Consider the following 288,358-nt stretch of genomic DNA (forward strand, 5'->3'; position numbering starts at 1 on the left):
TCTGCCCCAGAGCGCGGCTGTTCGGTTACCACCGCCGCCGGGCAGCAGAACGGAACGAGCTGACCCCCGCGGCGCGGGGGCGGCGGCGGCCGCTCGGGTGGGGGCGGGGGCGGCGCCGCGCCCGCCCTGGCGCCACCAACGGCCGCGGCTCGCGCTGCCGCGCCCCCGCCGGCGCGAGGGCGGGCGTGGGCGTGCGGCGGCGCACGCGCATCCTCCGCTGACGCGTCGGCGCGCGGAGGGAGGCGGGGCCCCTGGCGGAGCACGCGCGCTGCGGCTCTGGCCGGGCCCGGCGGCTGCAGTGCGCACGCGCGCGGCTCGCGCAGGCCCGGCGTCGCAGCCGTCGCTCCGGCCCCTTCTCTCCGCTGCCACGTACGGGCGGCGGCGGTGGCGGCCGTGCCCGCGCTCGGACCGGGCGGGGGCCTCCGCCGGCGGGACTGCGGAGAAGCCAGAGTAAGAGAGCGGGCCCGCTCGCCTCCCCCCCTGCCGCGCTGTTCCCGGGGGAGCCGCGCGTGAAGGCGGCGGGAGGGGCGGGTGCGGGCCGGGGGCGAGCGCTCCCCCCCTGGTGCCGGGGGCGGCGCGGCCCCTGGCGGAGAGCCTGGGAGACCCCTCGCGTGCCCCCGGCCGCGCCTCAGGGAGGCTGGCACTGGCCGCCGCGGTGAGGGCTGGCACAGGCCTCCCCTGCCTCGCTCCGCCTCGGGTGCTGTCCCCGAGCTCACTGAGCCGCTTTTCCCTTGGGAGCCGGAGGAACTGCGGGCTCCGCATTTCCCAGCAGGGAATGGCTGCGATTTGTGCTTCCCGTTGGCTCGGGCCTGCCCGTAACGGAACTGAGAAAAATGAAAAGGGGTCTTCTCCTTTCTGCGCCCCCCTTCGCCTCCCAGCTGCCTTGGGAAAGCGCTCGTGGCTCCGTTGAGTGGGGTTTGGGAAGAAGTGCTGCCCGCCCTGTAGTTTCTTGTCCCTGTTTTGGCGAGTAAAAAGTGAAACAGGAATGCCTGTGCTTCTCTCGCTTAGGCAAGGCTGTTGGCAGCGCAGAAAGGGTAGTGAAGTCCAGAATGGTTATGACATCGTGGCTTTAGAAAGGATCCTGAAGTGACTGACTTAAACTGGGCAGTCGCTGTCCACGTGTACTGCTTAGACTGGTACTTGGTGTGAATAGAAGAGCCGAGAGAGGAGGAAAAAATCTGTACCTACAAAATACATTTTGTACACCAGGAAGGATAGAAAGATGTCAGTGTGATTCTTATGAAAAATAGTCTTTCTTAGACAGGAAGGCATTAATACTTTTTGTTTATTTGATTTTTTTTTTTCCCCTCAAGAAAGTAAACACTGTGATTGGTTCTGTTAAAAAGCCCATCAGTGTGCATTCTGGATGTCTTGTGTGCAAAACTCTCTCAAGGGAATCATCCATTGAGCTGTGTCACAGTGAGGAAAGAAAAGCTCGAATGCTCTGTAATTCAACAATTAGAGCGTTTCTGTAACAGTTGCAAGCCGTTGCAGTGTTTAGAATCTGTCTCTTAAAACCTGGACACCTTCAAGCAGAATTGAGAACAGCTGGACAAAAAAAAAAAATGCGTTTAAATGATTTCCTGGTACCTTTTTGTAATTGTCGATAGGCAAACAGTGGGTTTCTGTGATGTTGGTAAAGACGACATAATAGTCCTGTAAGTATGTTACGATAGCCTGTTTCCTTGCACAGAGATGCAAATGATGCATTCAGTCTGTTGCAAGACCACAGGAGCTCAGGTGTGTCCTCCAAAATGCTGTCTTTAGTAATTACAGGTGAAGCTTCATTCTTACTGTTGTTCTGAGTAGCTTATATTGTCATGCTAAAGAAGCAAAAGCAGTGCCTGGCTCTAATGTTTAAACGACAGGAGATGGTAGCTAAATGAACTCTCCAAGTTAAACTGCTCTTAGATGCATTATCTGTATCCTTTATTTGTCCATTGCAGTAAATTTTACCTGGAGCTGTAGCAAGGTTGGGGTGGAAGTGGCACCGTCTTCATGCATTACTCATTTCATAAAATGTGAGTGAGGAATCAGAAAAGTAGTCTCATCCTGTTCACATGCATAGTATGTCACAACAGTCTTAGCCTCTCGCTGTCAGGAGCGAGTACAGCCCTTTCTCAAGGTGGACCTTTCATACCCAGGATGAGGGGAGCAGCTGCCAGCCTAGGAGAACCAAGGGGGACCTTTGTTCTCTGAGGTTTGCTTGCTCTCCACTTCCATCTTGTATGTCTCATGCCTACCCATTCCAGTTCGCTTCCAGTTGTGTTGAGAGAGGAGAGCTGGGAAGCCCCATTTCATGTGGATGAGAGGAACCTATTTTTTCTCTCTGGTTAGCAGCGAATCATCTTAAAATCAGATTGTGGATGTTTGGGATTCACCATGCGTGTGAGAGAGAGACACGAGGAGAAGCGTGCCGAGTAGTGTACGCCTGTCAGGGGGAGGGAGGAGCACAGTTTTGTTCTGCATTGGAGTGGTCTGTGTGCTAAATCTTGTTCTGTAGCTCTGGGCATTAAGTGCTTGTGTAATAAACGGGGGCTGCTCATCACACAGGCTTTCCAGCAGAAAAAGCACAATCTTGAGCTGAATTGACAGCAGATCATGTTTTTAAGTTGTTGTGTATTTCTGACTGCATTTCCTTCTTCTCTCCCAGTATGGTGGCTCTTTCTGTGGGAAACTGGCGTTACTACTCCTTTGCTCTTGATAGTCTGTCTTAATGCTGTGCTGTCTGTCCTTGAAGACATGCTACTTAGTGCTGCAGACTTCAGCCTTAAGCTAAGAAATGGACTTGTAGGTTTTCGTACTGCTAAATCAATCAGAGTTTATTTTCTTTAACATAACCTGGGATTGTAAGATGGAGGCCATACAAATAAGTATTTTTGAGACTGTTGGGGAAGATCGCTGTCCTGGAAAGGAACACATTACTGTTAGGAATTCCTACATGCAATTGCGAAATTTAGAAAAAATAAACTTACTCTATTATAAAGTTAAAGCTCTTGTTCAAGGTCTGTTTTAGTTGAACTTCAAACTCTGCAGTATTCAAAAGTGTGTATTTGATTGTTATGTTATGGATAAAACAGTGAGTTTTTTTAGTTGGGTGTATTCCTTAAGATGTTCTAAAGTGAAAAATTGCGAAGTGTATAATTCTAAGGAAGTGTGATGGTAAATAAATATTTCTTGTGTGTTTTTTTTTTTTTTCTGATGCAGCTTCCTGTTTTCTACCACTGATAGTGCATGGCGGCTTATCCTAACTCTGTCCTGAAGTGAGGTGGCAAATCTGTCCAATAATCCAGCATCAGTAAGACGGACAAGGTAATGGTAAATGTATATTTTTGGAAGGAACGTGAAAGAAAACCTGTGGATGGATGCTACTTTATTTTTTTGATGCTTTAAATTAAAACAAACAAGTTTTGCAAAAAACTTGTGCTTTTACAACAAACTTAGTGTTAATTAGACTGAGTTGATGTGCCTGCAGTCGGGACTTCTGTGTTGCAAAACATGAATAACGTGTTAGGGAGCATTAACAATATTATAAACTTCACTGTTTCATCACGGTGTCTCAGCAGCAGCCTGGCTATGTCAATTGCAGGTCCCTTTTCTCTGCAGCTAGACTGTATCCACCTACCTCCTGTTATGTCTCATTAGGAGAATGAGTTTTGTTGGGTAGTTCCTTGGCTATTTTTGGGGATGTCATTGGGCTAAACAAAGGGATTTGCATGAAATGCTTGCTTTCTATTAAGGTAATTACCCTCAAAACCAGAAATTGCACTGCAATGTAGAGATGGCATCATACTATATCTTTTCAATGCAGAAACGTTGCCATTGAGACAGTAGTTAAATATATATAGGTGCATCAAGGTAGGATGTTTAAAGACTTTAGCTGAGTGTCTTGTTTCTCTCAATGTCATTTGCAATGTAGTACTTAAAAAATAGACCCACCAAAGCAAAATTCAGTTTTCTCATAAAGTGCTGTGTTACAAAATCCTTAAAGGTAGAGGAGAAACATCTGCATATCTTTCCCAAGAATTCTTTTTGCACAAGGGCACGAAGAGCATGCTTGCCTGCATGTGGCTTTGGAAATGTCAGTTTTGATGTGTAGGGCTTCCTACTTTTAACATCTCCAGTATTTGTCCTTCAGATGTTAAGATAACTGCTCCTTTAGTTTCTCCTCATTCCAGATCTATCTTTTTGGCCCTGTCCAAAACAGTGGGAAAAAAAAAAAAGGGGGACGTTTGACTAGATAGCTAGATTTTTTTTTTTTTCTGTTTTATTCCTCTGCTCAGTAACTTCTCTAGTTTCTGTTTTTATTTTAAACATAAGGCCTTTGGGTTTTTTTAACAAGAGAGATGCCTATTACAAAGTGGTAATTTTAAACTTGTCTTATATAAAAAGTTTTAAACAACTCTGAAGCATATGCTGTGTGCTGCTTGGACACAGGATGGCTTTGTTGCACTTCTGTGAAGTTGGAGCAGTTGTCTTCCTCTCTTAAAGAGCTGCAAGTAATTGACTGTTCTGACCATGTATACTGCATAACAAATTTGTGGCTCTGAGCCTAATGAGTAGCTAATGTGTGGTCTATTGAGCAGCTTTTAAAAATCTAAAATCTGGTTAAAACTTCTCAGTCAAAATTTCAAAAAAGGAAAAATTGTATAATGTGCCTTCTGGAGAGGAACCCTCAATGTGTTCTCATCATTCATACAATAAAATCAATGTTCAGCTCTTCATTTATTTGTTCGTTTGTTTGTGAAATAATGCATGATTCAACCTGGTCCCCTTAATAAAACCACCTTACCACCTGTAATCTTTGAAGCAAGATATTTTGTTCTGGCAATCTTTTCTTGAATAGGGGAAAAAAAGCCCTTTGCTGGTTATCATAATTATGGGGTATGTAAAAATAATCTAGTAAGATGATAACGTAACCAATATAATGATATGATTGAGAGCATTTGCTGCTATTTCACTTTCCCTGAGAGCTGTGTACATGTATCTCAAAAGCCAATCCTAGGGAATATTAGTTCCTCTGTAGCTGTTTTCCATGACAGTTTACAGCTAAGGTCTTTTAAAAAAAAAGAAGTTTGAAATTTCTAAGTGTCGCACATACTTAAAAGCTGTCTGACTTGAAAAAAAATCTTTACTTTTAAATTTTGAGCCCTGGAAACCATGGTGACTGTTCATTGGAAGTGTCTGGTCTTACAGAGTTCTCCTTTGCCTGAGTTCAGTTAGTGTATTGTGCACTTTATATTTTGAGAAGTTAGTGCATCATGGAATGTGTCCAAGAGAGGTTCTCTGGAGAGCTTCCTAACAGCAGTGCTTTCCAGAGACGGAAAGCTTCAGAACTGTTATCAGGTATACCTAAATAATACTTTAGTTTTGTAAAATGTTTTTAATGTTTGTTGTTGACAGGTCTACAGACGATAAGGAATCCACCATGAACGGGCAGCTGGACTTAAGTGGGAAACTGATCATCAAAGCTCAGCTTGGGGAAGATATTAGGAGAATTCCTATTCATAACGAAGATATCACCTACGATGAATTGGTGCTAATGATGCAAAGAGTTTTTAGAGGGAAGCTTCTGAGCAATGATGAAGTCACAATAAAATATAAAGACGAAGGTAAGGTTTAATTACTGCTGGTGCTCTGATATCATTTATCTATGGACAGAAACTGTGAAATTCACCTCTTCAAAATTGTCCAAATTCATTGACAAATGCAAGCGATTGCTTGTGAAATCCTTTCAATCAGACAGTAGAAGCTGCATCTTGTGGGTATCCTCTCTTAATGTAGTATTTCCTCTAGTTTTCCTGAAACTAGAGCCTTTTCTAGTTTTCCAGCTATCTGAAAGTTCATTTTTTGCTGTTGCAGGGAGCTGATGCTCTTAGATTTCTCTGCTGTCCGCTCATATAACTTTTTTTGTGCTTTCAGTGATAGAGCAGGTTTGAAGGTGAGGAGTCAATAAACATGTATGACAATGCAAGCTCTTATAAGACTTGATTTATGTGTTTAAGATTTAATTCTTGATTACGTTTTCTTCGATCAGTAAAGATGAGAAGAAACTTGTAACCTAACTTAAAATATTTATTAAAAGCGATCTTCCCTCTGTGTGACAGTTTGAATCTGTTGGGCAATGGTTGTACATAGTTTGTTTCAAAGAAAATCTCCATCACTAGTGCTAAACAAACGCAACCTTAAGAAAGAAGGGCTTCCACAGAATGAATAAGGCCTTGTTTGAGATGCGTAGAAAGAGGTTCTGAGGGTTTTTCCTCTTTGCGTGTCACTGTGGGGCATGGATAAGTTACTTAATTTGGGAGAGGGATGGTATTCATAAAATGAAACTCAGAACGAAGTGATAAAATACGAAGTCCCTTAGTCAGGTCAAAGACTGTGTAATAATTACGGTGGTGTACAGTAAAAGAGCTACAATACTGAGGCATTCAGGTTCATTTTTCCTAATAGCACTCAGAAACTTCAGCACTGTCTGTGGTACCTAAAATGTCAAACAACTTTTTTTCCCACATCTAAGCAATGCAACTTCATTTTGAATTAGCTGGGGGCAGTTTTTTCAGGTTCATGAAGCTTTTGAGAGTCACTGCTCATCAAAATTGATGTGCAGCCATGGGCTTATATTTTGGGTCTTGATCTCTAGTGGGAGAGAGCTCAGTGAATTTGTGGTGCTTTTGTTTTTCCTCTTATCATGTAATCAATTTCCTTTTTTTTCTGGAATGGGAGAGGTGAAAGGAGATTGATGGATGCTTTTTTTTTTTTCATTAGGTTAAAACTTCTAGTCCTTTTTTTGCATTCTTACCTGTTCTTTAAGCATAGTTCTCTGTTTTTGTGTGCCTCTGTCTTTTTTTGAAGAAGATGATATATGATGCGGACTGTAATTATGGTTTCATTCTTAGGTTGTATTTCACAGTCTGGAGACCTCCTACTTTTATGTTTCTGTTTCAGAATGTACTTCTCCATTGTGACATGAAATTTCCCTGTATGTTATCCTAGATTGTGATCAGTATTAAGAATCATAGAATCATAGAATGGTTTGAGTTGGAAGGGACCTTAAGGATCATCTAGTTCCAACCCCCCTGCCATGGGCAGGGAAATCCTCCACTACACCAGGTTGCCCAAAGCCTCATCCAGCCTGGCCTTGAACACTTCCTGGGATGGGGCATCCACGACTTCTCTGGGCAACCTGTTCCAGTGCCTCGCCACCCTCAATGTAAAAAATTTCTTCCTTATATCTAATCGAAATCTCCCCTCTTTCAGTTTAAATCCATTGCCCCTTGTCCTATCACTACACGTCCTTGTAAAAAGTCCCTCTCCAGCTTTCCTGTAGGCCCCCTTTAGGTACTGGAAGGCTGCAATAAGATCACCCTTGGAGCCTTCTCTTCTCCAGGCTGAACAGCCCCAACTCTCTCAGCCTGTCTTCATAGCAGAGGTGCTCCAGCCCTCTGATGACCTTCGTGGCCCTCCTCTGGATTCGCTTCAGTAGTTCCATGTCCGTCTTGTGTTGGGTACTCCAGAGCTGAACACAGTGTTCTAGGTGGGGTCTCACGAGAGCTGAGTAAACGTTTACAGTGTTAATATCAGAGGAGGCTGCAAATGGTTAAGGAAAGAGCTAGTAGAACCAGGCTTCAGTTTGATGTCATATGAGGACTCTGATATTCTTGACTTTGTTTCAACTAAGACAAGGTTCTTGTTTAAATCTGTTTCAGTCATTAGAAACTTTGGAATATACATATATATATATATATATATATGTTTGTTCTAGCTATTTCCGTTTTGATACTTATCTCTCCAAACGTGGAGGAATGTTTGTTTTCGTCTGTTATGAAGAGATTTCTTAAGTTCAATTAAGAATTTCCCATACTTCTACAACCTCCATCGGGGTACTGTTAGAATTCCTGTGCAGAGCCTGAGCAATCAAAAGGATGCTTCATCTACCCCTCCTGGCTTTGTCTCTTATTGTTGTGACATGTGAAGCTGGTGATCTTCAGGCCTGGATATGGGATTTTCTTCTTAAAATTTCTGCACTGTATTGTGGCTTCATCGAACTGTGATGATCCTTGAATCAAGTACGTTTTGTTTTTCAAACTTGTATGCTTAATTGGAGAGGTGAGGAAACTTCAAATCCCAAGCCTTCTGTCTCTGGATTTGTGGACTAAGATAGTCAGAAGCATGTTATATTTAGGTTATGTGATGCTTTTATTAATTACCAGGGAAAAGAGATTACGGTTTGATTACTGCCTTGTGGAGTTAAGTTTTATATTCAAGATGGACTTCTTTCAAACTTTTGAGCTGAGGAGATTGTTCTACTAGATGTGAAATTATTTTCATGTCCTGCCTGAGGTTCTTGAATATGTAGTAAAACCTGGTGTCTGAAAAACAAATCCAATCCAAAACCTATGAGGAGTGCCAGCAGTGAATTTGTATGAATCAAAGAGTAGAATTGTGTTGTGGTTTAACCCAGCCAGCAACGAAATGCAAGACAGCCGCTTGTTCAGCCTCCCCCACCCCAGGAGAATGGGAAAGAGAATTAAAGGGGAAAAGGGGAGGAGACTCATGGGTTGAGATAAGAACAATTTAATAATTGAAATAAAATAAAATTAAAAGTAATAATAATAATATATGAAATGATAACAGTATATACAAACAAGTGATGCGCAGTGTAATTGCTCACCGCCCAGTGACCAACACCCATCCTGTCCCAGCAAGCGATCCAGAAACAGGTTAAGTCCTGACACTGCAATCCCGGAAGAGAAATCTGAAAAGAGAGCAAGAGAGAGAGCACTTGAGAGTCTGGGAAGATTCAAAGTTCCCAGTCAACCCTCATCTATATACTGGGCATGACACGGTATGATGTGGAATATTCCATTGGCCGATTTGGGCCTCAGTCCTGTCTAAGTTTAAATCCTAAGTTAGGAGTTGTGGCCCCTCTGTCCCAGCCATGCTCCCCCCCAGCCTGTTGTGCTCCTGCACACTGGCAAAACATGGGAAGCTGGAAAGTCCTTGAGGTCTCAGCACCAACTATAAACATCAGTGTGCTATCAATATTCTTCTCATAACAAATCCCAGACTAAATCCAAAACCCAGAGCTCTTCCAGCTCCAGATGAAAAGAAAAACTAACTCTGTCCCAGCCAAAACCAGGACAAATTGGCTGGATGGTCGCACTCAAAGAGTTGTGGTCAACGGTTCAATGTCCACGTGGAGGCCTGTGACGAGTGGTGTTCCTCAGGGGTCAGTACTGGGACCAGTGCTATTTAACATCTTTGTTGGAGACATGGACAGTGGGATCGAGTGCACCCTCAGCAAGTTTGCGGATGACATCAAGTTGTGTGGTGTTGTGGACACGCTGGAGGGAAGGGATGCCATCCAGAGAGACCTTGACAGGCTGGAGAGGTGGGCATGTGAGAACCTCATGAAGCTCAACAAGGCCAAGTGCAAGGTCCTGCACGTGGGTCGAGGCAATCTCAAGCACAAGTACAGGCTGGGCGGAGAATGGATTGAGAGCAGCCCTAAGGAAAAGGGCTTGGGAGTGCTGGTGTATGAGAAGCTCCACATGAGCCGGCAATGTGCGCTGGCAGCCCAGAAAGCAAATCGTATCCTGGGCTGTATCAAAAGGAGCGTGGCCAGCAGGTCGAGGGAGGTGATTCTGCCCCTCTACTCTGCTCTCATGAGACCCCATCTGGAATACTGTGTTCAGCTCTGGAGTCCCTAACACGAGAAGGACATGGAGCTACTGGAACGAGTCCAGAGGAGGGCCACGAAGGTGATTCGAGGGCTGGAGCACCTCTGCTATGAAGACAGGCTGAGTTGGGGCTGTTCAACGTGGAGAAGAGAAGGCTCTGGGGTGATCTTATAGCAGCTTTCCAGTACCTAAAGGGGGCCTACAGGAAAGCTGGAGAGGGACTTTTTACAAGGACGTGTAGTGATAGGACAAGGGGCAATGGATTTAAACTGAAAGAGGGGAGATTTCGATTAGATATAAGGAAGAAATTTTTTACATTGAGGGTGGCGAGGCACTGGAACAGGTTGCCCAGAGAAGTCGTGGATGCCCCATCCCTGGAAGTGTTCAAGGCCAGGTTGGATGAGGCTTTGGGCAACCTGGTGTAGTGGAGGGTTTCCCTGCCCATGGCAGGGGGGTTGGAACTAGATGATCTTTAAGGTCCCTTCCAACCTTAACCATTCTATGATTCTATGAAATTGCATCTCAAGCACACCATGTTACCGGGTTATGTCATGCTGTAGCCCCTAAGGAACCAATAATGGAGAAGTGACTTTTCCCCTCCTCCCCAAAAGTTAGGCTTGAATTTAAAACTAGAGTGCCTAATGTGAGATTGGCCTTTTTGTTCTTCTTATTATTCTTGCAGTAGAAGTTGGTATCTTTGTGTCTGAGCGAGTAATGAGTGAAGAGTATGCAGTCAGGGTGGTGTGCTAGTCAGTAATGTCTCTACCTTTGGGTTTAAAAGGGATAAATTTATTGAAGTGAAGGAAAACTACATTTTTGTTTCTGGTTGTTTTTTTTTTTTTTCCTAAATGGCATGGGGAGGAAAAAAGATAAATATAAGGCTGCTCAGTTTTGCCATCTGCACCCCAGGCTACAAAGACTCGGAGGAACTGGGAGAGGGTCCAGCACGGTGCGGTGAGGATGGTGAGGGGGCTACTGGAGGTGGCCTCCAGGGAGCATTTGAGGGAGCTGGGCTTGTTCAGTGTGGTGCAGAGGAGGCTGAGGGCAGAGCTAACAGCAGCCTCCAAGCTGAGTGGGAGCTGCACAGACCATTCAATTCCAGCTCTTCTCAGTAGCACCAGAAGGTAAAGTAAGGGCCAGCGGTCACACTGCAGTTTGAGAGGCTGAGATTGAGTTTTGGCCAGGAGGGCAGGGTGTTGCTGGAGCTGGTTACCAAGGGGGGTTTTGGAGCCTCCATTGTTGGAAACTGTCCAGTCACTACTCAGCGAATCGATGAGCGATATTGCCATTAACCAATGTTTTTTGAGATTGTGAAAGTGCAAGCAGGACATAGGATACAAAAAAAAAAATCTTTGGAGACGACAATATTTCTTTCAGGAATACCTCAAAATTGTGTGTCATCAGTTTGTTAGCATTCGTAAGATTCCTTGTTTGTTTTGTTAGAAAGCAACTTCTTGGAAGACCGATGGGTGTTGTTGGGTGGTATTAATGGTACTATATTAAGAAAAGCTTCCATTGCAGAGGTGTTACTTGTAGTCAGGGTATGACAAAATTAGAATATGTAATTGTTCACATTTTGAGCTTTTTTTCAACTTGCCATCATGTGTTTTATGACTGTTAATACTGAAGCATTTATTTATTTGAAATTCTTAACTGTAACTTTTATACAGTTGGATCTTCGTCGCCAGCGTATAAGTAATACCTCAGGATTTTTAGGCAGTAATCAGTTAATTAAAAAAATATTTCTGTGTCTGTATACAGAGCCTCCTCTTAAGTGTTTTGGGGAGGAACATTGGTAGCTTGGAGCTTTGTTCCAAGCCGTTTGTCATTTGTCTAATGCTGTTGCTTCTGAAAGTGAAGCTTCACTAGATAGTCTCATCTCAGTTCCCAGTCTTCAAGGTGTTCTGGAAGGAAGTGGTCCTGCTATCCCTTCTCTTTCCTTTTGCTAGTACATGTTTCCCTGATAATGTGTTCCCACTCTTACCTTTATACTGCCTAATTTGTGTTCATTTAATCCATTAATATACTAATACTCTGTTGAAGATGTTAAAACAGTAAAAAATTTGTCTTGTTTTATCTGTGATCTTGTTGAATAAGCAAGATATTAATGTGGTTGTCTATTGTTTTGACTAAGGTTAAAAAATTGTAAGAGACTGCACTTAACGGGAACTTGGTATCTCTTTTGGGCATTAGTAGGATTAAAAGTGTTCAGTGCTGTATGCGTAGCCCTTTGTGTCTTAAGAGTAAATGATGCCATACTGTTCTTGTGTAGTTTCTGTGTCTGATGGCAACGTGCAGGTCCATAAGGATGCGTCGGGATTCAGAGTTCCTCTGAAATCTGCCACAGAAAAATAAGTGGTTAAGAGTTGAGACTTCATGTCAAATTCCTATTTTGAGAGAAAAGCTTTGTTCTGACAACTTTGACGTCTTCGCGTCTTCATTCCTATTTGTGGGTTAAGGCTGATAGATATTTCACTGTTCACTTTTACACAGGAACTTTAGTATCATTCCTTTGTTGAAAATCAGCCTTGCACCTCAGTGTTCTGAGTATAACCCGAAAAAGAGTTCTAGTCACTTAAAATGTTCTCTTGGTAGTATGTGTGTTTTGGTTTTTTGAGAATTAAATTGGGATTGGCTAGTGCTACCTATCTTGGCTCTCCTGTCTATGAACAGTACAGTTTTGGAGCCACTGGGAACGGGCAAATAACTTTTAACTGGCAGCGTCATTCCTTCTGGTGCTGGCCGTTGTGAGCTCTTAGCTCTGATGTTTCATCCTGGATGCGAACGTAAAAGAGTGACGAGCTGTGTGGAACTTCCAAAGGGCCACTGTCAGAAGGCTCCCTTTTGGAACCAGTCGCTCTTCCGTCTTACCTTCTGTGCATTTCCCTGCACGCTGACTCTCGTGCTGAAATAATAAACGTTTTTGTGTTGTGATACGATTTTTTTTAAAAAAAAACTGGGTTTGGGGACTTCATTTTTCTTGATAAGTGTTACTAATTCTAGTAATAGTTCTTCCTACCCAAGTCATTGCAGATGCTTTTTAAATGGTCAGTATATGTCTCTGTAGCTTAGGGAAAGAAGAATATAAGCCCACTTAGTAATGACAGAAAACCCCCTCTGTTCACTATTTCTGCATCTTCAGTTTTCTCATCCTTCAGGTCATGAGATATGGTACCCTTTTTGTGATAGTGTTACTTGGTAACTTTTGCTAGTAGCTTCAGAATCAAATAGAGAATGTTATTTTTAGTAATGAAGTGACGCTTCTGCCGTAGTGTGAAGCTGGGTAGCTAACAGGCTTTGCTTTTAATGTAACTTTTTCGTGTTCTTTCAGATGGAGATCTTATAACAATTTTTGATAGCTCAGATCTTTCCTTTGCGATTCAGTGCAGTAGGATACTTAAGCTGACATTGTTTGGTAAGTATAGAAGATTGTCTCTTTTTTTAAATAATAATGTTTATTAAAATTTAGGCAGGGGGTTTCACTGAAAGGTACAAAAAAACTTTCAGTTTGTCACCTCAGAAGAATGAAATCAAAAAGTAAAAAATACTAGTTTAATACATGATAGCTATTTTCTCTCTTGATGTTTCATGTGACATCTGAATTTACGGAAACCAAAGCTATTTCTTTTTATAAACTTGCTTAAAGTATTTGGCATACATATACATATGGTCAATTGTTTTTTCTTAATGTTATTTTCCCTGTTATCTTCCACTCTTTAGCATTTGTGGGGTGTTCTTCACAGGTGCATGAGAAATTTAAGATGATAAACTTGCAGTGTTACTAGCATGCTGCTAAAAACTAACATTAATTGCTTAAAGTTGAATAGGTTTTAACATTTATGCTTTGACCTTTGTATAAAAGAGTTCTTTATTTTCAAGCTACTACTGGTAAATCAGCATATAGTTCCGAGGAGTAACAAGCAGCCTTTAACCTGAACACTGACCTTATTCATGAATTGCAGCAGTGTTGTACATGCTGCCTTAGTTCTAAAGGGAGAGTTTTCCACAACCAAGTGTGCTGTTTGTATTGTTCAGGGTATATTTGTGGAAATGAGCAAACAGTGCAGAAACTTACTGCAGAATTTACTCTGCAGTTCTGGTACTGTGGATTATGCTGAATTGAGATTATATTAAAGGAACAGTAAACTCTAGGAGTTCAGTCTGTGTTGGGAATTTTTTTTTTTTTTCAATTTTAAACTGAATGTCAAAATGTTACTACAGTCTTAAATTTATCGAATTGCTGTTTTGCAGTGAATGGACAACCAAGACCCCTAGAATCTAATCAGGTGAAATACCTGCGTCGGGAGCTGATAGAACTTCGCAATAAAGTCAATCGTTTACTGGACTGTTTAGAGCCGCCTGCTGAACCAGGGATTTCCACTAGTCTGCCTGAAAGTGGTAGGCAGCCTGGCACCGGGCTGTTGGGTTCATTTGCAGAGTCGTGCGCAGTGTAACAGAGTGGAAGATGGAGGCTCGAATACTGGTTGTGATCATTCTTAGTTGTTGCTTGATGGTTCAAAACTTAATTTTTAATGGTTCACGTATTTCAGAGGCAGAATTTTTACTCAAATTATGTGCAATAAAGCTCTAAGTTAATTGAGGAATAAAACTCCCAAGTCAGAGCTTTTGTTGTGATGTATGAAAACGCTGTAACTAACACTTGTGAGTCACGACACTGTTTTGAGAGGGCTTTGAGCTGGATTAATAGTTTGTTGTTGCTGAAGAGTTCTTGCTTCCAGCTGAGCACTCCCACTGCTTACTCTGGGCTAGCTCTGATGCTTATCTTGTCATGTTGCTAAGCAAGTTTGATTCACTAAAACAGTAAAAAGCAAATTCAGCAAAAATTATGTCCACTTTTTTTGCCAGGTTAGGAAATTGAATCCACACATTTTGAGCTCAGACCAGCATCAGAGCTGTCTCAGGGTAAGCAGCACAAGGGTGCAGATAGGGGTGGGAAAGGATCATTGGGGGAGGGCAAAATGGGCGAAAGTCTTGTTCTCCCAGTTTTGAGGCATTGCTCTCCTGGCTTAAAGCTGTTGTTCTGTAAAAACTATACCTCTGTGTGCTTAACTACAGATTTTGGGTAAGCTGGGCACAGAGAATAATGACAAAGTCATGGAGTACAGTGTTCTGAGTAAAGAGATGAACCGAGAACCCCTGCCTTTTAGGAAACGCTGCTTTTGTATTTTACACTTTGGAGTTTTATTTGTTTTGTTGTTTAAAAAATCCCAGCCCCTGTTCCTGTAATATAAGCAATTACTAATTTCAGTGGAATACCATGGATTCTGGTTATAAACCAGTTGGAAGGAGCTTAGGGCGATGATCTTAAGCAAAACTAGCCAGTCTAAACGTTTCTAAGAGAAAATGTAGCACTCTACTAGGTAAGGGGTTTCTGAGTGATTGTGTTACGTTTGTAATTGCAAAGAGATGAACTTCACCTGTCAGTGTATGAAGAATTTGGGAAGAAGGGGATAGAACAAAACCAAACCTGCAGTTGATAAAACACTGTAACAAACTGGAACCTCTCCTGTAAGTTTTCTTGATTTTTGAATTCTCTGTAGGCAAGTCATACCAGAACAATTTGTTGAAGCAGGAGCCTTGTACCTTTGGATTTAAGACAAAAGTGCTGTGTGGTACTGATACTCCACAGTGTCAGCGTATCTTTAAGTGACTGTGCAATGAAATCTAAGCTTTGTGATTCATCACAGTTTCAGATACATCACTTGATTCATCACTGTTACCTTAACGTGAGCATTTCAGCAGTTAAAATGTTTAAAAAAGCCCCACAACTATGCAAGTTTGAAGTCGCTGTAGTACAATATATATGTATGAAGATGTTTCAGTTCTCAAGAATTAGTAACTGGGCATTTTGTTTTGTAGATGCTGTAGATGGTAGGGAAGAAAAGCCTGCTGCTGCTGACTCTAATGTTAAGCCATCTACTCAAGTTATAGCAGCAAGCATGTCTGCATTTGATCCACTAAAGAACCAGGATGAAATCAGCAAGAATGTCATGTCAGCGTTTGGCTTGACAGATGATCAGGTGTCAGGTAAGAATACGTTTTTCGAAAAGGAAAGTAAAACCTGTTCGTAATCGATGACTCAAATCTTGATTTGCAGCAAAGCATTTGTATTTTGGATGTATTAAGCTGTGTTCTGTATTCTTATTTCTTTGCAGAATTCTAAAACTTGGTATGTTAAGGTGTTGTAACTGTGTTTGATAACTTTTGTATACAAGATGTTGAAATGTTGCTGTTAGTTTTAACATCGTGTTTTAGCTTGGAGTAGAAAATAGCTTAAAATTTTATTTTAATTATTTAAAGCTATTGTGTAGAGTAACTTCATTGGTGTCTGCCAGTGATAGAAACACAATGTCCCTTGCTCTGCCCTAGGGTTTGATCTTGCAGTTCACATTCTTGGCTTGTGCTCCTGCTGTTTGGGTCAGTCAGAGTGTTTTGTATGACCCCGGCTTTTCTCTGTTTAATTTGAAAAGTAAATAGTGTCAACTTTTGTACTGTTAACAGAAAGGAATAACATACTTGTTGGAAATATATTGATTCTTGAAGAGCTGCATGACTGTTGGCCTACCTAGTAGTAGAATGCTAAACATAAACACCGATTATGCTAAATGGAATGCAGTCGACTTAAGGCAGGATAAATTAAGTCAGAAAAATAGAACGTAATAGGGAGTGTGATGCAGAATACAGAGAAGTGATTTTGCACAGAATCTGCATGGGCCTGGCAAGGTTTAATGTGGCACTGAAACCTGAAAATAAAACTGGCTTTAGCTAGCAGGATTTGCTGTGTACTCTCAGCTTTAGAGCAAGTAAGTTTTATACGATGTGTGAAGTAATGCTACAGATGGGCGCACTAATAGCGACTGCAGCTTGTTTCTACAGCACAGCTGCTTTGGCAAAAGCGTGGAGCCATAGCAATAGATCTGCATTTCGGGATAGCGACTGTGCAGGACCAAGGTTGTACCAGCAGATGGAGTGGTGGTGGTCAGGTCCGGGTGCTGCTCTGTGGGTCAGGCCTGCTGAGCGATCTCTTCCTCCGTGGCACATCTTGGGTGTTGTCACTGCATCGTTATTTAACAAACCAGATAAAGGTTTGAGGGTACTCCAAAACTTACAATGGGCTGCCTCTGAGCGATGAAGTGAAAGAATAGGATGTAGAGGACAACTAGTGGAAAATTGGCGCTAATTCTGAAGCAGTGGTTTTGTCTTCTGGTACAAAGCCTCAGTGTCAGTTAATGCTGTGATCATAGCATCAGTGATACTTCAGTGTTTATGCATCTCTGATTTTTCTGATAGAGTGAACTGTCTTGACTGTGCTTTGAATGTACAAAGAACTTCACAGAGGGCCATTTAAGCAGGATATAAGAAATCCCATTTCTAAAGCCATAATCCTGCAGTTATGTATATAAGGGCAAAGCCAGAAGTAAGCAGATTTGGATCATTTTTTCCCCCTTAGCAAGGGTAACGTGACAACACAATTAAGGGCTCATTGCGTGCATATTTATATTGGGTAAATATAACGTTCTTAAAATTGAAAGTGAATTTGCAGCAATTCTGATACTTGTGCTTACCTTTAAGCATGTATTTGAAGCAGTGTCTCATAGGTAGCATTCACATAACTAAGAGCTGGAAAGACCCAGGTTTAAGCTCCCTTCATTCTAACAAAATATGTTGGATTTAATCGTAGTTCACATTCATATTTCAGAACTTCTCACTAACCTGAAGAAAATCTGAATTCTCTGTTTTCATGTGTTCTTTGGGTGCTAGCTGAAATGTTTGTAGAATTATCAAAGCAGACAGTTACTTTTAGACTGAAGCCTGCCATGTCCTGCCCAGAAGTGTGAATTTAACACGTTCTTTGGAGGTTTTCTGTTCACATGCTGTATGACTGTTTGTAATACACGTTGTTGCCTAGGCCCTTGTGGGCTGCAGTAGAACACTAGTGCATTTGAACAGTTCCGTGCAGCCCTTCGTCTTTGCTCCAGATGAGGAAGAATAGGTACGTAGGTGCGTATTCGGTGCAAACGTAGCAAGTCTTCGGTACACGTGTGCAAGGCTAATGCTTGAAGCAGTGGAAAAAACATGTTGTCATGCAGAGTTTTATCCCACAGAGAAATGGGTTCCTTGGAAGGATGAAATTTGAGTGACCTAGAGACAGATGGAAAATTCCCCCCCCAGATATTTTCAAAGAAGAGTTTAGATATGCAAAGATGATTAGTTTTAGCTTGACCATGACACTGTCAGATGTAGATGTATGGAAAGCTGGAAAAAATGTTAAAATCTTGTATTAGATTTTTAAAATTCAAACTCTGTTCGTTTCATGTACTGTGTTTTTGTTTTGCTCTTCTAGGACCACCCAGTGCCCCTGCAGAAGAGCGATCAGGAACACCGGACAGCATTGCTTCCTCCTCTTCTGCAGCCCATCCCCCTGGTGTTCAGGCTCAGCAGCCGCCGTACCCTGGAGCGCAGCCACCAGCTGGTCAGGTCGAAGGTACGCTGCATGTTTTTCTGCTGTTGAAGACATGAATGATGGCGTCTGCATCTGAGTGGTCAGTAGCTAGGACTGCCAGGTAGCAGACCCCAAATCGATGCTGAAGTGCACATCATCTGTGCCGAGGCAGAACTTTTTTCCCCACGTGCCGTTCAGTATAGAAACGGCAGGTGGAGCATCAGCTTTACTGAAAAGGGCAGGGGATGTAACAGGAGGAGGACTTTCATGGGCCTGTTTTCTATGTGCAGCCATGCTCTCTTTACTGTAGGGCAGATTTATATATGCTGCGCTTCAAAGCTGTCTGAAAACCTTTGTTCATATCGTACCTGTGTGTCGTGTCAAGCTTTCGCTCAGCTCACGGTTTGTTGGCTTGTCTGCTAGGAATTGAAAATGTTGTGTGCTCATGATTTCTGTCTAGTAAACCAGAACCGTTCCTGCATTGCTGCTTTACTGCCTGTGGCTCTGTGCTGCTCAGGTCAAACCTGGTGTTCCTGCGTAGCCCTTGAGGGCCTCAGCTGGCTCTCCCTTAAAGCTCAGGCTCTTAACTCTGATGTTCAGATTCCTTTGTTTTACGCTCTTCTACACGTTGACTTCTAGAAACGAACCTATTCAGAGCTTTTCTACATCTGGGCATCATTTTTCTATTGATACGATCTAAGAGCACTGAGCCCTTCAGACCTGCCTGGTTCTGGATGAAACTGTCTGTGGAATGACTTGCTTTGGTGTCTGTACCTCCGTATGAAGGACAATGTAAAGTTGTTTCTCTGTTAGTGTAGAAACAAGTTCCAACCCTCTGCTGCTTTTTGTATGGGCATAATGCTGAGGCAGATGTGAGAGGCGTTACTGGGGGCGATGGCAGTATCCACAGTCACTTGGAACATCTTGCCTGAAAGGCACTGGCAACGTTTTGATTGAGCCGAGTGCTTGATGCCACTTCTAGTTAGGCACAATATTTAAGCAGGCACGAATGCTGCTGTTTGCAGTGGAGCTTATAAAACACTTGTTTTGCTGCTTTTGGCTTTTTTTTTTTTGCTTACTTCTGTAAGAGTCAGTCAAGTGATATAAATGAGACAGCAAGAGACCTCTTTGTAGCTTAAAGAGACAATAATTGTTTGATGTGTGTGGAAGGCACTTCGGGGAAAAAAGTGCTTTGGGTTCTTCTGTCAGCAGCTAGAAAACAATATTAAAAAAAATATACTCTCAGCTACTGAACTTGTATTTTATGAATTTAGCCTTTTTACTTTAATACAGTAAAGTATGAGGTTTTAAGTGTTGATGTTAAACTAGAACTGAAAGAAAAAAGTGAAACAGTTAAAAGCATTAGGAGCAGTAGGTTGGAATCCTGAAAGGCTGCTAAACACCAGGGAAGGGAAAAAGTACTTGTTTCAGCAAAACTCATCTTACCTAAGAAAGAAGTTGTCTAGGCTTGTGTATCAGAGTAGGTGTAATGATTTTTCTAAACTTGGGTCAAGGAAAGTATAGTGGTGTGTGTTTGTTTTGTTTTTTAAAACACTGAACTGTGCCATGCCTTTGCCTGAGTCCCTTTTTCCGTGTAAAAGTACAACAGCACTAATCATGAAGGTTTTGGTCTGCAGTTTTTATTATTGCCATTGAAATTGTTAAGTCCTGATTGTGTTTCCTTCACTCTGTGGATAAAATAGGATGGTTCAGTTCTTGGGATGAGGTCAGAAGTCATGATTGCACTTAGTTCATCAGAACTACGAGTGGCACTGCTTATGCTGTCCATTGTGTGCATATGGCAAATAGCAGTCTCTTAACTGAAGCTGGGTAATAGATGAATTTTTGTCATAAACCAAGTTGTGTTTATCCAAAGTGATCAAAGACTTTCCTGTGAAATGTGGAGTAGCTTTCCATACTTCACTGTTTGACAGCACCTCAGTCCAGTGGTAATCTGAGACCTGTGTTGTCCTGTCCTGCTCTCCCTTCCTGCACTTGTGCAGCCCAGTTGAGAACCAGCGCAGGGCCATGGCCCAGCCAGAACTGTGGATGTGTTTTGATGGTCATGTTTTCAACAGGATTGGCTCACGCAAATGATGCTGCTGGTGCCACTAGAAACTAGTTTTAAAACCAGTTTCTAAAATATCAGTTCACCTCTTAAAATACCAAAACACCCCAAGCTGTGCTTTCCCCCCACCTTCCCGGTAGTTTGAGGATATAAGTCAAATGGTGATGCCAGTCACATGTCATTCTGGTATATCAGGGATTATTTTTAATTGCATTCTTAGACAATAAATGATGTTACAATGATTATAATTGGTTATTATAACTAGTGGTGAACACTGGCACAGGTTGTCCAGAGAAGTTGTGGATGCCCCATCCCTGGAAGTGTTCAGGGCCAGGTTGGATGGGGTTTTGAGCAACTTGGTCTAGTGGAAGGTGTCCCTGCCCATGGCAGAGGGTTGGAACTAGATCATCTTTGAGGTCCCTTCCAACCCAAACCATTCTATGATGAGTTATCATTATTTGTGGACACCAGATCACCTCACCTCCATGTGCAGATACTAATGAATGACTTGCCTCCCTCGATAAAGTTTTAGGCCTCCACTGGTTTGAATTAAATCAACTGGGCTGTATCAAAAGGAGTGTGGCCAGCAGGTCGAGGGAAGTGATTCTGCCCCTCTACTCAACTCTCGTGAGACCCCATGTGGAATGCTGTGTTCAGCTCTGGAGTCCCCAACACAAGAAGGACATGGAGCTACTGGCATGAGTCCAGAGGAGGGCCACGAAGATGATCAGAGGGCTGGAGCACCTCTGCTATGAAGACAGGCTGAGAGAGTTGGGGCTGTTCAGCCTGGAGAAGAGAAGGCTCTGGGGTGATCTTATTGCAGCTTTCCGGTACCTAAAGGGGGCCTACAGGAAAGCTGGAGAGGGACTTTTTACAAGGGCGTGTAGTGATAGGACAAGGGGCAATGGATTTAAACGGAAACAGGGCAGATTTAGGTTAGATATAAGAAAGAAATTCTTTACATCGAGGGTGGTGAGGTACTGGAACAGGTTGCCCAGGGAAGTTGTGGATGCCCCATCCTTGGAGTTGTTCAAGGCCAGGTTGGATGAGGCTTTGGGCAACCTGGTGTAGTGGAGGATTTCCCTGCCCATGGCAGGCGGGGTTGGAACTAGATGATCTTTGAGGTCCCTTCCAACCCAAACCATTCTATGATTCTAACTCAAGAAGGAAGTTTTAGTATAGTGCTGTCTCTTGTGGCACGCCCGTGCTTTTGTACCCCTAAATCCAGTCACTGAACACACGCACGGAGGAACCAGTTGTGTACAGATGTGGACACTTCCGTAGTCTTTGCTAAAATAGATGTACAAGTTCATGCACGTAAGTGCTTCATGATCTTCCAGGGAAAGGAATGTTGTGTGACTATATACCTATTTGGTCTTTTTTCTGAGTCAAGCTAAAATGGCTGTTTCAGTGCACAGGAACAATGGTAAATGCTGGCAGATCCTTGACTGCAAGAAGCACTAAGTACAAAACCAGACACTGATGCTGTAGCTCACTTGTTTTCAGAGTAGAATCTAGTGAGAGGGAAAGCCGTGTGGTTAAGGACCCATAGGATCCCTGGATGTAGTCGTGGCTGTAAATTACAAATGTTTTCTTGAACGGCACTGGAACACCTCTCTGCTCCTCAATAATCCTTCAGCCCTGGTGAAAACAGCAGGCCTTCTCAGAGGCTTTGGGACAACTCCATGCTGTCTCTTTCATATCCCTTTACCTGGCGTCTCCAGCAGGTGCCAGTGTGGTCTCTCTGTTGGCCTGTAGGTAACAATGCCAAGACGAGCAGCCTCTTGATTGTTCTCCCAGAACTTCTCTGCAACAACCGAGTTTAAGAAACGAAAAGCATGCATTCTGAGTTGCTATTTTTAAATAAAATTTTGAAGGGATTGTAGCAGTATAAGCCATTTTGAACACCTTAGTGCAAATGTAAAATACTGTTGCTCTCAGCTGCAAGTACTGTGGAGAAAAAAGGAAAGAAGGAGTTCTGTTCAAGCAGCCTGTACAGGGGGCTGGGAGGGCTTGGAGCAGAGCTGAGTGGCTTCTGTCTTGTACGATTCAGAAGACAGAGCTTACAGGATATTTACAGAGTCTGCTGATCTTTGCAGAATGAATAATAATAATGCAGGAACACTTTATAACAGTAAAGTTTCCGTGTCTGCTCCAGTTCAGCTAAGCTTTAATTTTGGCAGATAATGGTCATCTTGGTTTTTTGACTATGCCTGTTGCTAAATTAGAAAACAGCACAAGCGTAAAGCCTAAACAGGACCCGTGCGTTAAATCTAAACAAGTATTCTGCCTCTTCTTGCTAAGAAATTAGAAACAGTGAATTTAGGAAAAATTAGCATTGAATTGGAATACTCAAGCTTAAGAATGTATGGTTCTGGTTTTGCGTTAGGGTGTGTGCCCCTGGGTCTGTCAAGAAAACTTGGCTTACGGCAAGTCAGATGCTGAGAGATGGATGACTTATCTGGAAAATGTAGTCAGAATAAATAACGAACCGCTCTGTGTACAGTACTTTGATGCAGAAATATGGTCTTAAAAAACTAATATAAATAGAAAATTTGAAGATGTGTGTAACTTTTGAAGTAATGTAATTTACAGTGTAAGTTCTGGAGCAGTTATTGAGACGTTTAGAGATTCCTGCTCTGTTACCCACCAGAGTAGCACTAATTAAGGTGCGTGGCTTCTGGCATCCTCTGGAAGTGTGAAATAGTAGGCCTCACATAACCAAATTAGAACTATTTATCCTGTTGGAGTTAAACATCATTTGGTCTTCAGAACAGCATAGTTCAGAAACTAAAATCTGTAGATTGATCTCAGTTGGTAATTAGGTAGAACACACTCTGATCTCAGTTGGTAATTAGGTAGAACACACTCGCACTTCACCGTGTTTGGATTTTTTGAAAAAAGTTTTTACCAGTCACGAGAGGGTTTGTTTCTGTGGTTTTAAACTGGCTAGGATGTTGTTCACTGTGTTTACAATACAGCTAGGGTACTGGGCTTCAACTAAACGAGTTTTTAATCCGTAGGTCAGATGTATCAGCAGTACCAGCAGCCTGGTTATCCTGCTCAGCAGCCGCAGGCTCAGCCTCAGCAGCAGTACGGTATGCAGTACCCAGGTAAGCAGCGCTCTCCAACGGCGGTTTAGCTGTAGGACCTCTCCTTCGGAGCCTGACCCTGTGGGCTTTGGTTCCTGAACCTGTGGAGCAGGCCGGGGTGCTGAGCAGCCCAAGTGCCTGTGGTTCTGCTGGGAACTGGCACAATTCAGAAATAAGCAGTAAGAGAACGCTGCAGTTGTCTGTACTCTTAATGCATGGTTGGACATGTGGTTTCTCAGTCCTACTTGATTGTGACCAAAAGCAGACTCTGTTATTAATCAGCGGAACACATTGTTAGAAGGGGAGGCAAAATGAATCGCCTGAAGTATGAGCAGTCTTCAGGATTAACTTCTGCAGTCAAGGGATTCTAGCAAGTGAGTGACTAAAACATCTCCATTTAGCTTCCTTAAATACCGGAGCTGTTTTAAGGTGGCCCCTCCTTCCTGCAACTAGAATGATCTCCCCGTACAAAATTTAGTGGTGTGAACACTGGTTATAGTTGTCATTTAGTATACCCCTAGCTATTATAAATACTGTTGTTTCAGAGAAACTTTCAAGTGATAGGTCTTTGGAGTTGGAGATTTTGCTGATACTTCAAGTAAAGCCGCCAGAAGACTTCTAGCAGGAGAACATTTTAGTGCACCAGTGGTTTATGTGCAGTCAAATATTTTGTGTATACTCAATTGACTTCAGGGCTTTCAGTTATTTACTTTAGAAGCAGCTGGCATCTAATAAGGCAGAGTATATGCTAGGAATCCTAATCCTGCTAAAGTACAGGGATGAACCTATAACAGCAGATTCTGTAACAAGTTGCAAGTTGCTTAATACTTTTAGAAAGTGATAAAAGCATTTATCATTCCTTGTTTTAAACAGTCTTCCTCAAACTAAACAGATGACTCCCATACCATTAAGTGGCTCAGAGTAGAGCCTGTATGGCCTTTTTTTGGTGAGTAATGCATACAGGGGGAGTGCATCAGCTTTGCTGTAGATGAGAGCACTTGCAGAGCTTATGAAGAAATTCTATGTTTATTTTGGATAAGAACCCTAGAAAACTTGGAGCTGAAGGTTGGTGCCTCAGCCCTTGTTCCTGTGCACTGTGCGAGAGCCGGTTGATTGGGGTCTCTAAAAGGTATCTTGATCTCTGCAGATTTCTCACCCCCACATTTGTAATTAGTCTAAAGTTAATTTCAGAAGAATTAACAAGCCTGTTGGAAGTAGAAGGGTCTATCTGACTTTTTTTAGGCTTAGAAACAAAGTAGGGGCAAAAAAAAAGGAGTTTCTACCTGCTTTCTAGTCATACCCTACCATCTAATCCATTATTTTACGGGAGAAGTTCCTGTGAAAGCTGTAGGGCAGTGTGAGGTCTGCATTCTAATCAACATCTTCGAGTAAGAACGAAACACCACCAAAACTGATCTTGGGCTCCTCTGTTTCTTCTAACATATTTCACAATTATCCTCATCTTTCAGAAACAGTCTTTGTGAGGACTTAGTGACAGCAGCCTTTGAAGATCTTGACTCGTAGGATTTTGTTTGTTTGTTTTGCTGTTGTTCCCATGAGTATGATCTCCTTCCAAACCCATGTTCCCCAAGAGCAGGATCCATGCCCACTCTAGTAGACCTCCTAGGCAACAGTATGGTTACTTACTCATGGTAGTAAAAATGGACCCTGCAAAGGTTTATCTCATGAGTAAATTTTGACCCTAGTTTCAAGGTGAGTTTCAGAATTTATTCTGGTGCATTCTGCAATCCTTACTCTTTCTGTTTAGGGCTGTGCACTTTCATTAATTCGTGTGTCTGGTGTTTAATGCTGACAGGATTCCAGTCACTGGAGAGGTTGCATTGCAAGTAGCTGCAGGTGTGTTTCACGATGGATAAAAGTAGCTATTTCTTCGTAAAAGGAAATTTTTTTGTATTTTAAAGTCTTCAATGAGAGAAATTCCTTTTGGAAGCTGGTTTTATACAGAAAAATCAAGTTTGGGACATGTTTAAGTGGAAGTTTTGTACCAAAGTATTCTGTTCTGCACAACTTCTTTATATTTAACCCTAAAGAACTGAAAAACATCTCTGATTTAACCAAAGGTATGCCTGACTTGTGTTAAACCCTAACACTGTTTTCCTGACAGTCGAGTTTTTATTTGGGGGAAGAAGGTTATGTTTTGCCTGGTTTGCCAGTGAAGACTTTTTCATGAGAGGCGATGGTTTAATACTGTGTGTCATTGTTTAGTTTCTTGTCAGCCACGGGAGGCTGTTTTACCCTGGCTGTGTTCCGTGCAGCTCAGGCCTGGTTTGCCTTGGTTTGCCTTTGCCACTGCGAAGGGGAAAAAAAAAAAAGGTATTTATTTCTGCGGTGCCTTCGGTTCTTTGCTCGCTCTCACCCCTTGCTCTTCGCCTTTCCAGCAGGCTACAGCCAGCCGCAGCCCGCCTCGCAGCAAGCCCAGCCGTTCCCGGCCTACAGCCAGCCGGCCGCCCCGGCACCGGCCGCCGCCGCCACCTTCCCCGGGCAGCCGCCGCAGCTGCCGGCTCAGCAGCCGCCGCAGTACCCGGGGGGCAGCTTCCCGCCGCAGCCCTACACCACGCAGCCCTCCCAGCCCGCTGCCTACAGCGGCTCCCCGGCGGCGCCCGGCACCTACCAGCCGCGGCCCGGCTTCACCCCGCCTCCCGGCAGCACCATGACCCCCCCGCCCAGTGGCGCCAACCCCTACGCCCGCAGCCGGCCGCCCTTCGGGCCCCAGGGCTACACCCAGCCGGGACCTGGCTACCGGTAAGGAGGTGCTGCCGGGCAGGGGCCGCTGGCGCCCACGGCTCCGTCCAGGCAGACTCCAGGATTTTCAGTTGAGGTTCTGAAACTGTTCTGAGGCGAAACTATAGCTGTTACTTAAATTCCGCGGGGGGGAGGGCAACGACCAAACAGATCTGTCCTGCTTTAAATCGTATCTGCTTCCTAGTTTAATTTGGGGCTGAGTGGTTTTTGGGAAACACTACCTAAATGTCTGTAAAGTGATTGACAGTCGAGCTTGCCTTGGTGGAAGGATGCGAAGGTGGTAGCTGGAAGCTTAGCCCACTGACCAGGCTTGTTTTTACTAATACCATGATGTACTAAATTAGGGTCATTCTGGAGCTAAAACTAGATATGGTGTATCATAAATTGTAATGCTCACATGGAAAACTAATAAAAAAATCCCTGACTCTAGTACATGCCTGATCTTGATTTTAGAATTTAGGTGATACTGAACAAGAAGACTGTGCTACGACAGGTATGTGTGCTGGGAGCACGGATACCGAGGTGAAGCTCAGCGGTGCTCGGGGCTGTGGGCGAGGAGATGGATGTTTTAGGTGTGTCAAGGGAGACCTGTTGTGAGGACAGATGGCTTCTGCAGAGGTGACACAGCAGTGGGTGGTTTTGCACTGGCTGCTGTTACTAATTTCCACGTAACCCTTTTACCAAGTGAATGAGAACCGACACATAAAATCTTAGAGCCTCGTACCAATTTTACTTTAACAAGGGCAGGGGGAGAATTGCTTTATTACTTGGCAATTTAAGCCAAATACCTGTTGGTTTTTTTTTAAAAAAGAGTTCTTTAAAAGGAGCAACTTTCCATGGGTTCTTTGCCACCCAGAAAAACTTGGGAGTGCAATTCTAGTGACTCGATTTCGAGCCAAGAAAAAGCAGATCAAGAGCTGTAACAAATTCAACAGACTATATAACAGCAGAGGGCAAAACATTCTCCCTGTTAATATTTTCCATCTTACGGATTCTAGGAATACATAAAACTAAGTAGGGAATTAAAAATAATAAAAGAGAACTGGAGCAGGCTGCTTGAACTCCCATAAAGACAAATTAGGAAATAAAGCGAGTGGAAATATTCCAGCCTTCAGCATCCGTAAATATTGCTGCTCCGGCACCAGCCGCGTGCCCCAGTCCAGCGCTGGAGTAACTCCGCTCTTTGACCAGTGCTCATCTCACCATTTGACGTGTGCCTGTTTCAGAACAAACTGCTTCCTGCAGTAATGGCGTTTGCCACAGAAGCTAAGATGTGTTTTCAGGTAAAACACTAAGAAAAACACTTGATTAAAAAATATTTTATTAGGAGTACAGTGTACCTGCAATGTACTTTATAAGGCATTTTCTATAAATGACTATTTCTACTATATATATATATGGGTGTTCCTGTTCATATTTTTTCAATACATTAGTAACGTAACGAATAACACCTTTTAAAAAAACTACATCTCTTTATTTAGGTCATAAATGTTCAAGCAGTACAACAAGTAGCTTTGGGAGAGGTTTTAATCAAAGTTACTGTAAAGCAGTTTTGAAGTTCAGTTATTGCTGTTTCTCCTTGTCCCCAATGAACAATGTTTTAAACCACTTTTTTCTTATTTTTTTTTTTTAAATAAAATAAACCTGGATTCTGCTGTTATAAGTAGCTTATTTTTCCCTGTTTCATTTATCTTTCCAAGTCCTCCTGCAGTGTACGTACATTTTGTGAGCCTCAGTCTCTGAGACCTGACACTGCCATGAAAAGCGGCAGCAGCGGAGGCCAGTTTCATTCTTTTGTTCCACTCACACCGGTACCTGTCGGCTGTAACTGGAGGGAACCAAACCCACCCACCCACTGCCCACCGCTGGGGCAGCGGCTCTGACTCCGTAGCGATGGGCTGAACATACTGTTTTGCTGGAGCTGAAGCCTTTGGAAACAAACATAGAAAAAACCCACGAACCTGATGGTTTAAAGCTGCACGCGCAGCGGCCCACCTCAGCGTTTTGGCAGGAGCACAGACTGCTTGTACATGTAAGGAGAAAACGCTTCAAGTGTACTGGTTGCAGGATATTAAAAATTACGGGGTCTTTTCCATAATTTAGGACGGGGGAGACGTTAAGCTCTCTCGGGACAGGTAGCTTATGGCACTTGTGTTATAAGATGACCAGTGAATATTTAAAAACTAATGCGCGTTGCGTTCCACGACCAGCTCTGCCGTAACTGTGCCTTAAACATTTCTTACAACACTGTGATAAATAACATACACACCGTATCTTTTAAAATACCATATAAACCATACCTCAGGAATAGGGAGCCAGCTTCCCTATGCATTATCCTACAACATGTCCCTTGCCTGTTTGGCTTTTTTTTTTAAAAAAAAAATCTAAAAACAAATTTGTAAAACTGGATAACTACAGTAAGCAGCCTACGCTATTACACAATTAATGCAGTATTGGCATTAGACTTGCATAAACCCTTGCACATCAGCAAACTTATTTACGTGCCAGGCATCCCATAAACATTTCCACCTTGGAGCCTGCGTCGGGCAGGCGGAGGGGGCAGTTAGTGCGGGACCTTTTCACCACGTTTGTGTCGCATCTACCACTTCCCAGGTATTGATGTTCCACACTCGTACCAGCGAACGTAGTTAATGTGAGTCTCCCCGCCTATTTTTCCAAATTTGACAGGCTCCTGCCGAACTGCCCTGAAAAATCCTGGAACAAAGAGAGTTTTGTTTGCATGAAGCCCTCAGATGAGACCTTCCTTTGATTCCCCATGACACCTGCGTACAGTTCAGTTAACAGCTGACCCGTAGTCACGGTGCTGTTAACCCATCTGCCACGAACAGGGTGGTTTGCTGCCCCAACATCGATTAGTGGCCCGAAACAACTGCCCCTCGAGGCAAGACTGGTGTTCCCACCACCCACCCATGGATGGCACTGGCAGGGAGAGGCCCGTGCCTCCTCTGGCTTCTCTTCTAAGCAGGAGGCTGTTCCTGCTTGCAAAGTTACCGTGACTGAACTGTCCCCACTGCCACAGCCGGGATGCTCCGGTGAACCCAAACAACACCTGCCAGCTGGGGCTGTGTCACACCAGCTGCCCATCCCCAGGCGAAAGATCACACCTCCTGCCTTAAATCTGTGCTGTACGACACCACAGATGCTTCCCTTTCAAACAGCTAACGTTAAGTTAAAAATCAGAGTGAGCAATTAGTGCTGAATCCAACCTGATCACCAGGAACACGTGTGGCTAAAGCGTGTGCGTCACACAGATGTACACACACATGCACACACACACACTCACACACTCTATTGTTCTGCAACTACTCCACAGCAGCAGTCACGATGCCCTCCCTGCACTTCAGGTCAAATATATGTAGTTAATTCAGGTTTGAACAGAATTCAACTTGCTGCAGGCAGGGAGGAACTGAGCAGCCATGGACAATCTGTTCTTTCCTCTGCTCAGTTCATTTACTAGAAATGTAAGCTACAGAAGAGGTGGGGCTTTTTTTTGTTTTGTTTTGATTGTTGGTTTTGTTGTGTTTTTTTTTTGTTTTGTGTTTTTTCTAAAAATGAATACAGCTCATGAATCCACTGAATTAAATCCAGTTGCTGAAAACAGATCTGTTTTAAATGTATTTTAAGCTGGAGTAGCAAGCTTTTTATGTAAAAGTTTTCTTTTTTTTAATTTATAAAATGTTTTTTTAAAAAGTGAATCTGGTACAACTGAGAGGTCTGCTGTCCTGGCAATGCCAAATTGGATTTAGACAACTTCTTACACAAACAAAATACCTTTACAAATGGGCAACACTGATTGGGAAAGAAAAAGCAAAGTCCTCTTTAAAAAAAAATAAAAGCCACATAAGCAAACATCTGTCAGATCATTCACCTACTTTGTTTTTGGAAAAACTCGTGCAAGATTTAGGCACTTCACTGTAATCTCGCATGCCTACCTTGATGCATTTCAGTACTTCTGTGAGGTGTTTTGTTAATGGAGCACTACAGACAGGAAGGTTTGGTCAATACACTGATACTGTACTGAAAACTGTTTTGATATTTTTCTCAGTAAAATATTCCACGGCACACGTGGCGTGCACGTATCACTACAGCCCGTGCTCTGACGCCTCACGGGAACGGAACACCTCATGCTGGCACTGCTGCAAACAAGCAAGGCAGGAGTTCAGCTGACAGAGATACCGTTTTCTTATGCTTGAGCCTCAGCAACATGTGAAAAATATCCAGGCAGGTCACAGCTGCGTTTGGGACATCCAGCCCCATGCCCACTTAGACCAGACTGGAATTCCAGGCACCCGGTTCAAATTAGTGCACGCAGAATTACTGCAGCATGAATTGTATTTTCCAGTAATAACTTTTTAGTTTCTCATTAGCACTAAACAAAGCTGTTTAATGCCCAACTGGTGATTTACTGCACCGTAAATCAACCTTGCTAGTTTGAACATAACACTTCATGCCTCTCTGCAAACTCAAATTTGTGGTGGGGTTCAAATACGTAATACCAACTGTGAATAATCTGTTGGAATGTTCTAAAGAGGAGAGAGGCTGTTTACTACCTAACAGAACCTGAGTCATAACCTTCTTTTAATAAGTTACTGCTCATCTTCAAAAACTTTTTGACCCTCTTCTGCCTGCACAGCTGGTAGCCCCTTTCCATTGCCCACCCCAGCAGTGGGCGCTGAATCCACTGGCAGGAAAAGAAACAAATCACCAAGGTTTGCTACGGAGACAGGCGTAACGAATTACCATCTTTGACTGGTAGATCTTCGTGCTGTCCTGTCCTTCCATCTAAGAACGAGTCTACAAATTGGCAGTGATCTTCTCCATGGCCCCTCTGGTCTCCTATGTTATAAAATTTTCCTGAAAGTAAAGAAACAGCAAAGTTGAAAAATCCATATCCAGTTTAGTGAGGGTTATTTCCAAAAAAGCACCAGAGGCAATGGGCTGTGCTCTTCGCTCCGTGGGGAAGCCAAGGTGAATGCTACGATTCTTTTCCTCTCAGGATCTGTAGCTGTAATTTGAACATGATGTGCCTTCTCCAAGGACAGAGCCCGTGGCTCCAGAAAAAAGTGCCCCATTTCTGGCCAAAATCCATGCCTGAATGTATTTTTTTCTCCTCTCTACCTTTCACGCAGTGAGTGAAATCCTGTTATTACCTAGAACCTCATCCTGACTGTATCAAAATGAGGTAAGCTTTGCTGGTGGTTTGACTGGAGGGCAGGTTTGGTTCCCTGTCTGGAAGCCCCTGGTACCTTCAAAGCTGTTTTTACAGCCCACCTCATAACGCAGCCAAGGCCTGTTTTATAAATCATCTTATTTTTACAACACGTATGTGCAAGTGATATCCTTTAACAAACAGATGACCTCGGTGCAGTAAGTGCTTATCCAGAGCACGGAGCGAGCCCGTGTACCGGTGTGCAGGATTGCTGGACAGGAGCTTGGCTGCAACTGAGTAGAAAAGCAGGTCTCCAGTGCCCCGGTGCAGCGAGTGCCGACATTCGGGGCTGTGCTTACCCTGTTAACGAGAGGACTCACAGTGAAGGAGTTTTGACAGAGAGATGTTTTTCCTTACTGATGTGATTTGCAAGACATTAGTAAAATTCAGTTCAGAAGACGGAGGAAAGTATGCTACCTTCTCTTGCCAGGCCCTGGCAGGAAAGGTTTTCAGATAAACCTACTGTATTTTTCTAAACTCCTTCCACAGCATTTGTTCTTAATACCTTCATCCTTAGGTTGTGAGGTTCAAAGGGAAGGTGAGAGCATTTAGAAATAGGTTCAGTACTCGGGCATAAGCTAAGCAGAAACTCCAGTTACTCATTAGATGTTGGGTGTCCTGTAGCCTTGAATCTGTGCCAGTCTGGCTGTTTGAGAGGTGGCGAGGTGGCTTGTAATACTGCTCCCTAACGTGCAATTAGTAAAAGAGCAGCCTACCAATAAACTCTCTCATTTTGTGACGTGATCAATACTTTGCCAAAAATGCTCACCTCTGGTTCGTGGTCTCTGTGCATGTAGTTCTTCTCTAGCTTCAGAAAATTTATTTATTACTATCTAGTTTTGGCTGCAGGCATGTTTTTCCCATAGGAGAACTGGTCAGAGGGAGTTCCTCTCAGCAATTTTTTGGTCTGAAATTAAGAACATTCAGGCTGCCCAAAACAGCATTTTTTTTTTTTTCCATGGCTGTTGAAGGTCACACTTAGAATGTATTTCTTTCCTCCCCTCAATAAATACTTTTTTTTTTTTTTTAGGTGGTCTGCTTTTCTGGAATGCCTACAGTGACTGCTCTGGAGAACTGTAAATGAGGTCAGCAGTAGATGCTGGTTTATAGAACAGTCCTGGCATGTGTAACGCAGATCAGTTTTTCTTCATGAGAAACAGAATTAACCAGATATTTTTATGGCTAACACAAGAACAGTAACTTGCAGATATGCACACACTCTTCTGGCCCACAGTGTAACCTATGCATAATTCAAACAATTGCTACGCATAAATTAGCAGCGTTCTCAGTGACTATTAAATTCTTACTGCCCAATTCTTTCCATAATAAAGGAACACACTTAAAAACATTTAGTTAACAAATGACTGGATTCATTTTTCTCTTTTGGGACAACAATTCTGGCATAAAGTAAGTCAATTTTTTTTTCCAGTGCTCCCTTATGGGTGGTCTTATGAAAATCAGACGCCATCTTTGTTTTATACATTGTGAATTCTGCAACACGAGAAGTATAAATTCTTGCTAAAAGCACGCAAAGATATGGCTGGTGGCTGCCTTATATGACAGCATTTGTACAGCACACCCAAATTTCAAGATCATTATGTGACTTAAACAGTGAAGCTTCGGGAGATATTTTCAGGGCAAGGTGGAACTCAGACCTCGGCACACATTGCCCAGCTGGCTGGTGCTGGCAGACACACTTCTGCTGGCTTTGGGGGACGGTGAGACAAGGTGTGACAGTGAAACACATCAGAACAGTTTGGCTTCACTTGAACACTCTCTCACTCACATATCGGGGCCTGTGCCATGACGGGCTCACTCAGGAAGCAGGGGAAGAGCAGCTCTCCTTCTACATAAATATTTCAGTTCTTTCAAATATTGTGACAACTAGTCAGCGCTGGTTGCAACAACTCAAGTGCAAGAACCAGGCTTAGCAAGTATAATGAATACAACGTGGCTACCACCATCTTTCTCCAGCCAAGTTAAATCACCACCCTTCCAGCAAGAACAAAAACAATCTAATGAAAATAGGAAAATGGGCTCCCGATATATTAAACTTGTCTTCTGAGATTGAAGTAGCTTTCACTGCAGTGTCAATTCACTTGATTTAGGGGTGAAGTCTAGTGCTGCTAGATTAGCACTGCTATTTCCTCGACTGGCTGGTTTTGCGATACACTGTGCCTCATTGCCAGTGTTTGTCATTTGATCCCAGCTGGTTAGTTCAGCAACAGCTGAATGAATGATACCTCTGTTCAAAACACTATTTTTTATTCACCTAATCGCCAAGCCATTGTTTACATAGGAGGTATTGTACTTACTACTAATGACAGGGCTTTCCTTTCATGTCTGCTCACAGGAGAACGGTGCCGGGCGCGAGGCCGGGCAGCTTCAAACTATATGGGCATGGGCTGCCCTACACTCCCCTGCTCTTTTCTCTCCGTGTTCCTACACAGAGAGAGCCCAGCCCTGCTCCTGCGAGGTGCTGAGCTCCGAGATGGGGCAGCTTTGCGTTATGACAGCTGATTCTTTCAGCCACCATTTCTCCTAGTTAATTCAATCCAATGTGATGAACATACTGCTCAACCTGCACTCAAAGGTGTGTATTTCCCATACACAGCTCTGTTTGCACTCTGGATGCCACACTAACATCATTGTGATAAGAGATGTCTATGCAGCTCTGATAAAAGACCTCATACAGAAGAAAGCCAGGAGCTCAGGATGGATTACAAGAAGTCAAAATATTTCTAGATATAGCTTGTGCAATCTCCATGAGACACGAGGTTCTGCTTAAGTATCAATTAACTGACAACCACTTTCCAAAGGCTGCTTCTCCCCAGCTTACGCACAGCATGTGTCACTTGATTCAGGTCTTAAATACATCACGCTCTAGTGACCTTAACATACTGAACAAAACTTGAGAAGATAAGGCCAGGAGGCTGCTGTTAGTGACAAAACATAGTATAAGAAAAAAAAAAGGGGGGAGGAGGGTGAAGACATTATAAACAGCCTATGTGAAAATAATTCACAGGAGAATGTGAAAAAAAAAAACAAACAAAAACAAAAATGTCAAAGCAGGTGAGTAAAACCTGTTGACTAGAGTTGAAACCATGTATTTATAAGCGTCACAGTAACAAAGTAACCAGATGTTTACCCAATGGGATGGGAATGAATGAGTCTAATCCTGGTTTAAAATTAGGACCTAATCCTCTAATGAAGAACTATCCCAGAGTGCCCTTTAAGTACAAATTTGGCACCTTTACAATATATGCTATTCGCTGGCAGAGACCTGATCTTTATCAATTTTCTGTATGACCCCTGGGATACTAACAGGTACTGCAAGTCAGATGATCACCGCAGAGAAGTAACTCTTGAGTCTGAAAATTCAGTATCAAGCACATCGATGATTACTGAGCACAAGAAGATTAATGTTTATGATTACTCTATGAACTAGATTAAACATACCTGATCACAATTCAGCAGAGCCCATCTTGTTAAACCTCAGGTTCTGGAACCACGATATCTTTAAGGAGTGCATAATGTGGACAACATGGACTTGAACGTCTCTCACCTGTAAGTGAATCACTGAGGTATATCTTGTATCTCAAAGAATTACACAGCTGCACACCCACGAACTTCTTATACCAAGTCCTCTTTACGTATTGTTTCCCTTTGCATTCTGAATAGGTGTCCGAATTGAATGGGATTTCAGTCCAGATAGCATCCTTTCCCACTGCAGGAGAGGAAGAAGGAGGCTGAAGTATGATGCTGCATACAAAATTATGCACAACAAATACATTCAGGTAAATAGAATTAGAAACCTTGAAGGAGCAGAACGTACCACAGCACCAGTCACCTGCATTTTGAGCATGAAAGAGATTTCTGAGAAGCACCAAAGGGTGCACATATGATTGATGCAGTAAATTGCCTCTGCTTGCTCCTGTGCTGAGAACTAGGCTTGCTACGTGGGGAGCGGCAATGTTCAGCCAGAAATAAATGGAAAATAAATGAACCTGTGTGTGGTGTCAGTCTGAAACAAATTCATTCTAGGACCTTGCTAGGGGGACAATCAACGTCTGTGTGTCGGCAAAACTCTCATTTACAAAGTGTGTGATACAGCCACTGTTCTTCAGCAGGTTCGAGCCAGGACAGTCAACTTGCAGCAAACTGTATGTGATTTAAAGAAAACAGACCTAAAAATTAAGTGTCATGAGTTATGTGGAAAGAAACAGTGTCTCAAAGTGTTTGTCAAAGTGACGTCCATTACAAATGCAAAAAGCAACCCAACTCGCTTGAGTGATCTCAGCTGTTCTTCAAAAGCTCAGTCCACCTCCCACCGAATCATAGGCTCATGGAATGATTAGGGGTTGGAAGGGACCTCAAAGACCATCTAGTTCCAACTCCCCTGCCATCTCAAAGACAGCAAGAGCCTTATAAGTGGCCTAAAGCAGACCTGGATCAAGCCTTCAGAAGCAGAAAATTTTTTCTAAAACACAATGGCAGGTAAACAGTATCCTCTGAGTTGTGCTGTTAACTCACATAAAAGTGTGAAGTAGCTTATTCATCTTACAGAGCTTTCTTTTGCTTTAATGACAAGGCTGAGAAAATATGAGGCTGTCCTTGGCTCATTTGTGTACATTGGTTTGAAACCATCCCAGCTGTCAGGGGAGCACCACATCACGTTGATTGCGTTCCGCTCAGGTGAACAAGCAGCCTGGCATGAATTCCTTACCAGGGGTGTGGGTGGAAGGAGTGAAATCATGTGTGAACGTTGTCTGAGTCTAGAACTCGTTTAACTGGTGCAGTACAGCCACCCTCCTCATAAAATTATGCTATCTCATTTCTGAAAAACCTCCTGATCAGAAGACACTATACTACAAATAAAAGGCTTACTTGAAATTGGCTCACTCACTCTTGGGTCCGCTGGGGAAAGAAAACAAACATTCAATCAGTCACTGTAAAATGAACTTACCCAATATTTCAACGGAAAAGCATTCGTAACTGATTTTCTACAGTTGACATAAGCTGTAATTTGTGAAACAGAAAGAGTTTTGGAAGCAAAGTTCACTTTTGTGTTAAATTAAATGAAAAAAATGAATTTCTTATGTGAAATTACAGTATCAATGAGCCTTTAAAGAAGTTTTCTTATGGGACAACACCAGTCAAACACAATGGCAGGTAAACAGTATCCTCTGAGTTGTGCTGTTAACTCACTTAAAAAGTGTGAAGTAGCTTATTCATCTTACAGAGCTTAAACCTGTAACCATTGAAACCCAATTCTACAGCATCTTTTTTAAAATTTCAGTCTCGAAACTTAAATAATAAAAAGGACCCCTCTGTAATACCTGCCACACAAAACTTAGTTATGAAAGCCCAAAAGCAAGAAATGGATGTTTGCAATTGAGAAAAAATAAAACTGACTGTTTAATCTGTCCAAGCTAAATAGGAGACAGAACATAAGCCTTGTCATTCATGAAAACTGCACTTGGCATAATTTTTTTTTTCAGTTTTAACAATCTAGGATTACAAAGAGTGTATTCACAGTTTTTAAACGCGTGTCACAGTCTGAACTCCTCCCTGACTAATCCCTTGCTCAGCCAAAACTCTCATCCATCAGTGACAGCACTAGATGAGGACTATTATATTATTACACCTGGCTCAGGTTAAGAAAGTTCTTTTAAAAAGGCTAAATCAATTTTGTGTTTTATATGGTCCTGAAGTACTATTAAGCAATAAACGCTTCTACACAAAAGATGGTATCTTGCTTGTATAAAGTCAACAAGTCAACCGTAGTTAGCCTCATGGGGAACTGGAATAGGGAAAGCAAAGGCACTCCCTGAGCCTCACCTCTTAGTCAGATAGGACTTAACTTGGGAATCAACCAATGGTCAAAACAGGCTTGTATACACCTCTTTCACAGGAGAGTAAACAGGATGGAAGAGGACATAATGGGACATTGACTTTTCCCAGCTGCTATTTCTCAATCCTTATGTCAGACAAAAGACATCACTGTTACACAGCAGCCTTACTGAACAGGTAGCAAAAGCGCCCTTAAACACAGCAGCCCAAAGGAAAACCTTACGTTCCCCATCCTGAAGTTGTTAATGAGTTTGATGGACAAAAAAAGGTCAGGAATATTAATCTTAAATGACTGAGCCTTCTCCTTCCCTAAGGAGAAAGCTAGTTTCTTCATAATGAACACCAGACAAATTCTCTATGCTCCTGTTTTTTCCTCCTGCAGTCCGAGTCTCTGCTGTCCTCACACAGTATAGCCCTGATCTCAGGCTGACCTTCCTGGCACTACTGTAACATGCTTAGTAGGAAAAAGCCAATCTGGAGATAGTAAAGAGCAAGACCAAATGCACAAAACGCAGCAAGAAAGCCTTTCCTATATCCCACAATCATGCGTACTACAGCCACTGTAAATGATGGTCAGACCTTTGGAATTTCTTACCTGATTCAGTACTGAACGCCACAACATTGCTACTTGGACCTTCACCAAGAGGATTTCTAGGTTTCACATGGAATTCATAACTGGGGAATTAAATAGGAGAGATGAAAATTTTGCAAACCAAGCATCCTTTCAGAATCTGGAGCAAGCGAACAGCCAACACACCCCTTGTAGTGCTACTTGCCGCCTGGAGAAGAACAAAAAGGTCTCGTTTCTTGCTTCGAAAACACTGAGATATTCTTTGTCTTAACTGTGTAAGGCCTCTCTGAACACATAATTTACCAATCCTTTCGATAATTCTTTGCACACGTACTATTAGTGTTTGGTTTGACGCACCACTGGTGCAAGTCTGTCTCCTCCCACATATGCAGTTTGAGTTCTGGCCAAGGGAGCAGTTCGGGTGAGGTCAGAATCAATCTGATAAGCAGAGATTGGGTAAAGCACGTTGCTATTTATTTGCCCATTTTTCATTCATAAGAACACAAACCTCCAACTCAGTTCCTCTCAGGCCCACTAACAGCGACAGGAAGGGCCAGTGGTGAAGCATTGAGCATGTCTTCCAGGACAGCAGCTCAGCCAAGGCAAAGATCCAATTGCTTCAATGTATGTTAATAGCAAATATATGAAGTAATGAAAAGATGTTGTGCAGCGTCTCTTTCTCATCTTTTTATAGTGATGTTGCACAACACCAGTCTGTACTGCAGTTACCTCACAATCTCTTTTCGTCACAGCTGTGTGGGGAGCCACAGTGAAATGTGAAAATGTGTGGGGAGCCACAGTGAAAAATGTGTGGGGAGCCACAGTGAAAAAAAAACAAGATTGAAGAAGAAAATCCAAGCCAGACTCCTCTGCTTCAGGCTCCCATCCCTCAATACTTGATTAACAGTGATGGACAGGCAAGACAAGGTGGTTTCTAACTCTGCAGCTCAGCTGAAACTTACACTTTCAATCGGCAGCTCTAGGTAAACGGCTATTGAAAGCTAGTTGCAAACCTAAAAATGGTACACAGAAGACACCAGACAGATGAGGCAGGAAAGAGAGTTACAAACGGGAACGCTGGACACAGCTAAGATCTTACATCGAGGGCAGAGCTAAGAATAGGCTCTGTATTTCCTTTCTCCCAGCACACACTATCCCAGCAAGCTGCTCCTCAGCTCCCCTGGCTCCAGGCTGGAAGCACCTGGGAATTTCTCATTGCTCAGCACTGGCTCAGTGCTCTCCTGTAGGACCTGCATGCCCTCCGTGCCAGAGCACCCAGGTGAGTAGCATGTACACACCCAGCCAACAGCACCTTCTTCATGCCTTCCTCATGAGCTATAAGCAATAATCTGTCCCATGTGTGCCACTTACAGAGAGATTTTTCATATGCTTTGAGTGCATACGTGGTGAACATCCCTTAACACAACGCGTTTTTTCATCAGCAAGAGAGATCCACAGGACAGGAGTCAAAAGGCCTGGAAAGTGGGCCCGAACTTAGAGACTAAACACAGCGCAAAATGAGAATCCCAGAAGTGCCAATTAAACATCCAGCTCTTGACTTGTGAAGGATCACTTACCAGCGATAACTCGGTGGCTCACGGCTATAACATAGCATTGTAATGTACTGCTGAAATTGCTTCCAAACAGCAATTTACTGAAGAAAAAACCCCTACCACTCTGCAATGCTTGGAGGTTTGTAAACTCCATTTGCAAGTCCCTACAAGAGACAGAATAATTCAATCCAAACTTTGGATTACCTCTCATTGCTTCTTGGCTCCTGCAAAACCTGAACAGCTTGCTAATTAACCTCACTGGACTAATCATCCAGTACCAAGCAACTGTTTTCCATCCACAGTACTTCTAAGACAATATTTAACTTTGAAATTGCTTACATAAGCAATTGCCTTTATTTCTTGGGTTTTCTTTTCTTTTTTAAGGGAAATACTTACACAGATTGGTATGCTGAACAGATGCATTGTGGGTAATTCATGGACATTTTTAAGTGAAACATGGGCTTTTTTGAGCTTTAAAAAGTCTATTTGGGGTAATCCTAACATTTATTCAAACATGCTGCAAGACCATTTTGAGCAACTCGTATTACCCTACTGTAGGAGGGAGACATTAAATAAATAATAAATCAAACAATAAGTTCTAGACACAAAAATCTTCTTCATGGTCTACTTCAAGTTATTTAAACAAATGCATGCTTTTAAAAATTGTATCTATCTGAGCAGTTAATATTCTCACTGGGCATGTGGTACAGTAACTTATTTGGTCAAGAAGTATTCTCACCTAGCAGGAAAGGTCGTTAGCCGAAGAACTAACTGTAGCAGAGCAGTTAGAGGTTCCTTCCGAAGAATCACTGAAGCATAAATGAAGATTTGCTAATACATTGGGTGTTTTAAAGTAATAGCTAGAAGATTCGTTTTGGACAAATTAATGCACACCTAGAGAGAAAAGACTCCAAAGAAGTTTTCCTGCTTACTTCTCAGCAGGAACATCTTATCTAGAGCTATTATTGTAACTTTGATCATTGATAGCTCAATATGGCATGTTCTGTCGCTTTATTAGGAGTTTATGGTTTGACCTTATGCATGATAATAATCTGTTTATGTCTCATTGTATGAAATCAAAAGTGAAATATGAAGAGCACTGCCTGGGATTTCTGACCTAGAGTTCACTGATTCCGTAGGATTGGCTACAAGGAAAAGACAAAAACTGAGCAGGTGAAATGCTCTTACAGAACTGGACCGGGCAGTCGCAGGGACTCGGAACGTAACGACACAGGCAAGTGTGAACTAAAGATAAAGATCTACACTCGGCATATCTGGACCTCACCTGAACATGTAAGGGTTTCACAGATTTTGCAAGCTGGATTTACATGCCTCTGTCAGGCAGAAAATCACAGAAAATCTGGAGAAGACGGCGGAGGATTTTGAAACAAATGTATGTATTTTTCTGATTTTTATACAAATATATTGTCCTCAAGAGCTGATACGCCCTACTTAAAGTTGCACCAGGCAACATTCTTCACAGGAAACAGTCCCGTTTCCAAAAAAAATTAAGTCGATGAACTTGGATCCGTCAATTCTCTAACTCTATAAAAAGACCAAAACAAGAACTTAAGAGTAAATATTTTCCAAGCAGTGTTTTTCAAATTGTGGTCTAGGGACCACTAGGATCTCTGCAAAAGATCAAACCACAGTTGGGAAAATTATGGCAAGATTGAAATAAAGAACTAAAATCTACACATAGAGATTTCAGTTCATGTAACCATATAAAAAAAAACTGGAGAAAAGGAAAGTAATAAAGAAATGTCCAAAGTTTCCCTTAGTCAATTAGGGGAGCCTTCTATTAATAATGTTAAAGAATAATTTTTTTTTGAACTAAAATATATACAATTCTACAGTTTTGTGGTAGGTGTTTTCACAGGTGCCCAAGCATCACAGACTCCTTCCCTCTGCCAAATTCAATCCTGAAACAGGAGCAATAGCTGCGATAGTACAAGAAAAACAAACATCCAGTTTTGGAGATGAAGAGAACTAGTTGACTGAAAACTGAAAGGGAGAGAAAGGAGAAGTTAGACTGAGATCACAATTTGATAGAGTTTATAGATCTAACTGTAATTTTAAAGCCATGGCTCTCTTCATAGAAAACCATTTAAAGTCTCCCTTTTTGCATGGCAGGTGAAAGATCTAAAAAATAAAAATAAAATGGTGAAAAAAGGGTACCTGCTGCTATCTTACACATTTCTATACAAACCACAAGTAAGGGGAAAAAAATGCTTAGAGGTTCAAGAAAGTATGTAGGGCGAAGTTAATAAAGGGAAATAGGAAAGCTGTATAATGATTATCCCATGTCTACTTCTTTGCTAGACTTATTCATGAGAAGCTGGAGTCTATATTCCATGTTTATATCTGTGTGCCTATGATGCCAAAAACTCTGCTACTCAATATATGCACCAATCTAACATGTGTCACACCTCTAACACCTACAAGATTGCTATCCCACAGACTTCGGAGACTAGGCCTCCCAAATCCTCCCAAACTGCATAAGACAATAAAAGTCCTTGTGCAGATTAAATGGACTGGACTTGCAGCAATTACTGCGCAGAGCGTATTTTTCCACCATAGGAAATTGCTATTCCACATGGAACTTTGGCAGGCACAGATGCTCCTGCATTTTTCAAATCATGCAAAAGGAGAAGACTGAAGATTGCAGAACTGAAAATAGGTGAAGAGAGATTTTCACCATAATAGGAAGTCTGGAGCAGCTGAGTACAGTCCTGGGACTTCAGGTCAATTGCTGGGGAGATGCTGGTGGTTAGATGACAATCACGTGGGACTGTCACAATGTATAGGGTTTCCCTGTCTCTGCAGAGTGTGCTTGGATAGCAGTAAGATCAGACACAGCAAATAAAACTAGGTTAAAGAGAAGGGAACAAGAAAAAGAAGAAAGAAAAGAATGTGCTGGGCTTGCTTGAGGAGTCTTTCTCCTAATCAAGTTGGAAGAAGGGCCAAGAGAAATAGGAGATGCTTACCCATGAACCCTGACGTCACCAGCAATTTAGTACAAAAATCTGTTACTTTTGTAATAAAGAGTACAAAAAACTCCAGCATTTTTCTGCCACTTCCTGCGTTTTAACTTTCACTGTAGTTCTCATCTCTTGACCATTGCTGGTAATAAAAGCTCAGCGCTCTGCAGTGGCAGATTTTTTTTTTCTTGTGTGTGGTTAGCACATTTTGGGTGCTAACTGCAGTAGAAAACAATACCAGATAATGGTAATAACAGCATAAGCAGGTAGGTATGAATTGCTGCACGTAGGCACACAAAAAACTTATTCAGAAGAGGTGTGAAGACTGACTTGGTATGGCCTTTAATTAAACTATGGTAACATCGTATTTTTTGTTTCATGCCTTTTGTAAGACATAAGAAAAAACTTTGAAGGAAACCGTCTACACACATCATAAAACCAGTTTGTTACATGCATATATCCTAGACGTTTCACATTTACTTTACAATGTTGGTTGGTTTGGTTTTTTGTTTTTTTTTTTTTTTTTGGGGGGGGGGGCCTTGGATTTAGTTTTTGTTTGTTCGTTTTTAACATTTCCTGTTATTTATCTTCCTCGAGACCTCATAGCTGGAAATATGCTTTGCCTTGGGATACAATCTAACCCAAAAGTCCAAAAGAGACCACTCAAAATGTATTTAAAAAGGAGAAAAGTGCATTTGAAATCACCAAACTACTTAACCAGGCAAAAGATCGGTACCTAAAGAGAAGTTTTACCAAGATGTGGAATGCAAGCATCACAGGCTTTTTGTTTCTTATTAATACTTTTTTGCTATTAATAATCTACACCAGCAGGCCACTGGTGTACGTTAACGGCTACCTGAATTTTCCCAGAGCTATTTGGCACATCTCTGACTGCAGTCTTAATATTTTCCTTTATTACCTTCCAATTACTGCCAATACAAACATGCATGAGAACTGTTTTCAACAATATTCAGACTGTTTTTTGAAAGCTTGCATAGAAATTAGTGCTGCAAAGTTTCCTGGACACTATAGGTATGAGCTATGAACTTAACTGCCCTTAAACAAACCACCAGAATGAAAGAGGAAATGTACACCTAATAAAAAAAATATCTCAAGATAGGGCAGGGATACAGAAATGAGAACGAAATATTTTGGCAGAGAAATCAGCAGAAATAGCAGAAAAAGTCAAAATTATTCTGTATCGGATGACTGGAAGACTTAAAAAAATAAATCAATTTTAAGGAGTTAGAAAACTCCAAAACTAGTTAAAAAAAAACCAAACAACAATCCTAAAATTCCTTTGGAAATGGGAAAGTAGAATTGGAAGCAAAAAAATAACAACATCTGCATTTAATATTCCAGGCTAGGAAAGGTCCATGAGAAAACTACAGGTTAGCGAAATTGATCTTTAACAAAGGAGAAGATGCAGATGAGGACCATCACTACAGGATCATAGACAGGAGACAGAACGAAGAAAACAAAAACCACAATAAGCCCATTTCTATCTCAGGCCTCTCAAGGTTTATTACCAAAACACACCTCAAGGAGGGAAATAGTGAGAACTGTGGACAATGACCTTACCTCGACTCACACATGAGACATCTTGCTTGAGTACTACAATACTTTCTTTCTAAGGGTAGTTTTTAACGTAAAACTAGGAATAGATAAGGAGCACAGACTTCTCGGAATGCCAATGAAGCCAGGAGTTCCAGTGTGAGCAGCCTTTTAAGGAAACTCAAAACCAAGAGACTTACACAACAAGTTAGATGGAATATTCCAGGTCTCACTCCTCAAATGACTGCTTAGAAGGTAGACTGTAACTGCTTTGACAAAATGATCAGTCTTCTAGTTTGGCTTTGGCTGTCTTCCAAGTGGAATAAAAGGTGCATTTCTCAAAAAAAAAAAGTGACAGTTTTCTCAATACAAAAATTGCAAAATTTCCATGTGGAGGGTGAAAAATTAAATTGCCGGATGAGTTCATGTTAGCGCATTCCTTTCTCTCATGTTTCTTTGCTAAGAATTGAACGACATTAACACACAAAACCACCTCAGGCTGCATTAAAGAAAATGGGTGAAATTGAGATTTAGAAGACCAGAAACTACCCCTAAGATACAACCATACAATAATGTAGGTCGGAAGGGACCTATGAAGGTCATCTGGCCCAGGTCCCTTATCATGACAGGGCTGACTTAAAAGCTCAGGGTCGATCGAGTACAGTAGTTATAGAGACACTCACTGCTTGAACCACAGAGTGAAAACTGAGTAGCTCAGCACATGGTTCAGACAAACTAGAAGAAAGAAAGATGAATGGAATACGGCTGTTTCATTCATTCAACAAGTGAAGGACTAGTTGAAGGAAACAGATGGCAAAAACTGCAGAAAATCTGATGTGTGTTTAAGTGTGGTACTGAAAAGAGAGCTGAGTGAAATGTGACCTGGATCTACTCTTAAATTCTTGGAAATAATTTAAAGGGTGCTAACTACAGTACAAAGTCGTAATCAACACCTGTGTATATGTGATTATTAGATCGCAGAAACACATCTACAATAGAAATGTTTAAGCAGAAGACATTCATAAAACGAGAGAAAGTTTTCCTCTTCAGGCACCAGTTATATCCAACTATCTGTATAAGAAGGATATATATAGTTATCTAGCTCACATAGCATAACCACGCTACATGCTTTGAGAGATTTCAGGTAGAAGTTACAATCAAAAGCAAAATATCTGATGAAATTAAACAGAATTCTCGACTGGACCCAGATAACAGCTCAGTGGCAGGAACAGTAGCAGTTTCAAGAACTCTGACCAACTAAATAATGGATATCAAGATTTGAACTTTCCAGGTTACTTAAACTATTAGAATTTTCCTAAGATGTGACAGTGAAATACTGCAAGCACCACATTTGGCAATTCTCCAGGTGAAAAACAGGCCAATGTACTCGTCCTGTAAGGAAAAATCCTTTAAATGAATGTGATGTTGTCAACTGCCAGGCATGCTTTACTGTGAGAGAACGGCATGGATACAATGTGCCTTTCGTTGGGCAAAAAACATAGGGATTTCAGTGCTCCAACAACATCACATTGTACAGGTGTCTTTAGAACCCTTTTTTTTTTTAAAAAAAAATCAAGCAGTTGTGTTGGAAAGCAGCTGACTGTGCACCCCACATTTCTTTAAAGGGTGTATGTCCTCACAGACAGATTTTCAAATCACTGTATTACTTTCGTCTCAGAGTCTCGACATCTTAGAATCATAGAATGGTTAAAGATCATCTAGTTCCAAACCCCCTGCCATGGGCAGGGAAATCCTCCACTACATCAGGTTGCCCAAAGCCTCATCCAACCTGGCCTTGAACACTTCCAGGGATGGGGCATCTACAACTTCTCTGGGCAACCTGTTCCAGTGCCTCACCACCCTCAATGTAAAAAATTTCTTCCTTATATCTAATCGAAATCTCCCCTCTTTCAGTTTAAATCCATCGCCCCTTGTCCTATCACTACATGCCCTTGTAAAAAGTCCCTCTCCAGCTTTCCTGTAGGCCCCCTTTGATCTTGCAATCAAGTCACCAAGAACACACAAAGCTGGCATATATATTATAGACAAACAAGAGACACAACAAGCTGCCATAACGTAATTGTGTAAAAGTAACCCTCACTAGTTGTTTTATGCCTATGAAAGCAAATTTTCATTTCCATATTAGCATGGTATGAGTCTGTTAAAACAAAATACTTGATAACTGTACTGAAAGTCAGAACAACTTTTCTTTTTCAGCCAGTGCATTTTTTTTCTGGATTTAGCCACTTTTCAGACAGCTAACTGGGCCCACAGAATACTTACATGATAATCCCCTGATTCAGAGAAATTTGTATCCCATTTAACTTCTATGTTTATACTTCCTGACAGTTGTAGTCACACATGCAATTTTTCATGAAAAGTGTGTAAGTCTCTCATTGCTGCCTTCCTAACACCATTCAAATTTCTTAAACATTCAAAGTCTAGCCATTAGATCCTAATCTTTAAAAGCTGCCTTGTCAAAAGGCCAGCTCAAAAGGAAGACGAGTGTCTGGCTTACTGCAGAGCTTCCCAGAGGTGCAGCAGCATGACCTATTTGAAAGGAGAATGTAAAAGAGAAAAGCAAACAGAATGATCTGGCAGGCTTGGATGCATCCAGTTTTTTCCTGCTGCTTATTCTGCCTCCTTCACACTGAAGAGCTGTCTTGCTTCCCTCCTGCTGGATGTGGGCAATTAACCCTACCTCTGGGCCAAGCACTAACATATCCTACCTGATTTACCTTAATGGGATGGATGATAGACCTTGGGCAATGTGACCACAGACCATCTTTGTCGTGCATTGCTCCTAAAGAGCATACATCTGGAGAATTACGAGCTTGAGCTGTCTTGCTGCTATAGGATCTTTCTGGTTTGAATTTACCCACAGAGACTGAGATACTACATTCATAAACATTTTTATTCTCTTTGGAAAGTCTTTGTTTAGGTCTGTCTTCAGCTCTGGAAGCACCAAACCTTCAGAGCAGCACAGGGAATTCACACAGCCTCACTGATGGCCTCAGGAAAGCTGGAAAAAATAGACTCTCAAATTCAGCTTGTCAGCTTCTCCAAAGCATTTCAAGGCCAAGAGGTTCTTCCCCAGTTAATCCACATTCTGCTACTGAGCATGTCTCTTTCCATATACTTGCTGGCAGTTTTGTAAACGTTGATCATTTGCAAAAGAGATTTCTTTTTCTCTTCCAAGTTTCTTTTCCAGCTCCACCTCTTCTACAGCTCTTTCCTTAAGGCTAATTATGGAAAAGTCTGCTTCCCAGTCTTAATGTATTACTTGACGAATTTGCAGGCATTTCAGGTATGCTATTAATTAATTTACTGAGCTGTATTTCATTGTCTCTCTTCCTCCTATTGTCAGTGAGTTTGGTCTGCAGGTCCCTTTTCTTTATCTAGTGAGCAATCAGCTCCTGACAGGCAGGAGACTTTTATTATGGACATATGCTATTCCTTGCAACACTGATACTGTCTACATGATGCCAGCTGTCTTAATCACTTTCTTATTTTCCCTGAATTTAGTGTGTCAACAAGCCTGAATTCAAATGGTAATAGTAACAATTTCTTGTGGTTCTGCCAAAGCTCTCAAGGTGTCCTCAAAATTAGGGAACACACATTTTGAAATGGGAGTTTAATCAAACAGAGCCACTCTGAGAAGGACTTTACATCCTTTAAATCCTGTGAGACTCGATGGACATGCACCACCACAATTTATATCAAAGGCTTTCCATTTCGGGCAATGGCCTCCTGAATCCAGAATCACTGTCTTTCCCTTTAGAGGCTGGGGGGTGGATAATAGCCACCATCTCCTCAGGGAAAAGTTATCCCTTTATGTCTTAAGTCAGCCTCCATCAGTCAGTACTGATCTCATATCTAGCTTCTGGTAGCAAAATCCATGCTCCAAAAGACAGCTTTTCTCTGTGGTCTTTGGTCTGCTCTGACTCACCCAAAACCCAAAAGTCCTCTCATAGGATTGACAGAATTATTACTAATTAAACTAAAAACCATCTCATCTTTTTCTGCATAGCTCCTGCCTTCGTATGACCTTTCCAATGGTTCTAGCTGGGTCTGCCTGCCTCCATCTTTCTTCCTTTCTGAAAAAAGCGCAGTCTAAAAATGTTTTTCTCTTTTGGCCATCTGGACACTGCTCTCAGCATAAAGGACTTTTCTTTGCTTCCATGGCTTTTCTGCACTTAATCAAATCCATCCCATTTCTGTCACTATATGTGACATGAAGAGTTTGAGAATCTCGTTAATGACATACAGTTCTTTTCAAGGATGCAACCGTATTATTTCAAACTGTATTATTGTGTTAAATGAAAACACAAGCCAGCATAGCTTTGCTGCCTTTCATAGTTGCTACTCCAGAAATATATTGTTTTCCTGTATCTTCTAAGCCTTCTCAACTGATCGAGGAAGAGATTGAGGCAACTGATGCATGGTCTCCAGTTGTATTGCTAACATATCCTAATTGCTTCCTAACAAGACAGAACATAGCTGCTGTTCACCCTTTCACAAGCCACATGCCTTTAAGAAATAAAAGAGATATTCTTGATGCAATACACCTCAATTCTAGCCCATCTTGTAAGTTTTGGAGTCTCTCAAAGACGGTTTTTTTTGAGTATCACAATTTTCCCTAGCCTTTCTTTCATAATTCTCTTTCCATCCCCTCCACTTTCTGCAACAGTTCCTCATTCCTCCTTCTGGGAGTTGCCGGTCACAAGTACATGAGCTAAGAATAGCACCCCAGATTAAGCCACACGCTGTCTAAAAACAAAGGTTCAAGATAGGGTCTATGCAGAATTTTGTGCTGTTTTACCAATTTAAAGATAATAACAGAAAAGGGCAGCTTATCTGAAACAGAAAAATCCAGTTACCAAAGCCAAATGGCTGGTCTTACAGGAAAAAAAGTGTCATTCTTTAACCTCCTGATGCAATCAATAAGCAACACAAAGAAAGGAGAAGTGGTTTTCTTGCCAGCTCCGAATTTTACCACGAAAAAGAATAATTTTTGATGAGATATTTTTTTTTTAAAGAATGATAATGCTTATTTGGACTAGTTGCATGAGATGTATGCCATCAACTGGAACTGACTGATCCATTTTTAACTTGTCAGTTGTTTTGAGACACTGAAAGAAAACTTCATATACAGGACAAATGTATCTTTCCTCTCCACAGTGCAATGCAATAGTCAAGCTCCGTACAGTGGCCCAACTTGTGTTCCAGTATTTGAATGAACATCCATCTAAATAAGCAAGCAGCCTACATCATTTGTGCCAAGCATCCTTAAATTCCAGGAAGAGACAACTCTACATGTAAATCTTGATCTCACATACCAGGTTAATGCTTCATATGTTCACCTTATTTCTTTATCTGCTAAATTAAAGAGATTTTTTGATAAAACGCAGTACATTTTCTTGCATTTGATTGTTAACCTTTCTGATAGAACAAGTCACTTCTGCAGTTTGTCCAGACCATAAATATTCTTGGAAATTTCCTAAAGATTCCTCAGATGTGTTAATTTAAAAGAAAGCAACACCAAAGCATACCCTTTTTGTATCAGAAGAGGAGTAAAACCAATTTGGTCTTCTATACATCTGTATTTTTATTTGAAGTGGCAGACAGCTGACAGTCTAAATTAGTTGGATTAACTTAGAAAATTACTTTATTTAATTACCTTGTGTCAGGTTTTAGGTTTTCCACAGTAGAATGGGTTTGATTTGTAGTGATAATCGATTTCTCCTTTTCACCATCACTGGCTCCATTTTCAGTTGACACAACCTCATACTCTGAAAAATTACAGTAAAGAGTAATTCGCTTAAATAACAGCTCTTACTCGAGATTCTTCATCGCTCCCTCTCTTCTCATCTGATTTCCACTTCTACTGTCTAATAGGCTGTAAGGACATCTTGTGTGAACCAGTCTGGGCATTAGTATGCTGAAACAGTTAGGAAAGAGAGATTCAATTCCAGATCGCTGAGTGCCCAGCCCCTCATTCTTCCTTCCTCATAATTCCATTATAGGACACTCAACATCTCACCTCTGCCCAAAGGTACACTAGTGACAAAATTCCAAACACAAGTAAATATAAGCATTCTGCAGTTTGAATGAAAAAGTATCAAAGATGAAAGCACAGTTTCTAAATGCTTAAACCTTGGTTAACTTAAAATATGACCTATATTTTTGAGATTTCCAGAGGAAACTGCCAGCAAACTTGGATAGGGCACTTCGGAATCTGCAAGTTTAGAAGGAAATAATTTTGCATAAATTTATTTCTGTATTTATATGATTTATAGAGTCTCACTACTTTCCTTTCATCTTACTGGGATGTATCATCAAGCACAAGCAATGCTCTGAACAGGGAATTAACAACAGATGTTTGGGAAGATGATACTCCTTTGGTCATAGCCCTGTCCAAGATATAGTCTCTCTCTCTAGCAGGCAACTTCTGTCCTGATTCACAACAACCTTTTCTAATAAACAGACTCAGTATATTGCTAATTTTCCTCTCTTTGCAAAGAAATTCACAGTCTCCCTAGATCCTTCCTTTTCCCGTCGTAAAACCTGTTTATAACACCAAGTGCAGCTTTGCTAATTGTAAGCTAGCAAAGGAAAATGTTTTCAAAGAACATTTGCAATGAGCATTTAGATCTACAGTGCATGAATAAAGCAGGTATTATACTGTGAGGACAAAGACAGAAACCACCTAGTCGACAGCTATAAAAACTCTAGAAAATTATGTTCTTTCCTGTTGTTTTCTAATGATACTATTAATTTTTGAGTTCTTAACTAAATGCTAGCAAGCTGTAGGGCTTTTTTTTGTTTTGCTATATTTTTTAGTTCACAATACAAGGAGACCTATTTGTTGTGAACACAGAAAGATAAAACACCTGCAGTGGGATTTAGCGCTAAAAAGGAAAAAAACTCTCTAAATTGTCGCTGGACTCTCAGATCCTCACTTCTAGTAAATGTAGGAGATGACACACCTGATATGATCACACTTGATCAATTGACCTGATTTTGACCTCGACAGTGTAACTATGGATTCCTTTGCACTATTTTATGTAAAAAGTATCCATTGAAACTGCTGGGTAAATTATGTAAGACAATGCAATTAAGTGGAACTGCAGAGCAGCCCTAAAAATTACGTTCTAGAATTCCACGCTTCTAAACCATAGCAATTCAATCTGAGCAATTATATACATATATGCACACGTGAGTTTCAGATTTACTGCAATAGTTTCAAAAAGAACTTCTACATAGAATCTTTTTATCTTTACCTTGTAATACACTCAGTTATTTAGGGCATATACAGAGGAAGGTAAAACTTTAAAATAGGTTTAAAAGTACATCAGAAAGACAGCATGAAGGAAGGAATTACTGTCAATACTGAAGATTTTGAAATTTCCATGTTCAGAAGTCCTCCCCTACAACAGTCACCCATGAATAGCGAAAGACCAACCACTGCCTTTTAGAATCAAACTCATGGACCTGTAGGAATGATGAGAGGGTGGGAAGGAGCAGGGGGAAAAAAAAAAGTAAGTAGAGGGCTTTTATCTGAGACCATTTGTTCAAGTGGAACCCCAATGCAATGATCAAAGATATAAATATTGATAGTTAGCAGATATTTGAGTAAAACATATCTGTGTTTTCTCTCTATGCATTTCCTTTTTGGAAACAAAGACCTTTTCCTATACAGCCACCATGGACTGAGTGAGCCACAGACAAAAAAAACCCCAACACACAAAAGCCCTTATTTGCCCTAATTTAGCCTCATCAGAGAAATTATGTTTATTAGGAAGCATGTGAGAGAAGGTGGATATCCACTGCCTTAGGTACATCTAAAGAGACAATGAGTCTTTAAATAAACTTTACAGGAATTCAATCTTTCTGCCTTCTGCCAGCTCCAAGTCAATATGTGATTTGAATTTTTTAATTCATTCAAGCTGGAAAAGAAAACACAGCTCATGTGAACAGGCATGCAAACATGTGCACACACACACACACACACATATATATGCACGGAGCATTACTGAGTGCATCCCGTACCTGGTTGTTACTCAGTGCACGAGTCTCAGTGCACAAGGCAGCAAACTGCCCTACGTTTCTGAGGTAACACAGTAAGAGTAGCAGAGCACCAGCAAAGGGGTCTTCGTTCCTGACATTTGCAGTCTTTATGAAAACAAGGAGGTGAGCTTGATCACTGTTTTGGTTATTATTTGTCAGATCTTTCCATTGCTGAAGCACAATTTTGTTTTTAGGAATACCCAGTACGATTAAACCCCTTGTGCATAGCTAAAAGTCAAACAAAATAACTGTTTCAAAAAAATGGCTCAACAAATTACATTTTCTGTTTCCACAGTTCTATCTGAGACAGTGCATTTAAAAAAAAAAATGTGATGCCTAAATCAGATGGTTGAAAAAACATGTACAAACTATAAAAATAAAAAGAGATGACAGAAAACTTGATTTAAGTCTGCCTAAACAAGTAATGTCATACTGATGCCAATATGAAATAATCACTGTTTCCAGAAAATGAGATTCAATGCCTTCTCTTGAATTCAGAAAGTGTCCTTGGATGATTCATTAACTGAATAATTTTTTGAAGTTAAGGCAAAGGAGACAAGCTCAATGAGAGTATTTGTCAGCCACAGAGTTCAAACATTTTGCATTACACATTGAAGTTAAAAAGAATGAAGATGGTCTTTATGGAAAAGCTGTTACATCTAGATAGGAAGATAGCTAGGTTGAAAACTAGAGTTTCTCTGTGAGGTAAAAGGAGTACTAGTCACATATTTTGCAGAAGGTCTTAATCTTCTCTGGAGTGGGGAAGGGTATGCCAGGTGTCTCAGTTGTCACAGAATAGTCTTCTCTATAGAAGAGAAGAAACTTCACAGAAAGTTAACTTTTACAAATGCTGATTACAACTGAACAGAGAAGGAATTTCCGCTTTAAGAAGAAGCAGGGAGTATTGCTTGCTCTATATTTCACAACACACATTGAAAAAGAAAGGAAACAGTCTCAGAAGGCAATTAGGCCTTGTTCTCATCATTAGATGACGTACATGGACAGTTTTACCAGCTATAGTGGAAACGTTTTTCTGTTTTTGCAAGAAAAATGGTTGTGCTGCAGTGGGTTCATTAGCATACTCAAAACCAGCAATTCTACTTCCAAGAAAACATGCGGACTAAATGATGTTATCTGATCTAATCAAGCTAAGGACTGGTCTGTGGAGGAGGCCTCCAAATGACAAGAGTGACAAAAAGGCTTTTCCCTGAACAAAAGGAAGCATTACAGAACTGCCTGGGGTGGGGAGTATTTGCAGAGAGCCTATCCTCAGCCTAATTCTAAGGTTAGCAATAAGCTCACACTTCCCTTTCTTCCAGCATGAAGCACATCGTGGAAAGCAAGCCAGGTAATCATTCTTCTCTCTTGTTGGTACTTTTCATTAGCCTACAGTCTCTTTTTATTCCCCTTTTAATCCAGCAGAAGGGCTAACTTTATTCCTTTTTCCCAGAAGAAAAAAGTGTGGGCTAATTTTTAGTTTGAGTGTCCCTTTGGTTTTGCATTTATTGTTTTTCAAAACGGAGAGAGCAAGAAAGAACAGAGGCTAAACCTAGTAATTATTTGTAGAAAATCAAGGAAGGACTAATTTGGGGAAGAGAGTGGCCTTGCTTGTGACAGTCACCTAATTATACCCCTGCACTGAAATCTCTCATGACATGCATATACAATAACATCTGAAACATCCCACTTACATGCTAAAGCGACTGGCTACTGCTCGAGTCTTAGTCCTTATTAGCCTTATCTGTTCTACTCGTAATGCAACACAGCCGCATCTGTTTGGTCATGGCTGTGATAAGCCAGTGATTTTGCAAATCAAAGTTTTATGTCCATCACAAAAACAAAAGCCATATTCCTGACAGTACAGAAGAACCGTAATTTTCAGTTGTTAATTAATGTAAACGTCCAATTTTGGTAAGCTTGTGTTGATATACAGAAGACAACAGAAAAATTATGAATGGTCATCTGCATGCTCACCTGTCTATGTATTAATTCCTTCATGACTCACAAGGATTTATTCTCAATACAAAAAACTTCCTTTGGAAATAAAAAAAAACAGATTCTTTTGACATAGAGAACTTGGTGAGCCTATGGTGGGTACAGCAGGTGTTATGCTGGCAGAGTTCTACTGACTTACTAGATGGACGTAAGGTTTCATTGTGTCCAGCCCACTGATCAACAACATCCTCAAGTCAAGAAAGATGTCTACATGATCTGTATGCATCTATATAATAAAGACTACTATCACATTGCTGGAACTTACTGACTAGATCTTACCAATCCTGTACAAAGAGAAGCCAGAAATTAAGAGAATATACAGAGTCATACCTCTCTTAAGTATCTTTTTGTGTCATCACTGACACCAATGATATAGTTGCAAAAATCTTGTTCTAATCTAGTAGCATCATCTTATCCACACTGGAGTTGACAATAGCACAAAATAAATGCACTAGAGTGTAAGACTCCCTTGGGATTAAAGTATTTTTTAAATGGCATAAAACTATTGTGAAAGTAAAAATAAACTGGAAATACTCTACTGATATAATGGAGGAAAGAAATCAAACCAACCAGTAACAGTGTCATTGTCTGGCTTTTCCCAGTCCAATATGACGAAAGTTGGACAGCCCTCAACAGTCACCACTGTGAGGTTGGTTGGAGGATTTTGTGGAGGACGAGTTGGTTCTTCCTTGCTGCTAGCTTCTTCTTGAGGAAAATGCTCAAGGGAGCTTGTGATAGAGCAAGGTACATCATCATCTTTCTTCATGTACTTGACATGGGGGGCTAAGACCAATAGGAAAGAGTCGTTATTCAAGACAGCGTTTTTACAAAATGTCAATGCCATTTCACCTAGCACACAACTTCTATCTCAGGGCACTAAGTGAAAATCTGCACAAGTCAAACATAAATGTTTAAGAAAAAACCCCATATATTCAATATTAAGCTGCTTGTTGGGTTTTTTATTGTTGTTAAACCTGGAATCTGCACTGCCTTCACCCCCTTCCCATTGGCACCACTGACAAAATATCAGTCTGAAGGTATTAGTGGGTGATACGGACTATTTGAAATCATTAACTTGTGTCATAAAATAGGACAATTACCTTTAGTCCTTTTACACTCAAATGATGCTACAATTCCATTTGTATCTTTGAGTGCTATGCTAATACAAAGATGTATTGCCTATCGCCACTTTGTTTCATGAGAAAGAGTAACAAGTTTGGTCCAGAGTCATTCCAGCATTAAACTTGCAGTTCCTCAAACAAACGTAAAAATCTTACACATTTTCAGTGGTACAGGACCAAACCTTCTCTTTTGAGCTTTGCCTCAAAGCTTCTGAGGCAAATGTCTGGTACTCTGCATCAAAATTAGGAAGGTTACTGAAGACAAACATATTAGTTCTAAAATTAAAACTTCTATTGGATGTAAACAATAAGCTCTTGCAAGAAAGGCAGAATCTTCAGAAACATAACGTCTCTTACCAGACCATGAAAAAAACCTGAAAAATCTTCTGGTACAAAAGCACTTCTTCCTGTCATCTCACCTTTCTAAACTGTCCAGATTACTGCAACAGCAATAACTTGACTACTTTATCATCTAGTCTAGTATATGTTACCATATTACTAGACCATCTGAACGTGCACAGCCTGGAATGAGAGGTGAGGCATGTATGATGGGTGGATATCCCTTATGGTAAGGTGCACTGGTACTGAGGCGATACCTCTCCATGTGTGCTTGCAAGCCCACAGGAAGATTTTAATTTGGTTTGGTGGAATGTGAACAGCATGCACTTGTGGCTCTTCCTGTATGCCAGCAGTAGTACAACATGTTTTTGGGAAAGACTGTAAACTAGGAGGTGGTAGCACAGAAGAAAGTAGAAGTGAAACTTAGTCAAGAGTATGCTGATGGTCTGCACTGAAGCCCTTTCATCTGACACTAAAGTGACGCAGAATCAAATGAAGTTTTGGCCTTCAAATAACCAAACAAGATAATTTTGATGCAAGATAGGTCAGTCTTCATATATTACCCCATAGCTATTAAGATCCTACCTTGGTACCTTGGTTTGCCTGAAGAATCTGTTTCTGATGTAGGACTTGAGCTGAAGACAGTTGCATCAACTGTGGGAAACACAGTTATAATTTAATTTGCAACAAATATGAAGTTTCAGTGTTAGAACCACAGCATTTCACAGTTCATTTGGCATTTTAATACATGGTAAAGCTCTTCCATGATAGACCTTTGCTGCCAAATTTGTCTTTTCCTTTTAAGGACTCCATTTTGGCTGTGATGCTAAGTAAACCCCATACTTACCTGCTAGTATAAAGACAGCCATAACCAAAATGACAGACTTCATGACCGCTGCTGGATTCAGTTCACGCAATATATGCAAAAAGCTCTTTAGACCTTTTAAAAAGATCTTTTTGCAATGTACCGGCTGTTTAGCTTGGAGCTTGTTTCATGTTCATAGAATATAGACCACTATTACACTGGCACATGAACTTCTTTAAAAATAGCAACAAGGAAATCACAAATTCTGTCTCCAGCGTGTACAACTTCCACAAAATTTGAAGGAAATTGAAGGCAAATACACTGGTAAACAGAAACATGCTAAAGCAGTCAGGGTTCATGACACCAGTGTTGTGTTAAATAGCCACGATACTGAGCAGAATCTTCTCTCAAATGGAATGACTACAATTGACCTCAACAGATGAAAAGCAACATATTCACAACAAGCGTTTTGTAATAAATCTAGCATCCAGTTTGCATTACTGAGCACTAAGGGTCACAGTGAGTTAATGATCATTATAAGGAGACAGTATTTCAGTATTTCTATAAATCCAGGAAAATTAGAAACAGCACCATTTATGACAATATACCTAGAGCTGCATATTTTGGCTCGAAAAGTTCTAAGCTTCTCCTTCCCAAACCCATTCCTGCAGCGCACTTTGAGGAGATTTAGGTCCGAACTTTTAGTTAATTCCCAATTTTATAAAGGGAAAATTACCAACTAGCTGCTATGTTTACCCTATACTTTTTTTTTCTATTTAAATGGTGGCGGTTTGGTCAGATAGCTAGGAGGATATCAGAACCATGTTGAGAACTATTAGTCACTGTCAAATAATAGTGTGAATTTATGTCCTGTGCAAAAAGAAATGTTAAGGGAAAAGAGTGCCTTATCTAGTCCCTTCACAGATTTAAAGTAGCCACTGAATGGTACTGAAAGCTCACTAAGTATGTATTGATTTCTGGGAAGATGGAAGGCCGTCATGTTTTCATTTACCATGGTATGTATCAGAAGGCAGCCAGATGAACTCAGTCAAGTTAGAAAAGTTGCAAAGCAGCATAAAGGAAATCAGAATCACCCCACACAGAATACTACTTACATTAAATATACAATGCATCAATATAGTTTAGGGAAAGGAAACAAAAGAAAAAAGGAAATCATTATGTTCATAAAAAAAACCCCAACCAAACAAAAACCCAGAACTGTCTATAACATGCTTACCATAATACTCTGGAGTTGCAAAAGCTGTTGGCGTCTTATATGACATTCCCGTCCTCACAGGTGGTGTTGGTCCAGCAGGTTTAGCTATAGTGACAGAAGGAGGGACTTGTGGCAACAAGGCATTCACTATTTAAAAGAGTGAAACAGCTCTCTGATTTTCTAACAAAACTGATATTTGTGACAAGTACTGTCATTTAAGCTACGATATTCCCTCATAACTTGTACAACAGCTTCCAGTTGGATGTAGGAAAGTTCTGAGTTGTCCTTATTGCCAACATAACCTACTCCTGAAACCTTGTAAGAAAATTCTTTGCTACTTGGAGACTGTCTTGGAGAACTTCAGTCAGCTTAGAATGCGACCTGGTTTACTGCACAGAACCATCCTGCACAGATTGGTAAAAGGATGTGAAATGACCGGCATTGGCATTTCTCTTCCTCAAATAAAAAAGCACATTTCTTCACGAGTTGAATAGCCAAAGTCAGTAACCAAAATCTGGATTCTTTCCTCAAACATAGGTAAGGTCCTTTCATTTCTACTCCTAATGCAGCATATGTATTAGCAAGGCTGGAGCTGGCACATGCAGAATGATAAACACTGAGTCCTTAACTATGGTCTGCATTAAGAGTTTAACCACAGGACAGCACTGGAGATTCCACTAAATGAAATTAAGATGCACTTCAAATGAAGGTAAGAAAAATGCCATGAAGTCCAACACTATATGACCAAAGGGAAAAAGCTTTCTTTCTGAAGTGATCTATTCTGTAGTAGTCAACATAAGTTTGGAGAGAAAATGTTTGATAGAGGCAATGCTGTCTCCCATAATTAAATAGCTATTTTAAAAAATATTTTAGATTATGTGACATTGCTTTTACTCCTCAGCCGTCATCACCTAATAAAGAAAACAAGCTTCTAAGAGGCAAACAATTCATGGCAAAGGATGTCTTGATTCTTTTCATAATAGCTGTAAAAGACAAGACCTATATTCACAAAACATGCAGATACTCCCAGATAACCACTGCATGACTGAAATCTCAAACCCCAAAAGTCAAGAACTACATAACGTAGTTATGACACACAAGAACATGGTAACTGAAGGCAGAACTTAGGGAACCCAGTTTAAAATGACAAAAATCCCTACCTTCCATTAATTTCCTTGATGAAATGAAAATTTATTAAGATACTTGTAATGAAGATTCTCTCCCTGCTTTCCACTAACTTCCTTAATAAAATGGAAATTTTTTAAGATTCTTACTAGACAGGAACTGGAAATCTCTTATTTATTTTTCTTCCATTCAGGAGACTTTCAATGTCTACATAGAAACCTTCCCATAATACTAATCCACTGGATGACTAAGAAAGATGCAAGTAAGGAATTAATCACAGAGTTAATGTGAAAGAGAAACAGGACAGAATTATGAAAGGGAAAATCTAGGAAGAAAATTGAAGCAAATTTTTCCTGTTAGTACTGTGTAATAGTCTCTCCAGGGAACCAGAAGAAATTCAATTATGATGTTTAAAACTGAGCTGGATAAAACACTAGGAAACACATAAGAAGGAAAATCTGCTACTCGCCCCACAAGGAAGAACCAGATCATCTAACCAATTTATTCCATCTTGAATGCCTAGGAAGGTATGGTAACTGCTGACTACTACATAATCTGGCCTCTAGTGTACGGAAAAAGGGTGAAATTTTAAAACTGGTAAATTAATTAGACACTTAATGGAGAAAATCAGCATAGACTCCATTAAAAGCAAAATAAAATTTATCAGGTCAACATTTTTTTATGCTACAGCTTAAGGCTGACAATGTTTTATGTTCTGTTGTAGTTATTACTAAGGAAACATCAGGGATCAACAGCAAGTACAGACACAACATTTTGATCTTGGCTCTCCTGTTGAGCAAACATACAGTTTGTTTCATTCAGCTTGGAGATTCTTGCTTCTAATCTTCCGCACAAAATACTAAAGAATTACTTAGGTCTTTAGTGCCTTAATAGCACACAAAGCCCCAAACGAAACGAACCAAAAAAAGCCAACAGAAAATACAGCAGAGCCAACACCTTTATATTTCCAGTGAACTACAGGGAGTAATATGAAGAGGGAAGCATTTCTCATGATGCCATGCATGACGAGATGATAGTTTCTGAATACCTGGAATAACATTAGCCTAAGGATTCTTACGTAGGATCCACTGACAAAAAATACGTAAGGATAGTGAATATCACCTTCAGAATAAAATTAAAATACGAAATGTGAAAGTTTCTATGTGCTCTTATACTGATACTGTGGAGTAGGAATACTATAGCACAGGAACGAAGCTAAACTCTTTGCACATGAAATAGCTCAGCTCACTCTACCACCCAGTGCAGTTAGTTTTCTGGGTGCCTATCAGCTCGTTATTTGCAGTGTTGACAGATGTGCCGTCTATACGTGACAGAATTTCTGTACGAATAACCAGCTGGGAGTATGCATCGAAGCACATTATTCAGTATCTCCCATCTGACATGCACGTTAAGCAACTGCAAACGTTACTAGTAGACATGAAATGTTCTTCAGGCTGATCTTAAAGGATATGTTGAATTATGGTATTTTGCTCTCAGCTCCCTTACTGGGGATGATTTCGACATAATTAGGTCAGGAAAACAAAAGAAAACCAGAGTTTATGTATGAGGACAAAAGACACAATGCCTGTATGTTCCAGAAGACTAGTTTCTATAGATAACACAGATTAAAGAATCTATACTGTAAAATTCTCCTATACCCTACTAGTCAGTTCAGTATTATCTCACACATCACAAAGTATTGATGCTGAAAAGGTCGAGATACCTGGACTACCCGGTTTGCCAGTCACGGTGTTTGGAGGCAGGGGTTTTCTTCGCATTTGTGTAGGCTTGACAGGAGGTATAGGAGGATGACGAGGGCCAGGTGATGTAGTTACTGAAGGACATTACAAGAAAGCGTTATTAATTATTTAACCTCAAACTCCGTAAAATCAGAAACCCATTGCAAGTTATATTCTGACTTCTCAAACAATGTTTCATGTCTGATTCAGTATCAAAAGTGGGGAGATGAGGTTAGGAACTGAAACAAGTTGTATTTTCAGCCTTACATTCTTTGGGAAGTGAGTTTTAAACCAAGCTTATATCGAAAAAATGTAGCTCCTTTGGGATTTTGTACAAGTGTTTCAGTGATTCACTTTCTGTGTAGTTACTCATTTCTGTCAATGGCAATTTTTTGGCAGCCAACAGGATACTTCTTCCACAATAAACACCACCTCAGTGTACTTGGAAACATCTTCAGTACCCTGCTCACAAAACTTCTGATCTTTTGTACTTTCTAACTGATAAAACTGGTCGCTCTCAGCTTGAAGCAGAAGATGTAGCAAAAGGGAAATTATCATTAGCAACACTTTATCACATGCTGTTCAGAAGTGAAAAATGAAAAAAGTCACAGTGACATGGCTGGAGACAGTTCTTGCCTTAGTAACTCCTGAAGCACCCAGCTAGTTTGTTTCAAAATGCATTTCCAGTCAGTATCTATTAAATTTATCTGGTAAGGTCCTTTGACAGTGAGGTCTGAAAGGAGAGCCTAAGTCTCTTAATTCATACTTCAAAAATGTTTTACTGTAGTTTCCAGGCAATTATAAAGGATTTTATTTATGCAAAGGAAAGGTAAAGATTTTTCTTCCACTATTCACCTTTGCACTTCTTAGCAAACTTTTTCTCAAGAAAAAAATCAAGAGATATGTGCAACACATTTCTGTAACAAAAGACTTTTTGTACCTAACAGGGGAAAATCCTCAAGAGTACTATAATTCTTATAACGCTGCCAATGTCAACAAGTATGCAAGTTGCCTGATACTGAGTTATTGGCTGCACAGTGTACCTTGGACCCTACATATCAGACCTTAGTTCACCCTATAAAAAGAACAACTGTGGGTGAGAAGGGAGCAGGTCCAAAGACTCGTTTGGGAGAGCCTTTTCAGAAATACAATATAGAAACAGGGACATCTCCATCTTTCTCTGTTCCCTTTTCCTTTTGGACTTTTGTAGTCACTTATAAAACACATGTTTTTAAAATTCCTCAGATCAAGACAAGAAATAATGCTCTATCTAATTCAGGAAGATGCAATGGTTCTGAAAATAGCATTTGTAGGTCTCATATTCATTCTTAATTCCCAGATGGAGATGAAAAATATATGCCTAAAGACCTGAAAAAGGATAATAAATTTTGTATATATAAGTCATCATAACCTAGATACTACTACCTGGCAGTATCCACGATCTATTTTCCCTCTGCCTATATTTAGGGAATGGGATTGTTGGAGATATTTACAGAGTAAAAATGTGCAAGTACTGACTTGTCAGTGGTTTCTATTGTATCCTGAAAAACACAACTGTAAGTTACATGCAAGCCAAAACATCACATTCAGTGGACTGTGTCACAGCTGAATCTGCTCTACCGCACTCTGGAAACAAGAATCCCTACCCTTCCCTTCTGCTATTTCCACAGTGATTTGGGCAATGGTCTATGATGCTACCAGATCTAATTAACAACGTGTGGAGACCAAGCTTGTAAAATAGGACACACAACAGAATTCAGGGGTTTTGTGACAGCGTAGATTCTTACAAGGACAGTGGCACAGTGAACTATTAGAATTTATTTAATCTCAGCGGTCCTTTGAGGACAGGGAATGTATTTCCTTGACTGTCACTCTTCATGAAAAAGGGGTGTGTGCAGCCTCTTAGGGTAGTCTCTTAACACATCTAGCTTAATTCTCATGTGCTGTAACCTATTTTTTTCATTCCTTGTAAATAGTCTAAATGTGAACTTTTTCAGTTAAAACATACTAAATTTTCAGAAAAATTAAATATATTCAAAAGGGAAAGCGAAATACTGGCTAACTTATAGAAACATTTGATTCATCTGCCTCACCTATTTGCATGGTAAGATGACAGAACTGATCCTCCTATGGAAGTTATGTCAAGGCATACGGATGACAGAAAGGTGATTAGAGACAGCCAGCATGGCTTCACAAGGGTAAATCATGCTTGACTAATCCGTTGGCCTTCTAGGATGGAGTGACTGTGTTGGTGGACAAGGGAAGAGCAACTGATGCCATCTATGTTGGTGTCTGCAAGGCCTTTGACATGATCCCACACAACATCTTTGTCGCTAAATTGGAGAGATAGGGGTTTGATGGATGGACTATTTGATGGATAAGAAACTGGCTAGACAGTTCCACCCAAAGAGTTGCAGTCAACAGCTCTATGTCCAAATGTAGATCAGTAAAACGGTGTCCCTCAGCAGTCCATATTGAGACCAGTACTGTTCAATATCTTCATTAATGACATAGACAGTGGGATTAAGTGCACCCTCAGCAAATTTGCAGATGACACCAAGCTGAGTGGTGCAGTTGATATGCTTGAAGTAAGGGAGGCCATCAAGACAGACCCTGACAGGCTGGAGAAGTGGGCCAATGCAAACCCCATAAAGATTAAGAAGGCCAAATGCGAGGTCTTGTATCTGGGCTGGGGCAATCATCAGTCTCAGTACAGGCTGGGTGATAAATGGATTCAGAACAACCCTGCAAAGAAGGACTTGGGTATATTGCTAGATTAAAAATTAGATATGAGCCAGCAATGTGTCCCAGAAAGCCAATTGTATCGTGGGCTGCATCAAAAAAAGTGTGGCCAGCAGGTCGAGGGAGACAATTCTCCTCCTCTACTCTCATGAGACTGCATGCTCTTCTGGGGTCCTCAGTACAAGAAAGACATGGACCTCTTAGAGTGGGCCCAGAGAAAGGTCACAAAAATGATCAGAGGTCTGCAACATCTCTCCTATGAAGGCTGAGAGAGTTGGCGTTGTTTAGCCTGGAGAAGCAAAGGCTCCGGGAAGACCTTATTGTGGCCTTTCAATACTTGAACTGGCCTTATAAGAAAAATGGAGAGAGACTTTTTACTAGGGCCTGTAGTGACAGGACAAGGGGTAACAGTTTTAAACTAAAAAGGGGTAGATTTAGAGTAGATATAAGGATTAAGTTCTTTATTGTTAGGGTGGTGAGACACTGGAACAGGTTGCCCAGAGAAGTTGTGGGTGCCCCATCCCTGGAAGTGTTCAAGGTCAAGTTGGATGGGGCTTTGAGCAATCTGATCTAGTGCAAGGTGCCCCTGTCCACGGCAGGGGGTAGAGGTGGATGGTGGAACTAGACGATCCCTTCCAACTCAAAACTATTTTAGGATCCTATAAATCTGTATTTTGACATACATGGTAAGGCCTCGTGAAGAGAGCTGAGATCACAGAAGGATGCAAAAAAATTACAAAACAGTAGCAGCTAATTTCAAAACCATATCCAATGGTCTCTTACGAATAGAGTTCAATGTATGGTATTGGCTTACTTCAAAGCTCTAAAAGCTTAACTTAAACATCTAATGTCGTAACATGAGTAAAAGCAGGTGTAGATGTTTCTTCAAATCTATGTGCATAAAAAACCTTCCAGTCTCTGTAAATCACAGGATGGATTTACTTAAATACACACCACTGCCTGACATTCAGTAACAAAAGAAAGCAGAGCACCACCATACAGTCTGCATCTAGCTACTGCTAATGGTATATCACACGCTGGACTTAACCTTTGCAAAGTACAATCTTCAAATCAAATAAAATTCAAAAAGATGAAACATCAGAACTCAGCTGTCACGATAGACTCTTGTCTTTGTGCAGGTAGATTAGGTGCAAAGGAAATTCAGCAGGGATTAGGAGTAAACAGCAGTTCATAAATTAGTAGGAGGCCTGTCTGTGTTTTTATGTCTAATAACACATTTTCAAAGGAAAATCTAACTAACAAGAGCAGCTGCAGCTGAAAAGTAAATCAAAGGCCAAAACTAATAAATATTTTATTTTTGATCAGTTTTGCCAGCAAAAAAGCATAGTTAAAACAAGCTCTATTCTTGGTCATGCTAATAAAACAAAAAACCATGTACACATGTGGCATACAAACATCAGTTTTCAGTTGAAAAAGAAAATTTCTAAGAAGTTGACTAGAAAAAAGTGAAACACAAAAAGCCTATTTTTGAAGGCCTATTTGAGTAAGCCATTTTCCCTAAAAATATTTTGATTGTCTTGAAAATGTGATTGCAAGACTTGCAAGAAAAGCAAAATGGACAAGCCTGGTACAGCGCATGTGAAAAAACTGTAACCTTATTTACTCCACCTTATTATTTCGCATCAAGCTGAACGTTCTAATTTTCCTAACAACCCTAACATTCAACAAAACTTTTTTGTAAGTGGGAGGACAATCTGGTTATGCATTCTCCCTGTTGTCCTTTGCCATGTACAAACTATTAGTATGAAAGAATCAGTGCTTACAGTATTGTGGCTGTTTGATCGTAAGGATACAACAATGATGGTGGTAATTCTTAATATATGGCATATGTTAGTGACTAAGTAGTGACCATGAAATATTATTATTTCTACCTCTTTTAGTAGCATCCTAAAACCAAGACAATGTGCATTGATGAGAATGACTATGAATTATTTTGTCTTCTTCAGTACAGGTGTTTTTTTTAGTGTAGGAAAGGCAGTGGTTTTATTTTTCACAAGTGTTAAAAATTGCTATATTGTCTTCTTTTATTAACCTTACCAGAAAACGATTTTTCCCAGGTATGACTATATTCCAAAGGTTTTTCCACATCCATGTCAATTTGTCTGGCAATATCCTCAGGTGTATATACTTCATCTATGAAACAAAAGAAAATGAAACAAGTGTCTACAGTGCAGTACCAAGTCATGGAATATTTCTATATTGTATATGTTTAAATTGCACCTAACATTAAGTGCAAAACTGGCATATATGGCCCATTTTTACTGATAACTGAGTAATATGTGTTATCTTCCTTTTCAAGTAAGTAGAAAGTGGTCTTGGTCTAGAAGATTCTGTAATTTAATTTTAAACATTCCTTGAAAAAAGTATATTAGGAAAGAGAGAATGAGTAAGATTAAGAGATAACAGATGAGTTAAATCAAGATTATACGTGGAAAGATGAGTATAGAGAACATTTCAGTATTTCAGTATACAGAATAAAATGCCCATTGATTCTTGCAAAGTTCTCCTTCTTCCCAAAAATAAGATCTTTGGTTATTCTCCACATCGAATGGCTAGATCAACTCTGAACTGTATTTGGAGTACTGGAGGCAAACTGTACATAAAATTCAGTTTGTACATAGAAAAAAGTCCTACTTAAAAGTTATATAAACTTTTATTTTAATAAATCTGAGGTAAATGACTTTAAAAAGATCAACACAACCACTCCTGGTAGAGAGCAACTGTTTCACATGTTTACAGGAGAGCAGACTGTTAGATTAATATTTCCCTACACAAAATCAGTATATTTACTATATAAAAACTCTATATACGGTAGAGTGAGAAAATGCATTGTAATTTCATTGTGTTTGGGAAGAAAGAAATAAATCACTCTTTTTCATAAGAAAAAAACCTAAAAGCTAAAGTATTAAAAAAATCCCATAACCTGCCTCCCCTTCAAAATTTAATTAATTATCAAATTCCAAGCCTATTCCAATATGATTTAAACATTTCAACCAAAGACTTCACAGATTTATAAACTGGTGCTCAGCTTGTTTTGAGATTAAACTAGTGTCTCAACAGCACAAAGCCAATAATTTCTCAATTATTTTACTATTTGGCCATTCTTAATAGGCATACCTTGTGAATCCATAGTTGTGGCACTACACTCAAAGTGAGATTAAATAGAAACTCTACACTCTCCAAAAGTGTGACGGAGTCTCAGTACTCCTTACAGGGGAAAACAATAATATGGAAGCATTTAATGACTTACTTAAATTAAAATAATCAGTCTTGTAGTAAGCTGGGAAACAGGATGCAGGTCATGTGGTCCCTGCAATCAAAATTTCTAAACACATCATGTGGTTTCATATAACTGCAATTTGTCTTCAGGTAACTAAAGTGGTTAATTAGATTTTAATTAATTAGTAGATTAGATACAAAGCACCAGAGAGCTAATCAATGTTTCACGTGAATGGTGTTCAAGGAAGAAGATGCATGAGAACACCAGCACCAGCTTTAAAAAGAAAAATAATCTTGTACACCACAGTTCACAGTCAGAGTATGTTTAGTTTCTGAGCTTCATCTCACAATAAACACATCAACAAAATAGAGTAGTACATTGACTAAATCACACTGAATCACTCAAGTATCCATAACAAGTCTAATTTTGTCTTGCTTCTTACAGCACCTACAGAAAAGCCTACTTCTGTCCTACTCCTTACAATCTAATTCAGAATCACAATCTTTTCTGAGCTGTATCAGCTAGGAATGAACAAAATACTATATACATTCTAGATGGAAGAAGTAATTTTTCTTCCAGAAACTCACACTGCTGCTCTGACATCAGTAATGTAGTAAAGGAAAATAAGTCGAAGTTTCAGGGAAAAAGTTGATCAAATCACAACACTTCCCTGTTGACAAAGTCTCCTTTTTGAATGTTTCAATGCATTTTAAAGTTACATAAGAGTTTGTGTTTTCACACAAGATACCTGCACTATCAGACAGCTTGCTGTATTTATCATAGCATTTGCCTTATGCTAGCTGGGGTAACTTGCTTATTATAAACATTTCAACTTACCACATGCATCCAAACTTTAACAGAGCTGAGAATAGATGTATTGCTTGCATGTGTGTTTGTGTCTCTTTTTACTTCTATCTTTTTTCCTGGAAACATTCATGGGGTCTGGAACACCTTAAAACTAACCACTGCATCTTTAATAGCCGGAATATCGTGAGAAGGGTAGATCATTTTAAGTGAAGACCTGGAAAGCGCCCTTGATAAAACAAACTGAAATACCTTAATACTTGAGTTTCTCTAGAACAAAAAGAGTTTCAAAACCAAAAAGAGAATAGAACACAAAGTTAATGGTTGTTATGATGAAAACAAACTATCTCTCTTTTACAAGGGAAATGGAAATGTTGCTCATAATTTGTTTGCTGATGGTTGTCTTGAAGCTTAATAAATTAGGAGCAGGTTTTAAATGGTTAGGATTAAATAAAAAACACCACCTGAGTAAGATAAGTTACACGCACTAAGACAAATACAAAAATCCATCTCAATAAAATGAAACTCTAGAGAAAATGGCTAAAACGTGGTAGAAAACTAAAAGGAATGTTAGTCATGAGGAGACAATCCCTGTCTCTTTCCCACAGCCAAGTTTACCACCTGGCACTACAGCTAGCCAGGAAACTGAAAAGCCTGCCAGGAAACCAGTCACAATCCCATGTGCTGCTGCTGGATAAAACAAATTCTACTGCTTATCATCAGGGCCCTGCAGCTGCTGAGCATGGTCTGCATGGGGTAAAGCATCTTTGCACTGATGCTAATGAGCACTATCAGGAGGAACAACTGGAATACATTCAACAGCCCAGCAAAGAATTAAAAGATCCAAACTGGTCTTCAAACAAGAGTATCCATGGCTCTTCAGTAAATGTGCTATTCTTCAGAGAAAGAAAAAAATGATATAATGGCTAAAGGCAAGCCCGAAAACATACTGCTCCTTACAGCCAATTAAGGATTCTAGTCAGCTTAGATCAGAAGTTAAATATTCTGATAAGCTACCCACAGAAAATAACATATCATTTTCTTAATGGAAGAATTAAACCTCCTCATCCCCTCCAAATCATCCAGATATTTTAAAATGTTCTCATTTCTCTAAGATATCACCTACTGAAGAAGAAACTTTTTTTGTCTTTGCTCAGCTGGTAAGATTGAGGGTTCCAGGTTAGTAGAGTTCTCTTTTCTAAGCCTCTTCCACCAACTTAGGAATTCTGTTTGCAATATGTAATTGCAGGTTACTTGGGAGAGATACAGAAGATTTCTTTAATTGATTACTTGAACGATCTTGTTGTGCAAAATGATTTTTTGAGCACAGCCTTGTAGGCTCAGACAATGTATTTGCCACAATACTGTGATATATCAGCTCTCTAGGAAGACCTGGGATTTCACTTTAAAAAGTGAAATTTAAATTTAAAGTGAATTTTTCACTTCAAAAAGTGAAAAAGGTCAAGGGAGGTGATTCTGCCCCTCTACTCTGTTCTCGTGTACCCACTTGGAATACTGCATTCAGCTCTCGGGCACCCAACACAAGAAGGACATGGAGCTGTTAGAGCAGGTCCAGACAAGGGCCACGAAAATCATCTGAGGGCTGGAGCACCTCTCCAACTGAGAGAGTTGGAGTTGTTCAGCCTGGAGAAGAGAAGGCTCCAGGATGATCTTATAGCAGCCTTCCAGTACTTAAAGAGGGCCTACAGGAAAGCTGGAGAGGGACTTTTTACAAGGGCGTGTAGTGATAAGACAAGGGGCAGTGGCTTTGAACTGAAAGAGGGGAGATTTAGATCGGATATAAGAAAGAAATTTTTTACAATGAGGGTGGTGAAACACTAGAACAGGTTACCTAGAGGAGTTGTGGATGCCCCATCCCTGGAAGTATTCAAGGCCAGGTTGAATGAGGCTTTGAGCAACCTGGTGTAGTGGAAGGTGTCCCTGCCTGTGGCAGGTGTGGTTGGAACTATATGATCTTCGAGATCCCTTCCAACCCAAATCAATCTATGATTCTATGATTCACTTATTGATCATCAAGGAACGTACAGACTGAAAAGGTGCTAAAAGATGTAGTCCTCTCTCAACATGTGATGAACGTACAGAAATCATTGGTGATTCCTCTACACTTTTCAGAAGAAAGGTGCAGACTTGCAGAAAGATACCAATGAGTTGCTGTGTAAGCAAGGTTGGATGCACAAAGAAATGGACAATAGATAATAACTGCCAGCTCTTCCATAGTGCATTGCACACCAGGTTTAGCTTAAAGGGTTCACTTGGCAGGACACAAAATCTAGGTAACAGACATCTTCAGGACATTTCTTTAACTTAGAGAAGAATACTTACATAACTGAGCAAAGGAAAATATTACTAGAAGAAGTTATTTTCCAGAAGAATGCTAGAAGAAGGTACTTGCTTGCCTGTGAGTACACATAGCATCCACAGGAAGGTAGTAGTCTTGTGACAGTTTTTTACATTATCTGTCACAACAAAGCTCTAGTTCCTCCTGGCAACTGGCACTACTATAAAGACATGGAAATAATGACAACTAGTGGGCACTCCAACAGGAGCGTTTGAAATAAGGTTGCTTAAAACAATATTTTAGCAGTCACCTAAAACAGCATTAAGGACAATAAATTACATTTAACAATTTATATGTCTACTATTATGCTTATACTGCTGTTTTTCATAGCATGTCGTCTTTCTTTTTTCTTATTTTTAATTTAAAAATACCTCTGCCAAGGTTACTACTATATGGGAGAATGGAAAAGCTTAACATACTGTCTAACATAATCGTGTGTTCATGCATAATTTCATAAGGTGTTTTCAAATTCACCTACTCCTGGAGACCTGTGTACATTCTGCCTATTTTGGTAATCAGACATTAGAAAGCTCACTTATAAGCAGACTGTCAACGCAAATGAAGAACAAAACTTTCTGATCCATAACTACTGTCATTCAATACTGTAACTGTCTCTGATGTCCTGGAACCCAATGGACTCATTTCATTTACCAGAAGGACTGTAAGAGGTCAAAAAGCACATACTTCCAAAGAGGGCATCCAGTCTGTACGTAGTACTGAATAGTATGTCATGTTCTAAACAGGCTATTTTTAGTTCAATTTCTATACACAGCCATCTCTTCTGAGTTTTTTTCATTTCTAAAAACATGGTGGGCTTCTCAAAATTATGTACAGGAATGGGTAGCTCAAATCATACTAAGGTCAACGACAGGTATTAAATTGCCAAAGATACTTTGGGAACCCTAGTACAGAGAAACATCACACAGACAAAAAAAAAAGAATGTGTAGCGTAGACGGTATATTACTTAGGTTATCCTAACCTAGCTAGCACAGAGGAATAGTATGGGACAGTAGCACTGTTAGTAGTGGGGGAACAGCCAAAAGTTTGCTTTGAATACGTGTATTATTTATAATACTTATTCATCATTGATGAAGGATCCCAAAATTCTGTATTTAATTAACCAATTACTGTATTAAAAAACCTAAGTGTTTGCATTGACATAACAAATTAATGCTTTAGTAAATAAACAAAAAAAGATTCATTATGAATTAGGACTGATAGCACTGTTCAAGAACAATTGAAAAAGGATAAATTGGTTTTCCCCCAACCAAACTGGTATTTTGAATAAATCTTTGTGGTTAGGGATGTATGTTATCTCTGTGACTGTGTAAGGATGTGTAAACTGAAGTGACAGTTCTCACCCTCCTCTATCATGCATCAATCTGAAACTTTTTTGGTGCTGAAGTATTCAACCCTGAATACTGCATAGTCCCAATACGGCACAGTCTGAATACGAGTAGGTCCGACGCGAACAGACCACGTGCACAGCTAGTAGCTAGCAAGCTACCTGCTTGCTTTAAGGCTTGCTTACCAACCCTTCTGACTTGGACTTAAACAACTGGGTAACTCTTTTCAACAAAGTGTTTTCCAGTAATTATTCTGGACTCACAATCGAGAAGACATCAGTAAACAGTAGCCAGATAATAATTTATCTGCAAGTTTATACTGACCATCAGTATCATTTCATAATGACACTCGGGAATTATACAGCATGACCAGTAGCAGCAATTACACACAGTACTCTGAGGAATTAACTTCTATAATCAAACACAACGCAGCGTTTTGCAGGGCTTAAGATGATTTGAGGAAGTGATATTCCTGTCTTTTACTGATAAGTTAAAAAATAAAAACAAACAAAAAATGCAGCTCTACCTGTTGTTGGCACAATCCACTGTGGCAGTTCAGGTGGTTTTGTTCTAGCTGGCGCTAGCGTGGTTTTAATAAGAGCTGTGAGACAGTTTAAAAAGGAAGATGAAAAAGAAGAAGAAAAAAAGTTCCATGAGAAGATAATCCAACAGTGTTTTATGTATGTCAAAAATTCCATATTAGAGAAGAAAAAGTAACACTTGCTGTGATGATACACACAGTTTGGGTTTTCTTTTTTTCTGATTTTGAAAGACTTTACTCTAGGCTGATTAAAAAGAAAGAAAAATACCCTTTTTTCTCCCAGCAACACTTATAATTCCACTGAGAATAGCTGAAATTAATTAATGAATTAATCTCCTCTCCATCTCAAACTGAATAAACAATTATTACCAGGTCTGGTCTGTGATTTATCAGATGGCTTTGGTCTTGCAGAAGTGAGACGTGTTTTATGAGGCGCTAAAAGAAAGAGAGTTCAGTTAAAATGCTATGTGTAAAAGGAACACCAACAGTGCAGCGTAATTTGCCAGAAAATGCACCAATGCAATACAGCAAAATGGACATGAGAATTCTGAAAGTTCCAATCCAAAACAAATGCTGAAAATGCTAGTTTCTTAAGTGGTCAGATGACTCCATCATGCAGTCTGACCAGTGACATTCATGTTTAGGTTTAGGAAAAGATATAAAATATTTATAGCCCGTTACCCATCTGTATATGGATACAGAGTTAGCTCTGCAAGGTATCCATGGCCTTAAGACATTTAATTAGGTTCTGTAAAAAACAAACAAACAAAACCCCTCAAAATAAAACACCAAACTGAACCCCTCCAAATGAAATATTCAGATAAAAACATGAAACGTTAAAATATTGCTGAGAAAACAACTGGAAGCATTCAGTGCAGACACTGTGTAGGGATGTTGAAGCATAGTGTCATCATCAAGGTTAAAATCGGAAGACTTCAATCTTTTCTTACTGTCACCCTTCACTTGCCAAATAATTTTGATATTTCAGTTGTTACAGAATCTGTGTGAATCACACTGAAAGCATAAGCAGTAGTCATTGTGATCTCGTGCCAAGTTATGCCCCTCTATATCTCAAATTTTTAAAGAAATAGATCCAGCTATTTGATATTCGAATCAAATAACCATTCTATTCACTACAGTTCATCCAGCCTCTCTGAAGCGTCAGAGAAAATACTTATGTAAGAAAGAACATATTACTTATTTTCGACATTTATATCTGGGAAAAGTTTTACAGATTTAGAGTGATTATTTTGTAAGGAAAAAGGTGGAAGTCAGTTACATTTATGTTTGCTACACTATACATCTGAGAATCCAATACAAAGCACTAGTACTGTTTAAAAAGCTTCATATCATCTTTGAGGCAATACTGACCAAACCTCAATTTTCAGAGCAATGAACAAAAGCTATTTGATATGGGGAAAAATAATTTTTTGTGTTATATATTTGAAATAGTTTTAAAAGTAATAATGAACAGACCATTAAATCTTAAACCGTACCAATCTTACTTAAGAACTACAGAGTATCAATACAAAAACTGAAGAAAATCCTAAAAATTACCTGTGTTAAACCGTGGAATTTCAGTTGCTAAAGCAGTTTTGGGCTTGGGTGAAATCTGGTAGGTTTCATTGGGAACTGAAAGTGGAGATATTATTGCTTATCAAATGCAAATTATTTCCTTTTAAATACAAGACACCACAGGTGGAGGGTAAATTTAAACTGTCTTTGTGCAGATCATAAACAAAAAGAGTCAGTGCTAGAAACCTGGCTTAAAAATCATGCCTTTATACAGATAAAAGACTTTTCAAGACTGGGAAGAGATATATCATTAGGAAGTCAGACAAAAGAAGAAAAGATGATCAGGTAATGCCTTTTTATATGACTCTTCAAGTCTTGTACATGAAGTACATATTTCTAGAAAGAATTGCAGGAAAGAAAAAATGGCTGGAAAATTAAAACCAGCAACATTTTGTATGTGCATTGGAATGTGGTTAACAAACGAACATGACATAAAGATATATTAAGGTATTTCTGTTGATTAAAGTGTAAGTTTAGACATATAGCAAAAGCAGAGAAAGTAAAGTTCTATGAAAAATAAACTGACATAATAGTTTCATTACCCAAAGTCATTTTGGACCCATCAACGACATGAACTGTTATAAGGTTAATCGATCCCAGGTGTGTTGCCCTTGGAGCTACGAGAAATAAAACATATTTCTGTGAGAAGTGAAATTAAAGAAGTTGGATTTCATTAAGGATTTGCGTCCTTTGTTTCCTAAAAATCTATTTACACATCTGCTAAGACAATTTTAACAGACATGAGACAAACGTGTTCGGATTAGTCTGGATGTATCTTCAGGCTGACAGCCAGACAGTGCAACTATTCTCCTGGGCCCCCACAAATTTCAGAACAAATGGCCTAAAGGTGGAGTTCTGACAGTCTTTGGTCTTTCTCACACCGGGTATTTTAATGTGCACTTCCCTCAAATATTTCTAAAAGCTTCTAGTACCGTATTTATGTTTCAGACATTCTTTCTTCCCTTACTCAAATTTGATTGACTTTAGTGAAAGACATCTAAGTTATTGGGTGAAAAGGAGAGACTGGCAGGCAGAGGCACACACTGCATATCTCTTTGTCTTCCAAAAATGTTAAAATATGGAAGCTGGAAAGTAACCTACTCACTAGCATAAAGGGCAGTGGCTAAATAGTGCCATTTGTTTTTAATATTTTGCAGATACATAATTACAATGACTTAAAATTTAAAAGGAGAAGAATAAACCCATAAATTCTGTTTTCTAAAATTGTTCGCCTAAAACTGACTTTGTAGTGGTACCAAAACATGGCACTTTTTAACTATGACATGATTGGAAATAGCTCTTATTCAACTGAGACTTAGAATCTAACTTGGTTACTTACAAGAGAGCCTTTCAAAATAAGGCATGTAGAAAATGATTGTTTTTTCATGAATTTTTCAGTTTGATTTTCATATATATGTACAGCTTCATATATATACATGTTTCTTACATATATGTACAGTTCTTGAACAAATAGGATCTCTGTTCAATTTTTTTTGCTATATAAAAAGGAAGGACTAAGGTCTAAGAGGAAAAAAAAGGGCGGATGATAAAACTATTTATTAACCCATTTGCCTAAAACCAAAATATTTTCAGTTTGGAGGTTAGATCAGAGAGTAAGAAAGATTAGGAGCAGCTCTTTCTTATAATCACATCGTCACTCCTCCCCAACAAATCTTTTTTTTTCCCTGGAACCTTCCTGCACAGCAGTTTTTATGGAAATAAAAAGGATAAAGTCGAGTTCTCATCATCCTTCATTTTAGCTATGCATCTCAATCTATTGTAGTTACTGCAAAAATCGCTGATAGGAAGAAGGTACCTATACTCTTAGCATCTAACTATCTTGGACTGAGACTCTGTAACCCAAATTTCAAAAGTACTTGTGAAGTTGCAGCAAATGTATTTAGGGTAATAAAATCTCCCAAAAGAGAAGAACTTAGTGAAGCTGGCTACAGCAGGATATTTTTATTAAAATTAATCTAATTGCTCACATTTTAATGGCTACTAACCACCAGTTCAACAAATAAACGTTAAACAACTCAACCATTTCAACTTCTGCTCTCTGTGGAAACTGATGCAATTCTTGGGCATTCTCTTTGATATAGTTTATTAACATACTCTGAGCTGAACAATGAAACTAATTTTTGTCCACATATCATGCATGTGACATGACTACAGTACTGAATGACAGTAGAAAGCGTAACTAAGGCAGTGCCACAATAACACTTTTAAAGTTACAAACTTCAAATTACCAGGTTTAGTCTGTGGTACTTCTGGCCCGACAGATGTTTTGGGTTTGGAAGGAATGAGCAGTGTTTCTTTTGGAGCTGAAAGAAAAGGAAAAAGATTATTATTGTATTCTTCAGGAGTCATGATCCAATGCCATATTTAGCCCACAGAAAATGCATGCCTCAAATGCCTGAAAAAAAGACAATAACAATTCCATGGCTTTCTGGAACCTGAAACAAAACAACTATCCAAAACACAGGAAAGTCCTAGCACTGTGCTGTAGGATAAATTGAGTTAGTGGCTAAAATTCTTGTTCTATAAGAAAAAACGGACCACTGAATTTGGTTGGAGCTCTGACAAATACAGGCTTCTCACCAGACATGAGCTGTAGGCTGCTTCAGCTTTACTTCTAGAACTGAGACTCTTCTGCATTAAGAAACATGCATGTGTGTAAGCAGAATGAAGGATAGTGGAATGATGTGACATAAAATACCACATCAGAGCATGTTCTCTAGAAATTTCTCCATTGAAAAATTAAAAATACCTGCATCTTAACTTTAAGGAAACTTATTTACCCATTGTTGCCCTTGAATGCTCAGTGGTAGTAGAAGATTTTGTAATAATTGGTTGTGGAGTTGTCTGATGTATTGCTGTCAAGGAGAAAATGTGAAGAATCTTAGAATATTAAACTGTAAGAGAAACAAAATAGCATTTGCACTGTTTCTAAAACTTTCAAAATGCCCCAAAATATAGAGTAGCAGAATATCTTAATATCTTAGGTAGCAGAACTTAAAAAAATCAAGTGTTGACAGATATCATTATCTTTCTATTAACTTATCCTATACTTTCCTTCTGTAACAAGAACGGGAAGAGACATAGCCCACTAACTATTTTTAAGACTACTTTCATTTTAGAATAGCACACAATGTGAGTTGCTAACAGTACAAGCACATTGCAAAGAAGCTCTGCTGTGTTTTATGGATTAAAAAAAACCAAGAAGTGCTCACAAAGAAGCATCTCTGATTACCAGGAAGTAATCAGAGAGAACACAGTCTTTCTGGCCACTGAAATTTGTCAACATCCACACTACTACGTTTTATTCATTATTTCCTATATGTAATAGATAGGAGGAAGAACATTTTTTATGCTGTACTACAATTCCTACTATTTTTTTCAGTGTGGTTCTAGCATATTTTGGATTGACCGACTTAAGTGCAATGAAGTTCTTCCAGCATAAAACCAGCTATGAATAATTCTGTTAAAAAGCACAAAACGCAAGGCTAAGGGAAAGAATGATAAAACACAAACACACAAAACTAAAAGAATGAGTCTGTTACCAGGTTTGGTGTGTGGCACTCTTGGTTTTTCGGATGTTTTTGGTTTGATATGAATGAACTGTTTTTCATTTGGAGCTGAAATAAAAACAAACAGTACCGGGAACAATAATTGAAAAAACACACTGCTTTCATAGTACACAAGGAACGTAAGTACAATCTGATCTGTAATAAGGCAAATTATGTATGGGTAAAGCTGAAAATCAATCAGTTGGAATTCCTGCAAAGAAAGGAAAAGAAATTGAACAGCCACTGACACAAACAGACTTCCCCAAAATTATATACAAATTTGTAGCTCTGGATGAAGCAGTGAAGAACACAGTCACAAACAGCATACAGTAAAGTAATGGAACAAAAATAGACAGTAGTAGCCTACATCTTCCACATCTGCCATATATGAGTATTTGAGGACAGGATCTATTTGTTTTTCAGTGGACCCTTCGTATCAGACATGACTTATAAATTGGCTTCTTTGTTCTTGTTTGGGAACTATTCAATCTTGTTATTTTCATATTGCTCAGTTAAAAATTCTTGCCATGTAGGAATCATTTACTGGAAAAGGTTACCTTAGCACTTGCTAGTCTGTAATCCACAGCAATGTGAGAGCTTCTTACAAAATATCTGCTTTAGCCTGTGCATTCTTCAACCCCCTTGCTCTGAAGAACCATTTTCTGCATATGAATACTGCATCAGGTAGCCCCATATGTGTATGACAGGGCATATAAACTCGTAAAGCTATATAAAGAGCTATCAAATGAATACTAACTTCAGTTTCAATGCATACAAGGAATACGTATGAAATCAGAAACATGATGAAAAGCATTTTTCATTTCCTATTCCTCAAAAAGAAAAAACATAGTTTGAAGATTATTAAATGTCTATTAATACTTCATTGACAATACCATTTCCTTCTCAGAAAATCATGGTCAAGGTCTGTCTCTGAAACTGCAGACAGAGAACCAATTAATTAACAAAGATTGCTCAAGCAATACTCCTGCTGCCCAATACTGCTTGGACTCATTGACCCTTATTTGGTCCACATCTGACATTTAAGTTAAGAAGAAAGAATTCTGAGCTAATGTTTCATATATTTAAGCAAGTTTTGCCAACATGGATCACTAGAATTTAGCAGAGAAAACGGCTTTTAGAACTAGTATTTGATGTGGAGAGTCACATAGCTGGTCTGTTTTGGTATACATTGTGCTACTGTTGATATCATTTTCTTACGATTTTATTCTGCAAAATTATACCATAAGGAGTGGAGCAGAAGAGTATTTTAGGATGACAGCATCCATACCTCAGATGCAGCAATTACAGGAATCACGACCTGCTTTTTAAATAAATTTCTCTTTTACCAGAAAATAGATAACATCTGAAGGAATTACATCATCCTGACTGGAAAGGCTAGAAGACAAGGAAAAGAACCTTCAAAAGTAAATTAGCTCATGCATTATTACCCTCACCAAGACCAAAGGACAAGCAAATATCTAGAAGCAGAGCAAAACTTCGTCATTAGTTTTTAATATCATTTAATGAGCTCTAAGAAGACCTTCTCTAGCAAGAATGGAAAATAGAACAATTATTAATAAAATACACATGATTACCCAATGTTGCCTTTGTTCTTTCAGGAGTATGAGGAATCATAGTAGTATCTGGTTCATGGAAGGTTGGAATGATTTCTGTTGGAAAAAATGCCAATAAATGCTCAGAATAATGAAGAGACTCTCCCTTTCCCTCCCGCCTCCTTAAAAAAAACCCAAACATTCAGCACTATACTATATACACCAGGAAAGGGATATTTTAAAACAGCCATAGGCATTTACCCTCGGAGATTTATGGTTACAAAGAGCTCAATTTTTCGTTTGTTTTTAACATCTAGATACTTAAAAAACAATGATAACAACCCTTCAGTGACATCACTGATTATCTTATACAGGTCAGTCAGATTTATGATGGGGAGTCTGCTATTCAAAACACAACTGAAGGGAACCCTCAGTCTAATCTGGATGAGAAAGTGTAAATAAAGGAAAAGCACTGCAACAGCTTCAAGCATTTCTCTCATAACAGCTTCAAAAGCATGGCACAGACAACTGAAGCGTGTTGCTCAGATACAAGCTGTGAATAACTTTTTATCATTGATTTAAACACATAGGTCACTACTATTTCTTCTTGTTATATATAAAAAAAAAAGTCTTGAACTGTTTTCACCAGTGGTATGACTTAATTGGAACATTGCGGAGGTTTCTTAAGCTAGAATGATACCCAGGTTAACAGCAAATGTACCGCTGACAACAACCCCCACTGCCCACCCTGAAAGCAGTTGCTCAATTATCAACTGCAGCTCAACAAAGGACTGGATAATTTACCAGGCTTACTGTGTGGAGCATCTGGGATGGGAGCTGCTTTAGGCTTAAAAGGAGTATGTTGTGGTTCTTTAGGTGCTGAAAGAAAAGACCTGTTTTAAGGGTTATACTCTTCAGAAATTAGACAGGTTTATTGCACAGGCACTGCACGCCTCGTGCTTGCAAAGGAAAACAAGATCCTTCCATGAGAGACTGAAAATTTAAGTGTTGGATACAGACAGAGATTTAAAGAGAAAAGAAAATCATGAATGAAAACATGGGTGGAAAATTGATCTAGTAAGTAAAAATCTGAGTCAAGCAACAAAACCTGAAAGAACAGAGACAACTATAGTGGATACATTTCCATCTGTATTTCAGAGTCATGATCGCAATACTCATGGCATGCTTGTCTCCTATGACTGTCAAAGGAATTACAATGTGAGTGAGAGTGAAAGAAATTTTCTGTGAAGACAACAAAACAGTTAGGAATCTTTCAATACCTGGAACAGAGTAGAATTAAGTTCAATAAGTAGAAAAGGAAACAAATCAAAACCACAAAAACGGATGACATGAAAACCAGACTAATGATACACAATCTTACAATCTTTGGTCCAAGGAGCAGTAGGGAAAAAATAATAATGACCAGTCCAAGGTAACGTCTTTACCTGTTCCTGTCTTCGGTTGTTCGACTGTAAATGTAGTAGGTGCCAAAACTTCATGAAAACAAGAATGTACAGAGAATTAGCAGTAAGTACAAGCAAAAGGGTAAAAATACTCCCTTTCACCTGAATGATTTCTTATCAAATTGGAACACATATTTAAATTTGTTCTTTTTTTAAAAAACAAAATTATTTATTGGTGGAATTAGTGAATATACACCTACTGAAAAGGAAGGTTCAGCTGACACTTTCAGAACCATCAGGAACTACAGAGGTTTGGCAGTTCACTAATATGTAAATCTCCATTAAGTGTATTTTTAAGTGTCAAATTCCATTACCAGGGCACACAAACATATGAGTGGTTTGAGTTACATATTATTTAGAGTCATACACGAAGGTCCTCAAATATATTTTTCTCTAAGCATCTTTTGATAGGCACAGAAAAGATGGGGGGGGGTGTGCAGTGCAGACAGCCACCTGTGCTTTTTCCCTTTCTCCGCTGCAGGTCCCTCATGGCACAAGTTTCTTTGCCCCTTCTTAAATACATTATTCACAGGGGTGCTGAATGGCTGGGCCCTGGCCAGAGGTGAGTCCTACTTGGAGCCAGGGAAGCTTCTCACAGTTTCTCACAGGAGCCAGCCCTGTAGCCCCTACCCCACTACCAAAACCCCATCACACAAACCCAACACAGATGTTAATCAACACTTGATTATTTGAGAAAATACAACCCAAAAGAAATCCTAAACATTTAAGCACAACGAAACAACAATGTATTTACCGGGTTTTGTGGGTGGTATCTCTGGACTTGGTGAAGCTCTGGGCTTGGAAGAGACTCGCCGACTTTCTTTTGGACCTGTGAAGATGAGTAAAATTTTGAACATGTTGTTGAGGATGATGATTCAAAACAAGCCTTTTGATTTTCCTGACAGGAGATACTTCCTAAAAAAGTTCTTTGCAGAAAATGTATTTCTTTGATTTGAAAATAATCAAGAGATCTCCTGTCAACATAATCAACATTATTTGAGTGCAGAGACTAAAGACAAAGTGGATGTTACTGTGCAGTGTTGGATTAACTCTCCACTTCTCTCAGCTCTATCAAACAGAGCTTTCTACAGAGTAAACTGCTGTAGTTCTAACACTTCACCTAGTTGCACTTCTCAAGTGTTTCATATTCCAAAAATCTGCTGCTCATTTGAATCAATCTTGCATTAAAAAAAAATCTCCAGCAGAGCAGCCAAAGCAGAAGAAAAGTGGAAATTTACCACTAATTTTCAAATGGACAGAATTAAGTTCAAAGTTTTGGGAACAGGAAAATAATGTGATTTTACCCTTTTAATGAGTAACCAGAAAATACAAATATCTCTGTCACATTCTACAGAAATTAAGATGCAAATTTTCCTATGTGGAAGGGCTCAAGATGAGTGTTAACCCCACATCCCTACCATTATACAAGCTTTTGACACGTATAAATATCTAGCTGATTATCTTGCTCTATGACAGCTATATGGTAAAATTTGATTATGACAGTAAAACAGAACCTATTCAATAAGCATATGTGTACTCATCAATTTGAGTCTGTATCAATTGCCCCTGCCCATGGCAGCAGAGTTGGAACTAGATGATCTTTAAGGCCCCTTCCAACCCAAACCATTCTATGATTTTATAATTTTGACAATTTTCAAACTGATAAAACTTTCATGTCCTAAAGGGCAAAACACTGATTAACTTACTTGCTCTAGTTGGAGGAACATGTGGACTGGGTGACGTTTTAGGTTTGGAAGGCCAGTAACGTGTATCTTTAGGAGCTGAAAGAAAGAAACTGCGTTACACCATACTAAAATTTTCTGAGGTATCAGTGTCCACTACTACCCACAACAGTCAACAAAAACAGAGCAAAGATTTGAACCAAAGATATTCTATGGAAATGATGCAAAAGGCAAGTTTTTTTTTTAACAAAATCAGTCAACAGAGAAAAGCAATAATCTTCTGTGAGATATCTTCAACTAAGCATGCGACAGAATTACTAGTTCTATTTAAGAAGAGGACTTAAAAAAAAAAAAAAAAAGGAAAAAAAAAGTAGCTTCAAATACAAACACACCACTGCTCTGCAATGAACGTTGTACTGGAATGATTCGCAGTACCAGATTCAAATAAAAAAATGCCTTAGTCAAATGGGTCTGCCTCAAGGAATCATATGATCACTGAAGTGACACTGTTCTCATAGTAGAATTGAGGTTTGAGTGAAACACAATTATTTTTCAGACCTCTATGAAGGACATAATTTCATTTAGTAAAACTGGAGGGGAAGGGAAGCAGAGAAAGAAAACTTGCAGCATGCAGCTCTGCTCACCCAAACTGTATGACTAACTAGAACAGTGCCACCTCTACAGTATGACTGAGAACATCTAAGTTAGGATCCTGTTCTGATCTGTCCTCTGTCTTGTATCAGGAAATACGGAAGGAAATTGCCCTATGTTATGTGCACAATAACTTGAAAGGCACAAGGATCCACCTCAATTGTTTCATAGAAAATATGAAAAGAGAGAGAGAATCTCGACCATTAAATTATTAAGGCGCACACAAATAAAAGTGACAATTTTTTTCCAGGCCTACTCTTAATGATTTGTGTTGAAGAGGAAAGACGACATGATTATTCAAGTAAGAAAGTGTCATTACCTACAGTTGACTTGGGTTTCTCAGTTCTAAATGTCATTGGTTCCAGAACTGCATTAGCGTGATAAGAAAACAAGTATTACCAAGAACAATCAAAACATTACAATCGCTTCTTCCACACTGATCATACCATCACTGCTACAGCCAACGACAGACAGTCACTCCTCCCTGAAACTCAACACGTCAGAGTATTATGCCTCCAATTCAAGGCAATAGCTCTAATACAGCAGAGAGCCCAAACATAAATCTAAAGTTTTTATAATAAACTACAAAGAAATTCTGGGTGGTTTTTCACCTTCAACTTTGTACACTTTCCTGAACTATTTCAAGATTTTTATTCAAACAATAGGCACAGACTTACTAGGGGAAAAAGAAATCTTAGTTGTCATCTTTCTGCCCTTTTCTCCAGCAGCACCAATTAATACTGCATATACCTTGGATACCTGTACTGGGTCTGGCTGGGATGGAGTTTATTTTCTTCATAGCAGCCCCCGTGGTACTCTGCCAGATTTGTGACCAAGGCAGTGTTGATAACACACCAATGTTTTAGCTATTGCTGAATAGTGCTTGTTACAACATTAAGAACTTACTTGTTTTTCACTCTGCCCCCAAGTAAATAGGTTGGGTTGGGCAAGATGCTAGAAGGGGACACAGCTTGGACAGCTGAACCAAACTGACCGAAGGGATACTCCACCTCATATACAATGTCACACTTAGCAACAAAACTTTCCAAAGGACCCATTGCTCCTAGACTGACATTGGTCTGCTAGTGGGATGCGGTGTGTGGTTGCCTTTGTACTGCTTGTTTTATTCCCCTCTTTTGATCTTTCACTTACTAAACTGTCTTTATCTGGAACTATGATTTTCTTTCTCTCTGTTGCTCTTCTGATTCTCTCCCCCAACTCACTGTGGGGTGGAATGAGCAAGTGGCTGGTGGGTGCTTAGTTCCTGGCCGGGATCGACTCAGCACAGTACCTCATGCAACTGCTAGAGTGAATTGTAGAACTTTCTTTCTCCATCCTTAATTAGGCCAGGGTTGTATATTGCTCTATACTAAGCTGTGTAAACAGCATTGTAGAAAGTACTACACATTCTTAAATCTCCGAACAACATAAAGGTGTGCAAAAGTGAACTAAAAAGTATAAATGAATGATTGTGCCTGGGAAAGAAAAAACAAGTACACAATTTGAGAAATACAGAATAAACCTCTTCCTCTTTACAATGATACCCCTCCTTTTCACCTTCACTTCCCCAAAACCCAAGCAAATTCACACAGAAAAGACCTATTTTCACTGACAACTGCATAGAAAAATGCCCACTGTTGCAGTCACCTAAAATGTAAGGGAGAACTGAAGAGATTTTAAACCTATCAGGTCGCTTATAAATTCTACGTGTCACAACATGTGATACTGGGTTTTATCCCTCAAGGAATGCTCCAACATATATACCCAAGGGATACATATAAATCTGAAGCTTCACTGATCACAGTAGAATTCATAAGACACACATATTAGTATGATAAGACAAAGAAACAGTGTACTTACCAGGTTTCGTTTGTGGCACCTCTGAGCTTGGTGATGTTCTAGGTTTAGAAGGAACATGCTGTGTTTCTTTTGGAACTGAAATTAAAAAAGGAAATTCAACTATTAAGGTAAATGAAGGTAAAAGGTAAGTCAACTATTCAAGAACTGAGACCAACAGAAGGCAAAATATTAAAATAGAACACGTTTGTATGAGTAATGGAGAAGTATGAATGTCCAGTACATAAAGAAATAGTGCTGATGGAGAATCTCTGTAGTTGGATAACTTAATGCAAGGCCAGTATGCATGGATCGGTATAAAAGATGAAGCAGCACACGACAGAAACCGAGTATAGAGACATGTAGTCAAAAGGTAGATTGTGGTGCTTTCATCCACTTTACAGAACACGTTTGTGTGAGAAAAATCAAACAAGATGATTATGAATTGTTAGTACAAAACTACAAAAAAAAGTTTATAGAAGGACTAAATTTAATATTAAAAATTTGTGACAGTGGAGTACAATGAAGATGTACTTGTGATGCTTGGTGCATACTGAGAAAAAAGTTAAATGTGATGGTCATTGTAGGTAAAACTGTTACCTATTGTTGGTTTTAGTTGATCAGTTCTAAGTGTTATAGATTCCAGAACTGTATCAGAAACAAAACATGAAAACTGAATAACTCCACTTACAATTAGTATTACTTGTCTAGTGATTGTATTTCGAATTACATACTATGTATGCAGCCTCATATGAAAACTGTTATATTAAATGAATTCTCTGAGAAAGCAGTGTAAGCTGAAACATAATGTGAGCGTAGTTCTCCCATGGGATTCAATGAGACATCAAACATACATCACTCTCAAGATGTACCACTCCCTTAATCAGAAAATGGCTTTTTAGGGACACAAATATCTTCCCTTTGTGGTATATTTCAAATGAAGTTTATATATACAATTGGAATTAGAGACCACTTGCTTGTTTTCTGGATGCTATGTTATTAAAGAGCATTGCATGAACATATACTTCAGCTCTAAACTGGTATGGATCTAAAATAAAACTGGATGTGTAATTGATACTATTTTCTTGCATTTCCCACATTAGAAACAAAGGCATACAAGAAACGGTATTCCTCTCTGTCAATTCTTCTGTACATGTGAAAAAAAAAATTCTTTGGATCTTTTAAGACAATCACAAGATAAGTGGATGACACTGTAAAAAAGTTCTGTATATTTTAGATTCTTGAAGAAACAGTAATTTTTTTTTTTAAACACAGAACAGTACAAACCTGTAACATTTGTGTGACAAAAGCATATTTTGAGAAGGCTGGACTATCACAATAATGAAAAATGGCCACAGAGGTAAAAACTGAGTTTATGAGAAGTTGCATTTTAAGTTGTAGTTTGGAAATAATTATTAACAATCAGCTGCTATAGTTAATAAATCAGAGAATAAGGATTTTGACTGTTTCCTACATGAGGAAATGATACCTAACAGATAACATCAGCTTTCAAAATTATTGCTCCATGTCTACAATTTAAAGATCTACAATAAAGTGATTATCATGAAATTTTTCACGTTTACCAAAATATAACACATGTTGATATTTGATACCCTTGTAATTTCCTGTTGATATTACCAACTGGATAGTAGAAGACAGAGAGATCTTTTTCTGCCTACCACTGAATTCAGTTCAGTGACATATCATAAAAATCCAGTATTTTGGAATAGAGCATAAATGATCATTAATGTTAATAAATATCAATATTTAGAAACAAATAGTAACTACGGAAGGAGTAATTTACTCATTCATGCAGAAAATAATAATGTTATGAAATTAAGAAGTTATAGCTTCAAATTGAAATGTATTTACTCTAAAAATGCAAAGTAATGTGGGAAAGAATTGTACCACCTGAGTAGCCATAATACATACTTTAATTGCTAGGTATTTGCTTGAGTTACCACTGTAATATGAGTTCAACAACAATATTCTCATCCTGCTGCCATGAAGTAGCAGAGATTTATTCTTTTGCATGATGAAAAACAGCAAATGTTACTACTTCTGAAAACTGCAAATAAATCACTGAACACACAGCAGAACAGAACCCCATTATGTTTTAACTGGCTCAGATAACTAAACAGCTGCTCAGAAATACGTTTCAATTCAATATAAACTATATTCAAAACAATCACACAAAGCAGTTTACCATCTTTAGCTTGTGGGATATGAGGTTTGGGTGAAGTTTTAGGTTTAGAAGGGATACGCTGAGTCTCCTTTGGAGCTGGAAGACAAAACATGGGTAATAAGTTGGTTAAATTGCACAGCAATTACTATCTCGTACCAACTTGAACACTCAAACAGAAGCCTTTCACCTGTAACAGAGAAAAAAAGTCTCTTTAGGAAATAGGAAAGAAAGCCAGGTAATACTCTTCATATGTTTACAAAAATCTAAGCAAGAAAGTGGAATTTTAGTAATTTTTGAAGCTCAGGTGTTTTCTTTTTTTTTCAAATAAAAAGCTGAGACAAGCACAGACAAGCATAATTACGTGAAAGGTGATTCAGAGCTGCCAGCACCATTTTTTCTGAAAAAAGAGACATTCCAACTGTGAAGAGAGCAACACATTCAACTGTCATGAACACCAAGCAAGAGAATTACCTAGAATAAAAATAAAATTTAATGAAACAATCCTAAGGCATGAAGTGATTAACTTCAGTGATGCTTTCTCTGGTGAAAAAAGCAAACATGACAGCTTGCCAAGGAAATATCATTACCTATCGTTGACCTTGGTGGTTCAATTCTAAGTGTAATAGGTTCCAAGACTGCAACAGAAACAGTGTGAAAAGGTAATTATGGAATGTACTCCAAAAAAACATAATTACTTTACTGGTAAGTATAAAAGCAGGTGCTAATACCACACCACAGTAATGCGGATCTTCAAATTAACTTTTACTTAAAATCATGGACAACTAAACTTCCAAATAATACAAGTTCAGTAAGAAAAATTTAATTGTACAAACCTGATGGCAAGAGAAGCAAAAATACATTACTAGAAATCAGTAAATCCTAGAATAAGCAAGGGAAGTCTGGGAGGCTCCCAACAGAAGGACACAGACCTGTTGGAATAGGCTCAGAGAAGGGCCACAAAGATAATCAGAGGGCTGGAGCACCTCTCCTATGAAGACAGGCTAAGGAGTTGGGGTATTTCAGCCTAGAGAAGAGAAGGCTCTGGGGAGACTGTCTAGCAGCCTTCCAGTACATAAAGGGGGCCTACAGGAAAGCTGGAGAGGGACTTTTTACAAGTGCATGTAGTGATAGGACAAGGGGCAATGGATTTAAACTGAAAGAGGGTAGATTCAGATTAGATACTATGAAGAAAGTTTTTATAATGAGGGTGGTGAGGCACTGGAACAGGTTGCCCAGAGAAGCTGTGGTGTCCCATCCCTGGAAGTGTTCAAGGCCAGGTTGGATGCGGCTTTGAGCAACCTGATGTAGGGGGAAGATGTCCCTGTCCATGGCAGGGGGGTTGGAACCAGATGATCTTTGAGGTCCCTTCCAACCCAAACCATTCTATGATTCTAGTAAAGTGATTGCCTAGAGAGGCTGTGGAGTCTCAATCCCTGGAGATATTAAAAAACTGTCTGGAGGTGGTCCTGGGCAACTGGCTCTACGTGGCCCTCCTTCAGCAGCTGCATTGGATTAGATGAACTCCAAAGGTCCCTTCCAATCTCAACCATACTGTCATTCTGTGAAAGGACACAGCAATTACCCAGCATTGTCACAGGCTATTCTGCATGCAAAAAAGACTCCAGGTTTGGAAGGAGAAGCTTTACTGGGAACTGAAAAGTTGAAAAAAAAAATCTGTCAGAGAGAAATTATGAAGTTTTCCTATGTTCTCCGGGAATTGGATCTCTAAAGTAACTTTCACTGAGTAAGTCAGTCTCTCCTCAAGACAATTCCCTTTGAAGCCACGTCATTGAAAATGATAATGCATGAAGTGGCTCACATGAAGTGACAGCACCACTCTTTTTAAAAATAAAAATAAAAATAATCCATCCCAGCCTGTGCAATCTGTTCTTGCTCCCAACCACAGGGCTCTGGTACTAGTTAGGGTCAAAAGGTGAAGAATGAGAATACACAAAAACAACTATGGAAAAATCATTCACTAGTAAGAATAGTGAATCCTAGTAGGAATAGGAATACTAATACTCCTCTGTCATGACAAAGACCAGCAGAAAATTCTTACCTATTTAACAACTGGAGACTACTTTTCTACACCTGGCAGCACTGAGTACTGCGTAACATATCTGTGCCTTAGCACTACACTTTGCTCTAAACCCAAGCAGGGAAATCCAATAAGAGGCATACTGACGTACAAGTTAGGTACTTTGCACATTTTTCCAGAACGAACCTAGGGCCATATATCATCGCACTCTGTTTTTCTGATGAATCTTAAATCACTCAGATCTGTTTTTTCTTTTTAATTTCTTTGTTTTTTCAAACATAAAATTCAACAATGCCATCCTCTTCCCAATACTAAAGAGATTCTGAAAGTCTCTGGTAATGATTTCTTCTCAGATCATTTAAAAAAAAAGTTCATTAATAGATATATAGTTTGTTTCATGTAGACTTCTCTAGATAAAAGGTTGAGCTGGATTTCTCAGAATGATGAGAGGAGAATAAGATTGGGAAGATATAAAATGCCTTCGTTTTCCTCTGACCTTTCTGAAAGCAGAGCATCTAAATAAAACTCCCAGAGGACTTTGACATAAAAGTTACTCTTGATATTATTGAACAATTTATCATATTACTGGGTTGTAAGCACTGAGCAACCTGAGACTTTGAAGGACAGCAAACAGTAAGACAGACATGCACCACGTTATCAAGCAGAGTTTTCATAGGCTGAGAAGGCATGGTTCTCTCATGTGACTGTACTTTAGAAGATGCAAGTTTAGAAGTCCTTTCCAGGACTCTCATAGTCCTGGTAAGGGAGAGAAGACTATAAAAGAACAACTACACATATGCACCGATCTATCTAACATTACGCTATCTTAACTTCACTACTGTATTGAGATACGGAAATTTGCAAATAGTAGGCAGTTGAGATCCTCTTCTACAACAGAGCAAAGTTCTGCCTATTTGTTGTTAAAAGAGTTCTGCAGTTCTCTTCCAAAAGTCTTGTATGACACAAGGGAAAATGCACAGATGCATATGAAGAACTAGCATTTCATACTAGAGGCACAAGAGAGCATAAATTTATAATGCATCTACAGAGACTCAACAGGGGTTCATTATAAAGAGCTATTCTTGCGCTTTTCTGGAAATGAAATGTTGCAGTGCAGCTGGATGCATGGTAGAAAAATTCATTATAGTTTCCTTTCCTGAAAAATGGAGAACCTAGTATGTTTAGATAGAGAGATTAATGCTAACAATAATACAAGTGCGCACAATGATTGGGCATGATAACATTGGCAAAAGACCTTTTTTTTCATGCAGGCAACAGATTCAATTACCCACATATCAAGAAAAAGAATGAAGCTGTAGACTTTCACTAGAATGTACAGTTGGCTGGTTGGAAAAAATTGAGAATTGTTTCTGTTTTGTTGTCTTGTTTTTTTTGTTGTTGTTGCTTTGTGGTTTTTTTTTCAAATAAAGTTTTTTTGCTCCTCTGAAAAAAGATAAGTACGTTATTAGAAACAGTACAAAAGTCTTATTAAGAATGAGAGCCAAAATTAATTTTCAGGAATTCTGTACAACTCAAAGTGGGCCATTAGTAAGTCAGTGATCAAGTATGAATTAGGTACATATTCCTCATTATTTTGGTTCATTGCTAAGGAAAGGTGACTGTCATGGCACAAATTTCTAATTTAAGATGAACTCCCAAGTGATGCTGGAATACAGAAGAGACCCTGCTCTTTGAGCATTTTGCCACCTACCTAAAAGCCAGGTTATCCCCATGCACTGCATATTTTATGCCTCAAATGATAATTTCTGAATAAGAATATCACCGTTTGTCCAATCAGAACAAATGCCAAATTCACAAATACCTACTTGCGAGGAGATCATTACAAGCTTAATTATGATTAAAAAGTGTTTCTTAGGATTTCATCTGACTGATCAGTGAAGCCACTAACAAAGAAAGGACAAACAAGAGGCATGCATACAAATACAGAATGATGCCGCCTTCTTTCTAGTTACATGGGAACTTGTTATATAGCCATTCATTGTGGAAATTTCAATATACAGTGTTCACCTTGGTAGTCCAAGGGTGTAAAACAATTTTACACAGGTTTCCAAATGAGTTGTTTTTTTCCTATGTCGTTTCAAAAAAAAATATCATGCAAGATTCGGATCTATATTCAGACATAGGCATCTATAGGAGACAAATGTAACTGTCCTAGTAATAGAATACTGGATTTCCCACACTAAAAATGTTGTAGGAGCTGTAATGACCATGGAAAACGAATTATGCACACTATTTTGAGACAGTTCCAGGTCATAAATACCATTTAGTTAACAAGCTTCACAAGGAATTATTTGGTCTGAAAAGAGTAATATTTTTATGAACAAAAACATCATTCACAGATAATCTGGAAAGAATTTAATAATATTGCCCGATCTCTTCCAAGATTAAGTAATATATTCTTACAATATGCAATTAAGCAATTTTAAGCTTTCTAACTTCATTACAAACCATGTAACAGTAGTAGTATTTTTGTAACTGTATTCATTATTCTGCAGTTCCAGAAATGCCAGGTATCTTTTATTCTCTGACATATGTCATAGAACAAATTTAACCCCAGTGTGACAGTGCAATTTCATTTCCCATCACAAAATATACCTTTACTAAATTCCAGAGCAGAATTTCACTCTTATTTCCACAGTTTCAGGTTATGTCTACATATGCATTAATGATCACTGTATCAATACAAATCCTATCCACCCGAGAGTCCTGAGAGAGCTGGCGGATGTCATTGCCAAACCCCTGTCCATTATCTTTGGGCAGTCGTGGCTCATTGGGGAAGTTCCGCTGGACTGGAGGCTGGCGGATGTTACCCCCATTTACAAAAAAGGGCGGAAGGAGGATCCGGGGAACTACAGGCCTGTCAGTCTGACCTCGGTGACGGGCAAAGTCATGGAACAGGTTATCTTGAGTGCTATTAATGAGCACATACAGGTTAACCGGGTGATCAGGCCCAGTCAGCATGGGTTTATGAAAGGCAGGTCTTGCCAATCAAACCTGATCACCTTCTATGACAGGGTGACCCGCCTGGTTGACGAGGGAAGGGCTGTGGATGTAGTTTTCCTGGACCTCAGTAAAGCCTTTGATACAGTTTCTCATAGTGTTCTGGTTGCGAAACTGGTAACTGCTGGCCTGGATAGGCACACCCTCCTTTGGGTTAAAAACTGGCTGGATGGCCGGGCCCAAAGAGTGGTGGTAAATGGGGCTAAATCCGGCTGGAGGCCGGTCACCAGTGGGGTTCCCCAGGGCTCAGTGCTGGGTCCAGTTCTGTTTAACATCTTTATCAATGACCTGGATGAGGGGATTGAATGTACCCTCAGTAAATTTGCGGACGACACCAAGCTGGGAGGCTGTGTCGATCTGCTCGAGGGAAGGGAGGCCCTTCAGAGGGATTTGAACAGACTGGATCGTTGGGCTGAGGCCAATGGCATGAGCTTTAATAAGGCCAAGTGCAGAGTCCTTCACTTGGGGTGTAAAAACCCCAAGCATCGCTATAGGCTCGGGGAAGAGTGGCTGGAGAGCTGCCTGGCGGAGAAGGACCTGGGGGTGTTGGTTGACTACCAGCTTGATATGAGCCAGCAGTGTGCCCAGGTGGCCAAAAAGGCCAATGGGATACTGGCGTGTATCAAGAATAGTGTGACCAGCAGGAATAGGGAAGTGATCCTGCCCCTGTACTCGGCACTGGTGAGGCCGCACCTGGAATATTGTGTCCAGTTTTGGGCCCCTCACTTTAAGAGAGATATTGAGCTCCTGGAGCGAGTCCAAAGAAGGGCGACTAAACTGGTCAAGGGGCTGGAAAATAAAACTTATGAGGAGCGGCTGAGGGAGTTGGGGCTGTTTAGCCTGGAGAAGAGGAGGCTGAGGGGAGACCTGATTACGGCCTATAAATACTTGAGAAAAGATGGTGGGGAGTTAGGGGAAGGGCTCTTTACATTAGTGATGGGTGATAGAACAAGAGGAAATGGGTATAAGCTTAGTCAGGGCAGATTCAGGTTGGATGTTAGGAAGTATTTCTTCTCTGAAAGGGTTGTCAGCCACTGGAATAAGCTGCCCAGGGAGGTGGTTGAGTCCCCATCTCTGGATGTGTTTAAGAATAGGGTGGATGAGCTACTTGAGGATATGGTTTAATGGGGATTAGGGATGGTTGGACTCGATGATCTCTAAGGTCTTTTCCAACCTAGAAATCTATGAATCTATGAATCTATGGTTCTAGGTAAGATGCTATAACCATCAGCAAATCAGGAGAATTTGCATTCTCTGTACCTTGTGCTGAACTAAGTTGGAAAACTCATTATTTTGAAATTAAAAGCAGGAAAACTATTTGTTTCAATGCCAGGCCATGTAACTTGGTGATTTGGGATATAAAAGTTATCAAAGTTTTCTTGCTTTGCTTCAAAGATTTTTGGTTCCATATAAAAATAATACTCCTCAAAGTATTAATACTCTCATCTTTCTGAGGATTAAGTGCTGAGCTTTACATAGAATTAATTTTTACTAAAGTATATTACTTCAGTGATATGTTGTAACAAATGTTTGCTATGGAAGTTAGTTACCAGGTTTAGTTCGTGGCTTTTTGGTTCTGGCCGATGGTCTAGGTTTAGATGCAGAAGGTGTGAGTTTTGCTTCTTTAGGAGCTGAAAGAAATATACTAGATTATAAGATTATCCTTTCCACTGTATCACATAAAAATCACATTATTCAAACCTGAAATGATGCAGCAAATTGCTACTGGGAACAAAAGGAAATGGCAAAATCAGATTTTCTAAGACGCCTTCTCAAAAATCTTCCTAAGACTTCAGTGAAGTCCAGCAAAATCCCTGCTTGCTCTTCACTGTAGAAGTCAGTAAGCAAATTTACAATATGTTACTGTAGCTTACAATCACATCAAAATCTTTGTCTCATTAAGTTAGCAAACATTTTTGCAAGAGACTTAAGAGGTAAAAAAAACAATGCTCTTTATCCTTTTTAACTCTAGGTCAATATTAAGTCATCAAAAGAAACATGTACATAAAATATGTAAAAAAGTCCTCAATTTTCAACATTGTAAAGAAATTATTGGTAGGGAGCTGGAGAAACATGGAAAAAAAGGGGATTTGCTTCATAAGCGTAGTCATTGAATTCTGTTACTAAAAAGTAGTGTCATCTAGATGGTAAAAATTAAGAGCAACCACTCCTAGAAACCTTTTTTCCACCTGAACATGCATGGGCTGAAACTGTAATTAGCTAAATATGACTGTTAATCTGACATCAGATAAAGATTAAGGTGAGTTTCAGGTAGTATAGTCAGTAATTTTGTTCATTTCTATAAAGCAGTGCTAGGAGACTGCTTTCCAAGAAAAAGTTTCATAGCAGTAGACACAGTGGAAAAAGCATATGGCATTTATAGAAAGAGTAGAATAAGACATACGAAGTGACTGAGAAGTGTTTTTAAGCCAAAATGACATTTAGAAGGATTCATAAAAGAACAGCTGAATTAACTTGTCCATCTAGCGCCACAGGAATCCTTCACTGAGACATCCACAATGCTAACCTTGCACTTGGCCTTTCAATAGTATTTCAAATGTGTTTCTGATGATTTTCTGAGAGTAAAATGTGTTGGTGTAGAAAAACTCCCAACAAAATGGAAGACAATCTGATCCCCAAAATTTTCCTGTACTATAGAACTTATAAAACCATATGAAAAAAACTTCTTTCTTTTTCTCTTAAGTTTAGAAAAATGTATTTCTCAGTGCTTATTTCCGAACTTTTTTCCTCTCTCAGAGAAATGGATTAAATATAGTAAAAGCTATGAGATAAAGTAACAGAGTAAAAACTGTGTAGCACGGACTGCAAAGAGTGACCAACAGCTACAGAAACATGTATTACCTAGTGTTGCTTTTGGTTGTTCAACAGTCTGAGAAATTTTAGGCTCCAAAAGTGGTGGTTTAGGGGCTAGAAAAGAAAAATTCAAGTGTAATCGAACATATCAGTAGATGTATCAGCAGCAAGCCAAAAGCGTTATCATTCCAATAGTTCAGGGGGTTTGTTTGTTTGTTTTAAAATAGACTGACAAGATAAGCATGCAACTAAGTCCTACTCTTATGCATAACACCCTACACTCCTTGTAGCTTTTTTCCCTATGAATTTACACACTGGATGCTCATGGCTATGTGCGAGAGTCTGCTTCTGAGGCTCATTCCCCATATTTATTTGATTATTTGACATTTTTTGATTCAATCAACAAATTCATTTCTTTTATATTATGGAAGAATAGTGAGAAAGGACCAATGAGAGCTTTGACTGAAGAGAAGACTGCAGTCCGTAATAAATACCAGAGAATCTATAACAAAGAGGAAACTTGTAAGTGCCAAAATCTTGCTGAAAATCTTAAATCAGACCCTGCAGTCGACTGTAAGACACATATAAGACATTAAAGGCAACTCCTGCTTTTTACTGACCTGTCTGTTTATAAGATAGAACAGAAACATTTTAGGACTCTAGCAATGCACACTGAAATATTTATTGGTCCAGTACCTGAATCACTAAGGGAAGCAAATTCATCTCCCTTAGTCCCAAATCAGAAAAAAATGAGTAGAGAGACCTATTTTTTGATCAAAAAGCAGAAAAGGAAAAAGACATGACACAATGACAATGTTCTCATGGTCAAAGAAAGCATCTCGTGTATATGAAAGCTTCCCCTTCTAATTTGAGAAAGCATTCATATTCCCATTAAAATGGCAATCCTTTCCATTGAGTTCCCTGCAGGAGGGCTTATGGATCACATGAGTAGTACTTTCCTTTCAATCAACAAACTGTTGTGACTAGCAAAGATTCCATCTTTGCCACATTATCTCTGCGTGAATGTGGGAGATGGGGACTGGCAAAAGAGATTATAGAAATAATAATCATATCTATTGTTTATATAAGTGATACAAAAAAAACCCCAAAACTGTGCCACCCAGAATAAGTTTTTTTCCCTTCCAGTCCTTTAAAAAGGTTATAAAACTAGAGAACTTTATATCACTGGACCCAAACGTGTAAATCCAATGAGCTTAACTCTCATTCCTTATGTTAGGCAACATTAAATGATCGATTTTACAACGATGAATTAGTGAAGATGCTCATGCGTTGCATAGCTCCTGTCCTTTTTAGGAAATTTTGCTTAGATATTTTTAATGAACATATCTCTCTGCATACCAACTTATAAAAATGGCGTGCACAATTACCAGGTTTCACATGCTGTACTTCTGAGGTAGCAGACGGTTTCAGTTTAGAAGGAATAAGTGGTCTTTCTTTTGGAGCTGAAAGAAAGAGCTCAATTTGCAATCATGAATTGTTTAACAAGGGTTTCCCACAACAAACAGCACGTTACAAGTTTATGTTCAAGAAAAGACAACTTAGTATGTATATCAATGCCATCTGATGAAGTCAGAATTTAAAGTGTGGAATGGAGATGATATTGAAATACTGTACATTGATCAGAAATTGATTCTATGTCTCTCAGATAATTAAAATTTCCACTATGAAAGCTCTACATATCAAAGAGAGCACACGTGTGTGCATGAGAGTGAAAGAGACAGAACAGTCTAATAAAAGGATGATGGTGTTTTACATGCAAGAGGCAAGTTTTACTTCTCTGAGGACAGTAAAACCATCCTGAATGATGTTCTCATACAGAGATACATGAAGAAAAATCAGTCTAATGACAATGGAAGAACAAGATTCTATAACCAGGAAAAAGAATGATTATGCATGTGAAATGATATGCTAGAAGAAATTCATTCGTATGGGATGAAGTGCTCAAAACAAACACAGAGTTTTTCACCGGGTGAAAACAACAGCGTTACCTAATGTTACTCTTGGCCACTGAAAAGGACGAGAAGTTTTAGATGTGAAAGATTCCAGAATGGATTCCCTTGTTGCTGTTGGAAGAAATGGTGACAGTCATAAGAGAGCAAAGAGCTAATGGAAGAAACTCTTCCTTCATAAACTAAAACAAATTTGTTTTCACAAGAACAACAAATACTTGACTAATGCTTGGACACTTAGTTTAGTATACGTTAGAGAGAAATTGAGTCTTTTGAACTGCACAGAGCTTTTGTGATGTGCAGAAATTCTGGATGTTCATTTCCTCCTGCCTTCATTGCAACTGGTCTGGATCTCAACCACCTCCAAATAAGATTTTAAGTCGAGCATTTGAACATTTTGAGTTTTGATCCATTATTTAAGGGACATAGTACAGTGTAAAATTTTGGAATTTAATGAAGAGGACATGTTGAACAATCAGTCAGTCAGACATTAAAACCATATAAAATATGGAGTAGAAAGATAACAACTGATCCAACTATGGCTTCAGTTCAAAAGCATCGAGTGTCTGTAACTTTTAATTAATTTCATGCTGTAAGGATACACTCTCTTTAATATTTTTAACAAGGCTACAGCAGTATAATGCAGCCTACAGCATGCATGACAGTATTTTCATTAGCACTACTGGACAATAAATACTGTTCTCTCAATTATCCATGTCGCATAGTTTTCAAAATACTGAAGGAGAATCATGTGACTATGAGCTGCATTGTAAGTGTGAGAAAGCACCAATTTCAACCATTGACATAAATCTAAATGCAAAATTTAGGTGTTGGGGTCTAACTCAAATGTGCACTGAAAGTGAAGATTACCAGTGTACTCATTCCAGTGAGTTTTAGACCATAGTTTGAGCTACTGAACTAAGAACTAGGTAGGAATTATTGTACCTGGTTCAGCATCTGTTATTTCAGGCTTACTAGGTGTCACAGGGCTTGAAAGAATAGGCTGAATACCACTGAAAGCTATAAAAAAAACAGGTCGAAGTATCTATGATTATTAATTCTACACATAGCTTTTTTGGTTTTATAAGAACAAACAAAAAATGTTATATGTTATAACATACCTAATTTGCATTGCAGAGGTCCACCCACAATAAGCATGCCTTACCTTGATAATTGACCAGTGCTGGTTTAGAGTGGGAGCTGAAGCAAGCGGTTAAAATGACAACTAGAACTAAATTTTCAGCAAGCCAAAGCTAATATTACATTAGATGGCATGGTCCATGTAGTTTCAAGCAACCCAGAAAATATACAGATAAAAGACCTTTTAATACCATGATAAAAAGCATAAAGCACTCCAAAAAGGCAGAAAAAAAATATAACCTACAAACTAAAAAGCACTGCAAATACATTTCTGTGAAAAAGACTGTCTTAATTCTCCTCAGTGCTTTTTCTTCTGTCAAGATTATTTTAGTGAATGTTGAAGTCATATATTCTGTGTACATATATACACATAAAACCCAAGGGTAAAATAAAGTAAAAAACCAATCACTGAACAGTAATACATAGTAAGAAAGGAGCTTACTATGCTGACATAAACAATATAGAGTATAGAAATGTGAAAGAAAAAACCAAGTAATTTTAAGATTCTTAGTAAGCTTTAGGCATTATTATTATTATAATTATTATCTGAAGATTACTTCCCTTAAGTACATCTCAAAATAGCCCTAGCAGCTTTTTGAGAGACAAATGTAAAATCAGAAACACTTATCAGGTGACTTTCTCAGCAGTAAGCACAAGCTGTCATGTAAAAAAGGATTCTTTGTCTGTCTACACTGATGATCATGACTCAAGTGGAAGACAAGTATGGCAGATGACTAAAATATCTGGAATGAACTGGATTTCCAAAATTGCTATCAAAACACCCAAAGTGGTTTAACTGAAAAGCTAATGCATTGCTATTACCCATAGTTGTTGTTAGCACACGAGGTGTTCTGGAAAGCGGAGGCATAGATTTTTCCAGGTCAGCTGAACTTGTAACTGCAGAAAAACGTAAATAACCCTGAGAGAGAGATTCGTACTGGGGCAGAAAAAGTAAGATTGCTTTACATTGCTTTGCAAGATGCCAATGCCACTATAAAACAGTTTCACAAGATTTCTAACTCAAAAATAAATGACTAAAACCTCAAAGTTTCGAAAAAGTCACATGTGCCTCCCAGACACACCCTGACAGAAACTGCAGTCCCCCTAAAAGCAGCCTTATCAACAGGAGTCAATTCATACATGCACACGTAACAGCAAAAAACTTGTGCTGTTGACTTCACCTGCACCTGTAGAAAGAGATCTACAAACGTAAAATATATGCTAATATGAATTTCTGCAACCAGGCATTTCTATTGTCAAAGCTTTGCTTGTTTCGGTTGAACAGATGACAAAACTTTGAGTTATAGGTTTAAACATACTACACATAATGTCATTTGTCATTTAAATTAAATTGTGATATTTTATATAATTGACATAACATAAACTAGCACAACTTTTGTGACATATTGAAGAGCCAGAAGATGAGGCAGAAAAAATTCATAACAATACTGTTGAAATATTGACTGTCAGGTTTAGGATAATTTTCCTTCTCATCTCTCATGCATTAATATCTTTGCTATGAATGCAAATTTAATCTTGGATAGCTATGAACCCATTAAAAAAAGTTCCATGGTGAAATAATAACATAACTTGAAAAAAATGCTTAGTAATGGAGAAATTGCAAAATACTGTGCATGGTATGACTAAAAAAATATCCCCCAGAGTAAAATGTCCCAATCAAGAATATATCTTCATAAGTGATAATGACTCCATCTAGCCAGTGGTCCTTTTACCCAACAGATTAAAACCACCCAAACCAATATTGACTCCTACGTTTTTTATTTGATCCTATGACACAGAATATCATCATGTAGTCATAGAGTCTAACTACCAAATACTGCAGACAAAATTCCACTTCAGACAACACCAAGCAATTAGAGCAAACAGCCTGTAACTAAGATCCTTGATGAAAAAACAAATCCTAAGCTACGGAAGTATCACAAACACAATTTACCAGTCTCTATTTTTGATATTTCTGCAGATGCAGATGTTTGGGATGGGAAAGTAGTACGATGAGAGTCCAGTGAAGCTGGAAAACAAAACAAAACAAAACGATTCTTTTTGGCATCATCTGAACCTTCAGACTGAACAGGTTTCAACTCATTGCTAAGGCACTTGAGACTTCAGACAGGAAAACAATCTCAAGTGCACATGTAATGGATTTTCTAATTTGCGAAGATGCACTGGTGATGCAAATGATGAAGAAATTGTTGCAAGAAATATAAAGAAATATTCAAAGACATCAGAAAATATGATGGAAAATAAGAAAATATAACATAAATATTAACTAAAAAAAGGAGGGGAAAGGCAAAGAAAGACTTGCCTATGCCTTGAAAGACATGATGTGACATGCAAAAACTCAGTTTAAAAACACTGTTTAAAAATAGAGATAACAAAGGAGAAATGTGCAATTTCAGATACACAGAAAGCATTTTCTTGCAAAACAGAAGGCAGAAGGGTCCTGAAAGGATCAATATAGGCAAGAATTGTAGCATAATTGAAATGAAGTACATAACGCTCTGATGAGAAAAACCCAAGATTTCTACAGTGTCACAAAAACACACTTCAGGAACAGTTTTCACCACTTAGACTGATATATCAAGAAAAACGGCCAGCACATCTGGGAGCCTACAATTCAACTGCATCTCAAAGGGAAGGATACTTTAATAATGTTCATTACACTTTTAACTTGCACTTGACTTCAGGTCTGCAGCCTGACCAGCCTGCTCACGTAAAGTTTTTATTATCTCATGGACAAAAAAATACTGCCAGGCCACAGGACTGGTGCTGTACACTTGCCAGTGTGAAAGAAACTATTGCCACAAGCATCTCCACTCATTGTTGCCAAGGGCCACATCCAATGCCTTGAGTAAATACGGCTTTTCACATATGGTCCTTTCATCTCTACACTTATGCTTCACCCCAACACAGGCCCAGTGGAAACAACAGGTTGCCTAAAAGCACAACAGCATCTCTTGGGATAATTCCCATCTTGCGTTGTTACTGGATTTGCAAGAAATACTGTTACCAAATTAGGTCGGCACCAAAGCCTGACGTGTTTTGAACCTTGAAGAAACATGTCGTGATTCACTGAAAGCTGAAAAGAGGCATCGTTCTTAAAACCCTAATGTGACCTCAAAAGCAGCAGCAAGCAGAGCATTCCCAATTCCAGGTGATGGCAATGTCAAGGTGTGGGCGGATGACAACTGGCTGCCTTGAAACTCAGTGGTGAAGCAACCAACAGCTGCATGCTTGGACCAGGAAACCCTGGTGGGCAGCAGAACTGCAGTGCCATCCTCTTGTGCCAGCCCAGGCAGAACGTGCCTCTTAAGAACACTGTCGCATTTGAACGCGTCAGGGAAAGAAGACTCGCTACCAAAACACAAAGAAGCAGGGGAACGGCGGCTGAAGGCAAGGTGCCACAATACGTTCTATGCAACTGTCACTCAGTCCCCACAGAAAAGTCTCGTCAGCAATGGAAAAAGCACAGGGAAAAACAACAGAGTTGCAGAACAAGTGTGCTGAGTGCTTTGGGAAGCCAAGCTGCACTGATATGGCTTCATACTCTTCATGGAAGATGACAAGGATGCCAGGTGGTTTGGAGTGAAATGCGTGATGGGGAGAGAGAGAGAAAGGGGAAGACGGAAAAAGAAGGGTTTTTGCTAGTTACCCATCACGGTTTGCTGGGTTGTCAGGGAGAAAGGAGTGGTGGACTTCCGCCTTGGTCTTCGAGTAGCTAAGATCAAACACAAAAACCACCTTCAGGTCCTCAGACAGGCTGCTGTCACATGGGTGGTATCAAGACAGAGTTATAAACAAGGAGACGTGGCTCTGCTTGGGGCAGGCTACCATGTCACAGCATCATGCCCTGTAGTAGCATGATGCTGTCTTTCAACTGGCACAGGTAGCCCAAGGTAACGGACTAAATCTAGAAGTGGAACCCCATAAAAGGCAGCAGAAAGCTGACAAATGGAATAATTCCTAATAAGGAGCCATAAGGGACCAACCGCATCACGGATCTACTTTTCAGGACCATCAAAACATCTGAACAGGCTCATCGCTTCAGATGAAAGCATTGCCAAAGTAATCAATGTAGGAAGGGAATTGCTGGCTATTTACCCATCACAATCTTTGTGGTCTCCAGTGAAGCAGATGAGGTGGATTTCAGGTCCGGTCTTTGGGTTGCTATGGTCAGATATGGAAATGATCTTGAGATATCTACACAGTCTTGCCATGGGAGTACAAGCAGCATCAGTTCACGACACCCTGAAGGTCTATATTTAGGGCAACACACGCCTTTTCCTGGCAGTATCTTGTGACTCAGTGACCAAATCAGCAGGCAACCATCTTGCCGTGGTTGCAACTAACACAATACTCTTGGAAACTCAGTAGTTAAACGGTTCTCCATCAGCAGGAAAAATAGCTAAATGTCTTCTTCACCAAAGTGCTCCCACATTTCCTTGAAAGATGCCCAAAACCCAGTAATTGCAGAGGGAACAAGGGAACATGGGAGCCAAGAGACTCATCTTTGTGTTCAGAGTTCAAGATGACAGGTGGTGGGTACCTCTCAAACGCAAGCAACTACAAACACTAAATAATTCCTTATTCCAGCATGAAGGAATAAATTGCACATTATCCTACCAATGTTCAGTCATAACCCTACTCCCCTTAAAAGTTCAGTAATCGTTGCAAAGATGTATTTTCTTACTGTAACTGTCACTGTTCTTATTATTTTTACAAAGAAGTGACTATATAAGGTCTCACCATTCCCCATGATTTCTGAAAATTAGCATTATTCCTTTAGGTTAGTCTCTAAGCCAATGAGTAACATGCCTATTCATCAAGCTTGAAGTTTGGTGCTTAAGGTAGTGAAACGTAAGAGGAAAAAGCAATCTGTGACACAGCTATGGGACATCAATAGTAAGACTGAGAGGAAGTAAAAAAGTTTCTGTCATATTGGTATATTTCATTCTAGAAAGAATTTTCAAAATAAAAACTGCATTTAGAGACACACCGGCATCGCATGACGTTCTTTTTGCCAGCTGTCCCTGCAAAAAGTGATTTTTCAAGTGATCGAAAAAAGCATAGGTTCAAACATCAGAATCACATCATTAGTATGGCGAATGTTTTTGCCAGCCAAAGTTTAACAAACCCAGGTAGTGCTTAAAGCTGATGAAAATCATGTGAAGTGATGGCAGGGGAAAGAAAAAAACAAAAATATCGTATTTACCCTCCACTGTTCCTTGGCTTGCAAGGTAAGGAGAAGTAGATTTCAGCTTTGGTCTCTGGGTAACTAAGATTAAACCAGAAAACTGCGTTCAGATATTAAAGATGAACAATATTTTTCAAAGCAGTGTCAGTGCAGAGTTTGAAATGAATGAAGCTCATGTAACATTCAGCTTTTTTACATAAATATTTGCATTCATTACAGTAGTATTCCATTTTTAAATGACAGTGGTCTAGCTGAGTTAGTGTAGAATACAAAGAGTTAACCTTTTAGTGAACTAAGCCTAGAGAGCAGAAAATTATGAAGAGAGGTTAAGAAGCTTCACTATTAAGTATCCTCTTGTTATCATTTATATAAATGACTGACCACCTCACTGACACACTTGGCATTGCCACAACAGGAAAAGAAAAATCAAAAGGTTTTGACTGAATTTAAAATAACACTTTTCATATTTAAGTATTGCCAAAAATTATGATGGAATCACTGTTACCCATCACAGTCTTCGTGGTTTCCAGAGAAGGAAAAGATGTGGGCTCCAGGATGGGTCTTGGGAGAGCTAAGATCAGAGATGGAAACCATCTTGAGATGTTACGTAGAACTGTTGAACTTGTTGAAGAGCTATTAAACACAGCAATTAAGACGGCAAATATAAAACAGAGTATCTACGTGTTAGTGTACAGGGGAATACTACAGAACATTTGGAAATATCTATACGGGTCTGCAGTAGAAGACAAGGTTCAGAGTATACCAAAAGAAGAAAAGGGGAGTTCCTGTGTTCAGTGTCAAATTTGTCCTATAGAGAGAGGAAAATATTAAAGAAACTAGCTTGGTTCTTTAGGATACATGCAGAACGCCAAACCTTTTATTTCCCCAAATAAACTTATATTTCTTTCTTTTTTTTTTTTTCTAGACAAAGCCTTGGGCTATTAAAAAAACCCCTGAACTTGGGTTTGCAATGCCCACTATCTTTCGTCTCGCTAATAAGAATTTTGTCGCTAGAACATAGCTTAAGAACCCTCCTTCATAAGAAACATACTTGAATATTCTACAGTATTTACAACATAAACAACTTTTAAACTGTTTTAAAACCACAAGTGAACATGAACAGTCAACAGAAAATAAATCTACAAAGAGAATTCCCTAAACACACCACAAACACACCAACATTGTAACTGACCAGGAAGATGTCTTAAATACCAATAACCACAAAAATTCACTATATTAATAGTAAAGTAAATAGAAAATCAAAAGAAGTATAACTTCAAGTGATACAGTAGTTATCTGTATCAGGATACTCTGCATATAACGGAGAAGTTAAAGTTTGATTACTAGCCTCACAGTATTTCACAGGCACAGAAGTGCCCAGGACAGTGTACTGTAAAATTCTATTACATTAAGTAATATATAGTCTGTTAATGGCAATTATGGGTAATAGTACTGATTAATATTGCAAAAGTGAGCTAAGAATTAAAAAAAAAAACCTCATCATCCAGCATTTTAAATATCATATACATTGCCTTAAATGAAAGTAGCACTCAATGCAGAATTTTTATCTTGCAGTTATTCTTACCCTCAAAGTAAATAAAATTAAACCAACATTTCACCAAAACCACAGCAGGAACCCTTGTGATAATTTCTCACTGTCAAGAGCACTCAGTTTGTGAGAAATGTCATTATCACATTGGATTAATGGTATTACTGGGACTCTAGATGCTTTAGACATTAATTGTGAAACTATCTTTGTCTCATTAAGAGCTGAAAAGAAAATCTGGATTTAAAATGCTGAGGAATCTCACTGTTGCTGGGATAGCACACACAAGTTGTGTTATTCCAGACGATGTAGTCGCAAACAAAAGCAAGACACTGAATGCTTAAAATCCTCTCTGTATGATGTGAATAAAGACAAAGATATGCAGCCTAATGTGGTGGCAAAAGAATCCAACATCTGATGCTAGACAGAACTCCCAAGAACCTTTTTCTTTTACAGTTTCTGGAGTTCAAATTACACCAACAGAAAAATGAAATCGTTACAACCGATATAAAAGACCGGTCCTTTAGCACTTTGTACTAAAACTGCTTTCTAGCTGCTTATCAAGAAGTAATTGACACAAAACAGGCTTGCCATTTAGACTCAGAAGCAAACATATCTTCAGGTGTTCACAGCAGAAAAAAGGAAGCAAGTGGCAATGCGATGAAAAATAAAATAGAATCCCACATTGCTTACCCATCACTGTTTGTCTAGTTTCCAAAAAGGATTAGATGTAGACTTGAGGACTAGTCCCTATGTAACTAAATCAAATATGAAAGTCATCTTGGAGGCTTTGAGCAACCTGGTGTAGTGGAGGGTGTCCCTGCCCATGGCAGGGGGGTTGGAACTAGATGATCTTTGAGGTCCCTTCCAGCTCTAACCATTCTATGATTCTATAAATAGGTAGTCTCTGCACAAATGATAACAGTGTGGTTTTAAAGGAAAAAAGTATGTCTGGATTGAAAGTATTGTTCATTATCTGAATAACCACATTAATTTCCTTCAGGAAATGAGGAAGAGTTCAAACAGGCTTGAAGAATCTTGGCAAGTAAACGTTTGCTAAAAACTACTAATAAACAAGTGACCAACTAAGCAATAGGTTTTTAAAATTGATCATTAAGACTACAAAGAGACCCACTCCAGGGGAAATTACATGTAAGCAAGTATTTCACTGCAGTCCTCATTGTGCGGCTGGACTTCCCCGCCTTCCTGAAAGATCTCTCTATTCACTCTCTTCTCTCTCCCTTCCTTCTCTCCCTAACACATACATGCAAAACTAAAAACCAGAATTCCTAAGGTTATTCCAAGGCAGTCCTTTAAATACAAACAACTGTACATGCTAATGGTTCTTATCTCATACCAAGTTTACGCCTAGAATATGTTAATTAAACTTTATTATCATATTTAATTACATTATAAACTCTTGTTGAAATCTGGGACTTATCTTTGCATGGAAATGTTTACACTGAATTCCAGACTAGATCAGACATGATTTTCTCCATTTCCCAAACATTCTAAGTGTTGGGAAATTCAGTCTTCTGATTTGAAAAGAGTGCAGTATAACTTACCTTATAGGTAAAGGGTGGAGAATAAAGAGTTAACTTGGATGTGCTATTATATCAATATGTAGAAAATAATTACTGAAACTTTCTGTTAAGGCATTTGATCTTAAACTACTGCTCAGTATGTAAGATACTTTAATGATAAACACTGATTAATGCCTCTGAAGAATAAATGCAAAAAACTTATATTGATTTCTTGATTTTAAGAGTGTTTAGCTGGAATCTGCAAGCTTTGCCATTAACCAGCAATTACAGGCAGCTGGACAGCTACTAAAAGTTTCCTGTCAAATACTCATTTAGTCCACTTTTTTACTGCAAGGGAGTTCTGGCAACAACTTGAAACAGACTTCGGATGGAAATGTCATTATTGAAAGCAAATGAAATATTTCTTCATGCAGGAACAGTAAAACAAGTGGAACCTTGAGCATTGATAAAACTGCATTTGTTCAGTGTCATTTTGTAAGGCACTGGTAAGTTTTAGTTTATTTTCTGAACACAGGAGGTAGAAGAAGTCTTAAGAATAAATGTTGGCAAGGAACAGGAAAATTCTATACTATCATCCACTATTTTGAAGCTTACATATTCCTTGCTATTGATCCTGTTATTTCTACGGGACTTAACACTTTCAACCATTAGAAGCCAATTTGTTAAATTCAGGATTTAAACAAAAGTTGTATTAACTTTCACTCCTACTCATCTACAGCATTGTAACTTAAAAAGAGAACAGTACTGTATGTAGTAAGACATGACAAAGACTATTATCATCAAGCACAGCAATACATACTTGTAGACTAAAATTAGAAGACAGTATTTACTGTTTTAGAGCATCATACAAAATTTCCTAAGTTAGTCTGGTATTTGAGAGAGCAAATTAATTACCACAGTTCTGTAGTTATTCTGATTTATGTTAAACTTAACTAAAAATATACCAAAAGCATGATGAAATCTCTGAGAATTTCTATTCAAAACTATGTTTTCAAGTATTACCAGGTACAGCTGATGGTATTTCTTGGACACCAGATGTTTCAGATCTTGAAGAAATATGCTGCTTTTCATCAAAAGCTGAAAGAAAATCTGAGGTTAAAATGAGAAGTATTTAAACAGCAGCAGTTGGGCAGCTCAAGACAAAACTGATGTGAGATCAAGCAAGATGGCAGTGGCTTTAAAGATCAGCTGTGAAATGAGGTGCTAAATAAATACTGAAGCTGGTATGAAATAAAGTAGGGTCCATTCTGGTATCCCATGTTAGGCATGAGTCTTCTGATCAGTCTTTTTTTGTTTTGTTTTGGTTTTTTTTTTAATATCTGTTCTTTGAAAGAAAATTGCAATTACCAGGAAAAAAAAAAAAAATAGCATACGCTAGCACATCTCTTTTTGTGACTGTTATTTAGTCAGTGTGGTAAATTATTTTTCAGCTTTGATTACACAGAAATGGCCAAGTTAAGATGAAAAAAATGAAAAGAAAAGAAAAAAAATCAACACTGCAGCATCAAGTAGTCTTTAAAGCAATGTGTTTGAATGAATCTTAGTGCTGTCCACAGCCAATGGAAGTGATGGCAAGGGATGGAAAAGCTAATGGAATTACATGCTATTTACCCATCATGCTCCCTCTGGTTTCCATGGAAGGATGAGATGTGAGTTTCACGCCTGGTCTCTGGGTGGCTAAGATCAAATATGAAAATGATCTTGAAACAATGAGTGAGATCAGTGTTCTGATAAGGTGATCTTTGGCCCTTGTTAGCAGGTCTGAAAGGTCTACATTTATTTTACATTTCTTGTATACGCACTTCTAACTGATATTCACGGCAGCCTACTCTGTTCTTTGTCTTCTAGGTTTTTTTTTTTTTTTTGGATACACAGCACCTAATTTTGAGGTGCTTTCTACAAGGCCAGTTATCTGCATCTGATTTTAAAACTCATCCAATAATAACAGCTGACAGCAAAGCCCTTCTCCCTTACACTTCAGTTTGGATGTTCCAGATACGTCTTTTAAATAAGAAGCTGCAAATGCCTAACAGTATTTTGATACAATACGCCTTCATATTAGAAATTAGGCATGAAGTGATGAATCAAGGCTTAATTCGACCTAAAAACATCACTTCATGCACACAAGTTGGAAAAAGTTTACAAGTGGCATGAAAAAAGCTTGTAGATGACCTCTTTAGGCAAAGACACAGAATAAATTAACAGTTCAGGTTACAAGAAGCATTGTTTTTTCTGCACACAAAAGCTCTCTACTAAACCTCATAGTTAGAAACATTATAATTTAGTTTATAAACACCTGATGCAATGTGGGATACACATTAAATACAGCTAGCCTTCATTTTTAAAGTCATGTGGAAATGGTTCACTGCATAATAAAAGTATGTGGTATTGATCTAAAGCAGTATCACAGAATCAGTGAAATATATCATAATTGAGGTTGTAAGGGGCTGCCAGTATGCTAGATGCTGACAAAAAATTCCATCAAACGAACATTCACAATGCAAACAACTTCAAACAACATGAAGCTGTATAAAATTCTCAGCTTTAGAAAGAAACCATTCCATTCACAGAGAGACAGGGAACTTGTCAGAATCGTGAATATTAACCTAACCATACTACACACGTTCTGTAAAACATGAACTGTTGAGAGGCTTTAGAATTTATCCAAAACCTGAAATAAGAGGCTGAAGAGTAAGTCTGCAAAACCAGAAATCAGCAAAAGAAAATACATTGGTGCTTGTCTGAGAAATAATCGTATTAGACATTAAGAAAACATCATAATAATTTACCCAGTTACATGTTACTTGCATCAAAAATAACAGGTTGCAAAGGTATTTGAAGAGTTATTGTAAAAAACCAAAAATGAACAAATACCATGTTCTGCTTGAACCTGTCAAATCACCCTTTATCACAATAAATATTTCTGTAGTCATATTTTGAAGGAAAATATTTTAGGGAAGCTACACTGCACAAATAGAGTATTATGACTGACAAAAGTACTGTTATTTATTTATTTATTTACAATAACTATCTACTGGTGGCTGCTAGTAGTTATACGATTTCAGGGAATCTGTTGATACAGCAATTCTGCAAAATCAGGACAGCTGAATTGACGAAGAGCTAAATATTGATGTAAATCAGTAGTTATAGTATGAGTTCATATATACATATATTCATATATATATACATATATATATTCTATAACTACTTCATGTTCAACCAAACTAAAACCAAACATTTAAAATCACAGTCATCTCTGTCCTTAAAGCTTCCAGAAAAATTATAATCTGTGTGCATTATGAAATTACAAAAAAAAAAAGATATAACTATATTATTCCGCTATTGTGTGTCATGATAATCCTAAATGCCTCCTATTTCAATGTTGTTATCCCAAATGCAGCAATACATTGCTTCCTGTAATATTAACCCCAAGGTAAAGAAATGTAAATTAACAACACAACCAAAAGTTTAAGGACATTTCTTGCGAGAATTCCTAGCATCAATACAATTATATTTTCAAGAAATGTCATTACCAGATTTTGCTGATGGCATTTCTGGAATAGCAAACGTTGTGGATCTTGAAGAAATAGGCTCTGTTTCATCAGAAGCTGAAAAGAGAATCTGAGTTTTAAAAGTTGCACTGGCATCGAGGCCACTAAAATGCCACAGTACCTAGCTGGTAGAAGTTGTTCTGTAAAAGGAAACAATGATACAAATAAAAATCAAGACAGTAAATAGCCTGAGAATCAGCTGTAGGAGGACTGACAAAAGAACAAACAAGCTGATGTCTCCTGTGGTGAGAGACAACATGAGTCTGACCAGAGTGGTATTCGCATCTCTACTACATTTCCAAGACACAGAATTTATATCCTTTTGAAGAGCTTAGGTAGAGAAAATTTCAAATAAGAACTAAGCCTACATAAAACTGCTTACAGTAATATATGAGTATGTTTCTCGGTTATTCAGAATGCTTTCTATTTACAAATAAAAAGAAAGAGTTGACATCAAAGTATTGCACAAACCTGAGACACCCTTTTTTTTTTTAAAGATAATGACTTTTGGTCTTAACGATGGTCCAAGGCAATGATGAGAAAGTGGAAACTATAATGAAAGTACGTACTATTTACCTATTGCTACACATCTGGTTACCAGGTAAGAAAGAGATATTGATCAAAGCCAATCTCTGGGAAGCTAACAAAACAACTAACAAAACAGAAGAAGTCTTGAGATACTGAGGCAGACAGTCTTAACACAGGTGGTATCAAACCACTTTTCTGAACATAGTAAACAAATTCATATTTTGCCCAGGGATTGGATTTTCCCCGCAACTGCCACAAAATTACTTTGATATAAACAGGATTATTGAGAAAGACCATCCTTCGGTGAAAAATGGCTTAAAAACATCTTTATGTTTTTATGACAATATTTTAATGAAAACACAAATGCAAAAAACCCCACATTCTATCAGATAACTAAGACCACAATGTCCATCAGAAAAACTATGCAGCTGGCATGAAAGAAACATGGTCTATTTCCACGGGCAGTGGTATATAAAAATTGAGGAGTAGGTGCTCTTGATGTTAAGAACACTCATGACTGATTCAAGTCGAAGGACAAGTAATAAGAAATCCAAGTAGCTGATTCATTACATCAAGAGAGAATACTGTGGTAGCTCTGAGAGAACACGCCGCAGAGAGCAGTCAAGTCACACTTGACTAGCTGCTAAAAGTTTTCCATCTAATGAAGATAGTTTGATTTGACTGAAATGACCTTGGATAAAATAGAGTTCTCAACTTTAAAAGGAAACAAAAATACTGCATTCATGCAGAGGCAGGATAACTATCAGTACCACCCATGGAGTATTAACACAGCTGCATCATGTTTGTGTTCAGTGTGAATTCTGCAACAGACAAAAGCTAAGATTTTTCTAAATTCATCTGTGATGAGAAACTAAAAGAATGCTGACCAGTGTTCTTTTAACAAAGTTTAACAAATACCACTAGGGAAAACATGAATAGTTTATGTGTGTTGCAATAAACTAATCTCCAAAAAAACATTAATGATCGTTTACCCAATTCCACTTCACCGTTGTCAGACGTAACAGGTTTGAAAGGTGCTTGAATAGTTACTGAAATAGAGAAACACGTCAGTTTCGTGTGTTAGGATTTTAGATCACGTCGCCTCTCACAAATACATTGCTAACTAATTCGCTTTTTCTGTAGCTCTTTTTACTGAGTTGCACTTAACCAATACAGCAACAAATGTAAGAAGTTGTCCGTTTAGTAAGTTTTAGAATTATTAAAATGAAAAATCATCAGCACTGAGCTGGAATGTGTAACTGACCAAAAAATACACAGCTGTTTTGCACTCAAGACTTCAGGGTCAGATACACCACTGCTTTGTACCTTGGGCAGCTACTCATCCCTGCACAACAGTGGACAACCAACCAAACTGATTTCAGGGCAATTCGGCCACCTGTTCTACTAATTCTACACCAACAGAATAAGAGTACAAAAGTGGAAATGAGTGGAAAATCCAGGCCTGAATGAATTTTACGTTATTTGAGATTCATATTCTACTTTCTGACCAGAGAACCATAACCTTACTATTCTTGAAATATTTTACAGTTTATTCCACCCAGCACTTTTGAACCTGTGCACCTAAAATTAAGGACCAAATTCTTCCTGAGACTCCTAATATTTTGTCTGTACATTTAGTAAATGTGGAACATCCACAATGCTATGTTGCCATGCAATTTGTGTGTATTCAACAATTCTATAAATAAAGATATTTCAATCAGGGCATAACACATGTATCTTTGACACACAAGCATTGTACAGCACTTACGTAAGCGCATTCAAAAAGACTAATGCTCATTCCTTTACAATACTGAACACCACTTGTAAACATATCAAGAGGAGATGAAGAAGGTGCTTCAACTAATTTCTCACTCAGAAGCCAGCTTTGTATATGCTTGCTTTGTTGTCTTAGCACAGCATACTGCAGAATTAAGACGATCGATTTTGAAGCTGGGCCCCAGAAAGAGAATGATGTTTGATATAATGATATAATAAAATATCACTTGCTTCAATCATACTAATACGAACAGAAACACAGATGAGAACCTCAAAGCAACCCTCTACTTTTATTTATGACCAAATTTGGGGAAAAATCTCATACTTAAATACAAATGCATACATTCTGCCTAAAAATCTATGTTCTCCATAAACACACAGGGAGAAATAATAAATAAATTTAGTTAAAAATAACTAAAAATATTTTTTAATACCAAAACACTGTACTGCAGCAGTCTTCTGAATATCAAGAGACTACTTCAAAAACTTTTAACAGGAAACAAATGTTCAACCAACAAATCTCTTTCAAAAGTGCCTACTAGCTAAAGACAAAACATTCCCTCTCCAAAGGACAATTGTTATACTGACAACACAAAATTCACCAAAGCTCGACAACTTCCTCTCATGCAAAATTCTTCCCCACTCTCCCCCAACAACCCTTCAGTAATATGATACTATCCTGGCATAGGCAAATCATAACAGGATCACTTATTTGAGGCAAGAACTGCTGGACACTGGCAATTATTACAAATAACATGACGCCTTAATGAACAAATGAAAGACATTTGTCAGATAACATTAAAAAGCCAGGACAAATAACAAACACTGGAATAGCACTACTTTAATATCAAGAAAGATCAAGGATTGGAAATAAAACAAATGCCATTTACCAGTCTCTCGCTCTGACATTTTTGCAGATGTAGATGTTTGGGGAGTAGAAGTAACATGAAGAAAGTCATGTGAGGCTGGAAAAAAAAATTGTGGCTTATTATTTAAAAAAATATATCAACCATCACATCACGGCAGCATCTGCAGCCATGGACTTGACGGTTTAGTGTCCAAATAATAAGGAATCAAAGAAACATAAAAATATATTCTGCAAAACAAGCAGAATTTAAAAAGAAAGAGGTTAATATGCAAAGATGTGTAAAATCACACAAACAGGATGAAAAAAATTAAAATGCAATGTCACGAGAAGAATGGAACAAAATTCCCATGAGATTAGAAGGAATGTAAGACTGAAGAAGTGCAAAAACACTGGGCAAAGAGAGGCAAAGAGCAAGTAAATTTATGAGATGATGATATTGAAACAAATCCAATTTTAAAAATTGGCAAAAATAAAAGAACATAAAAAGTGCTCCCAACCACATCACCAGAGAGGGAAAAAGAAAGAAATACCCTTAGTTCAGCCAAATTTATATGTTTTCTTATAATTACAAGTATCTGATTTCTCCACTGTAAAAACAAAACAGCTCAGAAAAGTCCTTTAAGTAATGCAAGGCAAGAAATGTAAGTTTCATGCAAAAGCCCCTGAAATGTGGGATATATCTTGGATGATATGAAAGCAAGACTGCTAAAGACAAAAGTGCAACAATAACATTGCAAAACACTTAATATTGTTCATTACACTTTTAACTTGCACTTGACTTCAGGTCTGCAGCCTCACCAGCCTGCTCACGTAAAGTTTTTGTTACCTCATGGGCAAAAAATACTGCCAGGCCACAGGACTGGTGCTGTAAACCTGCCAGTGTAAAAGAAGCTATTGCCACAAGCATCTCCACTCATTGTTGCCAAGGGCCACATCCAATGCCTTGAGTAAATACGGCTTTTCACATATGGTCCTTTCATCTCTACACTTATGCTTCACCCCAACACAGGCCCAGTGGAAACAACAGGTCGCCTAAAAGCACAACAACATCTCTTGGGATAATTCCCATCTTGCGTTGTTACTGGATCTGCAAGAAATACTGTTACCAAATTAGGTCGGCACCAAAGCCTGACGTGTTTTGAACCTTGAAGAAACATGTCGTGATTCACTGAAAGCTGAAAAGAGGCATCGTTCTTAAAACCCTAATGTGACCTCAAAAGCAGCAGCAGAGCAGAGCGTTCCCAATTCCAGGTGATGGCAATGTCAAGGTGTGGATGGAAGACAACTGGCTGCCTTGAAACTCGGTGGTGAAGCAACCAACAGCTGCACGCTTGGACCAGGAAACCCTGGTGGGCAGCAGAACTGCAGTGCCATCCTCTTGTGCCAGCCCAGGCAGAACGTGCCTCTTAAGAACACTGTCGCATTTGAACGCGTCAGAGAAAGAAGACTCACTACCAAAACACAAAGAAGCAGGGGAACGGCGGCTGAAGGCAAGGTGCCACAATACGTTCTCTATGCAACTGTCACTCAGTCCCCACAGAAAAGTCTTGTCAGCAATGGAAAAAGCACAGGGAAAAACAACAGAGTCGCAGAACAAGTGTGCTGAGTGCTCTGGCAAGCCAAGCTGCACTGACATGGCTTCATACTCTCCATGGAAGATGACAAGGATGCCAGGTGGTTTGCAGTGAAATGCGTGATGGGGAGAGAGAGAGAAAGGGGAAGACGGAAAAAGAAGGGTTTTTGCTAGTTACCCATCACGGTTTGCTGGGTTGTCAGGGAGAAAGGAGTGGTGGACTTCCGCCTTGGTCTTCGAGTAGCTAAGATCAAACACAAAAACCACCTTCAGGTCCTCAGACAGGCTGCTGTCGCATGGGTGGTATCAAGACAGAGTTATAAACAAGGAGACGTGGCTCTGCTTGGGGCAGGCTACCATGTCACAGCATCATGCCCTGTAGTAGCATGATGCTGTCTTTCAACTGGCACAGGTAGCCCAAGGTAACGGACTAAATCTAGAAGTGGAACCCCATAAAAGGCAGCAGAAAGCTGACAAATGGAATAATTCCTAATAAGGAGCCATAAGGGACCAACCGCATCACGGATCTACTTTTCAGGACCATCAAAACATCTGAACAGGCTCATCACTTCAGATGAAAGCATTGCCAAAGTAATCAATGCAGGAAGGGAATTGCTGGCTATTTACCCTTCACAATCTTTGTGGTCTCCAGTGAAGCAGACGAGGTGGATTCCAGGTCCAGTCCTTGGGTTGCTATGGTCAGATATGGAAATGATCTTGAGATATCTACACAGTCTTGCCATGAGAGTACAAGCAGCATCAGTTCACGACACCCTGAAGGTCTATATTTAGGGCAACACACGCCTTTTCCTGGCAGTATCTTGTGACTCAGTGATCAAGTCAGCAGGCAACCATCTTGCTGTGGTCGCAACTAAAATAATACTCTTGGAATCTCAGTAGCTAAATGGTTCTCTATCAGCAGGGAAACAGCTAAATGTCTTCTTCACCAAACCACTCCTTATGCCTTGTTGAAAGATGTCAACAGTCATTGCAGAGGTAACATGGGAGTCAAGAGAACCACCTTTGGATTCAAAATTTCCTCTCATTTTTCCCTGCAACCTCCCAAAGCCTTCACTCTATGGGTCAGAAATCTTAGCCCCTGGCAGTAACAAAGCGTGGTGTCTCTGTAGAGAATTGCCTGTAAACAAGTGACCAAAGGCAATTTTTCTGCAGAGTTCTAGCACATCTTTCAACCACTTACGTTTGTACAATCCATCATCCCATCGTATGCTGAAGAACAAGTAACTTCACTAAGTGACTTCCTCACACTCTCTTATCCTGATTTTGCACAGAGAAAATGCACAACCTAACACATAAACTGATGTAAAATCTAGACTATGTGTACTCATTTGCACTGCACATCTCTGCTACACCATGGGCTTTACTCCAGATGTAAAGGAGACAAGACTGTTGGTGACAGTTTTCAAATATGAACAAAGATGAAGCAGCTGCTGGTAATAAGGAAATGGTTCCTAGTGATTTCTCTGGGATTTTTTGATATTCCCAACCTTTGGAAATCGAAATCCTTCGTATAGGTCCCTTCTATGTGAATCTTTTCCAGTAATATGCAATGACTCAGTAACCAAATCAGTAACTGGCATTTTCCCATGGTTAAAAACTCATGGGATATTCTTAAGAACAGCAGTTAAAGCTTTTTCCACCTATGGAGAAGTTTTTGTATCCAATGTACAAAAAGACCAAATTTGACATTGTTAGCACTTATTCAACCATTCCAAATAACTGGCCTCCATATATATACCATCTTTCACAAAAAAAAAAATGGACAACTACCCCACAAGACAATCTAGCTAATCATTTACAAACATAAGAAAAAATAATCTTATCGTTCCAACAGTTCATCCCAAATTTCTCAAGCGTTGCAGCAGATGCAGCTGGTCTTTCTCTCTCCAGACACTTTTATACTGAGCAGGTCAGAATAAACCCTCCATTTCGCAAAGCACAGCTGTGTCTTTTGAGAGACTGCCTAGACGTCAGGAGAACTACAATGAAGACAGATTTCATTACCAGCTGAGATTGGTGGCATTTCTGGCATGCCAGATGTTGTGGATCTTGAAGGAAGATGCTTCCTTTCACCTAAATCTGAAAATATAATCTTGTGTTAGAAAGCTTAATTGCCCCAGAGCTACTATGGATAGCACAGGACTCAGCAGACAGACGGTGCATTGTTAAAGTGGAAGCACAGGGAAATTTGCTTGCAAATCAGTTAGGCGTTACCGTGTCTCATGAACTGTTAGATTGGTGTGAAAGTCACTGTGGAAACCATATGATCTAATTCCTCATACTAATGAGAATTCTTATTACTACTTAAGAATCTCAGCACATTAAGAATCACAGGTAGTAAGAAAACACCTTCTGATCCAGAAAAGTCAGCGTGCCAGACAACGTAAAGCTGGTCAAAAAGTCTTTTCACAGAAACATTACACAGAAATACATGTTAAGTGCTTAATTCTCTCTCACAGTTAAGTTCTCTCAGCATAGGGAAAAAAAACCAAACCAAACAACTGGGAAAGGTAGGTCCACAGCTGGGAACCTCAATAATGAGAAAAATCAAACCCAATCAACTAAAGGGAACTCACTTCTATGCCCCCCGATCCTCTGCAAAGATGACTGACAACTGCAGACAAGAATGTAGTTGATGGCAGCAGTAAGTGGTATGAATTACTGGGACAGTGACAACGAAAGCAATGCAAAGCTTCCAAAAATAGCAGCAAGAATAAAAATGAAAATAAATTCTTTACAACTAAATAAAGTCATCAATTTTACCCAGTGCCGTTTCTAACAACTGAGGTTCTGTAGTAATTATGCGCATGGATATTTCCAACTCAGTAGTATCTGTAGCTGCAGACAAAAAGACGTAAATATACCTGAGAAATAGCTTCATGTAGATAAAGGAAGGAGGAAGATTTGAGGAAGAGAAATTTTACCTTCTACTGCTCTGCAGTCGTTGTGTTTTTTTTTTTTATTTACAAAACTAACCTTCTCTAAGTATTTTTTTCTCTGTCTTAAATGCCCTCACTCACTAGTCAGCTGAAGATGTGAAGATGTTATTCCAATTTTCCCATGTGTGCAAATGTTCACAAAGAGTTTGAAAACAATCTATATATAGTTTTACGTGCACTTGCCTTAAATAGCACCTGAAAGAGCAGCTCTACAACTTATGCCACATCTTTCCACAAAGTTAAGAATTCTTCAGAAAATTTAGGAAAAACTGTGATTTCAGGAGATTTAGGTCTCTTCATTAGGTCACTTAGCTTTATGCAGTTTCTCAATTTTGATCAACTTTTTTCAGTCAGATTTAGGCCCAAGTTTCCTATATAACAGAGTTAAAAATCATTGCCTGGGAGTAGGATGCTTTAAAGAACAGTGCAGCAAAACTGAGCTCTTGAAAACTGTACTGGGATGCCAAGAACCAGTAGATTACACAGCAGAGAACTTAATAAACTACATCTGCATTGTTCAAAGTAAAGTTTCTGGCAATTAACTGCTTTCCTTTCCCTTCACCTCTTAACGCACATACTTGTTAATGTTCAAGAAACACTTAAAAACACTTAAGCGTTCTCACATATCAAAGGCTACTGTAAAAACACCAACCTATCTCCAAAGCTGTAACTCAAAGTACAGCTTAGTTAGAAAGGTCTGGCCTGAGATGTGTTTAATTTCTTATTTTAAGAAAACACATAGGAAAAATCACAGGACATTGAAAAACAGACAGAAAGAAAGAGACAAAATAATCTTATCACTAGAGAGTATCGTATATTACTTGACTGTTACTGCCTTAATCCTTGCAAAATTTAAATGTTTTCTTGACACACCCATGTGATTGATACTGCACTACTCAGCTCTGTAAGGCAGCTGCGGTCTTGCTTTAAACCTATGCTGTGCCTGAATCTAGGAATTAGGATGCTGTTATAGGATTTGAAAAACTAACACATAGGGTAACACCCAATGCAAGTAGTATGGAATAACTGTCTGCAATCAGCAACAAGGAAGCAGCAGTAAACTTTTCAGCACCAAACAAGCAAACAAACAAAAGGGTATGCTTGTGAAATAATATTACTACAATTTACCAGTGTGTGGTACTTTTGAAGCTGTAAAAGTTTGGGGAGTAGAAGTTACATGAAGGAAGTCAGGTGAAGAAGCTGGAAAATAAAAACAAAAATCATCCTATATTGTTTTGAACTGACAAGAACTGCCATGCAACAGCATCATGTTCTTTTATGAGCTGAAGAAAGTTCTAGGTAATATTTAATATGTTATGTTCCGCAGAGAGGTAGGCTCTGAAATGTACAATAACCAATTATGTATGACTTAAAAACAATTTCCCAAAACATGCATTAATGCACAGACACATAATGCAACTAATAACCAAATCGTTAGTAGAATTGCACAAAAAGAAGTCAAACTATAGATTTAAAAAGGAGAAATACATGGCTGCTCAAAAAAAGGAGAACAAGCTATGAACAAAAATTAGCAAACTAGGACTGCATGAAATTTTTGTCTAGAATTCCACAGATCAAGAAGGAGGATATCCTGGTGCTGAAACTGGAGAAAGAAAAAGGACGACAAAGTGGGAACTGTACCAGATGAAACATAAACTGTCTTTTGTCAGACATGTGAACAGCTGACAGTTACAATCAATCTCCCCTTTAGTAAGAGATTTCCTTCAACAATGTACCCATCAGGCATTACACTGTTGGCATGCTAATGAAATGAAATCTTTCCAACTGGCCCTCATCTTACTATTTTTTTTTCTTCTTTTGGATAACTGTCAGTGGCCCCAGGTAAATAACTAGCTCTTACAAACGCATCTATAAAATAAGAGAAACACGTAAGAGAATTTTTCTAAGGACCAACTAGCCAGTGTCTTAATCTTCAATGACATGTTTTTATAGTGCCAGTTCTGAAATCTGGGCACTTAAAAGTATGTCAATGTTTATTCAGAAAGGCTAAAAGAGCAGTTACATTTTCAAAAGGTGTTAGAATTTCTGCAGTTCCCATTCATTTCTCAGGACTCTGAGAACTTCAGCAAATCAGGACATTCCACTTACGAAACTCAGGCATGGACGGGCCTATTGAAATTTAGTATTTACTGTAAATCCAATTTAATTTTAAAGCTAAGAATTACATGCTGTAGCTAAATATGGAAAAACCTCCAAACTGCTCGTTCAGTATTTCATCTAAAATGTCATAAAGAAACTTGCTATTTGATACAGCACTTTCCTACCTGTAGTTATTCTTCATTTATGTCAAATTCAACAAACTATTTAATAAGAGGCACTATGTCTCCTTTGAAAATTCCTAACTGTCAAGAGGATTAAACTTATGAGAAATCATTACCAGATCTGGTTGGTTGCACTTCTGTGGTACCAGATGTTTTGGATCCTGAAGAAACAGGCCGTGTTTCCTCAAAAGCTGAAAAAAGAACCTGAGCTTAAAATGCTGAGAGACCTGTGACTTAATGGATTAGCAACAAACAGCTTAGTGAAGGCTGTGCAATTCCAGATGATGCCAATGCAAAGCTAAACAAGATGGCAGATGGCCTGAAAGTGAGTTATGAGACAACTGTGTCATGACAACAGGAGATGGTGGCGTGCAATACAGTTTTCTGGCCTTGAAATTTCACTTCCACATGCCCGAAAGAATTCTTATCAGCAAGGAATGTTATGTTATTAAATTTTCTGGGATAAGAGCTGAGGCTATATAGAAAGAAATAAGCTGAGATATAACAACACTGTCTTTAAACAGTTTTTAAGTCAGTAACAAATGCATTTTTTCAGATGCTTACACAGACACAAGAATAGTGAATAAGCAGCTCTCTGTGAGTGTTGGTAGCCAAGATTCTAAAGCAGATCTTAAAATTACCATTTGCAGATCTATGTGATGCTAAGATAATGGAAAAAAATCATGGAAATAATCTGCTGATTACCCATCTCCATCTCTGCAGTTTCTGCAGAAGGTAAAGATATGGATTTCAAGGCCGGACTCTGGGTAGCTAAGAGCAAACATGAAAAAATGTTTATGATACTGAGACAGACACTATCCTTGCAAGTGGTACAAAAATCTAATTTTAACTAGCAAGTTTTTATTTGGTTTGAAGGACTCTTTTTTTCTATTAATTTTTAGCCCATTCAAACTTTGGCATTCATTATCTAATCAGGCTGAATCTATATTACTTAAGAGGTTTCTTCACAGCAAAGCAGCTACAACCCAAACACAATGCATTTGATCTTCACTGCACCTGCAGGTTTGTATGAAGTGGTTAATATCATATTGTGTACAACTGTTTTAAAAGGAGGTGTAATGAGAAAAGATCAAAAAAGAGCAGTATGATGAAGTCAGTGAAATAAACATGGAAGTTAGTCAACAGCACCTCTTATCTGTCATGCTGTAACAAAGATTATTACAGAGACCTTATGGTTACTTCACTTTGAAGTACGGATAACCTGAAATGTGTTTTGATGGAAACAGAGAATCAGGACAGAATTGAGCATCGTTACCTAAAGGCCATCAAGAACCATTTCCATAATGTGTAGGTTTTGCACTGCTGTCCTGTTCCAAAAAAACAGATCCTATTCCACTTTCTGTACAGGCCAGTAAGTACCATTCTCTCCACTAAACTTATTTGCACCAGTCACTTATGCCCGTTTAAGTTATAATATATTTGAAAGAGAAAATTTCCAACTGTATTTTTAATTGGTCCTTATCAAGATGAGGTTTCTCGAAAAGCAGTTATACCAGAATTTTAAAATTAAACTTCTCTGAATGCTTAAGATTGAGAAACACATTCAAAGAACTAGGTGTAGGATTCATTTTTAATGTAGGCAATATGAATATAAGCCAAAAAGTGAACAGATTTTTTTTTTTTATATATTGGATCTGCTTTCCCATTTACTTTCAATCCAGATTATGACACTAAAAATATGATTCCAAGTTACTATCCTGATGTAGCTGGACTCAGCAGTTGGGCCAGACGATCATTGTAGGTCCCTTTCAACTGGAACTATGCTAGTTTATAGAGAAGAAAATAAAACCAACAAAAGCCATATGATTCACAACTTTTGGCAAAAGCTTCCATTGATCCATTTACATACAGTAAGAACTGTGAGAGATCTCCCAAAGGCATCAGAACATTGAAGGCATGTTAACAAAGCTGTCTTTCAGAAAGGTTTGAATCCAAAATATACCGACCACACAGAAAGTTTATAAAACAAAGGAGATATCTCCCTCTGGTACAATGGAGATAGAAAAATAAAGAAAAAAATGTCTTCAGGGGAACTGGGGCAGAACACAGGTCACATACACTTAAACTTCAGAAATTAAATTTTGCTTTCTTTGCTGGTTTTATGACAGCAGGTGATCGAGGCATGCAGAGGCAAAGTGCAGAGAAATCTCTTCTGTGCAACCCTCCCCTGCCCTGCTCTCACACAGTATCTTTGACTTCAGCATTGACTTCATGGGGAGCACAGATGCTCCAGCTGACCTGGTGGCTGGGCCCAGCCTCACATAATTCAATCCACTTTTGTTAAGTGTAACTATTTGGCAGGAATGGAGGACATGAGAACAAAATCAGAATAAATACTTGAATGAAACATGTATTTTGTTTCAATTGTCATTATTTTCCTTTACCACTGAGGTAAACATAGGTTTAGTTTATTATTCCTCAGCAGAAAGCAAAAATAGTTCGCATACCTAATAATTTTCAGATTTCTAGCTACACTTACAGCAAATAGGTTCTTAAATCACCAGTTGTCTGTCTCTCTCCCCAGTGCTGCCTCTGAGTGGATTTAATCACTTCTTTCGCTACAGTGAAAACAAATATGTACCCCATTCCCTCAAACATATCTAGAAAAGAGCTGTCAAAAATTGTAGCAAATTAAGAACAAATTATGAAGATAATTTTCATGGTCTTGAGAATTTGGTTCAAATACGCATTTCAAGAGTAAGGGCTGTTCCTGAAAATTATTTTAAAATTTGGCAGACTGCAATGAGAAAAAGTATGGTATATAAATAAACCAGCACTATTATATGATAACTTCTTGACTAACGTTTAGAGAAATATAAATCCGTACTGATTCAAGGTAACTCCAGCTAGCTAGTATAATAGCTGCTTATAAAGACAGCAGCAACAAGCAGCTGTTTCGGTCGAATGAGGTATTTATGGCTAACAGAATGACACAGTGTAGAGAAATACAGGCCTGTTATGAAATCAGAGTTCTTGAGAAGGGAGACACAGGATATGGTGTAGAGGAGTACAGGCATGGGATGAAAAGAGATGGGGACCAGGCTTGGCACTGGAGACCCCCATGCCATAAACAGCTCAGTGACGGGTCAGTTATAAAGTTGCACATCTGGAGTCGGACAAAGGGGCAACGGCAAGAACACAGAAATAGTATCTAACATATACAAATGGCACCGCATGTGGTAAATTCAGATGTAAGGTGTCTCTCAGCAGAAGAAGGAAAGAAAGAAGAGAGGAGGAAAAAATGATCAACACGAACATCATATTGCTCCCAGCATCTAACTTGCTGAAACATCCCAAATTATCACAAACACAAGCACGAAATCACCAAGCTTAGGACCTGGAGGTGTAGCGGAAGGGCGAGCAAAACACCAGGAAAACGGGTAGAAACTAATAAGTTTGTATGTTACTATTTTAATTATGTTACTGCTATTATTGAGGGTTTTTCAGTATGTAAGTACTCTACCTGCATTAATATTGTTTTACTTTTAAGAGTTAAATCTAGACTAATGATGATTCTTGAACTAGATAGACTGTTAAGATTTCCATTATACTAACAATAAATTCTTGGCTTTATACACATATATGTAAATACATATGTCTATACATATATACATACATATACTTATTTTGAGAATGTGAGCAGTGCCATACTTTCTCAAATATCAGGCCTTTTCAAAGTGTCCTGAAGTTCATCACCAAACAACTAATAAATACAGAAATAATCAAACACAAATATTTAACTACAACAACATCTACAAATTATGGCACTATTTTAACCAAATAGACAAGAATTTGGCAAACTACATGAAAATCCACAGAACTGGTGTTGGCTGGAACAGTACTCCAATTGTCAAATATAGTCATTCTCAGAAGCTTATGGGGCACTTGCAAGAAAATTACAAAACTAAGAGTACAGATGTTAGCTAAGTATAAATTCCCATTATCATTCTATAGATAAAAGTTAGTCCATATATCCTCATGAGTTTGTTTGTTTGTCAAAATGAAGCACTAATCTGGAGTATCCTGTCATGACAATAAAGGAGAACCAGACTTAGAAAGAATAAATCTGCAAATTTTGTGAAGAAAAAGCTAATGGCTACCATGTTTTACATACCGAAAGATATTATTGCAGCTGAAGTATTAAAACCTACCAGCCATAGAAACAACAAAAGAATTAAAAAATTTTCCACTGAAGTTTACTCAAATTTACAAAGAAAGTAATTACCAAGTTTTGTCAATGGACTTTTTGGAGCATCAGAGATTCTGGATCCAGAAGGAAGCGGTTGTATTTCATTAGAAGCTAAGATAAAAGAAATAATTGAGGCTTTATTTGATTAATAATATTACAAGGTACAGTATGGATCTATATTTTGGCTTATAAACCATTCCTGAAACAAATGAAATTTAATAAAAAAGTAGTTCCAACCTAGGAAAAAAAAAACCCAACACATAACTTTGTAATTTACAAGGTGTGTGGAATATGAATGAAATCACCTTTTCCCTAATTGTAATACAAAGATCACAGGAATTTGATAATGAACATCCATCAGTGACTATGACCACTTGGTTTGAAACTAAGAAGTGACTCATCTTGATTAAATTTCATATTTTAATCTTTAAAAGTATGGCAAAAAACAAGCAAGGTTGATCAGGCTTAAAAAAAAAAGATTAAAAATTAGAGTGAGAATTAGATTGAATGATGGTTTAGCTTCAGTAGATTCTGGAGATCCGGTTGCAACTGTAAATGAAAAAAGACAAAAGGGAGTATGACATTAACATGAATCAAAAGGATTATGTAAAAATAGGTTTAGTAAGAAGCACTATCAGTTCTCTTCATGGGAAGATCTGTATTTCAGTCTTGCAAACGCTGATGATCTTTTCCTTTATTGTACATCATCCTGTATGTATGCCACTTGTGCTTTAGAAAAATCTAATCAGAGTTCAAAAAAAAAAACAAACAACACAAAACCCACAACTTCAAGTTTAGATTTGTGTTCATAATTTTGCATGGTTTGAGGATTAAAATACAGGCCACAAAATCAACATTGGAGAATTCAGAATTCTGAAGAAGTAAGTAGATGCTGCTCCAGATCACAAAACTAACAATACTACTACTTAGATCAGAAATCTCATTCTGAGACATCTCTGTGAGAAAAATCAGTAGAGCTCCTTTTCCTCCAGGACAAATACGACTATATCAGGTCACATGCAACATAAAATTTTCCTTTTGTATCCCTGTTGATGCTACCTAAATGAACCTGTCATCAGAAGAATATCGAGTTAATTGTTACAACTCTATCACTGAGGTTATTTTACTGATGGAAATTTTACGCGATGTCAATCATACAGTTCAGATAGACAGAAAGCATTATTTCAGAAACATAAAATTGAATCATCCGGTCAAATCTGCTAGCAGTAATCATATGTGTAACAGCTACAGTTCAGCCAGAGCTAGATGCATCCTGTTTTATATTTCATGTGTCAGTCACTGGAAACACAAAGGGAACCAGAATTTTTTAATTAGGACTTCCTTTGGAGTCAATACAAAGGGGATGCAGCAAGTAGTAGAAAAGTTCTGCTGGAGGTGAAAAAAGCATTTAAAGTACAAAGAAGGTAAAAAGCAGCAAAATCAGTTACCCAGTATGTTCTGAGTTTGCACCAGTTCGGGTTTAGGTGTCGATTTAAATCCCTCAGGTCCATGTTTTTTCTCAGCCTGAACTAGAAGAAAGAAGCTTTATTTAATTTAGAATCCCTCTGAGTTTTTCTTTATCTACTGCCCAAAGCTCACTGCTTTTCTTGTCACCATTTTATGCCACTTGATTAAATATTTTCTGCAGCAGCACAACTCCATCACAATTAGTATTTATTTTTGTTTTCAGATGTGAAGTCTATATGATGTTTTGCATTTATTTTGTTGTAGTTTTACAAAAGCAAAGGAAAATATAAATCACAAAGAACAAAGCCAAGATCAGAAGCTCACACTGTTCATTATGATATACAATATAAACAAGATCCACTACATCACAAAATTTATTTACAAATATTTTCCCTGATACTCTGATATTTTTTGAACTTCTAGTAGAAAAATTATCATGAAAAGAACAAAGATTCACTTATAGTACCTTAGCTCTTTCATTTTTCTAGTAATAATATAAAGGCATTTGACTTTCATTTGTTCTTCTAATTCTACATCTTCAAAGTAAAGTATAGGCAGTTTATTAAACAGCCACTAAACTGAACTGCTGACCATATTTTTATAAACTAGTACATAATGATGCTCTTCCAGCTGTTTCACATACCATTTAATTCCTATGGTACGTAAGTCAAGATCACTTCTTTCCATCTTGCTGGAGGTCCCATAGCATTTAATCAGTCATACAGTACACACAACTGCTAATCCCAGATTATAAAATGACAAAGCTTATTGATATGGAATACAGGATGGTGAAGTCTCAGGCTTGAACATGGTAAGAACATTAGTTCCTTCCACCAAGAAAACTGCATGGTATTTAGCACATGTTGGTGTTTAGAGGAGATCTTTAATATTGGTGACCAGCATCAATATAGCACTAAGTTTTAGTATTTGTTCAGTTTAATAAAAGATCACTTTCTTTTTAAGATACAATAGAAGAGAGTTACTTCTGTTTTTTCAGCACACTCTCCATGCTTTTTCCACAATCTGCTGAGCACACTTCAAGCAAGAACTGATTGTGTAGGTTTATAAGCTGCTGCTTACTTTACTGTCACAGCACGGAACAGCAAGAATGTATTTACTCAACATTTCTTAATTTTCCTTTAACTTCTCTCAACCTTCTCATTCATGTTCCTCTCTTCCTCCACAACTGGAATGAAGATATCCTGATGGAAGCAATAATCTCATTCCTTCTTGTGTCTCACAGAAGCACAATGCGAATCCTTCAGTGGCCAGAAGGTGGACAGGAGGAACAGAATTTGGGAAACATGGCAATAAAGGAGTCACTCCTACTAAACTAGTTCAGATTTACAGGTAGTACCTTGCATTTCAAGCCTATTCTCTATTTCACAAATCTACTTTGATAAATCTCTGGTACAATCCCCTTACATAAATAACTTGCTCCTTTTTTTTTTTTTTTTTAAACTAGTTCTTCCATGTCCTAGATATGTTGATATGATATAGATGTGCTGATATTTCTTTTGGTTAGCTCCAATTTCCCTGTGAACTTAATAAAAAGGCTCACATTTACTTCAGCTAAGCAAAAAAATGTAGTGGCAGTTTGAAGTATTTGAGGTATATTAGACAGAATTTTAAAAACTGAAGGGAAAAAAAAAGCATTATGAATTTGTGGTGTTGTGTTAAGAATAAATTAGTCCTAACTGGAAAATATTGTAACAAGCCTGGCAAAAACAAATCATGAAAGAGCTTACTAACCAGTCTTTCCATGGAGGTGCATGCCAAGGGAGGGGAGGCCTGAAATTAAGAAAATGATGGGATGCCTGGCTGACAAATACACCAAAAAAAGTTACTGAACCATGTTATATGACAAAACACACCCTTTGACAAGGACCCAGTGGAATACAAGAGCAGCTCAGCTCATGAAGCCTTTCACACAGTCCACTTGCTGAAATACTGCAAGCTTCTTTCTTCCCTTCTTGCATGACTGATGACACAACAGCAGCCACAGCACCCAGCTCCTTTTAAATCAGCAGTCTGTTGCCGCTTCTGGCACCAGTTCTTAAACCTTTCACAGCAAATAATTACTACGCCTTACTCAAAGAACCCAGTAGGATTTTCAAACAGGAAAGCCTGAATGAGATATAATGAAGTAGATCCTACTGCTAAACTCAATTAATTGTGCCTATATATTACCCTGTCTCTCAAAGGCAACCCTTGCAAAAGGCCGGTGCTCAGATCTCTTGCTTAAGTTACCTGTGAAAGTCTGGCTCAATGCTGAAGTATTCAAGCTATTTTTGCATATGCAGTGGCTTAGACAGAAATTACACTAAAGAACTTCTAAAGGATTCACTTTCATTTCCCTGTTTCCTGCCACTCTATTTTTTTTTCTGTTTAACTGAAATACTGTGACCACAATTAATACATTCTTTAACGTAAATAGTGTGACATACTCACACTTTAACGTAAGACACTGGTGCTGTGATGAACGAAGAATGACTGAAAGGAACAGTCACAACAGAAAGAGACACGGAAGCAAAACCACAGAGGAAGCATGAAGTGGAAGATGAAAATAATTCTAAATATTTCAGTAAATAACTAATGATGTGACAGCATTAAGAATATGTTCGGTTGTAACAAATGGTTATATATCATTGGTCATTAAAAAGACCGTACGTGCCAATTATTATCCTGTATAATGAAACAGACCATCCCACTTCATAAACATGTAATTCTGTGCTACGGCTAGAGATGACAACGTTTGTGGTTAGAATCACTGCATGCTAGGTACATAAATATAATTACAAAACATAAAGGAAAGGAAATGGAATGGACTAATTTTCTCTTCCCCAGGTGATATACCGATCCTGGTGTCAGATTTCCCACTGTTTACTTGATTAACCAGTAAATTCCACCACAAGGAATGACATATTTTGATTAGACGAATGTAAGCCTCAGGACTATGATTCTGCGGGACAGCCAATAACATAAACTTACACATTCAGTTCTCACTTTTGCAAAATAGCAAAGTTCTATAAAATATATTTGTAGGTTGCTTTTTCTGCAGTTACTTAGACAAGGTAAAATAATTTACTAAAATAACTGTAGAATTTAGGTCCATCAGAGACCTCAAACTGTAAAACAAACAAAAAAAAATGGGAAAAAAAGTATTCTTTGCAGTTTTTTAAAACATACTCACACATTTCCAATTAAAAGCAAGCTGTTTATTACACATATGCTAAATGTAAAGTTCAGAGCCCACTTTGATAATAAACTTCTGCAGAGAAGCGTCTTTATTTTCCCCTTAGTATTCAGGATAAACAGAAAAGTGTTATCCATATGAAGGTTTTGTAGAAAGGAATTGATGGTTAAAGCTAGAATTTGGCAAATACACTTACTATCGAGTGGAAAACAAAATTCTGCAAACATTTTCAGAGAAAAAAAAGATGGATTGTTTAATCTAAAAGATGGTTGCAAATCATTACACAATTTTGCTGCATTACTTCATCGTACATCTTCTCTTTTATTACCTACATATTCTTTGAGAGTTTTTTTTTTTGTTTGCTTGTTTGTTTGAATTAAAGACTGAGTTGATCTGATGATATAAGGTATGACATCTGTGATATTCCTAAGGAATAAAATAAACGCAGTCATATTTAAGGGCAGTATCCATGTGAATCATGTGATGTCAAAGGAATAATGTGCTACACCATTTCAGCCAGCCAGGAAATACTTTATAGATGGAATAGAGTAATGCCAGCAAGATCCCTTAAAATGACTAAACTAAACCAAAGCAAACCGTCGCTGCATTGTTTCCTCAGATTCTTTTTTCATTTTAACGTCTTGCCACCATTCAAGCCTCCTTTCTCCCTTTCAGCAAAGAAGTTGGTGGAAGCCAAGTATTGTCTCTAATGACAGCAGAATCAAGACTTCCGTTCTCAGTTACAGGATAAAAGTCAGACTATAGAATTGAAGATATGAGTATGCCTACTTAAATAATTTCGAAATGTGAGTCAACAAAGTGGGTGCAAAGTCCCTCTTCATCATTGGACTCTGAACAATTTAGTTCTCTCCAATCTTTGTGCCCTCAGATTGCAAATGTTAAAATATAGGGCTGTACTTGTACACAACTTGATAAAGTAGTCTATGTTAGACTAACCTGTTTCCTAAGAAAATGGAGGCAGTAAACCTTGCAAGTTTTAAACTTTCTCCATGTTTTTGAACACATTATGAAATTAGCATCTGAGTATGCCCTTTTAAATACGGGCTGTTTTTTCAGCCATAAGTAGATGCTAAAAAATTTCAGTCTTCCAAAGATACAAGCAAACATATATTTCACAGATGTATAACCTTGAAAATGAATCTTGGATCAAATTTTATATTCCTTTCCCATGTATGTGAATGGCTCCCATTTACTTTAATAGGACCGGTAAGACCACAGAGAGAGTGTGGTCAAGATTAATCTGTTGAAAACTGAACTTAAATGGAACATCATGCTGTCATTCTCTGCACCACTGAAAAAAAGCTTGTTCCTGTGACTGTTCCATCTTAATCTTATGCATGCATTTTGCACAATCATGCTCTTATCCCTAATTTTCTTCTTCATATACTTCATGGCAGTCAGAAGGTCAAGGTGCATGAAAACTCTTGTTCTGCCGTTTTTCACTATTTCAATGTATCCCCACAAAGATATGGTTCTAATTCTAAGTGTTCTCATAAACCTAACAATTGTAGCATCTGAAACTTTCCTCCAAAATTAGATTCAGATTTTTATCCATGTCTACCACTCATGGCTACTAACTCAGCTACATTATCCTCCTGTTGATTCCAACTACTGCCTTTAAATGCAGATTAAGCAACACAAAGATGGATTTAATTTTAGTTTATATATTTGCAAAAGATATTCCACACTATTTCTAAAAATAGAATTTTAATTACCTGGGAGAGACTGCGGGGAGATTTCTTGAACTTCCGGTGTTTTGGATTCAGCAGGCCATACTCGAGTTTCATTCTTAGCTAAAGGGACAAAGACGTCATGATTGTGAAGCTGTATCTGCTTTGTTCTACTACAGATTTATTCCTGTCCCACTTCAGTTTGCCAAAGTAGATCAACATGGGTAAATGTGGAAAGCTGAATACCTTTAAGAATCAATGAACTTTCACTGCACAATCAGTACAAGCACCTGTTGAGCTATTTTAAATGCATGAATTGTTGGTATTATTTTGTTCATTAAAAGATTCCTTAAAAATAAAATTACAGCAAGGAATTTAATGTCTTACGAATCATTACTTTCACAGCGCAAAATAGTTTTCAGTGGTTTTCATTCATCTAGCATTTGAGCATTAACATCAAAAATGCTTTTCAAAATTCAAAGATGTAATATATTTCGAACTGTTATACAAGAATAGTCTAATGTATTTTCAAATAAAATGGAATTGTCACACTAGTCATGTCCTTATTTTCCTTTACATGACTTCTAACAATTGCAGTGGTATGACAATAGTCTTCTATCCCTAAACTTCACAGCATTGACAGATATAAAGATATTCCAGTGGTGGATATAGAGAAAATTAATTAATTTTGAATTGAATAATACATCTGTGTTTTTCTTTCCACTGAATACTAAGGCGATAAATTTTGTGTGTTTTTTTTCTGGACTATGACTCTTTTTAAAAAAACTAGTTAGATTTTAACTATGTAAAGAGACAAAATACTTTGAGAATTCAATAAATATGATATTTTGTGATGCATTATTTTGACTTTTCTAAATAATACAGAATTAGAATAGTCGCACTATGCCAGCAAATCATAATTAGTCACAACTTCACACTCAGCATAAGCCTTATTGTATTTTATTGTAGACATACACAACATCAGCTCAGGATATCTGTATAAATTTGGACAATACGTCTTTTTGTCAATTATTTTATACATTTAAATTCTTTCTCAGAGTATTTTTGCTTTCCAAGCAATGAGTTTTCCCTGGTTTACACTCCTTCGAAATCCAGTAGTCCCTTGTGTGTACACCTGTGTACTTCATGTTCTCTGGTAAGGAACACATAGTAAACAGAATAGAACAAAACATCACTTGTCTGGTCTGTTTATTTTCACAAAGGTGTTTGTGTAATCTACCATAAAGAGTGGTTCCAAACTGGCATCACACCAGCTATCTATTTTAGACATATCGAAGCACTTAAATTTAGAAGTCCAAGTTCTATGCTCAGCCAGCTAACGATGTTGGACATCTCTAGGACAACTGAAACTACCTTTGTCTTTTTCTCCACTTTTTGCTCATAGTCACATTCTGCAATTTTTACTGCTTGCATTACTGACGCTTATGACTATCTGTAAACAAAACATGTTTTTTTGCAGAAAGGCACGATTTTACTGGTAGAAAATCATAGAATCACAGAATCATAGAATGGCATAGACTGGAAGGGACCTCAGAGATCATCTAATCCAACCTTCCTGTCATGGGCAGCGACGCCTCTCAACTAGACCAGGCTACTCAAGGCTCTGTCCAACCTGGCCTTGAACACCTCCAGGGAGGAGGCATCCACAACTTCTCTGGGCAATCTATTCCAAAGTCTTACCACCCTCGTACTGAAGAATTTCTTCCTAAGATTTAATCTAAATCTGTTCTCCTTCAATTTAAACCCATTTCCCCTTGTACTGTCAGCGGGCACTCTTGTGAAAAGTCCCTCCCCAGCCTTCCTGTAGGTTCCCTTCAGGTATTGGAAGGCAGCTATTAGGTCCCCCAGAAGTCTTCTCTTTACAAGGCTGAACAATCCCAGCTCCTGCAACCTGTCCTTGTAGCAGAGGTGCTCCAGCCCCTGGATCATCTTTGTGGCCCTCCTCTGAACACGCTCCAACAAATCTGCCTCTCTCTTATGGTGGGGACACCAGAACTGGACGCAGTATTCGAGGTGGGGTCTCACAAGAGCAGAGTAAAGGGGAAGAATCACTTCTCTTGACCTGCTGACCACGCTTCTCTTGATACATCCCAGGATGAGGTTGGCCTTCTGGGCCGCATGAGCGCACTGCCGGCTCATGTTGAGCTTCTCATCTATAAACACCCCCAAATCCTTCTCTTCAGGGCTAGTCTCAACCCTCTCTGTGCCCAGTTTGTATTTGTGCCTAAGATTGGCTCAACCCAGGTGAAGGACCTTTCATTTTGACTTGTTGAAGCTCATGCAGTTTGCACTGGCCCATTTCTCAAGCCTATCAAGGTCCCTCTGGATGGCCTCTCTTCCCTCAAGTGAGTCCACAGCACCACACAACTTGGTGTCATTGGCAAACTTACTGAGGGTGCACTCAATGCCGTCATCCATGTCGCTGACAAAGATGTTGAACAGCACTGGACCCAGAACAGACCCCTGAGGGACACCGCTTGACACTGGTCTCCATGTAGACATTGAGCCATTGACCACAACTCTTTGAGTGCGACCATCCTGCCAGTTCTTTATCCACCGAGTGGTCCATCTGTCAAATCCGTGTCTCTCCATTTTAGAGACAAGGATGTCATGTGGGACAGAGTCAAACGCCTTGCACAAGTCCAGGAAAATGACATCCATTGCTTTACCCATGTCAACCAGCGCTGTAGCTTCGTCATCGAAGGCCACTAAATTAGTCAGGCACGACTTGCCCCTAGTGAAGCCATGTTGGCTGTCACCAACCACTTGGTTATTTTTTATGTGCCTTAGTACAGCTACCAGGAGAACCTGTTCCATGATTTTACCTGGCACAGAGGTAAGGCTGACTGGTCTGTAGTTTCCTGGGTTGTCCGTGGTCCCTTTTTTAAAGATGGGGGTTATGTTGGCCCTTTTCCAATCTGTAGGAACCTCACCAGACTGCCAGGACCTCTCAAATATGATGGCTAGTGGCCTAGCAACTTCAGCTGCCAGTTCCTTCAGGACCCGTGGATGTATCTCATCAGGTCCCATGGACTTGTGCACCTTCAGGTTCTCTAGGTGTTCCCGGACCCGATCTACTCCTACCCTGAGTGGTTCTTCACTCTCCCAGCCCCAGACAACATCCTCTGTGATTTGGGTGGTGTGGTTCGAGTGGTTGCCAGTGAAGACTGAGGCAAAAAAGTTGTTGAATATTTCAGCCTTCTCCATGTCCTCAGTAACCAGGTCACCCGTATCCTTCTGGAGAGGTCCCACATTCTCTCTCATTTTCCTTTTTTCTCTCACATACCTATGAAATCCTTTTCTGTTATTTCTAATATCGCTGGCCAGATTTGTCTCTGTTAGGGCCTTAGCTTTTCTAACCTGGTCTCTGAGTACACAAGCAACTTCTCTGTAATCATCCTCCTGCAGGTGATAGAGGAGCCAACAAGGAGGGGTGCCATGCTCGACCTTGTGCTCACCAACAGGGAGGGACTGGTGGGCAATGTGAAACTTAAGGATAGCCTTGGCTGCAGTGACCACGACACGGTGGAGTTCAAGATCCACGGGGCAGCAAGGAAACTATACAGCAAGCTCTATGCCCTAGACTTCAAGAAGGCGGACTTCGGCCTCTTCAAGGACCTGATGGGCAAAGTGCTGTGGGAGGTGGCCCTGGAGGGACAGGGGGCCCAGGAAAGTTGGTCCACATTCAAGGAGCACCTCCTTCAAGCTCAGCAGAGGTGCATCCCGATGAAGAACAAGTCGGGCAAAAAGACCAGGAAGCCCGCGTGGATGAGCAAGGAGCTCCTGGACCAACTGAAAATGAAGAGGTTAGCCTATAGAGGGTGGAAGCGGAGACAGATAGCCTGGGAGGAATATAGAGAAGTTGTACGAGTGACCAGGGATCAGGTGAGGAAGGCTAAAGCCCTGAAGGAATTAAATTTGGCAAGGGATATAAAAAGCAATAAGAAAAGCTTCTATAGGTATGTAGGGGACAAAAGGAAGTCCAAGGAGAACATAGGCCCCCTCCGAAAGGATACTGGTGCTCTGGTTACCCGGGACATAGAGAAGGCTGAGTTACTCAATGACTTTTTTGCCTCAGTTTTCACTGATAAAGCCTCTTGTCTTACCACCCAAGCTGTGGAAAGAACTAGCAGGGACTGTGAGGATGAACCACCGCCCGCTGTACTTGAAGAGCAGGTTCGAGAACATCTGAGGAACTTGAAGGTGCACAAGTCCATGGGACCTGATGAGATCCATCCGCAGGTCCTGAAGGAACTGGCGGATGAAGTTGCCAAGCCACTGGCTATTGTATTCGAGAAGTCGTGGCGGTCTGGCGAGGTCCCCGATGACTGGAAGAGAGGGAACATAACCCCCATATTTAAAAAGGGGAACAAGGAGGACCCGGGCAATTACAGGTCGGTCAGCCTCACCTCTGTGCCTGGCAAGGTCATGGAGCAGATTCTCCTGGGAACCATGCTAAGGCACATGGAGAGCAAGGAGGTGGTGGGTGACAGCCAACATGGCTTCACCAAAGGCAGATCGTGCCTGACCAACTTGGTGGCCTTTTATGATGGGGTGACAGCATCGGTGGACAAGGGTCGACCAATGGATGTCATCTACCTGGACTTGTGCAAAGCTTTTGACACTGTCCCGCATGACATTCTTCTCTCTAAACTAGAGAGGCATGGGTTTGATGGATGGACCACTCGGTGGATAAGGAATTGGCTCAATGGCCGCACTCAGAGAGTAGTGGTCAACGGCTCAATGTCCAAGTGGAGACCAGTCACGAGTGGTGTCCCTCAGGGGTCCGTGTTGGGCCCGGCCCTCTTCAACATCTTTGTCAGTGACGTGGACAGTGGCATGGAGTGCACCCTCAGCAAGTTCGCCGATGACACCAAGCTGTGTGGTGCTGTCGACACGCTGGAAGGGAGGGATGCCACCCAGAGGGATCTCGACAGGCTGGAGAGGTGGGCCCGTGTCAACCTCATGAAGTTCAACCAGGCCAAATGCAAGGTCCTACATCTGGGTCGTGGCAATCCCAGGCACAAATACAGACTGGGTGGTGAATGGATCGAGAGCAGCCCTGAGGAGAAGGACTTGGGAGTACTGGTGGATGAGAAGCTCAATATGAGCCGGCAATGTGCTCTTGCGGCCCAGAAGGCCAACCGCATCCTGGGCTGCATCAAGAGGAGCGTGGCCAGCAGGTCGAGAGAGGTGATTCTCCCCCTCTACTCTGCCCTCGTGAGACCTCACCTGGAGTACTGTGTCCAGTTCTGGAGCCCCCAACATAAGAAGGACATGGACCAGTTGGAGAGGGTCCAGAGGAGGGCCACGAAGATGATAAGAGGGCTGGAGCACCTTTCCTATGAGGACAGGCTGAAAGAGTTGGGGCTGTTCAGCCTGGAGAAGAGGAGGCTCCGGGGTGACCTTATAGCGGTCTTCCAGTACCTCAAGGGGGCCTACAGGAAAGATGGGGAGAGGCTGTTCAGGAGGGCCTGTTGTGATAGGACAAGGGGTAATGGTTTTAAAATAGAGGGAGGTAGATTCAGGTTGGATATTAGGAAAAAATTTTTTACCATGCGAGTTGTAGAACACTGGAACAGGTTGCCCAGAGGGATGGTGGATGCTCCGTCCCTGGAGACGTTCAAGGCCAGGTTGGATGAGGCCCTGAGCAACCTGATCTAGTTGGAGATATCCCTGTTCCTTGCAGGGTGGTTGGACTAGATGACCTTTGAAGGTCCCTTCCAGCCCTAACCATTCTATGATTCTATGATCCCAGGTTACCAGTCCCTGCTTCCATGCCTTGTGTATTCCCCTTTTGTATTTGATTTTAGCCAGGAGTTCTTTGTTTATCCATATAGGTCTCCTGGTGGTTTTGCCTGATTTCTTCCTTTTAGGGATGCAATGCCTTTGAACTTGGAGGAAATGAAAACAAATGAAACAAATGAAAACAAATATAAAAGTTCTAGATACTATAGTCCAAAACTAATATTGGAGACCTTAAGCTAGTAATGATGAACAAGATTACAAGCTAGTAGTGATGAACATCTTGTTTTGCATGCTTGTTGTTCAAAGAAAATATTAATAATACTAATCAAGTTAACAGTGTGATTAACTTTATCACATTGACTGAAAACCAGTAATGCTCTGTAATGTAAATATTGCAATTAAGTTTTTCCACTTAGCTTAATTTTTCAGTAGCCACAGATGATGCTAACAATATTTGTCTGTCAAATGCTGTTAAATACTTCCAGATACTAATTTTTAAGGAACTCAGCCTCAGTCCAAACATATTCTTACTCCAACTCTGTAGCTCTACCCTTAAACGTACATAATATCTTAACAGAAACAAGCACTGCTGTTTTCTCTCTGCAAAGCAAGCCAGTCTGAGAATGTGCCATGGCCATCAGAGTAAATTAAACAAAGCAGAAATAAGAAAGGAAAAAAAAAAAAAGCAGAAATAAGAAAGGAAAAATATTTGACCCACTTGTTTAGAGTTCAAATTAAGTATTAAGACTAGATAAGCCAAAAGTCATCACCTCCAGAACTCTACTCAAGGGATCTGTGAAAGATGCACTGGGGGCACTATTAAGCTTTTTAAATATAGCTGAATCTCCCATGATTATGCTATTCACAGATGATATACTGGTTTACAGATCCTAAACAGAAGCGTCAATTAACCTTTTCCTGCAGCTTTCAGGCATATTCACAAAGATATACGTGAAACCTGTACTGAAATGTTCTAATTTCTGGCTATCATTTTTTCATGGATTTAATTACAGACAATAAATAAGAATCTCTTCATGAAACAATTTCTCACATACACTCAAACTAGAACCCATATAATCAAAATTCACTTAAAATCTGGTCTTTCAAATGGACATACAAACTTCCATTTTTAAAGCCATGTATTGAAAGATATAACCTTTGAAAAAAATAAGTTACATTCATACCTTGTAAAACAAAGTAAAACCCCTATACATGACTGGTTTACTTTCTTTCCTCTATGGATCAAAGCTACTGTATATTCTTTTAAATGGCTGTGAAATACGTTAAAAAACTGTTCAGATGTTTTAAAATAAGTGAATTTCTATGAATCCTTATAAGTCCAAGCTAATCAGTAAACAGACAGAGACAACTAGACAAAAAGAAGGTAAGAGGAAAAAAAGGGACTTTTCTGCTTCCGTACATGATCTCACACTGCCACGCTTCTGGCACTGCCCATGAACAATACAAGCTTAGTTTATTTCTGCTTACCCAGTTTCTTCCTGGATGCTTGAGGTGTGTCATCTATTGTCAGGAGAGGAGGAAGTTTCTGCTGCGTTTCATTGAGACCTGGAACAATAAGGTGCACTACACAGAAAGATGTGTATCATTAATTCCAAAAGAGAAAAAAAAGACAGTCTGCCCTCTGAAATATGTGAGCAACTACTACTGAACCATTGGGAGTTTAGTCTGAGTATCTGGGAAATTAGTTACTCCGGTTTGGTGCTATTTCCCCTTTACAGCACTCACTGTGTTACCACCATTTCACAACTAATCTGAATTGAAAACAATTCAACACTGGAGCATACAACCCTGGACTGCTCCATGGTATCACTTATGCTGGGACATTCTGTCTGGTGGGTCAAGAAGACAACACCAAACGTGATTAGTAAGCACCTGTTTGATTCACATCAAAACATTTAAACTCATACAAAGAAAACTTAAGCCAAAGTCATAGTACAAAGTATCTCCATACATATAAAGGACTAAACACCTTCCTGAATTCAGGAACAAATTGGTCACAAGGTGCATGATGCAGTAAGCCTTTCCTTTCTGTTTCAGGCAGATCAGTATTTCACCATACTAAGCACTATGTGATAGACTTTTCTTATTTTTATGTTCTAAGTCAGTATTGTATATTCTTATAGGCCAAATGACAGAAAGCATGAAACTGAAGGGCTTGAGGGAAACAGTTATACCCCAAGTTCTAACAGCAAGCTCTGATTGCTAGGAAGGTTACAATATACACCACTGTAGGCTAATTTATCAGCACAGGTTTGTGTCTGTAGATAGCACGTTATCGTACTACCTTCAAAAACCAAAAAGAACAACCCTTGATCTCACTAAGATCTTTACCACAGAACTTAACTTGAAGCATGAAAGAACTTCTTGGCTTAAACAGTGACAGTATCTTCTTTGAAATACTAGGACAATAAAATGATTCTATTTCCCTTAGGCTACATCATCCTTGAATCACCTGTACAACCATAAAATACAACAAATACTGTCCAAACCAAGCTATAAAATACTCTTCGGTATGCAAGGAAAGAACTATCAAGATGAAGAAAATTAAAAGCATTTACACAGTTCTAATTTTGAGCCAAAGATAAGGAAGAATAATAAAAATATCTTCCAGTCACCTAATATTGCTCCCGGCAGAGAAGAACTATCTGAAGTTTTTGACTGCGTCCGATTTTGAATAACTGTGGAGACAACATGGGAGTATTAGAAAATCATAAAAAAAAAAAAAACAAAACAAGAAACAAAACCACACTTGAGACAAGCCTCAGCATTCTGAAAACCTTCCCTCAACTTAATACTTGGAGATGAGGACACCATCCTAATCTTTTCTCTACTTGCATTCAGTTTAAGAGACTGTAAACTGTGTTTCCGCTACATCATCTCTTAACTGTGCATCTCTTCTTTCCCCCAGCATCAGTTTTATGTCCTTGGTGAAAAATGACATTCTATATTTATGCTAATATAGGGCCAGGTCCAGGCCATCTCATCACCCTGCCATTCACAATTCTTAAAAAAAGATGCATGTGAAGTAAATACCAGTACAGTCATATTTTAATAATAATTACCGTAATTTGCTTTCATACCACTCTGCAGTGTTTACCTGTCCCTGAACTGTGAACTATCTCCAGTGACAAATTTTGTGACTGAAAATTATTCGTAATACAATTTCTGTTAGCAAGTTTTAGTCTGCAGCTCATTTTCTATCAGCTATCTTTAAGCAGTTAATTTTCAAAGATTACACTACTATACTACGTCTCGCTACTAGAGAGAAACAGGCATTTCTAAAGGGCAATATGTTTAAATCTGCTGTAGATCTTTCTCTCCACTGACCAGGGAAAGGAGATGAAGGGAGTCTAAGTCAATGACTTAGCTGAAGATAACCACAAAAAAGTTTGTTAGTGTGAATCTTATCCATGCTGCTGCCCTTCATGCCTGACTATCCAGCTATGCACAGCAGGGAGATCAACATACCTGGACAACCCAGTTGAAAGAGAACAGACACTAGCATAAATCAGAACTGGTTGGTATCCATTCAATGACTCAACAAAGTCATTGTTTATAATGCCATGTAATAACTCATTTTATTAACACAGATAGGTTACAGCTTAATAGTATTTGTAAATAAAGGAGATGACAGTTTGTAAGGTTCCACCTATTCTAAAAGGAAACTTTCATGACATTCACATCAGAGCCAGAAATTTTTTTCATTTTAATTTTAAGTTACTCTTGCAGAGCATAAGAATCAATTAAAAAAACCCACACATATTTACCTTGTTTGATTATTGTGACAGGAACCAACTTCTTATTATCACGCAGTGTAATCTGAGAGAAGAGGAAAAAAAGAAAAAAGTCTTGGGATAATTGCCATAATAGCAATTGAACTTTCTTAGTAACAAAAATAGTGGGCTGTAATCCAATACTGTGCCTGCCCCAAGTTAACACTGGATATGGCTCTGGCCCTAATCACTGAAGATTACACTATTGCTTCAATTCCCATGGGTTAGTATAGTAATATTGCGTTTTGATCTTCTTTTTGTCTGCTCCAGATGTTTTGCTTCATAACAACACAGTATTTGACAGCTTAGGAATCTCCAATCCTTTCTTCTTTTAAGAATCTCTTGAGCACTCACTGGGGAGTAGTCCACAATGTAAGAAACACTGAAATTTAACTACAAAACATCTGAAACATATGCGACTACAAATTTGGTCACAGGATATAACTATATGCTCAGGAATAGTATATTTAGAACACAGATTATTTCAGAACCAGGTGTACATTTGTAAACTAATCAGCACTCTTGGGTGCATAGCCTGCTTAAAGCAGTTTAACTCAAAGTCATTTTATTTGGTGAAATTGTTTGTAAAGTATAACTGGCCAGCCACTCATGTTCTTCTCACGTTTTTGTGCTAAGTACTTGGTCTTCTCCGCTGTTCACTTGCCTTTGATCCAGATTACTTTCTGCCTAAATGTGCATCTTTGCCAGCATTTTGATACCACAAAAATAAGGAACACATGAACAGACCCCACATTTGCTGAAAGGAAGAAAACAGCTGATCCCAAAGATTATAAATCAGTATTCACTACCACACATGGGTAGTAGGAACAACTTCTGGAAGCTTAATAATACACTCAGGTGATGAGAGGAGAAAGACTGTAATGCCACAACATATAAAAATGCTAAATACATTAAAAGTGGATTTTTTTTTTAGTTATATCTGAGTTACAAGAAAGAAAATAACTCAATTACCTCTCTGTGTTAAATGCACACCACTAAAGTCAGAATCAGTTAATGTTCACTTCGCACTTCATGACATCTGGTCTACTTGATGTGAAAGAATACTTGCATGAAAATTCAGCATTTGATGACAAAGTTTCAATTATTTACCTAAGGATAGCTATTTTTGCTCTATTCTAAACATTTTAAAAAAGCCTTTAAAAGTAATGGTTGGGTATATATCAAACACACACCGAAGTCTAAGGTGGAAGAAGGCAAATCTCAACAAGTAAGATGGCTCCTTCTTCAGGGAAATGGATGGAGGCTGCTTATTCTATGAAAGTCATTACTTTCTGCTACCTAATAACACTTTGGCATTGGTATGGACATAGTTTGAAATTAAGTGGAGGTTTCAATCATTGTCGTTAATGAAGGATACAAAATAATCTTCCTTTTTTTATTGCTTACTATTTTTCCTTTATTTTTAACGAGGTTTACTTTTCTATTTTGCCTTCTAGTGAAAAAAATCGTGTTGCAGATGATCACCTTTCAAAGCAACTCTGTATTCATGTGACTAACAAGAGGGATAAAATGCATTTATCAGAAGAAGGTGTTCATTTTTCTGTATTTCTCATCAGGAGCCCTACAAGCAAATAAACAGTTCTCAAGTTGTAGAGAGCACTTGTGTAACTCCTGTGCGGAACCTCTAATCATCGTTATTATCAATCCTTTTACTAGTGAAAGGTTCTTATATTGACAAGAGCATCCTTTCTTTGTTGAGTAATAATGGATGACTGTAATGACAGCAATATGAAAATGCTAAACACATTAAAATACATTCAAAATTTAGTTTTTCACTCAAGAACAAGTCATTGACGTGAAATCTGTGTTCCGCAGTTGCTGTAATTACACTGCTCACCTGCAAGAATCTGCGAGTGCTGCACTTGAAATCCACCAGGGTGCTGTCAATCCTCTCTTTCTCAGTCTCAAAAAAGTGACTACTTTAGATATTTCTATGTCTAGTAAAATTTACTACTTGGACAAACCATTTCAGAAACATCAGCATATCATCTGCAGGAATGGTAGTATCAGCTGGATTTTCCAGACAGAGAACATAAAGCATATAGGTATTAGGAAGATTAGTTATTAAAATGACTGTTGCATCTCCACAAATGAAGATGGCAAATCAGGTATTCCTTAATCTCAGAGGAAAATTAGAGATGTAAGTTATACCACAAGTCGGGCATCTTAACTTCTGACCATGTACCTATGGCATATTGCATAAAAGACTGCAGTTTTCCAACATCCTGTCAAACGGCAGACAGCAACAACATTTGAAGAGACACTTGTCCTTTCTGCCTCTTATATTCCATTACTCCAAAAAGCCACAAATAACTGGCACACACGTAAGAGTCTCCTTGAAGAAGCATTATGGTCAACCTGGGTTGGATAAACTTTGGAAGAGCAGACATGTTTTCTTCTAGAGTTTAATGACAGAAGGTAAGAGTCCTGCTTTTTGGCTGGAAAAATTGAGGAGGACCCCACCTTTCAGACTGACATGAAGTTACAGGAACCTAATAAGACAGAAAAGGAAATAAATTTCTACTACGTTCTCTCCACCCTATCACCGTTCATTGTTTATGAAGGGAAGAAGAATGACAATCCCTAGAGCTCTTTTTCTTGCCCTCTCTCATTAGTTGTAGCTCACACGGCCTCAGCAGCTTAAAGAATGAACCTGCCAAAAGAAACACAAGCTGATATTTGACCAATGTTGAAAGGGCAGAATGACTAGATGGATCAGTAATAATGTTTTAATAAACAGCCTTTAAAAATATCTCCTTACAGAGAAGAGTTAGGACCATGCTGATACGAGCCAGTTTTGTCTTTGGAGCAAAATAAGGAACAAACAATGCTTGGCGTAAATAACACTCATTCTGGCTTTGCACTGATGATGTGATTGCACCACTGAAACATACCCCACCTAATCCTGTGGAAACCAAAGTCATAATGCAAACTAAAGCGCTGGCCACCATCTGCTTCCCAGTCTTAGTTGTACGGCTTTTTGCACCACTAAAGTGAGAATGATAAGAGAATTTTTAGAACAATCTACATAACATTTTCATGATATTTCTATGGAGGGTGATGAAGCAGTACTGCTCTGGAGCTAAGCCCTGTGAAGCTGACTAAAAAGACAAGATGTTGGCTCCAGCTCTCCTTTCATGCTTAAGCTGTGCAAATATTTGGAAAACTGTTTTAGCTCACTTTCTCAGGACTTCTCTTGCATAAATAGAATCTCTGCTCCCACAGAAGCAGCATAACAGAATCAGGGTCCTGGCACACAGGGTTTGTTAACAGGAAAAAAGGAACTCAGCTTGCACTCCATGTGCTAGAGTGAATTACCTGGTCCTGTGCTGTCACATTGACTTTAAAGATGCTTACAGGACCAATGGGAAGAATAGTAAAGTTGATTTCATCAACAACATAACAAGATAAGCACCTTCCTGTGTGTCTATTCAACTGGCTTCATATTACTCACAGATAAGACTATTTTTTCTTGAATGTAAGACACGAATGTTTCCAATAACCTAAGCATATAATGCTCTAACTCTGTATGTAATGCTATAATTAAAGTATTACTGTCCTAAGCAAATACCTAATTATTCCTGCAAGAATGTAATGGACTGTGGTCCATTACAACAGGGATTTCTACAACTTTTCTTGGGAAGTGATCCCATAGTCTACCTCAGGGGCAGCACCTTAAAAGCAAAGCAAAACAAAACAAAAAAAACCCACAACCCACCAACCAAGAATATTAGCTGCTGAAACTTGCATTTTGATGAAAAATTAAGGAAAAGAAGTATGAAGAAACCAATTTAATCTCATAGTAGAGGAGGTAATGCTCAAAGTTATGAATAAAATATCTATTTTTCACTGTATTAAAACTAGTCTACTAACACATTCAATCTACAGAACCTTCATTTCTGCTTCAGCTCCTGTAAACAAAAAGTATCTCTGTATGTGAATCCATGAACATGTGAAACCCACCCATGCTTGCCTGATAGCTGTTACACCAAATGCCAGATGAGGAAAAAAAATGAGGAAATGAATAAATATTGATATTTATTTATTTACAAAAAATCTTTGAATGTTTTGATGAAACAGTTAAAAATTCTATCTTGCCACCTGCAAGGATTTAATGAACTCCCTAACAGTCTTGAGAAGCAAATTAAATTGCCCTTTCCAGCTTCCTCTGGTTCTGCAGACACTTGCCTCACCTATCAGAACTACCACTGAATTTGACGAGATGACTAATGATTTTAGAAGATATAAACAAGATTCCTTTATAAAGTAATAGCATTACCTTTTTGTGATACAAAATGAACTGATGGCCACCAATATCACAGGTTAACAAACCTGACTACTACAAAGGGATAAGCAAATGTAAATGTTTAGAATCCACACATGGAAACTATCAGCTTCATCTTTGTTAAACTGGAATCAGTATATGTAATTATCTTGGCTACAGTTCTCAATCATTTCATCAATTCACACATACAAACATTTCTCCATATAGTTATGTAGTCTCAGATTTAACAGATTTTTTTTTTCTATTGGCCATTTGGGGCCATAATTACTTTCTCACTTTAACAGAGAATCAAAAATTTGACCATACAAAATAAAATATATAAAAATGATATGAAAAATAAGACTGTTTTGCATACCTGTGTTTGGGAATTAGGTACCAACTTGTACATATTCTGGAGTTGTCCGTTTACTTTTTTATCTGATTTGAGAGAAAGAAGTAAATACACGGAATTACTTTTTATTTTGTCCAAAGCAAAGCAAATCCAGGTTTATTCACCTTTTTCAATAGCTGAGAAAGTTAGGAAACTTAATTACAAGGTATAAAAACACACCCCGTAACAGTTTTGTTTGGTGCTGTTTCTCCAGATTAATTAATTCTTCTGCAAAGCTTCCACTTCACATTTGACAGAGAGGAAATGAGATGTATTCTTGTTGTTCTACAATAGGCTAAGAGAGCTGAAGCGGTCTTTGGGACTTACTACAGAGAAGTCAGAGACCCCTAAGAGGATTCTTTAATAAAACTAATGTAACCACAACATGAATATGCAAGGAAGAAACTTGGAAGAGGAATTTCTGCATCCCATCTGTCTGGCTAAAAGCATCATGTTTTAATGTCCCCAATAGTTAGTCTTGCTTTTAAGTGCACTCTTCTAAAAGAAATTCACATTTAGCACTGGCAATACAAGAGCAGGCATTTCACTTCTCTTTGGGTCTGACATGGTTTCCTTTATCTCAACATATGAACAAATAATGCAGAGATCCAACCTCTGAAATTTTTCTCTTAGGTTTATCCTCTCAGCTTCTTAGTATTAGAAGCTTCTTATGATGCAGCTGTTAAGTACAGAGGAGAAACAGTCCCTCTCGGCACCTCTCATATTCCAGTATGATGCTTCAAACTTTGTCTACATCTTCCTCCTCTACACTTCTCTTCTTCCCTTACATCGACAGGCATGTAAACAAGAATCAAGCTAAATGTTATTATTATTTCCTCACAATTCCATCCCAAACAGATAAGCAATAGAAAAAAATTCAACTGTAAATAAATATCAATTGAGAGCCATTTAAGTTGACATGCTATCCTGAAAAAAAAATCTTTCAAAAAGTGCTGGATAATTCTCAGGAACAGGACATACTATTGGCCGAAAGACAAGGGAAAACTGACAAAAGGTTTGCACTGACTTCATGAGAAAATCAAGTTAAGATGGCCAGAAATAATCTACTTTCATCTCTTTTGATAAACTTTGGTTAAATAGATGTTGAACATTTGTTAAGTAAGTTAAAACGGTAAGTTAAATCAGACAAAAAGTGGCCACTTGTGCTGATTGGTAAACCTCTACGCAGACAGATGGTTACAAATAATAATAATTTATAAGTTAGAATCATTTTTCACTCTGTTTACTACCCACAGTTTCTGTATCTACCTACTATGCACTGACAATATGAAAGGCTTGAATCTGAAAGGTGCTGTCAGCTCTCCAGTTACAAGATACTTTAGGAGTAGACCAGAATGTAGACACAGAGGATAACAGCAAGCTCCCCGGATTTAGCTGCTGCAGAAGTACCCACTGAATACACAAGCCTGCATTGTAGGAAAAAGAAACCTCATCTAAACTGAATAGAAACTCTTATAATAAAGTATCTTTGAACTCAACTCAATTTGTCTCCATAACTTACAAGAATGATTCTTCTGGCCAATTAAAAATGTACATAGTCTGTCAGTCACAGCATTTAGAAACACATTACATACAAACAGCAAATTTGGCGATGCCAGTGGACATTTCAATCAGTCTTAAACACAGTATTAAACTATAAATACTATGCACTCTTTGTTCCCTTCTATTTTAAGTGCTCAAATATATTCCAGCACTTGCTCTACAGTTGGCTTTAAAAAGTTTAAAATGTAGGAAAATCAGTCATTTAGTAAACCTTGTTTAGAGCTGTGAAACACAGTTTCTTTTTGTGAGGCAGGTATGGGAAAAGACTACCACTAACCTCCACGAGCTCATTTTATAACAATGGCATTATTCTGGACTGCTAAAATGACTCCGCGGGCACTGGGCAGGTACTTCAAAGTTACAGATTTCTAATTTATGATGAAGGCCAGCAAAGGTCTTTATTAGGGAGTATAAGGGTGTTACAAGTCACCCTACTGCTCCCCTCCCTTACATTCAATTATATCAAGCTGTGTAACTCGCCTACATCTTGAAACTGAGGTCCAAATAAAATTTCATCTGGAAATCTCATATGATTAAGACTCTCTTATAAGAATTCCCATTCTTCACATTCGTGTCAAGCTAGAAAAACTGAGCATAGGAGTTTGCAGCATCGTCTGACCAACATCATGCTCAGAAATTCGTTTACGTAAATGCTCAAGGAAAATAAATGAAATTGGGTAATGTCTGTTAAGTTCTCTCTTCCTCTCTTTAAAAGGAGGAAGACTCTGCTGCTTCCTATTTCCTCCACTGATAGCAGTGAGTCTTTGAGCAGTGGATGTTTTTTCAAAGGTTAATTAGACGTCACTTTGCCTGCACTGCCTTGGAGAAAAGGCTTAAAATATCACTGAGACAACAACCAGAAATGCCATACACTGCCTCCATGAAAACCCAAACAAATGCATACATGAAAGCGCGTGCTTTGAAACACAATTTACATAATTCCTTGACTGAAAATCAGCTTCAAATTCAACTTTTCAACAGTTATAAAGGGCCCATTGTGATGCATGCTGGATAGGAAAGGATCTGTTTAGCTTTTAACCAGCTTGAACATAAAAGCAGATATAAAAGAAGATTCAAACAAGGATAATACTTTCCATAAACTCAAATTAGTAACAATTTTATTATTCAAGACCCAATGAAAAAGCTTGGAATCCAGTCAGAAGTATAAACATATGTACTCAACACTTTATGTGTATCTAAACTAAAGACTGTTAGTATTCTACCAACCTGCAGCAGGATCCTCTACTATTTGCAATGAGAAGAGAAGACCTTTCAGAAGAGTAGGTGGCTGTTTTTCAAACACAAACCACTTCCAGTTTCACCAATTCATAGAAGAATTTGTTAGGGGCATAAGGGATAGCATTTAAACAATGGAAACCTGATCTGCAGCTTACTCTAACTAGTACCACAATAAAGGAGAAAATACTGCCAAACTGAGTAGCTGTTTGATTATTGCCAAATACTTACTAGACAGAACTGTCTTATGATTGAAAGTCTTGCTCCAAATACTGTCCTCTACGTTGTCTTTAACTCCAAACTCATAAAGTGTGTTTGGCTTCAGGTTGTCCACCACTGTCTCCGTAACTGGGCAAAGCTGAAAAACCCATTTCTTGTCTTTATCCTTTTCTCTATAGCGAACTGTATAGAATCTGCTCAAGAGAAAAAAAAAAAAAAAAAAATTATCCATGAAGAAACTCAATGCAATCATTTTAATTACGAATTACTAAAATGACTTCTACCTACCATTGTTCTTGTTCTTTCTGGCCCCTTATGGTTATCAAATATCAGAAAAGACAGCATATCTTCCCTGCAAATGTAGTGCTAGTTCAGTCATCTCCTAGATTCGTATATGCTCCCCACCATACAGGCCCTGACATTCTGAGTATTATATAAAAAGCAAAAGAACACTCTCCTTCTTCATGAACAGCCATGTGTGTGTGGTTCTTGACCACAAACCACTCACTTTGCAAGCAGTTTCTGTGATTCTGACATGTGCCAGAACTAGTCAATTGAATCATGAGTCTATTAGTCAGGAAGCCGCGACCGATTCTCAAAACCTCTGTATCTGTCCAGGAGAAGGTGTTCCCCTCAAAATTAGTCCAAAAATGTTCTCAAGGGAAAACCAGTAATAGTTGACATTTGTATAACACATTCCTCATTCAGTGATCCCATTATGTATTGCCTACACTTCAAACAAGAAAGTAAACTAAGACATTACTTCCAGCAGTTTAAATCAGTAACGTGATGAATTCTAACAGATTATGAAATTAAAAAACATTTCTACAGAAATTGCCCAATTCAATCAAGCAGCACCACCCTAAAAAAGTATGACTGCAATGTTAACCAGCACAAAGTAACACAGTGCAAATGGTGAGAGTTATGGCATAAGAACTCCACTGCTTGCTACAGTCTGATTTTCAATATACATACTGTATCACTGCCAGAATGGGGTGGGGTTTTCTGTTTTTGTAAAAACAAATCTCAGAGAGATTTGGCAACTTTTTCATCCAAGTATTGCTGAAAATTGTTACACGTAACATAAATAAAGCATATCCATTGTTCATATCCATCTTACATTTACATCAGCTGAAAAGGAATTAATTCCATCCATTGTATTTTTCCACACTTCAGTAAAGCAAATTAAGGTCATAAAAGAAACACAACTCTAAACCCCAAAGTTTTAGAGTAAAGGTATGTGCCCAAGAATCATTCAAAAGCAAAAAGATAAAGAAACTTGTGTTGTGAGATTTAATTCAGGTATTATATAGGAAAATACGTGGAGAGAAAGGAAGAGACCTTAAGAAAACAACCAAAAGTAGTTCTTTAATCAAATGAAAAAGTATCAAGTTGTAAGATCCAGATTAAAATGACTTAATAGACCAAATATAATACTGTCAATGCATAAAGTTGCTTTTGCCAAAGGTACAGAAGGGCACTTCCAGAGTAGAGTACATGTGAAAAATAATTCCTAAGTACAGGGAAATTCCTACTTTATTATTTAAACACAACCTAAGACAAGGCAAGTGTCAATCATGGAAAATATTTTCACGCACAAAGATTCACTTTGTTTACACATTTTATCTCGTAACTCTCAAATTTGTTTTCTTGGCACCAAAAACATAGGCTGTCTTGTTTTAGTTGCTACAATTCACCTTATTCAAGTATTCCGTCAGGTTATGAAATTAAGATTTATGTTGGCTCCAATAACTCTCTTCATTAGCTGTACTACTTTGCATTCAAACAAGCCATAGACTAACCCAAACCTTGGAAAGGAAAAAAAACACGCTAAGTAGTGAATATCCTCTATTCTTATCGATTGCTGGAGCGCCAAGTAATAATCTGCATCCTTACTTCTGTGCTCTACTCAAATTTCAAGTGTCAAGCAATGTAAGATCGAACTATCACTTGGCCTGACAATGTTTTTAACAATAAATTCTTTGCAACACTGAAATGAGTAAAATTTCTCCTCCTTTATCCTCTTAATGCTTTCAGACATCGTCAAAGACAAGAAAAACTTACTTGAAATCTCTGTCACTACCTTGCAAAGGACATGACAGTAATAAACAAATCCCATCTGCAACATAAATGCATCTTGCTGGACCCTTGCAGGCTCTTGGCAAGGGATTTCGAACAGGTACAGATCGAGCTATCATCAAAATATGCATCACAAGCAGCAGTTACCTTCCCAGCCTGCCTGAAACAGGAAATTTCATTTGTTTCCATCTTCATCCTTACCTTTTTCTACCAGTTTTAGTTGAATGGGTTAGAAATAAAGTGATTGTATGTGATAGAAAGAAAACAATATACTGATTCATTTCAGTTATTTGACAGTCTAAATGAACAGCTGCATCATAAATGAGGAGGAAGAACATCCATCAAAAACTTGTTCATAATTAATAGGCTTTTAAGTGGCTGCTCTCACTTGCTTCTACCATAGAAAATGTTCTATTTTTGAATGTCTCTGCACCTGAAAATTTCTTCTCTGTAACATGAGTTAAAATACTGAGAACACTTGCATGTCAGAAAACATCTTTCACCAAAATTCAAGATTACTAAAAAAATCTGACAAGACGACTTTCACAGTTGTGCCAAAGTGTGCTATTAGAAATAGAAACATATAGCATAGAAGTGACATGCTCTCAACTCCAAGATTTCCAAGCCTGTAAAAACTGCACCAAGGGTGTAATTATTTCAGCGGAAACTTGCCACAACAAGTACTAAAAACACTGACTGTGATGACAGAATTTCCTCAATCATTTCAACAAAAAGCAACCAAAACGAAGTTCCATTTAACAATTTCTTAGTCACAACCGTTTGAGTATTGAAAATATCCAAATTGTAAACAACATGCACTTCTGGGGAAATGCAATGATTTGTTTATAGAGTATGAATTCAGAAATGCCAAGTTTTGTCATTAAAGAACAACAATTCATTGTTAAACAAGACCAACAAGCTGCCAAATACAGTGCAATTTCAGTGCCTGTCTGAGAACATTCTACTGACTACATTTTGTTGTCATTTTAATTTGTCCCTTTTTCAAACCTCCCTCTCAGAAAAAAACCCAACATCAAACAATCAACACATATAATTGAAGACACGAGAACGCAGTAAAATCCAGTCACCACTCACGTATATCCATCCCCTCGTGGCAGTGACACACACGCGCAACATTTGCGCAGCTGGCCTGCTGCGCGTGTCGGAAGCTGCAAAACTGCTGCTCCCGGATCGCAAACGTTTAGAGAAATCTCTCCATAGAGTCCTCCAAAAAATTACAGAAAGCAGGCTGAAACAGAGTACAGTGACGCTCGCATAGAAGGGAAAGGTACACCACACTGTTCCTCAGATACAACACTCCCCATTATCTCTGTGAGGTAATAATATGAAAATCTGACTGCATACTGCAGGGCCCTAATAGCTAATATGAAAGTAATACACTGTTCAAGTAAAATGCAGCTGGAAAAGTCCCAGGAATGCTACTCACAGCTGTGAATGCTAGTTTGACGTTTCAGCAAGGAGGTGGCACACCCAGTTACACTGGGCGAGAATTTATTTTAATCTCAATTCTCAGCATGTACAAAGACCTGGCAATATTTAACTGCTTTTAATTTCAATTCTTTATTTGTTTTGATGAGGGATATGAAAAAGGTACATTTTATCAGAACAATGTTTATTGAATAGCACTTGTATTCCTGTTTACACAAATACTAATAAAAAGATTTCAGGGTTCACTTCTTCTCCAGCTGGCACTCCATAAAACATTAGAGCTCTTTTGTTAAGCTCTATAAAAATTATTCTCTCTCCCTAACAGGCCAATTTTCACTCATTAGAAGACACCTCCAAGCAAACCACCATGTAGAGAAATTTTACCTCCTCCCTTTTTACTAGACAACTGAAGGATAGTAAACGCCAACAATTTAAAGAGAAGGTGTCCTGAGCAGGTGAGGGGCACTGTTCCACTCAGAGCTCACTGCAGTAATAAAGCCAACTCAAAAAAGTAAACACGGTAAAGAAATAAAGAGCCCACGTTTGCCAAGACAGCCTCTCTCCACATGCATTTGTGCAACACCACGATATGTTTAGTGTTTGCACTCTTGAAACTCTCTCTACGTGCAGGAACTGCAAGTATTCTTTTACAATACTCTGATTTCTCTTGCCTCCACCTATGATGCACACAAAATGTGAACTAAAGGCAGAAATAAAAGCAGCAAAACCCACGCCATCATTTACAGGAAGCCACAAGAGCACGGCATTACTCCACAGGCCAACCACTGTAGCGATTACTGCATTTGCACCGTCTGTAACAGACTATCAGCCCAATACAAAAGGATGTTTCTATCCTCTCTACATGCAGTTTACATCGGTCTTTTTAACTCCACAATCCCAGGCAGTGAAACTTTTCCTTTCTCAGCTTAGAGCTAGGGTTTTTTATTACACAAGAATTCAAAATATGATGATCATTTTAAAGTAGTAGCCCACAGGGTTTTTGGTTTTGAAATTTAGGAAATCTCACTCTTTGCTAAGAGAAGCAAAATTCTAGCATGGATAGGCAAAACATTCAGTTTTCATATATCAGTATGAATGACACTGTCTTGCCAAGAATTCAGTGCTATTTTTCCAATTGTTAACCAAATCTCTTTTCAGCCAGATTCCCAGAAAATGCTTGCACAGTCAAATAATTGATACTGGAAATCTTATAAGGCAGATGGTTTTATGAGATTTCCAGACTAGGTCAGTTTGTATAAATATCATGGGTTTACTTGGAACCACATCCAAACCAAAACTCCAAACAATTTAATCATGACTATTTTAGTCACACATAACACTAAACAAACAATTAAGCCTTGGAGATATAAGAACATTCCTTCTCCATGATTTTGTGTTGCCATAGATAAAGGATTATAAACTTATCGCACTTTTGTGCATAAGAATGTAATCAGACATTTTAAAAAAGACTATTAGCATACACATATATTTATTTGTTTGTTTAGACTTCATTAGAAGCACAGCATCTATTTACTGTTAGAAAGTAATAAAAGAAATAGTTTGAACTACCATTTTTCAGATACTGAGCGTTTCACAAATTGGCACATGAAGTTGATTATATTGTTTCCTTTTTATTTCCCAGTTTATTTTAAAGTAACAAACACTGATATATATATATATATATATATATAAAAAGACGGAAAGAGTTACATCGCTGATGGCTACCAGTTAAGTTTGCAAAACACTTTATAGTTCAGTTTTCACTTTTACGTGATCACTAAACATTCACTTTTTTCAATTAAAATGACTGAAATCAATTGAACAGTTAGAGGTTCTGAAGAATGAGGGACTGATCATCAACAAATCTTTCCATGTTTAAATAAGCTTTCATCATATGCTCCCACAACAGTAACTCAAAATCATCTGAAACTCAAAAACTTTATTTGCTGCAGTATGTTTTCCTTAAGGAATTCCACTAAGTTTAAAATACATTTTCTGTGACATTGGCAACATGAAGTATGATTAAGTTGGCAGCTACTTAGTGACACAAATTTGTAGATAGGTACAAAAGGAGATGTATGTGCATATCTTTATGAATTTAGGGTTTTAAAACCCCCACTTCTACGTGCTGTACAACATAAAGAGTAAGTATGGATTCTTCACTGGTTCTCCCTCTCTATTTTGCATACTTGTTTTTTTAAACGACCAGATACAAAATAAGTAAAACACAAAATCTGTGCTACTTACAAATATGATATTAGGGCATATAAATCGCAGGCAAACAAATATAAACAGTATAAATATGTATTTGCCAAAGTTCTTGATTTAGATATATTTCATGAAAAAAACATAACTTCAGGTTTTAAATTTCTATTTTACTTGTATTTGGAAGCATGTTTGTTTTTCTACACAACTCACTCAATACAGTAAAAGATAGTATTCTATCTACAAACCCTGTTTTTGTCTTGCATGGAAAAAATGTTTTCTGTTTCTTTCTCTGACTCCTCCTCCTAAAGAACTGAAGGTCAAACTCTTGCATTTTTTGACCCCCTGCTCTGTTTTGGGATCTCTGGAGTTCCAACCAAAGGAAAGGCCAAAAAAATTTACATGCAATAGTCTACACTCTCTTTTTCAGACCTAAAAAGACAGTAAACATAGCCTCAGTTTGTTTATTATGACAGATTTGTCCACTAATGGTTGCTTAAATACTGAAAGGCAGAGAGGAAACAAGTCTCTATACTCTCTTAGAAATAAAAAAGAAGTAACTGAACATGGCTGTGCAGAAGGTTATCATGAATTTGCCATCCTCCCTCATCAACTACCTCATACTGGTGTCAGAAGATGCTGAGAAAGCTAACTCCACATTGTTGGTGGAACCTTTCTGGTGTTATGTAGTTTTCATTGGTTACATAAAACTAATTGCTTGAGGTTTTTTTGTTTGGGTCTTTTTGTTTTGCTTTGTTTTACATTCTAGTGCTAAGGCTCTGACCAGAGATGATAGCCACTTCAAGGACTCTTTAAAATTTGACCTTGCAAAGAACTTTCATCCACACAAATGGCAGTGATTATCTTTGCTTTCACAAGGAATTAGGGTCTGGGGTTATCCTGCAGAAAATATGTAGCACTTCTTAAGCATTGGCTTATGCTCTTAATCTCCAGAGAGTTAGGCAATCAAAGTATGGTTTGTTGAAAAATGGCACGAGAACTTTTTCTTCTTTGGAGTTTCTTAAAAGCACTTCATAGGTACAGAAGAATCATAGAATGGGTAGGGTTGGAAGGGACCTCAAAGATCATCTGGTTCCAACCTCCTTGCCATGGGCAGGGAAACCCTCCACTACACCAGGTTGCCCAAAGCCTCATCCAGTCCGGCCTTGAACACTATGAACACTATGTGCCCTCAATAAGCAAGCAATAATTTCACTGAAGCAATAAAAGATACCAATGCTCTTTAAGAACATGGCCCCTCTTATTCAAAACTCATTTGCTCACAAAACCAGATCTTCTAAGGAATAACCCACTGAGGTCAGACTCACACTAGAGAAAATCTTGGCCAACAGATCCATGCTGTTCCATATGGTTTGCATCTTCTGAGTCAGTAACATATTCAACTAACTTACATTATGCAACATTTGCACGAAAGCCTAGCATCCATCCAGAGATGGTAAAATCTGAGGCTGGGAACAGTGACTTCGTTTCAGGTCATACAGAGTTACAAATCTAAAACGTGGTGGGATACTAACCAACAGAACTAAGTTCAGAGGTCATAATCGCCACATACTGCCAATGTCAAAGATTACAGGTTAGTCACTATACAACCATCCTGAGGATGACTAACAGTACATTTCAACATGTCGCAGTAAGAAGAACATGCCCGATGAAAAAGGATCAAGTGAAATAGACCGCCCCTACAATAGATACAAACGTTGATGAACTCATTAATCTGATTTTAGGTCTTGTACTTTTAAGATGACGATAACTTGCTGAGGATGGGCTACTTCCTAATTTTTTCTTATCATACGTTACCAAGTATCATCCAAATTATCATAATAAATTAATAATTTTTCTTCTATACACCAATTAGAAATATATTTTTATCCAATCTCTGCTTGAAATTATAGAAATACACACCATGGTCATGCGGAGAACTGTTCTCATCATTTATACAAACCATAAGCATTTTGGTCCAGTAAAGGTAAACAAAATAAGAGCATCACTTAAGTCTTTTTTTTTTTCTTCATTAACTTTATTGCTATGCTTGATTGCAAAATAGCAGTCTGTTTATAGGTATGTATTTGATACATTTGATATGACCATTTGTAACTTGATTGAAGTGTTTTTAAACTATCTACTCATGACTGTCAGTGTCCTCTTACGGGGGCAAAGGGGAAATACATAGGTGGTACTTTAGTACAGCCTGACAGCATTTCACTAAAATGTAGGGCACATTAAAAGTAAACACCTGAGAGGAATCAGCTAATTGGACTAAACAACACCTAACTAAAGAACCAGAAATTTGAGAGATGCATACTATTACTTGACACAAAGACATGGTAAAAGCAAATCTCTCACACTACAGTAGCAAACATACAGAATATATTCTAAACACAGCAAGACACCAGTAGTACTGCACTAAGTGGAAAACATCACATTCTACATTAAAGAGTTTGGGCAAACTTTGAGTCAATGAATGTCCAACAAGAATATTCAGTTACTGAGGAGAAAACCCAAAGCTGATGATAGCATTGTGGTGGGTACATATGGTTTTAATCTCCACATGGATTAATAAAAGATATAGGCTTCTTCTAAAGTGTTCTTCATTCTCACGGCACACTGGGTGCTGTAACTTTGGTGCTGACATAGCTCATAGAGAAGATAAGTTTCATGGTAAATATGGTGCTAAAATCATTATGTAGGCAGAAGACTTTACAGGCTTCTCCATGATCAGCTCATTTCTTCAGTTTCTAACCGTAGGAAATTATTTGCTTCTTTCTCATTGAGAGACAAAAATTTAAGTCTAAACCAACCATTATTTCTACTGGAAAGAATCCAATTAAATTACTTGGACATTTCCTAATATTCCGTAACAATTTCTTAATAAACATTCATGCGTTTTTTCAATAGTGTTTGAAATTCTGGTTAGTGATGAAGATCCAATTTATTCATAAGAAATATTTGAAGCCTGAAGACTTAGTCCAAAACTTTCGCGAGGTAAGAAAAAGGTCATATTGGCTACATGGGATGAATTTTTTAACATAATCCGTGTTTGACATCCAGTTTAACGGTATCAATGGGAGCTTTATTATCAACACTGAAGTATGCGGATTCAAGTGTAAATTAGACAGCTACAGATTAGACAAAAAATTAGACAGATAAGGAAAAAAAGTGTTCTCAATAATGCTAAGATGCATTAAAAAAAAAAAAAAGATTATAGTTGCAAACCAGATGTAGATGCATCCCAAACACTGGTGCATGGTTTCTTCTTAGTTTTACAAAACATTGCTGAGTTGAATGGAGCTTCACAGGATGTAAACAAAGACAAAAAAAAAAATCTGTTGTAAAAGGAAGAATAGAAAGAGAACACCAAAATGACAGAGCAGGAAGACATTTGCAGTAACAATTTGAATAATCACAGCAGATGAATTTTACTCATCTGCCAAGAATTGCCTAAAATGTAAGGGTATGCTTAACTGAGAAGCTACCCAGCACTATGACTTCTCTTGAAACTGCTACTTGGTGAGTCTTCCTGAGCTCCCCACCTACAGTACCACTCATTAAACAGTTACAGCAAATCAAAAAAGTAATAGGAGAAGAGATCTTATTTTACTTATATCAGAAAATTAATGAAAGCTGTACTTTATCAATATCAGGAAAGTAATGCAGTGATAAGACCAAATACAGGAAACGAAAATCAAACAGCATTAAAACAAGGCATCATTCCACTACCACAGCAAAAGACTCATTTTACTTCTATTTGGCCAACTTTAAGCCAAAATATTTCCTATGATTTAAAAAGTTTCTTTCCATTCACTCAGTTACAAATGAAGGTAGAGTGAAGGCCACTGGTTTAAGAAGAACAAAGGATCTAGCATGAAATAGCAAGATTTGTACTTCAACATGCAGATGTTGGACTAAATTTGCACACAAAACAAGTGAAGACTTGCAACACGCTAATTTAAGTATATGAGAAAACTTACTTCACATGCAGAACTATTGCTCCCAACTTTTTAATTTCCACTGTCAAACTTATAGCAGCTACACCAGATAACGACACCGGATTAAATCACGATCATTGTGAAAAACGGTTTCCTGTTACGTTACCTGTCGCTAGCACAGTTACTTGTTGCTGTCCAGTCATGTTGAGGGTTGACTAGGATGCCCCAAGACAGGAACACAGAGGTTGGGGTGAGAGTGCCAACTACCAGCTGCAGAGGCTTCTGAGTCTTGGACCGACCTACATAAGAAACACACAATTTCAATTCCAAGTCAGTTTCTCTCTCCCGCGTTATTACAGGAAAGTTTTTGCAGTTGGATAATAAAGTAAATGAAGACCTACTTCTCTTCTAAATTTGAAGGGAAAGTTACAACAGTTTTCTCTTTTTCACGGTCACCATACTAATGTATGATTTAAAAAAGGGGGCAGAGACAGTGTCTGTGATCTGTTTGTTGGCTTCATGTTGAGGCACGTGAAACATCTCCAAGGAAGGAAAACTTCACCTCTTAAGGCAACTGAGCATGAACAGAGGAAAGAAGTGCAGGACAAAGTTGGCATAAAGAAAGGGAGGATGCAGCTAGCAGGCAACAGGAGTACAGATTAGAATACTGCTTTAGAAATTAGGTATTGGATACACAAACCTCAGAAAGACCACTTTTTAGGTCCCCTCTGGACTTGCACAGCATGTATTTCAACCTAGGAAGAAACTGGAAGACTTTACTTCCAGACTTACAGATAAAGGGTAAATCTAAAGGAATTCTTGCTATTATTTGGTAGGTAGGAGGGAGATTTGTTTACTAAACTGTGTTTCAATTTTGTCTTTAGAATTTTTTTTCTATTTCTCTTTTTTCAGCCTACGTTCCAGTTAAACCTAGTTTTTGAAAATTAACAGTGGGTGGTTTTGGCATGCTTAGTATGAGAATAAGCTATACGCAGATGAACCTCAAAGCTCCGTCTGATTTGGACTGCATCACAGAAGCTGTTACACAGAGTTTGAAACACTAGGAAATCTCTCTTTGCATGTGACAGGAACAGTAACTTCTTTGCAGGATTCTTAATAACACAGCAAATATGTCCATCAATAAATCATACTTTCTATAGCAATCTTTAAGAGTAATATAATATCTAAAAAAATATCTGTTGTTTTTAACTGTAGGCAAATCTGAGTCTGTGTCTGTATCTGGGGGCATTTTCCTCTTTTAACCACCTACCACATGCAAAATGTTCAGCTTTTGCATGATACTTAGCTTTACTCTGGATAAAGTAGCACAACTCTCATGTGGAGAAATAACTTTCTTTATTCAAAGTTCAAAAGCCAATAGCTGGAAATGAAGAAATCATAGAATCATAGAAATATTTAGGTTGGAAAAGACCTTGAAGATCACGAAGCCCGACCGTTAACATAACACTGACAAGTCCACCACTAAACCAAGTCCCTAAGCACCACATCTACACATCTTTTAAATACCTCCGGGGGTGGCGATTCAACCGCTTCCCTGGGCAGTGTGTTCCAATGCTTGACAACCCTTTCAGCGAAGAAATTTTTTTCTAATATCCAATATAGCCTCCCCTGGCACAACTTGAGGCTGTTTCCTCTTGTCCTATCACTTGTTACCTGGGTAAAGAGACCAACACTCACCTCACTACAACCTCCTTTCAGGTTGTTGTAGAGAGCAATGAGGTCTCCCCTCAGCCTCCTTTTCTCCAGGCTAAACAACCCCAGTTCCCTCAGCTGCTCCTCATAAGACTCATGCTCCAGACCCTTCACCAGCTTTGCTGTCCTTCTCTGGACACGCTCCAGCACCTCAGCGTCTTCCTTGTAGTGAAGGAAGTGGCTGCCTTGGCCACCTGGGCACACTGCTGGCTCATATTCAGCTGCCTATCAACCAACACCCCCCGGTCCTTTTCGGCCAGGCAGCTTTCCAGCCACTCTTCCCCAAACCTGTAGCATTGCACAGCATTGTTGTGACCCAAGGGCAGGACCCGACACAGCCTTGTTGAACCTCATGCAATTGGCCTCAGCCCATTGATCCAGCCTGTCCAGATCCCTCTGCAGAGCCTTCCTACCCTCAAGCAGATCAACACTCCAGCCCAACTTGGTGTTGTCTGCAGACTTACTGAGGGTGCGCTTGATTCCCTCATCCAGATCATTGATCAAGACATTAAACAGAACTGGCCCCAATACTTCTCCACAGAAGGAGATCAAGTTGGTCAAGCAGGACCTGCCTTTCCTAAACCCATGCTGAGTGGGCCTGATCACCTGGTTGTCCTGTATGTGCCATGTGATGGCACTCAAGATGATCTGCTCCATAACCTTCCCTGGCACCGAGGTGAGACTGACAGGCCTGTAGTTCCCCAAATCCTCCTTCCAGCCCTTCCTGTAGATGGGCATCACATTTGCTAACTTCCACTCAACTGGGACCTCTCTGGTTAGCCAGGACTGCTGATAAATTATGGAAAGTAGCTTGGTGTGAACCTCTGCCAGCTCCCTCAGTACCCCTGAGTGGATCCCATCTGGCCCCATAGACTTGTGGATGTCTAAGTGGTGCAGCAGGTCACTAATCATTTCTCCTTGGATTATGAAGGTCGTAAACTCTCCTTTTTTTCCTGAGTTCCAGCCAATGCTCTCTATTCAGCCATTCTGCTTGTTGTCCCTGTCTTCCAGCTCAGGGGCCTGGGTACCTGGAGAACAACTGGTCTTACTATTAAAGACTGAGGCAAAGAAGGCATTAAGTACCTCAGCCTTTTCCTCATCTGTCATGGTTTAGGCCAGCTGGCATCTAAACTCCACACAGCTGCTCGCTCACCCTCAGGGGATGGGGAAGAGAATTAAAGAGGAAAAGCACAAACAAGCGATGAACAGTGTCATTGCTCACCACCCAGTGACCAAGACCCGTCTCGTCCCAGACTAATGATCCTGAAACAGATAAGTCATGACACCACAATCCTGGACGAGTGAGAGGCCCGAAAAAAAGAGAGAGAGAGAGCGCTCTGAGAGTCCAAGAGTGAGAGTCCCGGAAAAGCAAAGGCCCTTCTTTCTGGCTGACCCTTATTTTTATACTGAGCGTGATGCTGCATGGTATGGAATATCCTTCATTGGCCAGTTTGGCCCTCAGTCCTAAGTCTAAGTTCAAATCACAAGGGGAGCCATGAACCCTCTGCTTCTGCACTCTGGCAAGAACACGGCAGCTGAAAAATCTTTGAGGCCTCAGTGCCAGCTACAAACATCAGTGCGCTGTCAGCGTTCTTCTCATAACGAGTCCCAGACTAAAACCAAAACACGGAGCTCTTCTGACTGCTAAAAGGAACAACTAACTCTGTCCCAGCTAAAACCAGGACATCATCCTTTGTCACTATATTTTCCCCCACATTCAATAAAGGATGGAGATTCTAATTCTGTTGCTAATGTATTTATAAAACCATATTATATTGTCTTTTATGGCAGTAGTCAGATTAAGTTCTAGTTGGGCTTTGGCCCTTCTGATTTCCTCCCTGCATAACCTCATGACATCTTCTAGTCCTCCTGAGTTGCCTGCCCCTTCTTCTGAAGGTCATAAGCTCTCCTTTTTTTCCTGAGTTACATTACGGCCAATGCTCTCTGTTCAGCCAGGCCAGTCTTCTTCCCTGATGGCTTGTCTTTCAGCACATGGGCATGGCCTGCTCCTGTGCCTTTAAGAGTTCCTTATTGAAGACTGTCCAGCCCTCCTGGACTCCTTTGCCCTTCAGGACTGCCTCCCAAGGAACTCGGTCAACAAGCTTCTGAACAGGCTGAAAGTCCAAGGTAGCAGTTTTGCTGACTTCCCTCCTTACTTCTCCAACAGTCAAAAACTCCATCATTTCATGATCGCTATGCCCGAGACGACCTCCAACAGTCACATCACCCAAAATCCTTCTCTGTTTGCAAACAACAGGTCCAGTAGGGTGCCTTCCCTAGTTGGCTCGGTCACCAGCTGTGTCAGGAAGTTATCTTCCACACACTCCAGGAACCCCCTAGACTGTTTCCTTTCTGCTGTATTGTATTTCCAGACGACACTTGGTGAGTTGAAGTCCCCACGAGAACAAGAGCTAGTGATTGTGAGACTTCTCCCAGATGATTATACAATATTTCATCTGCCTCTTTATCCAGGTTGGGTGGTCTATAACAGACTCCCACCATGATATCTGCCTTATTGTTCTTTCCCCTGATTCTTACCCATAAACACTTAACCATATCATCACCAAGAGTAAGCTCTAGACAATCAAAACACTCCCTAACATACAGAGCTATCCTACCGCCTCTCTTTCCTTGCCTATTCCATCTGAAGAATTTATAGCCATCCACTGCAGCACTTCCGTTGTGCAAGTCATCCCCTCATGTTTCTGTGACGGGAACTATATCATAGTTTTCCTGCTGCACAATGACTTCCAGCTCCCCCTGTTTGTTGCCCATGCCGTGTGCATGGTGTAGACGCACTTCAAACGGGCTATTGATCCCATCACCTTTCTGAAGGCAGAAATCCTAATTCCTATGTGACCAGTCTCATGCGCTTCCATGGTTTCTAACACATCAAAAACCCTTGTGTCTTTGCTGCTGCATGGATCTCCATCCCCTACTTCTACTGAAACAGCAGACCGAAGGACCTCACTAGCACACCATCCCTCAAACACCGGCGTGCTGTCTCCAGGTTTATCTCTAGTGAGTCTGGTTTTATCCCTTTCGCCCTTCAAATCTAGTTTAAAGCTCTTTTAATGAGCCCTGCTAACTCCCATGCAAAGATCCTTTTCCTCCTTTGAGACAGGTGTGCCCCACCAGTCGCCATCTGATGATCTAGAGCAATTATTTTGAACCTGTAATTTGTGGATTGCTACTAACCCAAGGAGAACCTTTGGTGTTTGAAAGATGATTAATTAAAGGAAATTAATAAATTCTTTCCATCACATTATATACTTCAAAAATCTAAAGGATCTGTACCTCCTCAGAACATACGGGTGACCACAAATTCCCCAGAGGTTTATAAGCCACTGATCTAAGGGTTATATTTTTCACCGTTGTGAAACAGATCTAACTTTCTTTTCATACCTTTAGAACTCTAATATCTCTTCACTTAACAAGCCTCAATGAAAATCTCATTTTTACTTTCAACCAATGCATGCGAGTACATTTAGAAACATTAACCAGGTGGGTTTTTACTTTATATTGATGACGAATATGCTACCACAAAAACCCCACAAACAAACAAAACCACTTTCTACCCTGAAGAGGAAATATGACATGCTTTGAAATACCGTGGAACATCGGATACTTCCACAAGGGCAAATGTCCCAATAATTTTCTTGCTTTCTGGACCAGTTCCTATACTCTTTCTCCATTTTTTTTTAAAAATTAAAACACACAGCTTGGTCATTCACCAAACTATCCAGCAAATCTGCTGTCTATAGCAAAATCCCTTTCTTGATCACTTTTTGAGGAAAGATGGAAAAATGGAAAAATATGTGAGTTGTGAGTTTTAAGGAAAAGAAAAAAGAAGCTCTCATATGCTTTGAAATCATACTGTATTTTGGGAGGACCTACATAAGATTTTGATTATGACTCACATTATGTCATTATTTGCCAGTTAGAGACTGCAATGATTTATACACTGTAAAACCAAGAATAACCTTGGTGATCATCTATATTGATCTACATATGAATTTGAACTACAGTGTATCTTCTAGAAATGAAACCAGTTCTTCATTTGTAAATCTAAAATTGCAGCAACTCAGACTCTACCACAATTCTTGGTAATGTGTGCAGTTGAACTGTTCTCACTACTAAAAAGACTTGCCATATATCTACCTAGCAGTAAACCATCAGCTATTCTTACACCTTTGTCTGCTGGACTGAAAAGTCAATTACCTCAATTTTGTTCCACAGATCCATTTCTGTAGACTGCAGATACAAAAATTAATAATGTCCAAAGAGTGCATTTGGGCTTTTTTTTGTTTGTTTCCAGTTTTTTGTGTTTTTTATATATATACACGTATATATAGCATCTGAAATGTAAATCACTTTTCAAAAATCTTTCCAGACATATTCTTTTACATCTGGCCAAGCGCAAGAAGAAATTAATCCCAAGCAGTTACCAGGAGTCAGAAAAAAATTCACATAATCATTTCAAGCTATAAACATATACATATATACTATCAGTTCATTCTTTGCCACAGCCCAGTGATCCTGAGAGTCATCTCCATATTAAGTAAGGAATTAAAAACTAACAATATTAATAACATGATTAAGGTCATTTAGAAAGTCTTTGGAACAGACAAGAATCAAATTCAGATTTCTGCTTTGCTGTGTGCAGTTTAAGCTAGAAGCATCCTTCTTTCCTGAACTCCTTGCACCAGCAAACTTAGTCGTACCGATTTACAGATAGATATCTACACATGCACACACAAGTTATCATTTCCAATGAGAAACAAAGAGCATTAACACGTCGATGGATGAAGGAATCCTTAGTAGCAGTAATAGTTTGGGACGAGTAACTTCAACACACCAGATCACTGTATTGCAAAACTTCTAATGTTTGCATGTATTTGTGACCTCTTTAAACATCAGAAATCAGTGTTATAAATTTCAGTTCTCGTTTGCAAAAACTTTTCACAAGAATGATCTTTAGGTACTTCATGTTTTCAACATCACATGTGTGACTACTGACTAGGAAATGGTGTCCTACATTTTACCTTCCTGAGTATGGAATTTGCACATCCCAGTCAGACACCTACAGTTACAGACCTCTTTTCAGCGAAAGCCAGTAGAAGATGCTGTCTGCCTTTTACTTTAAGAAGAGATGCAGTAATGGTAAAATACCTGAACAAGACTTCTTGTTATTTGAAACACGTGCTGGTCTTACTGAAACCAAATACCGCGGCTCTGCATCTGTAAATGAAGAAAACAGCAATTATTACAGACGTCCTTTTTGCTTGAGAAAGGGATTAACCTACACTTCATAAGAAAAAGTCCAATGTTCAGTGAATGCTTGACACATTACCCAATCTTTGTGATCTTTCAACATGTTTGCTTTAAGGTTTATTCACCAATCATTCAGAAATATTCTTGCCATTAGGAAAAATAATAGGCCTATGTACGAAAGATTTGGCAATTCTTTTTGACTGAGGCACAGCAAATGGGTGATCATGGCAGGACATACATGTTACATTTGAATGAAAACATTACTTAGAAAGAGAAGGGGAATGAAAACCAAGATGAAGAGGAAGAGGTGATGGCAAAAAGAAAAAATAAAACAGGTAAAGTAGTAAGAAGGAAAAGCGACAAGTACAAGCGAAGAGTAGAACCAGAGGTATCTACTCTCCTGACAGGAGTTGGAGGAACTTTTCCTACAACATTTTCTGTATTCTGTTTCAGGCTATACACCTTCGTTTTCCTGATGTAAACAGTCTCTCATTAAAGAGTTGACCTATTGTAAAAAATAATAAACAAAATGCTTTGATCATTTAGGAGTGCATACCCCGATAGATTAATACTAAATCATTCCAGATTCGCCTGAATTACCTGCTTGCAGGAAACACGCAGCATCAGACATGCTTAAGACAGTCTCCACATCAGTTGCTGGCTTGTTTTATAATTAGATTTACATACTTTGTCCAGAGACTTATTATGAGATGTAACTATTAAGTGCTTTGACAGTTTTGAAAACTCTTTATGAAAGTAGTTATTACTAACATTTAAGAGCAAGGGACTAATATTTGTGTAAAATCCACAAAGGACTGTGACTTTGACTGGAATCTCTGGGTACTGTTATATTAAAAATAATGTTGCATGCAACAGGAGAGCAACAGTTTAAGTGATTTTCTCATTCAATAAATTCATCTCAGAGACAAACTGTATTTTCCAGACTTTCTGACATTTACATTTCTTTTAATTTTAACCTCCATGCATTTTTTCCCAGGAAAAAATGAACCTTTGCAAAATATTTTTAAATATTTACAGGAAAGAATCTCTCTCCATCTTAACTCCAGATCAAATTCTTTTGTACCACTTCCCATAAAAGGTTCAACTGTTTCACTTCAAAACACTAACAGAAGAAATCATGTTACATATTTAAAAAGAAAATAAATAAAAGCCCTTCCAAAGACAATAATTTTTGTCCTTCAATTCAATCTTACCAGACTGGCCTAAGTTTCTTTTAAAATACGCAAGAACTGCCGTCATTCTAAAGGATGCAGAGTCCTCGCTAGCTGGGTGTCAGTTGTGAACTAGCTTGGAAAACTTCTGGAAATACTACTATTCACAGGAAATAATGAAATTAAGTAAACCAAGTTTTACACAAACTCTAACACATTTGAGAGACATCTGATGCAGTTTGGATGACACAAGCACACATGGTAAGAGGCCACAAGTTCAGACATATTCATGTTTCTGGCAGTGAAAGGCAGATAACTTCACCCTGCAGCTTAAAATAATAAATGCTTTGATTAAAGCAATGTTGAGATGGTGATTTTAGTTTGAGGAACTCATCTTCAGAAAGAAGATTTTCCCTTACTCTTGACATCGGATGTCAGAGATTTCTGCCCTTCTTAATTGTTTAAAACCAAGCTCTATTCTCACCAAACTGCAACACTAGAAAAGAAGTCATAGGAGCTTCCAAAGAGATATCTACGGGCAGAATTTGGCTCACCATACACTGATCAAAACTACTTTAGCTAGGGTTTATTTTAAAAAAGGATTACTCTATGCAAAATTTTTAGTCTAGTTCAGATACATTCCTCTAAACCTGTATTTACAGATGAGAGACCGCATTTCCTGCGACAAGATACATTGAAGTCTATCAATTAAACAGAATCAATGAGAAATCATTCCATTTCCTCTTACTTCCAGATTTCTGTACAGAGGGAGGAAGAAAAAACAGTACCAAATAAATCAAAAGCTTGCTCTTCTACTTAAAAGGCTATGCAAGCGTGAGGAAAACCAGTCTAACTTAACTTCACTGATTCTATGCATCTAAGTCACTGGAAACCCACACTATGAGTATACTTTAATTATTGTTTTTAAATGGGTTTCCACTGGACCCAATATAAACCTAACTAAGATGATTATTGAAAACAGCTGCTCAAAGCAATGTGGAAAAAAAGAATTAGTTAAAAAGAAAGGGCAACCCCACAGCACAGTATCTCTCCATTTACAAATAATGTTTTTTAACATTTAGGGTGGCACATTGTTCTTCTGGGATCTGTGCAATCATTTGGACATTTTTTTTTGTATTGAGAACTAAAACCAGAAATTAGTTGCTCTTTAAAATAATTTGTTTTCCCTGTACTTTAATCCCAGCTTTCTGCTGAGCATTCATGGCCACTTGTGAGACCATTATAACTCTCACGAAGTATTAAGCAACCTTAACTTCAACAAAATTAGTTTCAAGTATCACCCTGAAAGCTCACGAACTACAAGTTCAGTCTTCAAACTGCAAAAATTTATGTTTTCATCAACAAAATGTCCAAAGATTGTGAAAGTAAGTTATTCAAATGGTTTGAAACAGCTAGTTTTGCCCTGCTCCATCACTGGAAAAATTCATTCTGGCTGAAGTCTGAAATGACATTTGTAGCAGTAGAGAAATAGATTATTGGTTAAACAAAATGTGTTAATAAACAAAGACTGTAAAAGTCTCTCTGCACATCTCAAAGCTACAAAGTCTGATATTTAGCAGGAATCATCAGTTTTAACAGGTGTTTTTCTTCTGTAACCAAGTGCTCTCAGCAGAAATATTTTGTGTTGGGTGCTGTTCATTAAGCTTTGTTGTGAATCTAGCAAACGTTGCCTTAATAAAGAATACAACACATCCCCATTTCCCAGAAAACTCGTGGCTCTTCCAACTGCAATACAATCTATAAAAGGAAGTATTTAGGAAAACAGACTAAGACTGCATGTTGAGGGAGCTCTGCTATAGAACAGACAGGTTTAAAAAGTAACCACTTGTCTGGTTTAGAACCACTGAATTTAAGACAATACTATGATCATTATAGCTAAAATCAGAATTTGAAATTATCAGAGGAGTACCTTCAATACCTGGGACACAGCACTAAAATTCTGTTCTGAACTTAACTAAAAATATACCTTAATTCAGAAATACGATTTGCCATTCCTGAGCAGAACCACCCAGGCTACTATATAGGTGTTAAGAGAGTACAGCGACTGTAGTAAAACTTAAATTCATCTGTTTGATCCACAGTATGAAAGCACTATGCACGGATTGAAGAACGTAGGCCTTGGAATGCTTCTATTCTGGACAGACATACATTCTATATCCAAGGAAACGGAAACCAAGAAAGGCAGACAGCTTGCTTAATGTCATACAACGAGCCCTGATTCAAGTTTAGAAATGGGAGCTCTTAGTCTTCCACTGCAGTTTAACATTTCTCTTATTAAGCTCAGAAGGCCACTGAGTTTTCACACTGATTCAGTCCTCTTGCTGAGAAATATACGTTATCAGTCATCATCACAGGAAGGAAATCATCTGATGCTACTGCTGCTCAATTCATTTTCAGGGACTTAAAACATTACCTCACTCACGTATTAAACTTGATCAAGTTGCAAGAACTATTTATGATCATCTATGTTCCTTTATGATGCCTATATATGCATAATTCCCTCTACAGATTCATGTTTATAAGAAGTAGGAATCTAGGGGAGAGGTGAGTAACATAGGAGGAGAAAAAGAAAATGCTGTGAAATACCGAAACCTAAAAACCCCCATAAATTAGCTTATGCTACTTCATCTTAACGCTTAAGGAATAAATTAAATTGCTAGAATAAGAGGCAGGCAGCAGAAAGGTAACTGTCAGGCCCATAAAAATATGAGGTTCTGACTGTATCATTATGATTCACAGAACATATAAACTATTTACACTGAAATATATTTGAAAAGAGAAGTGCATTTCTAAAATAAAACAATGACATCAAGTAAAAGCAAATCAAATCACAGAGTACAGACAATCATGTCTACAGCTGAATATTTCTGATTTTGTATGAACTGTGTTTGGTAAGAAAACGATAGTTACATAATTAAGGTTAGTGTTTAAATATCTGGAGACAGATCCATGAATCCAGTATCTAACCCCAGAAATCATTTCAACATACATGAGTATATAACAGAGATAAATATGATATAGATTCAAGATACAGATCTGTCTGTCTCTCACCCTGTAAAGAATCCAGAATCTCATAAATGAAGGATCCCTACTGAACAAGTAAAACTTTAGCAAGTTCAGTTTGAAATACATTTGTAAATTTGATATGGAAATCTTAGCATTTCCTTGCTGCTTAACACATTCTTGAAGGGCTGCTACTGTAAGACTCACAAAATAAATCCCCTTGTTTGAACCTGTTACTGCCTAGCCCCCCTTACTAACGCTGGAAGGACAAATGTCATGGCTAAGAGCTCCCTTCAGCTGGCCCGTAACTATTTCTTTATAAACACCTTGAAGCTGCAGATCAGAAATAAAGTCTAAATAGTGACCACCTTAAATTCTCTAGCCACAAAATACTACAGGAAAATGCCCAGCTGTACCAGAAAAGTGCTAGTCAACAAATCCATGCCTAATTCTTAGTGTTAGAATTCCCCAGACATGGGTTGCTTTGACAATTTAGTCGAGAGGTGTCAATATGACATCAGAATTTCAAGATTAAATATCCGCAGCTGAATAAAGCAGTGACATTTTGGACCAAAGCACAACACTCCAGCAGGCATGAACACCCAATCAAATGATTTTTGAGGCAGGAGGAAAGACCAGTCACACATCTGAAACATTAGTAATTGTAAATCAATAGTATGTATATCTATAGCATTTGATACATACAGTAGACACACACATAAGCGTTCAGTACATACTCATACACCCTCTCCTGCCACTTGTCAAAAATATTAGACAGAAGCATTCAGTCGTCTTGTTTTAGCTTTCAAACATCAAAGCTACTACAACTCAATGAAACATCACCAATTAAAGGAAACAGTTTTCTGAACTCCATCAATTACTCGGTACGTTTTCATTTGGATAGCCTGAAAGACACACGCAGTATTCATACACACAGGTATGTCTACAACTAACCACAGAGAAACATTTTAAAGACTGCAAAGTTGCACAGAAGTAAACCAGCACTTTGGTGTCATTATAAAAGAAAAAAAAACAAAACCACAAAACCACCACAGCCATTTGAGTAAGATTCTGTAATATTAATGACATAAAATTATTAAAAGAAAAAACCCTTTTATTATCCACTTTAACAGCCTCAGGAGACAACGAGAATATAACAAAAATAATGCCACTGACATACCAAACTAACACAGGAGAACACTTAATTCCATATACCACGAGCTAGGTTATCAAATCCACGGCAGCAGGCAACTAACGTGCACCGCAAAATGCTAGCAAACTCTGCTATGTTCAAGCACACTATTTTAATTCAGTTAATTTACGGAATTATTTTAATTCAGAGTTCAGCCAATACAGAAACGTGGGTGAAAGCAAAACTATGTAAGAATGATCTGACTAATGAACTTAGAATAAATTTTTAAATAAAGTGTTACAATGCATCATTAGAATTGATAGACTGGCAGATTCAGAAATCAAAACAAAGTATTTTTTAGCTTCAGGCCACAACTCCCTAGTCTGAATTTAAGGATTGCTAAAGACTTACTACAGGATGTTGTTAAGGGCAAAGGGCAAACGTGGAGAAAGGGAAAGACCAAAAGAATGGTGGTGTAACAAGCATGGGAAGAGATAGAAAAGGAGGACAGAGGGGCTGGTGTGAATGAACCTGCTGCCAGTCAGTACGCTTGCCTAGCCAAAGGTGCAGCTGCTGACCTCCTCCAGGCCCTCCAGTTCACCAGGCTCAGCTAACATTAGCAATAAGAACCTGTTTTTTCGCTAAGTTATTAGGTTCTGAACTAATGTTTAATGTTCATATTATTTGGCATCTTGAAAACCATGGGGTTAATACGTCTGCACATTTCTGGGAATTGATCAGCTATAAGAAACTGCACTACAAGATATTTTAGCTAAGCGCTGCTCTAGCACGCCCCCCTGAATTACATCTTTCAAAATGCTTTCAGGTGGTACTAGAATTCTTCCTTACATATATGCAAACTTCACCCGTCACTTATTATGGTGGTTATGAAGCAGGATTGCCAATATATGCAAAATTATATATGCAAACTTCACCCATCACTTATTATGGTTGTTTTGAAGCAGGATTGCCAATGTTTTCCTTTTACACTGTACAATCTGGTTCAGGTAAAGGAAAGGTCAAAGCATGGCCCAACTCTGAGCTAGTTTTAGAAACTAAAATAAAATGTATTTTGCTCACTCTGTTAGCTAATTGCCATTTATTCTTACAATATCTTCCTGTCTCCACCCAATTTTTTGGGATCCTCCAACAGTATCAACAAATTCAAGGAGGCTGACTTGCAATCTTCCTAACCAAGTTAGAGAAAACTAGCACAAGTTTCTCAAGAAAATACGCTTTCTTTGTGAGTCATGCAGACTGAACAGATTTAGATAAATGTTAAAGCCAAGCTCGGGATTTTTGGATGCATCTATCCACCTTATTTATTAGTCTAGCTGGATTTACATTCTGATATCTTCCTTTGACACAGTCTGAATAGCGTTCAGGATCAATAACAACATTGCTCACTGTCACGTAAGCTCATAAAGTGCACTCAGCACAAAACACATCTTGTATCCTGATAAAGAGGCATACTTCTTTGAATCAAACTTTGATGCTGCCTCATCATTGTCATTTACCCTTCACTGTAATTCAAATTCATCTATCTAGCAATGCATGAAGCTGCTCAAGAGTTTGCTGCCAGCATGAGCTCATTACAAGTTCAGGAAATCCAACAGAACCCTCTTCTCCTTGTACATGCCCTCTGCAGGCAGTTCTCAATTAACAGATAATGTTACGTAATTGCTGGCTCGGTTATTATTTTATTTGCAAAAGAAAGGAAAACCAAATATTTTAAGATAAGAATCACTGCAGTGAGGTGCTGAATATTTGAATGGATGAAATGTAGGCAGATGTCACGCCTTCTACAAAGCCATATAACTCATGGAAATCCTAGGAACGATCACGTCCTTACTCGTTCCTTTTAAAATATGTGCACATATACATGTGTAATTTCACAAATTAATACATCTCCTGGCTTCAAGTTTATTGTTAACAGGGTAACAAGAGGTGCGAGACCCCACAGAAAACCTGACAATAAGTTTCATCTTAATCAATAGTGACAGAGGTGGAAATACGGAAGTCATGGGCATTTTATATTTTATATATATTGTGTATCTGTGTCATCTATTACAAAAATAAGTTAGTCATTGCTGTATTTCTCATACTCCAGTTCCAATTAGTGACAATTATTCCAAACAGAATATCAATTATGCTGCTCCATTAACAAAACCAGGCATGCAAAGCTAAATCAAGGAAACGTGTGCCAGGCACTTCATTCTTCTTTGTAAGTCTATACTGTTTATTAGAAAGGACGTAGGACATTTTAAAGGACTGATGCATTTTAGGGAGTGAATCACAACTTACTTATATGCAAAGTCTGTCTGTTATCTTACATTAGTCTAACTACTAAATTAATGAAATTTTTTTTTTCTTTGAGTAGGGTTGACAGTTGATTGCACATCTATACCAATTTCACTTACAAATCTTCATGGAATAGACAATTTTTACACTACTAGGACAAGCAAAGTTCCTCAATCCGTTTGGAAAACATACCTCCTAGTAACTAACAAATGCCCCTAAATCTCCATTTCTAATCTTTACATTTCAGCTACCAAACCAATTGAAGGTTGTGATCAAAGTCCCTAAATTGACTGGGAAAGGTATTCTCTTTCCATGAAACACACTAAAACTGTCCGGAGAGGGAAGAAGCATTAAAATGTATTAGTCTTAGTCTAAATAGGCCACAATGTCTTTTCGTATTTAGGAATTACTCCCTCCACATCCTGTCCAGCAAAAGCCACAACAAACCCCTGTTCAAAGCAGCCTGTAAAGTCCACCTGCTTTCTGTAAAATTTGGATAAGCCAAAGCATGAGAGGACCAAGGAGGAGTTCTCAGGGTGAATGTGAATATTTTTGTACAAACTTAGTTGCTCTGATTGTGGAAAAATATGTGGAACCCATTGAAGACCTTTTGCAAAGTGTACAGTGGCACCTAAATCACTAGAATATCTAGAGCACAGAATAGACAATTTTTAACGTGAAACTTTAAAATTATATTGGTTTAATATGAAGATAGCATACTAGGCCAACTTCATCACATATGAGATGTACTAGTAGTACAAAGATAATGTAAGATTTTTCAGTAACAGGGTCTAGAGGTTTTGTATCTTTGAAAAGTATCTTGAGAGTATTTTTATTGTCCCTCTACAATATCTTATTTTTTCTAATGTCCACATACAGTGTGTGCTGAGCTGAGTTTTCTAGCTGCCAGAATAAAACCTAATCATTGCTCCTAAAACTAAGAACCATCCTGCAATTCCTCCAGTTTGTGCCAGCGGTTGGTCTCTGAAGCTGTAGAGGGTGCTACCAATCACCACTGTCTTCTCTTCACCTCTGCCACACAAGTCACTCTAAGCTAGAGCCAAAAGCACAAATTATGTTTCTTGTTTTAGCTTGTGCTCTGTACACACTTGAAAAGTACAATCAAAGCTGCAGTTTAATGTGGTGCTTAATATTAATGGAATGGGAAAAATTATGTACTCTCTACTTCCAATAAACCAGTCCACAAAGCATAACCTAATCCTAAATCTCTTAACTAAAAACAATAGCTCCAATAAATGCACTGTTAATTAAATAAATGCTTGTGACTTGAAGTACACATTGCTGTTAAATTCTTTTATTTGTATGCTTTCAAAGATGAACTATTGTGTTAGATATAAGGAAGAAAGTTTTCACTCAGAGGGTGGTGAGGCACTGGAACAGGTTGCCCAGAGAAGTTGTAGATGCCCCATCCCTGGAAGTGTTCAAGGCCAGGTTGGATGAGGCTTTGAGCAATCTGATCTAGTGGCAGCTGTCCCTGCCCATGGCAAAAGGGTTGGAACTAGATGATCTTTAAGGTCCCTTCCAACCCAAACCATTCTATCATTCTGTGCAGAATTGGAATAAGCCCCTGCCAGAAAAGGCATCATTTTGATATGAACATTTCTAGCAAAGGGAATCAACCACACAGTTCTCAAAACTGTTTCACTGGTTCTTGTACTATTTGTTAAAAACATGCATGTCTCCTTTATATTCTACTTCATAACTGTAACTTTAGGCAAATCATCCTATTTGATCTGTGATGCAGTCAATATAGTACAATCTCTTAGTGCAATGAAAATCCTCAAAACAAATATCAGTAGCAAACTTTTCCAAACAAGAACTATTTGTTCTCCTTGAAGGACCTCCTAATTCCACTTGCACGTGAAATTCTTCAAGGCAACCTTAAACAAACACAAAGAAACCCTGAGCAACAGCCCAATAAATTAAAAATTAAGAAACCCAAAGTTTCGTATTCTCCTCCCTCTCTTCCCACAATTCATTACAACAGTAGCATGCAAGTAAATATGCCTTACCGAATTCTGTTATGTAGGTTTTTCCTTCCGAAGGTAAAGGAATGTACTGATTAGAAAAGAAGCTGCTTCCATAACCCAGGACGAAACCTTCTAGTTTGGTGTTTTGACTTGGTCGAAGATACCTCATGCAAACCGTGTCCTCTGTCGCATTGATCTGAACTTTCAGATTCTGCCTTTTCACTGGAGAAAATGCAAAGAAAGAGAAGATCGCAATGTATTATCTTGCAATCATATATTCTGTGATGGAATATGACAATATAATACAGGGCTGTTTGATTTGCTGGTCGCAAGCAGCTGAGCAATCGCTTAAAGGTGGAGTCTCCTGGAATCTAAGTGCACTTAAGGCAAACTAACAGTCATGCAAAATCGTGGTTTCCAACATGTCTGGTTTTCCATTACTTTAGTATTATCAGTAGCTGTAACGTCTTCTACAATTGCAGTAGTAGAAAAATGCATGAAGTAACTTGAAAAAACGCAAGTATTTTTTCCTTTAAATGTGAGACTTATAGTAGTATTAGCCATCTATAGGACTCATAGGTGAAAAACTTACAAGTTTGATTTTTTTTTTGCTTGTTAGTAAAAAAAAAAGAAGTTTTAACATTAAGTACATCACACTACAAAATTAGAGGATAAATAGTAACTCGATCCACATTAAAACGCTACAACTACTTTTTTTTTTTTTGCTATGTTGGGCTGGAGATGTAATTTTCTAGTTGGAATTACACCAGGACACCTAACTAACATATGTACTTTACTCAAATTTACCAAGAAACTTTTTTTAAACAGTCATTTTTATGCTTTGCAGCGGAGCAGCACGTAAAGCAAGAAACATCTTGTATGTACATCTACAAAAATTCAACTTAGAACAACACAGAATGACTTCATAACAGAATAATCAATTTTTTAGGCTACAAGAAGGTGTTTCGTCTTCTCTTGGTGAGGTGAGGGAGAACTGGCTTTTCCTTCCTTGGTACTTCAATTTTAATATTCCCTTGTCACTGTTAGGCTTATCAGATTTTCAGAACCTCTGAATGTCAATGCTTAAAAAAAAAAGTAATAACTTTTTCCCAAACTTACAACACTAGCACTAGAATAGTACATTCTAGGTTATTATTGCTCTTCTCATCCTCAAAATATAAATTTTCATTCCCAACAGATTTTCAGGCATCTCTCCAATCATGAGGGTTGAAATTAACTTTTCAGGAAAAAACGGAAATTTGCACAAAAATATTTTACCTCAGGAGCTAAATCCTGAAGAAAAACAATGAGAGGCACGACCTGTCTTTAAATAATAAGGTAGAGCGATACTGAACTTCCTTTCCTTTCTTTCTTTCTCTCCCTCACTCTAACTCCCTCCCTTTCTTCCGTTTCCTTCCTTCCTTTCTTTCTCTCAGTAATTGCAGACTGATATTCAGTTTCTTCAGACAAGTACATATTGATTCTCTGATATCATCCCAGCCTACTATCCTTTTTTTTTTTTTTTTTTTTTTGGGGGGGGGGGACACGGAATCCTAATTATGCTGAGAGGCCATAATCCCCAATTTGTGAAGATAATTTAGTAGTAATGTCAAGTGGCTGCAGTTGTCTGCACACTGAACCTAAAGCCCTAAGCCAAACACTTTATGCCTCTTCCCTTTATAGAAAGAAGCATACAAGTAAAACTGATGGAAAACATGTACCTCCGATGAGACTTTTCCTTTATCTAAAGACTGATCAAGTAAAAGCACTCAGCCAGGAAACCATCACAATTTCCAAAGGCAACTCTGCCAGGTTCCGGAAGACTGCAAGACTTCTAGAACACTGAACACTGACATTTTCAGCAGTACAATACCATCACAAGAGAAGGGGTAGTGGTTGCTTCCTTATCTGGGAGACATCCTAACTTATTTTCAGTGTATGAAACTACTGTGGGTGTCCAACTTTGAATATCAACAAGGCTCCAAATAGCAGAAACCAGGAAGAAAATCCAACAGACTTCAAACTCTAATATCCTTCCTAAAGATGGTTAGTAAAAAGTGTTACACGCCAATTAACTTCAGGATTAACTCTGATTGACAGTGAACTAGATTTGTTAAAATTATGTAGTCTGCAAAACTCTAACCTAACTTTGGAGAGCTCAGCACAAATAAAAGGTCTCCTGGTCTCCACTGAACATTCATGACTAAGAAGAAAGTAAGACAGTATTTGATTCAAATATGATAATGTGATTTCTGCATTAAAATTCTTAATCAGACTCAAAACCGGATTTTAAAAAATGTTACCAAAGAACTATTTTCATTTTAAATATACAATAATGTCACCTTTTTTTTTTTCTCTCGGTTTTTCTTTACATTAATTTGAAGATCTAATTTTAATTCAAGATTGAATTCAGCTGGGTTTGATTCCAATTAGAAAAACTCTATGTTTTATTCATAAGTAGCTGATTATAGTGACAAGAGGTCTTGATTTTATTTAAGCTTAAAAACTCTCAGTGAAGTTTCTAAAAACAGAAAGTCTAAAGGGGATCCCAAGGCAGCACTAGCATTGAGGTAGGACCCTTTAGACCTTTTTTTTATAGCTAGCATATTGAAACCACCAAGAGAGCTTTTAAACTCGAAGCCAGTTCTGCCAGAACATAAATAGCAATAATGTATTTTTTAAAATAGACAATAAGGCAGAACAGAAGAAAAGAAAAGGAGATTAACTTAAAATTTAAAAAAATAAATTTTTGTCCTCCCTGCTCTATCTTCACAGTGCAGATCCTTTTCCCCTAGTTCACTTTTAAGAACAGAATCCTTTCAGTGATAGTCTGGATTGCAACAAATACCACAGGGTTCCTGCAGTGTTTAGGAAAAAAATCATACAATCATAGAATCATGTGAGGGGCCCAAAACTGACCACACTATTCGAGGTGCAGCCTCATCAACTTACACATGAGTGTAAGTTTTCTTGTTTTCTTGCTCTTTCTCCCTACTGATGTATTTCAGTGTACAGTTACTTTACAGATTAAAAAAAAAAAGAAGAAAAAGCAATGGATCCCTTTGTTAGTTTGTTATTATCCCTCTTATTACCACATCTTACTGATCTTTATCTTATTTCAACATCTCCTAATTACTTTCTGTCTAAAGATCACTCAGCTCAAAATGAGTTGAGTGGCAGTAGTCACGTTCTCTCAAGTGAGGTGTGCTCAACAAAATCATGGCCTGGTCTCATGTTGTCCAAGGTAGGAGACCGCTACATTGGATCATGTACTCTCTTCTACTGCTAGTGCTACGTTAGCAACAAAGGTTCCCAACTGAATTTGCTGGGAACCGTAGCTGTTGAGAACGAGCACTGCTATTCCAGAGAGTGAAAGGCTACACCAGAGACAAAACCAAAGAACCATGAGGGCAGAAGGAAGCCAATAAGCACAGAAGGTGCCCTCTGTCATGGCAGATCTATCAATGCATGGTAGATCACTCTTGATATGGACTCTTTGTAGGGCATGACATCTCTCCCCAAACCAGGTCAGTGTGCTACTTAGTCACCAGTCCAGCTCTTCCATCTGCCAACACATTAGCACTCCAACATCTTTCCAGAAGCCCTTGCACTCTTCCAACACCCCACGTTTGTGCCCACCTACACACAGAACACTTCTTAGCATCACACTATAAAAATACAAACACAAAGAACTGTGAAGCAACCCTGTTTTTTTTAATAGCTGAGTACACTATAAAGAAATAGTTCTGAAAGAACTAAAAAAGAAAAAAAAAGTTAAAATGTTCCAGACTCAAGACGGTCACATGAGCTCAAAGGAGACGTGGACCCTTATGAACAAGCATTTCCTAAATCTAAAAGGAAAAGGTACTTTGTGCAGGCAACTATAAGCCCAGCTCTGCTACACTGGTTGGAATTAAAAACAAACAAAAAAGCCTTCTGTGAAAATGTAACGAAATGCAATTCATGTTAAAGCCTATGAGGAAAGCCCATGTGGTCATGCGGAATCCTTGGAGTGCAGGAGAGGTATGCAGGGAGGGCACAGCAGCACAGAGGAGCCTCTGCAGCCAGCTGGGGAGAGCTCAGTGCACAGACATGGCCAGTCTAGTCAAGACAGGGCCAGCCTGAAGCGGTATAGATACAAAGGACTTCGTATCAATTAGGTTGGTAAATGGAGACTGCTCTCAGGTGCATATCAGCAAAATAGATTTTACTTGTGTTGATCTCACAGTATTTTGAACAACTGACAGGGAAAGCAGGCATTTCCATTCTGAGTAATATCTCTATCTTGGCCACCACTCAGGTAAGCATCCATTAAACATGATCGAATGGACAAGGGAAGTCACAGGAACTTGCTAGCTATGATACTGTGATAAGAATGTATATGATTTTGAGAAAATAACTTTGCCATATTATTTTAGAATACCTTTTTCCCCCATCTCCTTGATGAAAGAGTCAAATGATAAACTAGACCCTCTCTAATTCTGACACAAAGAGATTCTGAAACACCTTACAAACAGAAGAGAACACTTGCAGGCACAGAGCAAGGCAAGGTTGAATTCTCCTAACTCGTATTCACCTGTATCAGCTTTTGGCATGTGTTATTGAAACCCTGGTCTTAAATATTTGCATTTGTAGAGTAATTCTTTTACATTGAGTACACCTCAAGATTCTGGAACCCATAGCTACCTCTGAAAAACAGTCTTTCCCTCCTGGCTTGCCAACAGAAATTCCACACTGATCTGCAAGTCTTCTCTTCAACAAGAGTCAGCTGATGGCCAGAACCAGCAGGACAAACCATGCACAGCATATGTGAACTAAAAGCACTACGTTAAGTGCATCAGACGACTTGTGGTGTTAGAATCACTCTGGGGAAACTACTCTTCTCCTATAAGGGGAAAGACAGCTTAATGAATCAGACGCATCATAAGGAAACCAGCCATCCAAAAACTCTTCAGAAAGAAGAAAATAGGTACAAATGGTCTGAAGAATCCAGCTGCGAACACCATAGTTTGGCTAGTTGCATAAAATAAGTGGTCATGCATAGGCAACAGGAGCCAAGAGCAAGTAAGCATTGAAACTTTCAGAGAAATTTAACACTAAATTACCTAACTGAAATTCACATCTTTAAAATGTGAAAGCAGCTATGGAAAATAATATACAAAATATTCAGCTGGATGTGTGCTGTTCAAGCTTCAGATCCACCATGGATTATGTGAAATATTTTCTTTTTCTTATCACTTTAATTAATCATAGAGTAACAGAGGAAGAGAGGGGAGAATTCATAAGCTCTGCTACCATCTCTTATTTGTACCAGCCTGTTCTAACTGATGGTTCATGTCTAGCTACAAGACAAACAGAGAAGTCCAATTTTCAATTTCTGCTTTCACAGCAGAAGTTCAGTCAAAGCCCTTTGGTTCAGGTCTAACATCCCCTAAGAAATCACCATTGCAGAGCAGTCTGAAAAGGCAAAACAGTAACTACTAAGAATATGTATATATAATTCCTTTCCTATTTAATATCTGGAGAGAAGTAAGGAGATAAAGAGAAATGGTTCACTGGGCTGGCTGCATTAAAGCAGTATTTGTTCAGCAATTCAGTGTAGGGGACAACAGCATTTCCAACCTATAGAAGCAAATAAAACCACCTGAGAGTTCACTTCCCAAAAGAACAGCCAAAAGAATTTTGTTTCACTAACGGAGAATTAAAGCCTTTGAAATTCTGGTCCCATGCCCCACTATATAATCATCAATATTGTTGGTAACTATAGATGTGGAGCTAGTTTAAATTGCCAGTTGGTTTGATTTTCCTCTGTTTCAAGGAACATGAGAGAACTTGAGTAATGAGGTGACCGAAATTTGAATTAATTAGTTCTTTTCTGTTTCTACCCAAACCCAAAAATATATATTGTCCCTCTCAAATAAAGTATCTTCAGCTGAAGAGCACTCTATTTCTCTCTCCAACTCAAGAAGATACGTCAACAGCTGGCTGATAATTTATTATCTAGTAACTAACACATTCAGAAGTAACCCTGAGGTGCTGATATAGCAACAAACTTCAAGAATGAAGCACAAATGAAATAAAGTATTCACTTTTTGTTTTGAAATGAATGAATATTGGCAACTTACGTTTTGAGATACCTGTTTGCCTGTTTAACTGAAGGCTCAGCAAAAGCGATACTGGGACAAGACGCTACTTTCACTTATTCTATGATTCTACTGGTGTACTTTAAGTGTGAACAGTCTCTCGTGATCAAATACAGTCCTATTTTTTGTTTTATCCATAGAGTGAAAAGCCTTGAACCCTGTCCTACAAAAGCAGAGGGTGAATACAGCTGTACCGTATTACAGTAAATTTGGCTTTGTCATCAGAATTCCTTTTGCCTTACATTGAAACTGTTTGGTTTTCACCATTTCAAAGATTTTAGAGGGCATGAAGGCAAGACCTAGCACTGCCTCCCGGAGCAATAGCCAAATGAAGCGTGCCTTAAGAAAACATATTAGCACCATCTATTTGTGAGCACCACCTCACTTAGAACATTCAAATCGTTCACAGCAGTGCTTTCATTTTCCAAATCTGGTGCCATAGCACCACCAGCCAAGTTTTCAATGATAATCTAACACTGTGCAACTTTTAGTTTTGCTATTTTATATTTTTGTATTTACTTTGGCTCCCAAATATGAAGAAATATTAGTTGTTTGGCTCAAAACCAAATATATCTTAACATGGGAAACATTTAAAAATAGTTCTGTTTCTATGCAGCAGAATAAACAAGACACACTACTAAGACAGCCACAACCACAGAATCATGGAATAATTTAGGGTGAAAGAGACTTCTGCAGACCATTTAGTCCAACCCTCTGCTCAAAGCAAACCTAATCAGATCAGGTTGCTCAGTGCCATGTCCAGTTGAGTCTTGAACACCTCTACGGACATAGATTCCATAACATCTCTGAGTAACCTGTTCCAGAATTTATCATCCTTGTGGTTTAAAACAAAAAAGTCCTAATATCAAACTGGAATTTCCCATGTTCCAACTTATGCCATATTGCTGTGCACTTCTGCAGAAAATCTGTCTTGTTTGTATCCTCTGACCAGATAGCTGCGGACAGTGTTAAATCCTCTTTCTCATCACAGATTTCAGAAGACATCAATGCTCCTGGCTACAAAATCCACATTAAGAAACAATGAAAATAGGTGCCATATAGACTGTACCCTTAAAAAGGGCGACAAAGAATACCGTATTAAGGGAGGGTAAGCTAAAAGCATTGCACATAGCTTTGTCATTTGCAATTGAAGTTCTCCAATTAAGTACTTTTTCCTAAATATTAGTATGCCTACACTCTGTACACAAGTCTAACACTACTTCAGAAAAATAGGCTGCCACCATGCAGCAGTTAACTTTTCAAAACACATGCATGCACACGTATCTACAAAAGTAGCCTAACTCATAAGCTTCCAACTTATGCTCATAGGATCTCTCTGCTCAGGTAGCTTCCAAAAGAGACGAACAAAAGCAATGCTATTCTTACCTATGGACCAACATGGAACAACATTTATTACACTGAGATCCACTTGCACGTTTTTAAGGATGAGCAAATCAGAAAAGTTTCAGCAGTATAATTCCTGTTCCAGTTCTAATGCTCTCCTTAACCTGAGTTTCTCTGTCCCCAGGCCATCGATTCTGTTCATTTCTAAGTCAGTCTGTTGGTTCAAGGAAGCAACTGAGAAGCAGAAGCAATGAGTTTATTTTGAAATGCTACTTTTTCACTTACAATGACATTAACACAGAAATGGTAGGTTTTTCTTATTTTGACTATGACATTTGATAGATAGGATGAATAAAGCTTGTATTTTAAGCCTTATTATCAAGGCTTATGAATTTATCAATAACCAGAAACTAGTAATTGATTCCACCTTATTAAGTTTTGAAGTTAGCACCTTTTTTCGACTCCCACTGTACCTGACAGAGTAGATGTGATGGCACGGTAAGTATGACCTGTCTGACTTGCAGTAATTTAAGAGGAAGAAAAGACATCACCGAAGGATTAAGTCTCTCTAGGAAATAAACTAGAACAAGCTAGTAGTAGTAAGCTAACTTAAAGACAAAGATATTTAAAAAAAAATAATCTTATTTTCATGTAACCCTCCATACTGTATTTTCCTGCTTCACTTGATGACAAAAGAAATATTTTCAGCCAATAGAATCACAACACAAACACTTGCCCCACTTAGTTGTTTTCAGAAATCGCGTTTCATGACCTCAAGTTGTCAAGTGGACAATCTGCCATCAGTTGTCTTACGATACAAGAACTACCTGTTGAAATTCCAACTTCATTACTTGCCCAACTCAGAATAAAGACGCTTTCGAGAGATTTTTTTAAATAAATTCCTTCTTGCTTCTAAAATACTTTTGCTTGAAAGAAGGCAACTTTTATTAGGCGTACTGACATTCTTAACAGACTGCATACTGCAAATAAAACAGCATAAATTGTAATTCCACTCCATATTTCTTTTATTTCATGGGGTGATTTTGGAAATTTAATTTATAATAGAAATTGACCAAAAAAGGAGTACACATATCTGAAATATCTCATAGGAAAAACTGAATACTAGTATTCAGCTGAAGACAGTAACTCAGCTAAGACCTCCGTCGGAAGAGATGTACTATGAGGGACCATGGCCAGCCCCATCCCTTCCAGTGCCTTTCTCAGAGCAATCTTTCAGGATTACTGAGACTTCTTCCTTCAGTTGCAACGTATATTTAGTTTTACTAATGCTCACCCGAAATATGCTCGCTGTTTTCAACGGATGTAAACTAAAGAGATGTTTCTCAGAAAAACTTGTTGAAGTATTTGTATTACGAAACTATACAGTTTGTAAAACTTCCTTTGCTAATTCCTCTCCAGTGATCACTACAGTTCAGAACTGAGTTAATAAGCTGTAGCTCACTATTACTTTAAGACCAGTAATGACAATGCAGAGGTAAAGATGTAGTCATTAGCAATTCCAGCTTCTACATATCTACATAAAGCAAGGTACAACAAGGAATTTACTGCTCACATGCTGCCATCTGTCTCAGCTGTCTTCAGGTCATTCAAGTACTTCTTTGAAGTTCCATTTCCATTCTTTTCTCTATCTCCCTCACAAAGCTCCTTACACATGTTGGTTTAAAATTATTTTTTATTGGACTAAGTACGGTAACTATCCTTATTTTTAGGGTTCAAAGCTGAAAAGAGCCTAGATTTAAACTCCTGATCCCACTTCAGTAGTCCAGCTCCCATTGTCAGGTTTCATTCTGCAGTCCATTTCCTGTTACTTGTTAAAATGGCAAACAAAACTGAAAACAAGGAAGAAAACTGTTGTTAGAGAATAACTAAGTCTGTAGCTCTGATGGAAAAGGGAATAGGAGTCAAACTTCTGAAAACTTCTTTGGACAGAGTTCAAACAACCTGTCTCTGGCTCCTCTCACAAGATATTGTTTAATTTTTCTTTTAAATCTTAGAAAATTGCACTCCTTTCTTTGCCCAGTCAGGAAATTTAGCAGTGTTTAAAAGTCAAATACGTGTGCTAAAAATTTAATTTAAATACAATTCAACATTGAACAATTCAACATTTTTCAAGGTTAGGGACAGACCAAAACCTATCGATTATTTTCTATGCATAAAGCCCCCTGAAACTCCTTCAAGTTGAACCATTTTTGATAGACACTACTTTTCAAATCAATAGCACAAAAATCACAAAACTTAAAAGGACATGATTTGTCCATGGAAAAACTCCTCAATAGAATGACCTCAGACCCTTATTTCAATTTAGATTATGGAATGGTTATTTGCACTAGGATAAAGCTTGATTTGGATCTGATGTAATTACGATCTCCAGCATGTTGTGCCCCTGGCTTTACACTCAGAGCTAGTTGGTTGTTGTTGTTTTGTCCAGACTGGCCTGGCATGTCTTCTTCTGGGCTGATGCAACTCCACCTGGACAGAGCTGATGAGACAGTGACTGCATCTTTCTCAGAAGAGACGGTCTTTCCAATCCTGGCTCCTTCTCCTGTACAAGGAAACAGGTCCAAGGCAACTCCACCCAGGCTGGGCTATGAAGAAAACTATCTTGGCCAAAGAACCTGACAGATTCTTCATATTCAGTAAAGGCATGAAGACGACTATGCGGAGTGAGAGAAGCTTCTCAAGTTTTTTAAGTCTAACTTCCTTTTAAGCCTTCAAAGAACACCAGCTAATGCAAACACCAAAAGGAAAATGTAGTCTTTGGGTATGGTCGTGTATACAGCAGTCACATTTTAATGCTGATAGCGGAATAAAAACATGGACTTTTTTTAATAACAGCTCCTCAAGTGGGAAAACTCAACAAGATACTCAGAACTTAAGCAGGTAAGGAGTTCAGATGCTGTTGGTCTGGCTTTGCCCACACATTATAAATAGACTGAAGTGATCCGTATTCAAGACTGTGGACACCTTAATGAACCAAGTCTCTTGAGAACACGTTCATTGGCAGGCAGTGCTTAGCATTACCACTGCCATTATCTACTCAACAGTGGGCAATGTTTAGCATCATCACTCCCTTAATTCACTTTTCATCTACAAATATAAATACATTTTTGTAGAACTAAAAATCAAAGGCATAACGAAAAACAGTATCTGGAACTACAAGCGCATTTGCTTCTGAGAGTGAAGACATACAATCTATGATGTTATCATTCATTACCAAATGCACAGATACTTGGCTCCATGGACTGATGTGTACCCAGATTGCCGTAAGGTTCTCACATCGTAGCAGTCATTTTGAAGTCTGTTCCTTACATGTGATCGCTATGTATTACATCAGAATACATAATTTCGTCTTTTTCAGTACATACTTTTTGGATTGATTTGCTGCATGACTATTCATCTGGGGATCTTTTGAAATACTTTGGGAGAATAGGAGTCAGATTTAAAAGAAGAATATGAAATAAGTAACAGTAAGAAAGTATCATTTATACTGTCTTAGAATAAGGCAGCTTTGAATTAATGTTAAAAAAAAAACCCTCAAGCAGTCTTAAATCAGTATTTCTATGTTTCTGTGTATCTGTAAAATGAAATAGGTAGTCATATACTAAAATTCTCCTCTGCGATAAGTATTTTCTTACTTGCCATACTCTGAGCAGTTGAAAGAGTAAATGTCTAGCTCAGTATTCTGTAACAGTTGCTTAGAAGATGTTTTCATAGCTAATTTTGTTTTACCTCCTTCTCTGATTCAGCACACAGTTATTTTTTAAGGACAAAACTGCTTAAAGATAGTACTTACTAACACAGTAAATTTGACATCAGCATGTATTTCCAACTCTTAAGCTGTAAACTAGTCTATGAGTCTCAGAATCACCAACATATCTAGGTATGTTTCAAGATATGCACTAGTCCTCACTTCTAAAAAGATCTCTTGTAGCTAATAAGCCAGTGCACATGAATCTTTTCTTTTGCACAGAGCACTATCAATTAGACTAATTTGATAAAATCCAGGAAATTAGGAAAGTCAATGACTAGAGGTATGAAGTATGCTATCCAGGAAAAAAGCCCTAATAGGAGTCATCCAGCTTAGATGAAAAGTACATGGATAGATATGAAGACAGTATCCAAATATATTAAAACAAAGAAACAAACAAACAAACAAAACTCTGAGCGAATGCAGTATGAAAATATTTGGCTCCATATCTGTGAAGAGCAGAAGTGACATAAACTGTAGCAAGGAAGATAGCTGGAAAATTGATGAAGGCAAGGAAGCTCTGGAACAAACTGCCTCAGGAATATGCACAGAGGGTCAAATGATTTCAGGAAGTCCCTTTCAGCCCTGTGTTCTTTGTAAAAATGAGTATTTTTCCACTGGATGGCTACCAGTTTTTCTCCTGAATCTCTAAGTATGCACCATAAAGCCTCAAGAAGGGTTGCCTTCTCTAATGCAATGCTTGAATTCTAATATCCTATTTCATATCTCCAACATGGAGATACTGAACATCCAATAAAGCATGATCTCTTCAGTATATAGATAAGCATAAACTGCCAGGGAGAGGCAGATTAATTTGTCTTGTGAGAACAGAAAAATATCTCACTGCAATTGTTTGAGTAAGGGCAAGAAAGAGCATCCAGGAAACTGCAAGCTGTTCAGCCTCACCTTAGTCACCAGGAACAGAGGGTTGTGCCCATGCACATGGCAATCAAAAAAAAAAGGTGATTCGGAACAGCCAGCACAAATTTACCAAGGCCAGACTGTGTCTGATCAACCTTGCCGCCTTCAATAATGCTATTACTGGCTTCGCGTACAAGGGGAAAGTGGTGAACATCATTTACTTCAACTTTGACACAATTTCCACAGGTATCCTTCCAGCCAACTGGATAAATGCAGACTAGATGGGTAGATTGCAAGGCAGATGGAAAACTGGGCACAAAGAATAGCAGTTAGTGATTAAAATTCCAAAGTCCACATCGATAGTCTTTCTGGTTCTTGAGCAATATCCACAGTAATTTCTAAATCCATTCCAGAGAAGGGGAATGTCTTGTGATTTGTGTACACCTGGGAAAGAACTTGGGTTGAGCAAATAAAAGAAGATGAGTTGCACATAATGATCTGCTTTCAAATTGAAGGGAGACAAACTACATTGAGACACCCATTCAGAAATAGGTACCCATCAAGCTACCTTCCTAAATCATCTTTACAGAAAGACAGACACTGCTGAACACCTGTCACGCCAGTGAGCTTGAATGGTTGTTCCTCTGTCAAGGTTTAATATTTAAGTAAACACTCTCATGCCTATCTCATGAGAACGACAGTCCAGTCTGCGGTTTAGTTCACAGGCTCTCCAAAGACCAAATAAAAGGTAGCTAAAATAATATAACCTTGAATAGAAACAAGTATTTTATTAGAAGGTAATGTAATAACCTATTTCTAGCAGAAATACCTAGAAACAGAAAAGTACCATCTGTCCATTACATTGAGATTGCATGTGTAGGGACCATGCCCAAGACAGCACAAGACATTCAACAACTCTTAAATATGTGCAAGCTTGTAAGAATGTACTTAGTACCTTACTACTATCTAATAGGATTTAATTTCTATTCATAAATCCCCTATTATGCTGTGTATAGTTGAAATAGGCCTCTTTAAAATAATACGCATCAAAAGATGAAAATGGAATGGGATCATTCCTTCTCTGAAGTCATGATGGCTTTTCACTTCCAACATTGCAATCGTCATATGATCACGCAAAGTATCTGCGCTCTCTGCTCAAAATCTTCTTCTAACATCCAAGACATACAGGACTTCAAATAGTGCAAGGATTAACAGCTTTGGATGTGCACTTGGCAACGGTGCTTGCAACATTCTGTGGTTTAACTCTGGAATATGTTCCTCCCTTTTCAGAGGCAGGCAGCTGATAAAGCAATTAAATATCTGAAGCATACGTAAGAATTCTTAGGTATTGCTGTACAGCACACGCTAAACTCCTTTAAGAATAAACAAACCTCATATGTTAACAAAACCGATAATCAAATATGAATTGCTGTTACGCTTTGAGAACTGCAATTTGGTCTTGTCAATGCCTTCAAATCTACCAGCGAAGCTTTTAACTGGTTATTCCCTTTCAGTTCAGAAAGCTATGGGAACAAACCAAAAAAAAAATTAAAAAAATTGTTCAGTGTTTCCAACAGAGCAGTCAAAATAAAGTGGTTTCACTTATGTTCTTGGTCTCCAAACCGAACATTCTCACACATGTCTATGACACTAGCTGGATACAGCCGAGTCCTGTAAGGGTTGTTTCCAACTGCATATAGTTTTTCCAGCTGGAAAACGTATCTCATCTCGCACCATTATAGAATCATAGAATCATACAAAGGTTAGGGTTGGAAGGGACCTTAAAGACCATCTAGTTCCAACCCCCCTGCCATTAGATGAGATAGATCTCAAGACTGATGATCTGGCTTCTCAATAAAAAAAAATAAGTAACAGATTAAAAAAAAAATCACAGGTGATCTTTTTTATGTTCTTCTATATTGTCCCACATTCTGAGTTTTCAGAGATCAAAGGATAATTTCTACAAGTTCAAGCAAATGTCTGAAGAAAGTAGCAAGAGACTTCCAGTCTTTAATTAAAGAGTGTGAAAATAGAAACCTCCAATAAGATAAACACTTGATGATTTTAGGAAATAATATTGAATTCAAAAATTTGGCAGAAATCCTTTTTTTCAGCACTATGAACACCTTGTGAAGCAGAGGCATTGTTAACTTGTCTGAAGAAAACTAAAATATGAAGTAAATTGTTCTACATCAATGGATTAGAGAAAAAAAGGGAAAACAAATACTTATTTTTGCTACTAACAAAGTGTTTATCTGTTCTCCCACTTATTTCTTTTTCTACACAGAATATGGCAGACAATACAGAGTTTACGTTCTCCAACTGTATTTCCAAATTCTATATCCATTACATCACCTGCTCCATTTTCACCACATTGCCATTTATCTACAGAGATGAAAGAAAGCAGTGGGGAATAATCTCGATTTCTAACCCATCATTCTATGTTTATATTTACCTTTTTATTAATTTTAATTCTCCTCCGGTGTTTTATTGAAAGGAAAAGAAAAATGCCAATGAAGAAAACATTATCAGCCACACAAAAGGAAGGCTTATGCTAATTTTGGGGCAGGATAGGGGCATGTACACCTATGCACAGACCCATCAGCAAGGCAACCTGTGTACGACTGACTTTGCATTTTCACTTGTAGTACATTCAGGCATGTATCCAACTGTTCTGGGAGAATTTATGGCATGTAGAAAGTTAGGTCCCTCTCATCACTGATCTCGTAACCCAGTGTGCAGCAGATTACATTAATTCCTAAGGAATGTTCTCTGACTTATGAGTATATAAGTACATAAATATTGCTTCACGACTTCACAGCATTTTAAAATAAGACGGTCTTTCCTGTGCCAGTTAAAACACCTGACAAATGTTTTAACACTACAAAAGCAAATTAATGGAAAAAAAAAATCTGGAAAAGCCAGGTCATGATAAAAAACACTCACAATGCCTGATTTCTGCACTGAAAAAGGGCATACTTAAGAGTATCAGTTTCCTTTGTGTGGTCAAGTAGATTACTGCTGTAATCTTTACATTATTATTACAGATAATTTTTCTGCAGCTTTAATACTATGAACTACCTAACATTCCCTTCAAATGAATATACTAATAGCATATGATGTCCATCCCTAATTCCGGTAAGTATTTCCGAGTGGAAAAGGAACACGCTAAACATCTGTTACATTACTGAGAAACTTTGCTTTCTAAGAATTCATTATCACACATTAACAACACATGAATGCTTTTTTGACCCTGTTACTAAAACTGGGAGAGTACAGGGGGATTGATAAGAGCCTGGAAGATTAAAACAAACCATTTTTTATGCAATGCCTTTACCAAAAATGAACTAGATGCCACAACGACTTTGTGCGTGAGCATGCCTCTGTGTGCTGGGGAATCTGTGAAATTATCCTCATTACTTGCTTACTTGCATGCAAGTTTAGTCTAATTATAAATCTTGCATTAGAGGAAAAAATCACAAAATCTGTCCAAAATTTAAAACAAGTTCTTTAGCTCAAAAAGTTTTCATAATTAATGCTTCAGTCCTTTAAAAAAAGTCTTAGTTATGATGTTTATGCACAGACTTGACAAAGAGACAACACAATTTAACTACTACACCACCACAAACTGAGTCACAGCAGATTTATCACCTACTAAGGAGCACTGAATAATAGACACGAGCAGGGAGACGCTTTTATTAGAACTGCCAGATTTTGCCTTCCTCATAATTAAATCAAAGAGCAGGAAGAAATGCTGAAGAGAAGGAGTATTAATGGTTGTAATTTTGTCACAGCATAGCTAAAAGCTGGTTCTCATCAGTAGGGGAGCAAATAACGGACTACTACTGCAGAGCAATTTCATAGTTGTGTTCACAACAGTAAAGAGCTGTTAATAAGCTTTATGACAAGGGAATGAGACTTATTGATTCCAGCTGAACGTGCAACCCTCTTGCCTTTACCTGAGACAGCTCTTCATCAAACTAAGGGGATTCATTTTCTCAAACCTGACCACAGCCAGTTCCCTAACCGTGTAACAAGCTATGCTTCAGCATACACTGTGCTATAAATAAAAACTGTGCCCTGCCATTTCATCCAACCACTTCAGTCTGTGTGAGCCAGAGATAATGGAACTCTGCCAAAATTTCTGGGTCAGACAATACAGTTTGTATTATTTGTATCCCAAAGCTCAACTTCTTACCAACTTTCAGGTTATCGCACCCATTCTTTTATTTTCAGCATATGTTTGTGCATGTTGTACAGACACACTGAGATGTAAAAAGAAAAGAAAAGAAAAGTGATAAGTGGTAAGGTCTGAAGTCTTGCATTTTTCTCACTGTGCATTCTTCTTGTTCATGTATAGGCTTGAACTGTGGTAATGAGAGAATCAAAACTGCCAGAAAATATTTTTACTTCAAAGTCAGAAAACAACCTTCTGGGACATTTAAAGTTTACATATTTGTATTTTTGAACCAACCACAATTTTATCTGTTCTAAAATTATTCCAGACTTTTACATCATAGAAAGAAAAATTGAAGTGAATAATTAATATGAAGCAGAGGCAAGCAGCTGACAAAAGGAGAAAAGATTTTTCCCTATGCGAGTTAAAAAAAAAAATGTTATCCCACATACACTGCCAGTCCTCTAAAACTGGCCAGGTCCCAAAGTATTAATTATGTAAACTGATATCAAGCACTCTGGCCATTTATAGATTCATAAACTAATGCCACAACTGCTGGTGACAGGAAAGAATATTGCAATCTTACTGCTTTATTGAATTGTGCTTTTCCTGAGCAGATTTCAAGAGTAACACAAAAACTCAGAACTATACAAAAATGCAGAAATAACCCTACAAAAGAAATTCCCTTACACTTTGAGAATCCATTTTGCCGTTGACTCTCCGGCTTGAACGCTGGCACTGAAATACAATCCCTTAAGTATGGACAGTAACACTAGTGTTAGCACACTGCACACACACAAAAAGTAAACAAAAATCAAATCACACACAGTGGTTTAGGTATTTTATTATGTTGGGGTTTACTGAAGTGGATTTATTCACACGGAGCCCTGCTGCCTTGACACATTTGCTCAAGAAAACAGGATTTGCGTAAAAAACATGGCTACAATTAGCCTAAGAAAAAAATCATGGATTCACTTGCTTCATTTATTTTTCTTCCAGAAAACAAGCTAAATATTAAATCATTGCAGAGTGATGGATCTCAGCAACAGCTCTAAAGTATTTTACAAAACAGAGGTTAGATTTTGTCTACCAGCCTCTAAACAAGTGCAGCAAATGCTGCCCTCCAGACTGGAGGAAGACTAGCTTTCTTCTAATAAAACAGCATTCCCTACCTCCCTGCCTTTTGATGTAGTATCTCTAGTAGCTAGTGCCTTCAACTCCTTGCCAGCATTTGACTCAGCAGCTCTGAAGTGGTGAAGACTCTCGGTTGACATTCTTAATGTGACCGTCCTTACGTAACCTCACCTGGATATCTGAATGTTCTGATGACACCACTCTGGTTAAGCAATGAGTGCAAAAACATTTCGTTCTGGTGACCATAATTACAATCACAACTTCATCAACAGTAGAAATTCACTTGGTGGTTCAAAACTTGACTTGTTTTTTCTTCACCTTGACCTGACACACACTAGTTTGCTCTAGTGTGGAGGCTTAGGGTTTATTCAGCCAGAGTATAATGGCTATGACTGGTATGTTTTGAGGGACAGCTGTGCTGGGAAAGTTGGCCCGGGCCTTGTCCACATGAAGGTTTGATTCATGATGCTACAAGTAGTCATTTCCATGAGCACTATCCTCCCAGCAAAATAAGACAAATATATATTTCATAATGTAAACTTGTACTACATACACATTGGCCAGTATCGTAGAAAACTCAATTTCTAACTAAGAGCATTTGAATTAAGGCCTGTCAGATAAGCTTGGGTAGCATCCGGCTTGCTTCCAGCTGCCCTCTTCCACTTGGGAGCAAACTACAGACTGGACTATTTTGCTAACAGCGCTTATTTTAGGCCACTGCCTTTCCAAAATACTAATACCTGCCTCTCTTCACACCAAGATTCAATGTGACATTGCTGCACAATCCACACCGCTGGATAAGTCTCTAACCACCTCTTACAAAAGGCAGTAGTCAAGAACACTCCACAGCAACAAATTTATCCTCACCAACAATTTCAAGTCTGCACTTGAATTTCCCCAAGGAAAAGAAATCCACTAGGAGCTGTATGAACAGTTCTGACACGGCAGGTCACTGCTAGCCATTTCCCCCCCTGGTGCAGACAGAGCTTTCTGTTTGCACATGTGATGTGTAGTACACACCTGGCAAGTTCAAACACTCCAAAAGAGCCTTAGACCCATTGATCACTCACAGTACCACTAAGCCAATAGATATACAGACTACACTATGCATATACAGTAGGTCTGGCCAAAAAGCAGCAGCAGGATTTAGCCTATAGCTCCCCCTTCAAGCGAGTTATGTAGCTTGTCCTGCTGGAACAGCTAGATACAAAAGATTATATGGAGGAGGACTGAAAAATAATAATCAGAGATACTTGGGAACATTAAAATTAAGAGGTGGAAAGTTATACAGATTACCCAGCAGTGAGATCATTTCAGAGGCGTTCATATGCTATGGAATTTAATTCTGGCAGAATCCACCGATATGTATCATCACACTGTCGCACCACTGCCTGTGCCAGTATAAAAATGGAATTCTGCTATTACAGATTATCTTTGAACTCAGAAGCCTGACGCTCAATTCCAAGTTTTGATACGTTTTCGTGCGATTCTAGGACACAACTGTCTGCATGATAAGATAACTTTGATTAAATGAGCCGCTATAATGGCAACATTCTTACAAGTTGTTCTCATTTTCATCAAAGAACGAGCCAAATTTGCCATGACATATCTTTTGACTGAAAACCCTAGTCGCTCAACTATACCAGATAAAGGATTCCTTTGAAATTTCTCATAGCACTTTATTACATGTTCTCATTAAACATAAGAGAAGTATTTCACACAAATCAAATTAATTTTGCACTTCTCTTTCCAGACAGTAAAAAAAAAATAAAATTCAATAGTCTTGTTTAAACTAGCCCTCCTTCATTAGAGTATGTTTTTTAAAGGTTAATGCATTGTATATTTTGAAAAACAGTTCCCAGAAAGATGTTTTGTAAACCATGGAGAAACTAACACATAAACCACATGTCATTTCACTCCTGTTGTGATATTTTGACATGTGAGCTTCATTATATGTTAAAAAAAACCCACAATTTTCAGGAGACTTTTCCCGTCTCACAATTTCTGCCCTGCTATCCCACTACCAAAGGAGTGCTGTCGCTGGGGGCGGGGGGCAGCACAAAAGTATAAAGATTAAGGTTTGGCTGTTGCAGTGTAGTGACCATGACACACTGAAATAACTCAACATTGTTTTAACTGCTTGGCAACAGATGCCGAGTTTAACCTCTGGGTAGGAAGAAGTATTACCTAACATAGCATAGCCAGCAAATTTAGCCATGAATAAAATTAGCCCATTCCTTTCACAAATGTCAATGGTATATTTGGAAGTATACTGTAAACACAGCATTCACTCTCAAAGGGGTGCCCATTATAACTACCATAAATACAAATCGTAGCTACTAGTTATCTACAATATTTTCTAACACTCCTGTATACTTACCAAACAAGAAAACCAACTCAAAATTAGACTAAAACTATTACTTTTCCCACTCAGGCTCACAGTTGACAACCGTAGAAACAAGAAAGTTTTGGATCTGGTTTTCCCTACATGAGTCTGTAAATCAGGCTCTTTCACGTGGTCCCATAAGGAATGTCAAGTCTGTGCTCTTTTTCCCTAAGAAGCAGCAACCAGGAGAAAGGTGAATTAAGGTTTCCTGAGCCCTTCCTGGAAAGCAGAACTGGACAGGCCTGAATCCTGGAAAGTAGAACAAGGATAGGCCTGAATTCCAATCTACCTGATGACTAATTCAAATAGTAGGAAAACCACAGAGGTCAGAAACATGGGACGAAAAGTCAAAAACAAAACAGAAGAGAATTCAGTTTTATAAATTTACAGTTTTATGAAGTTTTTAAGAAGAAGGGATCAACTCCAAATTCTTTTCAGCCCTAACAAAGAAAAACAGAACATGAAGATACACAAAAGCTATAGTGAAGAAGTGCACTTCTATGCACATCTGTGTTGTAACTGGGAAGTCAACTGGCAAAATCAAAAACACGAAACACTGTTTTATCAAACACTAAGAACTTGTTCCACAACTGTTGCCTTCAACAACATTTGTACCAGGTCCAGCTGGAAAGATGCCAAGGAAACACGGTTTACAAGGCAGTAAAGTCTTGTAGATTATGTCCTGTGACTTTATTCTTGGTTCTGTGGCTTTGCTTTTTCATTTCCCTCTCAGATCCAGGATGCTCTGCTCACCAACTCCTTCTCTAAAGACAAGACTTTTTGTCTATACTCAATTTCCATCTAGAGAGACGATGGGGCATTCTTCAAGGATGGAACGTTTGTGTTACGCAGAACCATTAAAATTAGAGAAAATATGACAAGTTATAACTCTGACATCTATGCATTGCAACTGTTTCCATCCATCATTAATATTTCAAGCACAACAGTGTTGATCTGAAGAATTATATGTTGGATGGCACTGGCATAGCGGCATAAGGAAAGAGACAAAAATAAGTGAAAATGTCCAAGTCACTCTTCTCTCTGATGAAGAAGAAAGCTTTAGAAGCTGGACATAGCTGAAAGGACAGTGCCTCAAACACTTGATAAAAGATCATCCCTAATCGTACCATCACCTGCCCTGCTGTTCTGTGACCCCTCAGATAGTCCCACAGGCACTGACCACAGAATTTTCTTAGCAGCTGATCCCTCAAACTCGTGAACCACAAACAGAATTGTAAATAAGGCATAGCCTCCACAGTAAAACACAATATCCACCAACCTTCCCTTCCCAATCACATTGCCTTTATTTATGTCTGAAAAATCTTAATGTAGAAAGAGTCTGAATTATGACACATCTTGTAACTGCCTCATCCCTTGGCATTTGCCAGTAAATGGGACAAGGAACTACAGCAGAAAGGGTGTTTACCTGCACTTAGGGCACTACACTAGGACCGGACATAAGTAGAGGCCTATGTTTCTATACAAGCAAAACTATCAGAATGGAGGATACACAGAAGCAACATAAAGTTTCTACTGGAAGTTTTAGCTGGTATTTCCCTGGTTTTGACTCCTTGAGTCATGTTGGTAGCATTTCCAAATTATTCCTCCAACAGTGCCTTAATTTTTGAAGTCAAAATAAACAAGGAAAGAATTTGTTAGCAAAGAACACTGCTTTGAGAACAGCAATACCATTTTCTTTGTCATTCTAGTCACACACACACTTGTGGAGGTGAAAATAAAAAAAATTATGGGAAAAGGGAGTCATGTGAGTTCCAGCCTCCTGAAGAGCACATTTGCACACAATCTCTGAAATAGCTCTGAAAGTCACTGACATCCAAAGGGTGCACTGGCTCTGTTCCTTTGCAGCTGCAGGAGGCGAGATGTTCTTTCCACCTTGTATAACCAAATGGAAATCCCAGGCCATGAGACCAGGGATCAGTGTGTTTCACCTCCTAGAAAGAAGCCTTGACCACCAGAATTCCAAAGTGGTAGTAGGAATGGCAAGATTTACACTGAGAACCTGTTCACAGGAGTACCTGCACCACCAGAAAGCAAGTTTGACTCCATCGCTCTCCCTCAAGTTCTGAAATTGTTTTCACTGTTCCCACAAAGCAGGAGTGACTTTGGAGCCCCAGTTACACAGCTTGTGACTTGAGCACAGGAGTTCACTGAAATTTATGCTTGCTTAGCAGGGCAGAGTAACCCTCTTAACAATACTACCACTACATATCCTGATTTCAAAAATACTTTAAGATGCAAATATACTCTTTGCTTATGAAAAAATTCCATACTCCCTATCAAACAAGAAAGTGTTGTAGAAAAAGATAATCCCTTGAATATTTCCAGATAACAGCTAGATACTAATATGCTTGTTTTTCCAACGCAGTCCAACGTAAATAATAACCTGAGAGGCTGCTGCAAACAAAAGAATTAGACTGATGTTTCAACACTGCAATGGAAGAGTCTTTAAAAAGCTATTTCACTGAAAAGAGATGAGTTTTCCACCTGCAGCTTTATGCATTTGGCAAAGAGAACTTCACTTCTGCATTGTTATTTTAGGACAGGAAAAATTGCATCCCAAAGTTAATCTCCCACTGACTGCAGTGGATCGGTAGCTTTGTCTGAATTTCACAGTTAAATTTACAGCCACCATTCTATGGCAGTGAGCAGAAAGTCCAGTGAAACCATTTAAAAAGACAAGCACTAGAAAAGTTCCTACCCTCAAAATAGGCTATACATGCAAGGTTCCTCTCTGTTCAACATGATCCTTCCCTACAAAAACTGCTACAACAGTTTACTTCTAGATCGTTTTAATGAAACTAAGGTCTTACAGTCTGCTTGACTCGAACGACAACTGCATATCTATTCTGTTACTCACAGACTACACGTTGCCCCACTATTAGCAGCATGCAGAAATCTCCATATTGGCTCCAGGAGACAAGCTTAAAAGAAAATCACTTCCAAAACAACATCATCAGGGAGGGTGAAAAGAAAGAAAGAAAAAAATCTTTTTAAAAAGTCTCTTAGGGAGGGCTGAGGCATGAAAAATCACCTCTTCTCTGCAAAACACTTTTAGGTTCTCCATCTATAAACCAGAATCTCCTAGGAAGCCCCTGAACTGCTGATTTCTTAATAAACATTTTCATAAGGAACTAAATCATAGCTTCCTTTCTAAACATTTCTGATTGCAGGAGACTGCAGATGTAAAATGCATTACAAAGCACAGTGGACTCAGGCAAGCTCTTCTACAAACTAGAGCAATACGTGCAGTACAGAAACAGTTGTGAAAGTGCTGTTTTAATGCCAAGGTACTAGAAAGTGTTTTATGATCTAGATACAGAAATATTCTTTTCATTTTATGCTATGACTGTTCTTCTTGCAGTAATAAAATACTAGTAAAATGCCAATGTTACATCGGTCACATTAGCAAGGAAGAGAAGAGATCCCTGCCAGCTTTGCAAATCTACTGTACTTCCAGACTCCAGGAGAAAGGAACAATTAAACAAATATTCACACAGGTTTGGGGTATTTTTTTCTTCTTGTGGAAATTTTAATAAATCATATTTCTCTCCCTCAAAATGCATGCAACCTGACCTACAAGTCAATTCCTGTTCAATTTTAAGGATGGATACAAAGGAAAAGCATAAAAGTTCTTTCAAGATAGAACTGAAATCTTCTATCAACAACACAGGGTGCTTCTAAGTCACATTTTCTTTAAGATCTTAAACCACAAGTCTGCACAATGCTATCTAAATAATTACAAAATCATTAAATAAAGTTACTTCGTTTCACAGTACTTCTCACTAGAGTCACGAGATCCCACGAAAACATTTGAGTTTGTTTTATTCAAGAGCTTTAAAGTTACCCTCTTGTACCTGGACCTTGACCTGTTGACTGATCTTCATTCATCTTTTCCATCATCTTTAATCATTCTTAACATGTTGAAAGCGAATTTCCATGGCAAAACACAAGCATTAAAAAAAATAAAAAGCCCCACAACAGAAAAACAAACAAAAACCCAGAAAGTTGTCATAGCTACTTGCCTCTTGGCAATTTCTGAGCATTTCCCAGGTTTAGTGCAATATATCCACAGAAAAGTAGAAAGACCACTCTCGACATCATGGTCACAAACCCAACCTCGCACTGGGAATGGTTCTGACAGGTATCACACAAAAGTACTGTAGCTGCATTTAAGTGAACTGTTCTCTCTGTGACAAGAGGCAGCAACACTTTGACACGAGCTTAGTTTACACAGTGGGAGGAGACAGGATGACATCACTCACTCCCACTGGAAAAGGAGAATTAGCATTTAAAAAAAAATATTATCAGGCTCCCCTTGCAATAATCTTCCGGGGTTTGTTACAAGGTCTTTGCACCTCTCAGGATAAGAGGCTACCGTTTGATCAGTTAAATTTCATGCAAAATAAATCAGGCATATCAAAATCTCTATTAACTGAAAACTGATCTGAGAGACTTTTTCACTGTTTCATCCAAGAAAGCTGGATTTAAAACACAAAAATAACATTCGCAGTACTAAGAAAACTGTTTGACATATTGAACTCAGTATTTTTGCAATCTTAAGATTTTGCTTAAGATTAATTCAGGCTAGATGTGGCTTTCATCCAGGCAAAATAAATACTAGCTTCATTTGACATGACACTGTAAACAGGTATGATAAGTATTTATTCAGCAAAAGATCTATGTTTGAAAAACCTAAAGACCATTTTTTCACTTTTATCTGATTTTGGCAATTTAAAAATACTATATATTTTCCCATTTCATACATGTCCAGTCAATCAAAGGGCACAATGCACACTGAAAGCAAAAAGGCAATGTGTCTCCTTCCAGAGTCTTGATCCTCTCACCAGTTACATAACTGCAAATTAAAAAAAAATAAAATCCATTATTCCATTAAAAGCTATTTCACTCAATCTTTACAATGAGCCAACTAAGCACAGAATTTGGTCCTACTAACAGCTGAGAAGGTGGGAAAGAAAGGGTGAAGCAGAAGAAAAAGATTACAGCTGAATAAGGAAGACTTTAGTCTCAGTATCTGAAAAACATCCCAAAAGAGATTAAATCTTTTCAACTAAGTAGTGATATCTCTCTCTCCCCCTAAAAAAAACACCCCAAAACCAAAGAAAAAAAACCAACACAACAACAACAAAACCAACCCCAAACTCAAACCAGTCTCCGAAAAGAAAAAACAACAACAAACAAACGGACAACTAAACCCAAACATCTCCATTGCTTGCAATATGTAAAGCCCTTCGGTCCGCTTGGTCTGTTCCCACTCCCCACCTGCCCGGACCTGACACCGTTCTACTTTCCTACGCTGTTCTATAAGCGGAGGAAAATCACAGCACCAGTTCCGGGGCTGCGTAGATACAAAGCAGTTTAAAATGAAAGTGTAGTATATTAAAGCACAGAGGTGCACTTCTTAAAAAAATAGATTAGTGCTGTATTTAAAGGACCCTACGTACTCCACACCTCAGGAAGAACTTCAAAACAGAAGCTAATGGTAACGGTCCTACAGACAAAACCAAGGCACTTGAAGCTCTTCCAATCAATATGGGCAACACACGGCTGTAACAACAACAGTTTGGCAATGGAAATGTTTTCCAGCCTGATCATACCTTTTTAATTCTGACATAAGGAAATCTTTTTCTGATTCACTAATCAAATCTGGGAATAGCAAGCTGGAAGTCAATATTACAGACAGACCCCCAAAAATCCCCTAACACTATTATCTCAAGGATCTTTCAGATCAAATTCAAATCATGAATATGAACACTATGAACAGATAAATGCAACAGGTACAATATGGATGAGATGAAAAGATGTTTAGAAGGCCATAGTATTGGACGGGAGTGTCCCAAAACACGGACCACACCTGACAGCGAAAGAGTTTCAAACGACAGAAAGCTGGATACACAGAGCAAGTGTGACATTCTTTTTTTTTCAGTTGAGGTACTATTTTCAAAAATGCTCCAGAAAGTACATTCTGTTTTTTCCTCTTCAAAATTGAAAATAAGAAATCAATCATTCGATAGAGTAGTCTCTCAGGAGAAGTAATGGGAAAAAGTACTTCTTGGTCACATACAGCTGTCTTTTTATTACTGTAAAGTGGACTGTATTGGTTTGTCTTAAGGCAAATTCACTCTCCTTTTAAATATCACACAACGCCTTTCAACAAAATGTACAAAGGTCAACTTCTATTCTGAAAAATCTCAGTGAAACATATTAGTTATTTGGCTATCTAACCAAATGGGGTTTAGCCCCTCTCTGAGATAAATATACTCCCATTCCTGCTTTCATAACCACTTGCTTCTCTATTGCCAGTTACACCTTTCCTCTTCCTCCTGTGCATTATCCAAACAGTTCTTCTTTGTTTGGTACCCCACAGAGATGTTTAACCTTCTCCTTGAAACCCTGGCAGACCATCCAGGTCCCTTTCCCTCTGATCATCCTGCAGAAAACAGCTCTGCTCAGCCCAGAGTTCAAAGATCCATGTCACCATGCATTTCCTTGTCTTATCAAGCATATGCTTCATCAGGGGCAACTGTGGTTCGATAAGCAGATGTTGAGTGTAAATTTCTGTCAAATACACACCGAGAGTCCAAAGATCAGTAATACAACATTCTCTTGGATTTTTCCAATAGGTTCCCCCCGCATATGCATCATCTATGTGATCAGTGATTTTGTCCAGTTATTTTCTTACAGGACTGACCTTTTCTAGGAAACCTCCGTTATATGAAAAATGAAAAAACACACCAGCTTTTGCTTTCCTCTTTCCTAAATCCTTCTGCCCTTCGCTGGATGCTGACTACTGCAGTGGAAAACCAAACATGGGAACAGAAAGGAGTTCCTGGGACTTGGAGCGCTATCCTGCACTACTGAATGCTTCCGTAATGCTGCTCAGGTATCAAATTTCTCCTCTTGTTTGAGGGCTGCTTCACAATCTCCATTTAAACGGAGACAGCATCTGGTTTCAGTTCACAGAAATGAAAAATTGTATATCACACTTCACAGCAGAAATTATCTAACTCAGAAGTTCCCCAAGTTTCCCTCATCCACACAAACCCAGAATTATATCACCCATTCTTTGACCCCTCAGAAGGAAAAGATTAAAGAAGATTCAATTAGTGACAGGTTTTTTTTTTTATTATTATACCTTTAACATAAAAGCAAATAAAACAAGGGCAGTTACGAAAGTCTTGAACAGATCAAATTTGTTCAGGAAAAGTCAAAACCTCTGATCACCTAATGACTCCTCTTCTTCAGCACCAAATTAATGCTTAAGTAACAAAGTCAAGTACTCAAAAGTTTACTTGCTTACCTCAACTTCAACTGCGTCTCTCTGGGGTAGATCTCAAAAACAGAGATTCCAACAAGATGGTATCACAGCTAGTCTGGGAGCAGAACAGAGCTTTTCTAGTTCTATTTTAATAGTTCCCAGACCAGCAAGTACAGTGAAGACAAGAGTATGGGAAGGAGAAGAAAAAAGTGGAGGGAAGGAGGGGGGGAAAGTAGGACACAGGATTTTACATTTTGTTTCCAAATACGAATATGTTTTTGTTGAAATTTGGGCTCAGTTCCAATTCACCTATCATTCCTGATTATTTTGACAAGCAAAAGCCAAGGTGACTCAACTCCTTACTGTTCTAATTTAAAGCAGGAAGAGTGTGTAAAGCATAACCTTAAAAAACAAAATTCTATCTCCGCTCTGAAGAGCACAATAATGCCATACTGAGCTCTCCGAGAGGAAGGACTTGCAGTACCCTTGGTCTGCCTTTTTTCACAGCATTGCTGGTTGGTACCGTACCTTTCACCAGTGCTGCCAATTATTTGAGAAGTGCCTGTGTCATAAAACATGCTATATAAATGTTAATTATAATTACTATTCTCTTGTGTGTGACTCAATTATTGGACTTTTTTTCTTGTGAATGTCACGAGATCTCCTCTAAAGCCCTTCAGGAAAAGCAAGATGCCAAAGAACATTCTTTCAGATGCGTTGCTTAAAAAAGAAAAAAAAAAAGAAAAAAATTAACTATATTTTCCGAGAGTCTGCAATTACTTCTTCTTTCCCACTCGCCCACTCTTACTTTGATAAGCAAATATTTGAACTCTCATACTATCAAAAATAAAGGGTCGTTTGCTAATCTATTAGTCAAAAGGTAACATGTATCTCATTTGATAGCAAAAAACGACAGACAATGTCAGTGCATTCTAGTATCCTCATCCCAGACTGAGTTCCAGATCTCCAAATGAATGGGATCAGAGACAAAGCAAAAGGAAGAAAATCAGTCAAAAGGGATGGACAGAACAGCTGGTTCTTGTGACATTTTGTTATATGGTTCACCAAACTTTTTCGGCATTTGACACTTGTAATTTCAGTGACTCATCTTTACTAACAGGCTGTGCATTTCATCCAAGTTCTGCATGACATGGAGTGAGGTAACAAAATCATACATTTAGCTTCTCTGTGAATTTATTAACTAATCTTATTGTTCTTTTTGTAACTCAAATAACCTAGTACGCTCACTTCTGCATTTTCAACATTATCAAGACCTACCATATGGAGAACCAGTCTGATTCCACGTTTTCAAGTCTGCCACTCCTCCCCTATCTCAATATTTTGAATTATTTATTTGGGGATTATATTGCCTTTTAAATTTCTTAACAGTTAGGCCGTGATAGACTCCAAGGAAGGAGCCTTCACATTCTCGCTAGGCTCCTGCTCTACTGCTTGTCCATCCTCATGGGGAAAACATTATTCCCTTATAATAGGTCTAAACGTCTCTTGTTTCAATGGACTTGCTCCAGTTTATGAATGTCTGTCCTGTATTTGGAAGTGGGGTGAAAGACTAGCAGTGGACACTATCCAGATATGTGGTCCAACAAGTGGTGAGTAGTAGGGCACAATTACTTCTGTCAATCTACTGGCCATGCTCGTGTTCATACAGCCCAGGACACTGTTGATCTGCCTTGCTGCCAGGGCCCAGTGCTGACTCCTGTTCAGCCTTCTGTCCACTAAGACCCCCAAGTCCTTTACAACAGAACTGCTCCCCAGCCAGTCAGTCTCCAGCTTGTATCATTGCAGCAGTTATTCCCAGCCAGATACAGGACTTTGCAGTTGTTGTTGCTGAATTTCACAAGGTTCCTGTCAGTTCATTCCTCCAGTCTGCCTAGGTCCTTCTGAAGTGCAGCCCTGCCCTCAAGAATATCAAGTGGTCATCCCAGTTTTATGTCACCTGAAAATTTGGCAAGAGTCCACTCTGTCATTTCCTCCAGTTTACTGACAAAGGACAGGTCCTAAGACAAGCATCTGTGGTACTCCACTTGTTACCATCATCTAGGTAATGTATGATCCATTAACTACCGCCCTCTGAGCCCAAGCATCCAATCACTTACCCAATTTGTTGATCACACTCTGTATGAACCATTTAAATAGATGTATGCTCCATAAAATATACTATTAGTGCTAAAATATATATTTAAAAACACTATCAAGAAACTAGCTTCTTTGAGCAAGTGCTCAATACATGTAATATTTCTTTGAAGGGTTCCTCATCTGAAGGCTTCCCTTTCATTGTTACATCTTAACAGAAACAGATCTGCCTAACCTTATAGAGCTCCTACAACAAAAATCTAGCCTGTCTTTGAAGCACAACATAATTACTTAGTACTGAAGACACCGCTGTCTGTGAAGACAGCTACCTTCATCTCTTCTACCATCGACACGTTTGTGCCACTTGACATAATTAACACAAATACAGCCTCTCTATTACTGGATTATTCTGCAACATTCTGTTCAAACATGTTCTGTTTACACTTCTCCTGCCATCATATCTCTAAATACTTGCCACTGTCTGCTTAAACAGAATCTGATTAACATGAAATGCAGGCAGAAACAAAGAGCAAAACGTGGAAAGGCATGTGAGTAATTAGCCTCCAATACATTAATTGCATGAATCAAAAATATCTTAGTATATATTGATTTTTGTGGGATTAGAATCAATTTAAAATAGGCAAATTATTCTGGATTATAGGTGAATTACTCTAAACATGCTTAAAACGTAAGCAAAGACTTTAAGCACCAGTTCTATCTTAAATGGATTGCCTGGGAAGACAGGGCTTCATAATCCATACTGTACTAAGCCTCAGTCTTTCAGTTCCATTACAATTTTGCACTGCAGAAGTCAGCCTCTCCTGGTCTCTTTCATTCTCTCTCTCCACAGTATGTTCTGAATTGTGGAGATAATGTAAGATCACAGTCTGGATTAGCGAACTCAGATGTGAAGTCTGGAGTCTATTACTACGCACTAGGACAGGATACAAAATGTCTGGTTTTACATTCAGAACATGAATGTTGATGCCAATGGCAATGTTATTGCGAAGAAGAGATGTCTGTCTAGCACACATCAGCAGGAGCACCCACCTCTGAAGATAAAAAATAACGAAGCGCTAACGACTGACTGCTCGGACGTGTGCCAAGTTGTACTACAGTGGGTTTGTACAGGAATGACCTCATGCCATATCACATATCTCTGATACAGATTTAGTTTATTTCAGATTATTGCCACAGGACAGACTACTGTGCTATAAAGAATGATACCCCTTCCTCACTGCTCAGCCACATCCTACCCAGTACTTCTGACATCCTCCTCTAAATCACCTCAAAGAGATATGACATGCTTCCCTATTTCCCATCCCATCCACAAATTTTCTGTACCCTAGGTCTGTAACTCTGGATTGTTCCTTTGGTGCTCTTAAAATTTTCCGCTTCCCACACCAACTCCCATCCCAGGGACTCCAACTCGGCGATGCCACTTTTCGACACCAGGGTGCACCCTCGAGCCTCCCGAACGTCCTGAGCCCCAACCAACCTCTCCAACACCGAGGAATGCATTATACAGAAAGTCTTGGAGAGAGCGAGGGAGCAGGTGTGTGAAGTAGCTGGGGCTGGGATACAGCACTTTATTTCAACGTCAACAAACACGACTGTGCTTCAAAACTTAGGGATGACTCATAACTAGCTGCCAAGTTTCCAGCCAGCAAACGTCCACCGAGCATGGAGCAGAGCTGCAGGAGTTAGCTGCCAAGGAGGCTGGTGAGCACGCTGAAGCACCAGGAGGAGAATAAGATTTCGAGAGCGGTACGGTCGTATTCGTAGGGTGCTGCCCTACACAAAATAATCCATGCCTCTCAGAAAGGCTAACTGGCTTGGACATGGTGCTACTAACCAAACTGCTCCTCCATGAGGTGCGCTACAGCCGGTGTACCCACAGACTGCGAGCAGCTACTACCAAAACCTGAAAGTTCTGTTGTTTGTTTTGGGTTTTTTTTTTCCTATCTCTTTGTTTCATTATGTCCCCTGAGCATAAACTCCAAGGACAGACTGGAGATAGAGATTAAACTGCTCTTTGGATGAATATGTTACTCCTTGTATCAAGGCAATGCAAAAAAGCATACAAGGGGGCTATTGCCTGTATTCTTTGACTTAAAATAGAAAAATTTATCCTCTCCATGGCTGTCAGCTTAATCCATCACAGCAAAAAAAAAGAAAACATCAGAGTATAATTCCAAGTTTGAGTCTGCCTCACTACAGTTGGGGCACTGAATCAAATGCAACTCAGTATTGAATCTGGCCCGCTCCAGGGACAGCAGGTGCACCGTTAAGCAGAGCCTATTTCCCTCTTCCCTCCCTTTCCCTACATCAATCATTCAAACATTCCGACAGAAAGCCAGGGGAAGCCCTGGAAATAACTAGAGCAAATAATAAAAGCAAATCACTGTTAACTTATGAAGAGCAGTGAAGCTGTCTCAAAGTTAGATGGAGGAAGACAAACAGATTCTTAGTTTTATTAAAGGATACTTATTTTCTTGGCATAAGAAAATTATTTCTTTGGCCAGGATGCAGAGGTTTGATGAATGTATGCAAAGACAGGAGGGAAATAATTCATGTTTGTTCCTCTCTCCTCATGAGTCATTTTGGCCTAAAACACATCTTCCAGAAACTTTTTGGCTGAATTTGGCTACATTAGTTCACAATCAACATCGGCAGGCTTATCTAGCTCAGAATACTCTGAATAACTTTCAAGTGTCGTTGCTTGTCACTACTGTGCACAGAATTTTAAGACATAAAAACCACTATAAACTGTACGCTTCATTTTAAGCTGAAAATTCGAGCTAATGATCAAAATCCTACATTATTCTAAAGTACACAGCAAAATTATTAAAAATTATTTTTAATGTACTTATTCATGTCTTTAGTTGTCGTAATTATCCTCTGTACCCAGGGACAGACAAAAAGAAGGTATATTATATGAAGATTAAAATAACAGTGTACGTGCAACTTATTTGAAGTAAGCTAAATCCAGGGTTAAATAAAAAACTCAAAGTGCAGATGTTCTGTCTTTAAAACAAAACTATTTGCATGTCAATCTTAGAGCAAGAATTTTGCAACTGTGATGTGAGTCTAATCAAAACAACCCTAAAACATTATAGTCTACAAAATTACAAAGCATATTATCTGCAGAGGAAAGGAGTTCTGTTTCACTTAAAAAATGAACAGCAGCTGCACATTTCCAGCAGGTAGCTCTCAAATGTCTTCTGGAAGGTTTCTTTACATGTCAAGAACTGTGCTTAGCTTTCACAAACAGTGCAGCCCAAAAGAAATAGCTTTGTACAGCCAAATAATGCAACAGGCCCAACACCTTTGCTTTATGTGTTCCAAGAGAAGGGGATACCAGTCTTAACCTGGTCCCATGGACCAAATGGCCAACAGCGGCTACAGGGGGTTATGTGCACACGTGGACATGAATATAGTCCAGTTTGTGCTATCCAAGACATCCCGAAGAAATCAGCAAAAGATAAGTAGGGACAATCAGAAGACTCTCTTTCAAGGCATTCTCCTGATCTCAAATAAGGTGTGAATGCATATACATAAAAAAGAAACCAGTGTATTACCTCATGTGGAAAATAAATATTTCTCTGGAAAACACAATCTTTTCTGTAATTCTTAAATTTAAAATACTATTAACAGCTAAGAAAATTCAGCAGCCCCCCCTCCCCTAAATGAAAAGGTACTGCGCTAGACTGCACAAAGCAAGATGGATATAATATCACACGCTCAAGAAGAAACCCAATTTGCTCACTGTGTAACACTATTTCATCCTTTATTATGCAATGCCCTCACCAGAAAAATGCTATTATTGTCAGATGTGATGTGAAAAGCCATATGTTAGGAAGAATGGTACCTAATTCATCTCATAGTGTCAGTGAAGTCACCACAATAAAACTTCACACTTTTTGGTCAACTTTGAATACCAATGCACTGAATTTACCCCAGTTTTCCTTTAGAAATCCTTAGTGATGGGATACCTAGAGTTTGGGAACTGTCTCATGATGTGGAGTACACAGAAACTGAATTCTGAACTGTTTGCCTGTTTAAAAGCTTGTAAGCTGTTTCGTGAAGTAAGATATTTTGAACATCTTGAACCTGCTTGTGCCTCAGCATCTTCAAAAACTATCACAGAACATAGATACAGTATCCAAAGTGCAAGTTTTCAAGAGCTCAGAGAGTCTGTAAAAGCTGAGAACTGCCACACAGACATCGACACAATCTGGAGTACAGCCAGGTGTAACAGTACATTTTGGAAGTCTCTTCTTGTTTGATTTTTTTTTTTGAGAGAGTTGATACTACTATTTATCAAGTAATATCAGCATTTGTGTTTCTGTTACGCCAAACACAAGTAAACACACAGAAACATGCACCCAAACTCAGAGCTCATTTCAAAACCTCTCCCCTCAAAATCACTGTTTCTGTACTTTCAGGTGAGAAAGATCGATAGGTCAGAGTAAAATCATTTTGGAGCACTCCTGAAATAAGAACAAATTGCCAGATGACCCCCAACTATGAATTCCTGTTTAGTCACAAGACAAATGCATTACTAGTTCAATAACAGTATTCTGCCAATTTGCATCAATCATAAAATACAAGGATATTCTCCAAGAGAAAAGACTTCCTCTTCCAAACCATTAACCCTTGGTACCACTGCAGACAAGGTTAACGAGAACTCTGAGCATCATGTACATTCACTATCTTGACATCTGTTTGCAGTTGCTATCAGTTCACCACAGAGATATTTGTAAAGCACCTTGAGCTGCTCTCAAATTAAAAAAAAAATATACAAAATGCTGTAAAAGCAAGTTTTCTGGATGAGAGGACAACAACATTGTATTGGCTCAGGTCGCCACCAGGGAACTCACTTGTGGGAGCTGTGCCAGGGTGGAGGAACTCCTCCGCCTGGTGACAGAGCTCAGAGAGGAGGTAAACAGGTTGAGGGCCATCAGAGAGTGCGAGAGGGAGATTGACCAATGGACCAGTACCCTGTGCTCCCTCCCGCAGACCCAACAGGCTACCACAGCTTCTCAGACTGAGGAGCCCCCACCCTCTCCCCACCTGGCCGGGAAGAGGAATCCAGATGGGAATGAGCAATGGCAGCAGGTCCCTGCCCGGCGCAGCAAGCCTGCCCCCTCTGCTCCCGCAACTACCTCCCAGGTTCCGTTACACAACAGATATGAAGCTCTGCAAGTGGAACCAACCCCCAGGGAGGATGATGATACACACACGCTAGTATCCTTCCCTAGGACCACACATATCATCAAGACAGCCTCAGTTAAGAAGAAAAGGCGGGTGATTGTTTTAGGAGACTCCCTTTTGAGGAGTGTGGAGGGCCAGATTTGTAGACCTGACCCTTTACATAGGGAGGTCTGCTCCCTTCCTGGGGCAACAATAAGGGATGTGATAAAAAAACTCCCGTCTATAGTCAGGCCCACCGATTCCTACCCTCTTCTTATTTTCCAAGTTGGTATGGATGACATTAGGAAAAGAAACATCCGGACTATTAAGAAGGATCTCAGGGTTTTGGGAAGAATGTTGAAGGGATCGGGGGCCCAAGTAATATTCTCTTCTATCATACCGACTCTGGGACATGACACGGGATGGAAAACAAAGATCGAGGATTTAAATAATTGGCTACAAAAGTGGTGTGAGGAAAACAACCTAGGCTTCTTTAACCACGGGTTGACCTTAATGCCAGATCTTCTATCTAGGGATGGGGCGGGTTTGTCTCCACGGGGGAAAAGGCTGCTCGCTACAGAACTAGCTGGGATCATCAACAGGGCTTTAAACTAGATGTGAAGGGGGTGGGGGGTTATTGTCAGACTTAGAGGATTAACAGCCGAGGACAGCCCTCCATTGTCTGATGAAAGGAGTGTAGGCAGGTGCCGTAGGCCTGCTGCCTCAGTGATAGTAGGGGGTGATATGTGTAGTCAGGAGCAACACACAAGTTTCCTTGAGGTAAAAGAGAATCCCAAAAATAACAGCTCAGGTAATAAAACTTCCCCCCCTAGGGGTGCAGTGGGGTCGAAAGCCCAACTTACGTGCTTCTATACGAACGCACGCAGTATGGGCAAAAAACAAGAGGAACTGGAAGCTCTTGTTATCCGGGGAAACTATGACATAGTTGCCATCACTGAAACATGGTGGGATGACTCGTATAACTGGAGTGCTACCATGGATGGCTACAAGCTCTTCAGGAGGGATAGGAGAGGTAGAAGGGGTGGTGGGGTTGCCCTGTATGTAAGGGAAGGGCTAAACTGCTTAGAGTTAAATGTTGGGGATGACTTGGTAGAACGTCTGTGGGTGAAAATCAAAGGGGGGCCTATGAAGGCGGATATTGTAGTGGGAATCTGCTACAGGCCACCCTATCAGGACAGTGAAACTGATGAGCTATTCTTTAAACAACTGGGGGAAGTCTCACACTCACTAGCCCTTGTCCTTATGGGTGACTTTAACCTACCTGATGTCTGTTGGAAGTATAACATGGCAGTCAGGAAACAGTCTAGGCAGTTCCTGCAGAGTGTGGAGGACAACTTCCTATCACAACTGGTCAGTGAACCGACTAGAGAAGGTGCTCCCCTAGACCTGTTGTTTGTGAACAGAGAAGGTCTTGTGGGAGATGTGAAGGTTGGAGGACGCCTGGGGCATAATGACCACGAGATAATAGAATTCTCAATTCTAGGGGAAGTTAGGAGGGGGAACACTAAAACGGCCAAGCTGGACTTTGGGAGAGCTGACTTTGGGCTGTTTAGAAGTCTGGTTAATAAAGTCCAATGGGAGACAGCTCTCAAGGGTAAGGGGGCGCAGGAGGGATGGTTACTATTCAAAAAGGAAATTCTGGAGGCACAGGAGCGAGCTGTCCCTGTGTGCTGGAAGTCAAGCCGCCGGGGTAGAAAACCAGCTTGGATGACAAAGGAGATTTGGGAACATCTCAAAAGAAAAAGGGAAGTCTATAAGTCTTGGAAGAATGGGCAGGCATCCAGGAATCAATACAGGGAGGAAGTTAGGACATGTAGGGAGATAATCAGGGGGGCAAAAGCCCAATTGGAACTTAGACTAGCCAGCTCCGTAAGGGACAACAAAAAGTCTTTCTATAAATATATTAATAACAAAAGGAGGGCTAAAGATCACCTCCAGCCCCTACTGGACTCAGGGGGTACGTTAGTCACTAGGGATGAGGACAAGGCTGAGGTCCTTAATGCCTTCTTTGCCTCAGTCTTTAATAATAAGGTCAGTAGTTCCCAGGTGAGCTGGCCTTCGGTGTCTGGGTGTGGGGAGGGAGAGCAAATTGAAGCTCCTGTGATCCAAGAGGAACGGGTCAAGGATCTGCTCCTTTGGCTGGATGCCCACAAGTCTATGGGGCCTGATGGTATTCACCCGAGAGTCCTGAGAGAGCTGGCGGATGTCATTGCCAAACCCCTGTCCATTATCTTTGGACAGTCTTGGCTCACTGGGGAAGTTCCGCTGGACTGGAGGCTGGTGGATGTTACCCCCATTTACAAAAAAGGGCAGAAGGAGGATCCGGGAAACTACAGGCCTGTCAGCTTGACCTCAGTGACGGGCAAAGTCATGGAACAGGTTATCTTGAGTGCTATTAATGAGCACATACAGGTTAACCAGGTGATCAGGCCCAGTCAACATGGGTTTATGAAAGGCAGGTCTTGCCAATCAAACCTGATCACCTTCTATGATGGGGTGACCCGCCTGGTTGACAAGGGAAGGGCTGTGGATGTAGTTTTCCTTGACCTCAGTAAAGCCTTTGATACAGTCTCTCATAGTGTCCTGGTGGAGAAACTGATGACTGCTGGCCTGGATAGGCACACCCTCCTTTGGGTTAAAAGCTGGCTGGATGGCTGGGCCCAAAGAGTGGTGGTAAATGGGGCTAAATCCGGCTGGAGGCCGGTCACCAGTGGGGTTCCCCAGGGCTCAGTGCTGGGTCCGGTTCTGTTTAACATCTTTATCAATGACCTGGATGAAGGAATTGAATGTACCCTCAGTAAATTTGCGGACGACACCAAGCTGGGAGGCTGTGTCGATCTGCTCGAGGGTAGGGAGGCCCTTCAGAGGGATTTGAACAGACTGGATCGTTGGGCTGAGGCCAATGGCATGAGCTTTAATAAGGCCAAGTGCAGAGTCCTTCACTTGGGGTATAAAAACCCCAAGCATCGCTATAGGCTCGGGGAAGAGTGGCTGGAGAGCTGCCTGGCGGAGAAGGACCTGGGGGTGTTGGTTGACTACCGGCTTGATATGAGCCAGCAGTGTGCCCAGGTGGCCAAAAAGGCCAATGGGATACTGGCGTGTATCAAGAATAGTGTGACCAGCAGGAACAGGGAAGTGATCCTGCCCCTGTACTCGGCACTGGTGAGGCCGCACCTGGAATATTGTGTCCAGTTTTGGGCCCCTCGCTTTAAGAGAGATATCAAGCTCCTGGAGCAAGTCCAGAGAAGGGCGACTAAACTGGTCAAGGGGCTGGAAAATAAAACTTATGGGGAGCGGCTGAGGGAGTTGGGGCTATTTAGCCTGGAGAAGAGGAGGCTGAGGGCAGACCTGATTACAGCCTACAAATACTTGAGAAGGGATGGTGGGGAGGTGGGGGAAGGGCTCTTTACATTAGTGTTGGGTGATAGAACAAGTGGAAATGGGTATAAGCTTAGTCAGGGGAGATTCAGGTTGGATGTTAGGAAGTATTTCTTCTCTGAAAGGGTTGTCAGCCACTGGAATAGGCTGCCCAGGGAGGTGGTTGAGTCCCCATCCCTGGATGTGTTTAAGAATAGGGTGGATGAACTGCTTAGGGATATGGTTTAATGGGGATTAGGGACGGTTGGACTCGATGATCTCTAAGGTCTTTTCCAACCTATGAATCTATGAATCTATGAACATGAAAGCATACAATCTTCATTGCCAAGGTACCAGAAGCCACATAATAACTGCATATATGATTATTCCCTAACAAGAAAATGAGAAATAGATGCCCAATTACATTTGTTCCAAATTAAAAATTTAATATTCATAAATTTGCATCAATTAATATTAAAAAAAAAATACAAGCTGAGGTTTGCTTCTTTGTATTTAAATAAGCTCTGTATCTGCTACACCAATGAAAGAGCACAAAAAGTATTCAACAATGAGAAATACTAATTGGAGACATATGGACAAAACATTAACACATGTCTACTCACCACTGCACTGATTTTCAATTTTTATTTAATAAGTAAAAGAGAGAACATGAAGCAAATTTTGGGGTTTGATTCATTCAAGCACTATCTTTTCTTTCCTTTTCACATTACCAAGAGCTTGCTATACTCTCTCTGATAAACTGGAAAAAAATTTCCCATTTGATTTTAAAGCTACTTATTGGCGTACTGTGAGAAAACGAATCTCTGAATCTTAGCTACAAAGCTGCTTATTCCACTTGCAGTTCAGGAGCAGTGATGGTCCTCAAACAGATCTAAACCTCCTTTCACTCTTAGTAATATACCTATGAAATTGGAAACATATTCTGGTATCTCATAACCCATTCTTATCTTTATAAGCAGACATTAAACATGTTTTTGCAAAGAGGAGCTTTAAAAAAAAAAAAGGAACAGAGGACATTTCCTACTTTGAATCATAGAATCGTCTGGTTGGAAGACACCTTCAAGATCATCAAGTCCAACCATTCACACTGCACTGTCAGGGTCCCTAAACCATGTTGCTCAACACCAAATCTACACGGTTTTTAAACACCTCCAGGGATGGGGACTCCACCACCTCCCTGGGCAGCCTGTTCCAATACTTCACAACCCTCTCTGTAAAGAAATTTTTCCTGATATCTAACCTAAATTTCCCCTGGCGTAACTTGAGGCCATTCCTTCTCGTCCTGTCATTCATAACGTGGGAGAAGAGACTGACCCCCATCTCCCTACAACTTCCTTTCAGGTAATTGTAGAGAGTGATAAGGTCCCCCCTGAGCCTCCTCTTCTCCAGACTAAACAGTCCCAGCTCCCTCAGCCGCTCCTCATAGGACAAGTTCTCTAAACCCTTCACTAGTTTTGTTGCCCTTGTCTGAACCCGCTCCAGCACCTCAACGTCCTTCTGGGGCCCAAAACTGGACACAGTACTCCAGATGTGGCCTCACCAGTGCTGAGTACAGGGGGACAATCACTTCCCTGCTCCTGCTGGCCACACTGTTTCTGATACATGCCAGGACTCCATTGGCTTTCTTGGCTGCTTGGGCACACTGCTGGCTCATGTTCAATCAGCTGTCGACCAGCACCCCCAGGTCCTTCTCTGCTGTGCAGCTTTCCAGCCACACTTCTCCAAGCCTGTAACAGTGCAGGGGGTTGTTGTAGCCCAAGTGCAGGACCCGGCACTTGGTCTTGTTGAATTTCATACAGTTGGCCTCGGCCCATCGATCCAGTCTGCCCAGGTCCCTCTGTAGAGCCTCCCGACCCTCAGGCGGATCAACACTACCTCCCAATTTAGTGTCATCTGCAAACTTGCTGAGGGTGCACTTGATCCCCTCATCCAGATCAAAGATGTTAAAGAGAACAGGCCCCAACACTGAGCCCTGCAGAACACCACTGGTGACCAGCCGCCAGCTAGATTTAACTCCATTCACCACCACTCTCTGGGCCCGGCCGTCTGACATGAGTCTGACATAAGATGAGCCATCAAAATTTATAAGGAAAAGAACGCACCTTAGTGAGAAAACCCTTAAGACTGTAAAGGCAGAAAAGAATTACAATACTTTTTCTTAGCTTAATTTTATGAAAAAGAGAAAAGGCAACTGTGCAAAATAATTGGTATTCACAGAACTCATGGTTTGTCCATGCAGAATGGATCCCATTCTCATTACGTACTAAAATCACTTATCAATAAAGCAGTGTACGTGCTTCCACATGGATGCGAGTTTCCCCAGCCAACTCAGGAAAGTACTCAAAACTTCAAATTCCTAGTGGGATGTGTCTGGCCTTTGGATAGTATCAGAAGAACAGCTAACCAGCTTGCATTCCCCTGCATAATTTATAACAACTCTGATAATACCAGGAGATTTGGTTTGGAAAATGTGGAACATAAAAGGGCATCAAAAGCTCTCAGATGTCAGCAAACAGAACTCCAGGAATGGTATATACATGTTACAGACTAACGTTATGCACATCAGTTCTGCTATTGTACTAAATCATTTGGTAGACGGAAATAAAGCTTGTAACAAGCCTCTCCTGTAACAGCAAACTATTCTGTCATCCGTCACCTCCCCCCAAAATTTGCCTTCAATTGATAAAATGAGGTGAAGTAGTTAAGGGGAAAACCTTGCAGCACCAGTGGTACCATTAAACAACGTGTGAGCAGTGCAAACACGGAGTTAACCTACTGAGTCAACTAATTCCTAACTCAATCACTCAATTCAAGATGTTGGCTCACCCCCAGTGAGCCAGTGACAAGGGAACATGTGCAGCAAGCGTACAGTGGTCCCAAAAGAAGGGAAAAACAGCAGAAAGGGAGAAAGACAACTTCTTGATATTATCAGCGTATGCAGAAACCAAAATTAGCTCAGTCTTGGGTCAGAGGCTTCTCTCTTCCCCCTTCTCCTTGTCTTCCATACAAGAACTGAAAAAAGTCAAACATGACATGGACTTTAGTTCGCAGAAATTCCTCAGGCATTGGCTATGCACTTTCCACAGATGTTAGCTGTTTTCAAATGGAAATTACAGTGTCAGGCATTATTTTCTCAGAAAAACAGTTTTAAACTCTTTTGATCAGAAGAGATTTAGCTCAGTTTCAAATGAGTCAGGGTGAACAATTTCTACATGGCCCTATGGGAACAGCATTTGGATGAGAAAAGAGAAAAGCTCTTCAAGCAACACGACAATAGAAAAACTGGAGGTATCTTCTGTAGTATGAAAGTAGGGGAAGGGAATGGTGGGAAGAAATGCATGAGGACTACAGGGATTTTCCAAAAGAGCATGTGAGAAAGCAGCCAAGAAACTGTCAAAGTATACAATATCACTTATTTCCCAAACAGCATTTAGTCTCTAAGGCACAAAAAGGGTTTTTCTAGTTTTCAAAACAACTAACTAAGCTGCCAACTGTTACTCAATGCATCATCAAGCTAAGGGCAGCATGGGGGAAGAGAGAGACAGGAAAGAGACGGTTTTAATCTTCTACAACACTGACCAAGATGGTGAAGTTAAATGTGAAGACTTCAGGAATAGGCCAGGGTTCTCTCCTGCAGGGCAGTGCACAGCTGGATGAATATTAAAATCAGTACACAAAAATGCGCGGGAAACACGTGCCTTGAGATCTTGGCAGCACCATCTTTCAAAGTAAAGATAATAAATGGCGGGGAGAGCCAGGGAATGTTTGTCCTTTAACTTTCTAGTAATTGGACAAGATAAATACAATACCTGGCTGAATGATGTCATCTACCGCTCACACCAGCACACTTACATACTGCCTTAAAAACAACTGATGGTGGAGGAAGTTCCTCAACAAACACATTTAATGGAGATGGATGGTTTACTATTAACCCTTAGGATGTCTGGTTTGGGTCAAATTACTGTTTGCTATAAATTCATTTCTAAATTAATCTGAAGAGAAATCTAACTGAAAAACATCTCCTAGATAATCTTAAACATTATAAATGCTTATACCATGTACTCTCTGAAAATATTTAAAATCATCAAACTAAACATTTTGGGGTATTGACCTTGTAGGTTGCTGAAGGTTAAAATGATCCAAACAAATTGCAATAAAGATTTTTGTGGTTTAAAACATTACGTTTAACTGCCTCTGCCTTCGTTCAACGAACAGCTATCAAAATACATGCAATTCTGGCTTTGAAACAACTGAGGCTTTTGCAAAAGAACTCTTCTCCTTCAACCATACTCAGCTTCATTCCTGTCTCTCAAAAACAGAGAGTAAAAACACAATGCAAGAATGTTCATTACTTAAGACACTCAAGGTCAGATGATAAAAATTCATAGCAGTTCAGCCAGTTTTCAATCCACCTCACTATCCACTTATTTAACATATAATTTGTCAGGTTGTCTGTGAGGATTTCATGGGAGACAGCGTCAAATTCCTTACTGAAGTTGAGGTAAACATCAACTCCCTCATCTATCAAGCTGATCACCTCATCACAGAAAGATAACAGGTTGCCCAGAGAGGTGGTGGATGCTCCATCCCTGGAGACGTTCAAGGCCAGGTTGGACGAGGCCCTGAGCAACCTGATCTAGTTGGAGATATCCCTGTTCCTTGCAGGGGGGTTGGACTAGATGACCTTTGAAGGTCCCTTCCAGCCCTAACCATTCTATGATTCTATGATTTCTCCTTCGTAAATCCATGTTGACTACTCCTAATAACCTTCCTGCCCTTCATTTGGTTCCCAAGATTAGTTCCTCCATCACCTTCTTGTGGACTGAGAGGAGGCTGACTGGCTTCCTGTTCCCCAGATCCTCCTTCTTGTCCTTCTGGAAGACAGCAGTGAAACTCACTTTCTTCTGATGAATCAGGAACCTCTCCTGATCACCAGGACCTTTCAGAGATATTCAGGAGTGGTCTTGCAATTTCATCAGCCAGCTTCCTCAGCATTCATGGGTTCATCTTGTCAGGCTCCATGGACTTAGGTACATTTAGTTTAAGTGTTCCCTAATCCAATTCACTTCCATTGAGGTCAAGTCTCCCTTGTTCTTTCTCTTCTTTGTATTTAGGCATGATTTTATTACCAGTTCTATTGTATGCCTGGTAAAGATGTTATCGGCATTGCCACTGTCCTCTTTACATGTAAATATATAAACATATGAAAGGTCATGGGCATTCAGCAACCTCTTCTAACTTCTTTTGTTCTCTTATCAAAGATCTTACTTAAGAGATAATTTAAACCTAATTTTGAGAAGCATTTGATAGGATTCATGTTATTAAAATGCTATTATAAGTAGTTATATAGAAAAGCTCCAGATATAGAGAAAGACACTATTGTAATAAAGAATATTATAACAATGTTTTGGTCAAATCCTTATTACCTTACTCTTAGACTTAAAAGTTCCCAGTAGACGCATATTAAGACAGTAACAGAACATTAATTGACCTGTGTATTTTTGCTTAGCCCTAACAATTCTACTACAAAGAGAATAGATGTTTGTAATTCAAAAAATTAGTAGAAGTCTCATAAAAATCTGTTTAGGAGGAACACCAGATTATAGTCATCAGGATCAAGAAAGAGGGAATAGGATTCACACCAGAGATCAATATAGTCTGTCTTTATTAACTGAGATGTTACTTCTAACATTTCTCTGAGTTACATCCTTCCTTTTTGGCATTCAAGGGAGGCTTCAGCCACTGTAATTAAATCTCAGGATGATTTGGGATTCCAGTGGGAGGCAGGAAGAGTTTGCCTCAAGTGCCGTCTAACCACACATTCAGTTTCAGGGAGACAGGACCAATCACAGGCTGATGGCTACCTGTCAGGAGAATTCATTAGCTTGTGCTCTCTTATGCTTAGCCTCTTCCAAGGGTCAAAGCTAATGAAGTAGTCAAGCAATAACCACAGTCCCCCAACAGATGGACAAAGTTTACAGGTGACCAATTGTGGATCAAATAGCTTGAACAAGCACAATATAGAGGAAAGTGGAAGCAGTGGATTTCTCCTTGGTGTCCAGATAAACCTACAGCTATACTCTGCTCTTTATTGTAAGGGAAAAAAAAAAAAAAAAAAAAGAAAGAAGAAAAAAGAACACCAGTTGGGATTCAAACAGTACCTGAACAGGATCCTGTCACTCAAAAAGCTTTCATTAAAGGCAATTTTTCAAAATTTAAACTATGATACAATTACTGCAGTGTTGGAGTCCAGACAAGGAAGGTTACACACAAGCTGTACCGTTGCCTTTTTCTGGCCATTACCAAAAATTGAAAATGGCTTGCAATACACAGGAGATAAGACTACATGATGTAATAGTCTCTTGTTGTCTTAGAGACCATATGACTATCCGTAACAACTGTGATACTTTTTATAAATTTTCTGCACGCCACTCCTGAAATCCAGTATACACTGTGACTAGGCCAGATGATTGCCAGAAACACTTGTATGAGACCATACGGACACACAACTGTTATGCAGGCTCCTTACAGAAATCAGAATGGAAGGAGAATTTTAAAAACAAAAAATAAAAAGCTGTAACCATCTTGAGGAAATCTGACAGCAAAGAAGGCAAGACAGTGATATCAGAATATTTGTCAGGAAACAGGCAATTTATTTATACACACCCAGTATTACGTCAGTTGTTGCACTGCAAGTCACTATTAACGATTTTTGAGAACAGTGGTTTTGTCATTGACTGAGATGATTCCAAGCTTTATAAAGTCTTCCCAATTTTAAAGCTGGAACTCAGTAGCTCTGAAACCCATACATAAGGAAAACATCAATATTAAGTTATGAGAGTTAATAAAACTAATGTGGAACCTTAGGAAGTTCACAGAGCCACTCAATAATCCACAGTTTTATAAGGCCAACATTTTAAACAGCAACGCCTGCTTTTGTAGTCAAAAACGGTACTGCAGAGAAAGTCTAGCAGCTGCTCTAAGAAAAGAAAAAAAAGTATGAACAGCAAACACCTCAGCAAATTCAGACTGGGACTTGAAGGACTTCGAAGCATTCTGGTTGTCCTGAAACCAGAAAGAAGCCTTCTATTTCCATGTTGAACTATTCCAGAAATAATAAGTCTAGCACAGTCTAGTGACATGTTACCAAAACAAGGAACACTTACAACCAAAATGCAAAACATCGGTTTCAAGATCTCTGATGATTTGATTTTTATCATCAGCAAAAATAATGAGTTCTAAAGGATGTAGAGATTCCACTTTGTCTCTTTTGGAGACTATAGGCCTGATAATTTTCAACATCAAATCCCTGGAAAAAAATCTGTTTCAAAGACCTACTTAGTAAATATTGATATATGTACTCTAATTCCACTACCAATGCCATTTCAGAATTCCTTTCATTCTCAGAGAGAGTTAACCATACCATATGCATTAACACTGAAAATTTTAATTTGAAATAAATGTCCCAAGCCAAAAAAGCAAGTAGGAGAAAATGTTCTTATGCAAGTACTTTAAAGTTTGAGGGGTTTAACTATGTTCTACTCAGCTAAACATGTGTGTGTGATCATCTACGGTAGTTCAATTATACTGGTGAACGACATCCCTTATAATGCCTCCACCACAGTATGACAACATAGACACACAGCAAGGTGATTTGAGGTATCTTACATAGCTTATACAATGCAAGACTGCCAAAATGAACAGGATACAGAGTTTTAACATCTGGCTGAAATTATGATGTCAGGAACAAGTTTTCAGATTCAGTCCAGAAACCTGATGAACCATGTTTCACATTCATTCCAGAAACCAAGAATGCTTCTGGAATGCAAAGATCCTGTATAAGAGAGAGGTTTAATCTGAACCTTAGGAGAACTGGGCTGGTGGCACATAAAAACCAAAAAAGTCACAAACAAGACTTTAAATCAAAGAACACGAGGAAAGCATCCAGTGCCAAAGACAGCATGGTTCAGAGCGTCATACTATTACAAAGATACAGAAGATCCATTATCTTCAAGAAAATGGAAAACAGGAAATAGAAAACAATTAGCATCTTCTCTTTAACTAAAAGTCATGTAAGCACAGAATCAAGGCAAAACACTGGCACAGATACCTGTACACAAATGGTCTCAATCTAAGAAAAAAAAATATAAGAGCAATCAGATTTTAGTTACTTCTGTTTACATTGGACAAATGTCCTACTTGTATTTAACACAGAAACTACATTTTTAGACAGTATCAATGACTGTTTCATGGAACAACAGTTAGGGAAGCCACAAGAGAAGATGATGTGACTCTTGCACTTGGGTTGCATGCACGTTCTGATTTTAAAACAATAACATACCTTATTCAACACCTATGGCATTGACACAGGCTGAGAGAAGCATACGCAAAGAAATTACTTACGCACGCTACGCTATACTGAAAACCACAGGGTCTGTATGTACTGCCTAGCAAAAGAAAGCTGCATTCACAAACTATACAGTAAATAAAAGTATTAGAAACAAGGCAACACATTGTTACAAAACATTGAGATCATGTCCAAATGGGAAAGAAAAACTCAACCAAACAAAAAACAAACACCATAAAAAAGCTCTGAAAACAAAAAACCCTACAGATTTAGCTGTAAAGAAAGAACACAGTGGGACAGGCCAAAAAAGAGTTTGAAGAGCAGCTAACAAATGGAGGCAGAACTTGTAATAAACCTTTCTTCAAGGACATCAGGAATAGGAAACCTGACAGAAGAGTATGTAGGATCAACTGATGATCAATATAAAAGGAACACTTACAGAAGATGCACCCATTTGCCGCAAAGCTAAATGACTTATTTGAATTAGTTCCCACGGAGGACTCCCAAACAGCAGCCCTTCTCTTAGGGGTTCATTAAAGAATATGACAAATAAACCATAAGAAATCAGCCAAATGAAACTATATTCACCCAAGAGTTCTAAAATGACTCAAGGATGAAAAGGCTGAACTACTAATTGCGGTATATAGCCAAAACTGCATTAGTACCTGAACTGAGGGACCACAGGCCTGTAAGCCTGGTTCTCATGAAAAATCATGAGTGACTGTAATAAAGCACAGACAATGCACTACTATGATCTCTCCAGAAGGCTTTGAAGAAGCTGACTTGTGGGTAATGGTGATGTGGTTGATGCGTGCTTTTAATTCCAGACATCTTTTACTAATTCCTTCATTAAGGCTGCTAAGGAACTTGAAACTATGGCACAAGATAGGAGGTCCTTGAATGGATTTTTAAGAGACGAGAGTCAAAGAGCAGCATTTGAAATGCCCCTTTCTGAACAGCCATATCTTTCCCATATGAGTCAAAACCAACAAAGGCTGAATGACAGAAAAACTGGGTAATGGTCAAGGGGTCATGATGTCAGAGGCAGTGGTCGAATTCAGAAGACAGTGCAGCAATTTTTCCCATGAGAATTAATGTAATGGATGACAGATACACATGGGACAGAAGAAATGTACACATTTTAAATAAACAAGGACACTATATATAGCACGGAGGCTAGAGAAGGAGCAGCAACGTAAGAATACTCAACTGAAAGAGATGCTGGCTTTTAAGAAGAGATCACACTCTGAAAGATCTCAGGTACTTCATTCATGAGATTGAATGACTAACTTTAATCTTTTGTAAGCATTCTTGCTGCTTCTTGCCAGATGGTTACACTGAAGAATGACAACAGCAATTGACTTCTACTGTCTTTTTTCCAAAATAGCACCATAGCTTTTAATGCAGTGAGTGTTTGGTCTGTGGAACTGCCTGCCAGGGAATGCCATGGACACGAGCAGTTAATATGGGCTCAAAGAGTGGACAAGGTACAGAGAAAAGAGAAAATTATTGAAGAAAGAGCTTCACAAAACCACATCTAGTTCTGGAAGCCTATTTAATTGAAAAACAATGCAAGTCTGAAGTGTTATATATGCTTGTCCTAGTCACAACTGGGGACAAGAGACTGGTCAGAACCACCAGTCCAATCTAGTACAGTTTACATTCTTCACTATCTAATCAAAATCTACTCTCTTTCAGTTTAAAGCCATTACCCCTTGCCCTGTATTCTTCCTAGGCTACCTGTCCTTGCTTTCACTCTCTGTAGGCTTCTTTTTTGGCTTTGAGTTTGTCCAGGAGCTCCTTGTTCATCCATGCAGCCCTCTTGGTGCTTTTGCCCACCTTCCTCTTTGTTGGGATACATTGCTCCTGAGCTTGGAGGAGGTGATCCTCAAATATTAATCATCTTTCATGGGCCCCTCTTCCCTCCAGGGCTTTATCCCATCCATGGTACTCTACCAAGCAGATCCCTAAAGAGGCCAAACTCTGCTCTCCTGAAATCTAGGGTAGTGAGCTTGCTGTGTGCCCTCCTCATTCCCCTAAGAATCTTGAACTCTACCATTTCATGGTCACTGCAGCCAAGGCTGCCCTTGAGCTTTGGGTTCCCTCCCAGCTCCTCCTTATTGGTGAGAACAAGGTCAAGCATAGCACCTCTCCTCATCTGTCGCTCTGTCACTTGGAGAAAGAAGTTATCATCCATGTATTCCAGGAACCTCCTGGATTGCTTCTGCCCTGCTTTCTTGTCCCTCCAACAGATATCAGGGTGGTTGAAGTCCTCCATGAGGACCAGCGCTTGTGAACATGAGGCTGCTCCTATCTGTCTATAGAGAACCTCATTCACTTGGTCTTCCTAGTCGGGTGGCCTGTAGCAGACCTCCACTATAATGTCACCTGTCCCTGCCCTCCCTCTAATCCTGATCCAGAAGCTCTCAGTCGGTTCCTCATCCATCCCCAGGCAGAGCTCCACACACTCCAGCTGGTCATTGACATAGAGGGTGACACCTCCTCCTTGACTCCCCTGCCTGTTTTCCTAAAGAGCCTGTATCCTTCCATCCCAACACTCCAGTTATAGGAGCCATCCCACCACATCTCTGTGATGCTAATAAGATCACAGCCCTGCAGGCATGCACACATCTAAGTGTTCAAGGCCAGGTTGGATGAGGCTTTGGGCAATCTGGTGCAGTGGATGGTTTCCCTGCCCATGGCAGAGGGGTTGGAACTAGATGATCTTTGAGGTCCCTTCCAACTCTAACCATTCTATGATTCTATGATCTCTAACTCCTCTTGTTTATTCCTCAAGCTACCTGTGTTTGCATAGAGGCATTTAAGTCGGGCCTCCGATGAAGCTGACTTACTGGCTGGAATTCCTTTCTGCTGCTCTCGAGGTGCCCTCAGTTTGTCTCAGGCAAGCCCAATATTATCCCAATATTATTTCAAGTCTAGTTTAAAGCCCTGTCAGTGAGCCTCACTAGCTGATGTGCAAAGACCTTCATCCTCCTCTGAGAAAGGTGAATCCTGTCTGACACCAGCAAGCCTGGTGCCGTGTAGGTCATCCCATTACTGAGAAACCCAGAACTGTGGTGATGACACCAGCCATGGAGCCATGTATTAATAAAATGGATTTAACATTTTTACATTTTACTAGATTTTACATTAGGAAACGTCACCAGTCTCATAACAACACTCTCACTTCCCATATCTCTGATGGGCAGAATGCCAAAAAGAAGAAAATAAACTAGATGGCTCTTGCCATTTTAAGCTTTCCCCACACACTGCTAAACAATCAATCAAAAAACTCCACTTCAAATCTTTACAGAATTTCTCTTAAAACTGCAGAGAAATACTGTGGTTTAACTGCCCATTCCAGCTTCATCACTTTATTCTCCCCTCAAATACTTCAAATATACATCTTTCCAATGAGATATTCATTTTCTAACCAGCTTTAAATCATAGAATCGTTAGGGCTGGAAGGGACCTTCAAAGGTCATCTAGTCCAACCCCCCTGCAAGGAACAGGAATATCTCCAACTAGATCAGGTTGCTCAGGGCCTCATCCAACCTGGCCTTGAACGTCTCCAGGGATGGAGCATCCACCACCTCTCTGGGCAACCTGTTCCAGTGTTCTACAACTCTCATGGTAAAAAATTTTTTCCTAATATCCAACCTGAATCTACCTCCCTCTATTTTAAAACCATTACCCCTTGTCCTATCACAACAGGCCCTCCTGAACAGCCTCTCCCCATCTTTCTTGTAGGCCCCCTTGAGGTACTGGAAGACTGCTATAAGGTCACCCCGGAGCCTCCTCTTCTCCAGGCTGAACAGCCCCAACTCTTTCAGCCTGTCCTCATAGGAAAGGTGCTCCAGCCCTCTTATCATCTTCGTGGCCCTCCTCTGGACCTTCTCCAACTGGTCCATGTCCTTCTTATGTTGGGGACTCCAGGTGAGGTCTCACGAGGGCAGAGTAGAGGGGGACAATCACCTCCCTTGACCTGCTGGCCACACTCCTCTTGATGCAGCCCAGGACACGGTTGGCCTTCTGGGCCGCAAGAGCACATTGCCGACTCATATTGAGCTTCTCGTCCACCAGTACTCCCAAGTCCTTCTCCTCAGGGCTGCTCTCGATCCATTCTCCGCCCAGTCTGTATTTGTGCCTGGGATTGCCACGACCCAGAGGTAGGACCTTGCACTTGGCCTGGTTAAACTTCATGAGGTTGGTACGGGCCCACCTCTCCAGCCTGTCGAGGTCCCTCTGGATGGCATCCCTCCCTTCCAGCGTGTCGACGGCACCACACAGCTTGGTGTCATCGGCGGACTTGCTGAGGGTGCACTCCATGCCACTGTCCACGTCACCGACAAATATGTTGAAGAGGGCCGGGCCCAACACGGACCCCTGAGGGACGCCACTCGTGACCGGTCTCCACTTGGACATCGAGCCGTTGACCACTACTCTCTGAGTGCGGCCATTGAGCCAATTCCTTATCCACCGAGTGGTCCATCCATCAAACCCATGCCTCTCTAGTTTAGAGAGAAGAATGTCGTGCGGGACAGTGTCAAAAGCTTTGCACAAGTGCAGGTAGATGACATCCGTTTGTCGACCCTTGTCCACCGATGCTGTCACCCCATCGTAAAAGGCCACCAAGTTGGTCAGGCACGATCTGCCTTTGGTGAAGCCATGTTGGCTGTCACCCACCACCTCCTTGCTCTCCATGTGCCTTAGCATGGTTCCCAGGAGAATCTGCTCCATGACCTTGCCAGGCACAGAGGTGAGGCTGACCGGCCTGTAATTGCCCGGGTCCTCCTTGTTTCCCTTTTTAAAAATGGGGGTTATGTTCCCTCTCTTCCAGTCATCCATGTATATAGACAGAAAGGAAGCTGTGCCTTCCTAGGTTGGAATTACAGAAAGATTCTTTCCTCTGCTCACAGAAGACAAGAATAGCAGTCAGTCCTCCCCAGATAAAAATAGGCTCAATAAAAGAAAGCATCGCTGCCAACAAAAACTTATTGTTATGCAGTCAGAAAGTAAAGTTATTCTGTCCAAGCTCATGAACATTTATTTCAATGTCATGTTATATAAATTCTATTTAAAAAAGAAATTTTAATTTTTCCTGAATTTCCAGTGAATGCTGTATTGCCACAAGAGAGCTATTTTGTCGGCCTGCCAGTAAATACCATTGCCTTAGTCATGATGATAGATTATTAAGCCACAACAATTTTTTTTTTTGGATGTTCGTTTCATTACATTTGCTTTTTTCTTATCTTAGGCTAAAGTCATTTGGCATTGCAACAGTAAAAAATCAGGGAAATTTAGCTTACTGGAAATTATTCTAGCAATTCTATTTTTTATTAGCATACTTAGGGCTAAACATCAGGCTTATCTGCTTGCACAGTCCTTTAACCTCACGTTAAAGGCTCACTCACGTATAGTGTCATATAATGCGAGCTTTAGAATCATCATCAAGTGGCAAGAAGAGAGTTGTCAGAAGCAAGGAAACTTATTTTAGAGCTTTTTACATTGGGCTTTGATAGACTTACTTATTTTTTCCAAGCAGATACCTCTGAAACCCCTTCCACTTCTGCAAGTAAACCAAATGAGACGAAAACCAGGGGAAAAACACTGGATAATGTTCATCTTAATGAATCCTAAAAAAAGCAACAAAAGTAATTGTGTAGTTGGAAAGCCTGGCCACTCTGATTTCCTTAAAAAAGCAGGCACTTCACTGACACACTTGTAAGTTCAAACACCAAAACGATCTTCGTTACACAGACTAAAATAGTGCTGAAGCTTGACAGGAAAGCAGAGGATGAGAAAACAAAACTCACTTTGTTTTGCTGACATCACTGCTTGCTTATCTGACTGGTCTGTCATCAAAATCTTGTTTAGTCTAACATCGAACTCATCTTCTTGCCAGTGAATAAGACCTCGTACTCAAGCAGTTGACCCAGAAGCAATCTAAAAATAGTATCCACTATCAGACGTTAAACTCAGAGAGATAAGGTACGTTGAAGTGGAGAAGAAATTAACATTTCAAAAATTCACACCTGAATAACATCCAAATAGCTTCACATGTATTAAAGAAAATTTTGTTCTTGATCAAGCCTACAAAAAGCTGCACTCCTTAAAGAAAATGCTGAAGACACACTAGTTATTGACAAGGCCCAACATGTCCACTGCATTTTGTGGACTGCAATTCTGATGTGCTACAGGACCTTCAGCCATGTAAAGATTTGCCCAGAGAAAAATGACAGACTGGAAAAGTATGGAAGATGAAGATAATGACCTTAAATAAAAGTGATCACCGAGGCTAGTGTTTCTGTCTTGGAAGCTTGGGCTCCTTTTGGCTAAGCACAGGTATGAAAGAGTTTTGCTTCTTTGAAAATTTACTTTCAGGACTGCTAACTGCAATCATTTTTGAAAGATGTACCTACAAAATCAGTAAGATACAGAGGCAAAGTCTTCAGATAATATGAAAAATATGTTTGTTTATTTTGTGTTTAATTACCTTGAATGACAAATTTGGGAAACTTGTGTTTTGATAGAATAATTTTAAAGTGAGTAAACTTATCTGATCTCTAAGTAAAGCAGATTCACAGAAGACATTTTGTTTCCTTTTGTCCACCCAGTTTAGGGATCTGTTGGTTTGTCTTTTATGATGATTGTTAAATTACAAAAACCAGCAATTCCACAGCTTTCATATACCTCAAGTAATACGTATGACAGAAACGAAACAGCTTAGAGTAAATTCGCAATTATTACCATCTATTTACATCCTTTTTGTATGGGGGAAAATGTATTTTGCATTGCAAAACTTGCTAGTGTGGCTCATCTAAACAGAGAGGGCATGATCTGAGAAAAATTTCGTTTAAAGTCCACAGCAGCGGAACTATATGTATCAGGAATTCAACACACCACAACTTTTGTTCTGCCCTTGGCAGACATAGTAGCAGTTCTGTAAATCAGTTCCGTTTCCATGCTGCAACGTTTGTATCCTAGAGGGTTCACCTAGTTCTTTGAGGGGAGCTACATATCCAAATGGACCTACCTAGAGAAACTTTTCACAAACAAGGCTATCTGTAGGAAGACTCTGAATAACTAAAATGAAGTGGGAAGCCCTTTGGTTTTACTCTGTCAAAGTCAAAATGTGCAGGCAGAAATTAAACCATGAGGGAATCATGTTTGCCAAAAAATCTGGCCAACGCTTTAATACGCATATTTTACATGTTTATTCTGAAAATTAGTCTGGAAAGATACTATGTGCAAGAATGATGATGCGTGTTTAAAAATCCCAAATACATATAATTTGTCCAAGCGTAAACATACATATAAAAATATAAGTACACCAATAACCGCTTTCCTAGGGAAAACTGATTTCCCTCCAACTCTAGGCTAGCATCAATAGGGCTTCCTTCCTTTTAGCTTGTTTCAATTTCCAATAGCTTTATCTGCAGTAACCATGTGTAATAAACCACATATATAACAACAATTCTATGCTAAGGATAATGTTTGAATTCTTTTGTTTATTTAATTGGACTGATTAATGCTAATTGTACCCATTCACACATGGCTATTCTCTCTTTAAACACAGGTCGGAGGATCCCAGTTTGTTTTCCTCATCACTGCTGCAGCTGCTGGCACGGCCCGCCAATCAGTGGAGTGTGTCCAAACATTTTTCACACCAGTGCTGTTAGCAGGGAGCTACAAATCTCCATTACCATTTCCTGACAGTACCCACAGCTTCAGTCCTGAACTAAGAAGGGTCAATTGCTAGAATAATCCCACAATTCAGAGATTAAAACACTGACAACATAATTCCATTGCTATACAACTTCCACATGGAGCAGGAAAGAACCCTTTGGCAGAGACCAAGTACTTGCCAGAGCAAAAGTTTCATCATTTACTTCTCCCCTTTCAACTCTACGCAGAGTTACCAAGTCCGCTACACTTGGACAAGTGCCTGGGGGTTTTCTCAGCCTGAGGCAAGCAGAGGGTGCTTCAAAGCTCACCTAGATCCACTTGCAACACCACAATGATAGTTTATTTTCTACATAAAACACAATAGTCTTTTTCTTCAGTTGATTCTTTGAGGTTTTTATAAGTACTGAACCTTTTTCTCCACCTTCCTCCACAAGCACGACTAGAGAAAACACAAAAATCGGGGTTTTTTGCTGTGGCAGAGACTCAAATGCACAATATGTGGCATAGCTGTACTTAGAAAAAGTCCTAATGCAACGTAGCTTTTACTGGCAAAAGAATACTAGTTAATGTCACATTTTGCTGAATTAAGCTGAGCAGTTTTGCAATTATTTTTGCTTTTTCCATTGTCACAGGGTTTCAGCACTCCAACAATTTTCCTAATCCAACTGTCCTTTAAATAAATACGCTTCTCAGCAACAGAAAACAAGTCTGAAGTCAGGCCCAGACCCAGGGTAAAATTTACGTCATTTAAAGTCACTTCTTTAAAGAGATGGCAGGACAGAATACGCCTATATCTCCATTTCTGCTTTCAAGCTTTGTTTTAGAATCATTTTATTTTGGGGGCATACAATAATGATTTCCTCTCATAAAGTAAGTATTTCCAAATTAGAAACCTTTACTTTTCAATCCTGAAACCTTTTCATTTCACTCCTGAATATTTTAAGCAGATGAGTGTTGACAAATTCCAAAAGAAACAAGATGCTCCCCCCAATTTCTCACTTTATATGTTTCAAGTAAAAACACAAGTGCAAAGCTGTTGACAGGTTTTTGCCCTTAGGTACAATGGCAGTGAGTGCTGAAAGCATTCAGAATGCAAACAAACAGCTTGGGTTTTTTGTCTGACTTGGCACTGTCTAGGACTTGGAAAGATACATTACAAGAAAAAACAGAACAAAAAAAACCGCAAGGAGTTTAATTTAAGATTGTGTCTTTCTAGAGAGGAGAGCAAAGGAGGTGAGGATGATCAGGACTTGTGTTGCTCTTCAGTCTCTGATGTAGGGAGGACTCTAAGCCACTACAGTCTCCCACTTAGAACTTGCGAGTAATCATTACGTTTATACACTGGTTTATAAGCTGGTAACATGTTTAAGCGGTTTACAACAAGAAAAAGCAATTGACAGCTGTGCAAGTGGTTAATTTTTGGTAGACAAAGCCTCTTAACTGTTCTATCAACTACAGTGAAATCTTCTAGCCACAGCACAGGAAAATAGAATTGGCACAGTCTTGAGGGAATGAAAACCCTTAAACACTATTACATGTCAATTCTGAACATTCATATGGATTAATTAATCTATTAGGATACTAGGAGTATATAGGCCAAATAAGAACTAGTCATCCTTCAGCATCTAGTACATGCAGGCTATTGCAAGAACAAACTGCAATTCTAGCAACCAAAGCATCAAACTGAACTTGTAATAACTGGTAACAGGCTTGGGAATTCAAAGCTCTGCTATTCATGCAGCAATTGAAACTGTCTTGAGGTGAGCCACCTCAAAGTTACCAAGCCACACAAAGGCACCAAACTTCTGCCTCATCAGTGGCAGAAATTGCTAGTGACTGAAAGTGCAGCAGAAGGTCTATCAACCACAATGCAGAACTGACATTCTTAAACACGCTGTCCTGACCAAGAGTGCTTTTGAACACTCTCTTCCTGTCCTTCTGTTGTGAAAAACGGGGTGGCAGTAATGGAGAAATTACAAATGCCAAACAATATCTTTATTCAAGCCATGACACCATTTTCTTACTATCATCCAGTGGCAACATGAAATAGTAAATTTTTGATCAATCCGCAAACAGGCACTGAGAAGGTTATTTCATAAGGAAGTCGGAAGCGCAGCCCGTATGGTATCTGACCAGGAGGACAAGGAGAGCGCATGTTACCTAGCACAACACTGAACTGGACACACAGTAATCAAACTCTTGGTACTAACTTCTTGGGCTTCATTGCATCTCCAAACCAAAACACAGTGCACCTGCCCTTCTAAAAATGAATCTGAACATATTTTGGAAAATGCCATTCACAGTTTCTCCTTAAATAACATCACACAACCTAGCTGAGAACAATATCCCAACCATCTCTCCCGGCCAGCCCTGCGCTAACTCTGCAGTCGTCACTCTTCAGCCAGCACCATTTTGGTTTACAGTCAGAATAATGTGCAATTTAATCAAGAAGTTTTACTACAAATGGAAAAATCAGAAATTCCCAGAGGCACGTGCAATGCGTCTCTCACAGACCACACCCTTACTGACACAGTACACTGCGTTCAAAGGCTCACAACTTCCTCAAACACCATTTCCCCTTAGAGCATGCCAAAATACTAATCCCAAAAAAGCCAACGCCCACACCAACTTTTAAACTGCCTTTTCAAAAAAGAGTACATTTACTATTAAGTAAGTTTTCTGACATGCCTGTTTCTAATGACTGAAAAAATACTGAATTAAACCAGAATGCAAAAAGCATGACAAACAGGAATTACACTAACTGGATCACAAATTTAAATACATAAGGTAAAGCTGAACACTGTTGATATCAAACGGAAATATTTAATACCTTAACACCTACTTTTACCTATTTAGAGATGTTACCTGTAAAAGACTGCCCATCTTTGTTCCAAGTTAGACATGGAGATACATGTCTCTTCAAAGCGGTCTGAGGGAAACCAGAAGCACTCTTCTGCTAAAAAAGGCAACAAATGGGAACAATGTGGGTTGTTTTGTTTTTTTTTTAACAGAGGAAGAAAGTCATTAATTTACCACGTGCATCTATCTGTCCTTCAGCTTGTGCTGCACTAAATACACATATGCAAGTTTGGGAAAAAGGGACAAACAGTAATCCAAAAAAGTGTGCTGATGACCTAGTTACACAAATCAACAAAAAAGAGGGTTGAATGAGTAAAAACCATTAGGAAAGAAACAGCAAACAAAACAAAGAGTATCATTGTGCTGCTGTATAAAGCCAGAGTATAACTGATAACAACTGTGCACAGTTCCCATCCCTACCCCACACCCAAACTCAATAAAAAGGAGATGGCAAAACTGAAAAGGTAAAGAAAAAGCAACAGTGGGCCAAGTTAAGAAGCAGATTCTACATGAACAATAATAAATAAATCCATTTTTAAAAACAACAAAACACACAACTTTTCAGCAAGAGGAACGGCCACTGAAGGTTCCTACACTAAAGATATATTAATCACTACTGGAATAGAAAAGGTGAACGGGAAGCAATTGTTTCCTGTTTCCCCAAACACGAGGCCAGAAAATATTGAACTAAACTAACAATGGCAGAAATAGAACAGACCAATTGTTTCTTTTTCCTCCTAAAATATGTCTTCTAAAAAAACGTATGGGACTCAAAGACATAAGATGTCTGTAGCAGTTTCTCTCTGTCACTCCTTCCTTCTCATGCTTTTCCTCTGCTCCAGCATGAGTTCCCCTGGGTCTGTGGCTCTTTGGGGAAAAAACAAATCAACTCTGCTCCAGCATGTGGCACTCCACAGGCTGCAGTTCCTTCAGGAACATCCTCCTGCTCCTTCCTGAGCCCTCCACGGACTGCAGGGAATATCTCCTCCACAATGGAGCACACCCGCCTCCACCTCGTCCTCCGGCTTCGGGCTTCCCTCTGTTGGTTTCTTTTGTCGGTTTGTTCTTTTTCCCCTTTTTCCTTACCTGCCTGGCATGTTCTGTCCTTCTCTAAAGGTGTTTTCACAGAAGCACCCCACTGGTGGCTGCGAGGCTCAGCTGTGCCCTGTGGTGGGTCTGTCAGAGCTGGCACGGGGCAGTCCCTGTCCCTCCGCACAGGAGCTGCAGCCTTCCCGCCTGTGCTTGGGCACCTGCGCCAGGTATAGGACACGTGCTGGAATGCACGTGTGTGCCTGGCAGAAAGATTCATTCATTCTTCCACTTGGAAGAGACATATATCTGCATGTCGAACTTGGAAAAAAGATGGGCCGTCTTTTACAGGTAACATTTCTAAATAGGTGAAAGTAGGTGTTGAGGTATTAACTATTTCCATTTGATATCAAGGGTGTTCAACTTTACCTTATGTATTTAAATTTTTCATGAAATGAGAACTTGGATTATGGAGTTTCCTAAAGTTCATGGCCTCAAATGATGGCTTTCTTACATAACTTCTCCAGAGAATTCACGCTACAGTCCTTCCATACATCTCTTTCTTCTATTCAAATCTTTATTTTCAGGAAGCTTACAGAAACTTAGTATTGCTGAAACAGAAAAAAAAAGCATTGATGGACAACATGTCAGCAAAATATATGCTCAGCTTCATTTCCTTAGAAATTGGACCAAAAATGGTACATTGGTACTCAGACAGCTCTGGTATCTTGAGTGTTTCAAAACAGTTTCTCTTCACCTGCTGTTCCTCCAATGCTCCATCTGTTTTGAATTCAAATGCACTGTGGATGGTGATAGTCTTAAATGAACTAAAGAAATTTTCATTATATGTTCACATATTAAATCAAAATTTGAGGGGGGTGGGAAGACAAGAGCAGATAGGAGTAAGTCTATTTTTACACGTAGCCATTCTATGTTTACACTTTTAATGGCTCCTAAAAAAATGCCTGCAGAAAGAAGACTCAGAAAAAAATACAGCCAACATATAGAAAGAAAATATGATTGTGAGACACAAAGCTGTGAGTTAGAGGGTATGAACAGAAAGAGAGGGTTTGTTTTCATACCCTGTAAAACTATATAAGGTGGGTTTTTACTTTTGTCTTTTGGGGATGAGAAGTGGAATCTAATCTAAAGCAAGCTGGAAAGAAAGTCTGAGTGTATCATTTACCTAAACTAGAAAACAACAAAAGTGACCATTTCAAGCAACAATGATAGTGATCATTTCAGTATACTTTTCATTAGAAAACATAAAAACATTAATAATTGTGTAATATACACACTCATAGTTTTGAATTATTACTTTTTGAAGTTAATAAATTCATCTATGTCATCCTTTCCTAGAGGCAATTTCAGTTTTAAGAAGTGCACATTCTTAATAGGAAAGGAAATTTTCAAAAATTCTTGAGAAAGTCTGGATAAAAGATCAGAGCATTACATATCAAACAACAGATAGCAGAAAGCAGCTTTAATAAAAGCAGTGCTTTCTGTGGGAGATTCACAGCAAAGCAGTGATGACAGAGCCTACTGTCACCTACATATGAAGGTCTTTAGAGAAGGGGAACACAAACATAGCAAATTCTTTGATCCCAAAACGAAAAAGCAAACTGTTACGTAACCAGGATAACAACTTGTATCAATAACAAACGAGCACGCTATACCCAGTTGTTACTTATGATACAACATGCTTGTTAGGAACGGCAGAGAATTTTTAGAGACATCACAACTTCTTGTTTACATGCAAAGGAAAAACTTACTTGACACTAGCGACAAGAACACTTGCCAAAAGTGGATCACAAATGGAAGTAATTTTGAATTAGACTGAGATTATGACCTCAACAAAAATATCTCTCTTTATCGTTGTACTTTAACTCATTCATGAATCATGAAGTTAGCATTTGAAGGCTGCTCATCTGTGCAGCAATCAGATGCTTAAATAAGAGCAGAATAAAAACTGAAAGATGGCTACCCCTATCTTACACAGTGCCTCCTGTCTAAAATTTTACATTAAAACCCTCTCAGTTGCATAAAGAGAATTTGATTCTAGGGAAGGATACATCATCAACCACTAGAGTTAATAACTAACAGGTTTCACATGCATAACTTCAGACTGACCAAACTACTGAGGACAAGTCAATTCTGTTTGCAAATTACTGCTAAAAATTGTTTACTTTTTATACCTTACATTTTATAGACAATGTATTTCATGATAGCTAATCATTCTTGAAAGACTCACAGTTGCACTGTTTCCTCCAAAACTGTTAACTGCATTTCTTCCACCCCACACACAAGTTTCCTATACAGTTGGAAAAAATAAAAAAAAAGTTATACAAATCATGTAAATGTCATCCTCAAATTTTGAATTCTCTTCCATCTTATGAACTTTCTCTCTTATTGAGCATCATAAATGGCAAGATTACTGATACCTCTAATTTCCTAACTGATAAATGTATTCAGTTGCAACATTTGTATTTTTACACATGCTCTAGGCCAACTTAGTACAGCAGAAGACTATGGCAGTGGTATTTGGTATTAATTACTGTGGAACCCTGGCCTTATTAAGTATCTGGAAGAACATACACAACAAGAAACACTGTCGATCTTACGAGTGCGTTTCTTCTCGGAAAGATCATAATAATCATTCTGCCTAATCTGGAAAACAATTTCAATTGAGTTAATCTCTCCTGAGACAAAAGTGAAAATCGAAAAAGGTAACAGAACAAGATCTTAAAAGCAAGGCAGAAGAGCGATGGGCAACAGCAGATTAGTTTTGACTATGGAAACAGCAATGATTCCAAAGCAGAATGAGCATCCCTTAACTAGAGGAGTGGGAAAGGACAGAGCACCCTTTCCACCTGACATGTCTTGACAAAAAAATGACTCCACATGCAGTCCTGCATGTACATGTACAGGAGCAACAGTAAGACAACCAAAGCAGCAAATGCTAAAGTGGAAAATGCTGCAGTTGAACAGCCAAGTGTCCTTCCAAAAACATCAGCTGCAAACCCACGCCAGTCAGTAAAAGCATGCAGATAAACCTTGAACAATAGATGCTAATGAACCAGAAAGAAGGGTCTGAGAACAGCTAGTTATTTGCCTGCCTTTGCCACCTGTCAACCTCCAAAATCTCCCCAAAATACATGTATACAATCAGTGCTAATTAATGTACTTTAACCATTCAAAATGCTTTTCTCCATTCTGCTTCCCATTAAGAGAGTAAAAGACAGATTCCATTCCAGGGGACATTCTCCAACAGAATACTTAACAGAGACGGTCACTCCATGAGAGTGGAGAGAGACTTCCTGCAACAATTTCATTTCTTCAATGCTCAACAGCAACCAAGCACATCCTCTGCTCCATTCTAATAGGCATTACTCCCACTCGTGTATCTGTTTTAGCAGCAGCATAGCTACACCAGAGCTTACTTAGATGACAATTTCAGATCACTAGCAAAGTTCTCCACCCTATGCTCAAGAAGTTCTAGCCATAAATTTCTAAGAAACAACATATTACACCATGACAAAGGGAAGCAGATACTCCTAAATAGCAATGATCTACTCACAGTTAAAGCACCAAAGTTGTTTTGCCTCAAAATTAGTAATCTATGCATTTGAGTGTATGGGTTAATCAATGACCAGCCTTTATTTGTACAAATATATTTGAGTTCAAAACTTCAACATCATAAATTTCTCTACCCTACAAATCGCAGCCTGATGAGGAAAACGGTTATGCATCAAAATGGTTCCAGTTTTGGAGAACAGCTAAACTAAATACAGGGATTTATGGATTCCTCTTAAATGGTTACAATTGCATGGGAATTGAGGAAGAAATGGGGCTCGTGGACAGAGAACAGGGTTAAGCAAACCACAGAGAAGCTCCTAGTCACCTTCTCGTTTCAGAAGATGGTAAAGCTCTTCTGGTTGCACACAGTAAGTTTCCCAAATGACAAGAAGTCAAACATGTAAAGGGCAATTACAAACATATTGTAGATTACATATAAACAAGGAAAACCAGAAACAGTGGTTTCCATCTTTCATAGAAAACCCAGGTTAAAAAAGTTTCATACTTTACCACTTTCTGAGCGAGCTTTCAGGTTGGAATTCAGTTGTGACAAATAGCATTCTATTTAAGACATTACAACAGAATTTGAAAATCAAAACTGAAGTAACTCTTCCTCCTTTCAGACTAATGATTAAGATCAAGTTCGCTTTATAAGGAGAACATTTACAATATGCAATACTAAACTAATGAAATTTCATGCTAGTGATCTCTATTAATTTTTTTACCTCCATGAAATGTATGATTGCTTGGATCCTGGTAAACAATCCAGATTACTACACAAAATGATCTGAAAGAACTATGGATTAGAAAGCCATTTTTAGAAAAATACAGATGGGACAGTCAAGGAAAGAAAAAAACCTCCCTCCTCTAAAAAAAAACCCCAAAAATGCAAACATATTACAGGACCTAGAGGCCACTCACAAACTAGACAGGAGGCAGATCTCACAACAATCCAGTAAAAATAGAGAGAACAGGAAATGACAACAGTGTAGGATTGTAAACAGATTTCACATGGAAAATTATCTCTGCTCATTTGTATTTAACAGGGTTCTTTAAAAAACAGGAAAAAGAAAAACCTATTTCCCTGCTCATCTGCACTATCCAGAAAAATAATATTGTCAAAATTATTTTAGGAACTAATCGTTAAAACCAATTTTACACCTGACAAAAACCTGCCATTTGGGTAGGATTTTTACATTTTGTTCAGAGCCCTCAGACACAAAAGTCAAGTTGCATGGCAGGATCCTTACAATATATGCTTGTAAGCATCCTTAGAGATGAACTGAATACATTACTTTGTGGATGAATTTTGTACCTAGGAGTGATATTTTTATACACTCAATCTTCCAAGCAAATAATCCTTATAATAACCTAAAGGCAATATTGCTTCTAAAGTAAAAGGTCATTGATACCCACAACAAAATGTAACCTGTGGCTCCTGATTCTTTCATAGCATCTGGATACCAGATGCTAAGCTCAGAGATGAATACAGACAGGAAACCAGTGCAAGTCATTTCACACTGTGAGACAGATCTGTTTCAATAAAACATCCATTACTGAGGAGTCTGGAGACTTTTTCAATCTGACACCAGGCGCAAAGACCCAAAAAGACAAGTTCTTGGAGGACGCCAAAGTTGTAAAATAGAGTAAGCTATGTCAGGCAGAGTGAAACTAGCTGTGGTTTGCATCTGCAACGTTTTAAAAGGAAATTAATTATTCAAGACCTACACGATAAAAATCAGAAAAAAATATAGTAGTCTAATTGCAAATAATATCTACTAGTGCTACAAATAACCATTGCATTTTTCCTCCCCAGATGTACCAGTATAAATTCAATCTCAGCAGATGAATCAAGACCAGCTTTTATTTCCGAACACCTAAGCCCCAAATAGATTTGTTGTTAACAAATTATGTTATAAATGTAACATATGGCCTTACTACAGTGGACAGCACTGTCCAAAAAAGGAAAAGTTAGAACTGACACGTGGAATAACAGAAAAACAGAAGAAAGAGGAAGTCTCACATCAAATAAATAAAAAAACCCAGATGCTCAACAAAAACAGATACTGATAAAATGAGAATCACAGAGTTTCGGACTGATAAGCAATCCAAATGTGAAACAACATCACCCCAAAATAATTATCATCTATTTTTTGAATCAAACAAAAAGAACACATCCACCCACTCTCCTTTGAAATTAAGATAAAACTTAGTCAAACAGCAAATCAACTCAGCAGAAATTCTCTGGGAAAAATTTAATCATACCTTTCTTTTGCATCAGAGTCTGTTGTGCATTAATATAATCACTGGTAAAACTAGACACCAACAACAACCAGCTTAACCTAGCCTGGAATTACAAACATATTCTCATTATGCGAGGGTTTGGGATGATGCAATTAGTAAGAAGGAATAAGGCTGCTCAGAAAACCTGTCTATACAGGTTCTTAAAAGGAAAAAAAAAGAAGATCCAGGGAACCACAGGCCAGTCAGTCTCACCTCTGTGCCCGGCAAGATCATGGAGCAGATCCTCCTGGCGACTATGCTAAGGCACATGGAAAATAAGGAGGTGATTGGTGACAGCCAACATGGCTTCACTAGGGGCAAATCCTGCCTGACTAATTTGGTGGCCTGCTATGATGAGGTTACAGCATTGATGGATAGGGGAAGAGCAACTGACATCGTCTACCTGGACTTGTGCAAGGCATTTGATACTGTCCCACACAACATCCTTGTCTCTAAACTGGAAAGAGACAGTTTTGACGGATGGACCACTCGGTGGATAAGGAATTGGCTGGATGGTCGCACTCAAAGAGTTGTGGTCAACGGTTCAATGTCCACGTGGAGGCCAGTGACGAGTGGTGTTCCTCAGGGGTCAGTACTGGAGCCAGTGCTATTTAACATCTTTTTTGGAGACATGGACAGTGGGATCGAGTGCACCCTCAGCAAGTTTACAGATGACACCAAGTTGTGTGGTGTTGCAGACACGCTGGAGGGAAGGGATGCCATCCAGAGGGACCTTGACAGGCTGGAGAGATGGGCATGTGAGAACCTCATGAAGTTCAACAAGGCCAAGTGCAAGATCCTGCACATGGGTCGGGGCAATCCCAAGCACAGGCTGGGTGGAGAATGAATTGAGAGCAGCCCTGAGGAAAAGGGCTTGGGAGTGCTGGTGGATGAGAAGCTCAACATGAGCCGGCAATGTGCACTGGCAGCCGAGGAAAGCCAACTGTGTCCTGGGCTGCATCAAAAGGAGCATGGCCAGCAGGTCGAGGAGATGATTCTGCCCCTCTACTCTGCTCTCATGAGACCCCACCTGGAATACTGTGTTCAGCTCTGGAGTCCCCAACACAAGAAGGACATGGAGCTGCTGGAGCGGGTCCAGAGGAGGGCCACGAAGATGATCCGAGGGCTGGAACACCTCTGCTATGAAGACAGGCTGAGAGAGTTGGAGCTGTTCAGCCTGGAGAAGAGAAGGCTCCAGGGTGATCTTATAGCAGCCTTCCAGTACTTAAAGGGGCCTACAGGAAAGCTGGAGAGGGACTTTTTACAAGGGCATGTAGGCATAGGACGAGGGCAATGGCTTTAAACTGGAAAAGGGCAGATTTAGATTAGATATAAGGAAAGAAATTTTCACTCAGAGGGTGGTGAGGCACTGGAACAGGTTGCCCCAGAGAAGTTGTGGATGCCCCATCCCTGGAAGTGTTCAAGGCCAGGTGGATGAGGCTTTGGGCAACCTGGTGTAGTGGAGGGTTTCCCTGCCCATGGCAGGGGGTTGAAACTAGATGATCTTTGAGGTCCCTTCCAACCTAACCATTCTATGATTCACAAGAAAAACAGGGCTTTAACTCTCAAAGTTCTGCTATCCCTAACATTCGTTAATTCGCTGATCCAAGCGTTTCCACAGACAACACTCCTTCTTTCTACCTTCCTGGTAACATAAGCCTTTGGAGGTTAAAAAAAGAAAATTTTCAGTTTGGTTTTATCTGAAGAGATGCTTTTAGGAATTCAAAAGTATGAATTGATAGATGTAGTCTTCTATACCTTTTTAATGAGAGATTGCAGCCAATGAAAAATAAGACAGCAACCTAAATATATTACTTTTCATAATATTTTGCAAAATTTTTATCTTTATAGGCCACATTTTTTACCAGACATTATAAGCGTATATCAAAATGACTTGCTGGTTTAGTCTAAAGACTAGAATGCATTTGTCTGCAGACTACAATCTGTAACAGCTTGCTGGCATCCTCCTCAAACATGGCGTGGCGCAAGGGAAGAAACACATAGTCTTCTCAACTCCTGACTGAGACTCCTCTGTTGAGCAGCACTGTAACTACATAAGCTATCCTGATCAGTGCAAAAATAAACAAAATAACTATCGAAGAGGAGGAAAACGAGATGGTCCCTGTCATTGCAATCTGCCAATGTGGATAACTCAGTTTGCTACTAAACTTAAATTTATTTATTACACAACTGATTATTTCACTTCCTATGCAGGAATACACACTCTAGCTAAATATTTTTTCTACATGTAATTAGCTGAATCTGTAGACAAATTCAATATACTTTATACTCAAGATTTCACTTATTGCATCATGGAGGTGAAATATTTTGCTTGACTCATATGACTCTGCAGGAAAATAAGCAGAAGTAAAGCGTTTAAATGTTACTTTTTTGCATAGCAGTCCAGACATAGCTTTTTAAAAAAACAAACAAACAAACGAAACAACACAAAACCCACAAACTCACTGTGCCAAAACAGGGCTTCTAGACTTTCAAAAGCCATCTTTTTGCACAAATTCCCACAAAAGAATCACAATTTCTACAACTGTCCCAATTCAGGATTAAAATAATTCTCAGAATACAGAAAATGTGAGGTTGATCCACTTGATGGCAGATATAAAACAATAAAACAATACACTTAATAGCAAAACTGCAGATAGATCAAGCACAACCATGTTTGACTTCTTGGCCACACACTTCATTTAAAAGGCATGTTGAATTTACATATGCAGGACTGTCAGTTAACTGGTGGAATCCATCAGAGTACATGGTTTAGCCTCTTTTTCCATTAATGTGTTCTGCTGAATATGACATTGTGGGAAGATACATGTGCATGGAGGATGAGAAGAAGATATGAGAAGATACAGCAGAGAAGCTGATACCGAAAGAACAATTCAGGTTAGCACAAGCTGTTCCACAATGTTCTCACCACAGGACTACCTGTTTTACATGCGAGCCAAGTTCAATGCCAAACCTGTTCAGCTCTTGGTTACTTAGCCAAAGTTGCCAGCAAAGACGTTGGCACCATCAGTAGTAGCTATTGTGCAGTTTGGAAAACTGCCCACTGGAAGCAAAACTGATGCAAGAGACATTACAAGACTATAACCGTCAGAAGGCAGTTTTAGACATAAATCGGTATTTGCACAGGGTTATATGCACGTTAAGTGACATTACAAGGCTGGAGGGGATTTCAACACTCCAAGGCGCAGTAAAGCAACGTAATAGTTTATGGAAGTTCACCAGGTATACACCAGTAACTGAGGAGACTGAGTCCAATTTTTAATTTACAGCCATTAATTGTGCATGTGTTTCTTTAATTCTCCAACTAATGAACTCTCCATATCTATTAATCACGTCCCATTTGTCTCATTAAATAGATGTAGTTAACAATGTACAAATTAACTGTTGATAAAGTTGTTTTACGTTGTCTCAAAAACGGTCCACAAGCACTTGTGCGTAAACACAATACATAATCCGACTTTTATATGCTAAAGGGTAAAAAACAAGAGTTACTGCCAGGTTAGCCGGTAGAAAACTGCTAGTGTCTCAAGGTTAAAGTCATCGAGGTCTTAAAGACTCAAGAATTTTTGATCATTGCTGGTACCATATTAGATTGTATCAGAGAAGTTAACCAGGACAGACCTATCTGGGGAGTAAACTAGCTACTACAAAGCCAGCTTAGAAAGGAACAAGTCATGAGAGAAACAGAGGGAAAGGGAATCTTGCCATTAGGTGGTGAGCCAACAAGTCGCAGCAGTCAGACATTCCACTCAGGCTGATCTCTCATCTTCTTAAGGCCGCAACTTATTCCTTCAGGACATTTTTCCTATCAGTTCAGCATGTCAAGAGAACAAAGTTTAGAGCAGTAAGAAATGGGCCATCAAGCCGTGGAACCTTGAGTTCTTCCCAAAGAAACAAGAGCTCTATGTTATTTTAGAGTTGCTTTTATAATCAAATGATTATGCGGCTTTAAAACAAAACTCAAAGACATATCTTAAAATTAAGACAGTAAAAACAAACATAAAAGGAATAACTTTGTCATTGGTGGAAGTGGCTATGGTGACAAGGGCAGTGTCCAAATATAGAAAAAGATACTCTATATACATAAATCCCTCTGATAACAATTATTTCTCCTATCCATAATATCACAGTATTTCCAATCACTGTACATCACCATACCATAATTTCACTAAAAATAGAGTTATTACCTAAAACTGAGCATAAAGGTTTTGAAGCTATTTGAAAGCAAGTTGGAAATAGAAAAAGATGTCACCTCTTACTCCATTTGGAGCAGCACATTAAAAACTCCAATCTACAAAGCATGGCAAATGTTATTATTCCCATGTGGGGTTCTTCAGTGTCAACATCCATCATTTTCTTTGCCACACTATGGTCCCAATTCTACTATTTATATATTACAGCCAAAAATATTACCAGACAGCCACGGTTCAATGGTTAGGGATTCCTGAGGTGGAGTAAAGCATTCCAAAATTCACCCACAAAGGCACAAACTAAAATAACATGCAGACTCAAGTAACTTTTCTGTAAGTTCAACTTCACCATTTAAATCCAGCCAAAGGCACTACCTCTTAACAGAAAAAGACAAAAACTATTTCTGCTTCTACCATCTTTTCTCCTATATTCTTTTTATACTTCTAAACCCTGGACAGAAGACAAGAACAAAGTGAACATTATTTACTTGCAGTTTTGTCAGCGTCTTGCTCAGATGACAGTAATATACTGCTTCACAGACTGTTTTGTTTGGTTAAAAGGGAATCCAAATGCGGGCATGGCTTACACTTGGAGAAAATTTAACCACTGATTATTCAATAAGGAAAGAACGGAGAAAACCAAGTCCTTTCTCACTGCAGTTCGTATTTTGCCCCGAACATCATACAGCATCTTTAGATAAGAGGTATCGATGCCGCTAAGTTTTTGATGTCCAGATGCCTTCTTACAAGAGACAGCAGGTGGTAAATTCAGCTCGAATGTATTGTACTCCTGAGGGTGCCAAGGTGCAGAATATTCTCAGAAGTAAGACAAAGCTCAGCAAAAGCATTAGGAATAGTGACTTGGCTCTTTTACTGTCTTCCCTATCAACAACTGGGACACGCCAAAGACATTAGATTAATCGTCTGTACTATATTTGTACAAAAATGACTTCCCAGAGAACAGATGTTCTCTGTACTTGGCGCAGACTTTCTTGCCTGAATTGGCCATGTTATGTGTCAACAGATAAGCTGAAAGAGTTGTTAGAACAGCATAGAAGTGAGCAGAAAATTTAGGTGTTCCTCATGTCTCCTGTTACTAATCCTTATGACTTTTTTTTCTAGCACATTGTATTTAAAAAAAAAAATAAACAAAAATAAGGCAAAAACCCCAAGTCAACTGGGCAAGATTTGTTTTCTCAGCAGCTCACAAAGTTAGTTTTATCCTCTCTAGAAAAGGTTACAAAATCAAAACTAAATAGTCACTAGAACAACAGAAACTGATACTCCCATCATCATGCAACAGCATGTCTTCACCCCAGAAATTCATCATGTCATAGGTATGGCACTATGTTGCTTTTCTGTTTAAGTGCTTCTTGCAGGCATTATTTATTTAAAGATTCTGGAAGCATGCTGCAGGCACTGAAAATCAATTCAACGTGGTCAGAGGGATCTTGCTGTGGTCTGCCACTGTACCACACTCTTCAAGAGTATGTTACATCATAAGCGTAGCAACAGCTGCATTTGCACAGTTGTTTCTGTGTTACTTCAGTTAATGAAGCAACTTGACAGAAAAAGTAAAATCATGATCAAGTTTTCAAAGATTTCCATTAGTTGAATCACTGCTGCTGGCTCTGCCTCAAAGAAGAGTGCCAAATGTAGAAAGTGTCCTAGATAGCACTGAAATTACTGTAATGCTGCCCTTACAAAAACCGCAAGCCACGCTAGATCAATTCTTCAATTTTAGAGCCATTGTAAAACTCTTATAAGCCACCTCCAGCTCTTTAAATGAAACCATTATGGTTCCTTGAGTATTTAAAGATGGCATTCTGGCAGTTCTGCGATCGTTTTCAGGCCCTTGTAATTGCCTTCACTGACCTTATCATGTTGCTGCTAATAAACAAAAGCGATCGTCTTTCAAATTTCATCCAAGAACGCATACCGCAAATCATCCTGAAACATCTCTGATTAGTTTTCAGCGAGTGTACTCTGCAATGACATCTCACAGTCTCCGGTTTCCTCCTGATGAATAGCTGAACAGCCAACCACACCGGTAACATAACCCTATGCCATGCCAATCTCAAATATCACTGTGTTCTGCCCGCGTATATGGGCTAATGGGTGAGCTCTTTCTCTTGGCTTCTTGCTAGCATTTTTAATTGCTTTCTTGATGATCAGGGCAGCTAGAGAAACTACTGTAAAGAAAGGCAAGAATGGGTTGAGAAGTGGTTAAATATATAACTTTATACCCATTGCATAGCAACAAGGCAAAAAAGATGTTATAAAATTCTGGAAGTTGTGGCAAAGGCACTATAAAATACCACACTGCATGGTCATTGTATGCTGGAAACATACCAGCAAGTGCTTAAAAAGGTATTGCATTGGAGGCCACACCTGCTTCTCCTGCGTATCACTGAACAACATAACCATGCTCGGTTTCACAACTGCATGGCAGCATTTCTGAGGTCAGTTAAGAGCAAAAATCTTCTAATGGTTTAAAAAGTATCCCAAAAGCCTCTAAACTCAGACCTTCTTTGCTTCAATCTGGGCATTTTTTGGACAATTTTTGAGAAGTTTCTTAAAGTGAATTTTCAAGATACAGCATGATAGATGAGATGATAAATTTAGAAAGGTTTCCCCACGAAATTTGACTAGAACTTTTTTTTTCCCCTCTATATCTTAGACATACTTGTGACACTGTTCAAGAAATAACTATGCTCAAACTATAATCCAGGAGGGGAAGGGAAAAAAAAAGAAAAGAAAAAAAAGGAGGACTACAAAAACCTCAAACCAGACGAAGAGCATCACTTGAACAGATTTATATCGTACCAGTTTAAACACATCAGATTTAGAACAACACTAAACAAACAAATAAATAAAATCCCTTCCATTAAATTGTCAGCTGAGAGTAAATGATTCCCCTTTACATTTACTACTTCTTACCAATTACTGAGCAGAAAACAACTTGAGGAGTATATAGACACACACGGCAAAACTTTATGCAGTTATTGGTCTTAACAGTTGTGCTGGGTTTATGGGAGGGGCTGTGGAAATGGCCCTTGTAAGCTGTGAAAAGCTTCCCTGGCTTCAAAATTGGTCAGATCGGCCTCTGGCCAGGTGAGATCCTCCCCATCCCCTCAGGCCAGGGCTGAGCCATCAGCACCTCTCTGAATGCCCTATTTAAGATGGGGACAAAAGAGCCCGAACCAGGGCTGGACCTGCACTGAAGAGAGGGGAGGCAGGCGGCTGGCCACACTTGGCCACCGCTACCCAACTGGAGATGGCTGCAGCAGTGCGGCTCAGAGAGCTACAAAGCGCCTCACTCCCAGGGCACCCGCTGGGAGGAGTTCATCTTGCCAGGACTGCTGACGTTCGTCAAGAGGGCTGAGACCTGAGAGAAACTGCCACGCAGACACCAAGGACAGTGAAGATGGAATGGGAGGAGGTGTGCTGGGGCTGAGATTTCCCCTGCAGCCCGTGGTGAGATGGCAGGTGGCCCCACTGCCACTCATGGAGATTAACAGCGGAGCAGAGATCCACCTGCACCTCTTGGAGAACCCCACACTGGAGCAGAGATGCCTGTGCCTGAAGGAGGCCATAGAGAATGGTCTCTGTGAGCTGCCGGAGGCTGACAACGAGGAGGAGAGGCATCTGAAGCCCATGGAGAACGCCACGCCAGAGCAGGTGGCAGCTCCTTAAGAAGCCGTGACTCTGTGGGGAAGATGCTGGCGCTGGAGCAATCTGATGGGTAAGGATTGCATCCTGCAGGAAGGACTCATGTGGGAGAACTCTGTGGACTGTCCCATGAGGAGAGGATGGGCAGGGGTAAAAAGTGTAAGGAGTCCTCCTTTAACAAAGGCGTGGCAGAAAAAACGTGTGATGAACTGACCTGCAACTCCCCTATTCCCTGTCCCCCTGTGCCTCTGGGAGAAAAGGTAGAGCTGGGAAGAAGGGAGGGTATTTTTGAGATCTGGCTTTGTTTCTTGTTAGTCTCTCTGAATGAGCCTTTAACGAATTAAATTGTCTTGTCCCCAAACTGAGTCTGTTTTGCCCGGAGCCATGGTTGGCGGGTGATCCCTCCCTGTTCTTGTCTCGACCCTCAGGTCTTTTGTTATATTTTTCTCCTCTCCACCTCACCGAGCAGAGGAGTGAGTGACCTCGTGGTGGCTGAGCTGCTGGCTAGGCTAAACCAGGACAATAGTATAGGAAAGCAGAAGGGCCATCTGCTATCATTAAATAGCAGACATTCCTAAGTCTGATTTGTACACAAATGGCTATGAAACTTTTTAGCTCTGCCAAAAATTGTTTCATTTTTTAAACCCTGAGACCAAGTGCTCCAAACTATGTCCTATTAAGAAGGGAAAAAACAAACTGTTGATATTCTAAACATTCTCACTACTCCGTTTATTTTTTAAGACATAAATAAACAGAAATTCAAAAATTCACAATCAATCAAAGCTGTACCCATGCATTCCACAGCCTACTTTAATCAACATATCTTCCAGCTTTCCTGATAACTCTTTCATTCTTAGAACTGTTTAAACCGATGAACTACCATACTGATAACAGTATTAGATTCAGTCAGCTGAACGAATCTAATCTTTGGTCAGATTCACCAAACGAATAAAGTGCAACACTCTGAGCAGAGAGCACACAGCATATAAGACAAGATTTTCTTTGTTTATACATACGCATGCACATATATGTATATAATTTTACCTAGCAGTTGAGATTCAACCAATAGTTCCAATATTCAACACTGATTCAGACTGCTGTTTGTCTTCTTGAATGTGCTTATGTGAAAGTCAGAGTTTATAGTAAATTATCTTATTGTTTGTTTTTCTTTCCAATATCCAAATGGAATAGTTATTTAAATAACAAAGAGATATCGGACAAATATGTTTCCTTATAAGAACCATAAGGAAATTTAGATCAGACATCTCACAAATGAGAAGATAGCCTGTCCAGCTAGTTTCTAACTAGTTTGCTAGGCTCCCTTTTCATGAGGATGAAAACGGATAGACAAACACAAATGATTCATCTCATCTTTTGTCTATGTCTGTAAGAACAGGATGAATGTAAATAATTAGTTCTTATAACACAACCCCTCACTGGTAATGATTACTTGCTTTCCAAAACACTGAATACTTCTGTGACTAGCTTAGGACTATCCAGAATTTGTGTGGAATTGCAGTCCTTTATGTTACAGCAGGAATAAATAGGAACTCTGATGTATTAATGCCATCAGCATCCTCAGTTATCTCTGTCAAAGTTAGTTTAGCACCACTGCACTTGCAAATCCTACCATGAGCAATGACTGTTCAAAACAACTACAGTATTACAGTAATTCTCAGTGAACATAACAGCCTTCTGGAGATTGCTCCCCAGATGGTACAACTTGAAAGCAATTCTTAACTTGCTTGTCCCAGAAAAAGAAAGGACCAAACAGGTAAATAAAACAGTCTTTTGCCCCATCCTCAAGAGACCCTCCATCTAGCTCATATACCTTTAGATGACTTAGTTTACTAAGAGAAAAGGGCTCAGAGTGTTTTAATGTTAATAACATTAACCTCACTAAAACTGTACTAACTGTAAATTCTTGTTCTGATTTTCAGTCTGAAGAGTAACACAGTAGAGAAGATTCAAGTTCCATCATCACAGCTCAGCTGAAACACAGGAAGGGATAAGCAAAAACACCCAAAGGGAGAGGCCAGGTAAGTCATCCCTGCTGAACTCTCTTTTCCCACTCTTGGGGGAAGACAGTGGAAAAAAAGGTCAAGTACAAACTACCTCCCGACAAGCCTATTAAAAATTTTTTTTGAAAAACAAGCAAAAAGGTTAGGTGGGAAGCTGGTCAAAACACTGCAAATCCTATTCTAGTGCCACAAGAAACTGAATAAATCAGTTACTCCACAACTCTGACGGTAATCCTACCAAAGAGAAGCATGGTGTTATTTGCCCCTGAAAACTGTAACTGCAAATAAGCCTGTCTGTGTTTTTCTGAGATCAACTCTTTAGAAACTTCATCCTGAATCCAAAACAGTGCAACTAGATCTTGTTCTGCTATATCTTCTACCAGGTTCAAGTATATAAACAGTGAAACTTTGCACGATGCCCTCTTCTTGAAATTTCAGAATGATTTTACAGTTTTCTGTATTTTAACAGTTCCTGAGCCTAACTAAATTTTCAGATGCTAATATAAATCAAATTGTCTGAGGCTCAAGCACTGCCAATCATACCAGACAGATCCTGTTATTTCCATTCATACAGCTTGAAACTTAAATTGGATGACAGTCACGATATTGCAGCTGACCATATTCTTTGTCATGAAGCAAACTTCATAACTGAAATCACAAAGCCTAAGTTTGTCAGAACTTGTTTGTATTTACTTGTTTGCAAGAACACAGTTCTTGCAAGGAAACACTTGCATGAGTAAATACAAACCTGAGTTCACGGGAGCCATTTTTCCAATACGATTCTGTCTGAGCACTTGTAGAACTTCACAAGAACTGTGAATATGAAACAGACTAAGAGTTGAAGTATCATTCATTTAAAATATTTTTATGAAAGTATAGTGTTAGATATTACGAATGAGGGAAAGATGAAAGCCAGTACAGGAAAGCTTTACCAACCATTACCAGCCATCCCAAAAGCAATGGAAAGGGCACTTTATTCATTATTCTACCCATTTCACATAGCAGACTTGCACTGTTTCGTTTGTGGGTTTTTCCTCCAGTTTTCCTCCACACTAATGATCATAATATCAAAGTTTCTACTACGGTTTTAATCTATGAAAGAAGAACCTTTGCAAACCTAAAATCTGTGAGTTCTAGCCCAAGAGAGTCAATTCCAGTTACAGAAGGTATGTACTCAACTATGTAGGCCTACATCACTGACAACAATCAGTTCAGCTCTTCAGGACGTAGCTACTGAATCTCTCAGCACCACAGTTAACGTAATAACTGTAATTTGTGTCTTTCTCTGTGAGCATTCATGCTGCCTCTTTCTGATGCTACATTTTCATCATCTGTCCAAATGAATCAAGGTCAATCAAGCCAATTAAGGATGGAAAAATAGGCTAATGGTTACAAATTCAGTCTCACAGATGAAACATCTAAGCAGCGATTCATTCTGAAAAGCCAGCACGTTCTCCAGTTAACAACCCAGACTCCTGCCTCTTGGTCCCCAGACTACACATTCAGTGACTGTGTATTTAAAAGCATGTATAACTTTATGTAGGCACTCTCATCTATTACATTTAACTTTTATAGGAAATGTTGTTTCACTGTCCACTGAACTGCTAACTATTGCACTTTCCAAGAACACTTGAAAGTATACAAGTGTAAATTTATCTAAAGTAACTTGCATTTTATTTTCTCCTCTTAAACAGAGGTTAACCTACAACACAGGCAGTGGAAAGTATTAATAACAATATTTTAAAATAAAAAGTGAGTCTTATTTTTGAAGGCATATAGTCAAGCATTTCCCAATAGAGGGCAATTTACTGAGTTATAAGCAAGAAGTAAATGCTGTTAGTTGGAGAAGAACTAAGTGCAAAGCAGTTACGTCAGCGATGCGCACAAAAAAAAAAAGGCTGCAAACTACCACTAGAGTGGATGTAGGATAGGAAAAAAAGACTAATAAACAACAACAGCTACAAAATTAAATGTGAAAAGCATCAACCAAGAAGCTACCTCCTTTCATAGAATACCAATCAAACCTGACTATCAACACACAATGACAAGCCTCCAGTGTCTCTTGCCAACTGGAAAACAAGGCCAGCACTATCCCACATTCTAGCTACAAAAAAAAAAAGAAGAAATGGTGCAGCACCATTTGAATTGTTGCCCAATTTAAAAATTAATTCGCCTGACAATTTATGAAAATTATTTCATTTCGCAAAGTTTCCTGGAGCAGCAAGCGAGTGTTCAGAGATACCCTGTAAAGGTTAGAGATGCTAAATGCTGTGTAACTGTATCATTTTACAAATAATAAGATTTCTTTCTACCATATATATCACCAGGCTTATTACATTGTCACTGACAAGCACTTCATAGTAATTTGCTATGACCCGAGGAGGTCAGAAGAACACATCAGGCTTGATGAGTTTTGTTTGGCTTCAAACCCAGCACGCACATGCACAAAGCACTCAATTCAACAAGATGCCCATTAGGTCAGGAGACTTGTACTATAAACAGAGATTTAATTTAGTTTTAATCACCTTAGAGCCTTTAATGTTCCTCAATACTGAGAACAAGTGCCTATAGGAATAGCTCCCGCATTTTCCCCACTGGGAAAATATATACTTAATATATCTCAGGGACTTCATCATTCTTCATATAGAAAAATCTGCTGAAAAATCAGCTGCAGAAATTACCAGAATCATTCTATTCTGTACGCTTAGAAGCAGCCCTTCAACAGCTGATGACCTTAAGGTAATCCTTATTTATGAAGCCCCAGTATTGTACTGCCTCCACCTGCAAAGGAATCTTGCTATTACAGTACAGTATCCATTTCAGCTTAACTTTTCAAAATAGATTCAAGCCTTTGGCAACGACAGCTCATGCAATATTCCTGTTAAAGAAATTACGACAATGCTAAAATGTCACTGATCTTGGATCTAAACCTGTTTTTTCAGAGCTCAGGTTTAATCCTGTCTAGTGGCATTCGAAATATCAATAGTCTCGTTTCAAACCACAGTATATAAATTCAAGAAATTTTCCCTTTTGCAGGATCATTGCTCCTTATGATTTAGGATGTACATTAAAGCTATTCCAGTCATATTTCCTATTTTTGGCTTCCATATTTCACCCTCTTGTATTATAACCTGTGCTGTAGGGATTTTCTAAACTTTTTTTTCCTTAGTGAAGCTACGCAAGAAACAGATTGCTCATGTAAAGATGGGATAAGATATTAGTATGTAATGAATGTCACAGTTGCCTGAAACAAAGTGAGAGAAAGAAAATAAAGGTTTAAAATGGCTTTTTATTAAAACTGAGTTTTCATGTAATTAATATATTCTCAGAACATAAAACCAGGCAATAGCCTGTATGTACTGAATATCTGAGCATCACTGTGTATACTGAGTATGTATATTTCAAGCACATAATTATATCCTTACTTTTAATCCAAAAATTTTCTATTTGTACTTGCCACCTGAAAACTAATTGTGGCCAGGTACCTTTCAGTTCCCAGAAGATTGTAAAGGACACATGGAACTCTATATTCAGCAGCCTATAGCTCCTCATTATACTTCTAGGTTTATTGCTTACAAGTTATCCCAGTCTTGAATTGGTGCTGGCATATCTATGTAAATTATAAAGTACAGTAGGACAAATTATATAATTTCTTTCCTTCTTTCTTACTTACAAACATTAGCAGCTCCTTCTACTCCACAGCCCTATCCCTGCCTTACAAGGAAGGTATTATTCACATCAGATTCTAGAATTGGGAAGAGAAGGGGACAAAAAGGGAAAGGAAAAAAAAAGATATTATTAAAGTATAAGACTTTCCTTAGAGCTTGGGAGTAATGGCACTAGACCTAAGTTCATTAGATTGAGTTAAAAGATAAGAATTGGATCTTTCACTCCTTTAGCAAACCAGATATTCTGGAAGCAAGGCAATTCCTCTCCTAGGAGACATCCTTGCTCTCTTCCTTGCTCTAACACAGAAACCACCTAGAAGAGCTCTCACTATTTTCACGGAAAGACAGGACATACCACTTCTTCCTGTGTAAAACAGAAAGCCCCACCCTCTTCTCCAGAGTCTATTGTTCTCCCCCTACCCTCCCAGCCAAAAGTTCCTTTCAAGGACAGTGAAAATAATGAGATCTTCGTTTGAGTTTGTAAGTGGTGTAGAATTAGAGACTCCATATATTAGGAAAGTGAAACAATTTCTCAAGCTTCTCTTAATAAATATTAAACTAGCTATAATATCCGTCTGTTGCACTCTCTCTCACTCTTATCAACCATGTGGTCTTGTGTGATCAGGTACTACACAGCTATGGAACGCCATTAACGTGTTAAAAGTATTAGAAGGCAGATACTGGGCAGAGGCCTGGGACAGCAGACTGTCCCTGACTTCAATTCTGGTCTCTGGAATGAACAATGCTTAAATACAAAATGTGAAAAGTTATTCAGAGGAGGCTTCCAGAAGGCCCGTTTTCTGTACTTGCACAAGCTCTGGTCCATATACATAATTCCTGGAATATTACTTAACTGCCTCAGCAACATTTTATAGTATTTCTGTAGCTACCAGACAACCTACGGCATCATGCCACTCGATACGATCCTGAGCAAACTGCCTTCCAAGTTGCCTGTGTTTTGAGAGAGAGGCTGAATCAGATGGCTTCACTACGGCCACTTCTAGCGTAAATTATTGTATCATTCAGCAGCCATATGCACAAGAGTCAAGGGGCAGCAGTGCCACAATTTCACAGAGTACAAATACTCGTAGTAAGTGGTATTAACACAAAATCAGCGGTTCAAGTAAAGCCATGTCCAAACTATCATTTGTCACTTGCATGTCTCTGGCAGAAGAGTGTATTTCTCATAGATTACATAGCTGGTTTAGGTCATATTTTGCCAATAAACAGGAAAACAAAGCTTTGGAAGTTTATTCATTATCTTTCAGCCTGTTTTCACAACTGCTAACTATAACGAAGTATTTGGACTGTCTTCTTTCTGGAACAGGAGAGTGCACTTAAGTGTACTACACCTTTTTTTTCTCATAGACAGATTAAATGCAATCTGAGACAAAAGTGAAATTATCACTATTTACTGGCAGCTAAATGGAATTTATCAAATTGTTTGGTGACCTCTCAGATTTTTATCTACAATTAGCAATGCTAATAGTATTTGATCTCTATGACCCAAAGCTAAGAACTATCACTATACAACATTTGACCCAGCACTTCTACCAATCCAATGCAGAAATGGCAGACAGAATTAATTGCACTTTAAAAGGTTTTAAACAGTGATAATTTGTTAAAACCCAGCTGTTTCATCAATGTGTTTAATGGCTCAACTGCCCAGAGTACCAAAGAAAAATATATTTATGGCATTTGTTGTAAAGATTGTTATGAAATATTTTAAGGCAGAAGCTGAAGGGTTTAGTCTATTTACAAAGATTACCATGCTATAAACAAATTAACATTTGTATCCAGCATGACTTCTTCAGTAGTTGATAGTCTAAGTCTGTGTTTAAGCAATTTAATATAAAAATGCATTTTTAGGGTGGTTCTTTTTTTAGGAAGTATGATTCCTCATATCCAGTTGCACACTTTGTATTCATTATGGTTGCGCTAACACTGGCCAGAAAACAACACATGTAACAATAGCGAAAGTAAAGAGATATCTAGATATAATTGCATGTGTCCAGGTTTGCTTATTAATTAACTTTTGAGTATTTTATTTAAACAGGGTTGGTTTATAGAATTACAGTATGTGCTACACAACTGTCAGCACTGTTGTCAACTTTATTAGGTACACAAGCTGTTATGCAGTGAGCTCACCTCTGACTCAAGAACTCCATGTTTCCGACATAAACAAATCACTTCCCAAGAATGTCACAAAAAGGATAAACAGAAACAGAGAGAAAAAAAATCCAAGACTTTTCTAATAAAAAAAGTGCTATGTGCACCTCTGTATATAAGTATATGATTCTAAGGGAAAATAATGTGTATCATGTTCATTCAGAACTCTATTGTTGGAGTCAACAGCACATTGGGAAACCCAGCATCCCTCAGGATGCTGACTCAAGTGTAGAGACATGACTGGAGGAACAGATGAGTAGAATACATAGCAATGCCTAAACCAATAAACAGCAGCTGGCTTACAGTAAAGTAAAACTTTCATACACCTAACACTAAATTGCAGCAGGTCAGGCATGGCACTTACCCCAGTTAGTCATCCCTTCTACGTAAAGAGCATTTTCCAGAAAATGAGCAGGGCAGTGACCCCTTCAGCTGTTCGTGCTGCAGTGGAATAGAACCACAGGAAACTAACGAAAACACATGATCCTAGATGACGTCTGTCTATGATTCAACAACAACAACAAAAAACCCCCAACACCCTAATTTGCAAGATGCTATTCCTAGATATAGAATCAAAAACCCATGTAAACATGAGAAAAACATGAGAGATGTATTTGAAGTAAATGAGAAGTGAAATTCATCCCTATAAACAAAACTGATGGGATGTTCAACTTCAGAAACGGTAACTCAAATATCTAGTAAAGAAGGAGACACAAAACAGCTTAGGGATATTATATACTACAGACAACCCATTATCAAGATAAGACGAATAAACTGTTGGCATACTCCACTGTGTTCTGAAATTATTATCTCTCCACAAAATCCACAAGTTCTCTGCTAAGCATTAGGAACTTTTTCAATCCCAAGAATACAAAAAAGCTACAAAATTCCATGCCATTATAGAACACATGTCCTCAACATTTTCCCTCCCTAAGCTTAGTCTCTACTGTAGAGAGGTTTTAGATAACATTCAAAACCATATTTTATTCACATTAACAAGTGGCTCAAGAACTGTTTCTCGCCCGTTTTTCAGGACTAGTTCTGGTCAGTGGACAGTGAGTTGTAACCAATAAATTAACTTTCACCTCTGAGCTGGAGAAGCTCTTTTCAGCCACAGTGCAGCCCAGACACCTGTATTTTAACTTATGCCACAACTCTACTTATATTCCAACTTTTGGATTATATGTGAAAACTACATTCATGTATTCACAAACCAGGATTATTTTTCCTACTTCTTTACCTCCAGACTCTAACACAACTACTACAAGACTGGATGATTCTACCATAAGCAGTGGTCCGTTTCACCATGGCATTAGTTTCATCTCATCTAGAAATTACAACGTTAGGAAATGGACAAAATACTTATGTCTTTTACATTTTAACTTTAAAATTTTTAACTGAAAATGTCCACAGATCTTGAGGGTGTGAGTGCTTAACCTGATATAGACCCAAATGTATGCTCCCATGACTCTTTCCCCGCTTTTCCTTGGTCCATAAGCACACTGGGAACACTGGTACGCCAGTGACCCTTATTTTAAATAGTATTTCTAGCATAAAATGAGCAACACCAATGTGCTTTGTTTTATGAGGGCAATACGCACGAAGACTGGCTGTTCTCACAGCACCTGAGCCAAACCCCTGTGAAACATTATTCCACTCTGTATCGGAGGCTCAGGTCTTGTCCCCCTGCTATTTCCAGTGAACTTAACTGTGAATACACACGCAAAACACCCACACAGTAGCCTTCAGCTGCCTTGCTTCCTCTCAGGGTAGTTAAACAAAGACGTTTGTGGGTCACTCCAGCTCACATTTTTTTGTTTAGTCATTAAAAAAATAAACAAATATATATAACAGCAACAGCTTGCCTTTCTTTTCCATTAAACAAGTCTCTATCTTAAAAACAAGTTCACTTAAAACTCACAGCTTTCTCACACCTCAGATATCGGTACGTCTGACACGACGCCAGGGGGAAAGCAGGGCCGGGGCAGCGCGGCGGCAGGGGCGGCCATTTCAGGGGAGGGGAGTGGCGCCCACAGCAGGCGCCGCCGAGGGGGGAGCGGCTGCGCTCCGCAGGGCGGCTGGCTTTCCAAAAACACGACGCTGACAGGATTATTCAGGGCTTCGAAACATGTTTTCCTTGCTCTGCCATCGTTTTCTCTGAGCTGTTCTCCCGTAAGCAACCGCCCGCCCCTCCGCACCCACCACCATGTTGCACACCTGCAGGGAGGACCACATTCTCCTCTGCCCTTCGCCACCGCCTGCACCCACTCCTCATCCCGTTTTCTGCTATCCAGGCCTGTGCTGTTGTGATTCTCCCTGGCAAACATCTTTTCAGCTTGAACAGGCTCAGGGTGGGATTCAAAAGTCCAAGAACCAAGGTGAGCTTTTTAGCAGCTTGTGTAACTACCCTAACAACCCTTGCATCAGCCTGCTCATAGCTGGCTGCTCTCAGGAGTTACAGATTGACAGCCGGCATTTGTTTCCAGATGTGTGCAACTGTGTGAAGTTGCAGCTATCATCGTTGGTATTACTCAGGCACCGTGAGGAGAGGGAAGTACCTGCTCACCAGGTGGGAGGAAGCAGGTCTTCTCATAGCGTTGCAAGATGGCTGTGCCAGAGCATGCTGGGAGGGAGGTGTCCATGGCCCACTAGTGGCTGCAGAGGGAATGATGGTGCTGGTTTTTAGTCCTTAGGTGAGTAATCTTACTTTTCTGATTGTGTGAATACCATGTTTTCCCGTTTTCAGGATTATCAGAGTGTTTCCTAGTCTCTGTTTCTTCAGTAGAAGAAGAGGGGAGTGGACTCCCCCATCCCCCAAGCATGTAGTTTGGGGAATGGGTGAGGGGTTTTGTTTTTTCTATGTTCTGTATTTTATACAGTATAGCCACAGGTACCATTTTTTGTTGATGCAGTAATTCTAATAGAAAAGCATTTTCAAGAATTGTGTCAGTATATGCTTACTGCACTTAGGAAATACTTGGGAAATTCTGAACCCTCTTGTTTTGTTCCATATATCTAAGTATTATTTATAGTCAACTTTCTGAACTTCCCTTAATTGAAATGCTTTTTTACATTCTGCTTTCAATGGTATCAAAGCCAAACTGCTCTTAACCCTGGTAATTGCTGCTCTCTGCATTCTTTTTAGGAACAAAGTTAATTTGCGCTATGTTCCTTGTGGATGGAAAACAGGCTGAGTTTGAGATCTGAGCTTGTTGCTTAGTAGCTGCCTGGGCTGGAAAAAAGCCTGGGGGATTTGGGAAACCCAACCACATTGTATAAGAGGTGAAGGGAGAAGGAAAATCGAAAAGAAAGAATAAAAACAGAGGTAGGGATAGAGGGAGGCTTATCATACTATCAGAGTATGGTTTCAGGAAGGAGAAATTAAAACGAGTCTAGGAGTGGTGACTAAGTATTGGGATGAGAAAGCCAAGTAAGAAACTGGAAGATGAGCCCTATGTGCCACCTGATGCAGGAGTTGCTTTCTCATCACCTACTTAAGAGGCCTCTTTTCTTTTTCGGGTGTCTCAGGCTGTATTTTAAATTTGAATGCATATATGTGCTTTGTGGTTGAAATGTAAAGGCATATTCCCATTGTACATATAAAAAACTATAGATTTTTTAAACTGTATTGTTCTTTCCAGCTGAACGCTGGGGATTCTAATGCCTGCCTGTAACATATTTATCCATTTTATAAACCCCAGGTTCATGGAAACTTTTACAAGAGTCTTTGAAAATAAGCTGTTACTGTATGATACAAATCGCAAATCTTAATTGGAAAGCAAGTCCTTTGCTTGAATGCCCTAATAGGTGGTGTTTTAAAAGTTGAATATATTGCTGTACACCGCATTTAGAGATTGTTAACTTAAGTCTTATGCAGGTTACTGGCATGCCTGAGCTACTTTTTTTTTTTTTTTTACATTACTTTACATTTTTCTTTACTCTAGACTCTACCTGGTTTTAAGAGAAATAGGGGGTTTATGAATCAGCAGTATATTTATTACAAAATCTAGTGAGTAAAGAGCATGTTGTTCTTTATCTAAATATTAATAGTCTTTAATTCCTAGCAAAATTATTTAGAATATTTTAAGTATTCTAAAAAGAGAGATATCTTTAAAAGATACGTTTTCTGCAAAATATTTCAAATAATATACCTAAATTTTATATTAAAATGAGTTTTATTCTAGCAGCTTCTGTGGAGGGTTAATGATCTCTTCAACTAAATTTATGATAAGTCAACATATATAAACCCATTTCCTAGCAGATTCCTGGAATGAAAATTAAGATCATATGGAAGTAATCAAGATTTTATTTGGAGTACTGTAGAGGTGAGGTGAAAGACTTGTGGTGTTCTACAGAAATTCTTCCTAGTGCATTTAAAAGCTCCACTGGCAGTGTCTAAAGATGGTTTGATCTAATTACCACTGAGAGGCTGTAAACTACAGGAAATTCTATTCCACATCCCCTGTGAATGGTCTCTGCCAAAAGAACTCCAGGCACAAATCAATAATTCTTTTCTAGGACCAGTTTGGTATTTCCATGCCCCAAGATTACTGTATCAGTATTTTGCTCAGAATTATTACCTTACCCAGTAAAAGTCATGAATTTCCGTGGCTTTATGTGCTATCCTATTATACTGTAACAAAGAGCTTCTGACCCACAAAAAAGGAATGTGCGTGAAAGTTGCCATGCTGGATTAGCACTATGGTCAGGAAAAAGTCCAACCAGAATTCTTGAAAACCAGCCACACTTTCCAAGAGTTAAAGTAGATAGTGAATAGCACATTGCACTTTGAAAATCGAATCGCGTTTTTCTGTTTGCTTTTAATATTGCTGTCTTACCTGAGCTGTAGATCACTTATATTCTTGAATGCATCTTTCTTTTATGTCTCTGTTTCTGCTATATATATTCCCAACTGGCAGACCAATGAATGCATGGAGTCTGCTCCAACATAAGAGCAGACAAACCTTCCCTCTTGCATGTGTTGAGTTAAATTCTGATATGCAGCTCTTTGAAGCCCTAAACTCTTACGATGAAAACTTTAATAACCTTTCTGCCTATAGCATAACAATTATAATTAACCTCATGGTGCTTAATATACATAATTTTTTTGTCCACTGGGAAGAACCAAAATGGTCATCATGGGCAATCTTCAGAATAGAAGGAAATACTCCATAAATGTGCTTTGCCTGCCAAGTGTTAGAATTTTCACAAAGAAGTCAGATTACTACAATAACGTGATATCACTGCCTTTTTAAATGGGGTTTAGTATATAATATTAAAAAAAACCAAGCTTTTTGAGGCTTGAAACTGTTTCTAGATTGCCCAAATGTAATTACTAGACTGGAAGAAGCAAGCAACATACAAATTTGAAAATTGCAGATAATTTATTGTGAATTAAATACTTTTTAGAGCAGAACAGATAATGAAATTTACATTTGGCTTTGTCATGAGTGAGCTGTAGTTGTTTTGTTTGAATGATTATTTTAGAGTTTTTCAGCTATGGAATCAAAACTATAACAACAACCAACATGGGGAGCTTACAGATGTCTACAAATGCTGATTCGTTGTGCATGGGTTCAAATAATCAATTTTGTATGTCTCTGAACATCCTCCTGTGCAAACTAAAAGGAATTCCCAAATGGGTGCATGTTGCTCACCAGCCTGGCTGCGGCATCAAGGACGCTGTTGCATCTACCGCAGCCAGGAGGAAATGGCCTGCCTCTTGTAGGCAGGATCTGTACCTTGAGTTAATTAGTTCATTAGTTCATTATCTTCAACTCAGTCCAGCTGGCTAATAATGATTGGATGCCATAATTCCCCCTTTTTGTTTTACAATTTTGTTTTTAAAGGTTTTTTCAAGAAGGCTTTAAGGTGAGCAGAGACCCAGTCCATTCATCTAACTCCAGCATGCTTCCCTCCCGCAAATACCACGTCAGGGCCTGCAGCTTTACCTTCTTCACCGAAGGACTCTCGCTTGGGCTCCCAGCTCCGGCTCTGGCTCCGGCTTCTCAGGGTCTCACAGATGTATCACGTTGGGGTCACCAGTTGTTACTCACTAGCCTGGGCTACAGCACCAAGGACACTGTTGCATCTTCCACAGCCAGGAGGAAATGGCCTGCCTCTTGTAGGCAGGGTCTGTACCTTGAGTTAATTAGTTCATTATCTTCACTCAGTCCAGCTGGCTAATAATGATTGGATGCCATAGGTGCAAGCAATTAAAATACCCTGTGAGGAAAAATAGGCTAGGTGGCTTAACCACTCCAGCAATGAAGCAAATGCCCTTATCTGGAGTTGTGTGAAAACTTCAGGCTGAGCAGTTTCAAAGAGATATTCACATAGAGGAGTACTAGACAAATGGCTTACACAGCTTGAATATGTCTCCCTGCTATATGTCTGAGAGCTATTCAGATGCTTGAGTGTGAACGCTTGCTCTTTACTTGTCAAACTTGACAGTAAAACTCCAGAGCAAGGGGAGATTCCACTCCAGTCTCACTTTGCTGTGACTTTCAACATGTCGCTAACCTGCTGTTCTGCAGTTCTTTCCCCTGTCATATGAGGAAACTATCACTGTTGTAAAAGTGCTCTGGCATCTCTATATCCACCTGCTGGCTGGATACTTTTTTCTTCTATTTTTTTATATGGCTTTCTTTTTTATATTCTCATTTGCATCCTGGTTTTCAACCAGTTTGTTACATGGGTTAGTTTGTGTTACAGTTCTGTCAGGGCATAAACCTTAGCCCATCTAATTCAATGCAGGTTTATGAGGCCTGTTTATTGACACGAATGCTTGTATTTTCACCATTGTTTCACTGTGATTTTACTGCTGAATGGTATTCTACTGAAAATGATTTGGTAAGACAATGAGGTAATTGTATAATCCATTACCTTTCTGTGTCATGACACCAGCAAGAATTCCCTTAAAAATGTCTCAAAGTACATCTACAGTCCTCTTAACATATTCATGTCTTACTATAATCCTGAAGTATTTTGAGAAAGCCAAAACCGCAAGGATGCATTTATAAACTTCATTTATGTTCTGAAGTGTCCCATTAGATTCTTCTCTTGACCTAGAAGATGTACTGAGCATTTATTTCATGGAAACAAACATTGTTGATTACTCATCATTCAAAGTTATGTTCTGATTCTAAATACACCAAACATGACCTGAGAAACCACATTAACTTCTTAGAGATTAGGCTTTATATTTTTTTCGCAACCTGTTTCTTAGTTGTTAGGAATCCACACGCCCAGCTACTACCCCCAGAGTATGTTTAGCAGAGAATGATAAGGAGAATGATTAAATGCTATTTTGATCTGAACAGTCTTCTGACCCCACAATCACAGATGAACATCGAGTCATAGAATCATAGAATTGTCTGGTTGGAAGAGACCTTCAAGATCATCGAGTCCAACCACTCACCCTGCATTGTCAGGGTCTTGAGCCATGTTGCTCAACACCAAATCCACACAGTTTTTGAACACCTCCAGGGATGGGGACTCCACCACCTCCCTGGGCAGCCTGTTCCAATACTTCACAACCTACTCTGTAAAGGAATTTTTCCTGATATCTAACCTAAATTTCCCCTGGCGTAACTTGAGGCCATTCCCTCTCATCCTGTCAATATTAAGTTGAATAAGACAAAAAAAGGCAATGTGGGAAGAAGATTCCTCTGTCGTTCAGTTTGCTGTGTCCATTTAGATCTTCATGTGAAGGAAACTAAAACAGTGGTTTAGGAGATTTATGGAAAGCTGTGTAACTTCAAAGGCAATTTAAAAAAAAAAGAAAATTAGTCACTTTCAGAGAGTCAATAATGTTTACCCAAAAGCGTTAGGAAGTACGGTCCTTGTTTGATGAACTGTTAACCACCTGTCGAGATAACTGAGGGCATTTCTTTGAGAAGGGTGAACTGTCACTCGGTGAGAGTGAGAGGGTCTCAGCTGCAAAGTAAGCAGTAGCACAGAGAGATTTCCTGTGGTTTCCAAAGTAATACTCACAGGTTCATAGCAAGTATGACTAAAGAAATCTGAAAAATTATGTGTTCTGTCTTCTTCCCACAATGTAGTGACTTGACAGCAAACTCAATATACGTATTCAGGTACATGCTAACCCTTTATGCTGCATGGAAATCTATAAGGCAAAAATTGGGAATTGATATTCTGTCTTCTCCACGAATAAGGTCTTATATTAATAGTTTATAGCCAATTGGTGTGAGATAAGAAAGAAAGAAAAGAATAGAAGGGAAGAAATCTGCAAAAAATTCATTTTTGTTATTGAAATGAGTGAGTGATATTGGCCCTTAAAGCCTGGGGTAAATATCCTAAAGAAAAACAATACAGTGTCATTTTGTTTGGTGTCAAACATTTTAGCAACATATTCCTGTACTATATTATGAGAATGCCTGAAAAATCAGTCCAAATATGATAAAATACACAAGCTTATTCAGTCTCATTGAAGACAGCTGGTTTTAAAGACAGATAAGGACAATTGTATTATGGTTAGTAATTTTCTTGGGAAACTTACATTGTGCTAATAAGTTTATAAAAATAAAAAGAAATAAAAATACTTAGGTCTGGGGCTTTTGGGTATATTTACTTATGTTTATATTCTGGGCTTAATGTGTTCTCTACAGCAGGTAGCTTCTAAATAAGTTGGTGGTATGGCATGAGTGTGATAAAGCAGAATCCAACTCCATGCACCAGACGCTGCAGTTGTTCTGTGTACCTAGTGTACATGATGTCCGCTGCCTTAGAAGAACTACTGAATGGAGTGATGCAGTACTTCCAGTGCAAAGCTTGGAAACAAGGGCACCAAAAAGAGATGCCTTGAAGGGAGAGGTGCATTTTGCAGTCCTTTCCCTTTTACTCTCCCAGCATCGACAATTGTTGTATTAGGGATGTTGGAAGATAAATTCCTGCTTGATTCCTTTGTATCTGTTTATGAACCTGTTTTCCATTCATCTGTGTAATCTTTCTTGAATCTTTTGATGCTGTCCCCAGCCCTCTGTGGCAGTAAGTTCCAGAAGCTGGCTACCTGCTGCCTAAAAAGTACTCTTCCACCTCCGCCTCCCATCTTACACCAGTCTTATTTCATAAAGTGCCTTCTACTAATGTATAGTGGGATTTGTTGAACAACAATTTTTCATTCACTCTTTCTGCTGTCTTAGTGGCATCTGCAAACCTCTATCATATTTCCCTCTGCCTAATCCTCTCCCAGCTGGGGTGTTCCAGCCTCTTAAAGTAGCTGTTCCGTTCTCTTGATTATTTTAGTTACCATTCTCTAATTTCTCAACGTCCTTCTTGAAATATGGCAATTGAAAGTACACTGAATATTCAAGATGTGGCCATGTTATGATCATATAAAGAGGCAAAATGGCACACCATTAATTTTCCTAAGATATTATAGAAGTCGTAGGCAAAAAGGAAATCACATAAGGAAATACAGCTTCCTGGACAGTTGCGGCATTGTATGTCTTTTGTCAGCTTAAGCTCTTACTCCGTCAGCTTGAGGTCCAAGGGTCAGGATGCAGGTCTTGATATTTCAGGAATCGTAAGATGTAGATCGTGCATATAAAGACTTACCTTGCTATGAAGGAACTAAGTGTACAGTTGGTGTAATGATTGTTTCTGCTGCTCATCCTTAGCATGTATCTCATTATTTTTGGATTTGTATCCTTACCTAAAATGAGGAAGAAGTGATTATTTTAAGTTTACTTACCAATACTTATTCTTGGCAGAGTACTTTGTTACATATACCTAGACCTCTTGAAGTTTTGTAAATCCTTTTATTTTCCAAATTAATGCTCTAACACAGTAATAGTGATGTCTAGCACCAGTTTAGTCTGTGTGGTTTAGAATTTAGACAAATTGCTCAATATTAAATCAGTTCGGAATTACTGAATTCAGATCGTTCCTGGAGGTAAGTTTTACTTCTTTATAAACTTTCTGCATTGGCACCAAGACACCATTTAAATTTCAAATATAATTAGGCAATAAATTATTTTCAATTCTTCCTGATTTCATTACTTTTCAGCCTCCTAATAAAGTTCCAAGCCAAACTCACCCAAAGTGGTAGAATCCTTAGTTTACAATCGAGTTCAAAGTTTATCTAGGATTATGTCAGTTCTCTTGAGCTGAAGCTACATGCTATCTCAGCTAAACATAAATATAAATTACACCAAGCTAAGTATTTATCTTGGGTATCTTTTAGTCTTCACATACTTGATATTTACATATACTGGTTATGAGAGAGAATAACAAACTTGTAACCAGTTTGGTTTTTTTTTCCCTCATCATCAGTGTTGCTAATATATTGGGTGTGCTTTTACTTTATGCACTTCCTTTAATAAGAGAGCTGATGAAATATAACTGTCTTAATTCCTTGCCAAGTTTGGAATAGGCTAGTCAGACATGCCTATGAGTTTTAGCAAAGATGGGAAATGCTATTGGGTATGACCCACTTTCACTTCTCCTAGGGTCCTCTTATTACTTCTATTTAAAAACAGGAAAACAGTAAATCGATCCGTGTATAGGGCTTGCAGTTTGATATGCCATGAAACTTGGGTTTTCTAAAACTGCTTAATAGTTGAATAACTTTATCTCATTTTTTTTGACAGCCATGTAAATATGCAAGTAAAACATTACAACCACAAAGAAACTGCAGTCAGATGGAAACTAATGAAACTATATTGACCTAAGAAAATGTTAATACACTTATTATATACACACATGCTTTGAATTCTTATACAGTGTTGTAAGTTAGCTCACAACAAGTTTCTCTCACATTTTAGTTGCCATGCAATTGTTTCTTAAATAGCTTTTCCACATGGTGACTGTGTATCGTTTGAGAGAAGAAATCAGAAAAGAATTTATACCACTCTCTCCACAGGTTCTATTATAAAATAGCTATCTCCAGTTGGGAATAAGGAGAAAGTAGAAGCTTTCCAAAAACTGAAATATGCAGTGTGCAAAGCCAATTTTCAGTTTTAAGTAACTGAGTGTGTTGCCTAAGATTCCAAGCTCGTATGTGTCAAAGCACATTCAGATTGTTGTAGCAGTTGGAAATACAGAGAAGATAGTAACTGTAAATAAACTGATCATACTTGCAACCCAAATACTGTTATGAAATAAATCTTTTCAAAAGCCCTCTGGTAGATGCTTTTCTAAGTATGAATGTAACGATCAGGGATTTGAGGAAGCAGGTACGGGGACTTGCTTTTTAAGGCCATCTGACAATATCAAGAATAAGGTAGTACTTGGCTTTAAAACTGTGGTCAGACAGTGATGGAACTACAGAGATCGTATATACATTTAAAGCCTTCTCAAAATTCTTAGATCTCTGAAATATAAGCTCAAATTGCATATGAAAACAAAAGTACTCATGTACCTCATATAAGCTCATCTTTGTTTGCTTTAATATACAAACCCAAGATTTTCAGAGATGTCAGCCACCTCGAGAGCTTTCACAGGATGTCTCTGCATCATGCTACTGTGACGTGGGCTCTGAGTCTGCATCAGAGGAAAGAACAACTTTTAGAAATAAATGGAAGTAGTGATGAGAACAGTGATGAGATACAAATGAGGATGCAGAAAACAAGAAATCACTGAACTTAGAACAAAATGGGTTGAGGAGCCGACTCATGACAGGAGAAAGAGCAAGAAAAATGAATAGGAAAAGAAGCAATAATGTGTATACTTAAACAATATCGTTTGACCTCAAGAATGCTTGGGCAAAATACAAAGGCAGGCTGTAAAAGAAAAACAGCACCTTTCTTTAAAAAAAAAAAAAAATCAGATTGTGTTCCAGATATTTGGACTGTCAAACTACTTTGCACAACCAGAATTCTATATACTTATTGCATAGCTGAACAGCAAAACAGGCAAATTAAAGACATGTGCCCTATTTGTTAGAGCAACACCAGACAGCTTCAGTAACTTGATGAGGCCCCCACTCTTACTGCTTAAAAGCACAGTGCTTATAAACAACTCAGTCAATTCCAGTATATGAGCTAATGTACTTTTTAAAAATAAAAAGTGCATGAAAGCAGTACTAGTGTTTATATTAAATGTAGTAATACTTCTCAATATCCATTTAACACGTGTGGGTTTTTTCCAGCATTCTTCAAAGATGGTTTCAATCTGTCCACAAACCTTTTTTTTTTTTTTCTCTTGTTTCTTGTATGCTTGACAATAGCATACTTGAAATTATCTCTTCTATCTATGGGACATCAACTATTGCCATCTATTTCATACAGTTACGAACAGAGAACGTGCTCTGCTGAGTGGGAAAGAGAATGGAAAGGGAAGAACCAAGAAGGAAAATGTTGCTCTACGAGTGGGGAACCATGGTTAGTAGAGGTCATATTGGAATACTATCTAATGTAGTTTTTATGCTAATAATGAGAGCTAGAGAATTACTGCAATACATGTTATTAACCAATAAATCTTGCAGGTTCAGTTACAATAACTGTAGCCAGGGTCTAGCCAGCTATGTGAGTGTTGCACAGGGGCTGTAGATACCAGAGGCAGCGTGCTCCCCGGCTGATAGAACACTTGTGGAGGTTGCAAGCACGACAGTGGCAATGATGCACTATTCAGCAGCTGAATCAATTTACAAGACTCCCTTTGAGGAGACAAATCCAGAGAACTGTTTGAAGAATTTATTCTTGTGCGTATCTACTTATGTAGCTTTATAGTGAGGGAGGAAGAGACACAATGGGGAATGTCTCTCTGCTTCTGAATCCCTTTGACTTTTGCCTCATGTGCTCCCATAGCACGTCCTGTCCTGATACATTCTACTTTCGCCTGCTTCAGCCCATAAGTGAAACTTTGAGTCGCTTCCCCATTCTGGCCCAGGTACAAGAGAGCTCTTGTTGGTATTAACAGTACTGTGCAGTAAACTCACAATGGAGCTTGGCAAGCACTGTTAGTGGGAACCTGGTTATCTATCTGTCTGTCTTGTCATGGTCTGACAGGTAGTCGTGTCCTGTGAAAAGCTTAGAAATGTTATTCTGGAGATTTCAGTTCCATGACTGGCTCTGGGATTTAAAAGCATCTGTATATAAGATTGACATGATTATATTTTTTAAAAAAATACAGTTATAACTGACTGGCTTTCCGAATACAGGTGTCTCAGTTCAGGATTAGGGAAAGTAATTATTTAGTCTGTATGACTGGCAACCAGTAAAGAAATGCTGAATTAATACAGATTCAAGAAAAGGTCTGTTCAACTGTCTAATCCACTGTAATTAAAATGTACCATTGCGGGTGTTGTTTGCAGTAACTTTTTTTAGCGATGGCTCTCTGTCTCCCGTTTTTCTCTACTGGTGTGTTTATACATAGTACTGCCCTCTACAATCCTGACAAGCATCAGTCAGGATTGCTCACGTTTTATGGGCAGCTCTCCCATAGCAGGCTGTAAATCCTAGGGCTAATAACTAATAAATACTTTGAGTGTGCTTACGGAAGTATTTTTGATTCCGATATCCACAGTGAGATGCAAAATGCAACTGACAGTGCTAGTGTTTGTTTATGGGAAGATCATTTAGAGAAGATTAATCTGATTCCCTCTACTCAACCCTTAAATGAATAAATTGGAAGCCTTGTTGGATATACAGGCCAAAGATGTTGCAAATACTTGAAGGGAAACATTTTGAGCAATATTTTTATGTCTTCTGACCCTAGTAGGCACTCTTTAAATAAATATTTAGCAAAACTATAATGGCTAAACATTTATTGTTAATAAAAATTTATTTAAATACTGTCTATTTCTCTATAGTGATACTTCACTAGTTTATAAGGAAACTAAAAGCAGAACTTGCAATTAGTTGACCTTGCAGGAATCTGTTCCAAAATGGTTTAACAATCAACAGTTTATGTAAAATTGAGCTTAGTTACAGCAGAAGAATAGAGGAAGGAAGAGAAGACTTGGCCATGTACGTATCTGGAAAGCTGTCTTGCACTAAACCTTATTGTTTTGGACCAAGTCAGTAAATGAGCATCCCATCTGGTTTAGTTTTAAAGAAAAGCAAGCCCTGTCTCTTCTGAGCAGCTGTACTCTCGTACTCAGTGGCAGGCGCAAAAGGAAGGGAAGCAAACAAATGCAGTACTGGCACGACTTCGGAAGAAGTAATGGAGATTCTAACATCTGCGGGATTTATTGAACCCGTTGAGAATTTGTATACTGTGCTTGTGTTGTCCTTTCACCGTTGCTGTCCTCTACGACAGCCCCTTGTGTTCATTTGCCCTGGCAAGGTGTTCACAGAAAGATGGCTGCCTATGATCAAACCAGAAGAAGTGGTAGAAAGTACTTTCATTAGAAGACAGTATGATGACGGTAAATTTGGAATACTAAGTATTTACCTTAGAACTGCTTGAAATTTTCCCCGCTGTCTGAGAAAGCCATCATAATAAGGAAATTTGAAGTCCTTGTTTTAAGCCAGTGAAACTTTTGTGCCCATACCGAATGTATTATCAAGTGTACATGTAGTTACAAAGACCAGTAGCTAATACTTCTGTTTTAACTATAATGTTTAAGAAGGTTGATTTTTTTCTTTTTTTTTTTTTTATGATGAGAGTATCATCATTGTATGATTAAGGATCTGACAGACTGTCAGAAGTGGGTTAAAATCAGAGAACTAAAAGATGGATGGCTCTGAAGTGCTTGCTCTGACAATCACTGCCAGATGTGAATAGTTTATCTTCCTGTGTTAGGCTGGAAACTGCGGCAATTCAGGAGCAGATCTATGCGCCTCCATTAGCCTGTGGGGCTGATGCCCAGAGCTCGTGGTAGCTTCAGACATTTGATTTTTCTCCTTTTGCTGTGAGTCTGTTTGGAGTTTCAAGCTGTGGACAGATATCCTAATCCATTTGCTTCTATGTTGGCTGAAGAGTTTGATTTGTCCATAATGAGTTAAAGAGACATCTGTCAAGCCATTCATCCAGCAGGTTTGAGAGGATAGTGAAATGGAGTGGGAGTCTAATAATGAGGAGCTGGGGACAGTAATTTAGTTCTTGCTGCATCTCAGCCAACAAACATGTGCCTACAGCATATGTGAGATGTAGAAGGGTTAGCGCTGCCTTCTGATATTTGGTCAAATATTATTTGAATACTTACTTAGTAATTCAGTAGATGTATTTTATTTTACATTAATAGCTAAGAGTAAAGGACGATTCAGTCACTCATTATGACAACTAAGTATTCTCTCCAACAGCACTTGGGCTATTCAGTAACTGATCTCAGCCAATATGCCTTGAAATTTTTGCAAAAGTGACATAAATCTATCTTGCTTTGCTATCACTCATTAGATTAGTGATAATTCTTGTGTAGCTTTCGAACTGTAAGTGCACAGTGTATATACTGCAGGTGAAGTCATGAGCTGTTCTTGATGCAACACTAACGTTCAGTTGCAGTACATGCAATTCCTAACTGCATGTTTGAAATACAGTGGAAAATACAAAACCTATTTGTGATGCATCATGACCGACTGTCAGAGGACAATTTAGTCCTTATTAAAATGCTTAGCATAATGATGAATAATTCTGCCTTCATGACGTGTTTTCCTCATATACTTCAGATTTCTCTCCTAGCTGTGGATTTGTTTTGCGGATAAAAGGTAAAATCGGCTACCTATTTTTCCCTTAAATCTATTTTATCTTCTAAGATTTGATTCTGTTGTTTCGTTGACAGGGATATCCAGGAATGCAAAAACTGAATATAAAATCCCAAGGGCACAACATTATATATATAAACTTTTGGATCTGTAATTGTGGGCAAGGGTATGAAATTTTGGGTTTGGTATGAGCGATTATTAGTCTATCTACAGGAAGGCTTTAGGTATTGCTAATATTTTACCCTTAGTACAGGTTAACTCTAGCAGTAGGATTGTCACTGACAGATTACTAATATGTTGTTTCTGGCTTAATACCTTGTCCATGCCAGAAAGGCAAGGGCTAAGACTAATTCAGATTCTGATTTTGTTAAATGAAGCCTAACTATGTATCACCATGCCTGGCAGGTGGATTTATACATTTTGTAAAGTTACTGTCGGATCTGCAGTCTTACTCATCTTGAGAGATGTTTTGAAGCAGGCTAATAGGTTGCCAAACCCAGACTTTAGGCCTAAGCAGGAGGTGAGGTCTGAAAACTAAAAATGTCATTGTTTACTACTGTGGGGAAGCTGTTTGGTCCAGCTTCTCAAATAACAGTAACTCCTTCAGTGTCTCACAGTGACTATTATCTTCAGTCTATTGTAATCTTTTATGGCTTCAGTCAGACCTTCAATATGTGGGGCTTTTATTGGGATGATCAGAGGCTGCCTGATTTATCTGATTGGTGCTTGGGTCAATTATTTAAAACAGAATTTCTAGATTAGGTTAGAGAATAGATGCACATAAACTGATAAGATATTAGTTTATCTCTTAATAAGGTTTGCTTAACAACTTTCTGGCAGTTCATAGTAGTACGTAAGCTCGAAAAGTTTATGAAAAGTCTTCCTTCAGTATCCATGTCTTTCCAGAAAGATTGTAGGATTTGAGCATAGGTATGTTGCAATTTTTTACATGAACAATGCAGGGCTGACCCTGAATGTAAAACTTATTTCTGGCTACACAGAGCAAAGACCAAACCATTCAAAATGTATAAACTGGGTCAGCTTAATTCATAGGGGTTTTTGTTTGTCTCTTTCTTACTTATTAAAAGCAATTTCATGGAAATAGCTTTACTGACAGAAAAGGCCATTCTTGTGAAAGTGTGGGCTGCTTGGAATTTGATCTGGAAAGCCAGCTGACACGCTTAAAAGCGAGTTTCTGTTTCAGCATTTATATTAGCAGCTATGAGACACTTATCTCTTGCAGCAGAAAAAAATATTGTCAAGTGTAGGCTCAAAAACATGGTTTCAATAAATTGTTTCTACTAATCAAGCTAACAGCCACATAGGAAATTAATTTGAAAATTCCTTTGAGGCATACTTATGTATATGAGTAATGCTGTGACTTAGTTCTCTCCAGGCTCACTTTTAGAACTATTTCAAGCCTGAAGTCAGGTAAACACTGACAGTCTGTTACATCTAGACTTGGAATTGCACAGAAGACTGAGAGTACAATTCTGGATCTGTTGAATCCATTCTGGATGCATTTTCTCCTCTCTAACTATTGCTCTAGGCTGACTGTTGAGACCTGTTGGCTGTTAAGGCATCTTACCCAAGTCACCATGCTGGAAAATCTAGATTCTGGCAAAGTGAAACAAAACGTCGATGTTGGAGTTGTGTTATTTGAAGCCTTTGCAAAGGCCATCTGTTTACTTTCTCTAGTGAAAATATAACTATGGAAAAGCTGTTAGCAAAATAAATGTCCTCAAGAGGATGCTTAAGCATCTGAAATATCTTGAGTTGGCCAGGAATGGACCACAGCCAGTGGACCCCTTGGTCCCAGTTCCATGAAGGGGTTACAGATAGATAAATACGTGGCTGTGCACAGGAATGGTGCTGAATAGGCAAAAAAAACCATGCTGGAATCTACTGATACTACGGGAATTGTGAGAGGAGTTCAGCACAGCTTTATCCAAAATCAGAAGCCACAGTCATTTGCTTCCTTAGCTCATGGAAGAAAATTGGGTCAACTTGATATCTGGCTGTTCAAAAGGGATTACATAATCCCTATTGCTAATGTTTTATAAGAAAACTTGGTATTGACTGCTTGAACTGGCGCATACCTCTAAAACTCAGTTTATAACTTTCTGCACCCATTCTTAAGAATAATTCTATGGAAAGGACATAGTGGGGTCTTAAGTGACTTTGGAGCTCAATACCACCAGATACTCAGTCATTATTATCCATAGGAGTCTATGATATGTCCTTTCAAACCAGGAATCACATCTTCAGGTATTACAGAGGTGTTTGGGAACATTGTAGTTCCACATGAGACTAAGCTTTTGACAAGCTCTTACAAGGTTATTTGAGGGACAGCAAGTAGTGCTTTTTAAGAAATAGTGTTTGGTGCCTTCTGGATGATCAAAGTGCTCTAGAATTAGTCACGAGACCTGCTGCACTTTTACTTAACAGGTAATAGTTAGGAGTGTAACAGGATCTCACTTTTATGTATTAAACTGATTTGTTTTGCGGATAAAAGGTAAAATCAGCTACCTATTTTTGAGGTGCATTTCAAAGCCAGTGAGCTGTAAAATCACAGCCAGGTAAACGACAATTAGCATTCATATTGGACACGCAAAGACTCGATATGCATAAAGATGTGCGTGTTAAAAAGTTTGGCTGCTTGGTCTGGGTCACAGGTTTACTGACAAAGATGTTCCTCTCAGTAATGTCTTACTGAAGATTGTGGGCACGTGCTGCCAGTTTTATTGTTAGAGAAGTTCCAGTTGCAGATTTCTTTTTGTGACTTTTAAGAAACGAGTAAAAAAGATCATCGCTTGACTTTCAAGGTCCTCTGCTGTAATTTTTAGGGCTGAGAGTTTGAAATAATATATATCCACTTGTAAACTGATCTAGTAAAAAAGCCATTAGGCAGGGAAGAGTAATGCATTTCAGGACATTGTTCCAACTGTCTCAGCAAAACCCCCTCAATGTTTTACTTGGTGAGGAAGAAGCAAGAAATAGCAGATGGGTTGCAGATGGGTTGCCAAACACTCCCAGATGATGCCAGCTCTGACTAATATCAGTCCTTCTTATCTTCCTAAAACACCCAATTGTCCTCACAAACAATTAATTGTTTCATGTGTAACTGTAGCCATTTATTTATGTATTCCTAAGCTTTGGAGGTCATGAAAGAAGTAAGTGGAAACTTTGAGAAGTAGAAATAGGGTTGTACAAAGGGACTGTGTTTCAGTATGGAGATCGCTTCTTTTCCCAGATGCTGTGCAGTAAGCTGTGGAGCTTTGTATCTGTAACTAATGATGAGCCAAATACAGCCCTGTTAGACTAAGTCTGATGGTAGCATGGTGAAAGACAGGAATTCTGTCAGTTGTCTGAGTGGGTAAGTTGAAAAGCAGCTCTAGAAGGTGCTCTCAGCATCCTCCCAGGTGGGTCCACTTGTTACCCATCTGGTGGCAAACTGTTAAAAAGGCAGCGTGCGCTTAAGGATTGATAGTAAGCCAGTGGCAACTGCTGGTGGGCTTTCAAACTGCTCAGCAGACAGCCTTTATCTATTTCTCTAGAAAGTCTGTGGCTGTTACATGAAGGCATTATCTTCCTGGCATTATCAGGGCTATGAAGAGACTCGAAGATGAAATACTAATTATGGCCTGGGGTTTGTTTTCTTTCTGACCCAGATGGATCTTAAATAAAAACAAAGCTTTTGCCTCAATGTCATTGGCAGTACAGGAGGAAGGCAAGTGTGCAACTCTTCAGTAGATTGAAAGACTGGAATCTTCTTTAGTCCTTTACCCCTGTGGTTTAGTGCTTTAGGGGTTTATTATTTAGTAGGTGCTCTAGAAACATGTAAGATAAAGATGAGATTCTGAAGGCTTCTTGAAAACCTTTGCTTGCATGAGTAGACTCAAGACTATAGTCTTAGTGGCAGTTTCTCTGCAGTGTGAGGTTAGTTGCAATGGGCCGATAACAACTTGGAGTTCCCTTTCATGTGCCACTTGATTTTCCTTTCTAGTCTCGTGGGTGTTCACTTGTTGCCTCAAAGAAAGTGCGAAATAAAGTAAACCGATATGGATATACTTTTCAGTATGCCTGTGATGCTTGCTACTAAATCTGCACTGAGTTCATAGAACCAGCGGTAGTATAGAGCAATACTATATAAATAATTTTTCCCGAGCACCACTTGGCTGTTATTAATTCATTCGTTCTATTGAATGGAGATACGCTGTGAGCTACATGTGTTGTATCTTCCCTGCTCTTCCTCATCTGTCTTGAATAATTAGGTACTGTCCTAGACAAATTACAGTTAACCTCTCTGTATAAATATAGCACACAGTATGTTGTGACATGTAATATGAAGCATTAAACAGTATATAGAAGGCCACGAAGTCTGTGAAATACATTTTACACAATATACTGTGAATTTGAAGAGAAAATTAGTTTAAATATTTAATCATGTTAAGTCTTATACCTATTCAGAGATATCGTCATTTTGCCCAATTTAAGGGTTCCTTTTTAGGGCTGAGTAGTTTATTTCAGTATCCCCTCCTAACAAGGGGTTTATTTACCTCCTTAAAGAGTATCCGAGCTTCCTTAGAAAAAAACATTGCTGCCTTTTGGTAAAACTTAACTATGGATTGAGTTTTTTTTGTCTGAAGTTTAGGATTAGCTTGCTGAACAGCTTGTGCTACATAATGTTTTAGTCTCATAAACGTCAATTTAGAATAATGATACTAAACACAACTTTTTTATGTATTAAAGGCCTATTCCAACTCTTTTGGAATTCATCTGGTTTTTGTTCATGACTTACACGTTTCCAGTTTTCACATTACTTTCTTGTCCTGCACTGTTGTATAAGGGTAAACAAATTTCTTGTATTTCATGCATATTTGTTCCTGTTATCATCTGTTTTTTGTAGGTGTCTCTTACTACTTCTTTTGGTTTAAGTATCTGGTTTTAAACAGTAATGTTGAGATGTTGAATGAAGAATTAGGTTAATATTGCAGTCAGATTGGAGCACATCTTCTGTTTTTACTAAAGAAAAAATTGTCTTAAATTTCTATTACTGCTGAGTGAAAAAAATGCTAAACCTCCTTTGATGGAAAATTGGGTTTCTCAGATGAGAAAATGTTGGACAGGGTGATTATAATTTTGTTTTGTCAAACTGAAAAGTTGTCAGGAAAAAAAAATCTTGTTTTGAAAGGATCTGATCCAATGGTATCAGTCTTTTAACAATAAGCTGTGTAGTGTAAAATGGCCATCTGCTTTGTGAAATTTTTATTCAAGATATCTCATGCCCATGTTGCCTTCTGGATTCTCAGCCAACTTCTGAGTTCGTTTTCAGGCAGACGTTTTGGGGCGGTTTGCTTTTTTTTGTCAAAGAAATTGGTGAACAGAATGACAGGGTTATTTGTGGTTATAGTATCAAATTCCTCATGACTTCATGTCTGATCTCTGCTGCCTGTTTACATAGTGTTTTATACCCCAAAGGCTACTATGGAATCTCTTCTGTTGTTGGAACCAGTATTCATCCCCGGTTTTGGCACTTAGATATATCCTTTTTGTTCGTTTCCTCCCTCTTTAATCTTCCTGGATGTTACCTGCACCTCTTTTGTTTGAAACCTGTCTATGTTCTGAGCTTCTGCTGTTGGCCACTCTGTCCTTCTCTTCTTTTGGCTCTTGCAAAATATTTTCTTTCTTTCCTCACTATTTTAGCAATAGTTAGTTCTTTACATTTTCCTTTCTTGCATTCCCTCCAAAACAACTTGATTTCTGTTGAGGTCTGCCCATACCTGGTTATCAAAAGTTTGCCCTCTAGAGAATACGCAGAGTTGATGAATATTTTTTCAAGACAGCAAACATCTTTTTAGTTAAACAGTGGCTTGTATTTTATATGCAGGAAGTCTCCTTGGATAGAAAACTGAATATGGAGTATCCTTCTATCAGCTAACTATTTCTGAGCGTCATGGCTGGCTGTGTCAGCTGGCCTGCAGTAATTTGTCTTCTGCCATTCTATATACCCAGTGCCACTGGTTGTGACTGCTTGTTCCAGGCTGTTGTCTTCCCTTAGTGTTGATGAAACAACTCTCAGAGGTTCCCATGATGTTTCCCAAGTCAAAATTCAAAAGCAAGTGTTTCACTCTTCTCCTTGTTCTATCTTTTGCATTTAATACTGTCAGCACAGTGTTCCTGAAGTCTTGTGTTCATTCTCTTGGCTTATATGACTGTGCTGTTTGAATTTCTACATCTCTAATCACTCTTCCATCAGAGGATTGTCTTACCTCTGACTAGTCTCACTTTCCAATACAAATTTAGCTTCCCCTTCTGATGACAAGTCATAGGTTTACCTTTAGACCAGAGATCTGTGGCCTCATCAATACTGAAATCTTACCCCATTATTTCATTAATTTTTCATGAATGGGCTGCAGAAACATGTGTAAAACCTGAGGTTTTTCATCCACCGCCCCTCTGATTACTTTAGAGGATCTGTGCTGTCATTCTGCCTGTCATAAACTTTCACAAACAGGGTATTTTTCTTTAGTGAAAGCCTTTCCTCGGGATCTTGTATCTAGGTGACATCTAAGAATTACCTTTTTTTTTTTGTCCTCACAGCTGGCTATTAGCTATCTAGAACCATAGTGTCTGATCTGCAGAAATTTTTCATATGTCTTTTTATATACCCAGACTCACTGGTTGTGATGTCTCTTTTCTTTGTGAAAGGGTAGCAATTACTTAGTTACTTTGGATTGAAAGCCAAAACTGTTGTCTAATTGACATTTAAACACTGGGTTCTTTCTGTTACGATACGGCTTTCCTAATTCAGCTACACAGATCTATTCTCTAGGCTCTCCTTACTTTGTCTTATTATTAGAACATCCATTTTGCAGACTCTGAGACACAGGAGTCTTTTTTCGCTTGCATTAATGCAAAATGTACCTTTAAAAACAATTCCTGAGGCCACTGTTTGATCCCATCACCCTTTTATTAGCGTCCTTCCACTTGCTCCCATTCTATAGTTATACCCAGATTGCTTGTTGTTTTCATAACCCTTTCTAGCTGGTTCTTGGGTTTAATTTAATTTTTGAAGTTTCCATTTCCTCCTATTGGAGGAAAATACAGTGATACAAACATGGTTACACTCCTGTTGTAGAAAGTACACCTAATAACGATGCTAGTGAACTTCTAGAAGTAGACTAGGCTTAGGACAGAAAGGATTTGGGGAGACGGAGGGAAACACAGGGAAGCAATTAGGCAGCACTAGTCAGCATGATCTCAGCATATCAGCTGTCTGACCTGAGATGCCAGGCACCTTGTAAGTCGTCTTGTTGTTGGTTGTGGACTGGGTGCTTTCGCTTCATCATACAGACTTTTAAGTGGGCTCTTGGTTAAGTTTTGGACCTTTGTGATACACAAGTGTGAGTTTAGTTGTTGCATAGGTGATTGATACACTTCCAACAAAAAAATGTCCTAGCCATAACTTTCATTTTCAAAATATTGAGAATTGGTTTAAGGATTCCAGTAAGCTTTCATGCAAAGTGTGAGCTCGGTCCTGAGTTACTTTTTTATACATCTGAGCTGGGTTGGCCACGACTCTTGCTGGAACAGCAATACTAACAGATGTTATCCCTTGTGTAATTTCCAAAGACAGCCACGCTGGTTGACACTTAAAGATAATAAAAACAAAACCAGTCATGTTAATATATCAGCCTTCTTAAAATGGAGTGTAACACAGCTATGGAGAGAGAGAGGGGTTTTCTTTAAGTACGCTCGTAGAAACTAATGGGAAGTTATCACAGCAGTAAATTACTTTGGGTTCAATAATCACGTTTGCTGTCAGATTTATGGAATGACATAATAGAAAGTTGTTGTCAGTCGTCATTTCTGTTTATCAGGCATAAATAAATAAAATATATTCTTATTCTATATAGCAGCTGCCTTTCACTGGTACAGCTGTGAATGTACTTCTGAAGGTAGATTTTTCTTTTTCTGACAATGATGATCTATCGGGACTCAGAGTAACCAGGGATTTGTGTCTGTATTTTTGGGTCTTTTGCTGTTTTTTACTGTTAGGTCCAGATTTTACTGAAATATTGCCCAGATTTGATTGCTGAAATGTGAGGTTTCTATTGTCTTCTGCTTATTTTCTGATGCTAGCCATTTTCAGCCAAGATTCCAGATTAAATAGCCCATTTCTGTATTTATTAGACTGCATTTGGTGTGGTATGTCAATCAGAAAGTAGTTTGGCTTCCAAAAAACTATTCTAGCTTAGAAAAGAAACTGATCCTATTCAGAGCAGACAGGACTTTTTTTTTTTTTTTTTTTAAAAACACCAACCAAGATTTATATATGTTTTTTAGATTTGGTTGGTTGCGCACTTGTTAAGCCATAGTATATCTCTTTCAAAGCCACCACCGCAAGAACTTTAATGTGAACTAAATTCAAGTTTTATCGTTTACATTTAATTTCCTATCTACAACGAAGAGAATGATTTAAATACTGAGATCAGAAATGGCTGTCTTCTCCTGCTTGCCATTGTGTGACAAATGATCTGCTGCTCATTGCACGAAAAGCACCGTCATCAGCGAGAATCACATTTGAACAGAATAAACCTTGCAGAAAGCTTATGATTCTGAAATACTGCAGTAACTGGACTTGAGATTTCTCTGCAGTTGCTTTCTTAACATCTGTAGGAGAGGGGAAAGAGAGCAGTACATCCAAGTGGCATGCCTAAGAAAGGAATGTAAATTCTCCTTTCTGTTTATTTGTCTTTAAAACATGTCTGCTAAAGTTCTTAGCATTCAGATACCACTGTGAAAGGTGCGTTATAAATACTATAATACCTTTTCACAGTTTTAGTCAAACTAGAATGTGTCCTCACTTACCCTTTCCAAATGCTATTATTATATAGAAGCATAAAAGACCAAATAAACAACAAACTTGGAAAGTCATTGACTTCATCAATTTTTAATGAAAAGATTGAGTTTTGTGTTTAGCAAGGCCCATTCACCTGAGCAAATGACATAGACAAAATCAAATTCAGAGGAAGAGCCTCGCTGCTTCTACAAAATAAGTGGAGAATTTCCAGTTCATACTTATACTGATGCCCTCTGTATCTTGCCAGGCTAAATGTGTTGCACTGGAAAAGGTTTATAATGGTTAATACAGGAACACTTTATCCACAGCAGTTGGACTTGGATTGATGTTGGCATAGTATACTCAAGCACGTGTTGAATAAACTTAGCTGTGCCATTTTAACAAGCCAGTGTCTTTAGATTAGCAAGAAATAGTTGCTACTTTACCTTGTCTGCATTGCTTTGCTATTGTTGTTTTTTCCAGTTTTGGAATGGAGAGAATACTGTTTGTCCATAAACCTTACAAAATTCTGAAAGCTGGCAAGTATTGTAATGCACAACCGCTGTCAGGGTCAACATACAACAGCTAGATGTGAGATGAAGAGAAATACTGTATTACTCAAAAAGCCCGACTCCTCCGTCTTCCAACTCTGATACAGGCAACAAACTCAAACTCTGAGACAACTTGTGTTACATTTGGGAGTGTAAGGTAGCCTTCTGGCCACTTACCTCAACAGCAGTTCATATGAAAGTGAATGATTCGTTGAGGAGTTCTGTTCTGCATAGTGGGTTATTTCTTTTTGCAGAAAAGATGGCTAGTTCTTGGCATTGAATGTTTTTTCTGTTTGATGTGGCCCTTGTCGACATACACAAGTTTGTTCCTCTTTTGTATTATAATTTTAAATGGGATAGACCTCCCTCACACCAGCACTGGTACAGTTAGACAGCAATGTTGGATGTCCTACAGCTTATCTTTGCAGAAGAAGAAATACAAGCAATGTCGGAATGAGTCTCTTGTCCTGTGATGATGGGCAGCTTCAGCTAGGAAAGAGGAACAGTCCCTGCAGAAACTTCAGCAGTACTTTCAGTAAGGATGGCAACCTTGACTGGCACCTGGTGTGTTTCTAAAGAGCCCACACAGACTCTTCAGAGTGAGGAGGGAATAAGCAGGAGGACTTTCAGGACTGTAGCCTGAACCGGGCATGGGAATAACTTTGTTGGAGAGAGGAGTGCAAATTTAGTAAACTATCCTCATAGGCCAAACATGGGAGGTGAACTCTGGCTAGTAATTCAGTTAGAGCACTTCTCTGTGAGAGTAGTTGTGTCTGGGAAAAAATGCGTTGGTAACTGCATTTTGTCATGGAGGGAGAGAAGTGTATCTCTCCTATAAGTTCCTCCGCCACTACAGAAAAAAACACTTCTGAACTGCAGCTTTGTTGTAAACTCCTTGTTGCTCACTTGGCTTTCTGCTTTATCCCTGACTAGTCTGAAAAAAGAACTAGTCTTGTAAAATATGGAAAATACCATCAGCCTACTGTCCAGGAAAGCCGCTCATTTGGTGTTGAGTTGTTTTTTGGGGGTTGTGGGGGGTGGGAGGAGAAAATTGGAGGTTTTCAAGGTTCTTAAGACCCGAAACAGACTTCCTGTGTACAACTGAGAAGTTGAAGACCCAGAGACTAAACTGGTTGTATGTTCAAAGTGAGATACTATTACGAATTATTGTAAGGTGCAAGTTGACTCTGCACAGCTTCAGTGCAGTAACCATTTGAGTTAAAACTGCATAACTGTGGAAAGTACGAGAGGTTGGTGATACAGATTAATGAAATAAAATGTTAAACACAATCCACAGCAGTTTGTCTTTCTCCTTACTCTGAGCCGGTGAGCAGCTAATGGAATGGAAGTGTGTTTATATCTGAAGCTGAGCTGTACGCATGCTCATGGAGTTGATATTTTCCAGCGAGTACAGAACGTCAATCAAATTCCAGCAACCTGCCAGCACACTAGGCAAGTACATGGCTTTAGTTAGCTATCAAATATCATTGCTCACAATTTAAGCATCTAAGCCTCTAAATTCTGGTCAACCACAGGTGCCACAGGCAATTAGTTGCAGTTTATATAGAGGTCATGTCTCATTCTGATAGCAATTTTATAAAAATTCAACAGGAGTCTGTCCTAATGTTGTGCAATGTAATAGTAGAATAAAATGTACTCTAACCCGTATTCCCTTCACTCCACCAGCATGAATGCAGTTCAGCTGATCTATACTGGCCATCTTGAAACCCTTACCTATATTCTTTTTATTTTTGCTGTGTAATTATGTTCTGTTCATTGTGTGTTCTGGGACAATGTAGTCTCTTTCGTACCAGAACTGTAAGGTAAGGGGTCATTAGCATGGTATTGAGCGGGTGGACATGAGCTTGCTCTGCCTGTGCCTTGCCAGATGGATGCTGGCCACCTCTGAGCAGAAGCCATGCGATGCAGAGATGAACCTCAGGTAGCACGCTCTTCTGAGAAGCAGGTGAAAGTGTCTTGGACCATACAGGCACATTAGGGTGATGCCGGCTTACAACATGGACCTGCAAATGCATGACGTGCTGTGCATAAAATTCAAGGTCTGAACTGAAGTAACTCCTTTTTCTAGTGCTGAGACAAGGCTAGCATGCAAGGCAAATTTCTGCTCTGCCTCGTTCAGTTTCAATAGATGTTAATCTTAGAGCATCCTCCCCCTTGCCTATTATAAATTCTTTCCCAGTTAAGTGACGCTGTTGCTGATTTGAACTGATGTGATTAGGGTTCTCATCCAAGGTTTAACATACAGAATGAATTTAGCCCTTGGAAGACATGCCCTGTAAGTGACCAGGTTTCCAAAAAAGAGGTAGCGCAAAGAACTATTAGAAAATCTAACTCCACTGCATTGTGTTGAGTTGTGTCCAGCCATCCTCAGGCAGATGTTTCTTCAAGTGAAGCGACAAAAGCCTCTTTTTGGTGGGATCAGAAGTGCCTGATGTTTTTCTGAAGTGTGTGTGGTTTTGAGTCATCCTTTGTTTTTTCCAGCATGTGTTAGTTATTACTTCATCTTCACCTGCTTGCAAGAAAAGTTCTTAAAACCTGACTAAAAAATATCATCTTAAATATGAAGCTTAAGCTGGATCAGGTTAACTAACACAACTAAGATGTGTTAGTTAGTTTCATTTATTTGGTGTCAGTGTTTCTCTTCCCTCTCTGTGACAGCTTGGATGACGTCTTCTAAAGATACCACTGAGAGGGAATGTAGAAGGTATTTATAAAACCGAATGACATCAACATGAATTCCATTTCATGTTAAACCTTTATTTCTTGAGTGAGAATAGCAGAGTTATTTAGGACTGAGCATGGGTTGCTTTATAAACAGAAGTTCTAGTTTAACTGGAAGAGTTTAGGAATGTGTGATGTTCACTGGAGGGAGCAGTTGTCCTCTCCTTTTCAAGGAGCAGTGATGTGAGGGCTGAGATTTTGCTGCTGTTTGTCCAATACTGCAGCTTGGGTGTGAGGAATTGGAAATTGAGGGGTCTGCAAAGAGTGTTTCCTACCTTTCAAGGGGAATGAACGTGGTGTTCTTTTCTCAGCTATCTGACAGCTACTAATGAGCTTTATTCTTATGAAGTACTATGTACAGAGGACAGTCCCTTGCGAAGTGTCATTTGAGGTGATGTTAAGTTTGTATTTACTTGACAGCACTGCTCTAAATTCTGCTGTCGCAGGTGAAGATACTGAATCACTTTGCCAAATGAAGTTTCACCAGCAACTGAGGGTTTTTTATAATTCTACTTTTGTAATATGGGAAATATTTATGTAGCCCATGCACTCGCCTGTGCGCACTGAGCCACAGTGCTTTGTGTGTCTTTTGTGCAGGTAGAACAAATTAAATAGAATTCTGACCCAGACACAGAGAAACAATGGTGATTTGATTAAATAGTGGTGATGGAAATGTCATGAGGCTTGGAAGAATGAAAATATTGCCAAAAAAAAAAAAAAGGAATACAGACTTTCCAGAGTTGGGCAGCACACAGGAGTGTATACGATCGGTGGCTGTTGAAAGCGGATAGGTCATGAGTTTGCATGTCTTCATGTACGCAGTTGCAAAGACAAGTAGCAGACTTTGTGTCTGTTGACTTTTTACCGAGTTCGGATAACCTCTGGAGCTCTGTGCCGTGAAACGCTTGGTGCCAGGGGGTTTCCTAGTGACAGACTTTGCTCTGGAGCAGATGGCATTGCCAATTAACAGTGGGATCGGGAGTTCAATGGGTCGATGCTTTGGCTCCTACAAAAGCATGATTTCATAGGAAATTATTAAATATATACTAGTTTTATGTAATTATCTGCAAATGTTTATTAAAATGTGCTTTAATCTCTAGTTAATGTGTCAGTATGGCTACTGTTACCTTATTTATGCAACGCAGGAGATGCAGTACTTCTCCATGGGAAGCGATTCTTCAGCCCGGCGGCCCAGAACGTGGAGGTCCCTAGCGAGCGTCGCGGGCCCTCCCTGTCCTGTGCTGCGGGACCAGGACCGCCAAGCGGGCGGGGCGCGGAGGGGAGCTGTGCCCGGGGCGCGGAGGGCAGCGGCCCCGACCCACCGGGAGCCCCGCGGGCGCTGCCGGCGGGGGCCGCACCCGGCCCGGCCCGGCCCGGCCCACCGCGCCTGAGGCTCTGCCGCCCTCTGGCGGCCGGAGCGCGGCGCCACAGGGCGCTCCCGGCCCCGCAGCGGGTCCGGCCGCTCGGTCCGTCCGGGCCTGCGCCCCCAGGGCGGGGTGCCCCGCGGGCAGCCTGCTCCATGGCTTGGCTGTGGGCGGCGGCGGCTGCGGGGCTCCTGCCGCCTGCCCGCGCTGCGGCTGCTCCTGCCGGGCGGTGTCGCAGCCGGCGGGCTGAGGCTACCAGGATACCGCAGCTTTTGGCTCGGGGTGGGCCGTTTCCAGGCACGCCTGTGCCTGTGTCTCTGATTCTGAGGACACCACGCTGTTGCCCCAGCTTCGTGAGCATAACGTTTCTGTTTCAAAGAGAACTGAAGCAGCATTAATGATGTATGTAGTCCCACACGCCGTCTGGATTGGACATTAAGAAAAGGTTCCTCACTTGAGAGGGTGGTGGGTTACTGGAACAGGCTCCCCTCGGAAGCGGTCAAGGCACCAAGCCTGTCAGAGTTCAAAGAGTGTCTGGACGACGCTTTTAGTCATATGGTTTAGTTTTAGGTAGTCCTGTGAGGAGGATGGAGTTGGACTCGATGATCCTGATGGTTCCCTTCCAACTTGGGATATACTATGATTCTATTCCTAGTTCCTAGTTTCTCCCCTCTTATCGCAGATTCGGAAGAGCACAATCACAAATGTAGCAGAGGTAACTTAGAGAAGGTCCCCGTGCTGAATGTGACTGGTGTAACCACAAGTGAATAGAGAGGTCCAAATAAACTGGAAGGTAGATGTTTTCTGCATGGCTGCCAGGTGTGTATTTGTTCTAAAACCCAAGCTTTTACCTGATAGCCTTCTGCGTGTGTGACACTGCTCTGTATAGAACATGAGGAGAAGGCAAGCAGTAATTGAAACAGAAATTGTGACAGAAGCAAAACAGTAGCCAGTGATACAATAACAGGGCAACAATACACACATATGTTAATATCAGAGTCCCCAAATGCTTGTCACTCCAGCCTTTCTTATTTTTATTCTTAAATTAGGAGAGGAAAACCAAGTTTAAAAGACTGTGTTTTAAGATGAAGGGTACAAAGAGTAATGTAGGAGTTTCCTGCCTGAGGAATGTCACGTCGAGGTGAAGGATTCTTCTGAGTAGTCACAGTTCATTTAGGACTTTGTAGGTCAAAACTGCTAAGTGCGTTGCACTGGTACTGCATCTGTCTGACAATAGTGTGGTAAAGCAATGCTGTCCTTCTTTTGACTTATGTGGGAGTTATAGTGGTTTGTGCTCCTGTGCTGTTTATGCGTTGGCTGAATGCACAGCTGACTTTCATACAGCGATGTGAAGGGTGTTTCTTGTTTCTGTGTTTGCAAGTTGTCAAACATATTGTCCTTAACTGGCCTGCAGTTAAAGTGAGCCTTACTCACTGAAAAAACTCAGTGAAATCAAAGCAGGGATTTCCTGAAGTTCTATTTGTTGGGTTTGGGTTTGGGGTTTTTTTGTACCAGAAGAAATGAAACTTGATCTCTGCAGCATCTGTACCAACACACAGACAATATTTTCATGAATACAGGCAAAGTGAGGGTGTGAAGGGTAATTCAGCTAATTTTAAAGGACGAAAACAGGGGATGGCAAAGACAGACACTGACTTTTATGGGGAGAACATGTTTGTGGTAACATGTTTTATGGGCTGTCAAAAATGCTACATCTGGTTGCGCTTAGTGCACTTCAAAAAGTTGTAGGGAGAGCAAGATACTGCTTGCTGAATTGTGTGCTTTTTTTTTTTTTTAACTGCTATGGCAAGATTAAGCTCAATGAGTATGAAGGAAAGGCTCTTCATCTTATTGTGGGAGTTGTTAGAGCTTTGAGTCTGCAGAAGACAAAAGCTAGGTCAATAAAGCCTGGAAAAGAGTTTAAAGCAAAGGCTTTTAACCTACTTAGTGGTCTTGGAAGCAGAGAGAAGGTAGTGAGAACAGTGCTGATTTTGAGAATGACAACAGCATCCCTACACTGTAGGGAGGTGGGTGAGGTGAAGGATGGAACTGCAGGGAGCAAGAAGAGATGAGAGTCTTTAAGAGAGGTGGCAAGAGCAGCGCTTCATCCCTTTCTTGCCATATACTCCATGACATAGGTATTTCTGAAGTCTTAGTCCCTGTGTGCATCTGGATACTGTCTGAAGAAATTTCCCAGTACTCTAGCATCTTCAGGTGGCAAGAGCCAGTACTGGTTTGTCTTATCTTCATGTGAAGTTTTAACTCACCAGAACAGATTGTTTGCTTTTGCCCTGAAAGCCTGTGCTTTTGATCTCTAATCCTGGGATTGGATTAAGACCTGAAGCATGAGGCTTCTGTTCTTTCCGGTGCTTTGTTGCCGCAGGCTTTTAGTTGTGGGTACGACAGATAACTTGGCGAGTTGGGCCAGCAGTTTTGAGTGCTGAGGCACTTCATTTGCGTGGCACTCCAGTAGGCATGAGTGTGTCGCACCATGGGGGGCACAGTGTACCCACCGGGGTGGAGACTGTACCCATTTTGGAGCTGGATGCGCTGTCACTGTGTCAGCATGCTGTTAGTAAGCCCCAGGTGGTACAGCTTGCTGGTGTGCAGCTCTGTGCTGTCTCTGCGTTTGGGTGGGAGCTGCAGTCTGGCAATGGTACAACCCCAGTTGGTCCAGAAGGGCCAGCCCAGGTGTTTCTGCATTGGGCTTTGTTGTGCAGTGCAGGCATAGTGACAAAAATGGCATTATGGCATTGTTCATCATGCTATGATTTCTTGTTCTTTTAACTGGGGTGTAAAAAGATTTCTTGGTGGGTTTTTTTATGTTATGGGGTTTTGTTGGGTTTTTTTGGGCAGGGGGTGGGGGGATTGTTATTTTTTTATTATTGGTGTGTGCGTGTATCAGTTACAAGAGCAATTTGGCTGCCAGAGTCTTCAAGAAAAACAGCAGATACCTAACCAGAATAAGGTTGTGGAGCAGTGATTGCACTGCTATGTAATGATGTAGGAACTAAATGCTACTTCTGTGGTGATATTGGCCTTCCACGACCAGCAGACACGTAGAACTTCTTGGAAAGTAAACTAAGTCTTCCATTTATCATGGGAAGTAGATCTATGGGTTAGCAAGGCATTATCTCCAGTACTACTTGCTTCAAACACATCCTTTTCAAATAATAGCAAGTTTACCAATGGATTTTTTTTTTTTTCTGTCATATGTTGTATAATCAAAGGCTCATACATTGCCGGGATACCCCTCAGACCTCCTAGGCAATTCTGTAGTGGAAGTTACTGAACTTCAGTTTCATGCCTGAAGTCTGTAGCACAATCACAAAGTCACCCAGGTGGACACAGGAGGTGTTACTTGTAATAGACTTTTTTATCCAGCTGCTACATGATGGTCACTCAGACTGAGAGGAAGAAAGTTGGTGGCCAGTCTGGACTAGAAGCTTGGCTTTGCTTGAATAGGATAAAACTCTCTGAATTGTTATGACTTGTGTGGCCATCAGACACTCCCTTTCCCCTCTCCCCTCAGCTGCCTCTCAAAGTGTACTGATGAGTGCAGCTTTGACAGCTGACTTTCAAGAACACTCCCTAAAAAAATAGGAACTGGAAAGGACACCCTAAAAAAAAAAAAAAAATAGGTACAAAAAGAAAAAGAAGAATCAGCAATAGGACATGCTCTTTTTACTCATGCTGCTGAAAGCTGAGAGAATGTTACAATCAACAGCTCACATATTCTATCTTCTTGGGCTAGGAGACAGTTACGACTCTAGTTCCCATGCCAGGACTGGTGTTGCAATAAATCCTTGCAATTTATGTTTGTGCAGGTTTACTCACATCACTTATTCAAGTCCAGCGTGCCAGCTCTCATCTCTCACTGCAACATATGCTCACCCTCTGCTATAATTAGCTCAGCAGCTACAGGTTTTTTTGACCCTACATGTTCATTTGATCCTTGTCAGTACACATGCAATAATTTAGTTTGACAACATGCAGCCCCACAACTGGGATGAGTAGTCCTTGCTGCACTTAAAAGGAAAAGCAGCATATGGGTGAGCAGGAGGCTCCTAGCTAACAGAAAGTATATACTACAATAATCCTAAAATGACCTTTCTGACAGATTAGAGTATCATTTGGAGAAATGTGAAGCTCCCATTTTTGCTGAGATAGAGCAGCTCTTCCTTTTTTAATATATATGTTTGATCTTTACAGACTTTGCTCTTCTAGGTAGCAAAATGTGATTCCTGGAAGAAAATTATTAAGGCACTCCTTTTTCGGTATCCCAATTAAAAAATTCGTATGCAGAGCAAGAATTAATCACCATATTTAAAAGAATGTAAGTTTGAACCTTGCCTGTCTGCTCTGGGATCTAAGGATATGTCCTCTACAAGATCCGAGACATTTATCATCCCATCAAATGTCATGGGGAGTAGGCAGAATAGGGAGAATTTACGTTTAATGTTGGTATCAAACTGGTCACTACCATTTTGTTTGCAAAAGGGTGCTATTGTTAGTTTTTAAAAAACAGACAAGCAAACAAAACTTCCTGCGTGGTGGCAAATGGGTTGTACAAAGTAATTTAGCTCTTCTCTTTTCGAAAATTGTAAACAGCTTTGTTTGCCTTCCAGCAGCGTTCAAAGGCTCAGTCAGCCATGCGCAGTTTCCGGTCAGAATTCTTCTGTGGTGGAGTTTCAGTAGACAGTGACAGCTTTCCTTAAACTAATTGTAGTTACATCTTTGAGATGTCTTTCTCTCCTCAAAGACTTCAGCAGAGGTCTGAGAGAGACATGTTTCCCTCTATAATTCACGTTCCCCTGAGACACCATAAATGCATGGTAGTTTTCTGGAGATGTGTTGAATTAATTGCTCACCCAGTCTTGTTGAGAACCAGGACATGTCTTCAAGACAATCTGCTAGTAACGGTGTGGGTGACAGTAAAAGTTAGGAACTTTCTTCTTTCCACTCTTCCCCTCAGTGTGGATCATCATGTGACATAAATGAATTAAATGAACACTGCATCTCAGCATTTCTCTGGGAAACTGGCTTTCGCTCTCGTATCTAATAAAGCATTCGTTTCAATTTTTCTTGAAAGTTATCATTGAAGTGGAGTCTTCCATAGTAATTTAGAGGTAACAGTCTAGTCTGTCGTCTGTCCTTAAGAAAGTAGATATTGGCTATTTTCCTGAATTTTTTCCTTCCCTGATGCATCCAAACTTGTGCTATTTGCTAACTAAAATACTATCCTGGTTCTTTGAAGTGCAGGTACCCTGTCTGAGGCACTTCTAGGGCACAATGATAACACTCAAAAATATAAGACTTTTTATTATGATTCTTACAGAAGTAGAATTTTCTACTTAGAGAAGTAGAAAAGTGAATTACTTGGAGAAGCATGAGTGAAAGAATATTGCAATTCCTCAGTTAGGTATCAGCCCAGAAATTCCAGCAGAGACAACTATGTGCTGTAGGTTATCCGCTTAAATACATTTAACTGTGAAGAAGAAGTGGTGTTGGAAAGGCTGGTGAGTGTTTCTCTGTGGTCCAAAATGTGGAGTTTGGGTAGTGAAGCATAACCTTTGTGAGTTATGCTCTGTATAAATGCATCAAAATTTCTCGAAGACTATGCTTTAAAATTGTTACAATTTGATAGTTGTAAAGTCATGTTCTTCTGAGCTACCATAAATTTTTGTTCAGCCTGAAGTAATAGAATAGGTTCAAACCTCATGTCAGCAGAGTTGCTCTCACTTAACTTCTTCGCTCAAGGCTACCCAGTTCAGAAGACTGATGAAGTATGTGTTGACCAGAAAGGAAGAGTCCCTTTCACTTCAGTTACTTTATTGACTCAATAAAACCAAAATACTCTTAATACTGTTAGGGTACCATGAAATATTTTACTATCATACAGACTGATCCATATTTGTCCTGTTACCTTCCTAATAGCCAACAATGGTCATTCCTGTATGCCAAACTGAGGGACTGCCATGCATTCCATCAAACAGTGTTTACATAGAAGTCTTTTAGCCTTCTGAACTATGTTTGAATTTGACTCTGTTATCTTCCCCTTCTGTCCCAAAAAGTGAAAGGGGAGAGAGAAACACGAAAGGTGAAAAGAACATAGCATGAGGCTTTCTACACAGAACTCATAGAGAAGGCTGAAGTTAACAAGCCTCCTTCAAAATAAGGAAGCTGTAGTATAGCAACTCCAAAGAAAAAAACAGGTAAAAAAAAAAAAAACACACACCAAAAAAACCCCAACAAACAAACAACAAAAAAACCCAAAGCAAATACTCGCTTTTAATTTAATTTTTTTTTCAGTGCACTATTGAAAGAAGTCTCATGTGCTTTCCAGGCAACCATCAGGTGTTGCTGGAAAGGCGTCAGCTGATTAACTAACATTCAAATCAGTTGCATTCCAGCATGTGCTGCTAAGTCTCATAGTTGCTTAGTCAGATGGCAGTCTATTTTTATCCAAGGTTTGTCGCCAAATGAGATAAAGGGGCTCATCTGACTGACAGGAAAGCTTAAATTTTTCCAGGCCTGTCAGGAAAGCGTTGTCGTAATAAGGGGAAACCTTGCAATATGCCATTTCCCAAACACAGGGCTGACAGGAGGTAAGACTCTTAAATGAATGGATCAGCTCTCTTTGCTCAGAAGCTGTGCAGGAATGATAAACCATCTGCTCTCCTGATTGTCTTTAAAGGATAAAGGAGAATTGAAGTTTGGCCAGGTTTTCTCCTTTATTCTTTCTAATGAGCTCTTTTGCTGGTAGTTCAGCATGCAGTTTTTAAGACAATTACTGGTTATGCCACCTGACAGCTTACTGGACACTGACATTGTGGTTAATGAGGCACAAGGTGAGCAGTATAAACAGAGAACTTTCTAGATGTAACTTGGAGGAGAGGTAATACATGTCTAGTAGCTGACAGGATCTTTCATAAATCTTTATTTGTCCTCTGCAATTAGGATTTTTAAGGTGTTTCTCTGCATTGTATTGTTTATTTTTGGCTAGATTTGTTGGGTTTTGCTGGATTTTAGTTTTGCTCTTTTACTGCAATTCATTTGTACAACTTTTGTGTGAACCTTCCTCAAGTGTTTCATTGTTCTCTTTAGCACACAGATGAGGCATTAACATTATCCCTGTCTAATTAGTAGAGGAGCAAAATTAATAGATTGGGAAACAGGTGTACAGATCAGAATTGTTTGCCCTGTCGTGAATCTGAGTGAGC

The 288,358-nt window shown here is 39.2% G+C and overlaps 2 protein-coding genes across 3 annotated transcripts; one reads left to right on the forward strand and one right to left on the reverse strand.

Moving 5' to 3' along the window:
• Window positions 1-396: 396 nt before the first annotated feature.
• Window positions 397-27,736, forward strand: TFG (trafficking from ER to golgi regulator). 2 transcript variants are annotated; one of them, XM_086617113.1, is made up of 9 exons: window positions 397-450; window positions 3,208-3,312; window positions 5,404-5,612; window positions 13,015-13,098; window positions 13,935-14,081; window positions 15,564-15,731; window positions 18,049-18,189; window positions 23,239-23,328; window positions 25,707-27,736. In XM_086617113.1, exons 3-9 carry the CDS (start codon window positions 5,429-5,431, stop codon window positions 26,072-26,074), a joined length of 1,182 nt encoding a protein of 393 aa, XP_086473239.1. In that variant the 5' UTR covers window positions 397-450; window positions 3,208-3,312; window positions 5,404-5,428; the 3' UTR covers window positions 26,075-27,736. The 2 variants fall into 2 exon arrangements, with proteins under 2 accessions (XP_086473239.1, XP_086473232.1); XM_086617106.1 differs by lacking the exons at window positions 397-450; window positions 3,208-3,312 and adding an exon at window positions 4,347-4,363.
• Window positions 27,737-28,669: 933 nt separating this feature from the next.
• Window positions 28,670-196,637, reverse strand: ABI3BP (ABI family member 3 binding protein). The gene is made up of 61 exons (XM_086622839.1): window positions 196,559-196,637; window positions 172,744-172,923; window positions 162,980-163,048; window positions 156,261-156,393; window positions 146,427-146,608; window positions 143,382-143,443; window positions 138,715-138,766; window positions 137,563-137,625; window positions 136,415-136,510; window positions 129,203-129,280; window positions 124,252-124,332; window positions 122,840-122,914; window positions 119,299-119,364; window positions 118,710-118,784; window positions 117,440-117,511; window positions 116,136-116,210; window positions 115,377-115,451; window positions 113,979-114,044; window positions 113,530-113,595; window positions 111,801-111,875; window positions 110,127-110,183; window positions 108,589-108,663; window positions 106,667-106,732; window positions 106,058-106,144; window positions 100,873-100,938; window positions 100,424-100,489; window positions 98,708-98,782; window positions 97,576-97,650; window positions 96,559-96,633; window positions 95,653-95,727; window positions 95,032-95,106; window positions 93,692-93,757; window positions 92,380-92,460; window positions 86,358-86,405; window positions 85,792-85,866; window positions 84,186-84,233; window positions 83,610-83,684; window positions 82,069-82,116; window positions 81,123-81,197; window positions 80,171-80,245; window positions 79,399-79,446; window positions 78,758-78,832; window positions 77,996-78,070; window positions 76,395-76,469; window positions 75,633-75,707; window positions 75,081-75,155; window positions 73,374-73,448; window positions 72,814-72,888; window positions 71,626-71,691; window positions 71,242-71,316; window positions 65,023-65,118; window positions 60,207-60,317; window positions 57,380-57,463; window positions 55,923-55,991; window positions 54,448-54,660; window positions 49,493-49,604; window positions 37,749-37,828; window positions 36,188-36,217; window positions 34,866-35,027; window positions 30,832-30,945; window positions 28,670-28,785 (listed from the first exon to the last, which is right to left on the reverse strand). Exons 1-61 carry the CDS (start codon window positions 196,635-196,637, stop codon window positions 28,670-28,672), a joined length of 5,004 nt encoding a protein of 1,667 aa, XP_086478965.1.
• Window positions 196,638-288,358: the final 91,721 nt, after the last annotated feature.

Source organism: Tauraco erythrolophus, chromosome 1 (assembly GCF_009769465.1).
Source record: "Tauraco erythrolophus isolate bTauEry1 chromosome 1, bTauEry1.pri, whole genome shotgun sequence".
Taxonomy (NCBI): Eukaryota; Metazoa; Chordata; class Aves; order Musophagiformes; family Musophagidae; genus Tauraco; species Tauraco erythrolophus.

Coding starts and splice junctions, on each gene's coding strand:
- TFG (XM_086617106.1), top strand. Junction 14,082..15,563: donor CACTAGTCTGCCTGAAAGTG/GTAGGCAGCCTG, acceptor TTTGTTTTGTAG/ATGCTGTAGATGGTAGGGAA. Junction 23,329..25,706: donor GTACGGTATGCAGTACCCAG/GTAAGCAGCGCT, acceptor TCGCCTTTCCAG/CAGGCTACAGCCAGCCGCAG.
- ABI3BP (XM_086622839.1), bottom strand. CDS start 196,637: ATGATGTCGAGAGTGGTCTTTCTACTTTTCTGTGGATATATTGCACTA. Junction 92,461..93,691: donor ACAACCAAAAGCAACACTAG/GTAATACATGTT, acceptor TATTTCTTTCAG/CTCCTAAAGAAGCAAAACTC. Junction 78,833..79,398: donor ACAACCGAAGACAGGAACAG/GTAAAGACGTTA, acceptor CTTTTCTTTCAG/CACCTAAAGAACCACAACAT.